We start from the raw sequence: 242,372 nt of genomic DNA, 5'->3' as shown, positions 1-242,372 counted from the left end.
GGGGTATTCGAGTTGTCTTTTTAGTCAAGTCACAAAAAGCCTTGTTTTAATGGCTTTTACTGAAATTAACAAATAAGAATTTTATAGTTTGCAATGCTCGACCAAAAGATGCTCTACATTTTTCTTGTTAAATTCAAAATTAAGCGCTGCCTATCAACCGATCACCATAACCAATTTTGTAAATAGAGCTGACTAACGGAAATATAAAAAATTCAAGACATAAAATTTATTAGATTAATGTTAATCAACTCACAAGTCTTTTAACTTTAAGGAAATTCCCAGCAAAGAACAGCAGATAATGGACTCATCTTTTTTGTTATAAGAAATTCAATTAAAAAATTAAAAGAATGTACGAGTAAACTAAGTTCTAAATCTTTCCTTGAGTTTTCTTTTAATTGAGCATATCTTTCTCTTTTTCTTTGGTTTATTATAACCTTATCATATCCAATTCGATCACTTTAAAGTCTACAAGGTATTAAAAAACCAGTAATAACAAAAGTCGAGCATTGAGCACACAATAAACACAAATAATGCCTTTTACACACACACAAAAACGAATTTAAAAGTCGAAACAATCAGATAATTAATGATGCAAAATGTTTAAATGGTAAATAAATAGTACTTTACAGGGGAACCAAAAAGTTCTGCATTGTTTTTCATAGCCAAAATAGTTTATTGCAATTGTTGTTACAGCTTAACCAAAAATTCGTTTTTTCGTTTGCAAGTAAAACAGAGAGAAGGTAAAAAGGAAATAATGTAAATAAATAATGTAAAGGGATTGCCAGTTCCTAGTGACTAATTAATAAGCTTAAGCTTGTAGCAGTAGGATATTATAAACAAATAAATTAAAAAGAAAAATAGATCTAAATGGGTTTCATCAGTAAAAAAAGAAGCTAATAATATGTATATACCTATATAATTTAATAGCATATGTATTTTCTGCTGGTACTTGTTAATATGGATTTTGGAAATTCCATATTAAGAATGAGAGCCAGTTCTTGGATAGGTTTTTAATTACATATATTTATTTCAGATTAGTTAAAGTTATTTATGGGAATCTAATAATCCTTGAGATTTATTCTATCATTTAGAAACTTATTGCACACAAATTATGTATATTTATTTGAAAACGTTTGCATCTTTAAATATTCTTTTATATTATTTATTATCATATTTTTTAGTTTAGTCAGATGAATATTTAGACTTCTTTTTAGGTAGCTTCAGTCTGTATTTTTTGCACAAAGTGTTATCTTTGAATAGACTTTCTTAGATTAATAAAAATGTTTAGTTGTACAAAAAGTTGTCTTTTATAGATTTTATAGATTGTTTCTAAGTTTAAAAACATTACAAGCTAATGATAAGTGGTTAAAGTAGAACACTTTATAACTCAGTAAATGATACGTACAATGCCATTGTTCACAGGGGATTGCTAGCTTGGAATTGATGATATATTCAAACAGATTTGACATGAACACATTTCGAACATTATCTAACATTTGCAGAGTCATTAATCAATTGAACAACAGTGTAAATGAACGCGATGGATCGAATACAACAAAAAAAAAAAAAACATTAAATTCGATTAAAAGAAAATGAATGAATTCAATCGACAAATGTAAGCTGTGGCCTATTCTGGCCCAAAGCTATTGCTGCAACATTTATAACTCCACACACGTTCGAGTTGAGAACTAACCACAATACAAATTGCTGACCACACAACATCCAAACTAGAGAATCACGTTCCCCATCTACGAGTATGGTGCATGTACAAACATATGTATTGGTTGTGGATGCTTTTTAGAAATCACTGAAACAAACAACAAACAAAGTGTCTAAAAATGTCTGTCGGCTGCGCTAAAATGCAGGAAAAACTCATTTCAAATTATAAACACGAGCGTCGTGCGACGTTTTATGTGTCCCAGACAGCCCAGAAAGGCCGCCCGACAGTCTGACAGGCTGACAGGCTGAATCTGTCGTGGCACACACAGAGCGAGGCAACAAAACGATTGCTGCAATTGGAGAGTGCTGAACTGTTGGCTACCCTGCAATTGCTGTAAAACTTTGATTAAAAACCAAACTTTATTTTCCCTTCTAAGGTATACTTAATCTATATCCAGGTTAAATATTAAACAGGTAGTTAAGTTGTATAATGAATCCTTCATTTTAAACAATTTTAAAAATATATATAATTTTCAAGTTAAATAAAATTAAGAGCGTTATCGTTACTTATTTGCTATCTTTGATTATCTAAGAAATATTCTTTTTAAATATTTTACCGTTAGATTCAGTTGCACTTATTTATTATAGATACTCCCTTTGCAACAGATATGTACAGGATATTAATATGTCCTTGCTGCGGATTTTAGCGTAGCATTTGTGCAGCTGCTATTTTTGCGCGCTGACAAACTAAGTGTTGCATAATTAAGGGCGCTGAGATTTCTGCATCGCTCTAAATTATGCTCTCTCACTTTCTTTTTGTATGTGTCTGTCTAAAGTTTTGGTCAGCTTAATGCTTTTATGAAGTAGGCAACTAAAGTACGTTGTTATAATGTGCGACACTTTTGGCCAACTAATGCAATGCGGACCAGAAAACTTTCAGCACGTGACAGATTCAGATTTTCTAGTTTATAGAGAACTTACTTAGTTGATCAGTTCAGGGCCCAGGGCGGAAATTTTCACTTCCGTCGGCCATTTTGCGCTGCAATCGTCGAATAATTTGCAAGTTGATGTGAAAAGTTTTCCAATTGCAATTTATGGGGGTAAGCTGGCGAAAGGGGAAACTCGTTGTATTTGCCGACATTTTGTTGCCAATTTCTAGGAAATTGGAAAAGAAAAAATATAAATTCATTTATATACATATTTTGAATTTACTATGAGCAATGGCACTAGCGAATTGGGTCAATTGCTTTTAGGGCTTCAGCTGCAATTTGGGGGCGAGTGTCACTTGAAGATTAAGCCAAGGGATAATAAATTCAATGCAAAATAATTTATGATTTTAACGATACATAAATGATGTGCAGTTCGGGAACTCAAGTCTCTTTAAATAGGAGCAAACTTTAACTGTGAAAAAGTGAAGTGAATTATAAGATTTGCATAAGGTACTCGTAGCTGTTGTAGTTGATTTTCCTTTTCTGCATTTAATATTTCAATGTTTCTTTACCCACGTAAGTTCACCCTTACTCCATGGTGTATTCAGGATTTATTAGCTATTGAGCATGAGCTTTCTTATTGATTTATTTGAAGCATGAAATCCACTTTGAATTCTTTCTCTCACTCTTTCTCTTTCCCTAGTTGATTTACCTACAACCCAAGTGCATATCCAGCCACACGACTCGACTCAATAACCAGCAAACACTTTTTTTCACTTTCACACCCATTGGTTGTTCTCCCAGTTTTCCATACACATTCTACTGCAACTTAAACCAGTAATATTTAAAAGGGATTATGTACTCGAGCTTTCATTCTTTTTTCCTAGCTTGTAAGTAACTTTATTTTATTCCCAATAAAACTCTTTACGCTAATGGACGTTAATAAGCCGTTAAATTGCCTAATTGCCGATTATGATTCTTGAGCGCACGATAAGGCACAGGGATAAGTAAAAGAGCATCAAGAGAAAGGGAGGGAAATGCTTCTCAGCCAGCCATGCAGTCTGTAGAGGCACTAGGAAAATATTTTGCATGCTTGTGCACTCCACGAGCCTTCAAGCGAGCTTTGCCTTTAACCCTCGTTAAGTAAGTTTAATGCAGCTGCCCTACGTTGGGCGCCAAAAAAATTGTTGTACTTTAAGAAAACTGCAGGGAATGTAATAAAAGCCTCTACAACAACAACTAACAGCAATAAACAACAAAATCATAAATAGCAACCTAGAGTGCATTTTAAATCGGACAGCAACAACAGCAACAACAGCAACAACAGCAACATCAACAATAACAAGAAAAGCCGCTTTGAGGATTTTTGAAAATGTTTCAGGTTTGGTTCCGCTTGCCTGCACTTAAGTGATTTGGTAGGGTATACCAAGCTTGTAATACATATGTCGTTAAACGGTTAAACTAGTTTTTAGCAGTTAATGGGGCATAAAGTCAGGAATATTATCTTACATTTTTATTTGGTAATGTGATAACTTTTATAGAAAAATTTAAAAAACACAAGCGGGAATAGCCTTAAAATTAATATTTTTATCACAGAACTAAAAATGTTAGTCTATTTAATGCATCGAGAACAACACATTTTGTTAATCTGTGTAGTCTTTATAAATAAAAAGCTTTGATATAATAATATCATCAGCAGATACTAATTAAATGAGCGATTACTGATTGAAATTACCTACTGAGTGTCAAAATGATAAACTTACATTCATATACCTACACGTATTTCTTTATATTTTTACTAGACAAAGACTTAAATTATTTTAAAATCGGTTGAGGTATTTATTAGTCGTTCAGCTCGATTAAATTGCCCTTTTCTTGTTGTGCTGGTTGCCCTTGCCTCTGGCAAGCTGCCAAATTGTGTTGTTCGATGTGGGCGGTTACCAGCTGGGGGCGTGACAGCTCACAGCTAGCAGACTGCTGGCAAAGGTCTTCATTACTTTGAATTTCAGTTCAGAAAATGCGCTGCATAAATTGCAACGAGTAGATGTCAGAAAAGTGAACATGCCCAGAGCCCCAACTGCAATTTGGTCCTGCGGCTGGCGAAGCAATTAAATTTCATTTTATTAACTGCTGTGCAAATCGTTGAAGCTGCACTGCGTGTCCAATTAGCACGTTGTCCATGTCCATGTTCATGTCCATGCTGTCCGGATCTACAACGACTACAAAACAAAAAGCCACATAAAAGCATCAAATGTCAGAGCATCGACATGAATGACAATCCTGGGTGAGCAGACAGAGTGTCGCCCTATCAGGGACCACATTAGGTTGCCACCCCCTGCAGGCTAGTCCGACTTTTGTGTTATTTGTCGTGCTTTGTTTGCCGAGCTATATTTACATAGAGTGTGAGTGATAGGGAGAGAGTGAGGAAAGCGAGAGGCAGCACAACCCACAAACAGACAAAGCCATGAGCACACTTTAAAAATTAGTGTATGGCTCTTGTGAAAGTGGCTTGAGTTTGAGCTCGAAGCTTACCAATGTTTTCCTAGAGTCAAATTTTTGGCACAATCCAACGATAAGTCACATTCACACACACACATGTACATGTACAGATGCATTTAGGGCTGTAGCATGTGGCATTGAAGCGCCAGCCAACTGGGTCAACAATTGGATTTTGCTCGTTGTTGGCAAAATGCAGCTTGTTATCCCCAAATTGTAAACCGTTCAGCCTGTGCATGGTGTCTACATCAATGGTATGCTCTTGATGATCGCTGATGGACATGTTAAAAGGTATTCAAGTAATGTTTCAATCAACAAGTTGCATGTGGCAATTTCGATGGCTTTTTTTCAGTACAAAAATGTATAAATTTTTCCCAAATTGAGTTTTACAATTACAAATCTTTCACTTTTCACTTTTGTCAAAGTTGTGAAAGTTTGAATTTGGTACGACTGTACCCCTAGCAACATTACAAGTAAATTTTTATATCCAATTGGGCATGATTTCTTACATAAAAAATGAAACCTCTCAAAATTAATTTTAAAGTGTTGCTTTATATTAATAACGCTTTAAAAGTCAATTAAAATTGAAAACTTAAGATTTAAAATGTTCAAAATTCCACTGGGGGTACCTTTTGGTATTAAACTCAAAAGCCCAGATCCAGGGTGAAATTTTATTTACAAAACTAAATAAATTTGAATGCAGAATGAATGTAGAGGCCAAACCATGTTTAAATCGACTTTCTGACTAACAATCGGTCAAGTTTTGACAAAACTATGAAAGTTTGAAGTTGGTCGATTCTTTAAAAGGTATTTATTTTAGTTATGGGTCTTCCGTTCCGTTACTAAAAATTAATCGGCATATATACATTGCGAATACCACACTCAATTCAATTACATTCCACGTTTAAGCTGTTTAAATAAAAGTCAAGCATGAGACAATGAAATGCAAACAGCCTTCGTCCTTGATGATACTCGGCAAACACTTACTAGAATAGCACTTGAGTTGTCTGTGTATGGGGCACAAAGAGTTCGAAATGCAATTGCATGAAGTCGCTTTTGCCTTAATGTGAACTTTGAGTTGTGAAAAACTCAATTCAATTTCCGCTAGACAGCTGCATAATGTTCCATTTTCACTTGAACACTTACATTTGTACACATATACATAACAAGTATATATGTGTAAGTCTGATTTAAATGAGCAGCCAGTTTTGCCTATTTAAGCGAATAGCGAATGCATTGAAGGGTAGCAGCAAAAGCAAACACCTACCTTCACACACACACACGAACGTGCGCCCACTCTTACACATATGTGTATGTGTGCACACTCATGGCATACAAAACAAACCGACAACAACAACGACAGCAACTCTTAACCTCAATGAGCCTCCACTACTGTCCGCAATGTGGCGTATGAGTAACGCAGCTGCTGTGGTAAATTTTATAGCACAACTCCAGGGGCTACTTGTTGGTTCCTCAAATATTTATAAAAAGCAAAGAACTTCTCTTGCTGTTGTTCTTGGCTCATAAGTTGCCCACTCTAACGTTTCTTCACCTCTCTCTCTCTCTCTCTCTCTCCTTTCCTTTTTGCTCTCCTTGCAGATGCACTCAAATTTGCTGATATTTATTTGGCGCCGCAAACTTTCATTTCTGTTGCTGGCCTCTGGCCTCGTTTTGCTTGGACTCTGGACATGGGCCATACTTATCGATACAACAAAAGCACTGCCAGCGCTCACACAACAGGCTGACAGACAGTCCAGTGAGGCCAATTATCAGCACGTTCACATCATCCAGAAGCTGATTGCCCAAGCAAATCGTGTCCTGCGCGCTGAACGGCAAAAGGATAACGCCGATCGATCACCGCCGCCGCCAGCACAGCGTCTATTGGGCAACGTACGCTTTGTGCGTCCCACGCAAGCTAAGAAGGCGCCACTACCGCTGGCCGAGAGTTTTCTTTTCGAGCAGGAGCGCCTAAAAATCCTTGAGCAGCAGCAACGACAGCGCAACGCAGGCATGGAGGAATTAAACGCCAATGCTGAGGATGATCGCATGCTCAGCTCGGCGGAGCGTCAGACCCAGTATGAGCACGAGCTGCAACGCATGGGCGTACCCACTGTGGCGGGCATTGGTCCAGATGGACCACGTGCACCAGCCGAGCGTCTGGTGCACTTGGATCTCAAGGGTGCGCCTCCAAAATTGAGTTTCCTCAAGCAACTGCTGCCCGTGCTGCGAGCTCTGGGTGCCACAGGACTGCTTATCGAGTATGAGGACATGTTTCCATATAGCGGCGCACTGCAGCCACTTGCCGCACACAACGCCTACAAGGAAAGCGAATTGAAGGTAAACAAAAATTGTATTCTTTATTTTTGAAAATATTTATCGATGCATAATATTAACAGTCGATTATCGATTAATGTTGCAAATTTGAATACATATTTAAAGTAATTGCTCAACACTGCTCATTATCGATAAATATTTAACGTTCTTCATGGAATTTGGCAATTTGAATATTTCAAATTCACTAATTTTGCACTATATAATTTATATGTCATTCTAAAGGATTTTCTAGAGTCGGCATGGGTTGAGCATGGATTGAGTGTTATGCCATTGGTGCAAACATTTGGTCATTTGGAGTACGCATTGAAGCTTTTTGAATTTGAGCAGCTGCGTGAGCTGCCGGAGAGTCCGCAGTCCATTTGTCCCAGTCGCCCGCAGAGCATGGCACTGCTGGAACAGATGCTGACCCAGGTGATTGAGCTGCATATGCGACCCTCGGCCAATGCCACGCCCTCGACGCCAGAGCTGCCCATTAAGTTTACCCACTTGCACATCGGATGTGACGAAGTGCAGCGCATGGGCGAATGCTCCCTCTGTCGCCAGCGACTGCGCAGCGAAATCCTTCTAACCCATGTGATCAGTCTGGCACACTTTGTGCGTCGCCGTTGGCCGCAGCTGCACGTGGTGATCTGGGATGATATGCTGCGTGACATGACATTGAGTGAACTGCAGAACTCGCAGATTGGCAGCTATGTGGAGCCCATGGTTTGGGTGTATGCCAACGATATCTATCACTTTATTCAGCCACAGCTGTGGGACACCTACTCAAAGGTATTTCCCAGCGCCTGGGCTGCATCCGCTTATAAGGGCGCATTTGGGGAGAGTCTGTTGGTGCCGCCGCTGCAGCAGCATCTGGAGAACAACATACGTTGGCTGGCGGTGATTGCGAAAGAGGGAGGCAGGTTTGCCAAAGGCTTGAGGGGACTGGCGTTGACTGGTTGGCAGCGCTATGATCACTTTGCTGTGCTCTGTGAGCTGCTGCCCGTGGGCATGCCCAGCTTAATGACGTCTCTGTCCACAGTATCCAAAGGTTACTTTAGCACCAATCCACGGGACAACGAATTGTTGCGTGTGCTGCGTTGCGTCTTCCAGCCGGATAGCCGGCGTTCCGGCCATCCCTGGCTGGAATTACATCCAAATGCTCATCACAGTCAACTTTTTGCCGTGTGCAGCTATCCGGGTCATCTGGTCTTCAAGTACGCACTGCGCTTGTACGACAAACTGGTTGAAGTGGGTGCCTATCTGCAGCAGACGCGGGATCACAGTGCTTGGTTGTCGGACTATAATGTGAGGCACAACTTTAGTTCGCCTCTGCGAGTCCATGAGTTGACAGTACGCACTCCAATGCTGATCGAGGAGCTACGTGTCATGGCACGCGAGTCCCAGCAGCTGTTGTGGGAAGTATATGATGAGCATACGGTGGCTGAGTTTGTGGAACAGCATATTTATCCCAGCATTAATGCGTTGCACCAACAGCTGTCCAGTGGACAAACGTTGCTCCAAAGACGCACTTGGCCCCAGCGACCATTGCCCCTATCCTTGGAGATGCGCCAGGACATGGGACTGATCACATTGGAGCAACAACATGAGCATCAGCCTCAGCATCTGCACTGAATTACTTTTTATTGATTGTTAAGAGTTAAGGAATAAACATACATATATTGTAGAAAAGGCGTTTGAAACGCCGCCCTAGGCCAAAATTGATAATAACGATTAATTCAAATGTTAACAGCGCAGCGGCATTTCTCGATTGTAACTTGTAGTGAAAAACATCAAATGTTCATTCTTTTCTAGCTATCACTTTATAAGCTCAACTAATCGTACACTCATGCATTCAGAATTCTACTAATAACAACCATTTACCAAAATAAATACGCATACGATAAAAATACTATCAAACGCATTTTTAAATTTAAACTTGCCCGCCATTCCCAAAAGCAGTGCTGGTAAAGCTTTTTTGACAGTGCTGCCAACTCTTTAAAGCACAAAGGATAATAAGGTTTTTTGGTATTTTGGCAATGTCATGCGTATTTTCGCAAAGGACGAGAAGTGGCAAAGCGGGTAAAACATGTGTTCGCGCAAAATCGATGATCTAACGCTAAAAAACAAATGTGACAAGGTGTTTTTTAATTGCTTAAAGCGCAATAGGGAAACAAAAGTTAACAATAATATTTATTGAGCTAAAAATTACTATTTATAAAAGTGTAGCTTTTACTTTCTTCTTTGGCGTCTGCAAAACTGAAAATTTCAAATAATAAACGCCAGGCAAAAAATGGGCATTACAGAAACGCCGAAAACAGCAGCAACCACAACGACAGGCACGGGAACGGCTTGTGAAAATAAACCAATTCTGACGTTGGACATATTTCAGGAGATATTCAAGCGTGTCGAGCCTGAAGTGCAAATAGAGGCTTTCGAGGTGTGTGCATTTCAACTTTCTAGTGCAAATTCAAATTTAACGTCAACGTGTACGTTCTATCATATCCTTAATTAGTTAGCGCAAGGCTCTGACCGGGGAGATAACTATACGGCAGCACTGTATCGGATCAATTTAAGCGGGCAACGTCACAATTTAGATGGCAGCAAGCACAAATGGGAGCAGAGCGTCATTTGCAAGGTGTTGCCAGAGAGCGTTGTCCAAAGGGAAGCATACAAGAGCGATAGGCTATTTCGGTGAGTTCCCCCATTACACGCTTGATTTGTCACGAAGTGACAAAATCCATAAATTATACAGATTGACAAATTAAAATTAAACAAGCCTGTGGTTAATTCTTTTTAGTAACGGGTACTTTATTTGAAAAAAATATAATTATTTTGCATATTTTTATTTATTGCCACAGATTGAGCACAAATTATTCTTTAGTATAAACAACTTTATTGTTTCATTTTGAACAAATTTAATCAAAAAGACCTATAATTATATATCATATATATGTATATCATTCGAGCGATCAGTCAAAAATGTAATTCCGAATATACAGGGGTGCCACAAAAATCTCCCAAAAATGTATGGAGTTTTGGGAGATTTTGGGTTGTATGGAGTTTTGGGAGATTTTCGACTGGTTTCGCTTTCCGAGACACCCATGATAACCTTTCTGAATATTTTCTATTATTATTTTACAGGAATGAGGTGGAGTTCTATACCAAGATTATGCCAGAGCTGAACAAGTTTCAGGCTAGCAAAACGGGAATTGGGGCAGCGGTGTTCAATTCCATACCCAAATGTTTTACGGCAAGGCATGACCTGCTAATTATGGGTAACTATGTGCATACATCATCAGGTCAAAGCATTATACAAGTATATTGTTTTATAGAGGATCTGCGTGTACGGGGATTTGAAATGTCGGACCGTCACAAGGGTCTCAGCATGGAGGAGACGCAGTCGGTTCTGCTACAGGTGGCGCAGTTCCATGCGCTCAGTTTGGCCTATAAATTTGAGCATCCTTTGGAGTTTACCAAAATGTGCAGCCTCATCAGCGAAGGCATCTTCTGCACAGCAAATACCAGCTGGTACAAGAACTACTATGAGCGTCTCACGAAGAATGCCATTAAAATGGTCTCTGATGTTCTGCCCGCGGATTCAAAGTATATGCAGGCCTTGCGCAGCTTTGCAGAGAGCTCCTCGTTCTTCGCCCAGATGGTGCAGCTGGCCAGCGCCGAGTCGCCATTGTCTGCCATTTGTCATGGCGATTGTTGGGTCAATAATTTTCTATACCGTTACGATCCGGAGGATCGACAACAGGTGCTCGAAGTAGCGCTGATAGATTTTCAGCTGGTACGCTATAGTTCCATTGCCTTGGACATTGCCAATCTATTGTACTGTTGCACCACCAAGCAAATGCGCGACTCTCAACTGGAAACATTGCTCAAGATCTACACGGAGGAACTGTACAAATGGCTGGAAATACTCTGCACTGTCTTGCCTGAGAATTGCAATACGCTGGAGAAGTTTCAGCAACTGTAAGTTGCGACTAGAAACAAAGATCAGACAGCAAATTAAATTAATTAATTTTTATAGTTTTGCTCTGGAACTGAAAACTTATGGACGATTTGCTCTTGGTCTAGCAATGGACATTATACCCATTAGCACATGTTCCTCGGAGGATGCACCCGATATGTATTTGAATCGCAATGATGAGCACAATGAGGACATAGGAGCGCCCGCTTTAAATTTTCCGCCCAACGATTTGTGCAGACAGAAGATGTCGGAAATTGTCATTGACATGGTCGACGGAGAAATGCTTTAAAGGACATACATGAAAACTGTTTAGATTGCTTCTGCCAGAGCTGTAAAATATTGCAGTTAATTTGATTACAATCACTTTATGATTATTGAAGTCTTAATTCAATCAAAAAAATAATATTTGAAATTTTGATATAAAAACCACTGAATCTAAAGATTTTCTTAAAAGTTAAAGCATTAAGTAATGATTTGTGATTTCAATCAAGTCTTTAATTGATTGCTAAATTTCTTACAGCTCTGGCTTCTGCCAATGTAATTTATATAATTTTTAATTATGCTCAATTTGTAGGAAATATTTTCAAAAGTAACTTTAATTTAGTTTCATGTGTAACGTTTATTGCCCAGAAATTTAGGTTAGTATAGCAAAGAAAAAGGGAAATCTATTAACTATTTAACATTATGTAGACTATTTACCGTTACGTTTCTCAAGCAGCCAACGTAACAACTTTCCGGAATGCAATGAAAATTTCAAATGTAAATTGTATTATTAATTTAGGTATATTTGAACCCAGACAATAGTTAACTTGTCGGGGTGTAGACGTGTTTTTTCTAAACTATTGTTTTTACACAAAAGCAATAAATTACATACGAACGACAATCGATTTATTTTATTCTTTGTGCTCATTAATAATCCGCCTTGGCTGTCCAGGTACCCTTATTTCCCAGCACTCCCTTGTCACAGTTATCGCGCAGAAATTTCAGTCCCGCCGAGATGGAGCGCTCCAGTTCATCCTGTGTTTTTGGCCGCTTGGGGATTGAAGATCCGCTATAAGAAGAATCCAAAGAATCAGGTGGCGGTATAGCAGCTCCATAACGTCGAGAATGCTCTGAGCTTGTTGCGGATTCCTCGTTTTCTTCACCATCCTCGTGTTGCAGATCGTCGGTGGCTTTTGTATAGTTGCGGCGTTGGAATTGTTTTTCTCGTTTGGTCGAATGAAAGCTGTTAAACTCTTTGTTTTGCCACATGGACGATGACGGTGTCGAACTACTGAAATTGGTTCGTTTCAGCATCACTTCCGGCATGGGTGCAAATTCAGGTGCACGCACTGCACGCTGCTGCTCGTTCCATTGCTCCTGGGACATGGGTAGTCTTTCAGCCTTGTACTGCCATTCCTCGGGTGCCTGCTCCCCGTCATCGTGTTTCTTGGGCACACCGCTTTTGTCCCTGTCCCAGTCGCGTATGTGCTCCTTGCGTAGCTCTTCGCGTTCTGCATCCTCGGCCGCCTTTTGCGCCGCCAGCTTCTCATCCTTTTCATTTTGTTCGCGTTGCCTTGCCGCGCTTTCGGCCGTAGCCTCAGCCGCCTTGAGCTGCTGCTCTCGTTCATAATCTTCTTTAGTGATGGGCGGAAGTCCGTTTCTAGCTCGTATCCGATTTTTGGCTGCCAGTACACGATCTGCAACGATTCTATCACGCTGAGCCCGCAGCTCATCGCGTCTTTTTTGCTCCGCCTGCGTTGCCTTCCTCGATTGCTCTAATTCACGTTGTTGCTGCTTGCGCTCGGCCTCGTCCGTGGAGAAGGCATAGTAGCCCACGCCGTGGGTTCGAGCCTCGTCGAAGAAGACATCCTGATAATGTACATCTGGTTTATCGAAATTCTCCAGCTCCTTGCGCTCCCAGTTAATGCGCTGCTCATCATGCTTTGTCATCGTGGAAAGAGCTTCACTGAACACACTTTCTGTGGCTCGTGGTCCATAAATGGGCTCATCCTCGTCGCTGTTGTGGTTGCTGCCGGTATTCCCTTTCGTGTCTATCATCCAATTGGCTTTGCTCTGATCCAATCTCTCCGGCATGCTGTCTGCCAGCTGCTTGTCACGTCGCTTCGCCTCCTCGAGCTCCTTCCGCAAACATTTTCGGGTTCTTCCCAAGCAATCGACGTACTCCACTTCGTCATCGTCATTGCCAGCGTCAACAGTGCTGTCACTAGAGCTACTGCTGCTGCTAATCAGTCGTTCACGTTGAGCAGAGATTTGTGGTTCCTGCTCTTGGTCGAACTGTTGCTCCTGTCGCTTGCGATTAAACATTACCAAGCAATTGTCATCGGAATTGAGGCTGCCTCCGGTGCGGCTCATACGATCATAGAACTTACTCTTTGCCTCCAGGACACGTCGGGATTTATCCAACTGCGCATAGTCCTCCGCTTCATACACCTTAACATCATCGCTGCGACTTATCTCCGTGTAATTGCTGTTCTTACTACTGCTTGGTCTCGACTTTTCCTTTTCCCGCTCGCTAGCGACTTTGTTGGGCTTGAACTCATGGGCAGACGTTTTGGTGGCTTTGGCCAGTTTAACCTCATGTTGTTTCCTCTGTAATTCAGCTTTTAAACTAAGCAGAGATGACAAATTGACGCTTATCGCTTTGTTTGGATCGTTCATATTCAAAACACAAATATAAAATGGAAGATGAAGAAAAACATAATCAGCTGTTTCAACTTCAGACAAGCATCGAGTGCGTCTGATATGCTTTAGCAAAAGTACTCGATGCTTTCTCTTCGAATATCGATAGCCACGATAACGCGAATGAGAAGGTGAAGAAACCAAGAGGAAAATAATATCAAAAAGTTTATTTACAAACGAAATATATGGCATGTCTGGCGCTGGAGATGAATTTCAGGTGGTTACACGCAAGAAATGGATGGCTCGCAAATGCCTGAGTCGTCGGAACCGTCACAAATCCGAGACCGACTATTTAAACGATTGTCCAGATGTGAATGTGGATAACTTTGAATCGTAAGTACATCTGTTTAACTGTCTTTGCTGATAAACTAGTTGTTCCCTTTGAATATGTTTCTTGTAGGCGCATGGAGCGACTGTGTGCTGAAATGAGCCAAAGCGATTACTTTATCTTATCAATGGAAACGCTGCAACAGCAGCTGGATGTGCTTAAGCGACCTCTGGAACGCATTGTCTGCCTAGGATTGGGACCATTTACCCGCACCCACCAGGCGCTGCATCAGGCGGCATTTATAATGAGCACTCAACGGCAACACAATATTAAAGAGGCGCTCTATTACGATCCAGTGTTTCGGGATACCGAGAAGGAGCTAATCCAACGTCTTAAGGGCACTGTCATGACCGAAGACTGTGCGGGCAGACATGAAGCTACAGTGCCCACACTATATTATTTGCCCCACTGTCCGTATGCACTAATGCATAACTTACTGTGGTGCAATTGGGTTAGCGAAAGCTTACCAAATGTCTTGCTAATCTCGAATAGCTTTGAGATGTTAACACTGAACAGAACGCTAAGCAAAAGCAAAAACTCTGATGATCATATTACACGAATAGTGACGCACTGCACCGAGATTGCTTTAGAGGATGACTACGAGCAGCACAATGTGTTCAATGATTTGTCATTGCACACTTTCCCCAGGGACAAGCTTCCAGCTGTAGATGATACAGCATTCTGGACACGATGTCTGCCATTAAAAGTGCACGAAGATGAGCTACGAACGGAGTTAATATCGGAGGCAGAAATGGCTGCTTTGAGCATTGGATCATAGTGACAACAATCAGCGAGGCAATAAGAAGAATACCACACAAGTCTTAATAAATAATAACCAACAGAGTTGAATTCATTTAATATAAATATAAGCAGTTATTGTATTGTTACAGACACATTATCTTGTCCAAATCCTTGTCCTCCTCTTTTTGTGCCTGGATCGCCGCTCTCTTACGTTGTCGTGTCGAGGATCTTTTGCGCTTTCTATTCTTTGGCTTAGCGTTTTGGCGCGTGCGCGTCCGCTGCACCAGAACTGGTTCCTTATCGACTTTTACCTTTTTATTTGGACGGCTTACGCCCTGTGCCTTAGCTGGAAAAGCGCATGGCAGCAGCTGCAGTTCCTCGTGCAGGCGGCTACACAGCTTGGGCGAGATGGGCAGGTAACTGTTGCTCTGTGTGAGAAAGTTGACATTACTCGGTGATGTGCCCGCCAACAAATCCTGCAGCTTGAAGCTCTGAGGTGTCGGTTCCAGCGTGGGACGGCACAGCAAAAACTTGTCCTTGTACTTGGTCGTATAGCGTAGTAGATACTCTCCAGCGGACATGCCTCGCAACAGTTTAAGGAACTCATGCATCTGGCACAGCTGCTGCGGCATGCTAATGTGATAGTATTCGTGCAGCTGCTCCTCCAGTGCTGCCAGTGTTAGCTGCTCTTCCAGCAGCGGCGCAAAATCCCGCAAAGAAATCCGACTACAATGACCCACGTCTGCTTGGAGAAGTTTCAGCTGCAGCCAGGCAGAGAGCAGCTCATACTTGGTCATGATTTCACAACCACAGTCGGGCTTATTTTCTAGCTTGATCAGGTGACAGCCTAGAGGCTGCTTGGCCGAGGTATCTCGTACAGCCGCCATCGAAAGCGTACTGTAGATCTGCAAGCCCTGATCCACCTCGGTACGTAGACGCCAACTGATCAACGCACAATTCGATTTGAGCTGCTTAACAGCCTGAACATTCTCATCGATGTGGTGTACTTTATAAACAAGCTGCTGCATCTTGGCATCGGTTTCGACGATCGGCACAGCGTCGATTAGCTTGGCGGTTGCATCCGGATTCAACTGCAGCCACTGGGTTGGTGCATATGCTGCATATGCCTCAGTCAGGACGCGACTGTTTGTGTGCCAGCCGCAGTTGTGTGCTGGAAATGGTTGCTGGAATTCAATGGATTTGTGGTCGCTATCCGGAATATCTCGTATTTTCAATAACATCTCAGAGGGCAAATCAATGTAGGTGCCTGACGTTAGTAACATGAGCATTGCATCTAGTGGCAGTACAAACACATCCTCATCCGCTTCATACAGCTGATTCTCCAGCTCAGCGGCAATACGAGTACTCTGTGCAACATGTTCCGCAGCTACATCGGTGCAGACATAACGCTCCAAGCGCACACGTAAGGAACTTAACTCTTGCTGCTTAAGGGACACCTCTGGCCAGAGACGCACTTGCCCCGCACGGTAAAGCAGCTCAATGTCTTCCATGCTGGCAGTCTCCACATTGAGACCCTTGCATTGTGGCAGCTGCGGAAGCCCAGAATGAGTTATATAGCTGACACTTGGCAGCGCCTGCAGAAGATGCTCCATTCTAAGCCTGAACCATTTGCTGTAAAGCAGCACCAGTGGCTTCATTGGTGCATAGAGCCGTTCCTGCTGCACCTTGGCGTAGTTGTAGATGTGTTTTTGGACCAACTGTTGCTCGTTGCATCGTTTGTTGTTCGTGGCACGCCACACCAAGAAGTCATCCTCGCTTACGCTAGACTTTTGCTGCCAGGCAAGCAATACACGAACACAGGCGGCTTGTTGGGCGCGACTTAGCACGGAGTAGCGCTCCTGGGTGTTGGGAAAGCCATATGACAGTTGCTCGGTAGTATGATCATAAACTGAGAGCCCCACAACCTCCAGAGTGCGCGGGTCTTTTCGTGCAAAACTGCAGTTGTAGGATGTGAAGACTTGCGACGGCGCCTGCTGCTCTTCCTTTAAGGTCTCGGAGTCCACCTCGTTCAGAAAGGCGAAGAGAGTATCGTTAGCATTCTCGAAAGATTTGTTAAATTCCCTATACGATGGCTGATTTCGAAATATTGAGCTTCCTTCATATAAAATCCGCGATTCCATTTTCCGTTGTTTACATGTTGTGATAACAGCTGGCAATAGCAGCGTGTGAAAACAAATATGTTAATAACAGAGAACAGTAACTGACGGTGGAGCTCTCTGTTAACTGACAGAGAGGAGTGGAATATATTCGTTAATCTAAATATGATTTCTCCCGCCCTATTATCCATAAAATGGCCGCCATTTCCTAATATTAAATTACATTTTTATGCAACATTTAACTCATCACAATCGCTATTAACTCAAAACTTACTGAGACCAAAGCATATTGAAGGGAACCTTCTATAAAGCAACATGTATTTAAACTACATTTTACTGATATTTCTTTTTGTGCTGCCAGCGTTCGCAGCTAAAACTAAGTCCTTTGATAATACCACGAGCTGCGATAAGGCTAAACAACCTAAATTTGTAAGTATCTAAATGTAGTATAAGAAATAAATATAGATTATTATTATTATTTTATAATTAGATGGGTTCCTGTTGCAATATACCGAGAGATGATAGAATCAGCAAGTCCTGTCGCAAATCCTTGCTAAGTCAGAATAAAACAACAACCAATAATGGAGATTCGCGAAATTTAAAGGCAGATAAGGTGGCTTTACATGCAGTAAGTTGTCATTTAGAAGTGAGCAATAACAATCTTACAATTGAGTTTTTAAAGTGCATTGCAGAGTGTGTGTTCAAACAGAATGGTTACATGCTATCAAATGGAACTATTAATCTACCAGTTATCCAAAAGAGCTTGGAACAGCGTTATAATCGAGACCCCGTTGTGGCACAGCTTATGATCAAGGGTCTGAAGACGTGTATGGAGTCCGGTATGATAAAATTTCCTATATATCTACAAGTAATCTAAACAAAATGTAATACTTGATTAGCTCAGCGACGTGCTCAACAGTTTGAATGGTTGCACTCAAAGGATCAGTGCGATTATTATCCTGCTACCTTGCTGGCCTGCACAATGGAACAAGTTTATCAAAATTGTCCGGCCTCTAAATGGAAGAATACCGATGACTGTCTAGCAATGAAGAAATTCTTGGTGGCCTGCGATAATACCAGAAATTAAATGATAAATCATTATGAAATTAAATGATAAATCATTAATTAAAGTGTATCAGATAGAGATCAGCAAATTTAATGGTGCATTTAACTGCTATAGATTTAATAACAAACAATTTATTTGTCAGTCCTAATGCCGAATTTATTCGTCACACACATTGAACTTTATGGTGGACAAGTCTGCCAGTCCGCACTCGATCACATCGCCAGATTTGAATACGTCTGATCCATGTGGGGTTCCAGTAAGTATCAAGTCATTTTCCTCCAATGTCATATGCTTTGACACATAGGAAATAATGTCAGGTACTTTGAACACCAAATCTGCTGTGCATCCGCTTTGTTTCAGCTCGCCATTAACTTTAAGCCACAATGGCAGAGCATGAGGATTGTCGATGGCATCAAAGGGTATAAAAGACGAAACTGGCGTGGCAGTGTCAAATCCTTTGCCCAATGTCCAGGGGCCACCGGTGGCACGTGCTGCAGTCAAATTACATTGGGCGGTCAAGTCGAGAGCCAAACAATAGCCGGCAACGTATTCCATGGCGTGCTCTTTGGATACGTTCTTGCAGCGCGATCCGATGACAACGCCCAGCTCAACTTCATAGGCAACCTTGGTAAAAACTTTGGGTATCTGAAACAAATAATCAATTAGAAAGGAATTTTAAAATTTTCTGACTTGATAAACTTGCAGATATTCATGATGTAATATTAATTACGTAGTTCAATGACCAAATCTGATCAAGTTGTTAAAGACAGCACTTAATCAATTAGATTGATTGAGATATCTCTGTTACAAATACACACAACTACAAAGACACAAATTTCTGCAAGAGTATAACAAGAATGAGAGGAACTTACGACAATTGGACAACCTTCGCGTATATATGAAGTTGTGGGCTTTAGGAAGACGAGTGGAACTGTCGGTACAGGGACTTTCCTGGCTTTGACAGCGCACCTGAGTGGGGCATACAAGTTGAATTACGAATTACCAATTCTATCAATTTCAATTACATGTAATTCAACGCTACTCCAACAATCTTCTTGCCATTGTGTACGAAATTGGCCGCATCCTGGTTGCGTTGGCAGGCCATAAGTAAAGTTGAAAATAGGCGCACCACTGAAAGTGTTAGTAATACAATTAATTTAAAGTTGTTTTAAAAATACTTTTTCATACGATTGAAAATTACATTCACTGCGTTCAACTGAATGAAAGCAAATGCTAAAAAATTAATTATAACGATGTTAATAGACACTCACTTGCGTCAACTTTGAGTTTATTGAGCACGAAGGTTATCTGGTGCCGTGCCCCCCTGCCCAAACCTTATCAATAGAAATTAAATAACAGAATAAAAAAAACTGATCGGCTGTTAAAAAAAGTGCTGCCAACTTGCTATAATAGTGGGGTTGGCAGCCTTGGCTTTCGGACTTAATCACTGTTGCCAACTTAGCTATTTTATAGCCAGATCCGGCTATTTCCAGGATTCGATTGCTTAAAAAGTTTCAAAATTGCGATTAGCTGGAAATCTCGTAATTTTAAATATACATTCAGCTAAGTTTTGCTATTAATATTTTTGATAAAACTGTACAAGTCTGCCCACAATATCAAATTTAGATGGTTCAAACTATCGGTAGCTGCAGTTTGATCTGAAAACGGGGAATTGATCTTTTCTTGGATTTAAGTGCTGCCAACTATACGAATAAAATAAAAATAAAAAAACTCGATCAAATTCTAATACAAGCTTTTTAAATTTCTAAATCAAAATTTAGGAAATTTACCAAGAATATAAGTTCTGCAAAAAAGGCATTAATTTATAAATGATCCAGATCAGATTTCTAGGTCTGGCAACTCTAAAATAAATGGAAACTTTATTCTGTCAGATGGCAACGAACAACACCGTTTCATCACTGACAAAAAATGCAAACATTAAAATGCAAAAAACTCAATTAAAAATTAATAAATTTAATAAAAATTAAAATTTAGAAATTAGAAAAAATTAAGCTTACCATTTTAAAAAACATTTTAAGTTCGTCAGCCGTCGGGAAGAGGAGTTATCTAATTTAATTCTAAATAAAAAAAATTCTAAAAAAAACTGTGCAAAAATTTTAAAAAATGTTAGAAAATAAAAAATCTGAAATTAAGTACAAAAATAAAAAACACCCAATTTCTAAAATGTACTTGGTTTTTTAAGTACAAAAAATCGAGCCAGATCGGAAACTTTTACCGGATGGGCAACCCTCGGTTTTAGGACGTACGTCGCTTTTTGTGGAGAAAAAATCATGAAATTGAAGTCAAATTAATCGTAAAAGTGTAACAACACAAAGAAAGACGCGTGCATTTGCGGGCAATTGCACAGCGTAATTGCAATCATAATATTGCGTAAAGAAACAAAAAAGTCAATAATATAGCGTTCAAGTCAAATGAAAAGTATAAAAGAATGACTTGCCAAAGGGAATAACACATATTTGTTGGTGTCAGTCAGTAAATGCGCGGCGTGGTGGAAAGCGCGAACGAGAAAGCAATGAAATTTTAAGTGGATAAAAACGAGAAAGCGCTAAAGTCACCACCCTGAGAAGAGAGTTGTAGGGACAACCTCAAACCAAATTAATATTTTTCTTGCAAGTTAATAAAATCCCTAATTACCTATTAATGGAAATATACATGTGCTAAGTTAATTAACGTATTGTTTGATTTAAGTTATTGCAAAACAAAAATAAAAAATCTGTATAAGTGCGACCGAGTGTACTAAGCAGCAGCCAAACAGCTATACAAATTCAACAAACACAACCAACAGCAACAACAACACAATGATGAAAATGGAGACTGACAAAATAATGGACGAGACTAACTCCAATGCACAAGCCGTAAGTTCATCACTTTTCAGGTGTAATTAATGAGTTGAGTTTTATATCGTATATATGCACAAATAAGTGTGCGTATGTATGTATGCAGCGCTCAATATCAATTCAAATGTACATACATAATGTTCAAGGTGTCACAGATGTATGTAGATATTCATTAATGTGTGTTTTATTTTCGTATGAATATACATGTATGTACGTGTAAATGTGGATGTTGATATAAATTTTGCACTCGTGCACTCTATTAAATATATGTTAGCGTTCCTTTAACGTTTAGCCTTAAACATTTCCCACTCCCTAGCAAGCTTATTCGTATTATTTTTGTTTGTTTTATATTTATTTTTAATTGTATATTTTGTATTTTGCGATTAGCAGTTAATTGGCCTCATTACTTTCAAGTTTGTTTATACACAAACATTTGTAGCACACTGTGTATATTTGTATTTATTTCAATTGGTTGGTTCGGTCAAATTTCGTTTATACATACATTTGGTTTATTGTGCGTAAATATGAGAGGCTGTGGTGAAGGCAGAGGTGGAGGTGTGATAATGAAGGTCAGTCCTCCCCTCCCCCCGCTTTCGGTAAGCGAGGCAGTTCAGTTCCATTCAGTCCAGTCAATAAATGCTTCTCCATTTATTTACTTGGCTTCGGTTTCTGGGTCAAAAGTTGATTTTTTTTTTTTTTGGCAAATTGTACGCACTCAGCAATTAAGTTTTAATTTTTGAGTCATCTTTGTTATTGTTGAGCCAAAGCTGACATCAAGGTGAATTGGTGGGGGATTGTGCATTGGCAAAATTACTATTACTTTTTTTCTTGGTTTATCATTAAGATTTCGCAGCGGAGTCTGACTGTAAATAAGTTTTAAATACGGGTCACATATATTATATACAAGGCTACAAACCGGTTCATATTGCTACCCCCTTGATTGTGGCACTCTGTGGATTTATGTAGTCCTATTCAAATCAGAATAGAGGTTATATATTGAGTTCTACTAACTGAATGTTTGGAAATGAAATTTAATATATCAATATGTCGCCAAAAATTTAAAATGTGTTATCTAGTGTAATATTGTTCCAGAAACTGACCTAGTTAATAGTAAGCAGCACTTATAATAGTTACAACTACCGTCAAGTGTCCAATATTTATAGCTGGAGGCCAATAGTTTCCGCAATCATTAACTAAATCTCGAAAACGATATCAACTTTAATTTTTAATGCAAAAGCAAACAAATAGCGCAAACGAACAGCAACAACAACTATGATATTGCAATTAAATTAAGCGCTAAAAACATGTACACACACATGACATTGTTAACTTACTAACTCATACAATTACACACGTATAAACAAGGTTTAAAAGTAGTCAAGGTATTAGTACATACATATGTACATTTACAGAGAAGCGCAACATACCAAGTATATAAATACTTATCACTAATACATAGATATTTATAAAATGCTGACATTGCAGTTAACTTAATTATAAAAAATGAGTCAGATTTAGGCCGAGTCTTTTTATTTACAGTTCAAGACAACTAAATTTAGAAATAAACTAAAGTAAATTTAAACATTTCGATGTTCTTTTAATTGGAAAAACTTTTCTTGTTAGTTCTAAAAAAACGTTACGATACATAGATTCAATTATTAATATTAAAATGAATTTGACCATTCTCATTCATTTGCTCTCAGCGCATGAATGATATGTGGCTGCCTCATTGCTCATTCTCATGCTTAGCTTAAATTCACAATTTTCGTGATAAATAATGTGAAAAACCACACGAGTCCAAATACTGGTACATAAACGTCGAAACCAAAGTTGAAGAAACCAGAAGAAAACAAAACCCAAAAAGAAAAAGAAAAAAAAAGCCAAACTTCAAGCTCAACTAATTGGCTAATTGTAAGCCTGAAGTTTATTTGCGGGTCGCCAACTCGTCTGAGAGTTGCACAATCTTTGCTTGGCACATAACCTGCCATTACTCATTTTATACCACAGAGAGCTACCTACTTTCGAGCACTTTTACGAGTTGCCCTCTGACATTGCCACACATAGAAAGAGAGAGGCAGGGAGAGCGAGAGAGAGAGAGAGAGGTAGCAGTATATACATATTACATAATTTCATAATTACTTTTCTTTTTTTATTTCTCATTTATTAATATGCTTTCTTTCTGTGTACATTCTTACAGTTCACAACCACAATGCTATACGATCCGGTGCGTAAGAAAGACTCATCGCCCACATATCAGACGGAGCGGGAAGTCTGCTTTCAGTACTTTACACAGTGGAGCGAATCGGGGCAGGTTGATTTTGTCGAGCAGCTGCTAACGCGCATGTGCCACTATCAGCACGGGCAGATCAATGCATATCTGAAGCCGATGCTACAGCGCGACTTTATAACTTTGCTGCCAAGTAAGTAAACTAATATTATGCAATCGATTTTGCAAATACTTCTCAGATAATGCATTAAAGATGAACAATCTGTAAATACAAACATATATGTAGAACTGTTCAGAGCTCTAAAAAAAAAAATTGAGATTCATTGTCTTAGTGATTTATGAATAATGGATAATGCATAATTTAGGATCAGGTATAAGCAATGAGCCGGAGCAATCAGGGCTGTGCAACGGTATCAAATCTTTAGTGGGCTAAATATAACCCTTCTTTTTTTTATTATTTATTAATTAAGCGATCGTCTAAACGAAGACATTATCCACAAACCAATTATATAAAAGGGAAACTTCAGTCCTACATGATTTCATATAAGAATACTGAATATATTACATATATATGTATAATATCGATGTTATAAAAATAGAAATTCATTGCGTATAAGTAACTGTGTGTTGAATAGATAAAGCAGCGACCCTTTTCCTGGTGCGATAAAGTACAGCAGCAAGTCCCAGACCCTTTAGCTATGGAAAAAATGTTAAGATATGAACTCTCAAGTTGTGCGATTTAAAGAAGTTACCTCTATAATTACTACAAGGCACGCAATCAGCTCTGCGACAAGAGCCTTTTGGTCATAGAAGCGTTCTGCCGCCTTTACGCATCCTACGGTGAATTTGGTGTTCTCATTATCAAAGTCCTTGTGACATACTGGAAATGGCTCCTTTTCAACGTAGTCCGATTCTCCTGTCTTTCCGCAGCATTCGAGCTGGAAAGGGGGACAGCAATAAATTTAAAGAATAATAAAGATGAACAGAATCTATAGCTTACATATTGCTGCATCTTGAAAAAAGTATTATCATCATATTCGGTGTTGAGCCAGAGTTTTTCAATCTTCTCTATAGCTGTCTTTGAATCGCAATTGTTTGTTATGCAAATGGTCAACGAGATGGTAAAAACAATGGACAGCACTATGAGTACAATGTATATCATATAGATAATCTCCATGTGCCTGCGATACCAGAATGCAGTCATTGCACCCGTAAGGATCATAGTTCCGCCGCTGACAATGAAAAGCTTGCGCATCGTCAAACTGCAGTTACAGACTAACTGAACCTGCATATAGGCATTACCGGTCGGTAGATAAACCCCACCCATTATCAGTGTTATGCCTAGCAACTACAAAACAATGGGATTTAATATGTTATCATTATTCAATTGGCTACTCACACCAAATTCCAATGACTGCAAGTGGTTAATCCATAACAGGAACTCTATAGTGCAATTCTTCATTTAATTTATACAACTTAATAAGAAAACTGAACAAAACTAATTTCGTGTTGTTTTCTGTTAATTTATTGACAGCATTCCACTGGATTACGTATTATGAACTATTAAAGCTTCTTTATCAGTCGCCAATGGTACAACAATTTGCACAACAAAAAGTAGATAGCCTAAGGAAAAGATGTGCAGGAGTTAAAAATATAAAATAAAGAGCTCAGGATTACTTTCTATATGGAAGTATTCTATCTGAAGTTAGGGTTTACCCTGATGGATATTGTTTATATACAACTATATGCTTCTTGCTTTTAAATGAAGACAGCTCGAAGAAATATATAAATTTATTATTGACTGATTTGAAAAATGATCTTCACTCATAGCACTCACCATCAATGCAATGATTACACCATTGATAATAATGCAACTATTACGCTTTTTTGCTGCATAGTCTTTAACTGCATGTGTGCAGTCTTTAGAGTAGGCTTCAGTTTGCAAATTGAAATCCTTGTAGCAGGACATTCTTAGCACATGATCGTACTGTGCATAATCTTTTATACCATTTCGACCGCAGCACCTGAACTAAATGATAAATGTGTTAAGGGGAAATGATTGATCTCAGATATAGATATACCCGAATCTGTAATGCCATCATATCAACGGTTTTGTTCAGTTTAGTAAAGTCATCCCAGCACTTGTTCACATAGAGATTGGCTTTATATTCAGTTGTTCGGAACGAAACAACGACAATTAAAGACAACACGATAATAATTGCGCAGACAGTGAGTGCTGAATGCTGTTGAAGAATCAAAGGGTTAATGAAGCAAGTAAAACTTTCTTTTTCAAATACTTGCAACTCGGAGCAATAGACTCTGGTGGACATTGAACCAGCCACCACCTGCGATGGCAACGATTAAGATTATCACTCCGGATAAGACAAATAGATATATAATGGTCATAAAGTCATATCCCAGTTTATCGGGGTTAATGTGCCCCATGTTATCATTTAAGACCATGCCAATCAATATTACACATTGACCTATGATCTGAATAAAGTAACATTAAAGCGGTTATAATTTAATGAGTTTAGAATAAAGGAACATACTGCCAGTGCATAGGTAATTATATAGATGATCCACCTCACTGCAGCCTGCAACTTTGTGTCAAGGTTCGGTTCGTTTTCTATAGGATCCTCATTTAATGATTCCTCAGTCGAAGACTCTATAGCGTGTCCGGCAAACATCTTATATTATTTTGTAAAACGAGTGTTTGACGAAATGTGTAATATAATATTTTTGATGTTTAAAGGGGATGATTTTAAGTAAACATTTTACATTTAAATGACGGAAGATTATGCTATATATGCTAGAAGTTGAGTTTTCATCATTTTTTTGAGCTACTGTTTTTCAATTCATCTTTATAGAGAAAGCAAGATATGGAATTTCTTGTAAAATTATTTATTTGAAATATGTAAACCAACATATTCATATTAAGCATTGTTAACTAGATAAGAACTAAGAGATAAACGTTTATTGAAACAGCAACCTTAGTAACAACAAAGTAAAAAAAAAAGCAATTTCAAAGTGAAGTAATAACAAAGTTGAACAGCAAAACATGAACTCGAACCAATACCCCACTTTCTCCTGCGCTCCTGTTTCTCCTTCACTTACCGGGTGCTGAACGTTGCTGTGCAACTGTTTTCTGTTGGGAGTGCGAGGTGTGTGGGATGCGGGGTGCAGGTTAGGCAGATACAGGTGCGGGGTCTGTTGCTGGAGTCGTTGGCGTTGCTTATGTTGTTGACTCAAAGGTCATTGCTTCCCATTAAACACGCTTTGCCGGAACAAAAAAGGAAACAAAACAAAATAACAGCTGAAGCAAAAACCTGAGCAATACGACATATTTTATTCAATGAACAAAATAATCATAATGTAGAATCACTTTAATTACTGTTATGAAAGCCGATGTAATATCATCAAATTTGTGTATAGTTTTATTAGTCCCGTGATAAAGCTTACGTTTTTTCTACCTTACTGATGTTACATTATATTAACATCTTGTCAAACTATTTAAGAATTGCTTTTAATTTCACAAGAACTTCACCAAAGCGGACATGAACATGAAAAAGTGCATACAAGCTAAATATTATGCTTAAAATGCACAGAAAAAAAATTCATCCTTGAGTGTCAAGGATATTTATGGGGTACCCTAAAGCTGAACAGATTAGCTTTGGGACTTTATCCTGTGGCTTGCAGCTGGTTTTTAGTTAGCTTTGAACCCTAGAATTTTGATGGAACCTCAACAATGACTTAAAGACGTACAGTTGAAAGTACTCCGGATATCCTTGGGTACATAATTACATGCTGAATGGAGAGTAGCAAGTCGTAGGCTCTTTCAAAGAGCTGTTTAATCCCAAAACAAGGCAGTGAGCGAGAGAGAGAGAGAAACACAACTTGAAATGCTCAACAGACTTGTCAGGATGAGCATGTAATAAAATGGGAACGAGAGCGGGAAATAAGCACCGTTGTTTCCTCCATTTACATTGTAATGCACTTCAAAGGCAGCTAACCAGGCACATAAACACACACACTCGCACACACACACGCACTCACACACATATATGTGTATACTGGAGACAGACAGATAGACGCAAAGAACTAACTGAGGATAGGCTGGCGACATGGACCGTTAGACGACGACGACGACAACGACAACAACAACATCGACAACTTGAACTACATCAACGTTGCAACGCGTTGTCGTCGTTGTTGTTGCAAAGTCACTTTGCTTGCTGACTTCCAAAGCGAGTTATGCACATTTTTAATTGTGTTTGGCAAATGCAGCACTTTATGCACTTCACTGCAGACCAGCAGGGCGGTCTTTGGTTCCCTCCGAATCCTACTCTCGCCACGTCTTGATTCCCTTATCCATGGCTTGTGACATCTGTCGATTGGTCGATTCCAATTCGCCACTCCCGCTGCTAAATGCTGCTTTAAATGCCGTTAGGCGCGCACAGTCTCGTCTCTGGAGGTGACGCGTGGGTCTGGAAGAGCGCACCTACGAGCCGAGCTTCAGTTTAGATATCGTTGCTTCATTAGCGTGATACGAGATATGCACAGCTTGGTAAAAACAGCGAGATCACAACCAGCAACTGCAATGAGTCACAACTCTAGGCCTTAACTATTTGCATGTGTAACTAAGTATATAAATAATTCTATATATATAAAAATAATATTTATATAATTGTGTACATAGTGTGGGACTTACTTTGCTTACCCACTTTGGCTTAAAGAGCTTTCCAGGAACCTAAACAACCTGAAAGTTGTCATGAGTCATCAAATTTTACTTGCCCGTTTCTTAATCTTTTATATTGGGTTTATTTGAGTACAAGAAACTCCAAGTTAAGTTGCGGAGATTTGATTTCTTGATTGATCTGATTCAACACAATGGAGTAAAATTTTTTTTCGACAAATTCCAAAAATAAAAGTTGAAAATGTTCAGTTGAAAAAAAAATTAATTCTGATATAGAATGGCAAGCACTCAAATTTACTATTTCTGTTTATCCTACACCTTGTACTACACAGGATATCTTGATATTTAAAATTATTCATGTATAAATTAATTTAATCTCTTATTTTTTAATTAAAATATATAATTTAAAAATAAAAAATATAACAATATAACTAAAACTTGACAACTATTATGGTTTACAGAAAAAGGTCTGGATCACATTGCCGAGAACATATTATCGTATTTGGATGCCGAATCACTCAAGTCCGCCGAATTGGTATGCAAGGAATGGCTACGCGTCATATCCGAAGGCATGCTATGGAAGAAACTCATTGAGCGCAAGGTGCGCACCGATTCCTTGTGGCGTGGACTGGCCGAGCGACGCAATTGGATGCAGCATCTGTTTAAACCGCGACCGGGACAACTACAGAGGCCACATTCATACCATCGCGAGCTGTTTCCCAAGATTATGAATGTGAGATTGATTGAATTACCTTTATCATAATTACAACTAATTTCCAATTTATGCACATGACAATAGGACATTGATACCATTGAGAATAACTGGCGAACTGGAAGGCATATGCTGCGTCGCATTAATTGTCGCTCAGAGAACTCCAAGGGTGTCTACTGCCTGCAGTACGATGATGGCAAGATTGTTTCCGGTTTGCGGGATAACACCATCAAGATATGGGATCGCACGGATCTACAGTGCGTCAAGGTACATCCATCGTCAAGTGCAGACATTATAACTGGCAAACTCTTATTGAATTCTTGTTTTCTTTTCTTAGACTTTGATGGGACATACTGGTTCGGTGCTGTGCCTGCAGTATGATGATAAGGTGATTATTAGCGGCTCGAGCGATTCTACGGTGCGTGTGTGGGATGTCAATACTGGTGAAATGGTCAATACACTGATTCATCACTGCGAGGCGGTGCTTCATTTACGCTTCAACAACGGCATGATGGTGACCTGCTCCAAGGATCGATCCATTGCAGTCTGGGACATGACCTCGCCGAGCGAGATAACCCTGCGTCGCGTCCTTGTCGGACATCGTGCGGCCGTCAATGTGGTAGACTTTGATGAGAAGTACATTGTGTCCGCCAGCGGAGATCGCACCATCAAAGTGTGGTCCACATCGAGCTGTGAATTTGTGCGCACTTTGAATGGCCACAAACGTGGCATCGCTTGCCTGCAGTATAGAGATCGTCTGGTGGTTAGTGGCAGCTCCGACAACTCTATCAGGTAATTACGAAATTAATTCAATTGCAACTCCAATATCATACTCATTGTGTGAACAACTCGTGACAGGTTATGGGATATCGAGTGCGGCGCCTGCCTGCGCGTACTTGAGGGTCATGAAGAGCTGGTGCGCTGCATCCGTTTCGATACGAAGCGAATTGTCAGTGGCGCTTATGATGGCAAAATTAAAGTGTGGGATTTGGTTGCCGCACTAGATCCGCGAGCCGCTTCCAACACATTGTGCCTCAATACGCTCGTGGTGAGTTCACTCTAATCAGAATTTATAATATGAAATATATATGTGAATATGGAGTACTAATTGATACCATTTAGGAGCACACTGGTCGCGTTTTTCGCCTGCAATTCGATGAGTTTCAAATTGTGAGCAGCTCGCACGATGATACTATTTTAATATGGGACTTTCTAAATTTCACACCCAATGAGAATAAGACCGGCCGAACACCGTCACGTAAGACCTAACTTTCACTTTAACTCCAATATATACATATGTGTATTTATTTTCATTTTTTTTTTTTTTTTTAACATTTTGTTGCTTTTATTTTAGCGGCCCTTATGGAACATTAACATTTTGTGCAAAGGCAGCTACGGGAGCTTCAGCTGTATTCCTCCAGCGAAGAGGGGGAGCAGGAAGGGAATGATAACGACGATGATGATAATAATGATGATGATCAAGATATTAATCTCGAGCTGGAGGAGATTGATTATGATGAGGTTGATATTGATAATCTTGATTATGATGATGATGGTCATGAAAACTAATGAATACTGATAAGCCAGCAAACAGCGTTGAGACTCGTCCATTTAATTATGTTGAACCCAAGCTACTGCGATCTCCGATTTTAATGAAATGCAACAAAAACACACTACAAAAACATAAGCAAAAACAAATATCCACATTTAATGAAAGCAAACACACACACAAACATAATATGAATTAATGAAGTTATTAAAGAATACAAAAAACCAATACACAATAATAAATACAACAAGAGAGTATAACAAATATTTTTGCATAAACTGGCTGTTAGGTTTGAGAATTGTACGAAAAGAAAAATACAAAAAAAAAATATAGTATACAAATTTAAACAGAATAATGTATTAGTTAAATAGGCATTATATAAAAAATTAAGGTCAGTCTGTGTAAACCGTTGGATCCACTGTTTATGCTCGCGACAGTGGCACAGATATTAATGTAACTAATGTTTAGCTCAAATAACTACAGTGCATTGAGTTGAGTGCGGCTTTAAGAGTATCATAACATTTTGAGGAACATTTTTTACACATAAAATGCGAATAGAATATATATATAAAAAAAAAAACAGCAAAACTGTCAGATCGTACAGAGTATAGTCTTTAGCATAGGTGTTAGTTAAAGCTACATTAACTTGGCGAAACATGATTTTTTTGTTTTTTTACTTTGCGAATCGCTTTTCTCATTACACATTTTGTAATTTAATTTACATGCCTAATGTTTGTGTTAAAATTGTAAAAATAAAATCAATATAAATTAATTAATTAGGTCTTAAGTAAATAACTTAAAAAAAATTTAAAAGAACAGAATTCAATTATTGTGTAAAAGACATAAAAGTCGTAATTGTTTTCTCTGAACTTTAATTATACAGTGCGACTTAATACTGTTGATTAGGCAAAAATATGAAAAACTAAAGTAATAAAAATATATACTGCAATATATTGATTATTCTTTGATTGTATGAATTGAATTGATAGATTACGATTTATGTGTAGGAATTAGACAATTGCATGTCGTTTTTAAATATGTCGTTGATTGTGATCAATTTGATAGCCACTACATTGTCTAACTTTAAGTTTCGATGCTTAATATATAGATTTGAAGCTTTCGCGATCGTGTATTATGTATATAACGTTTTAAGACTAAGAAAAGTTGATGAAAACTAAATTACAAAATGTACTACTATATATACAAGCCCAATATGTAAAACTTTAGTGGAAACGCAGCTTGTTGAAATTGGAAAATGGAACTGCAACTTGCGCAAATTGGTAAATATAGGTAATATATTATGATTAGAAATAATAAATTGTGTATAAATGCTATAAATGTGATTTATTTATGGTGAAAAACCACAACTAGCTGATCTTTCAATAATTAGTAAAATACATTCGATTCGTTCATGTGAGCAACATTCATAAAAATTATCACCTTTATTTATATTTTAATGGTTTTATTAATTATAATCATATTGCTAAATCAAACAACTTGTCTAAAAAAATTAATATACTATTTAAATAGCGCGCCTGAACCGTTTAAGTTTTGAGCGATAGACAGATTGTGGCGGTCGGGCGATAGAGAATGGTGAAGTACTCACTTCACCTTGTATAATTCCAACATGCACCTCGTTTACAGACCGATACTGAAATGAGCTTACAGCTGTTAACATTCTGTTAAATAAAGTTTCTCGCAATCAGCTGTTTAAACATTGTTCGTGATTTACTTGTCTCGCATCTTTTGTTTTTGTGGCACTGAAATAGAATTGCCGGCTTGAAAACTTTCAAATGCATGGTACACGTTGTATTACTAAGATTCTAGTCTCACCACGTGCCACTGCATCCTTTGTCACCGCATTCTATCAGCACACTTGTTTATTGAAAACATCTGCTAGCCGCATGCCTACTCCGCCAAAAATTGCCAAAACGACAGAAAGTGAACTGTCGGCGGATATCATAAAACAGCTTGGGAAGCCGCCAAGGATGCGCGAGGATCCCGCATTTACCAAGGTCGACAGTGACGAGTTTCGAAGCATATTTACACCGGAACTAGACGCTCTTGTGGCGCTATTTAAAAAGTACAATTATGAGCTGCGTATTGCCGGTGGTGCCGTTCGGGACATACTAATGAAGATTAAGCCAAAGGACGTTGATTTGGCAACAACGGCGACTCCCGATCAGATGAAGGATATGTTTAGTAAGGAGGAGGTGCGCATGATTAATGCCAAGGGCGAAAAACATGGCACAATAACGCCTCGCATCAACAACAAGGAGAACTTTGAAGTCACCACATTGCGGATTGATGTGCGCACAGACGGACGACATGCGGATGTGGTGTTTACCACCGACTGGCAACTGGATGCAAATCGTCGCGATTTGACTATAAACTCCATGTTCCTTGGCTTCGATGGAACAGTCTACGATTACTTTTATGGCTACGATGATGTGCAACAACGTCGCGTTGTATTTGTTGGTGACGCTGATGTCCGCATCAAGGAGGATTATTTACGCATTCTACGTTACTTTCGCTTCTACGGCCGCATTTCACCAGATGCCAATGCCCACGACAAGGCCACGTTAGCTGCTATCAAGGAAAATGCTTCAGGTCTGTCACGGATTAGCGGCGAGCGAATTTGGGCCGAGCTACAGAAGATTGTCATCGGAAATTTCGGGCGTGAGCTAGTGCTGGAGATGCATTGTTGTGGCCTTACTGAATTCTGTGGTCTTCCGGCACAGCCGAATGTCACGGAATTTAACCGTCTCTGCAGCGACTTGGCTCAATTCGAGCAGCCACACTATCCCATCTTGTACCTGATTGGCTTGCTGCACTCGACCGAGGAGGCAATGAAGTTACATGAGCGCTTGAAGCTGTCCGCCTACGAGCGGGACCTCGCGCTCTTCATCACCCAGCAGCGACAGCGGGTAACTCAAGTCTATCAATTGTAAAATGTTTAAATAGATTCAACTGATTCATTCATTGCAGGTCGATTCTGAGTACACTTGCCTTCGCGACTATCAAAAATTGTGCCTACAACCGTTTGCAAAACGGGATTTTGTCGAGCAGCTGCTGAAGTATGCCAACAAGTTGGAGCTGTACAATGAACTCAAGGCATGGGAGACTCCCAACTTTCCCATCAATGGCAATACGCTTAAGAGTCATGGCCTGGCGGGCAAGAAAATGGGCCTGGTTCTCTCCGAGCTGCGATTGCTGTGGGCAGACAGTGATTTTAAGCTGACATCTGAGGAATTGTTGGAGAAACTGCCCACAGTATTGGAGCTGTTGAAATTGGAGTCGCCTCCCGGCTCGCCTAATAAAAAGAAACGCACTCTGTATTTCCTCTCTGACGTTTGGCTCACTTTTAATGGTCGATCTCTATAAAATGTTCAAGTAAACTAGACTTTGCTAAAAATCTGAATGGGGCGCTTGAAGCCAGCCTTGCAGTGTTCCGGCTGACCCATGAGTTCCATGGTGGAGAAGCCTACTTCCGGGCTGAGCAGATAATCCGTGAACTCCTCTGGTTTAAATTTAATGGTATTGTAATTTTCACGTATTTTATCCTGTAAATTACAAGCATATTAGCGAAAGAAAATGATGTATATACTAAACTTACCGAAAGCTTCTTGCGACGTTTGTAGGTGTCGAAAGATTGGGGCTCTAGTATCAGCTTTCCACCCGGTCGAAGCTGAAGGAACATTCGCCGGAATGCCTGCTTCAGACCTGCATCACAAAAGTTTAAGTGTATCCACTTGGTGACCGACAAGCACAAGATCACATCGTATTGTGGACGCTCGATCTCGAGTAGCACATCATCCTCTAGCACATAATTACCATGCACAAATTTCACATTATACGGAAACTTGCCAGCTGCAGCCGAGACAGATACATTGCTGGCCCGTTTCATATTATTTATAGCAATTTGGGCATCGTGGGCCAAACTGCGATCAATGTCGAGGCCAATGAGACTCTTGGCTTCAAACTGCTTAGCGATCTGTATGGATAAATGACCAGAATTGCATCCAATATCCAGCAATTGCTTGCCACCAAATAGTTGCGGCTGTGTAGCGAAGACATCCAAACGTATGTCGTGGAAATCTTTGTCCAGAATACGCTTTCCATAGTACTGCTTGTAGTTGCCGTACATGAATGTTTCATTTCTGGTTTGTTTTGCCTTGTTGCTGCTGCCAGCTGCATTTCTGTTGTCCAGTTGCAAACGTTTCTTTGGACTCTGTGCTGGCAGTCGCTGGGCGATCTGTTTACCATTGCCATCAGGAGGCACGTGCACATCCGCTTGTTTAGTTTCTGTATTGTCGCTGAATTCCGAAACACTGTGCTTCAGTCTTTTGATCTCGCTGTCATCATCTTCAATTGTTGCTTTTCGCTTCTCAGCAAACTGTGTCAACTTGCCTTCAGGTACAAGTGTGTTATTGTTAGTTTCCACCACATCCATGGCGGAATTTAATACGTTTTAAGCGTTTGAGCATCAAAAAACAACACAGTCAACAACAACAAAATTAGCGGTTTGGAACATTCTGCATTGTGTAGTGCTGCAAAATGTAGCAAACAAGTGGCATTGACTGTTGTACAACTCTACCAAGTAATGTTAGCAATCCTGTTAAATGGCGAGTAATTTCTGTTAACATTGTGAGTAATTCTGTTAAACTTAAGTAACCGATTCGATTACCGATAAGCTAAGTTGGCGGGTCTTTATTTAAATTAAAATTACATTCAAAAATTGTGCACTCAATAAATGTATGTTATAAATCCAAATTGAATAAATATTTAAGAAATAATAAGAGTCTTACATAAAAAAATTAAATCTTAGTGCTAATTTGACAAAGTATAGATTTTGCCGTATGCAAATTAGCTTTAAAAAGCATCCCTCATTTCGTAACAAAATCAATGCAATGATATCCAGCGTTTGGAAGTATATATTGATTTTATTGTGCATGCAATTTATCTATGTCCTCGTCCTGCTGAAACTGTTACAATTGTTGGAGGTTAATAGAATTCGCACAATTTGCATAACAAAGCAAGGCTAATGTAAAAATAATAGGTACATGTGCGTATTGGCAGCATTAAATTCAAACCATTGTTGAAAATATCCGTTAAACGTTTCGACGAATATTTGAAATGCGAAACCGCTAGATCAAGAGAGCGTGTGCCGCGCTCGTTGACCCTTTTGTAGAAAGAGACAGACACGAGGACAGTATAGAAAAAATTATGCCAATATTGTTACGACGTGTTATGCGTGTGTGTGGACAGTGGTCAGTTGAAGTGCAGTAAAGGGTTGAAGTTGCATGACTGACCGGCGCGTGGCAAGTTCCTTATTTAAATTTAAAGGGTTGGGATGGTAGTTGGCGCAGGACAATTTTTTATATATTAAAACTACCTATAAAATAAAAAGTAGAATCATATTCATTTAGATCTTTTGTATTTAGTACTCGTTATATTAATTAGATTATTACATTATATCGTACCTGTAGAGCTTTTTTATAAAAGATATATACAGATCAATACTAAAACACCACCGTAAATAATAATTTGCACAATACGGTGCATTATGTAGAATCTGCGAAATATATAATAAGAAGTAACTAAGTATCTCGATTCTGATTGTTAGACTCGAAACTTACCGTTTCAATATTTTTCGTGCTTTTTGGATGGACTCTTCAGTCGGCTTTTCTTTTGCAAGATATTCTCGCACTCCAAACAGTAGCACTCTAAAGTATTCATCCCAATTCAGACTCTTCATGTCACACTCAAATATTTTACGATCCTGTGACGACATACATTGTATAAGTCGATCCGTATTGTGCATTTCAAAGGTCCAGTTGGTAATCCCAAAAAACGTTAATTTCTTATTATGATTGTGTATTTTATCATACACCTTGACCATTCGTGGCTTTTGACCTCTTAGACGCAATACTATGTCGATAATGTGTGCGGGCAGAATGTGATAAGCCAGCGACGCCAGCTTAAAGGCCCAATAATTGGTGTAAGTCTTTAGAAATGGGTACCATGCTATCTGTTCCAATGGACAGACATGAATTAAATTATCAATTGTATTCGCAAAGTTACGCCATTTTAAGGGATTCTGATTGCTGTTAACATAGTTATAAATGGTCGGTTCCTTTAGCAAGAATAAGTCAGTGTCATTTTTTTTATGGTGAACATTTTCCACAGCTGTTTTCCACGCAATGGACAGAACCATATTGGCACAATAGTCAACTGGCACAATATGAGCTATGACATTTTTATCAAGGTGCGCGACACGTAGAACTCCAGCTATGTAACCAAATAGTATGGATATGGGTCCATTAAGGTTGTTAGTCCATCCAATGATGGGCTCCTTAAATGCCGCAACAACTTAAAAGATATCCACAATTAGCAATTAGTACATAATGCAAAGAGTACCTAATACACCTGGTACTTACTCATGCCTGGTCGAAATACACACGCCGGTAGACCTCTCGCTTCCCTCTGCACCACCTGCTCTCCCAACGCCTTGGTGAAGGTATATGTATTGGGAAAGTCTTCAAGAAATGCGGGACTCATGCTGTCAATGAGATCATTGCTCAGCATTTCTCGCAGCGCAAGAATCTTGTCAAAGGAACAGGTTAATTTATCCGGGTAGTAGACCTCATCAATATGATGGAGCACGCAATTCGAGAACGCAGTGGACACATGAACAAATGCCTCCAGGCGACACATCTCTTTGGCAAGTTGCACCATAAGGAGCGTGCCACGAGTGTTGATGTTCAGTGCCACATCGAGACGCTCATCGAATCTTACAGTCGCAGCACAGTGAAGCACGATCTGCACCTGATCTACCAACAGTTTTCGATCTTCCACACTGATCCCCAAGTCTGGCAATTGACAATCTCCTGCTATGGCCACTATTTGATCCGAGAACTTGGGATTTGATTTCAGCAATACGGAAAACATCTAATGAAGACAAAAGTTATACAAAAAGTATTGCTGAAGAAATGCAATTAACTTACTGGATCTGTAGCCCATGTGTCAATTCGATCCTTTATACTCACGCCTTTTTTTGGTCTCATTAACATATAGATTCGTTTAACTTCAGTTGAACGTAGAAGTTTTTCAATAGTTACTAAAATAAACCACAATGACCCATTAACCGTTGCTTATATATGTCTTACATTCTTATCTAAAACATAATCGAGAAAAACTCGAATTTGGTTTTATTAATTATAATAATCAAATTGACATAAGTAGACATAATTATTAATCTTTTTTTTCGCATATTCACTTACCTCTTCCAAAAAATCCACTGCCACCGGTTATAAAAACATTTTTGTTTTTGTAAAATAACTGCATTGTTGAATCCATTGTATGTATAGGTAGGTCAGTTAACACAAAACTATATATACTTAAATTGCTTAATCGACAAATGCAGTTCTTCGAACGAATAAGATTAGAATTGTAATACTTTCCTGCTTTTATAGGCACCAAACCAAACATTTAACATATATGTAAATACATCTGTAATATATTTATATATGCCCAACTTAATCGGAAGAATAATGTTATCTAATGAGGCAAATGGAAGGTCAAGGATTTTGCTTTGTAAATGTTAGTGCTAAAAGTATCTCAAAGCTCAGAATTGAAAAGTCTGGTATCAGATCTACTCACGGGTTCAAACGCCGGCATATTCCTAATAGCTATTAGCTCCTTTATATATCGAAGCGAAGCAATTCATAAAGCATTTCATATTTAATTTATAATTTGATCAAAACCCTTTTTAATTTCCCAAACAAACGATTCAAAATTTCTCATAAAACTCTTAAAACACAATGTTCGAAGTGATCATTAAGCGGCAAGAGATAAATTTTAGAAAAATCATTGAAAAGGTCCGAAAAAAAAAATAAGAATAAAGAAAGAGCGCGACATAAGAAATTTCCCGTGGAAAACTTGCACGACGTGCAACGAATAAAATTTGAATAAAATTTCATTTCAGTCGTCACATCAAGGGGTTGTGCTCTGGACGCAGATCTCTGGACTATGGACCACGGATCCTCGACCAAATGTGCGCAATTGGAAACCAGTTTATATTTCCCTACGCTATTTTGCCTTTTGTCTACCAAAAACAAAAATAAAAAAAAAAAAGGATGCAACATCTATTAAAACTTCAAATGACTTGTAGTTTCCATTGCGCTGCAGCTTCCGCATGTCCTCAGCACTGATGGATGGGTCACACACACACACACACAAGCACAGGGACATGGACATGCATCATGTGGCATATGAAATTCAAAACCCGTTTAACGTCGCTGCCTAAAAGCTGCACAGCGTCCGGCATTTAATCTGCTGCACAGGCGCAGCAGCGGCAGCAGCCTGAATAAAATTAGAAAGGATTTGTTTGGTCAAATCCTTTGGTTGCCATCAAAATTTAAATATACACACACACACAACCCTCGAAAGAGGCGTCACAGCTAACAAGCCCGAGCAAAGTTGACAACGCATTGAGCCTTTATGCTGCCCAGGGGTCGATCCTGGCCAGGGTCCACCGTTTGGTCCATGTGTAATTCAATCGTTGCCTTTATACCGAGGGGGTAGCAAAAGGGTTGCATTTATGTAACTTTATAATTTTAGGTCAGCATCTTGCTCTACTCTCTCCTTCTCTTTCTCTCTTTACCCCCATAATATGCTTACAAATCAAGCTTCAAATTATTTTGAACTAAGGTTACCAAAACCAGAAATCTATTCTATTTGTTTATATTGTTGTTGTAGCAATATATAAAACAGTCATGTGCAATGGTTCAGTGAAAGGTCTGTGCTATTTACCACATCATTTTTTTTTCTTGGGTTTTTGGGCTGATTTAAAATTTTATAATTAAAATTTCTAAAATTGTGGCATGTTTTTTATGAGCAACAATGCGAGGGCTTATGTGTGAGAAACTTGTGCACAATATTTTCTAGAATCTATTGTTGATCATAAAATAAAACTGTTCGTTGGTCAATATAATTATACAAGGATATGTTTTCAGCTTCTTTTTTGTTCAACAATCCGATTCTTTGAGTTTCGCGATCTAAGCTTTTCCAATTCACCTGATTTCAACCATTAAGATATTGTTAGGTTTGATAATCGTTGGTAAGTATTGTTATATTGTTGAACGGACTTGGACTCTTAGATATGTTTTAAATTTTTGAATTTAGTATATATTGATCCAACTCAGAAGTCCTTGGTAGTAACGCATCTTTTTCTCAAAGCTCGCATATTTATTGATGGCAAATTGATTTGATCTGATTTGTGAGTTCTTTATAGTAAGAGCAAAAGGCGGAACATCTGGTTAATACTCGTATTACTCGCTGCCCTTGGCCTATTAATCTGCATGACTATTGGCACTTAAAGGCCATAAATTCAGGCTTAATGCGACATTGACCCAGAAAACCAGACCAAGGGCAGAGACCGAGTCTATTCTGTTTGCTAAGCCGCAGTCTGTACGTTTACGGTTGAATGGATTCCGATTCAGCAGTTCAAGCTGGCATAACAGAAACACATTGAAGAAAACCCCAAGACGAACTCTGAACCAACCCCGAGCTGGGTCAATGAAAAATCGCTTCAATTTTGAGGCAAAAATCATTAAATTCGTCACAAAAAAAAAAAATAAGAAGTAAAAGGGAAAAATAAAAGAAAAAAGGAAAAATGCTTAAGGAAGGGTTGCCAAAGGACGTCAAGGAGCAGACGTTTCTCATTGTTTGCATTTCACCTCTGTGCGTAATTTACTGTGAACCCGATCAGCATCAGCATCGGAGGATCGAGGATTCTGGATTTTGGATTTGAAGATGATGACTATCTGTGCTGGGGGTTGGCCTCTGATCGTGTGCAAAAGTGACATCATAAGACGTGACACATTTGAACCCCAGGCCAGCAGCATCAAGGACCTCTGAGCTCTTGCAATTTTATTTTTATTTGCACCCTTTGATACCTGACATAGCTCAGTTCGGTTATTTGATCGCTCGTAAATTTCTCTTTCTTCCACAGCAACACGATTGTAATCCTCGTCGAGAAAACGGCGATTTTCGCACTGTGGGAATTTTTTCCACATCTTCACATTTTCCTTTTGCAATATTTGCGGAAACGCGCGCGCTCTTGATCGATGGCTGTATAGGATTTCCAAAAATGGGGTTAAGCTGAAAGTCTATCGAATTTTCCTTTTGCACAGGCAAAAAGGGGAATACAAGTTTTTCTCCAATGGAAATTTGATATGTCAGTTCCTTAATATAATTTATATGATTTATATTTATATGAAAAGCTTAACAGCTTAATTATAGGCTCAAGTGACTGGACAAGCTGTTGCTTTTACATTTTCCGGCGAAAAACTCGTTTTCCAAATCGCTTAATGGTTTTACCCTTGACCACAACAACAATTTGCGTCCAATTCTAGAGCCTTTTTTTCAGCGAGAAAACTGGAAAATGTTTTTCATTGTGTGTTTGCGTATATGTAAATTTATATTTATTTATTTTCTGTTTTTTTTGTTGTTGTTTTGTTTTGTTTTGCTTGTGACGCGTGTCCAGGCAAGTTAACCCTTTAAATGACCCAACTGACCAATTGACCAAGACACGCTTCAAACGGGTTTCTGTTGTTGTTGCACACTCTCATCACATGCTGCGGCTGTGGCACGTGCAACTGATTAAGAAGTTGCCTCTGGTCAGTTGGTCAGAGATAGACGAGTTTTCATTCAAAAAAAAAAATATTCCTACTACTCATTTTCAAGCTATATCTTTTTTTTAGCCTGCATCAACTTTCTCGTCAGAATTTCAACGCCTTTTGCTGGACCATGTCGTGTTTATCCTTTATCAACCCTTTTTATTTGTGATTTGAAATTTTTATGATTTGAAATTTTTATAAATGCTACATTTTGGCAATGGTTTCGCCTGACTGTAAATACACGCACATTCATATGGAAAGGGGTAGCAAAAGGACAAAGGATCCTGATGCTGTGCGTCGTTGCTTGACAGCGCGTTCAATTGTTTAGGACACACGTAAAAGCGTTACGTGTACCCAAAATTTAGCTGACCTTCGTTCCTGTGCCCGCAGAATATCGCAAATCAAAGAGAGACCAAAAGAGAGAGAGAGAGAGAGAGAGGCAGGGAGACTAAGGCTTTGGCTTAAAAAAGAGCACATTGTACTCTTAAATTGTTTTTAGCATTTGCCAAAAAAAAAAAAAACATGGAGTTAGGTCTTCAACTCATAAGTTTTGGACTTTTCATAAACATTTTTCTCTTTTTTTTTTATCAAGTTATCATCTATCAATCATTCAGTTTGTCAATGCTTTGTCAATATGCTAGACATTTTCCTTAAGTTGGTTAGAAAAATTAATGATCTTTATGCAATCATGCATTACAAAGGTGTGAAAGTTTGAGATAACTGCGAAAAGTAATTGAGAACACAAGAACGATAGAGATCAAAATTATGAAAATACTCCGAGTTCAAGATGTGGCTTAAATTTTGAATGTCAGTGTATAAGTATGGATTTATTTTCTGCAATATTACATTAAAATTGTTTATTAAAAAAAGATATATATATAGAAATGAGTAAAGTAATGTTAGATTTAATTGGGTTATATGCGATGGAAAATCAGTTTGATGATCTAAGTCTAATAAGGATGTTAAGAGAAAAAAGTCTCATTAAAATAGGTAAGTACTAAAGGTAGGCTAACTTCAACTAATTTCAATAAATTGAATTAAAAAGTAACTTAACGAAAGGACGAACGAAAGAGTCGCACAATTTACGGTAAGGAATGCTTAGAAGTTTTGAATAAAGAATATATTTCTACCTAATAGAACCATATTTATTTCTCACGTTATATAGCATTTCCAAAATTTTCATTCGATATAAAGAGATCCGCATATTCTACAATTTCTCATGTTAGTTAAAATTTAATCTAAAATGCATTTCTCACACTGATTGCAATCAACTGGATGAAATAAAAAACAAAAGAATATTAAAAAAATAATAATATGCACAGAGTGTTCATAATGAGCAACTGCCAAATGGAAATGCATAAATTTTCCGACTTTTCCACTGGCTTGGCAATTCGCAAATACCAATTCTCAGCGTATGCGAAATGTAACCGAAAAACGATTATGCAAACCGAAGGTCCTTGGCGAATTTGCATAATTTTTGCATTTTCAATTAAGCGGGTGTCCTGATGATTGGGTCCTGCAGAGATCCCGATGAAGTCGTGCCAGGAAAAGGGATGTGGCACATTTTTGACTTGTGCCAATGTTATGCAAATTGGTTCGTTACCCTGCAATTCGACTTCGACTACGATTCCGACTTCGTCTTGAGTCTTAACTTCGGCAGAGTTCCCTTCGTTCTTGATTTGATTTTGATGTTTTGTTGTTTGGCATTAACCGTGTTAAATGTTAATTTTCCTCAAGTGCCAATAGTTGGGCCAAGACCATGTCCTTAGGCAGGCATTTGTGTGCGTTCGGGTTACTTAATTGATTCTGATTAAATATTCATGTATTTCAATTTATTGATGTTTGTGTGAAGTTGATTGGAAATGTGCAAATATTGCAGTATAGGGTTGAGAATTTCTACTATATTATAACTATGAATTTATAGGAGATTATAAGTGCATATGAATATGGGTTGTTCGATTAGTTCCAACTAGTCAAATCTGAATTTAGTGAGATTTTAATATGAATTAAATCTATTCGATATGAAGTTGTTACTGAAGTATTTGATAAGAAGAGGTAAATTCTACTTTATTTCTTTTACTTAAATTAATTCTTTACTTGGTTCTGTTTTTTCATAGTCCAGTTGACTATAAATTGACACATATTTCATTAAGAATTTGACATTATATTCTTTACATTTCACGTTAAAATATCTTTCAGTTAGATTTTAGTTAGTTAGTTTAAAATATGCGTTTGGAGTATTTAATAAAGAGTGTAACACTTTCATAAACAAAATTAAATCATTTTGAATACATACTCTTATTGTACATAAATAAATAGTAAATAGGTATTATAAAAACCATTTTAATCAATATTCACAATCCCGGTGCTCAATTTTCTCAAGCAAATATCGCGGCAGTCTCAGAAATCTTAAAGAATTTCAAAGCATGAAAGGAAAACCAAATGCTAAAAGGGAAAATGAAAAACTGCAACCCTTTTCGCAAATAACATCGCAGGCAAATCATCAATTTATTAATTTCCCAGACTTGTTGTTGTTTATGCAATTTGCAATATCAAATGTCAGTAAAATAGCAACAGTGGAAAAGGATTATGAATTCTGATGCTGTGCGAATGGAACGGAAATTGCACAAAAAATTGCGAACCCTTTTGCTTAGACAGGCAGAAAACCGTAAAACACTTTTTGCATAACCGTAAAAGGAAAATTGCATATGTGCAACCCTTTAATGCAGGCAAGACAAGAAGCTGAAAAAAGGATAAGTTAAAGCAAGGCAGGACGAGGTGAGGTGAGGTGAGGCGAGGTGAGGCAACTTTCACATAAATCTCGCGATGCCAAATTTCTGCAACAGCAGCTGACGTCATTAAGATGGCATTTGTCATTGATTTCCGTTAAAGGATTTGGTTTAAAATTGTATCCTTTTTTATGATTTTCCTTCGCGAGAAATTTGAGATTTTCCACAGCAAAATCAGGCATATTGCCATCCAACCCCTTAATAAATGATCGATAGATTGGCTAAGAAAGTGGCAAAATGAAAGAGGAAACTTGTCGGGCGGATCATCAATCAAGCAAGGACATGGCTCACATTACAAACTGTGAACATTTTCTGTATAAGTATTTTCTGTATTTTTCTTTTTACAATATAGATTTTGAGTAAGTTTAGAGAGAATTTGTCGTTATAGCCACCCTTAAGATGAGGCCCAATAAATTGTGCTAACGAAATGACCATCGAAACTTGACCTCTCTGGCCAGCATGCTGTCAACATACTTATGGCTAACTGATGTCCTTGCATATATAATCCTATTAATTGCTTTATTAGCAGACGAAAAACCAAGTCGAATATATAAACAGCTCAATAAATGTGCAAAATTTTCTGAAATTTCCCAGGCAAAAGACTCGAAAGTGCAACCCCAGTTAGATAAATCTATAGAGGCCAGCTGATCATCATCATCATCAATATCATTTAACCTAATGGACCCTGACCTTGGCCGGCTGCACTAAGCTGTGGCAAAAGTGTCCTTATGCTCGACTGATCCTCGCGTTTCGTCTCGTCCTTTTGCTATTTTTCTTCAATTTCCGTTGAGGCGATATTGCAAGCCCTATAATAGGGGTGGTTCCCAAATACCTTTTCTTCCGCTCTTGTGCAATTCTTATGCTTGAATGTCCAAACATATATAAATCAAAGTTGGCATTTGCCAATATCTTGGGTTTACGTAGAGAAAATGATGTTTGCTTAGGCTGCAAGTTACCTCAAATAACAAAAGTAAAATTAATAAAAAATGGTTAATCGAAATTTAAGTTGAAAGAACTTAGAATTGTTATGGATTGAGTTTTTCAATTGAGAACAAAAACTTAAAAAATTTGTAGACACAAATTATTTAAGATTAAACAGCTAGTTGGAGCTGAAATTGATTGGGGCAAGGGGTCAGGGGATTTTTATTATGAAACAGAGATTTTTAAAGTGACCTAACATTTTTTAAAGATTTTTAAGGTTTACTAAATTGCGATAGGAGTCAGAATTGTTTGACGTTTCACAGGTCTTAAAAAAGTTTTTCCTCTTTTCAATGTATCGCTTTCATCCTTTAACAAGTAAAAGCAGTTCTCTTTTAATAGTGTAGGAGTTGCTATGCTAGTTAACCAAACACTTGGCTTTGATTGGCAACTTTTGTAAAACAACTAACAACCCATTTAATTGCCCTATAACGTGACTGACTTTTGACAGCCACTGTAACGCCCCGTTTTGACACACAATTTGCATAAATTGTGCAAAGTCATTAGCAAACAGCTGCTGTCCAGGACATTGGCAAAGGACACGCATTGAATGAGCCTTAATGAGTTGTTTTGACAGTGTAAGGTCAACATAGATGTGCGATATTTGGGCAGTTACAACCGTTTAATGTAAATATTAGCTATATAAGCATCTTCTGTTTTCCTTAAAAAAAATATTAATTCAATTATAATTAGATTATGATTGATACTAGTGTACTACAAATACTAGAGTTTATTCACCTTTTAAAAATAAGATGCTGTATATAGAAATTATAGATCAAATGAAAAACAATCAGGTTATAGATTTGTCATTAAATATATGACGTCTTAAACAGAGACTTTGTATAAAAACACTTTTTTTTTCTTAATATGCAAATTATTACATGAAATTTAGGGAAATAGAAAATAAAAGAATAAAATGAAATATTGTGTTATTTATAAATGTATAGTTTAAAGAAAGTAAAAAAACACTTTTCACTTAAAATGCCAAAAAAAAAAAAAATGAAAAAAGTCTATTGCTTTAAACAAAGTAAGTCTAAGCACTTTAGTATAAACCAGGGAATAACTCCGGAACCGATACCGGAACCGTTAATCAAAACCAGCCGTTTCATTTTTACTTTCGAAACTGAAACCGTTACCGAAACAAATTCTCTGTCAAGAACCGAATACCGAAACGTTTGTACCGGTTCGGTTGTGGAAAAGTTTCTAGCTCAAAGAGTTGACCAACTTCACACAGTCATAACTTGTTAAAAACTGAACCAATTTTCAAGCGGTATGTCATTTTGATCATGATTTGGCCTCTTAATTGATTCTGCATTTAAATTTTTACCATCTAGAAAATTTGATATTTTTTCGATACTAAACCATCTATCATCCAATTTTCCATACTTACCCCTTGACATTTTTTCAAGAACTTTGATCTCTCATAACTTTATTAAAAATTTACCGATTTTCAAGCGGATTGTCATTTTGATCATGATTTGGCCCTTAATTTGATTCTGCATTTAAATTTTTAACATCTAGAAAATTTGATATTTTTTCGATACTAAGCCATCTATCATCCAATTTTCCATACTAACCCCTTGACATATTTTCAAGAACTTTGATCTCTCATAACTTTATTAAAAATTTACCGATTTTCAAGCGGAATGTCATTTTGATCATGATTTGGCCTTAAAATTGATTCTGCATTTAAATTTTTATCATCTAGAAAATTTTATATTTTTTCGATACTAAGCCATCTATCATCCAATTTTCCATACAAACCCCTTGACATATTTTCAATAACTTCGATCTCTCATAACTTAATCAAAAACTTACCGATTTTCAAGCGGATTGTCATTTTGATCATGAATTGGCCTCTAAATTGATTCTGCATTTAAATTTGTACAATCCAGAAAATTTGATATTTTTTCGATACTAAGCCATCTATCATCCAATTTCCCATACTAACCACTTGAAATTTTTTCAAGAACTTTGATCTCTCATAACTTTATTAAAAATTTACCGATTTTCAAGCAGAATGTCATTTTGATCATGATTTGACCTCTTAATTGATTCTGCATTTAAATTTTTACCATCTAGAAAATTTGATATTTTTCCGATACTAAGCCATCTATCATCCAATTTCCCATACTTACCCCTTGACATATTTTCAATAACTTCGATCTCTCATAACTTAATTAAAAATTTACCGATTTTCAAGCAGAATGTCATTTTGATCATGATTTGACCTCTAAATTGATTCTGCATTTAAATTTTTACCATCTAGAAAATTTGATATTTTTCCGATACTAAGCCATATATCATCCAATTTCCCATACTTACCCCTTGACATATTTTCAATAACTTCGATCTCTCATAACTTAATCAAAAACTAACCGATTTTCAAGCGGATTGTCATTTTGATCATGAATTGGCCTTAAAATTGATTCTGCATTTAAATTCTTAACATCTAGAAAATTTGATATTTATTCAATACTAAGCCATCTATCATCCAATTTCCCATACTTACCCCTTGAAATTTTTTCAAGAACTTTAGTCTCTCGTAACTTTATTAAAAATTTACCGATTTTCAAGCGGAATGTCATTTTGATCATGATTTGACCTCTAAATTGATTCTGCATTTAAATTTTTATCATCTAGAAAATTTGATATTTTTTCCATACTAAGCCATCTATCATCCAATTTTCCATACTAACCCCTTGACATATTTTCAAGAACTTTGATCTCTCATAACTTTATTAAAAATTTACCGATTTTCAAGCGGAATGTCATTTTGATCATGATTTGACCTCTTAATTGATTCTGCATTTAAATTTTTATCATCTAGAAAATTTGATATTTTTTCGATACTAAACCATCTATCATCCAATTTTCCATACGCTCAAAACATTTTTTTTGCTCCAGGGGTAGCTATTTATTTCGATGTCATATTTATTATAAAACGACATCTTAACGTTTTAAAATGTGTGAATATTGATTTGTTGTACCGTTACGTACCGGCGCTGATACCGGAACCGAGAGAAAAAAACTGAAATAGAACCTTTTACCGAAATAGTTATTTCGGGATGTATCGGAACTGAAACCGTAACCTATATTTGTTTCGATTTGATTACCTGGTTTAAACCAATTTTCAAACTAATCTTAAATTTCGTGTAATTTTTTCAAGCTACTTGTATCTTAAATTAATCGTTGTTTTCTGCCCTTTTGTTTTGTATTTCTTTTGTTTCTCTCTTTCGCTTTGACAAAAACTCAAGCAAGCTGAAATCCCAATAGTTAAAGAGTAAAACGTGCTACGATCATGATATCCTGTAGATCCTTGTACAGAATCGGTTGGTTGTGTCGGCGTTTTGCGCCTCATTGCGCAACTGCCAAAACTGCGTCAAAGATTTTTCCACAAAACAAGAAATTCGTATAGAAAATAACCCAAAAAAAAAAATAAAACCGAGAAAAGAAAAAGGAAATCAATCCACCCTCAATTGGAGGCCAAATTCCTAACAAGATGTGTTTCCCTACGTTGTATTTGTCTAAGCATGCTGCGTAATCCTTTTCGTAAGGTCACGTCTGTTTGTGTATATGTGTTTGTGTATGTGTGTGTGTGTCTGTGTGTGCGTAGCTGAAAGGATTGCGTTGTAAGAGAGTAAAAATTAAGGACGATTCTTGGCATACGCGTATCTCCGTATCTACAGCCTTTACGCAGTTCGCAGGCAAAAGGATCTCGCTTCGAAATGGCAGCTGAAGATGATCAACAAAAAAATAAAACACAGAAGAAAAAAAAATGGATAAAAGGATGCCAAGGATACAGATGGGGCGCCTCTCGCCGTTTTGTTGTGACGATGTAATAAGATTATAATTTCATATTTTCTTTTCAATTTTTCCTTTTTGCGCTAAAGTTCAGAGAACTTTAGCAGCTGACCTTTAAAGTGAAAGGATATTCGCCAAGGGTTGCAAAAATTACATAAAACTTGCTTTAATCATCAACCCTTTTTCCATCGAGTTTCATCCTTATTCCTCGACAAATTTTCGTTCGATTTAGCAACATTTTATACAAAAAAGGGTAAATATTTGCAGGAAATACTTTTACCTAGCAAAAGTATCCTATAACATTGCAAACTATCATTAATTTTAATATTGTCATTAGTTTTTCGGCACAACCCTACAGGAGAAATTACTTAAAATCCTCAAGAAAATCGTGAGAAAATCGTGCTGTGATCGTAACTTGAGTCTTCCTTAATGATTGTGCAAGGATTTTCGCTGTGCAACTTTGAGGAACTCATAAGGATCATCAATCAATTGTGAGACACTCGCTGAAAAGGCAAATATTTTTGATAAATTGTTTGTCCAAGTTTTTTTTGGCGTTTGATTTGTAAAAAAGCGTGAAAATTGTTACGAAATTCTGTTCAATTGATTCTACAATTTACACATTTAATTTTTTGCCCAACTTCATTAAATCGAACCGAAAATCAGCTGCCCATCTACCAAAAATCTATAAAATAAAAAATAACGACTGTTTTTTTCCAACCCTCCCATCGAAAATACCATTAATAAATTATGTAAATTTTTGCCAAGAGGACCTGATGCCTAAAACGCATTTAACAAATATTTGCATAATTTTGGCACAGGCGACTTTTAAGGGAGCTGCCAGGATATGCAGGATATCCCGGGCGACAGCCAGTGTTATGCTAATCGACCTGTGACAGGACGAGGAGGAGGGTTACACCAGATCAACAGCGCACGCGCGCCATGTGTAAATTTATGCAAATCAGCAAAAGGATATTTCAGAGGGAAGCATATCCCTTGCCTAGCAGATCGATTCGCAAGGGCGAATGCCGAACTACAGCCATCGATTGATTTTGTGTGTATAGAAAAGTTGCTTTGGGATTGGGATTGGGACTGGAACGAGGTCTAGCTCTAGCTCTGGTTTGTCACTTGGTTGGCGAATTGAGATTGAAGTGGATTTACCAATTGTTGCCATAATTGAGTGACATGGATAGAAAAAGTTAGGATGCGAGTATACTAACCTATACTATTGATTACAAAAAAGGTTCCACGCCAAAATGGCAACTGAGCTGGGGAAACTGAGGAAATCTGCATGAAAATGCACACAAAAGCCCAAACATAGAATAGAAACAGAACCTATCCAATCCTGAGTTGCTTTGTGCACTACAACTACGTATAACCCAGCCATTATTTATTTCTCTTTTTCATTCTGTTTTTACGATTTTACTTTAACCTAATGCAAATTTGCATATGAGAATTTCATATTCAGTTACAAATGTTTCCAAATGGAAAACTTTTGTTTATTGGCTTTTGTTTGCGAATGGAAGTTATGGAAGAGAGAGAGAGAGAGACAGAGAAAGAGAGAGTGTAGTGGAAAGTCAGTTGAAGGATAACAATCACTTTGCTCATAAAGCGACAATTATTATTTCAGGCTCTACAAATGTTTTAAGACTTGTATTCCTGCCAGTTGATGTTAGACTAGAGAATAGTGAGAGCATTTGCATTACATTGGAATATCCTTTGGTAGGCAAATTGGCAGTGACATGTTTCAATTAGAGTTGAAAGAAGGACACATCACTTTATGATTTTATGGGAATTTAATTGATGGTAAAGTTGAACAAAGTTGATTCCCGAAATTGCAAGTGAATATCGCTGACTATCTTAAGTGGAGATAAGTTCTATCTATAAACGTGAGAAAATCTCAGAGCACATCTCAGAACTCATCTTCCTAATTACGGAAATTGCCTGTGTCATCCTTTGTCTTCGGCATTATTCACAATTTCACAATTTATGCTAAAAAGTAAACAAAAACAGTTTGAATATTCAATCCGAGGGGCGCTTCAGTGGGCATGGGACACCCTTAGGAAGTCGATTCAAATAGATACGAGTATTTTAAGGTATTTTCTTCCTTTTTGTGATCCGTGATCCTTTGTTTTGGGATGCGTTGGGATGCCGCAGATTTATTGCCTCAACTAAATCTCAACTCAACTTTTACCCCCGAGAAACTGAATAGGAAATAGAAAAATTCTCAGTCCGAGGTCAGAATAAGGATGATATTTCAATATATTTTTGGCAGTTATTGCAAATTTAGATTTCAAATTCGCTGAGCATTTTGTTTTCTCAACTGTGTTGACCCTTGATGAATATATTGGGTGTCCTTTTGCATAAATCTGTGAGGGTATCAATGACCACAGTGAGTGCTAATAGGATCTTCATTTTCCAAAGCATTGTCAACACATTGTGAGGACCAAGAACCTCATGCTGATTATCCATGGGATGTGATCATCAAAGGAAGTCGATGCAAATGACAATGCAAATGTGTGAAGTGTTGTTAGTGCTGATCTCTCGTGTCCTGTGCATCCCTTTATCTTAGGGGAAGGATGTCGCTGACCATTAGATTGACCAACCCGGCAAAGGACACGCGTCTGAGTCGTTAAATCATTTAATGCTGGTCAAGGAACCAGTTACAAGTTAAGTTGTGACTGTAAGGTTTGGAGGTGAAGGGTTGCTAATGGTCAGTCTTGGGGTCAGTTGTACTTGAGGCACAGCACGTGACCAGCTGGCTTCCGCATCCTTCTGATAAGTAGAACGCCATTTTATATGCAAAATGAGAGATACTTTATCCTCACGTTATTGCCCTGGATGGAGTCTTGTGAATTTCTTGAGAAATGTCCGTTAATTTGAGAACATGTTTGGGTTCAAAATGGCTGACCTCCAGAAAGATCCTGTATTATATTCAAGGATTCTCAATTGCAGACAAAATGGTAAGATAATTTGAATGCATGACCGCAAGCGTAACCCTTTGAGTCCGCCATTGTCCTGCGCTGCCGCTGTCCTGCGCCAGCTACAAAAGCAACAACTCATGCCCAACTGCCACCCTATGACAAGGATAGAAACAACTGTCAGGACATGTTATCCAACTACACGAATTTGGGCGATGCTGATGTTGATGCTGCTGCCGCTTTTGTATTTTCATATTGACCAGATCCCGCAATGGACCCGCCATATGCCGTGTTCCTGAAAGGGGTTCGTCCTTTTTTTTTTGTCTCAAATTTTCTTCGCGGCATTTCCGAAAAATATTAATGCCAGTGTCCAAACCGGTTTCTCGGTCGGTGATTACTTTCATTTGGATTCGCGGCCGTTGGGCCGTGAGTCCGGTCCGGTTTCAGGCAAGGAAGTCGTCCTTTTGGGCGACCCTTCAACCCTTTTGTTGTAAGGATGCGCAAAAGCGAATAAAGTTGCAGCTTTCGGTTTATTGTGTGATATTCAGGACACCAAGGATTTGATGAGAAATCTTTTTCTCAAGTTTTTTTTTTTCTTTTTCCCAACATCAAAGGATAAGAAATGATCTAAATAACCGTTATAATTTACAATCTTCATCCACTTCAAAATGGCGTCATTAGCTCATTGACCATCTCAATTTGTGCTCAGTGTCCTGCCACGCGCCCTTAAGACTGGCCACAACAAATGACCATTTAACACCTTTCTGTAAACCTGTTTGACTGCTTGACCAGTAAGGGCGAGAGACACGTGCCTCGAAATCCTTTAAGGATAAAGACACACGAGCTGATCATTGGTCAAGAAGCGACTACCTGACACATCCCTCAATGTCCAGACCAATCCCTGAAGTTAATCTGCGACTTTACGCCTGTGTCTTTGTTATAAGAAACGGATGAACGCGTGTCCTTCTAACAAATTTAAGATCTTATTAGCATTCGTTATCCCTGTGGGCATTCACAGTCGAGGACAATGCCAATCGTCCTGTGTGTGCATTCACTTTAGCTAAGGGTCAATGACGTTGACCAAATGAAAAACTCAACGCACTTTATTGCAAAAAATGGCCATAAATGCCAAAGAATATATTAAAAAATCATCCGTATTCGGGCCCTAAATTGAGCATTTTCATATATTCCATTCAGTTTCCCGGGGGTAAAAGTTGAGTTGAGATTTAGTTGAGGCAATAAATCTGCGGCATCCCAACGCATCCCAAAACAAAGGATCGACAATCACAAAAAGGAAGAAAATACCTTAAAATACTCGTATCTATTTGAATCGACTTCCTTAGGGTGTCCCATGCCTACTGAAGCGCCCCTCGGATTGAATATTCAAACTGTTTATGTTTACTTTTTAGCATAAATTGTGAAATTGTGAATAATGCCGAAGACAAAGGATGCCACAGGCAATTTCCGTAATTAGGAAGATGAGTTCTGAGATGTGCTCTGAGATTTTCTCACGTTGATAGATAAAACTTCTCTCCACTTAAGATAGTCAGCGATATTCACTTGCAATTTCGGGAATCAACTTTGTTCAACTTTACCATCAATTAAATTCCCATAAAATCATAAAGTGATGTGTCCTTCTTTCAACTCTAATTGAAACATGTCACTGCCAATTTGCCTACCAAAGGATATTCCAATGTAATGCAAATGCTCTCACTATTCTCTAGTCTAACATCAACTGGCAGGAATACAAGTCCTAAAACATTTGTAGAGCCTGAAATAATAATTGTCGCTTTATGAGCAAAGTTATTGTTATCCTTCAACTGACTTTCCACTACGCTCTCTCTCTTCCATAACTTCCACTCGCAAACAAAAGCCAATAAACAAAAGTTTTCCATTTGGAAACATTTGTAACTGAATATGAAATTCTCATATGCAAATTTGCATTAGGTTAAAGTAAAATCGTAAAAACAGAATGAGAAAGAGAAATAAATAATGGCTGGGTTATACGTAGTTGTAGTGCACACAGCAACTCAGGATTGGATAGGTTCTGTTTCTATTCTATGTTTGGACTTTTGTGTGCATTTTCATGCAGATTTCCTCAGTTTCCCCAGCTCAGTTGCCATTTTGGCGTGGAACCTTTTTTGTAATCAATAGTATAGGTTAGTATACTCGCATCCTAACTTTTTCTATCCATGTCACTCAATTATGGCAACAATTGGTAAATCCACTTCAATCTCAATTCGCCAACCAAGTGACAAACCAGAGCTAGACCTCGTTCCAGTGATAATGTTGAGCCCATTTGCATCCGTATACGAAATCAATCGATGCAGTTCGACTTCCGCCCCTTGTCAATCGATTTGTTCGGAAAAGGAATTTGCTCTGCTTTTCATTCATTTCCTCATGGTGATTTGCATAAATTTCCACATGGCGCGCGTGCGCAGTAACCCTCCTCCTCCTTCGTAGAGGAGGACACCATCACAGGTCGCATTTGCATAACACTGGCTACTTCCTGGTATTGATCCTTTTCCTCATCCACATCCTCAAGCTGCTCCTGAGTCTGAGCCTGTGCCAAAATTATGTAAATTTTACAATAATAATTTATGCAAATTTGCATTGCGCCTGCGCAGCGGATGTTACATGTCGCCTTTATCGGAGCACCTTTTTTTAAGGGTTTGCTCTTGTTTCGAATTTTTGCAACGTTTTTTTTATATGCTAATTTTTTTGCTAAGGTCTCTGAATTTTTTGGTGGAATTTTTAATTGTGTTTTTTTGCACGATTGTAATGCAGATTTTTTTTGTTCGTTTGTAAATTTAATTTTGTGCGCCAAAAATAGTTTATTTTTTGCATTTGAATAGATCTCTTTCGATTATTATTAAAATTTAGCAGCTGTTTCAACTTTTGCGCGCCATTTGGTGGCATCTTTTGGCAAAACTTATTCCCTATTTCTGCGAATAATTTGCATAGAGATTTGCTCAATGGCCCAAATTGTATTTTGATCTCAGCTATGGATATGTGATTACATTAAAATTAAAATTACCTTAGACTGTGTGAGAAAACTCTGAAAGAATCTAGAAATCGTTTTTAATTTAATATGCATTCATATTTATTTTACTTGTTAGTGATTAAGAAAATATTTTTGTTGTTTGGAAATCAGGTCTCAAAAATATGAAATATTAAAATTCGAATTCAGTTTTTTCAAACAGATTTTAGTTACGGATTTCCTTACTTTTAAATAAGTATTCTTCAATTGATGATATCTTAAAGGTCATTTTCATATTTAACTCTCTCTCTCTTTCATCCGCATTCCCTTACATTTCCTATAAGCTAGCTCTACTCTCTTAAAAATCACAGGGGAAATTCCAAAGCATTCGTTGGTCCTCGCAATGACATTTTTACCTAAAAAACTCGCTTTTCTGCCGAAATTTACATGAACGCTCGCATTTTATTGGTCGACACGAAAAAAACTAGCAAAAAAAAACGGAAACAAAACTGAAAACAAGTTGGGCAACGTTTTGGTTTTCCACACATTTTCCGGGGCGCTAGATAAACTAAGGGTTGTGTGTGCAGTCACCACCACCAAATGGACTGTTTTTTAAGGTTTATCATTTTTTAAGAGAGAGAGAGAGAGAGCGTAAGCAAGAGAGGTTGTAGAGAGCGAGCGGATCGGTTTTTTAAGAGCGAGCTGGTTTTTTTTAGAGACTTGGACCTGGGAGAGGGTTGCAGCTGGAGAACCTTTTGCGCAATTTTTGCTATATTAGCTGGTCGTCGCGGAAGAGTTGAGACAGTTTGATCTGCGCAGCCGAACTTTAAGGATCGCAAGAGACGTGCCACAATTATCTTGAGATCGTGTTGCGCCGTGAAATAAGAGTGTTTGTGTGTGCTGAGAAGACTGTGAAAATCTTGTGAATCAAGAATTTTTTAAGAAATTTTGATTACGAAATTGAAGAAATCCAAATTGTGCTGTGTTTATTGAAAATAAATATATATAAAAAAAGTGATCACAAAATGTCCAATCAAATGGAACTTATGATGCAGCTTTATATGATGAATCTGCTGCAGCAACAGCAGCAGCAGCAGCAACAACCTCAGCAACAACAACAACAGCTGACGGGCTTTGATTACACACAGAAAGAGGATATCAGCAGCAGCACTTGTTTGCAACAGCAGCAATATCAGCAGCAACAACACCATCAGCAACAGCAACAACAGATGAAAAGAACGCAAAAACGAACAAATTCGCAAAACACGAACTGTAGTAGTAGCCGTAGTTGTAGTCCCAATAGTAATTTGAATGCTTTATCCACACAACAACAATATGAACAACATGCTACAACTCTAATAACACCAACAACACCTAACAACAATATGAACACAAACATTGCCTATCAGTTGCCACAAATGTTGCTCGGCACTCTGTCCCCATTGGCACAGTATATGTTGCAACAACAACAACTGCAGCAGCTGCAGCAGCAACAGCAACATTTGCTGACAACATCAGCAACAACAACAGCAAATCTTTTACTAACACCTAACACGCCCAGCTCCACACCCCTTTACCCAAACTCCCCACTTAAAAACGCTGAGCAATTTACCACAAATAACTTTTTGCAATCCTCCACAGTGACATCAACGCCAAATGAACAAGCAGCAGCAGCAGCAGCAACAGCAGCAGCAGCAGTAACAACAGCAGCAGCAGCTAGCAGCAATCTTTCGGCAGTCACTGTTAAATATGAGCAGGATTTACATTATGATGATGAGGATGAGAAGCCGTTGTCCAGCTTGACCAGCTGCAGCTCCTCGGGCATGGTCAGCACCAATGATACCAGCGCCAGCACCGAGAAGTTGCTGCTGTTGTCCGGCGTACAGCCGCTGGAGAGCACGAGCACCACCGACAGCAATGACTCGCCCAGCATGGTAAGTTTCTCAAGAGATTAATAATTAACCACTAAGTTCTTTCAAAAGTAAAGGTTGACTTGGAATACTCAAGATTTCTTAAATAAGAGCATCTATTCTTCCGAATTTATTTTAAAAGAATTTTCAGAATTTAAAATATATAAGAATAATTTCCGAAATTAATTTATTAGTTTTTATATCTTTTAATTTCAACATAACTAATATGTAATTCAGATAATCAGGAAAATCTATGGAGGATAAAATGAATTATTAAAAGCATATTTAAATAATTCATTAGATTAGATTAGTTAAAAAGAAAAAAAAGTATTGATTTAAAAACTATACAGGCTCGAAAAAGTAATGTGTACTCACATTATTTGAAATAATTTAGCCGTATCCTAAAATTTGCAAGATTTCACCTAAAAAATCATTTGTTTTTAAGAGCCAACTTAAAATTGCTGAATAGATTTTGAAAATCATTTAATGGACATTTTCTTGAATGATTGTTACAATCTCCCACGCTGCCTGTAATTCGAGTTTCTCCAAAGGAAACATTCGTGCGCTTTGCTCGAAAAATTGAAAAACATAAAAAAAAAAAATAAAAAAACGAATGTGAGGCGAAACTTTGTCGTAATTTCGCTTGGCTAATGTAAACAACAAATCTTGATTCCAAGGAAAATAAACAGCTGCTGTGATGCTGTGCTGGACGAGGCGTGGGCTTCTCCCGGTGCAGCTGCTGGCACCAGGCAGTCTGACTTAAATGCAAATAATTATTTAATATTTTCTCTTGTTTTGTTTTGTGCAGTACACGCCCGTCAAGCAGCCAGCGGACTCATCTTACAATGTCGTTAGCTCCATCGATAATGAGTCAACACTTGGCACGCCTCTGGGTCAAAGCAATTCGCTGTTGACGCCACCGGCATCGAGTGACCAGAGCAAGGGCATTGTTAGCCTGACCACGGCCAGCAGCTTGGATGCCTTTCTGCAGAACGAGGAGAATCTGAAGAATCTGCGCAAGGTATCCTCGTATCTGGAGTGCGAGAATACTTTATGTCGACAGGAGACGCTCCGTGAGCATTTCCATTGCTACGATGAGCCCTGTCAGGGCAAGATCTTGAGCAAAAAGGATGACATCATTCGGCATCTGAAATGGCACAAGAAACGCAAGGAGAGCCTCAAACTGGGATTCGCCCGCTTCTCCTCCGCCGATGACTGCGCCCCCGCCTATGGTGAGGGATGTGCCTACAACTGGAAGCAGACCCACTATCACTGTGTCTACGAGCACTGCCCCAAGGTCTATGTGAGCACCAGCGATGTCCAGATGCATGCCAATTTCCATCGCAAGGACTCGGAGATTGTCAATGAGGGATTCCGTAGGTTTCGCGCTCATGAGAATTGCCGCATCAAGGATTGCCCCTTCTTTGGCAAGAAGATATCGCACTATCATTGCTGTCGCGAGGGCTGCAATCACACTTTCAAGAACAAAGCTGATATGGGTAAGTTATTTCTGGAACTATTTTATTATATACGACTGTATATTTAAATTCTACTCACCCATCAGACAAGCACAAGACATATCATTTGAAGGATAATCAGTTGACAAAGGATGGCTTCAAGAAGATACTCAAAACGGAGCAGTGTCCTTTTGAATCCTGCAAGTACTCCACGGTCTGCAATCACATACACTGTGTCCGCGAGAACTGCAACTACATCCTGCATTCGAGCAGTCAAATGATCAGTCACAAGCGGAAACATGATCGTCAGGATGGTGAGAAGGCCTATCAGCAGTTCAAGGGCAAACAGGAGGACATGGAGGAGGCCAACTCCCTGGATGCCACACCGCAACCAGCCGCTAGTCAACCCACCTTTGGGAATAGCAACAGTGCCACCTCCACGCCTCTTTCTTCGCTCTCCGCGGAGCATTTCCTGGCACGCAAAAGGGGTCGTCCGCCCAAGATGATTGTAAGTGACAACTGGAATATTCATAATGTCAATTTCGTAATCCTTATCCCCCCTTGTAGCCGCTGCCCGCCAATGCTCAACAATCGGAGGCGAAGCGTCTTAAACTGGAGGACACTGACAGCAATCCTGCGCCGCCTTCAGCGAATAGCAATCCTTTGAGCAGCACATTGTTTCCCAGCATGTTGCCAAACTTTGGTGCCGCTGCCGCCGCTGCAGCTGTCGCAGATGCAACAGCGCCAAATTTCCAGCTGACCCATCTCATGGCGCTCTTCCAGCTGCAGAACCCGCTCTTCTATCAGAATCTATACCCAGGCGCTGCAGCGTCCAATATGCTGGCCGTGCCACAAAACGCGTCCATGCTTAACAATTTGGCCGCTTACAGTGCGGCGGCAGCTGCGGCAGCGGCGGGCGTGCAACAGCCAAAGACAGAGTTTAGCATTAAGCCCGAGTTCAAAGAGTAGATCGGAACGTCCGGCGGATCAACAGATGTACATAGATATAGTCTTAGTTAATACAGCAGACTGACTGAGTTGGACGCTTTATTAGACAGAGGCAGGCGGGTAGTTAACGGGCTAACGGGGAACTGTTGTTGCGTGGCCAGGACGTTCCTTAACCCCTCCCCCCACACAAAAGCCAACTCAGCTGCATTTTAATTTGGTGTTTAAGCCACAGACAAAATGTTGCTGAATTCGCTTTTGTTATTAATTGTTTCATATTTTTCTAAGTATTTTTCTTTTTTTTTCTAGCTTAATAAAAATTTCAGCATTGCGTAACAAATAAAATAAGCACAAGCTTGAATTTAGTTTAACTAAAAACTGTGATGTTTTCCTTAGTTTAAATTTTATAAGAATTTGTATTAAAATTGCTTTAGAAATTCACAATTTACGATGACTTAGGAGCTTTTCATTCGAAATCAAATAAATATATTAAATGGCTTTGTGATATGTTAATGAATAATATATATTTGTTTTATTGAGCTAAGTTTATGCATAAGAAATAAATGATATTAATAACAAAAGCTGAATTTTCTGATATTTCCCATTGATTGAAATGAAACAACATTTTTTATACCGATTAAATAATTGTTATTGCATTTATTTATTGTTTGTTTTTTAATTAAATTTTGTATATGATTTTGTTATTCTTTTACTAAACACAAATCAGCTACACAAGAACTCTGGACTGCATGAACTCTATGACGACAGTCCAGTTAAGCAATTTACTTAACAAAGAACCATTTTGTTTTTTAATTTGTTCGTATATAAGTACATACATACATATTTATGTAGTTTTTACGTATATTTAAACAATCAATTTAAGTAGTTAATCCGAATCCAAGAAGAGATTTTTGAAATTCATATAACATAGCTAATATTAAATGTACACATGCAAATATATTATCGGAATTTGTTTAATATGTTTTGTGGGTGTTTCCGTTTTTTGTTGATAATAAAACCAATAGAAATGTACAAATTATGTTTATGTTTAATTTAAAGTTAAGCGAATGTGTAAAACTAATATGACTAAAACTAAAGAAACATAAAATTCAACAAGTACAACTAATTAAATTCGTTACAAATTAATTGTGAACAATATAGAAAACTTAAACAAAACTAGAGATTGAGACTGAGACTTTGTTAAGCGAGTTTCCCCCGGAAAAGGTGGATTCTTAAGCATCGATTAAGTTCGATTTGTTTACACACAATTCATGTAATGCCAAAGGTTTTATAAAATTGTTGCAAAAGCATTTATCCAATTCATGTATATAAGTACTTGTATATAAGCATGTCTATATTTGTGTAGATATATATATATATATATATATATATATATACTTTATATGGGGACTGTATATAATGTTTAGGGAATTTTGAGGGAGCGTTTTTTTCATTAATCTATGTAATTTATGGCAACAATTTGTGCGCAACATGCAACATAAAGAAATTTTTGTTAGCTTTTGTCTTTGTTTTTCTCTTGTTGTTGTTGGTATTATAATTATTATTATTTTAAGCCGCAACTAAGTTGTACTGTTAAGCTTTAGCTCTACGTCTGCTCCAGAATGGGCTCCCTGTAGAGTCCACGCAGCAGCTTGCTGATGAATCAGAACCGTTAGCTGCGACCGGTGGCCGTTGTTGGTGTCGCCTCCGCACTGCTCGGAGGCACTCCGGGCAAGGTGATGGCTCTCATGTGATGAACAGGTCGAATGGACTTGAGCTGTGTGGTGCCGTTGAAGCGCACATTGACATCACCGCCGACCATGCTCAATGGATGCATGCCTGTCTCAGGTTCTGGTGTCAGCACTTGTTGTGCTGTCGTGGTTATCATTTGTTCCAGTTGTTCCGGCGCTGCTGATGGTGCTGTCGTTATGGCAATGTCATTGATATAGCTATGTCGTGCTGCTAGTGGAGATAGGGATGAGGGTGTGCTCTTGTAGCCCATGCGACTGAAAATACTGCCGGTGCTGCTGCCGCTCATACCGCTGCTGTTGCTGTGGTTGCTGGCGGTGCTGGGCGGGCTCAGCGGTGTGCCGACGCCAGAGTCAACCTCAAGTGGACTCTTGATGTTCGCCACAAACTTATCCACATGTTCGGGCAATTTAAGTTCATCCAGCTTCGATTGCATCACGCTCCTTGCACTGGCATTGTCCAGCAGACGATTTGGACGCGTTGGTGGTGGCGTGGGTGAAGCAACCGCTTGGGATTGCGGCTGTCCATTGGCCGTATGGCTACGCTGCTGCTGCAGTTGATGTTGCTGCTGGCGTAGTTGCTCAAAAAAAGGTGTCTTCTCCTTCCTCTGCTTTTGTGGCGAACCATGTTCGTCTCTTTCGGTCAGCTCTTCGAGCACCTTGAGTGGAAACCCCAAGTGACTGTTGACCGAAATTGATTTGCCAATTTTACGCTCCGCAAAAATGGGCTTACGTCGCTGCCGATCCAAGTCGTCCAGCTGCTGCAGCATACGTCGCACCTCGCTGGGCAGTTCCAAGTCCGGATTGTGTTCCACCAGCTGGCCAATGTAGCGTCCCAGCGTTTGTATGGTCAGCTCCAAGGATTGCACCTGCGATTGCAGCGATGAAATCTGTGATTGTTGTGACGATCGCGTTGTTTCCAGCTGTGCAATTGATGATTGAGCAAACTGTCAATGCAAAATGGGAGATAATTAGAAAAAAAAACACAAACATACAAAATAAATTATTAAGAAATAAATTAAGAGAGATACATAAAATATTCTTGCACAACTTGATGTTTTAGATATCTTAATAATTTACAAAGCTTTTCATATAAAACTTTGCCTTTGGATTGGTCGTTCCTATGACAGCTCAATGATAGACCTATAATATTCTCTGCATGGCTAGTATTGTTATATAACAATGGCTTATCACCTGCAGCTGCTGCTCCAGATGCTGATTCTGTGTCTTCTCCCTGTTCAGCATTTCCAGATGATGATTCGTCGTGGTTATTTCCTCCTGCAGTACATTATATTCCACATTATACTCGGCCAATTGCTTGCCAATGTCCAGGGTAAAGACCAGCTTCATAATCTGTTCCATGCAATTGGATTCCATTTTGGGCACCACAGATTTCAAATAGTCCATGATCTCCTCAAAGTTATCTTTTGCTAGCAGCTGTGCTTTGTGCACCGACAGCAGAACAATAGCAAACTTAAAGATCACATCGGAGGACTCCAGGAATAACAAATCGAATATGCGCGCCACAAATCCCAAGGGGAACTGGGAACTGAACACGGTCAGTATCCAGGGAGCGGCATATAGAGTGGGTGAGACATCGTTCTGATCCAGCCACACATACAAGTCGGGCAGATGATCCTTGACCAGGCGCGACAACTGATACAATTGCAGCTGAAACTTCTTCATGTCCGGCAGATACTTTGTCCTCATATTACGGCTGAACATCAGATGCTTAAGCAGCTGAAAAGCGCTCGCTTCGTCGCACTACAAAAGGGATAAGGATTCATGAGTTATTTGAATATTCTAATAGATTTATGCTTCTCAGTCTCATTTACAACTTACATGCAACAGCAGCACGCCACAAATGAAGCCCAATCCCTGACAGTATCCCAGCTCTGGATCAAGTATGGAGTACGCCTTCAGCAGATTGAACAACGACAGTTGCCCCAAGCCCAATGGATCCTTGTAGAACTGATGATTGGGAAAGGTGCGTCCCAGATCAATGAAAATCGCATGCTGATGCTCCGTCAGATGCTTCAGCAGCGTGTGATACGGCGTATTGTAGTTGGGGAAACGTTTTGTGTCTACCGGAGCTATGTTCATTGAGTGCTGTTCGGCGAGGAAGGTCCAGACATCGCCCCGCTTGGACCGAGGAACGCCAGTGCGTATGGCATGACGCAGAACCTTGGGATCCTTCTTGTTGCCAATTTGCATGGAGTCGCGTTCAATGATCTGCTCCCAACGCTCGATCAACTGCTTGTCACAGGGCACAATCTCCTCATAGTCCAGCTTGATGCGCTTCAGTTCGTTCTCATTCTGACGCGCCTGCAACATGGCATTCTCTGTTTCCATGCGATTCAGCATGATCGTCTGTCTTATGGCCGTGCGCCAGAGTTCCCTCAGCTCGGCTGCATCCCGCTTGCCACGTTTGGCAGCTGCAGAAGATTAGAGTATTAGTTTACGAATGGGATTACGAAGGAGCTGAGAGACTTACGCTTCCGCATGGGAGATAGAAACTCGGTGGGAGCCTCGCTGTCCAGTCCCTTTGAAGGTGTTACCACGCTGTTGAGTATGGCCTGACGCCAGGAGCCCTGATGTGTTTCCGCTTCCTTCGGACTATTGCCCACTTTGATGAAGCTGGCAACGAATTGGTTGGAAATTGCATTAAAATGGACATGAAACAAAGCTAATCTTTCTCTCTCTCTCTACTTACATGTCCATCATGGGACTCTTGAGCTGCTCAGCGCTGGGTTTGTTGCTGGGACTTCCGCCGATGGTATTCGAACGGGAACGGAAGCCCTCGGGTGGTGATTCAGTGCCATGTGGCTCAGCGGATCCTTCGCGTATGTCACGCAGATTGTGGGGCGGCACGGAAATGTCATCCTTGGAGGGTTTGCGTTTGAGAAAAGTATCAAAGGAGTTGGTCAGCGAGCGTTTGGCCTTCATAAAGATGGTGCTGCCGCCCAAATACTGATTGAGAAACTCGGATCGATTCTCGGCGGTGTCATGGACATGACGCTGCTGCCGGGACTCGCAATGGGCGCGCAACAGCATCATGAGGAACTGATTTTGCTCGGCCACCGGTGAGTTCGTCTTCTCGGAGCCACAATATTTGGCCCAGACCATTTCCTGTTCCTCATCATTGAGTGTGGCAATGCGACGCCAGATCATTGTCTGGGTCTTCTTCTCGGACAGACCCTCCACATCGGTGCAGAGCTTGTGGTACCACAACATGGGGCAATGCTCGCAGCTAAAGATCTGCGTGTCCTGCTTCTTCTTCTGCTCGGCACAGGTGTCAAAGGCCTGGGCAATGGCGGCCACGATGTCATCACACACGTGCTCTGACTGACACTTGAAGACGTAGCCAATGTATCCCTCATTGTTGAGCTCCCGACAGATGATACCAAAGTGATCCAGCGACTTCTGGCCGTGCACACAGCTGGCCACATCCTTGAAATCCTTGTAGAGCAGCATCTGCTTGCGATCCGGCGATATCAATCTCAGATCGCTGCGTCCCACCAAAAAGACCATCGTGCGATTCTGTTCCGCATAAGGAGGTATGCAACCCTGGGAAGCTGAGCGATCCCTCAACTTGGGTATGCTGCAAAGGATACACAAAAAAAGGATTAGCTGGACGAACTGAGTTCTTGTGGGCGTGGCATGCGGGGTAACACATAATAAAATGTGAAAAAAAACGGAAAAATAAAAATTAAACTAGAAAGAAATATTATCTTTGGCACGCCGAAGATGTGATACGCTTGCAGATTGACTAAACGTAACTATGGCAATTATAGGATATAATAGTTTGATTATAATCAAATTAGGTCAGGATGTATATGGCAGTACCTAATTCAAAATCTTTGAGACTGATTGAAACATCTAAAAAAAAAAATAAAAAATAATTATGACTAAAGATTTAATTTCGAACGATCATTCCTATGGCAGATATATGATATAGTGACTGGATCCAGTCGGTTCCGACGTATGTACTGCCTACGGAAAAAAGTCAGATAAAAAATTAGTTGACTTAGAAACAGACGGACATTGCTATATCGATTCATTTCGTTGACCTGATGAAGAATATACATAACTATACAATATGGGGTCTACGACACTTTTTTGCATTCGTTATATAATCTATGACAACATTCAGCAAGAGTATTAAGCAAAAGAGTTTTTAAGCAAAACGATAGGAAACGAACTGGAACATGGAGGATCAACTAAACATGCGTGGGATCTGGACCAGGTCGCCACTTACTTCTCCAGAGCATAGTGTGGATGCAACTGAGCTGGAGCAGCTGTAGCTGTGCCAGTTGCAGTTGCTGTGGCAACATCATCCCTGGGCGGAGTGGGTTGCTTGTTTACAATGACATTGGGTGCCTCCAGTTGATGGTTATCCTCCGAGCTGCATCCGATTTAAGGTGAGCATTGAATTTATCGTCACAGAGTTGGACAAATGGGTCTGGCAATAACAAATCTAATCTCTAAATACTTACAACTCCTTTTGGCCTAATTCCATGTGACTCTGACCACGCATGAGAGTCCGTTTTGTTGGCGATTTGTTCTCCTTGTTGTCCTCCAGCGGTCGGGGAATGGCATCCGATTCAGCTCCCGTCAAATGCAGTTCCACCTGCGGCTTGGGCTGCACCTCCTGCTCCTGCTCGTGCTCGTGCTCGTGCTCCTCCTCATCCTCCTCCTTGAGCTCCTGACTCTTTAGAGTGCTAGACGAACTTTTGGCCTCAATGCCAACTCCTCCCTCGCTGCTCAGGGACATCTTGCGGCTCTGCATGAGTCGCAGGCGTTGAGCATCGTAGGCCTTGAATTTGGGCAGGGCATCGTCAATAAAGTTATTGGGCACACGTTTCTGGGAGACGCGTATCTTGCCCACATACATCACCTCAAAGAAGTGAGTGTGATTCGGCGAGATGTCCGCGAGCAACGAGAGATTGCTCTGTGCCGAGGTGGATGTGGGAATGTTGACAGTGCCCGATGAGTTGCTCAGTCCGTGCGTATACGATTTGGATGCCTTCATCTTGGAGCTAACCGGATTGGGACTAGCATCATGCTGAGCATTGCGCAATGCTTCGCTCATCTTAAGATTGGTCGCCGGTGTGGCATGTATTCCATTGAGAGAGCCACTGTGACTGCCACCACTGCCTCCACCTCCGCCTGTGCCAGCAATCAATGTTTGTGGTATGCTGCCCACAGATCCGCCGAGCGTATGCGCCGGATCCCTCATCTGATGCATCAGCTCGGCCATCTGGAATTGAACAAAGAAAAGAAGGGAAAAAGATATAGTTATGGTTATGTTATGTTTCATCCAATCGCTACAGTACATGCGGTAAGTTCAACAATAACAAAGCAGACTCAGTTAATGGCCATTTTGGATGCACATGCTCTGCTTCCCCAGCCGACCTTCAAAGCACTTAACAGCCGGTCATTGTGATGCATTTTTTTTGCCGTGTCCGTGCTCTGGCCAGTTTCCTGTCCGTCTTCCCATTCAGTTTTATGACTTTTGTCTTTAGTTTATGGCACTTTTTATGACTTTGTCACTTAAGGGTCGCTTTTCTCTTTCTTTTTTTTTTTTTTGGCGATTTTGAGCAAATTCCAGACATCAATTTCATGACACTAACCAAGCTGATTGACTTTGGTTAGGTTATGTTATGATTATGTCATTTTAAGGGCGACTAAAACTGAACTCAGCCAGGGAATCTTCATTAAATTAACTTTTTTACGACTCATAGCTCATAAATATTTAAGAAGTTGCAGCTTCAAAGCTGAATTGCTTAATGGGCTTATAGGATTACTCCTGGATTAAGTTCAACTTATACTAAATAATAAACCTTTGTTTATTTTTAAAACAGAGATCTGATTTGTAATATAAAACTATCAGAATTAGTTGAGATACAAGACAGTAAAGTAAGATGATATTATTTTATGTACCCTAAATGAACTGTAAAACAATAAATAAACATTTTATTCACTTATTTCTTTATTGTTATTTCATTTAGCCTTGATTTAAAAAGTTTAGACTAGCTAATTTGCAGATATTGAATGAATCTTTTAAGTATATTCAATAAGCTAAAGGTAAACTGTTGTATCACGCACAGTTTTCATGTGCAGACATCGTGTCTGCGATTCTGTGTCGATTCTTGGCAAATATCACAGCAGTGCTTTATTCTCATCGGAGTAGTCACTGATGAGTCTTTCGCAGTTTATGTCATCAACAAGCAGAAGAACAAGCAGAATCAGCTGTTGAACAGTTGGTAATATTTTCAGAGAAACAGATCATTCTCTTCTTTCGATCTAAGTTCACTCTCTGATCTATTTATTGGCCGTCCTGAGTGGCCCAAATTGTGCGGCATTGAAATGCTGCCAAAAATGAAAATCAAGAGAAATTAAGAGCAAAAGCTGACTGTGAAAGTTGCAAAGTCCAATGTCAGTGCATTATGCAGCTGTCCAAAAGATGCATCTTTGGGATACGTTAACTGCACTAACAACTATTTGCCATTTATCAGCACTTTATGGTAAAAATAGATAAAGTTTATTCTAAATCTGCACATTCGTCGGCTCTTAGCTACCAAAATTAAGATAAAATATACATATACTCGTATTCTTTTATTGTTTGTTTTGTGATGTCTCTGCTTTGTCTATAGCTGATCAGTCGCTGGCTGAGTGATCGTGACGTCATCTTGTTGCCGTTCTTCCGCGCTAGTTGACCAATTTTCGAATATGTAAAAATGAGTATCTATCAGATACATTGATATATACTTATATATGGAGCAGCAGGAAAATACTTAGCAACGCATCTTTCGCTGTCAAACACATTTTTATAAACAAATATATGTGTACGTGTACATATGTATATACCTATGCATATTATATGACGATATGTACATAAGCTAATATGTTTCTTCATATTTTTTGTTTATTCATGTTAAGAATGATCAACTAGTAATTACCCAGTTTTTTAAATTTAAATTTTTAGAAGAAATTTGGATCAGCATCAGAACAATCATACTATATGCATTAATTTTTCGGCGTTTATTGTAAATCTTCAGCAAGTCATTAAGTAGAACATTCAGACTGTAAGTAGATACTTTTTACATCTTAGTGATACCTTAATAAACGTGCAACATGCATTCCCATATTAAAGCTTATACGCCTATATACAAAATTGAATACAGGGCCTAAAAATCTGATACTAAAGGGTATAAAAAGGCTGACATGAAAATAACATGCATATGTACATATATAGTATGTATATGCTCACAAAAGTACATAATTTTTTTGCAAAATATTTCACAGGAATTTAATTCAACGTCACGTTCGACTCGCGTTTTGTGCTCATTTTTCTTTTCGCTTTTTCTTTTATTTTTGTTTTCATTCTCAAACTCGTCTACGTGCTATCCACTTTTTACTGTTTGCCGTATTATTATTATTTTTTGTTAAGTGTGACGACTTCACATTGATATTTACATACGTTATGCATATTTAATGCAACATCAACAGTATTTCCATGGTGGGGACTTGACAAGCCCTAAAAAAAAGTTCAATTACATGACGAGAGTTTCGCCGGCGATATTTTTGTTTTTGTTTTATGTGTCGCCAGATTGTCTGGCTAATGTCCTTCAGGCTTAGTCACGCCCCTTTGAAATATATATCAAGTTTATTAAATTGTTTACCACGTTGTCAAAACCAAAACTGAACTTGAACTGAAATGAATATTCAATTTGAAACTCAAAAGAGGGCTATGAAAATGCGATTAAAGGCAAAATAACAGACTGGCGAATACCCTGCAATTCAATTTGAATATAAATTCAAAATGCGAAAAGGCTAATGGATTTACAATGTTCAGCTGAAAATATTTTAGTACAGGTTATAAAATTTTTATAAATTGGTTTACGGAAAAATTCAGTATGTATCCAAATATGTATTCAAGGATCAAGTGTCATTCTTATTCCAATCTATCTTACTGAATATGTTGTAAATGTCATCAGTCATGTGGTTGAACTACAATTTTCATGTCTCGCTGTGAGATTTTTGCTCGTTCGCTTGTCGCTGATTTTCATCGTTTTTTATGCAATTTGAAAAACTGTCTGGCGGATTACGACAACAAATGACAATAAAAAGAAATCGCCACTTGCATTTTAAAGAGCAGCCAATGGTTTATTGAACTCTTGACAAATGTTTAATAATCGAATGACAAATCCAAATTCATTCCAGATGTAAATTTTAGTGTAAATGTTAGCACAATGCGTAAATAATCCATTTGTTTGCATTTGCAATTAGTTAAAGTTGAAGAATAACACTACCCTGTACGGGGCATTGCTAAAAAAATGGGATGTGCAGTTTAATAATATGCTAATCATCTCATTGACATATTAATATATCTTTTGTGAAAAGATTGTATTTCACTTATTGTATTTCGTAAGCTCTGAAACTTTTTGTAGGTCATTTCAATATTTTAAGAAAATTTTTTTTAATTTTTAAGTATAGGGTATCTTTGAAACTAGTACTTTGGCTAACGCACTCCTGTTTGTGTATAAAACTGTTTTCTTTTTTAATTTGAACTGCTATGCGATTTGTTCCGATTCTTTGTGTGTAAATTAAAAAGCTACTTATTCATAATTATGTATTATTCGGTTTTAAACAACACTCCATTCCACACATATTGAGTTTTTATTTATTTTCCGCCAATTTGCAATTATGACACTAATACATACATGCATACATTTATTGACAGGTCGAACAAAATTATATAAATTCAGTTGTTTAACGGCATGCAAAAAGTGGAAGCGAGGGAAAAATGTAGATAATGTTTTGCGTAGCAATGAGAAATAAGTAAATAGAAAAAACATACTGCAATTAAGTTGAATACGGTACGTGAACATGCAGCTAAATAGTAATTTTTGTTAGCTCTTTTCCACGCTACTTTATACTCTCAAATAACGCCTAATAATATTATTTTATTAGTTGTGCAATTTGTAATACGAAAGATTATACGGTATAGAGACTTTACATGGATAGGGGGAACCACCTGGTACCTCTACAATCAAATTCTAATATTAATAGCCGGCTTTAAGCACATCTCAGTTTTACTCAATCTGGTTTTACTTGAACATTGCACCAAAGGCAATTTAATGCTAAGAGCTTCTTCCCATCCATAAATAATAAACCAAATTCCTTTTTACATTTATTTATAACCTTTTTGCGTGCTTTAAAGTTTAAACAATGTGCAGTTGAAGTTGCCCAATAAATTTGTAAAACAGTTTGAACAATCCTTCAACTCTTCAAAAACGCTGCTTGAAAAGCGTTACGCTCCTTTAAGCACGCCATGGTCAGGGTCAAGTGTCGTCGCCGCGAGTCAACAATTTTCAGCTGAAAAGCGATAAAAACTGAAATGTCCGAGGAACTTTTTTGGCGCCTCTGACAAAAAAAAAACTGTATTCCTGTTTAGGCCAAAACGAACCAGAAGTAAGAGTAGTAGTCGTAGAAGAAGAAGAAGAAAAAGAAGCTGACGCGTCAGTTTGCCTGTTATTTGGTTCTTGGCAAGCGCGAGAAAATTTCATTACAGAATGAAGAAAAAATAAGATAAACTGAAAATAAAATAAAAACAATTTATATGGTAATGCACTTGATTTACATAGAAATTATTTTAATAATGAAAATGTAGAAGAAACTGGAAAGAAATTGCCAAACATGGAATGAATTAAATCAGTATTGAATTGAAAATCGAAAGACGCTTCTCAAGGGCACTTCAATTAGAGTAAAGTGGAAGTGGAACGTTGCGGCGCCAATGTCAGGGTTAGTTAGTCCAGACAAAGATGGGAATGATTTTTACTTTTAACCATTCCATTCTCCATTAGAATTTTTAGCTTCGAGTGGGGACAGAGGAAAGATTTAAAGTACAATGCGATTGCATGCAAAAGCAGAGTCCGACTCATTACGTAAGGCGAACAAAACAAAAGTGAAAAGAATGAAAACAAAGTAAACAAACGAAAAAACAAACACAATAGTAAAGGCAATAGTAAATTGCACAAGAAAACAAATAAAAAACAATCAAATCAAATCAAAGAAAAATTGAAATTTAAATCAAATAAAAATTGAAATTTAAATCAATTGAAACAGGAAAGTAACTAGGAATATTGGGGGGTACGGATATACCCTCTACATACGGCGTGGCTTTTATTAAGCACGGATGCATCGCTGACGGAGGCCGTTAGAATTGTATCTCGGTAAAATGGCACCGTAAACATTGTTTTATATTTTCCTATTGTTGTTGTCTTTAGTTTTTATTGTTGTTATCGTTGCTGTTGTTATTTCTGAAGTTACGAAACTTACTGTTGCAATGGCCGCCAGACGCCGTTGCAATATAAATTTATTTCACAATTTATTGTTGCACTTTAGTCTCAATATATTCTTTTATTGTTAACAACTATCAGAAGTTTGTTGTGTTTGCCATTTTGATTTTTGTACCATAGTATATTGATTATATCACTTCACTTTTAAGCTCAATATCGTTTAAGCAATCTTTGTAGTTTATACTGTAGAATAAACATTTGTTTAATAAAAAGCAAAAGTCTGAATACCCTAAAATTGTGTTGCTATAAAGTATTTATGAATTTATATAATATATAGATGTTATGTATATATTATGTATGTAAAAAAAATTTTATGATTATATTTTTTTATGTATTAATTAGCAGTGTTTTCAATTATTTGTTTGTATATTTATTTATTTTTGTGAAATATTTGCTTTTATTTAAAAGCAACTGAAATACTATTTAAATTTATTTGTTACTTAGTTTTTGTGAATTATCTGGATTGAGTTCACATATTTATTTGTGTTGGTATTGTTGTTTTTCTCTTTGGTTTTAATTGCGACATTAATTTAATTCAAATCTGTCTAGGCCTACATAAATAAAGTCAATCGTAGGACAACCTTGTGATAATAATAAATAAATATTTGATATAGTTTCAACGACAATTTTTAAAAGGTTGATGTACCAGAAATATATTTGAAAGTCACACAGAAAACAAAACAATTTATTTGTATTACCGCGAACAGCAAAATATTAATAAATAAATGAAAATGAAGAACACAAACGACGCGTGTGAACGATTCGATTTATTTGCGTTGTGAGTTTCTTTAGCCGGTTACAAGAACCGCAAATAGAGCGGGTTATTTCAACTGTTTAGATATAAGGGTGCCAGCAGCACTACAGCCAAAGTAAATCTTTAGATAAACGAAAGAATTTTCATATTTCACATATGATTTCGAGCCAACAAGTCAACTAAGGGGGTGTGAGTTCAAAGTTCTCTTAGTTGCGGTTGTTGAGGTTAATCGATAAAAATAATTCACAATTATTATTGATACGTATTTAGTTTAAGTATTCCCTAGGGCAAAATCGAATGACGAAAACAATGCGATTTACTTGAGAGCAACGCTATATGAATGCTGAGGCATTGTTCCTTAGCTGTATTTGTACATATCTGTATTGGTATTGTATATCTATGTATACTAGAATATATGTATGTATCTATCTGTATTTTCTGCTAATTGTCGCGTTAATTCGTTTACTTGATTTGAATTCGTCGAGATGTTTGCACTGCCCATTGACAGCAGCCAACATTTTAAGTATTTGGGACAATGCAAATATATGTACGTATACTTGCTTTAAGTGCTTTATGTAACATTTGTTTATCCAACTTAACACAATTTGCATGAATCGAGAAGAATTATAGAACTCTCAGTTTATTGACAGCTAATAAAATTTGTTTATTTCAAAACTGTTTTTTTTTTTGCTTAATCTGTCAATGTTTTTGTATTTGACTTCAATTAAATGTTGAAAGAAAAGAATTGCCAACTGACGCAACTAGAAGATGATATATGTTCAATATATACTCGATTGATATGCATACGTAAGTATATACATAAAAATTTTCATATATATGTACAAATTGGAACATTGTTTTGATGTGTGTTGTATTCTTTTTTTTTTTTGGCTGGCACGTTTAAGTCAATAATTTATTTATATTTTCTACATATGCGTTTTGTTTTTGTTTCCACTGTTGTTGGCCAAGCACTTTGCACAATAAACAAGTTCAAGTATAAACAAGTTTATATTTATTATCAGATATTTTAAATACTTATAGGTGCATATGCACTCGCACTCGCATTCGCACAAGTTCAATTAATTATTGTTAATTATAAGGTAATTTCTTTGAATTTGTTTTTATTACTTTTTGTTAACGGTTTTGTTGTTCTTATTTTGGTTTTTGTTTTTGTTATTCGGTAGCTGTCGCTGCCTTCAGACAAGACGCGCACGCGTTTCAATTGCCGCCAGACAACTGACAACCGGGATCCCATTTGCTGGTCTCCGATCCAACGAACAAGAGAGAAACGCTCACAGAAAACAACAAAAACTACGAATCAACCTGCGCATGCGAAATAAAAGAAACAACAAAAACGATTTGAACCGTTTCTCAGTGAGCATTGAGTACGTGTGTTGATAGTGAGAGTGTGAGAAAGGAAAAACGAGTGAGAGAGAAAGAGAGATAGAGAGAGCGAGAGAGTATGTGACAAAGTACACTCACACAACGCTGCGTATGTGCGATATATGTGATCAGGGCAGAGTGTAATATTTTATATAGCATAGGGATAAAAGTGCAAATATTGCGTTCAAAAGTTACAAGAATCTATTTAAATATTAAATTGAAAATTGCTACAGCAATGCGCTATTTAAAATTATATGGAACTTAATAAATTGCTCAAAAATAAAATTTTGAAATTTTGAAAACAATTTAGAAACTAAACTAAACTGCAAATACTCAAATAGGCCCAAACTATCAAACAAGTTGCAATGAAAGCGCTCTATCAATTTCAAGTTGACAAACACAATAACAGAATGAGAGGGGAAGGGAGGGAGGGAGGGAAGGGAAGAGGAAGAGAAAGAGAGAAAAGCAATATGCAAAACTTGTAATGTAAACTTGGCTATCAATATAGCTAAAGGCAAACTGCACCGAAGGCAGTAAAAAATGAAAAGGAATATCAATTGAAATTTCATTTTATAAAATTTCAATTTGTTGTCATATGTAGGCTTTGACGTGGCTAGGAAAGCAAAGGAAAGCGAATACAAATACAACAACAATAAGAGTCAATTATCAATTTTATAGATATGTGGAAACGGGGACTTTAATACTCAATATCAATTTCAAAAGCTTCCGGCCAGAAAGCGAACATCAGGCCAAGGCCAACAATGCCGTGCAGGACTTTGAGTTGAAGCAAAGCTCGAACATATGCAAATGTCGAAAGAAGGCAAACAGGCCAAAAAGTTCATTGTAGCACAAATGCAGGTTAAAGTTTTTGCCATTGAAGGCAATACCCGCTCTTCCTCTTCTTTCTTCCTATACAGCACTTTTGATTGCATTATGTGTGCACTTCGTAGGATTTCATGCGGCTATAAAAGGGAAAAGTGGTGAAAATTAGAAACGAAGGAAGCGCCGTCTATGAAGTCAATTGCAAACCTTTATGTGATCAATAAAAAGTTATCCTACTAGGTGTACTTTTCGGAATGTACAGATATTTAAAAGTAAACGTAATTTTAAGCCATTGCAGAAGATGGGAATGAAAAACAAAGCATACTGAGTGATCCTAAAAGTAGGCAACATAAGCTTTAACATTTTTTATTGTCTTGTACTAACATGTTATGTTATCAACAGTTGTACATATTTTAATAATAGTATGTTATAACTTTATAATACGTTATATTAAATTAAATAGACGATTTCCCGTTTTTAACAAAAAAAAAAAATATGTTTTGCTTAATCTCTTTCCCTTCATAGGAAATCATAGGATAACAAAAAAGTATGGCTATTTAGAATAAAAAAACAACCGAAAATCTCCTAAATCCCTAAATTATTTTTGGGAGATTTTCGGTTAGTTTTGAATTATGCGGCACCCCTGATTATTCAAATTAATGAGTACTTCTCAATAATAAATAATTGTTTATAATTCCCTCGCTATTTCAAAGAACAACAGCTCTTTTTTGTTCACTCACTAGTTAAATGATTAATATTTATTAATATTTTGTACTCAATATAACCAATATTCTATCTAACCCTTTAAATTTTCTGGAATTCACATTGTGGCCAACACTCGACTCGATTATGTTGACCAACACAAGCAGGCAGGATAACACAGGGTAAGTCCTTTTTAAGGCCATTAAAAGTCAGAAGAGCGTTACGAATGACAACGATGATGTCTCTTCTAAGGACTATGGCAACGGAAGCGACATTTGCTAATGGTTGTGAATGCCTCTCTCATGTTTGAGGTAGTTTCCACGCCTGTGTCGGCTTCTGGCTGTGAGTTCGAGTTCAGGCCACTTGGTAGCACAATAAAAACGATGTTTAAACAGCGATGATGGTCCATGCAAATGGCAGCTCAGCGTCATGCGTCATTTGCGACAACAACACGAAACGAGTCAAAGGACTTGCCACAAGGACATGCAATCAACGTGAATTGCTTGTCTGTTGCCAGGTTACCAGTAAAACGCACAGAAGTCGAACGAACAAACACAATACTTTCCACAAAGTGCGCTTATTAAAAAGGGAGGGAAAAAAATCGCATTTTACATTACGCATACGCCATGTTGTTCATATGTGTTGAAAGTAAGACGTGTGTTCTTTGTTTACTTAAATTATTTAAAAGATTATAAAATTATACCCACCGCAGAGACCACAGCTGTCAACAGTCTCTGTTAAAAGTATGCTACGCTTATCTCTGCACGGCAATTAGGTACAATTTTGCAGGCTTTAACGGGTCTTTTAAGTGGTTTCCCCTTCATTTTTTTATTTGTGTTGTCGCTGTGTCCTTGCGGTCTAATGACACCTATAAACGCGGGCGGATGCTGCCCAGGTAGTTGGCACATGAGAAATTATTACATTTGGGCAACGCTAAAAGCATAAAGTGGCGCTCTGCTTCTCCTTCTCATTATAAGTAATTAATGATTTAAAAGACCAATTTGGTAGACTCAAATAAAACAGACCACAATATAGTGGAGCTTATGCAAAGTTTAAGAATTCCGTAGAGAGCAGCGTTGGGGCTACAATAGTGCTAAAAAATAAAATCAATATTAACAGACTATATAGTATCTGCAGATCCTTCGATTTTTATTTCTTAGAATCTAGTAGCAATCAAATGTTGTTTATGTAAGTAAACAAGACATTTTATATTTACTTTCTAACTAAATGCGTTTTATTCAAAATTTCTTGATTTTATTAAAATAAACAATCTAGTCAAAAACTATTGAATTTTACCTATATAAGCTTTTTTTTTTATATATATATATAAAAGTTTATATTTCTTATATTAAAGTGGCTCAATATAAAATCATCATTTAATAAGAATTTAAGTATTTATTTTAGTTTTATTTCAGGCGTCCTGGCATATAGTAAACTGACCCATAAATTTTACAGTCAAACTTCTAAACAATGCAACTCACACACACAAATATGTACACTCGTATATTTTGTGTTTCATTCTGTGAAAGGCAGCTGGTAAATTAAGCTTTGTGGGCGTGGCAAACTGACGTTGTCTAAAATGACTTCTGACATGCAATCAGCAACAGCAGCAACTATTATAAATAACAACAATGGCAAAAGTCAAAAACGTTCAGCAATTACCATTTCATTTAAGTGAAGCAAAAATTATATTTAGAAAAATACTGCAACACATGTAGTATTAAATATTGTTGTTGAAATTAATAAAAACACATTTAAGGAATAGAATTAACATTTGAGCTAAAAACTGTTTTTGAAACTAACATTTAATTTTACTTAGCTAAAATATGTTAGAGGTACCAGTAAAGTTACATTTTCATATGTTTATTTTGCAAATTTTTAGGAATTAATAAAACTAACAAATTAATGACATGTAATTTGGAGCACGTCGTCCGTTTCAATTATATTTTTCGAAATGGGCGTGTCAGCAATAGGATATTGTTTTTATTGTTATATTTTTTGACAATCTGTTTATTCGGAATTAACATTTTGCGTGTAGCTAAAGCCACATTTGACGTTTTTTGCCGTCACGAAGGTCAGTTCTGAACTGTGCCAAATGGCGCCAATATAGTTGTAGTTTAAGGGGTAGTTTGTCTGGCCTAGTTTTAGTTATTTTCTAGTGGTTTTAATTAGAAACAAAATCGGAAGTTGTTTTTTAGCATGCTGAGAGGCAATTGTTACACGGAAAATGAGTTGGGCGTTTAATTACTGGGGTTTGGGATATTTTTGTTAGGTAATAGAATCACAACTAGGAGAGTCACTAACATACTGTGTAAAAAAACAACACCTAAAGTTAACAGTTAGCATTCTGTTAAAGTTTTAACTAATCTAAAAGCGACAGCAGCATAAAATTCCATGATCTTTTTATAAAATATGATGTAAAAAACGGTTAAATATAGAAAGTTTAAACGAAAGTTCTTTTTATTTATAACATGAAGAAACTTTCTGCGTTTCCTCATAATTCGTTTGTTCCATTTAAGCTCTTTGCAATTTACTCAACTAAGTTTTAGTTAAAATAAAAGGCATTGTTTTAACTTTTGAAAACATTTTCATGTGAATGCGTTTAAAAAGGGACAAATGCAAAAGGGGAAAAAGTTTCAAACAAAAGGGCTGAAATTGCAGTTGATATTTAAATATGCACTTACCTCCTCGATGGTTTCACATTCAAATAGATAGATGTGCAGCAGGGGATCCTTAGGATCTTTTAACAAGTAGACCAGGCCAGTGATGGGTCCCTGGAATTCCATAAAGTTCTGCGGCTGCTCTGTATCAGTTGCCTGCTGCTGTTGCTGTTGCAACTGATAAGCGGCTGCAGCGCTAGACGAGAGTGAGCCGTAGGATGTGGATGTGGTTAGTGTGTGACGCGGTCCATTTGCGGTTAATGAGTTGCCAGCGGCGGCGGCAGCTGTGGAAGATGTTGTTGAAGATGAGGATGTGGAGACCGTTGCAGAATTGGAGAAATTGCCAGTTCCAGCATTTGATTTGAGCTGCATAAAACCGTTGCCAACGGTCTTTGCCTGCGGTTTGTGTACGATACGGCACATTCCCACGATATGCTTTAGGGGATGGCTAAACTGTAGCTCAAAGTCCGAATTGTAGGACTCCAGTTTGCCATTCTCGATGCCCACTGATAGCTGCAAGTAAGAGATATGATACGATTATTTAGACCCTTTTTTATTTTAAAATAATAATCTTAATATAAACCCGACAAAAACATCGTTGACATTTACTATGCATAGATAATATCTTTTCAACCTACACCACGACGTATATAAATCAGTTGATTAAAGTTGAATATTTAGCGTCGACTTGAATGTTAGTTGAAATATGAGTATAATATTACACACACGACATACGAAACAATCACAAACACACTAAATACTTAAAAGAAAAAAATAATAATAATTCACAAAACCAATTAACACACTACAATGGACTCAGAAACTAACATCTCTGCATTAACAGTTGCAGCTTCCATTTCCCATGAAGAGAATACTGCGCTTAAATTTCAGGACAATTCTGATGTAGTTGTCGAAGAAGCTCCTGTTGCGTATAATAATGTCGAGCTGACAGAGGTGGTTGCAGAAGATTGTGCTGAGGGGAATACAACTGAGGCTACGACAGAACAGGATTCTCAGAGCATAGACATAAAAGCTGCTGAGGTGAAGCGCGCCAAACGAAAGGAACGTGTGAGAAAAGCGAGTAGTATTCGATTCACAGTTGAAGACACTGACCATGAACTTGATGATGTGAAAAAACAAGTGCATGAGGGATCACCTTCAGATAATGTGATAATTGATTTGCTCGACACTGCAAGCAGTACTGCCATTTCCACTCCTACACGATTAATTCGGGATGTGACTAGTTCGAGCGAGCTTCAGGATGCTGTTGTATCCCAAATTTCAATAGAAGATGATGAAGCTGAAAATCTTTTACATTATGATTCTGATGATGATAATGATTACGACATTGTACAAGAGTCAGTAATGGGAATCTGTTCAGTTAAAGCAAAAACTGATTTTTTACAAAATTTTGAGGTACCCTCATTGTCTGATATTTCTGAGAACGATAGTATTGAAACTTTCGTGCATCTTAAATCTCAACTTTCTCCTATAATCCCCGTTTCTGTGGACCCAGGTAAATTTGTTAATCCACTTACTGGGCTCAGTATATCATCATCGAGCACTGAGAGTACAGAATGTTCAAGACAGCAAATTGTCGATGGGAGCAGTTCGAGTTTGAGTGAAGAAATAATTGATTTTGATGAGCCATTAGATCTGAAGGGTGATTTGAATCTTGAAGATGAAGATATCTTTCTTAATTTTGAAACAAATTTCGATTTAACGAATGTCATCAGCGAAACATGGGATATACATCCAACAGTTAAAATTAAAGAGGGTGGTAACCAAATCGCATTCGAGTTTTTACATGATCTTATCAAAATGGTGGTCACCAATGCTGAGAATATGAAATCAGAAGATATTCTCAACAAAAAGTTGGATAAATGGAAGCTCTATGAAAAACTATCGGCAGAAGTTTCAAACTATAATTACGAAAAAAGTACGAATGATTATCTTAACGCTAAAGTTCTCGAATATCACAGACGCCAGAAAAATGATCGGGTTTACACAAAGCTGTCACCCGAATTACATGAAAGGGAACGCGAAAGATATATCGAATGCCTTAACCGATTAGATTTTAATTTAAATATGTTAGCGGAGGCAAAAAAAAAGAATGCTTACCTAATATCTAGTGTTGAAATGGATCTCACATACGTACGAAACATTTCCTTTCAATCCGAAGAATATCTCTCAAACAAAATTCTTAGTACCTTGGGACATAAATCCGACTATATGAGACGGATAACTGAACGCGAGCTAAGACTTATGAGCCAAAAAAGAAATGAGATTAGTGATACACGCCTCAGACTTATCACAAGAAAGCACACTTTGGGTCGAATCGCAGATGTAATTATTGTTTGTAAATTAAAAACGAGTCTTTATTAATTTTCTTTACAGCAAATTCGCAAGCTGCAAACAATCGATGAGAGTATTTCCATGGATGACTTCATTGCCTTGCAGAATCAAATAGGAGCATTGGAAAAAAAAATTGAAGGTAAGCATTGAAAGCTAATAATAAAAAATATATAATAATATATCAAATGCTCGGACCAGAACGTAATGTGGAATTAAAGAGGATTCGGTATCAGTACCACTCTGATTTGCATATGAACCAACATTGCCGGGAGAAAACTCAATCGATTATCAGTCAGATCAAATACAGGCAACATTTTTTGCAGAAGACACTAAAAACTCAACAATTACTACGCGAAAGTCTTTACAACGCCAAGTTGGAGCGCAAACGTATACGAAATAAGGGATCCGAGCTCGCTTACCATGGCGGACTATTAGCTATGCCATCCCTAATGTACGACTACGACGAAACCGTGGAAAAAGTGAAAGCAAAGCGAGAAATTGTGGACGATATGAAAATGACCGTAGCACGTCTAAGCCAGCGTATCTCTGATTTGGAGTCACGTTGTGGCGTTGGTAAATCTCTCTAACTAATTTCGTGTAAAGTGATCCAGCTTATGAATCCAGTTAGATTTAATTTACTATAAGCTATGTACTGTGGGATAATGTAATACAGTAACTCTTTTATGTCCCTTAGGTACGACGTCAACTTAAGTTCACACGACATAATAAAAATGTTTTATAAAATATATGTCAATGTGTTGATTTCCTTACTAGTTTACTTATTACATTCTTATAATGTAGATATAGCCCAGATAAATGTGGCATACTGACTGTACTTCCTTTCCTTTGCTGTAAAATTACAGATATTAGTTTTGCGAAGTGCATTATTTTAAATTTAGCTGAATTACTTATGTTATTCAGCAATTTTGAATAACATTTCAATTTCAAGTATTAGCATAACTTAACAGTGCTGTTGGACTGTCCCTGTCGGACACATTAACATTAACAACTTGATAACATATTATATTATTTGGTCAATAAACAATTTAGCTTGGATTTCAATGTTACTTTAATGTGAGTTATATAAACAAAAAAAAATCAATAAAGCACAAAAAAGGAAAAAAAAAATTGTACAAAAAAATATTTATAATTATAAATGGACTCCGAAGCTGAAAACCCTGCAGATAGGCTTATACTCTTGGAAGAGAGCAATGAAAAGAGCTCAGATCTTCCGAAGTCCCAGCGAGATCTTGAAGCTAATGACAATGATGTTGGAATTGAACAAGTTAATGAGGAAAATGCCTCAACAGACGGAATGCGGACTGATCCATCCGAAAGCGCTCTTCGACGTGTATCAATTCCAACAATAATCGGAGAGAGTTTAGTAGAAAAAGCAACAAAGCCAGAGGAAGAAGATGAACTGTGGAATTTCGAGAAGCTGGAAGTAGATGAAACTCGCGAATCGAAGAAGGAACGAATGAAGAGAGCAAGAAGTATACGTTTTACAGTAGGCGAACTCCAAGAGTCTCCCCAAACTCTTAAAGTCGATGATCCTGTTGAAATTGAATTGCATTCAGATATAGACAATAGTGCAATTTCCACTCCTACACGGCTATCAAAAGGATCAGCGACTTTAGAATTTGAGGTTTTGGAAAATATCAAACTGGAAGAGGAGACATCTTCGTCTGTCAGTCTTTTTAGTTTATATGACAGTGATCATGAGGGCGATGAAGATAATAATGACGACCTAATACCTGAACCATCAGAGCATGTAGATTCAGTGGAAGCGAAAACACATTTCTTAGAACTCTTTGAACTCCCCTCTTTATCAGATATTTCTGAGGAGAGCGAAGAACTGATCACACTACGAAAATCACTGTCTGTTACTTCACATATCAGTTGTGATGTAGTTGACAAAGGTCAATTTGTTGATCCACTTACTGGAGAAAGTATACGAAGTATAGAAAGCTCTTCATCGACGAATTCGGAGGTGTCAGAAGAGTTAACATCTGAAGGAGAGTTCATCGGTCGCGAATCAATGGAATTAGATGAATTAATGGATATAAAGAAAGTCTCTATAAATGATGAGCAGGAAAATATGTTTGATCGATTTACCAAGAGTTTTCTAGACACCATAAATATCGAGCCTGAAGAAGAAACTGAAGCGATGAAACTTCAAAAAGAAACCCTTCACATAACAATGGATTTTATGTTCGAGCTATTCAACTCTGTGGTTGATGAGGTTGAGAATAACAAATTGCACAATTTGTTGAAAAATAGTTTAGATAAGGAAAAAATGATGGAGGCCCTAGCAGAGGATCGGATTAAATATGTGATGGAAAAAGAAATGAATACATTTCTTAACCAACGAATGGGCGATTATTATAAACGCCTGAGAAACCTACGGCCATTCATGAAACTATCTAACAAAACAATGGATATCGAATACACAAGATATATGAAAATTTTGGGACAGCTTGATTATTTTTTACAGTTAGCGGCATCGACAAAGACAAAAAACTCCGTCCTTATTACGAGTGTCTTAACTGATCTCACATACGTAGACAATATTGTGAGGAGGACTGAGCTACATCTGGAAAATGTAATGCTCGCAGTTCTTGGAAATAAATCTGAGTACCTTAGACGAATAACTGAGCGTGAATTGAGACTCATGAAGGACAAACGAAATGAGATAAGCGATGCCCGTCTTCATCTAATCACAAGAAAGCACACTCTGGGAAAAATGAAAGAAGTAAGCTTTAAAACTAAAATGTTTCCCACTCTAAATATGGCAATTATTTACATTTTACTTATATCTTATTCAGAGAATAAACAAGCTGGAACAAATCAATGAAGATATTTGCATGGAAGACTTCATTAGCATTCAAAATCAAGTTACAGCACTAAACAAAAAGATTGAAGGTAAGCATTAAAATGAAAACAATAATAGTAAGAGTTGTATTATAATTTGAACAATATTTCGATCAGAACGTAATATTGAATTGAAGAGGCTTCGACTTAACTACCACAGCGAATTGCACATGACTCATCATAATCGCGAGAAGTCACTTGCTATTGCCTGCAAACTGAAGGAGCATAGTTTAATACTGCAGAAGACAGTGGAATCTCAACGTGTTCTAAGGGAGCGTCTATATAAGGCGAAAGTAGAACGTGCTCGTATTCGAAAACAGCATTGTGATCTCACATTTCAGGGCGGACTTTTAGCTATGCCAGCTCTGATGCACGACTACGATGATACAATGGACAAAATTAATACTAAACAAGCTTCTATAAATGAAATGAAGGAGACTATAGTTCGTTTAACCCAACGTATCGCATATTTAGAGACACGCTGTCTCTGAGCCATGTTGCTGGATACATTTTAATGAATAGTACAAATTCAAATCAGTAACAGTATCAGTAAATAGTATCTCATTACGACTATATTAATATAACAAACGGCAATGTTTTCTCTTATTTGCATTCTCTGTCTATATTCAACAACTCGTTTAATCCTTTACATTTACAACAAAACAACAGTAAATACAAATAGGGTCTTACCATGGTCCAATGTCGTTTCGTTTCCACTAGGCGAAGCAGATTAACAGTATTAAATTCTTTTAATCAGTTTACTTGCATGCACAAGTACAAAAGCGCTTCGCTTAGAGAAAGATAGATCAAGAGAGAGGAAGAGAGATGAAAGGACAGAGCGACAGACGAACAGACGAATGGGCGGATAGATAGAAAAGCAAGCAGAGTTGACAGCAGCCTGACAACATTGCAAACATGGCGGCTGCTCCATTTCCGGCGTTCTCATCGCAGTCATCGTCAACGTCACCGTCACCGTCACCGTCAACATGTGCCGCCATTCTCAATGTTCGTTGCTTTTTTGTTCTTGGCCCCTTTTTATACCCTGTAGCCATGAAGTTCATCAAATGGGGTGTAAAATATATAGAAAACATATGTACAATCACATTTTAATCAAAAAGTCCTGGAATTTTCGAATACATATGTATTTATATGTTATTCAAATATTCTAAAAATTTAATTCGGATTGAATGGGATATAATAAAGTTAGGGTACTTCCTCGTCGAGCCTCATCTTCTATTGCATTGTTACATGTTTTATGCCCAGTTTTTATTATATGTACATTGACGTGGTAGCTAGGGAGTGTCAACGTTGTGTATGTGGGGTTGAAGGGCTTGTTGAATGGGTGTGTCGATGTTGTGGCTGGGAGTGTAGTTGACAGAAAGCAGGTCGCCCATTTGGAACGTAGGTTGAGTTTTTTTTGTTATCAAAAGGTTTTCGTTTTTTTCTATAAAATAAAAGGGAAGCAAATGAAATTTATGTTCAGTTAGTTAAGCAGACGCTAGTTTAGTGCAGGGTGTGTTTCAGGAAAAGGTAAATACAACCAACTAAAGATAGACGAGACGATTCCACCTAACGGAAATTTAACCTGCGACATCGATTTAAAGTTCTTAAATAAGTTAAAGTTAAGAAATATCAAAAATACAGTTACAGGCTTATGATTGAAAAACTTTAAAAAAATTATTTCATTAAAAGACTTAATTCTTTATTTGTTTTATTTCTTCAGCTATTTTAAGCTCTTATAAGTAAGACAATGAAATTTGTAGCAAATTAGTTTTGCAATTTATGATTTGCCAAAACACCCATTAAGAACATAAACAATTCTCATAATGTTCTCACATATCAGCCCACAATATAAACTTTAATTTCACTAATTGAGGCACAAGAAGCGAACACAAAAAGTAAACAACGAAGAAAACAACAAATATGGAGAAAATCCGGTTCAAGGAATGTCGGATATGCGTATGCGGTTCACAAAATTAAAACTTTCTGTGAAAATTAATTTAAAACAGTTGAGAGTGCTCGACGGTGAGATGCCCTGCGAGCTCGAATTTTATAAAAGATTAAGACAAATATTATAACATGGGAGACAAGAAAATCTAGGTTTTATCCTTAAAAAAGTAAAAGAGGAAAGTTTTCAAAAATTTGTTATAACTAAAATTTGTCTGATTTGTATACTGAGCACTAAGTATAGTCGTACCTTTTTCGCCTTAAGTTGCCATTTTGCTTACCAACGGAGGCGTTAGCTCGAGAACTACTTAAATATATTACGAACTGGAAACAGGGAGTTTGGAAAGGCAAAGAATTTGTGAGCATCAAAGCAAAAACTTTGCAATTAATATCATTTTAGTAAGAGCAAAAAATAGAAAAAGAGTAGAAGTTGGCGGACTGAACAGGATGAAAAAGCGCCTAATAAGGCTACCAGGCAGTCGGTAATCATTAGGGATGCCACCTTGGCTAAAGCACGACTCACCTTTGGCATTTGAAATTAATTTTCAAATGGCAAAGTTCCAACGAGATTTTAGCACAGCCTGATGATGATTCTATTGCCCCGCTCCAGCCCCCGCACTCCCGCTTTGACAATTTTCAATTAATTTGTGATTTCCACTCGATGCTGAACGACTGTGGGAATTGCATAGAAAGGCAACGCTGCCATCGCTGTCAGGTAAATTGAGGTGAGTTGAGTGTTGAATGCGAGAGATTCATTTAACTGTTGCTTCGCGTTTGACATTGACACACCAAATCCAATTATGCCCCAAACCAATTGCCAATTACCAGTTCTCAATTTGTTAAACTTCTGTTTGGTATTGAAATTTGGGATTTTTTTCATTATTGGGCAGGAATTAAGGGCGATTGATTGGAATGAAGCACACCTGATTAGCATTAATAAGAAATTGAAGAACTGTTTAGGATATTTAAAAGGCTCATTGTTTAACTGATGTTCGGGATTAATACTGAAACACCACTTGAAGAAATCAGCTTGAAAGAAATACAAGCCAAAGATTTTTTATAAGCTAATTTATAAGAAAGAAAGGGCATAAAATAATAAATTATACATGCTCTACTTTAAATTTACGAATGGGTAATACCCTAAGCCCATTAAATAGACAATTAAAGGAATTTCCTCTACTCTTTACATGCCGCAATATATTATTTAATTAATTAATTTTTAATTATAGCTTCAATACAGCCCATAGTACTTGATTCTTGCTCTAATGATTATGGCTGTATTCGATTGCTGCTTTAACGTACATATATGTACATATATCTCATATTATTTATGGCAACTGCAATAGCGCCAAACGTAGCAGTTTTGACCCTTTTGCCCCCATTTTCCATATGAAACAACAGTTGATGCAGTTAATGCAAATTATATGGCTACAACGCTGACAACACAAACACAAACACAAACAACAGAAACAGCTATGTAATGAGCAATTGAAGACAATTTATTGTGCAACAACAACAAATCAAATTGCATGCACAACAAGAACGGCAAACGTCAGCTGGCACATGAAAATGTAATGAAGAAACAGTTAAAATGTATAAGTCAGTGAGCAATAACACGCGACGCTGACGGCACGACGCCGACGTGATTCTGATTAGAGATGTGCGCGTGACACGAACTTAACTTTAAGTATACATTATTTGAAGTGGCAAAATGAAAAAAATTTAAAATTAAAGCTAGTAAGCAGAATGTGGTTTATAGCAAGGTTCAAGTCCAAAAAAAAATCGTATTACAAAGAACTGATTCCGTAATCAAGTCAGACAACGTCCTATTTGGGAAAATATAGTTTAACCAATTTTTTTAGAAGCTAGTCCTTATAATTCATCAAAAATGTTAAAGATTGATAGAAAAGGAATATTGATATACTCAAAAGCTCATATTGTTCCATCTCTTACTTCCACAAAAACTTAAATACTGACCAGTAATACAGTTGAGGGATTGTTTCACATGGCGCTAGCTGCATTTCAATGGTTGTGTTTGTATGTGCGTGTGTGACAACAATAATAGCTTAAAGAGTAGAACGTTAAACAAATAAAATAGACACAGTCCAAGTCTCCCTTAACTTGACGTCAATTAGAGTTGCAAAGTAAGACTAGGTGAATGAGAGGGGTTAATGGAGGCAAGTGGGAAGTAGGAACAAAGCGGTAACAGTTAAAAGAGGCCAACATGTCAATTGTAGGCAGTTATAGTAAGATAATTATAGCGCATACGCAGTGTGGGCCACCACTGTGTTTTCCATATGCGACAAAAGTACACAAAGACTTAAGAAAGTAAAAGAATGAAATCAAAACCAATATGAAACTGAAACCAATGAAAATTTGTCATAAGTGAGAAGACCGCCAGAGAGAGTGGTCGATTGTGAGATACTCTGCAATCTCCACAAAATATCTGATAATGTCCTAGTTCTGTACAATAATCTCTAGCAAAATTCCTTGGCTGGCAAATTGAATTCTGCTCAATATGGTACATTTCTGATTTAAAGCATGTCAAGAGAGTCGCCAGACGAGTGGCATGTGGCAAGTGGGAGGCAAATCCAGAAATCAAGCGACCACACAACTGTGTGCAACATCAAATGCAAAACGTCAGCCAAATGGAATTGAGTGTGTGCCCAACCAAAGCAGCGGCGGGAAAAACGTAACTCATACGCCGCGTAGGCCCAAGCGAGAGTCCTCCACTCGAGGCAATGGCGATGACGATGGCAAAGTGTGAAACCATTTACAACACTGCACTCTGAGTGGGAGGGAGAAGTGAGAGCAGCTCAAGTGACTCGACCCAACCAGAAGCGGATTAACGCTGCGACTTGAGTGACTTCCCAACCAGCAGCAAAAAAAAAAATTAAGAAAAAAGAAAATGGAAATGGAAAAAAACATATATACTGTTTTCTGCGTACTGTATGAAACAAGCGGCTTATTGATTTTTCTTCATTTTTTTCAGCTCTCCCAAATCAACTTTACGCCTGCCGTTGTGACGTCAATGAAAAGCATGCCACAAAGTGGCTGCTGGGATGCGTGTGGCAAGTTGAAATGGAGGTAAATACCTGTCAGACAGTATTTTTCTCTCCCTCTCTTTTTTCCCCTGATGATTAAATAAATTAAAGCAAATTGGTCAGGCTCAATATAAATGATATTAAATACCCTGCATCTCTCATTAATGTAAAATTTATAAATAATGAAGTTGATATGCCAAAATTATAAGTCGTTTGCTAATAGACCTGACTACACTCTTTACAAAATGATAATATTTTAAAATATAATATCAAAATCACATTCATTGTTTTTATAATTTTTTAATAAGTTTCATTAAATTAATAAGGTTCAATATAGATAATTTCAGTTCTAAATTAAAGTATAATTTTCAAATAGTAAAGTTAATAGTTGTATTCAAAAAAAAATTAATTATTAAAAAAGAAAGTGAAATCTCGATTTTTAATTTTCAAATTTATTTAAAATCAATGTTAAGACAGGAGATGTTTCTACAAATTTTTTGTACACACTTCATTTAAATTTCTAGGTTATTCATTGCAAATTTGAGTTTAGCATGAACAAATTGTTTTAAAATAAAGGTCAAGGTCACAAGTTACGCAGGGCTGAATATCTGTAATTTAGTTATTTTAAACATATTTTTTGTTGCCTATTCTAAATCAATCAAACTGATAAATAAAAAACATTAACAAGTTTTTGTAAATAATTCAAAAAAGATCTCAAAATATTTGCATAGCTTTACGTTATTGACCCATGCAATATTTACGAATGTCAACAATTTTGTTACACTAATTGCTTACCAATATACTAAGCAAATATTTTTAAAAGTTTGCACACACTTACTCTATTCTTTGAGGGACAAGTTTGTTTGCTTAGTTATTAAAGCGTAACAAAAGTTGACATAAAACTTTGATGGTCTGTGAGGTGTGCGTGGGTGTCATTTAGCCAAGTGGGCGTGGCATGTATCGCACTTGAGCGACAGCCAAAAGGCAGCTTGTTATAATTTTCATGCGCTATTTAACATAATAAAGCAATAAGCTGCCACAGCATTTGTCAGAGATACGAAGAGCTTGTGCAAACATTTCTGTGTTCATTTCTTTTTTTTCTATTTTATATCTTATTTTCTCTTTCTCACTCACATTGTGTGTGCGTGTTTGTTTTGTGTCAATTTACAGTGGTTGAGAGATAGAAGAAGAAGAGGGGACAGCAGCAACATATATGAAATAATAAACAAAAGTGCAAGCTTTAGTAAATATTTATACAAGAAGATGTGCATCAAATTATGGTGTGGTCTCTGGGTCTGTAGAATCTGGCTTACCAGGACAGAAGAAAGGGAAAAAGTTAGGAGAGAGTGTGCGTGTGTGCGTTTGTTGTGCATGCATAATTTGTATGGGAATAAGAGCGCAAATACTGGCAAAAAATATACAAAGAAAAATTAAGAGAAATGTGAGAAATTATCTACTTGGGAAGTTTAATGTACAGTCGACAAAAGAGACAGTTTCCTTTGCTGAGCAATATGACTATTAGGTATATGAATAAAATACTCATTTCTTGACACTTTCATTCTCCAGCAAACCAATGACTGATCTAATGCATCATACTTTTTCGCTTAGTTGCTATTCTTCTAGAGTAAAAATAAAATTATACAAATACTAATACGCTAGTTATTAACCAGTTAAAAGCATCAGTCACCTCGGGTTTATCAAAATCTCTTGATGCCCAACGAAGCAAACAAAAATTACGCATAATTCCCCATTTAAAAGACCACTAAGCTGAGGTAGGATCAGAATCAGAAGGAGCCACAAGTATGAACAGAAGCATTACAAGCTGTTTCCCTTTTATAAAATATGTTTTGCTCTTTGCTGCTGCTGTCCATTTTCTCAGCTTCTCGGGGGCTTCTATTCAATGAGCATCAACAACAATTGCTTGGACAGAGGTGGGATGAAGTCACCGTAAGTTGCCGCAGGCACGTAAAAAGGATTCATTTTAATGCGCCGTGTTGCCACCTGAGCAGAGCACATGATACCGAAATGAACATGACTGGTAACTAGGACGGGGGCTTAGGGACAATCCATGAGCTTCTTCTTGCTGCCAACACTTTTACATAACTTTCACTCAGGTTGAACACACAACTTGTTGGCAGCTGTGGGGAATTTAATTATGCGCTTGTCTGGACTGGACCCGACTTGAAAAGCCCCTAAGAAAACCCTAGAGCATCGTTAGCTGACACACCCTCCTCCCACACACACACGCATTTACACACACACACATGCGGCTGATGGGCGACTAATTGCAAGCTTTGCTAAAATTAATTTCAAGCTTCAAATAATATTAGCCATGGGACACCAGAGTGCGAGCAAAAACGAGAGAGAGAGAGAGAGAGAGAGAGAAAGAGTGCAGGAGTGCAGGAAGACAATTTGTAGCCACACGTGCCCAACGCGTCGTATGCGTAATGCGTCAGGTAGGCGATATCAGTATACGAGTAATTAAATACACGTAAATATTTTAGGCAAAAACGAGAGTAGATCCAATAATTTATAAAGATCTTGAAAGCTTAATTAGTTGCATTTAAGTTTTAAAAGAAATTTATGCCTTAACTATTCTCAATTATTACAAATCTAACATAAATTAATTGTTGTAGACCGTGTTCAAAATACATCTTACGAAATTCAACTATTTTTAAAATTAAGGTTCTTAATGTGTACTATTCATCAAATGTCATTTATAATTCTTTAAACACTTTAAATAAATTTTAAAAATGTTTCTGTAAAATTAGAGAAAGAAAATATAGTTCAGTTGTTATAGCTTTTAGATCGAGGTATGTACTCAATATGAATACCCATTAAAAAACTTCTTTACTCAATAAATGTACATTTATTTTCCATAACTAATTAAATTTCCCAAATCTAGAATCAACCCTACTGCACATACTCATCTAGGACTGTCTGTCTGTTTATATTTTGTGGTGACGCTGTCCTTCCAATTAACTGGGAGTCCCATAATACAACTGTGATTTTCGTTTAGTGGCTCACCTCTAGGAATTGTGGGTCTAATTTTAGGCAGTTCGCTAGCCTCTTTTGGAATGGTTGCCAACGGTAGCTAATCAGTGTAATTATCGTTTATGAAGCGCAAAATTATTAATAAAATTGCATACGCTCTGTGCTTGCTATTGAGTTGTGCCTGACGGGCTGTTTAATTGATTTATTGGGCCGTAATAATTGCAAATTGCTTTTAATTGTTTTTGACAAAGATAAAAGCGAGTTGTGGATATCACTAAATGCAATTGGATTAACATGAAAACGCTTTAGGCGTTGGCCCCATGTCTAACAGAGAGATGAACACAATTTGCTGGGAGCTTGGGAGAACATCAAGTTAAGCACTTGATGATATCCTCCGATGATTCAATAAAGTGAAGTAAAGTGTTCTTAAGTTGAGATGATTTTTTCAAAATGTATCTGAGAAATACCTAATAGTGAAATATACTTTGCATATCTTTAGGATGGACAACAAAGAGGAATAAGGAGTAATAAAGAAACAGAGCTGAGGTGAAATATTACATTTTATAAAGATCTTAGTCTGTTCTTCTTATACAGATTAGTATAAATAGTAGTTAACAGAAGGATCTATTAGAAATACCTTATGATGTATTGATTACTAAATGTAAATTGAACAAAGCGATTCTTATGTTTAAAAATATTGTTGTGGCTCATGTATAAATCTGTTTGAGGTTTTCAAAGTACTTAATCAGTTGATAGGTCTCTATAAATATTTACAACTGTTTAATTAACAAATCATTATTTCATAATTGCAGTTTCTCTTTGTTTTTATTTTTATAAAGTATATTTTCTATATTTATAGAATTTATTTAAAAATTATGATTTTACTCACCTTTGTGTAGCTTTCTGTGGATCGAATATCGTTGATTGTCCAGGGTAACATGGACGCCGAGTAGCGGGGATCGACGGATGCACTGCCGCGATAGGTTAACGAAACGAGTCGAGTTTTCATCTTGTTTTGATTGAAAGTTTCTTTAACTTTTAGATAAGCAAATTTGTTGTGTATTCCTATTTTTTTTTTTTTTTGGTTTTTCCAATTTTAGATTTAAAAATTAAATGCAATTCATGTTAAATTGAGCATGCAAATGACATTTTATCATTTTTGTAATTTTTGTTTATAAATGTTGTTTTTTTTTTTTGCAGTTCACTTTCCGCTTGCTTGGTTGTTTCCTCTAATTGTTGTTGCTGTTGTTATTCTAATTGCTTTTTAATTGTTTTAGCTGTGGCATGAGAAATTTTAAACAAACAAAAAACGTTAAACTGAAATCAATATTTCAAAGAACATGCGTCGCTCCACTTTATAGGGTAAAATCCACAAAGGGATACGAAGTGCGAATCCTGCATGAGTCACTCGGGGGTGCCTCCGTTTGGGGCAGAGAGACTAACGGCATTTGGTAAGGACACTGACCACCTGACGGCGCCACTTAGCGCTAGATACTCGTATTTATAATGATAGATTAATTCGCTTTCGGGCTCATCACCACTCAAGTTTACTATCAGTATTGATTTTCTTCTGCCCTTCCCTTCCCGTCTTTACTTCACTTTATTGCCGCTACACATTCGCAAGAGGCAAAGTCAAAAAGCGGAGCAATTGCTTCTTCTTTCCTTGGGGGTTATTTTTTTTGCACGCGACTGCCAGAAATAGGAATGTGTGGACGAGAGGACGAGAGACACCACCACCAACACCACTACCAACATAAGTAGCAGGCAGTCTCTGAAGCAGAGTCACCCCTAAAATGTCGTTCGATAGCAATGTTGGAATTTACTTCTGCATAAACATTTGCATTTAACTTTTCTATGGTTTCACAATGTTTTTCTCTTTTGTTTTTTAAGTTTACTTGTGCTTTTTTCTCCACACACACACTCGCACAGTCGCACACCCACACATACACACGCAATCGCGTAGACTTGCAAGAAAATAACAAGTCTAACAAACCAAATCAACGGAGACGGAGACACCAAAACGCTGTGAATTTACGTAGAGCACTGAATCGGTAGCGGTATAACAAATGGCTCCACTGCTTCTGTCAAGCCGACAACGACACATTTCTCTATGCCGATGCAGCCAACCGACCACGACAACGTCCTTCGTCCTGTGTATTGAGAAGCGCATGCGTTGTTCATTGAGTACGGAGTTGATTGCAATAAGCAAATACGTCCACTTTTTATCTGATTTATTTTAAAGATCTGACGCTTTGTTTAATGCTTTTAAGACTACAGCTCCAGTTGGGCTTCAATTGCAATAATCTTATCGCCCGCCAAACAAAAGCAAAAATCCAAGTAAACAATTGGATACCATTTCCACAAAACGCAAACAGCGTATTACAATCGGCCGACCACCTCGAATTATCGATTGCTACTGAGCAGCTGATTGAAAATGCCATTCGCTGACACTCGCAAGCTTAAGTGCTGTAAGTCGTCCTCATATTATTGAGAGACGTTATTTTAAATAAAAATCTTTAATAAATGCATTTAAAAAAATAAAAAACCCCAATTTCTTATAAGTTCACAAAATCTGTAATTATGCTGACGAGTTACATTAAAAGATACAATTTATGAATTAAAATCAAAATTGTAGCTGCCGGGTGCTCGCTTCTTCTTCATATTCTTTGCCTTGTTTGCCAGCTTTGTCTTATAGCCAAGTTGTTGTAAGCCAAGTTTTGGCTGTTTAGTTTGTGCTGAAACGCGCTGAGCAACAGGTGTGTATGACAGATATTTCTGTTGCGCTAGTGCTCCGAGTATCTTCGTGATTCGTGGCTTCGTTTTTGTTGTCTCTCTGGGTGTGCGTGTAGAAGAAGAGACTTTCACTACGGTTCAAAGCCCAAAGTCAGTAACTAACGCTAACATTAATTAATGCGCTTCGCACGCGTTGTCGTTATTTCGAACTCCAAGAGTTGTTTTAAGTTTCTTGCTGTGGATGCTTATGAGTGTTTTTTTTGTTTTACAGCTCCGTCTCTTTTACCAAGTTTATACGACAGCTTGAGTCAATTAAAAAAAAAACTTTTTAAATGCGTTTTAACGCGGGAAGTGACTTAGCGAAGTGAATAACAAAATCTACTAACAATCAATGAGAACTCAAACAAGTGCTGTTTTATTTAAATCAGGTTTAGCTGTCGTACAAACTTGGTATCTGTGGGTTTCGTGTTTTCGCATATGTTGTTTAATATTTTAGCTTATATTTGTTAATTTCTCACCGACAAACACAATGCGCTGTCAACTCTTTTTGTGTGTGAGAAAAGGGCTATAAAAAGATATGGAACAACTAAAAAAAAAGAGACATCGAACAGAGGTGCTCTTTTCAAAAGATCCGTTAGTGCGCGAGTGGAGTATTTAAAGTTAATTTAAATAATGAGGAATTTGCGCTCATAATTGATTTAACTAGCGCAACAGACAACAACAACAACAAATGCTGTTGCAGTATCATCAACTGCATATAGCGAAGCTCTTGCATTTGCATAATTCTCCACACATACAGAAACAAACGTCAAGAAAATTCGCTTCGCTTTTGTTGCCACTGCAGTAGCAGGTACAACAACAAGTGGCATTTGTTGCTGTTCTCATTGTTGTTGCTTGGCTGCACTCACACAGTTGCATGGATCGTTCTGTACTTAAATGGACAAGTTAGAATCCACATTCCACAAAAGAACAACCACAATACACAATGTACCAAGAAGGAAGTGGCAAAGAAACGGCAATCGAGCGCCGCAGCAGCAGCGACAGCAGCGACAGCAGCACCAACAACAAAACAACAGCAAACTTATCTATTAGTTTGAGCAAATTTCAAAATAATTGCGCATTCTAGACAATTTAGCCCAAGCACGAAGAAACTGAGCACTGTGGAAAACTGCAATGATGTGCATTATTTGTAATTTGTACAAACACATACACACATACAGGTGAAACAGGTAGGCAGACTGCCTCAATCAGCGTAGCGACAGCGACTGCGTGCAGTTTTTCATTCTTTGCGTCCCACACGCGGGTACACATGCATACACACACACACACGCAATCCATTTGGATTTTATGTCAAGCTTCGTTGACACTACTCTTGTTGTTGTTCTTGTAAATTACGATGTGTATGTATGATTATTGAACTAGTTAAATCTATAACCCATGGCCTTAATTATCAACACAATAGACAAAAACGAAGCGCACAGCGTCAGAACAGTGTGGAAGAATGTAGCCCAAAAGCGAAAAAGTCACAACACAATTAGAACGAGCGAAAGGCAACAAAAGAGAGCGCGGTCAAATGTTGCACAGTGGGTTGCAGAGAACAAAACAAAATGCCAAAAGGTGATAAAAGCTCAAAGGCCGAAAAATATCTAAATGGAAATGCAGTGTGACCAACATAATTGACATTGGTTATTAGCACATGCAGAATGAGATACAGAGGGAGAAAGAGAGAGAGAGTGCGCGAAAGACTGCAAATAGTTGTATGATGAGTTGATCGAGGAGAATGTTTGTGATTGGTTAATGACACTACGCAATCATGGAATTTATGGAAGCATTTAACTTCATATTTATGTGGACCACTTAAGATATTTTATACCAGAGCTTAGAAAACAATTCATATTAAAAAAAAAACACTATTTATGTTTGAGCGAAATACTTATTATTAATATCTACAATTTTTCTTTTAAATTTATGTTAAAACACAAAGTTTATTTTTTAATGAAATCAATTAAGTCCAAACAAAACAAAAGAAAAATTCATTTTTAAGAGGCCTAGCGAATTTTAATAATTTTAAATTATTATATTATGAATTATTACATTTGTATGTACTTTTTTACGAAATATCGAACTCATTGGATCAGATCTGCATTTGACTATGTTGCAACCGTTTTACTATATAGATTTTTAATTATGCCTATGTAAATCCTAATAGAATATTGAAAGTTTTTTTAGGGCAACAAAATCAGTTAAACTACAATATAAAAATTAATTTCAATAAAAGCGCATAAATTGAAAAACTTGAGGGGATACAATACGAAGCAGTTTTTGCATTTCTATTCTCATAAAATACATATGTACATATGTTTAGTATATGACATATGCTAATCAAACCTACGCAGCTCAAAAATTCTGAATCGCCCACCAAAAGCCCCGTAGACAGTTAATCCCCAACATAATAAATTTCAAAAGAATTCATAAACACACGCTAATGTCATGCAGACATAGACACACTTACGAACACAGGTTCCTCACCTCTGATCTTGCCACATTCCCAATTCTAATGGTAACCACTGTGCGACGAGGCGATGCGTGTGCCGTCGCATCGTGAGGTGTATTCTTGGAGGCACCTGCTGTAAGCGTAACCGGCTCAAGTTGCGTCTTATTTGAGGCGGCACCAAAACAGGAAATCAAGAAATAATCCAAAAAAAAAAAAAAATAACAGAGATAATATAGAAAAAGAAAAACGAAACAAAAAAAAGTACAGAAATAAACCGGTTTTTGTGAAAATGAAAGAAAAACTTAATGTTAACTTATTGCATACAATTGTTTGTTGTGTCTATTTTTCGTGATGTTGATTTTTCTTTTCCACAGTTCCAGTTTCAGTATTCGATTTTGGTGAAATCAATGCGTAGAAAGTGAATTTCAGTTGCATTGACTTGACATTACGCAAAAACCAAGGAGAAGAAAGTGAAAAGCACGAGAGATTGCGTTTTCCAACTAGACATATTGAGGAGATATTGCCAAAAACGACTTTTTGGTTGCGGTTCGTTGCGGCCGCCGATGCGTCTATTAATCCAAACAGCAACGGCAACGGGTGGCGCGGCTGCAGCTGCTCTACAGTCCCACTCGCAGTCCCAATACAGTTACAGTAGCATGCGTGAGGACGACATCGAGTTGGCCATTAAGGTGGTAAGTTATCCAACTCACACCATTCACTATAGCTACTTCAATACTGAGAAGATCTTCTCCACCTGTTTTCACTACCTGTCACGAGCCATTTGAATGGGCTGCATGGGGATACATGGTGTACATGATATACTCGTACATGCATGGAAAGATCATATCGGATGTGCTGTGGATAAGCGTTAAATAATAACCACATGCTATGCAGCAGCTACTCGCTAATAGACAGTCAGAACAATCACTGATCGTTTACCTGGTCGCATTTGGAACGGTTCTTTTTTTCTGCAGAATTCTGTGAAATTAGGACTACAATGTTAGACTCACAAACAAGCCTGCCATATGAGGATTAAGTCAAAGAAAATAACTTATGAAAGTTGAATAGTTAAACGCTTGCACCTGCGGAGATTCAAATTAATTGCAGACTTCCTATATGTATGTATTATCAGTTTTTTTTTAAAGCCAAGATGAAGATATACTTTAACTGAAGAAATTACCTAAAGCAACTGAATTGATTAAAAGATAAAAACATATATAAATTTGGGCAGTTTTCTCGAGATCATAATTTATAGGAGCGACATCTCCTGTTATGTCTGGGGCTGTTCTAGAGTGTTAGTCGGATTTTTAAATGGATGCATTTTAATATGTACTGTGTTTATAAATTCCTTCATCTTACATATTCTGAGTTATTCCAACTTATCCAAAACTTAAAAATATACATTTTATGGTTTTTGCAATAAATTAAAAGAAATCAATCCATTTAAGATATATTTTAACGTAAACTATTATTTTACCTTTTCAGGTCATTGTGGGAAACGGAGGCGTTGGCAAGTCCTCAATGATCCAGCGCTACTGCAAAGGCATTTTCACGAAGGACTACAAGAAGACCATAGGCGTTGATTTTCTGGAACGACAAATCGAGATCGATGGCGAGGATGTGCGCATAATGCTATGGGATACGGCGGGTCAGGAGGAATTCGACTGCATTACGAAGGCATATTATCGGGGAGCACAGGCCTCAGTGCTGGTTTTTTCAACGACAGATCGGGCATCGTTCGATGCCATCAAGGAATGGAAGCGCAAAGTGGAGAACGAGTGCAATGAGATACCCACAGTGATAGTGCAGAACAAGATCGATCTGATCGAACAAGCGGTGGTCAGTGCGGATGAAGTGGAAACGCTGGCCAAAATGCTCAACTGTCGCCTAATACGCACCTCTGTCAAGGAGGATATCAATGTGGCGTCGGTGTTTCGCTATTTGGCCACCAAATGTCATCAGCTGATGACGCAGAGCTACGATCAGGCCACTGGTGGCAACAACAGTCAGCAGCATGCAACGCATCCGCCCTACAGCAGCACGCCCACAATCAGCGCCTTTAGTCCGACCTTTACCAAGTCCAGCAGCGGCACCATTGTCCTTCGTCCCGCCAAAAAGGGCAGCGGTTCAAGTGCGGCGCGAAAGCGCAAAATTGTACTAAAAAAGTGTGGAATATTGTGAGGTAGAAAAACCAGAGGGAAACTTAAGAGGTGTCTACAGCTGTTGGCAATTAATAACTGGAGCATATTTAACGCTTAATTATTTTAGAGCCCAAATCAAGTTGTAGCCATGTAACCAGCCAAGCGTAGGATGCAACTACAGTTTGAGCCACAACCACAGCCACAGCCACAGTCAAGAGCCATTCACTAGTCGTGCACAGACTCCGCAATGTTCGCAGTTATCGCATGATATGTGGAGAGGATTATGGGGATAGTGTAGGGGTTGTTAGAGGGGGAAGGAGCTACAGATATGCACAAACTCATTAGTAAAGCGGATAGCGAAAAAAAAACAATTTAATTCAGCAAAACCGAACTGGCAATACACTAACAGCCACAACATCAATTTTAACTCAAGTTTACTTAGTCGCAAATGTGACTAAATAAGTAAATAATTAGTACTGCAATAACGATTGGACAGGGCCTATTTAATTTATTTAACTATTTTCCTTAACTGGTATGTACATAAAGATAATCAACTGCTAATAAGGACAGACCGATAAAACTTAAATTGAAAAGAACATTCACTGCTGCCCAATTGTACTACTAAATTTAATGATTTATTTTTTTCAATAAACAATATATGTAGATTGTGTTACCAAACTGAACGAGACAGTCTTAAGATCCATATGTAAGTGTATATGCAATCAATAGAACAAATGCAGTTGCATTCATTATATTTTTGAGCCTAATTAGTTATAGATAAGCATATGAGTAAATATAATCGACTTTTCTATAACGGAGACTGATGCGGCAATTGCATTCGATATATGTAATTATGTATGTATTTAATATTATGCTTGTACTTACCTTTTATCATATATATTTAGGTAAAGCTTTTTTGATGGCACGCTAGCCACGCCCCTTCATCAGACGTGTTTGTGGGCGGGCAGGTGTTTCGTGTGAAAAGCATTGCCAATAAGCCTTGGCAAATGTGCAATTTATTTTTCAACTCATATAATTATTAGCTTATTAAGAGGTATCTCATATCGCAATCGTGTCGGATAGTGTAGGTAGTGTTGTGGTCTAGTGTAATTTGCGATTTGTCAGACCACGTCTTTGTCGTACTATGAGAACAAACTTGTGAGCCCAAAATATGCAAATATTACTTAATTATCTACCTATAAATAACTATATAATTATTATACTATATACTCGTACTTACATTATTATTAAAACGTAAGCTTATAATTATTAAATTAATAAATTATTTTGTATACATTAAAGAATGCATTTTTAAAAATTTTTTTTAATAGCTAATCAAGTTGTGGTATGTGGGTTTACTTAAAGACATGCAACTTACATTATTATTATATGGCTCGAAGACAATATTGGGACATGGCCTGATGCGCAATTTGCCTCCATGCGTTCCTGTCATGTCCGGAGTCCTGCTCTCTTATGTTCTTCGTCTACTACTACAATTGTAAGTGAACACTTGAAATTTATAATTTTGAATTTTCGAAAATTCCAAGGGGGTACCCATAGCATCGATATCAAGTCTTGGCGATGGTGGTCGAAAAATATGAAATTTTCTAAATTAAAAAAACTTAAATGCAGAATGGATTAAGAGGCTAAACCATGATTAAAATGATATTCCATTTGAAAATCGGTTCACCGTGGGCAAAGTTATGAAAGTTTGAAGTTGGTCAGACTCTACCATTAGCAACATTACAAGTCAAAATTTTTATCCAATTTGGCATGATTTTTTACAAAAAAATGAAACCTCTCAGAATCAAGTTTAATGTGTTGTTTTATACTAATTACGATGTAAGGAGTCGATTAAAAGTAAAAACTTGAGATTTAAAATTTTGAATTTTCGAAAATTCCAAGGGGGTACCCTTACCATCGATATCGATCTTTGCGATGGTGGTCGAAAATTATTAAATTTTCTAAATTAACAAAATTTAAATGCAGAACGAATAAAGAGGCTAAACCATGATCAAAATGATATTCCATTTGAAAATCGGTTCACTTTTGACTAAGCTATTAAAGTTTGAAGTTGGTCAAACTCTACCATTAGCAACATTACAAGTCAAAATTTTTATCCAATTTGGCATGATTTTTTACAAAAAAAATTAAACCTCTCAGAATCATGTTTAATACTTAATACTTTGAAAACCATTTGTTTATACAAATATCTTAGACTTACCAATTACAAGGATTTGCGTACAATTATAATACGTAGGTAATATGGTTATATATTCATCATTAAATATATCAGTTGATTAAATGAATTTTCAATATGTTTACAATTTTTTTTTATTTGATTTTCGCTTTTACACGTTTTGTTGTATGCTTGACAATTTGTTGTTACATCTTCGTTTATTTAATTTTTGCATTTAAATTTTAAATTTTTTAAAGTAAAATTTAGTTGGTTTTCTGTTTTGTCTATTTACAAATTTCGCTTTGATTTAATTAAGCATTTTTTCTTTAATTATTTATTTTATTTATTTCACGCAGTTGATTTTTTTTAATTTGTATCATCTTGTGTTACTAAAGTTCTTTGTTTTGTGTGTGTTTTTTTTTTGTTTTTTTTCTTTAAGATACGAAAGGCAAAATATTCGTCGTTTAGTATTTACACAGAAATCAAGAAAGGATTTAAATTGAGTGTGAGAGCTGAGCATAAGTGTTCAATAGGCGGGGCTACGCCTCCGACCCCAAAAAATGAAATCTACTGGTTTTTTTTTTGTGTATTGGGTGGGGTGTGCAAAAAACGTGTTGTGTGTGAAAGTGTATTTTTCTGAGTAGTGAAAATTTCTATAAAAAATATACAATTTACTTGTTAATTTTTTTATAATCATTTACTTGCTAAAGTAATCAAAAAAAAATTGGAAACAATTTCTTGGCACTAAAAAGTAAAAAGAGAATTTCAAAATATACAATTTTTGTTTTGTTTTTTCTTTTTATTTTTGCTTTAACAGAAAACTAATTAATTTGATTATTTCATATTTTGTGGTCATTTTTATTTGAAATAAAAAATGTGTGTGTAAGAGAGTGTACGTGTTGGACTTTTATCGAACTCATTTACAGATCTGATATAAGATTATTATAGACTATAGACAAACTACATTAGAACGTTAGCTGTTAATTTTTTTTGTTTTTGCAATTGTTTATCTTTGCTAAATTTGTAAACATTAAATTATTTAAGTATATAACTTTCATCTTAATGTGCTGTATGTATTTGTGAGTGTATGAGTATGTGTATGTTTGAGGGTGTGTGTGTGTGTTGCCGTCGACTCTTCTGTGGCTTATTTGTTAAAATGGGAAGGGTTTATGGATTGGGATCGGTCCTATATAAATAGTAAGAGTGTTAGCCTAGATAAACACGATTTCGCGATGCTGTAATTTCAGCACATACTTTATAGCTATAGATAATAACTCTTGCGATTCTCGTACACTATTCGGAAATGGGAAAATCGGCTTCATCCTTGCCCTCTAGCGAGCGATACTCATCGGAATCCTCGCTAATTGTTGCCGTTCCTGTGCTCACAATTGCCTCAACAACATCAGCTGCTGTTGCTGTTGTTGTTATTGGCGAGGTTGTTGAAGTAGTGGCTACATAGATATTAACTGGCTGATCGTCCAGTTTACTTGGATTTCTATCCGATTGTAGTTTGGGTTCATTTGTGGTTATCGTTGTTGTTGTTCTGGTATTTGCCACAGCTTCCGAATTTTTTCCATCCTTCAACTTCTCCTTCTCTTGTTCTTCTTGTTGTTGTTGTGGTTTTTGTTGTATTAAGGGTTGTATTATTATATCAGCAGAGGCCAACAGTAGATCCAACTTCAGTTTTCTTGTTGCCGTTGGCTGCTCTGTTATCACAGACTGTGCTTGAGTTGCTGCCGTTGCTGCTGCCGCTTCTGTTATTGTTGTTGTTGCTGCTTGTGTTGCTCCAGCTTCCGCCGTTGTTGTTATTGTTGCTGCTGCTGCGTTTGTTGTTGTGATTGTTGTTTCTGCGCTGCCGTCACTGCCAGCAGCAAGCGCCAGCAATTCATCCTCTTCGCTAACGCTAATGTAGCGACACCGCTCACTTAGCAGTGAGGTCGACTCATCCTCCTCCTCGTTAACGCTGCTGATGCTCACTGTGCGTTCCTTAAAACTCTGATAGACGCTGCTGCCGCCAATGCTCGCCGCCCCAGACACCATTGAAGCATCCACTGCTTCCCGAGCTGCCGTCGCCAGCTGCGAGCGGTTAATAAAGCCGGCCGAGCCGCTTGCTAAAAGAGAATAACATCTATAAGTTGAATGAAATGTAACAGTTTTTACAGCGGTTAGCTAACAGTTACTAACAGAAATAGATTTACAACAGTTAGTTAACAGTAATTGATCAGAAAAGCATCTACTTCAACTTTTAATGCTACTCATTTTAAAGTTAATATCAGTTCTTAAAGGATTGAGTTAGATTTAAGGCTAGTTGTGTAAATTAAAAACTGTAAATGAACAATGTTACATAGGTATTATGTAAATGAACAGCTGTTATTTAACAGTAAGCTTACAGAGAATCACCTATTTCAACTGTTAGCGATACGGAACTGGCAACGGATCATTTCAAAGTTAATTTCAGTTTCAGGAGAATCTACATCTACATTCAAATCTACTCCAGATGAAGCTAGTAACTGTTAAGCAGCGCTCTCACTCACTTACATTCCAAACGCTCGCGACGCAGCGGATTTCGTGAGGCCAACGGCGCCAATTTGATGCGATAGAACTTGGATCCCTTGCTGACGCGATAGCGGTTCTCATCCTGTTGGAATTAATCAAATAATTAGCTGTCTTGCACTTGCAACAGATATTCCAGGAACTCACCTTTCTCGCCTGGCAGTATTCCTTGTCGATGACACGCCCGATGGCGTAGTAGGGCAGCGGTATCTGATTCAGCTCGATGACAGCTAACGGTGCCTCGTTGGCGGCTAGAGGAGGTGCAGATGGAGGAGGAGCGGGAGGAGGGGCCGTTAGCTGCAATGCTGCCAGACTGTCAGCATGGACAAAGTACAGGGTGAGTGAATCCTGCACCACCATAAACTGGCCATGTCGCATGCTCCACACGACAAATACTAAATCTCCCTTGGCGCAGTTCTCAAGCGTGATGAAACGATGATTCGATGAGGCGCCACCACTCGACCTGGAGCGTGTCATGGTGCCGCCAACAGCCTCGTAAGTGGAACTGCAAACGGAAAGAGAGAGATAAATAAGACAAGTAAATATGTAAGTCCGAAGAAAGTTCTCTTACTTTCTCAGTGCGGCGACACTGGTCTCCATTTCAATGCGCTTGCTCTTCTCCATGTTGAGCTCCTCCTCGAGGCGGCACTTGTCGCGGTTCAGATAGTCGATCTTCTCCTTTAACCAGCTGTTGCCATCCTCATTGGTGAGAAGATCGAGGCGCGTCTTCAGCTGGTAGCTCTCCTGGACGAGCATGGAATTCTGTTCGCGCAGCATGTCCAGCTGCCGCTCCTTATCCTCCAGCATGTCCTTTAATATGGACACGTTGGCCATCACAGATTCTGAGTTCGGCAATTGTCGCGATTGCCACAAAGAGCGTTCGGCTTCAACGGCTTCATTAACGGCACGTTCCCGTTGGGCCAGCATATCCAGACGCTGCTGCGCCAACAACTGCTCCACATCCAGGCTGGCGACACTGGCACTGCTCGTCGGCCGCTCCAATTTCTCCAGGCTGCTGTCCGAGGGTGAACGCTCCATGGAGGTCATTAGCTTGAATCGACAACGCAGCGATTCCAGTTCGGTTTTGTGCTCATGGATCAGCTGCTCGCGTGTCTGTGCAACAGCTGTGACTTTGTCCTGTTCGGCTGCCAACAGCTGCTGACGCAGTTGCTCCAACTGATCCGCCTGCTGTTGCTCACGCTGCTCGTTCTGCATTCGCAACACTTGCCATTTGTCCTGCAGCAACTGAAGCTCTGACTGCAGCTCATCCTGGTAGTTGGCGACCAACTCGCTGCGCAGACTGCTTAGATTGGAACGGGCCATGGCCAGGCACTGCAATGCCAGCTTGGACATGCTCTGCAATGCCTCACGCAATCTCTCCACGCTCCCAGCGTTCTCATCCGTCAGTGTGCTGGCGCTGAGCATCAGTAGCTGTTCCGTTTCCGTGCTCCTGGCCATTTGCGCCACACTCAAGCTGGTGGATGTGCTGACACTTTGTTTGTTTGCAACAACCAACTCCTGCTTCTCTCCCTGATCCCGGTCTCGGTCCTGATCCTGGCAATCCTGTCGTGCCAATGACTTTCGCCGCTGCACAAAGAACTGCAGAACAGGCGCCATATCCGGCAATTGGAGCTGCGTGGCCAACTCCGGCAGCTGAGTGGAGAGCAGCTCCAGGTCGGATTGACTGAGTTGAGGCAGACGGGTGTCGAAGCTCAGCTCGGGATGCTCGTTGGCGAACGTGGGCGGCATGTCGGCCATGCCCGGAAATAGGATGTTCAGAAAGTGTCCATCGAAGCTGGCGTTGAAGAGCCGGCGACGCTGCAGTTCCTCGCCATGGATGCGATCAAAGTCGACGGACAAACGGGATGCCCACAATCGAAACTCATCCGAGAAGATCTTGCGACGCACAACCTCCGTAACGGCCGCCACATAGGTGCTGGGAGCACGATGGATCTGCTCGATAATGTTGATGTGGCGCTCGGCACGACGCAGACAGCGGAGATAGAAGAGCAGACGATTATCGAAATCACTCATTCCATTCTCAATCCAAACGACACGATGCAGACGTGCATGAAGATTGCGTCCGAGCTCCTCCTTTGAGTTGGCAATGCAGCGACAATATTCACGGATCTTCAGATGATTCTCGAGCATCACTTGGAGCTGGGAACGATGGGAGAGGCACAGATCGGGCAGCACGGAATTGTCCCGTAGATTCAAGGCACGTGCCTCATTCTGTTGCAAGGCGGTCGCCTGCTCCCTCTGATCCTGCACCATTTTCTGTATCTTGTACTTGAACTCATCCAGACGATACAAACGATCGCTGAGTCCCTTGATCTCCTTGACATCGCTCTGCTTGGCCAGCTTAATGATGTTCTGCACCTCCTGCTTCAGCTTCTCATAGATCTCCTGGGAGAACGTGTCCAATCCCTGAACGCATTCATCGCACATCTGCTGCAATGCCGCATGGTTACCCTTGGAGCTGATCCACTGCAGCAGATTGAGCTGATACTCCTTCTGCTGCGGCGGAGGCTGTGGCGTCTGCTTAGGCGGCTGCTCATCCTCTAGCTGATGCAGTTCCTCCCGTTCGTGACCCATTTTGAGCTTCTTGTTGGGCGATGTGCTGCTGCTGCTCTTCTCCACGCTGCCGTCGCCAGGCTCTGTCACTGTCTCCGTCTCAGTTTCCGGCTGCAGTTGCTCCACCACACCTTCGCTATCATTCTCCAGCAACTCATCAAAGCCATGGAAATCGCCCTCCGCATGTGCCATCAATGCGGGCAATATGGGAATGCGCGACAGTTGGGTGAGATCATCGACAAAGTTACGCAACAGCTCCAGGTAGCTCTCCCGCTGTAGCAGATGCCGGTCGAAGGCGTGGCAAAAGTTGTGGAAACGCTCGACAAACTCATTGGTCAGATCCTCCATGTTGGCCACTACCGCGGACCAGCCCTGTTGCTGCAAGTGCTGCTCGTGGACAAGACGTTCGCACAGCTGTTCCTCCTTCCTGCCCAGCTCACGCATGTGCTGCGCCAGCTGTGCCCGCTGACGCACTGTATCCAGCACGGCGGGCAATCTGTGACTCTCATCCACCTGGCGACGCAACTCTGCATCCGACAAATCACTGGAACCACCGCTGGCTATCGTCGGAGCCAGTCGCTCATCGCCGGTGAGAAACATGTAAATGGGATTCGTGTCTGTGCCCGCCGAATAGCAGGATACCTGTGTGGAGTGTGTCAACATCTCGCCGCCGCTCACCAGAAGCACAATATTGGAGGCGGGTATCCCATGCAGGCGATGAATCGTCTCCTTTAGATTCTCCACCGACGACAGAGCGACGGTCATGTCGAAGCTCAGCATGCGACCGACGTCCACATGGAATACGTACAGCATCATGGAGCTGCAGTTTGGTTGACCGCTCAGCTGCTCCTCCTCCTCCTCCTCCTTAACTGTATCTTTTTCGCTTAATTCTTAACTTTTCTTTTTGTTTGGCAGTGCTAAGGCTTTTAATCTTCTCTTATGTCTTTGTGACTGTGCTGTGCCGCCACCTAGCGTTCAGAGGCTGTAATACAAACATAAACAAAATGTTATAGTAACAGTAGCGCAGTACAACAGGGATTTAAATTCACAGCTACCAAGTTAATAAGATAACTAGTTCTGATTAAAAACCAAAGTCGTTTTGACTTGCAACACTTGTATTCCAAGTGTTTATATGTTGCCACTTGCGTTGTTTTAGCAGAGTGTTTATATAGGCGATGTAATTCAACACGATATCATTAACATTAAAAGAATAATATAATTAATGTAATAAAGGGAGCACGTGGGAGTTATAAAATTAACAGTCGCTGCTAAGTGATTCACTGTTAACGCTAGCTAACATGACGGCTAGATTAGACATTGTGGCGCTGTTGGGGGCGAACAGCGGCTCAAAATGTTAATGACTGAACCGAACGTTTTAAAGTCGCAATAAAGAGTAACTATAGTTGTTGTTTTTGCTGTTTATTCAACTTGTATTTTTACATGCACACACTACTGCATATTGTTTACAATTTGTCTGGCAAACTTTGGCTTTCGTACAAACAATGATGTAGCGCGATAAGAAGGTAATTCAAAAATAGCACCGGACTCGCTTATAAGTACATACATATGTATGTAAATCGCACACGCGCACAACTATATCAAGAATATTATTATCAACGCACCTTAGTTAACAAAAAATAACAACGTCTAGACATTCAGGCGGAACGAATATAACTGACAACCACAACAGACGAGTTCGCTGTCGCAGTCGTCGTCGATGTCGCTGTCGCCGCCGACGCTTGCGTTAAGAGCAATGATACACGTGTGCTATCCTCTCACGATCCCTCAATTTAAATGTATGCATGTTAAAGAGCGACAGCTAGACTGGAAAAGAGCGGTGTGAAAGGGAGATGGATTTACGTTCAGATTACCTGCTCCGTCCCGTATACCTTCGCTTTGGTATTGCCCTTTTCTTTTTTACCTAATTTTCGGGAAAAACGCATCACTTTTCTAAGATTTGCCGCGACGATCTCTTGTAAAATAGACACATGTTTAAATAATAAATTCTTCGAAATTACAAAGAAACCCAGAAATTACAGATGAAGAAAACATTTAACAGTTATCTAAACCGGTTTAATATTCTTACGATGTTTAATGAAATAGCAAGTGCAGCGGTAAATGACAGCATTAACTTTTGATTACTCATCAATGAAATGTAAGATCGTCGCACGTTGTCCAATCGATAAGAGCTTATCAACGCAATTAAGTACAAAGACCATGGTACATACATATATAACAGTATGTACTAAAATATGTATGTACCTGAGACATGCAGTGTAATTAAAGCATATAAATCAAGTTTGCTGTATAAACAGGAGATAACAGCTACAGGGGGTGGGGCGACTATGCAGACTGCCCTGAACTTTGTTTTGTTAGGGTCATTTGGCAGCATCTTTTACAGACTGCTAACTGATTACATTTCATGTTATCCACAACAATAACAGAGAAGCCGCAGCGTCGACGCCAACGTCGACGACGACGTCAGCGTTTATCAGCCCATTGTCGTTGCAGGAGGGCAAAAACAACAACACAAAAACACTTTCATGAGTTGTTAAAGAAGATGAGAGGGAACACACACACACACACACACATACACACATGCGTAAGTAGTCATTAATTAGGAATGTCACATTGAATTTTATACGTGCTTTTGTTATTGTCCTGCTGCTAAATAAAGTAGGTTAGTAAATATTGTAATTGTTGTTGGTAATATTCATAAATACGTACAAACACACATTTTGTATGCATGCACATAACAGTGTAAATTAATTAAGTAGATCCCATTTACGCTGTCATAGTTTGCAAAACTTCAAGGCAATGTGAAAAGTAAAGTGCGATAAGCAAGTAAGAAACGGAGAGACACGATATATACACATGGTTGTACATATATGCCAGTCAGTCTGCTAAAATTTACCGAAAATATAAATAAAGCTTGTTTTGAGGCCGACGCTCAGCTGTTGTGGAATGAACAGCTGATGCTTGATCACACCACATTAACATTGCAGTAACAGAGACAGCAACAACAATAACAACATGCAATTGATGTACATAAGATAAATTTGTCGCTCAGTTGGCAGCACTGTCCACAACCAACACCACAATACGTCTGCATGTGTGTGCTTGCATGTGCGTGCGTGTTTGTGTATTGTTTTGGCCTGCACTTTGTTATTTTCCATTACGTTGCATTTTGTCTACATACTCAATGTTTTGGGCTTGCGTACATACGTACATATGTACATATAGCAACACACAAACACAACACAAAAAAAAATAATTAAATTGAGAATAAGCAGAGACACAAGAGAGAGCAACAAAATGACAGTTGCAATAGACAACGTTATAATTTCTGCGAAAACTAATTTAAAAATGCACTACACTTAAAATATGTAAATTGTTGCAATTATTTGTAATTTGGCTCGAAACGACTGACGCACACCAACGACTAACTGACTGACTGACAACATTAACAATATTATAATAATAATAACAGCAACAACACTACAGCACAACAAGGGTTGCCTGACGTTCAAAAAGAAAATGGCAGCAGGTGCAGAGCTGCATTTGGCTAAAGAGAGAATGGGAATGGCAACGGCAACGGGCAGCTTTGTGGGAGTGGGCAGGGGGGGGGAGGGTTGTGGGCGGCCATTCGAAATTTATGCAGTAAAAAGGGCGTCATCGACAATTTCTTTGTTTGTGTAAGTAAGCGTGTGTGTGTCTGTGCGTATGCTTGTTTTATGAACTACAACTATGAGGCTTAATTAAAACTATGTGGCTGCCACTCGCACTTACCTTGTAATCTTTAATCAATTTCAATCACAATGGCGCGCGTTTATATATGTGTGTATGTGTTTGTTTGTTTGTTTGTGGAGCCCGTTTGTGTTTTGGTTTTAATCAATTGTAAACGCGCACGAACACGAACGTTGCAAATGATTTGACATCAGCTGTGACTATGTGTGTCTGTGTCTGTGCGCGTGTGTATGTGTGTCTCAGCAGCAGCAGCAGCAGCGACGCTGGAGTCGCAGTTCAAAACAAAAGCTGCTGGTCCCCAGCTTTGGCTTCTCCTTCTGCACCTTTTTCTTCTCTTCTCACGCGGCGTCAACGTCAACGCCAGCGTTTTTTCGTTTTTCTTTTTTCTTATATTCTTATTTATTTTTTATCGCATTGCTTTTGCTTGGTTTTCTCGAACTGCTTTTATTCGTCTTCCTTCATTTGCTATTTTCGTTGCGTATAAAAAAAAATCAATGTGTAAAATTTGCCCAAATACTCGCACGATATGCTTAATATTTAAATATGTTGCGTTTTGTTTTTGTTTTGGGGTTTTTAGTGGGCTTTTTGCTGTGTCGTTCTCCCCCTTCTTAATCTATTTCTTTGTCTATCACAATTGCGTTGTTGTTGCTGCTGCTTTGCTGCTGCTGTTGTTGTTGTTGGCGTACTGGTCGCTGTTCGCTGCTGCTGGTTGTTGTTGTTGGCAGTTATATATTTCACGTCAATTTTTTTGCCATTTACACGCTTTGCCGTGGGGCTTTTGTTAGTTTTTTATTTTATATAAATTTCACACACTCATATTGTTGAGTTACTTATATTTCTAATTAAATTAAATGGTATAAAAATGAAATAACGCACTTTCGTAGTTCCTACTTCTTCTTCTTCTGAGTTAACAATAACAGCGAGTATAACAGCCACAATGACTTTAACATTAGATGAGCTGTTAATAACAGTGAGCAAACAGGAACACCTGATATTAATTTATTGATATCTTATCGACCGACCGCCACAGTCTGTCGACCGTTTGGTGTCACCTCTTGCATTTTCTGCGAAACATAAATACGCTGCCCAGGGGTTCGATTTAAAAGTAAATGTTAGTTATTTTGCAAAATCAGATCAAATAAAGGTGATCATTTCTACGAATGTTAGGAGCTTGTCACCCTCGGGCAAGAATTTTTTAGTTTTAAAATTATAGAAATTTAAAAAATGCGATTCATTTTGCAATTTGCTTAAAAAAAATGAAAATGGACCAATCTCCGGAAACCAAGGCTGCCAACTTGTTTCTTGTTGCAAAGTGTGGCCATGTAATTTGATCGATATGTAAAAATATCTTGTTATATATCGATAATCTATCAACAACCCTAATATGAACAGTTCAATACAACTCTAAAGAAAAGTGCTAGTAGCAAAAGTGGAAAAGAATTATAAAATTGTTCTTTTTTTAGGAAAACTTCGATAGAAAAAGTCACAGCATTATTAGATTTAAGAAGATTTAACACCGGGATGACGATTTCGTCATAAAACAAACACACCGATTTACTCGTGGACACACACTCTCACACTGAAAAATCGTCATCATCGGATTTTGTTCAGGGATTCAGGCGGGGGGAATACACACATTTCACGTACACGCATACATGCGAACACATTCTCATTTGTCCAATTCTTGAGATTCTTTAAGCTTAGATATATGTATATAGATGATAAGTTTTTAAATTTTCCTATTTTGTATTTTACCTTAATTGCATTGTATTCTATTACAACATAAAACACACGAACAAACCCCATTAAAAAAAAATCAACAACAAATATGATCAACATTCAGACTATAGAAAATGTGGCGGACTGCACACCGCTGTATCTGCCGCATAGCTTGTATCTCAAGCCACTGGCCAAAATGCAGATTTCAGTTGCATTACCCGAAAAAATCAAAACGGGCAAATCGGTATCAAATCTGGAGATAATGGACAAACTTAGTGCTGAACTTAAACCGGACAAATTTCTGGTGTTAAAAGTGAGTATATTTAATGATAAATGATAATGATCTACATATATGTATAATAACAATTTTGATTAGGTCTCCAAGAGCACCGTCAATTATATACGCTTCGAGGCAGAGTTGGATGAGCGGAAACGTTTGCGTTTGGCCGTGGAGCGTCTCGATGGAGTCACGTTGCGGCTTTCCGGATTCAATGATGCCGCTTTTCGAGTGCGTTGCACGGAGGCGAAAGATGAGTTCCCGACTCGCCACGATTGGGACTCGTACTTTCGCGATGCCCGCAATATGGATGAAATGAAGGCGGGCGAGCGTCCCGATACCATTCACATGACCCATTTGCCCATACGCTGGTTCTGTCCACGTCACGCCGAGCACGATGAGCAGGTCAAGCCGAGCGAGAGCATATTCAAGCGCATCTTCGAGAAGTTCGGACGTGTTCGTGCCGTCGATATACCCATTTGTGATCCGTACAGAAAGAGCATGCAGTCGGAGATCAGCGGCATGCGCACCTTTAGCTTCGAACAAGATGTGCTCTTTGAGGCGTATGTAATCAATCGCATTATCAAGACCATACCGTTCTAATCAATTAACACCATTGCCAGCTATGTACAGTTCGAGGAATACTCGAGCTTTGTGAGGGCCATGGATGAGTTCAGGAGCACTAAACTGGTGCGCAAGTTTGTGGACAAGACGCAGGCCATCAACATCAATGTCAATTTCGACAAACAGAAGCATCTTAGCGACTCGCATGTGCAACGACGCGATCGCATGAGGAAACGCTGCGTTGCCAAGGCCCAGGCAGAGGACGAGGCACGAGAGCAGGAGAAGAAGAAACAGGCCGAACAGGTGGAACGCGAAAGGTTTGAACTTCATTTTGTGTTCCCCCTGGAGTAGGCAGTAAAACCGAATGACAGTGTTAATCCTGCTTACCGATTGCAGCCAAAAAGAGAATAGGAAATCCATTTATTATCGGGATAGTGAGTTTCAAATATAAACAGAAGGACAGACAGATGAACATGACTATATCGACTTAGCTGTCATTAGCGTATTGATTTAGAAAATATATATAGTTTGGGATTTTTGCGCTCACCATTTGGTGATCAAATGAAATAGCCTGTCTAGCGGTATACAAATTCACTGATATAGTCGAGTCAAGATTAAGAATAGAATAGCTATGTAATATTCGCCACCCAATTCCAGATTGTACCCTTTTTATTCTTTAAAGAAAATCTTCATTATGGTTGCATTTAATCGGATTAGGATCAAGAGAATTGTTCGGTTTTATTTCCTACTCACTTAATATTACTTATCCTCGCCATGTGTGGATTATTAACAGATCATTTTTGGCTCAAATGGCCAAATGTGGCGAGTTAACAGTTTTCTGACTCTTTTAGACGAAACAGTTAACAAGTTCTTAGCAAAAAATAAAAGTACCAAAACGAAAACCAACAAAAACATGCGCAAAAATTGCAAAACAAAATTTACAGGCAAAAGCAAGATCAATTGAGATTGGCCGAATTGGAGAAACAACGTGAACGCGAGGAGAAGCGCAAAGAGAAGCATCTGAAAAAGATACAGGAACGTGGTCAGGTGGAGATCTCGCAAAAGATTCGCATCGAGGAGCGTAAACTGATGATAGCACAACGTAAGCTGGAGAGCATACGCATCCTGGAGCAAGTCTTTGAGCGGATACAGGTGAGTCTGATTCCATGCTGCTCCACTTTACTCATTTCAAAGACACAAGTTAAATCATTCATTCATTTCTACAGGTCAAGCAAAAGGAGAAATCCCATCGTGCCTATCATGATGAATCCAAGGACTTGCAGCGTGGTCGTTTGGTTGAGAAATACAAGTCGGCCACAGAGAAACTTGTTTGCGATCAGCGTAAGATTGTGCAGGAAATCAAGAGCAATACTCCACTCCTGGGTCTCCTCAAGAGCAAGTCCAAGAAGAGTGGAGCCATTGCAGCCAGCAGCGAGGAGGATGACACACTGTCCACATCCAACAAGAAGCACAAGTTGAATGGCAACATTACTGAATCGAAAGTACCTGCAAAAGCTGAAGCTGCTCCATCAGCCAATGCCGTTGCAGTGCTGAATCCTTTCAAGGCTGTTACCGCTGCCCTGGCCGCTGGTGCTGTCCCAGGAACAGCATACAGTGCTGAGGCAGCCAGCGAATGGATGCAATCATTGTCGATGCTTGGTTACGGCATGCCAACTGTTTTTCCCGGTGCAGCAATTTACCGCGCACCGGGACCACCGCCCTTCCCTGTATCTAGCAATTATCGCGGCTTTGCACCGCGTCCACGCGGTCGTGGACGAGGCAGAGGGATTCGCGGCAATCGTTCTGGCTACGATGGGCGCTCCTCATCCTACTACAATCCCAAGCACTACGACGACGATGAGGGCAATGGTTACCATCACAAGTCTTCACGCGGCAGGTGAGAATTCTTTGTGATTGATAATTGATGAATTATACGAGTACTAAACTATATTTTCCTCTGCTGCAGAAATCGTTCCCGGTCTAGCTCCTACTCACGCAGTCGCAGTCGCTCACGTGGTCGACGGTAAGTAGCTGAGGATTATAAGAGATCATTGATCTTTCATTGCAATTCATGCGTAGTCTTATTTGTCGTTCTAGGCGTTCTCGTTCCCGATCACGATCCCGAAGCAAGAGTCGCAGTCGCAGTCGCTCAAACTATCGCAAGTCATCCTACTCATCGCGCTCCAGGTAAAAAGATTTATAAGAATGTCTTTTGTTAATACTCTCATATAATATCGTGTGCTAAGGATAAAGTAAGTAGTTTGTAAAGTATGTAACAGGTAGAAACATATATATATAGTCCGATATAGTCCGTATGGTAAGAGCTAGACTCACCAAATTTAGTATGTAGACGCCTGACATGAAGAGAAAGACAAAGTTACAAAATATCTCTTATTCCGTAACATTTATTACATTAATAACTCTTATTACATAACTTTTAATTAAAAATTAGAAAGGCTTTTTATTAAAAAAGTTATAAATAGAGGACAATATTGTCTAAATTTAGGTGATAATCAACACCGGTGTTCACTGTACCCGGGTTCGACTTTATTCTAATGTCCTGCGTGCAGGGTATCTCGTTGTCATGCCTTCTCGACTAATGCGTTTTTCGTGTTTTATTTTTTATAGACGCAGCCACAGTCGCTCCCATTCACGTAGTCGCAGCGGAACGCCGGCGCAGCGAAAGAACCGCAAGTTGGCGTCCACTCGTCGGTCACGTTCCATTAGATATTCCCGCTCGCGTTCCCGAACTCGCTCCAAGCGCTCCAACTCACGTCGGGAGCGGCGCAGTCGCAGCCGAAGTCGCAGTCGAAGCCGCAGTCGCAGCAATTCATCTAAGCGCGTTGTCCTTGAAGCGGATAAACTGGTGGCCTCCGCAGAGAAAATACAACGTACAATTGAGCAGCATACAAAAGATCGGATGCGCGAAGAAGTGCGAGAGATCAAACAGAACTTCCGACATCAACGACAGAACTCACATACGCTGTACGATAGCTACATGGAGGCGGATGGCGATGTTAATGTGGATGCGGATGCCAAAAGGACTCCGGATGGGAGTGTGAAATCAAACGATGAACGTGAAGACAGCAGACATGGCAGCAGCAAGCGGAGCAGTCGCCGTAATTCTCTAGCAGCATAGCATATTCAACTTAATTTAAATGTTTATAGTTTTAACACAATTTTAAAATAATAAACATTTGAGATAAAATGAATGTAATAATAATAATTAGATTAACACCCTTTAAAAGACGACTCGTTATTTGCTTTGTTCGATCATTCACTTTTCCTTCCGTTACAGTGTCCGATAAAACGTGGCGGTCAGCCAATAATTGAAGTTACACTGGAAAAACTATCGCTCGAGCCATTATCGTATCGATTTACTGTAATCGGAGCTGCCCGGTTAAAAAGTACAAGTAAACTGCAGTTACCAATTTACAATCAATCAGTTTGAGTTTACATTTTTAAATTAATAGTATAAATTGTTTTAAGCTTAAAATGGTGTTGGTGTTTGTATGATTACAAGCCGAGCGTTTAGAATGTATGTGTGTGTGTGTGTTTTTTATTGTTTTGTTTGGTGTGTGCAGTTTGGTAGACTAGAAGCGTCTGTTGTTGTTTCGGCCCCGATTTCGACCCCCACCTCCGCCGCCTCCTCCACCACCAGAGTTGCCATTGTTGCCACGTCTTCGACGTTGCTGTTCTCTGTTGTTATTATTGTTGTTGTTGTTGCCACCGCTCTTTTGGTACTGATCTCGATCTCGGTCGTTAAAGTTATCGTTATAACCATTTTGACTGGAAGTTCCACCGTTCCCATTTCCGTTGCCATTGCCATTACCATAATTGGACCAGGGCGCATTGGAAGCCCAAGGATTGGGTCGGCTTGTCTCCTCACGCGATGCCTGATCCATGGGTGAGTTACTGCCGTAGCTGGATGGCTCATCGATGAACTCCGTTTTCGGCTGTTGCGCCTTTACGGTCAGCAGGGACGGCAGGAAGGGCTTCTTTAGCAGCAGCAGCTCCCGCACACACACTAGCTGCGCATTGTGCTGTCGTGGCTCGAAGCGTGATTTCTTAAGCGGCGGCGACACCTCCCCGCGTGCCTGGGACGCCTCCAGTGTGGGTGACAGGGAGCGAGAGCGCTCCCGTTCCCGCTCACGCATGGGTACCACATCACGTAGCTCCTCCAGCTTGCCGGCATCAATGTACTTGTTCAGGTACTCGGCACCCTGGCGAATGGCGGCCATCAGGCGTGAATCCGGATGGACGCGCACGAAGCGGCCGTAGACAAATACGCCAACAATTGTCTGGGGATCGAGGCCGTTGAGCATGCCGCTGGCCAGGATACCCTCGAGCGTGTTCTCGCTGATCTGCTGATGGCTGAGGCCGTTACTTGAGTCCTTCGACTCACGCGCCGCCAGCTCATCGTGAATGCTAAGCACGCTGGGATCATCAGCGCGACGTGGACCTGCCCACTGGACTTGAAAGTTACGTGGAATGGGCTTGCTGTACGGCACTTTCTTCTCCCGATCCCGATCGCTGGCCGACCTGCTGCCTGCATCGAGATCCAGGCCTGGAATAAAGCCCTTGTCGGCAGTAAGGCTCTCTGTGAACTCCACCTTGTCCTCGGGTCCCATGCCAGGAATCACGGCGTCATCTGAAAATGTGCCACTTGTTAACTCAATGCTAATCTTGGGATAGTTTTTGGGTTACCATATTCACACTCGTCCAGGGCAGCTAAGCTGGCGGGAAGCGTATTCAGATTGTATTTGTCACGCATAAGATCTCCAGGTCGATTGCGTGTCCAGAACTTGATGGTGTGATCGTTGGAGCCGGAGCAGAGAATGTGACCCAGGGGATGCCAGGCGAGTGTCCACACGATGCTATCGTGTGCCGTCTCCACGCAGCCAATCTCCTTGTCCGTGCTACAAGGGAACAAAAAACAAGGATCAATTTGATCCGAGTGTGGACTTAAAGAAAACAAACGCACCCAACATTCCAGAAGAGAATGGAGCCATCGGAGCCGCCGGAGCAGAAGAGACCCTCGTGTATGGGATGCCAGGATACGGAACTGGCCTCCTTTTTGTGACCGCGAAACACTTGAACCTCTTCCCGAAGATTGCGGATGTCGAAGAGCTTGAGCAGATGATCCCTCGACGCAGTCACCAGCCAATTTCCGTTGTCGTTCCATTTGAGATCCATGACGGTTGACTTGTGGGCGTGGCTGCAGGTGCAGATCACACTCAATTAGAGGAGGACCTGACAGGGATTTAGGCAGATCATACTTACAGTGTGGCGAGCGCAATGCCGCTCTTGGGATCCCAGATTTTGATGGGCTGTTGATTATCCTTGCTGCCACTGACAATCATCGCCTTATGTGGATGCCAATGCACGCATTTAACATCCGCACCATGCCCTGTGTAATCAAGTGATCCCATTAAGGAGGCGGATTCGATGGAGCGTTTTTTTTTGAAGTACTTACCTCGCAGCACACGCTCCTCCTGGCAGCGCATAAAGTCCCAAATGCGTAAGGTTCCATCGTCGCTGCCGCTGACAAACTTGCTGTCCGTTGGGCTGAAACTGCGTGTTGCAGGGCATTGAAGTGGGTCGGAATCGGAACCGGAATCGGAGAGACAGCGAAGTTAGATAAATGGGAAACGATACACAAATACAGATTGCATTGGATATGTATGTGTGTGTGTGTGTAAGTGTAGTTAAAGCAGGGATCGTAACAAGTAAAATTTTCAAAATAAATTAAAAACTAAAAAAACTTTTTCATTTTTATTTATGAATTAAATTAGATCGAGAAATAAAACTTATCCAAAAGAAAAACCAAACAATTTTAATTTTTTAAGGTTACTTTTTTGGGTCTATTTGTTTTTGAGTTCTTATTTGCGATCCCTGGTTTAAGGAGTACAAATTAAAGTACACATTTTAATAAACTTGAGGCTAGCAGCAAGCTGCCCAAAAATATGGTGTGCTAGCAACAAGTTGATTCTGTTCTAGACGCATTCACTAAAGATCATACAACATTTAATGCACAGATTGAATACTTTTGATTAAATAGTTAATGTTACCCTTTAGTCACTCCCCTTTCTCTCTCTCTCATTTTCACTCTCAGCAGCAGTTGTAGTAGCAGCATCAGCAGGCTTTAAAGAAAACACTCGCACCCCCGAATTTGAACATAAAAAATGTTGCATTTTGCATTTTTATTATTAATGTTGTTATTGCGTTGGCGCGCAAAAAATAAAACTTGTTCAAAGGTTATTCTTTTTGTTTATTTTCTTATCAGTTTGCCTTTATTGTATTTGGTTTATCTTGTGTGACAGATTAAAAATTTCAAATGAATTTAATTGGTATTTTATTTTGTTGTTCACAGTCTTTTTTATGTTAAGTCTAGGAAATCACAGTAGTTTATACATTCATAGAATGGCTTGCTTTTAATTTATTAACTTAAGATCTTCGACTAGAAGAACTTTATGGAAAATACTGTGCGCGCAACTACACTAGCTAACCAAATAGCGAATCGAGAGACCTGGCATGTTGCTCAAGTGACGGCTTTATTCATAAAATTGCAACAGCCCCCGAGAAAAAGAGTCGAAACGAAAGACTGTTTGCTGGAGAAATGTTACCCAGGGCCAGGCAGGCAGGCAGGTAACGATGGCGAGAAATACGAGGAGTACGTTAAGAAATTTGCATGCTAAACTGAGCTGTAAACTGTAAACGATCTAAGCGCGTAACGATAACGGCAACGGCAATGACAGCTGCTAAATGGTAAATACAATTGACAATTACAATCATTAGGCAATACCTTATTCCCCTAATCGCCTCCTTGTGCGCCTGATACATCTTCACATTGTTCATGTTCGACTGCCAGTACTTGACATATCCGCCATGATCTCCGGTCACCATCCAGCTGTCGTTGTGTGACCAAACCATTGTTCGCACGGATATATCGTGTGCCTGAAAATAGTTAGTTTTTCAATTATCCTATAATTCAAATTATTTATGATTACGACATACCTGTAGAATTGTCTCAAAGTTAAAGGTGAGGCCGTTCCAAAGAGTAAACTCTCCAGAACTGGCGCCAGTAACCAGTCGTCTGCCTTCGGGTGTCCACGCGAGCGTAAATATTGGACAGCGCATTTTATTTGTGGCCGTTTTGACGAAGCGTGTGGTTATCACATTGGCTGGATTGTCCAGATAGCTGGAGGGTGGCAGCATCTGGGGCACATAAATGCTGTCTGGCTGTATCGCCAGTCGATCCCGATAATCGCGTTGCCATAGACGTGCCTGAAAATCGCAAGAGCACAGATTAAATTCAAGTCTTCCTCTTGTTCGATAATCAACTATGCACTCACTTCAAGCGCTTTGATAATTGATGCATTGTAATCCACAGTCTTCCGCATGACGCTCTTGCGCAGTCGCTTGCCATCAAAGTCGTCTTGGGACATGCCAAATGGACGCTGAAAGCCGCCTGGCATGAAGGGCTTAAAGTGATTGTAGCCTTGTTTATTGGCCCCATGATGCGGATGGTAGTGTCTGTAGTGTTGACCGCCCATTGAAGGCGGCGGCATCGATGTGAAATTTGTAGCCAGTGCCGATGGCGCTGTTAATAGTTGTGGGGGTGGCTGTGACAAGTCCATTGCTTCCGATTAATTGACCTCCCTTTTTGTTTTGTTATTGCTGTTTTTCCTTCCTCTCTCCCTTTTTTTGTTGCAGAAATTTTCTAAAGTACAGAATTTACATATATTAAATTCGCAGAACTAGTTCTTTTTTTCATTCGCATGCTACGATTTGTAGTTGGAAGCAAATCGAATTAATTATTTTTGAACAGCTTCAAGTAAAACTATAGCACCCATTTCATTCATCAGTTATGTTGCTGCCGAATGTGATACTTTTAGTAAACATCAGAAATATTTACAGTAGCTTTTTTGCATAAATCCATTCAAACGAATGGCATCGATAAAAGGCACACACACACTTACACACGCCCGCAGTGAAACGCGTGTCGTTTTTTCTCTGCCTAATACATGTTTACGCTGCTCGCATTTACTTACTTGTCGCTTTACAGTTGTTTCATTATGCCTATCAACTAATATTAACCTTTTTTACAATTGAAATTCTTTATTTTGTATAAGTTCGACCGTCGCGTGGATTGGAGTTGAATAGAACTGAAAAAGTTAAAATGAACGAGTGAACTTATTCAGTCATTCATAAACTGTATGGTTCGTTTTGCAGTTGGTCAGTTATTAAGCCGATGTGGCAGCCTTGAATCCAGAAAAAAATATCGATGGCTTGAACTTCTGGCAGCCTTTCAATTCAATAAAATTGCGATTTGATTCAACATTTCCAAAAATTTTCTATTTATGAATTTGTCTTACATTTGTAATTAGAAATAATTAATAATAATAATTAGAATTTCACCTTTTATTTTTAAAGGTCAATTATACATAAATCTGATCACCTTAATTTTTAATAATCTAGTTTTAAAATTATATAAATTTTAATATTTGATTAATTTAGCAATTTGATCAAATTATGAAAATGAACCCTTTTCCGGGAATTAAGGCTGCCACACCGCTATTTGACCCAACGTTGCCACACGTATCAAATCTGTCGGTGACTAAGATGTCGATTTACGGTTATACGTTGGCTTAAGCTGCTTTAAATGAACGTATAAACACCTATAGCTTTGAGACTTGTTAAAAAATCAACTGTTTCCCATATACAACTGCCTTACGTCATCTACAGCTCAGCGATATACCAAATATTGAGTTATAACACAATTTACGGCAACTATAAACACCCATAAAAATATGTTGTAGAATTTTGGCTTAATCAGGTTTTAGCTGCTTTATAAACTAGGTTTGAAAGACGGACAAGAAATCTTTTAAATACAATTGCGCGTGCGGTTTGAGAGCTCAGTAGGCCGTCGTTCGTGGTTGAGTTCATATTAACGTTGAGTGCATATGATAGTATTCATTGGCTGTTAAATTCAAAATAGCTGTGTTGAGCGTTGTGTAAATTTTGCTTGTGTTTTCTTATTATTTGTGCCTTTAAATGTTCCTTACCACTGAATATCAACTAAATAAAAAATAATTTATCTTTAACAGCTAAGCAGCGTCTCGTTAGCGTTAACAAAATAAAAGTAACAACCACTTGCTCCGGACATTGAAGTCAATATTGTTAAAACGGTTAACATGCAAACAGTAATTAAGTAAGTTGTTGTCTCCTCTTACTTACCCTATACTACCCTACCCCACCGTGTCCTACACAATTGTATTGGCTACTACAAATATTTTACTGCTGCGTTTTCTTTATCTTTGTTGCAAGCCAGTTTCCATACCGTCCTACACACATTCACATTTAATTGTTTAATATTTGTTGGCGCGTCAAAAAAAGAAAGTTGAGCATGTTTATTAAAAACACGTTCCGGGTAGTTCGATATGTTTTTAATTTTTAGATGATGAAGTGAGAAAACACTGGAATGTGCAGGGATTGTTATCAATTATATTCCTCACAGGGAATTCTTTCAAATTTATAGTAATCTTTTGGCGATACCTGCTTTATTTGCCTCATTCTCAAACATTTTTATTTTCTCCAAACCCTTTGGAATGTGCCCTACCCAAACTAAGAAAAATGACTCGAATTGTTTGAGAATTGGCAGACTTATTAACTCTTGGCTAAATCTCTTGGCATTGTTTTTTTTTTTAACAATTGTTTTGTGCTTTTTATTTGACAATTGTTGTCGTGCTATCATACGTACGTACGTAATAATCACTGTTTATATAAAGGTATTGTTGTAAGTACATATATTTACACAACAATTACGGTTAATCGTGTACAATTCCAAAAGTTAGAAATTCGTTTTTATGATTAGTTGGATGATTTCAAATTCTCACGTATTAACGTAGAAAGTATGACATTTTATCTGAAAATCTTGCGGTTAGGAAAATTATATTATATTATAATATGATATGATAACTGTAATTCTGGTTCTACGTTTATTCGTATTTTTATATCCGAACAAAGTATTTTTGACCAACATAAGATATTAAAGATAAGGCTTTTCTATTTTTATTGAAGCGTTGTATACGTCGAGCAATGAACATATATTATAATGCTTTTAGCTGGCATGTTTACAATTATCGCATTTGTTTATATGATTTTTGCATCTCTTTTTAAAGTTACTTCGGAACTTTTACGTTAAAGATAACGTTGAGTGTGAGTTAAGAGTCGCACAATAAAAGCCTTTGTGGGTCCCCAAAAAATATCACACCTTCATATGTACATACTGGTATTAGAGGCTATAGATGGAAGCGTCTTACCGGTTTTACAACTTTGACTAATTCTGAAGCTGAGTCTGTATTTTATTTGTTTCTTTTTGAGCGGTATTTAGGCCAACTAAATCAACAAGAAATCCGCTAAGAACTGAACTTTTTAAGTCTTGGCTTTAAGTTTGTTTGGTTTTTGTTTATTTTTATTTTTAAAGAATTTGTTTTGTCTTTTTTGTTGCTGTTGCAGTTGGTTATTTGCTCAAATTGCATAATTAAATGCACGCAGACCTTAACGTGGTCAGCAGCAGCAACTGCAACTCCAATTATGGTTACTCATTTGGCCATGCGACTACGTTTTCTTTGCGTTTTCTTTTATTTTTTATTTTGGTCGAAGGTGAAGCTTGCGGTTGAAATCTGCCACGCCCCCAAGGCCTAAATGGCCATACCATATAAAGAGTGAGCTCAGCGCATATTATAATAGTAGACATATTTGTATCTACATACTTAGATCCTTAATACAAATGCAATCTGTATCGTATTGTTTATATGGCTTTATGTGGCTTGTCTGCCATCTGATTTATAAAATTTTCCGCATCTTACCAATCGTCGAGGTATAAATAACTCCATGAATTCGAATCGCTATCTTAGGTTATCGCCTTACCTTGGCCAGCAAATATTGTAAGATCTTCAGTGTACACAAAGATAATTAGAATTAATTTACTTTCATAGTAAGTAACATCAATAATATTGAAAAATGAGGAGAATGATAACCAAGAAACTGTTTGTATCATATATATAACCATCTTTAAATAATTAAGTGTATATTTTTGAATGATTCAGAGTGTATAAATGTGCAACTTTTGTAAAATACTTAAGTACTGATATAATTAATCATCTATCAATTAAAGTTAAGGGAAATAAGCCAAACCCAGATGACATGTTTATCAACATCTTCAGATACTTCATAGATGTAATTTACATAAATGAAAACTTATCTGTTTATCACTTTTCTAAAGTATCTAAAGCCCACTATTCCCTATACCTTAAGGGTATTATTAAGTCATCGCACAGAATACAAGAATTTTAACTTTTCGCATACATTTTGGCCAAATTCTTTTGAAGAATAATAATAACAAAAAACTTGATGGAACTTCGTAATTCTTTTTGGTAATTCTCTTTGTTTTGGTGCCAGTCATTATATTTGTCAGGTGCGTTCTTCAGGTGCATCGCTTCCTTATAGACGGAGCACATGAATCATTGAAAACCAGGCCAAAAACAAAATGCTTCGTAATTGCAAGAAATTTTGGAGCGTGTAGAGCACGTAATAAGCCCGGTCTTTGACTTCTTTTAAAGTAAACAGCATTATTACTCATTCTACACTTAATAAAACACAACCGAGAGTAATGCCAGGCATTTGTCACAGCCAAGTGATTGATGAAGTTAAAGCCCGACTCAGATTCAGGTTCCAGGTTCCAGTAACTCTTTCATTGAAGTCAATTACGTGTACTCGTTTGCTTATACATAATTGTGATTATTTGAAGTGGCCAAGCGGATTTTTGACGAATTACGGGAACCGGGAAGAGATGAGATTTGTACGTGACCCAAAAACCACTTAAAATCGGCCACGCGTCGACTTAACTCAGAATCATTTCGGTTAACTGTTAACTTATATAAGAAGACTTTGGTTCTTTTCTGATTCAATCATAGCACGGTCAAATATTGCCATTAAATTGCTCTTCGGTTGTTCGAAGATAATTAAATGGCCCCATTGAACTTGGATTTTGATGTAATTTGATTTTTGAATCTTGGTAGCTCAGTTAATTTCAATAAGGTTAGTTACAAAATAAATATTAGCTTATTGTACTTGCTCTCAAAATGTTTGTCCATTAGTCGCAAAACATAGAGCTTTGTACGTGCCACCCAAACATTTTTTGGGGCACGCCTCAAAGTTATCGGAAAACAACTCGTATAACAGTTATTTATAGGCGTACACAAAAAATTGATATTTTGATCCCAATCACCAATTTGCTGGGAAAATCAAATGACAAAAAATACTATAAGTTAATGAATTGAATGCCACATTTTCATACATTTCTACGGAAATAAATTAGACTGTTTTGAACCATATTACTTTATTTTTTCAACGTTAAATTTTATTAAAGAAACATAAGAAACATAAGATATTATTTAAGTATCATAAATAAACAAATTGGTAAAATTTGTGGGAACTCATGTGGAATCAGGGGTACAGAGATCAGCACTCTCAATATCTATTACTGACATTTCAATGGTTTTTATGGCTTTTTTGGTACGTTAGTAATTTTTGTACCGCTGCTAATTGAATCTGTGAGACAGTTAAGTGAGTTATGAACTGAAGATCTATTTGCTGTTAAAACTTATTTGTCACTAAGTAAAGAAAATATTGGTATAAATCAATTTTAGTGTGAGTTTTTATTTGCGGCAGTTGTATTATGGAGATTTAAAAGGTATAAACTAAATAATTTGCTGTATTGCTAATTTTTGTACTTCGCTGCTACTATTTGTACTTATCTATTCTTATTGTTTTTCTTCTCATTTTTCTCACATTAAATACTGATATTAATTATTAACAACATTGCGTCAAGATTTTGAGGTTAATCTTTGAAAAAAATTTAAATTTTCAGGCCTTTTGTTGTAGACACTAAATGCTGAATGCATAATGATTTACCTTGTCATTGAGGGATTGTAATTCGTATTCGTAACTCCCAATAATTGCCAATATTGTTGCCTTTAGTGCGGGCACCCACCCAAAAAATATAACGAAACAACAACAAAAACATTTCCAATTCGTTAACATGCAAAACGCACCTCGAAATATCCAATGAAAAACTCGGGGAGACATTTGACATATGACAACCTTGGCTTCTCACAGTTTTATCTATTTTATTATTATACTTTTTGTTAAGTATTTGGCAACAATGCAATATTACCGTTATTTATGTGGCAACGTCGCATAAAGTGAATCACAGAAAATGGCAACTGTCGCTGCACTTTTCAATGTTTTCAATGGGAAGCCAACGGAAGTTTGCTTTTCCTGCCCATCTGGTTGCCTATTGAAGGTAGCAGAGTAACTGGCACAACTTCCTGCCACGCCCAACGCCCACTACCCGGACAATTGCATTGTCGCTGATTTCTTCCTGTTGCAAATTGCGCACGTCCTGTTGATAAATAGATTTCCAAGTCCCGCTAAAAGGCTTTGAGATGCACTCGACTTAGGCCCATGATCAATTAAAAAACAGAGTCTAATGATATTATGAACGACGTTCAAGTTGAAACTGAGTGAAAGTTAAAGAAATTTAATCGAAACCAAGCAAAGCAACGTTATAAATGTTTAATGCAAACAAAGGGAAAAAGAAATGGCCAAGAAGAATCTAGTATCAAAAGAAATGCTTATCAAATCTGTATGTGGAACGCATGTGTGGTACCAAACGAGATGTGGAAGGCATGCAAAATAGTTTGGCTATATACGGTGCTTTTCAATATTGCGAGTAAACAAAATTTATAATTCGTTTTGGAGCACTGTGTCTAATAAATATTATTTATAATTGAAAATATGGACATAAATCATTGAAAAGGTAATCAAAATGTAATGGGATCATGCTCTGAATTTAGAATCTTCAATAATTTAAAAATCCTCCTAATGAACCTCCTGCAAAATTTTGCAGCCTTGCTTATAACTTTGGAACTTACCTCAATATGATAAGCAGACTAATAATAGATTTGTTTTTATTTACTACTTATATAGGCCTAGCTAGTCAGTTATCAAAAAATAAAGTAGATATTTCCCTAAAATGCGTCGCAGCTGCATTCCGGCTTTTTAATGAGCGCACACGCAGTTGCTTAAATGATATGACAGCTCTAATATTTCGAGCAATTAAAAATGACATCTAAAGCAACAAGCACAGACTAAGTACAATAACAACACTAACAAAAGAAACCCATTCGTGTGTAAGTCTCATCTTATATCTCGGGCCCAAGTCAGGCGTAATTAAAATGTATTAGGTAATTGTGTCTGTGCCACAAATTAACACTTGGAAGGCAATTTGTCGTTGTTTTTTGGTTTTAGATTGTTCATATACATATGTATGTATATGTATATATACCTTACCATCAAAAAAAAAAATAACAATAGCATCAACCAAAAAAATACTCAAAACTAGTGAGAAAGTCAGACAGCAGCATGCATGCATATTACAAAAGCCACTCAATTTGATGTACGAGCCCATCAATTTTTTGGTTTTTACATTTTACAATATTTGGTATACCGTATACGTAATGGATCTGTCACTTTTCAGACTAAAGTTCATAATAGCTGTTCGCACCGACTTCATACATGACCTAAAATATTTCTTACCTTTCTTTTTAGTATTAAACCAATACTCGATAGTTGGAATGATTTGTAAAGCTTGTTTTCATTCCGTATTCAAATTTTTGAGAGTCTGTATTTTCTAATATTGATTGACTTTAGTCTAAAAATAAAATTTTCCATCTTGAATCTTTCGTCCATTAAATGACAACTTTTTTTCTTGGCTCTGCTCATGAGATATTATTTACGCATCGCTGCATGAACTCTCATTTTTCCTTTATTAGTTCAGAATTCGACTTTTGTTTATTATCTAATTTTTTTAATTTTTCGCAGTGTGTCACAGCTGCATGTCTAACGAAAATGTATCTTAATCATAACTCAAAAACCTATAAGATATTTAGGAAGTGCGCTCACCATTTGCGATATTATTCAAACATCAAAAAAGGGTCTCAAAGAGTGTTGTGTCAATCAATGGTTTGCATATTAATAAAGCAAACGACAAGTGACACCAAAAACGATCAAAATCCTATTAAATAAGCAAATAAAAATAACAGAAAACTAAAATTTAATAAAAGATAACATTTTTGGAAAACCGAACATTTTGTACCCTTAGAGTTATATAAATGTTATGTTCATGTCTCACAAGCACGGATTTTAATTATATGTTGTAATAATAATTTAATAATAAAAATTAAAAATAAAATAAATTATTGTTGTCCGAACTTGACAAAAATCTGTTGAAATTAAAGTAATGGAATCAACCTGATTTAACTTAAGGAATAAAGTGTACCAAATTTGACAAATCAAAAAATTTTACGATATTTCTAGTATGGTTAGATGGTATTACTACCATCTAAAAGCTTCAATATGTAGACGTATTATATGAAGTTCAATGAACTATAATAACTCCAGAACTGAAATGATAGTTAATACCAAGAATACAGATTCTTACGTAAGATGTATTAACTTTAGGTTAGGGTATAAAAAACAAATAAAATCCCAAAAGGTACGCAAAGTTGCCAAACGTCATTCACACACTTCCACACACATATACCCTCGCACACACCAGCACGTGTGTGTGACGATGACGATGGTGACAACAAAGTGTCACGTCAATGGCAAAAATGCCGCCTGCACTTGACACATTTATTGGGCAACTCATAGACAAAAGCACAGCTTGAAATTGGCGCCCATTGACACGCCCCCAAATAGGGGACACATGTATAAAGTTTCTCGGGTACCGTACCTGAGCAATGTATTTATGAATAAAATACGAAGAATATTCACAATCAAGCAACCAATGAACAACATCAATGGCAACACACCCCCTCGGTGCGAGTCACACCCAGATAAAGATAAAGATAAGGATACAGATACAGATACCTGTACACTTACAAATACAAATACATCTGCAGATATAGTGTGATGTGATATCACTGTGATAAGACGCAACGAAAATGCGATAATCAATGCAAATCAGTTGCATAAACTCAGATGGTGGTACTACGAATACGAATAGATTAAAATGCAATTGTTTCCCGGCATCGGATCCAACGACTTATGGGTTTGGGTCTTGAGTAATGTATTCCCAATGAGGTAAGTGGATCGTGCTCGGAAATGCCGACGTACAATTGATGATATTGGTCAAAAGCTCAGGCACGATTTACGTCTAACTAAATAGACAGTTGGATAATGAATTTGTCAGAGAATTAACAGCTAAATCCATTGATTAAATTATTCATCATCAAAGTATAGCTAAAATTTTGACCAATTTTTATTAATGTTACGCGGTATCTACTAGTATAATGCGTTGATTTTTGCTCAGAGACTTAGTAATCCTTTAGTTCTTTATTTTTAATAGGGCATAAATTTAATTTATGATTTACAATCACCATTCCTGTAGAGGGTATATGCGTAGTCGTATATCCCTAGTCTATTCCATTCAAAAATCAATTAAATGGAAAAGAAGTATACTCAATATATTTGTTTAATCTACTCACTCAAGTGTAAAATAAATATGAATTCAACTGCAAAATATACTTGAGATCTGACTAATTTCAGTATTAATTTGCTGTTTTACTCGGTACAGTGATCTCTGGTAATGTCATTCAACTTTTTTAAGCGAAATGTCCATATTATGCCCAAGATGTCCAATTTACATAATGCACAATTCAACGAATTTCTTAAAGGAACAAAAAATAAGCCAAAATAATTTGTAAACTGGTTAATTGCTGACGTTGTTTTTTTATAACGTTTTCTGATATTAATTATGGAAATTGACATTTGTTCGATTTTTTTTAAACAAAGCGCGAATCATTAAGACAAATAATGTTTTTTTATTTTGAATTAGAGCTTTAACTTTAACACGCTTTTAATTTTATACTCTCACAGAGGGTATTACAAAAGTAACCTCATAAAGCTTGGATGATTCTTTTTATCTATTTGTTACTTTGAAAACTGAAATTTTACAAAATATATATTTAATATAGATGTCTTTTAAACCCAAATATACTTTTAAAAGAGTAAAATTCATAAAGGGAAATTTGTAACTTTTTTTTAGCTATTAAATATTTTGTATCAAGGTTGTCATTTGGTTTATTGCTCAGTTTTTGTTGAGTTGTTCCCGTTGTTGTTATTTGTATATGTTCCACTTGTTCAGTTAACAATAGCTAAAGGTTCAGCCGCATTAAACAAAATAATTGCTTTGAATACTAAATAGTTGTATGCTGTAGTTGTTGCTGATAAATTGTTAATTGAGTTTTTTTTTTTTGCAATCAGATTGTAGGCTCGAAACGCGTGGTTTGCTTACAGTGTTCTCTCAAGCATGACGCACAGAATATGGTTAAAAGAATTCGGACAAATTGTATCACATATATTTCTTAGAACTTTAAATACAAATGCAGCGCATCGGCAAAATTATAATGCTTTTTAACGCTGGTTTCTTAAAACCAATAAAAACACGCATTGAGAGTGTATAAAAACAGGACTGGGCTTCGAAGATATTAGCCATTTATGTACCATGAGGAAACCGGTAGAATACTTTAAAGAAGACGTCATTGCAATGCAATGTCTACACAGATTTTTAGAAAAGTTCCTTTTGTGCTGTCCGATTTAAAGAGAATTAACAAACGATCATAGCTTAAATGAAATATGATAAAGAAATATCTAAATCGTACTTAAGCTCAATTGCATATACATATAACGTGTACGACAAATATATGTACATTCAATTAGACAGTTATTAACACAAATCGGACTAGTTATAAAATCTCTTTTTTTAATTTACTTCGCACAAAAAGGGTGAAATATATACAAGCTACAAACGGATCAAATGTCACACGGTTATAAGTAGAGTTTCTAAACAGGATTTGGGATAATAAATTATTAATTTTTTTTTTTTTAATTTTTTTTTGATATATGAAATATGTAATTAGTTAACTGTGGAATTCAGCATGGTTCGCAAGTTGATGATAGGAGAACGTGGCAAGTGAGTTATGATGATGACCTTTGGCACAATAGCAAATAATGTATGTAATCAGCCATAAATATATTTATAGAGCCAGACTTAATCGCTCATTAAAAACGTATTCGGGCTCATAACTTTTGACTTTAGTGCGCATCATTATTATTTAATAATTTTCAAAAGTAATTGAAGCGTGCAAAAAGCGGCCACGGAAATGTTAAAATACATTGGCTAATATTACACAGTCCGTAAGTGAGTGTGTGTGTTTTAGTGTGTATCGAAATGGTTGTTTATCTCAGCGGCTAAAAGCTCAAACCATTTGTCAAATTACTTTTCAAACTGGCCCACAATATGTAACCAGTTTTCACAGTTGCAGCTCGATATCTATTTTTGTTTAACAACAAAGACCAAAACAACAACAACAACAGCTCTTGCAAAATTGTCAAATGTTGCTGACATTTGTTAATCGGAAGGAAGTTGCCAATTAAAGATAGACGCACTGTGCAACAGGTTTTTCCAATTTACCAGTTAAATTGATTGGTTAAATATTGCTAGACGAACTGCATAATTAACTAATAAATATTTTTTGCTTGAATTCTTGTTTGTTTCGCAACCAGAAATCGTCTGGAATTATAGCAGCTCCCTCGTTTAACTGATAAGATGGCAGAAACTCTTTAAAAGGTCGCATAAGTGAATATATTTAACATGTAGTTAAACTCACTGTTAACATAATAAAGCCAACGTATTTATAAATTTTACCAATATCGAAAACGTATATTTTTTTAGCGATAATATTAACTTACTTACTAATTTCATGTAGCGTCAAAATTTTAAATATATAATAAATAAATAATTTAAATTTAGATTTTAAAACTTTCTTTTTTACATTTAATTTATTATTAAATAACTATTTATATTTTTACTTTTATAACTTAACTCAATAGACTTCATCGACTTGATTCCAATTTATAAATAAATAAAGTATAAATTTGAAATATTTTTCTCGATGGCTTAAAAATTGAAATTCGTAAAGAATCTGCGCCTTTGAGCATTTACGAGCAACAGCTGACTTGTAGCATAGTGTTGACTGGTTGCGGTGTCTTCGATTTTAATGTCGGGGACTTCATATAAGGGGCAATGTTGATAAACAAGTTAAGAGCCAAAGCACGAGGCCGACACAAGATAAACGAGATGGCCAACGGGTGATAGCAAAAGAAAGAAACATTAGTAAAAAGAAAAAGTGAATTGATTATGGATGGATGACACCAAGGCGAGTCAACAAAAAAATCGAAAACAAGTTGACGCACAGTGAAATTTACTTGACTTTTACTTCGCACCCCTTTGCCCCCCACTATCACTCTCCTGTAGCGCTGTGTTGTCCGTTGTCTAATTGAGATTTATGTGGCACTTTTTTTTGCAACTTGTGTTTGTTTTTTTTTTTTTTGTATTCTAGGAATCCCAACTGGTGGCGACGACGCACCAAGTTGGAAAGGAGCCTGGTCATTGGGATTATCGTTTTGTTCCTGATCGCCGCTACGGGCTACGGTCTATGGATTTTTGATGCACTCAAGGCGAAAAATGGAGACTCCAATCCGCCAATGGCGCCACCACAAGCAACCGCTTTGCATAGCGATGGCACCACTATGAACAAGTTGCCAGTTACGACCACCAAGGGAAAATCGGATACGGATAACATTTGCCTCAGCAAAGAGTGCATCTTTACTGCCTCCAAGGTGCTTAGCAAGATTAAGCAGGAGGTTGAACCTTGCGACAATTTCTATGAGTTCGCCTGCGGATCATACCTTGAGGAGGAGAACATTCCCGATGATAAGGTGTCCATTAGTACGTTCAGCGTCATCTCGGACAAGTTGCAGGAGCAGCTGAAGGACATTATCACAGCCGATCGACCTGACACAGAACCCAAGCATTTCCGTCTGCCCAACTTGCTCTATAAGGCTTGCATGAATAAGAGTGAGTTTTCATGAATACTACGAAAAATTCCAAGACTTTAATTTTTGTATTTAACAATATTGTGTTAAAAGTTTAGCCTTTTAACTCTTACCGTTTATGCTCCACAATTATCAGTAAGACAGTCATTAAGTTATTCAGTCAGTAAGTGATACAGTCAGGACAAAGATTTTTGTATATCTGTAGATGTTGCTTAATATAATTTGACTTTAGATTGATTTTTAAACAGAGAAAGTATAATAATAAAATCATGATCTTAAGTTAAATAATTGTAATGGCTTCAAAAATTGAGAAGAAGAATTGGAAAAAAGAATATGATATTAATGTTAAATTACATTAAGGCTTGCATCCTTTATTGATATACTTTCTATCACTTCTGCAGCTCTGATTGAATCTCTGGGCTCCATGCCAATTGCCAAGATTGCGAAAAGCTTAGGCGGCTGGCCATTGATCGAGGGGGACAACTGGAATGCGGACAACACCTGGACTTGGCAGGAGCAGGTCAAGAAATTCCGGGCTGCCGGCTTCAGCATGGACTACATTATTGATTTCTCCATTGGTGTTGATCTGCAGAATAGCACCAAACGCATCATGGATGTATGTCTATATACATTTATATCCTGATTTTATACCCTGATTTAATTCCACAACTCTCCATCAGCTGGATCAATCCGCATTGGCGCTCAGTCGAGAGTATCTAGTGAAGGGCTTCAATGAGACGCTGGTCAGCGCTTACTATGAATACATGGTGGATATTGCGGTACTCTTTGGCGCCAAGAAGGATCAGGCTAAGGAGCAGCTGCTCCAATCTCTCGAATTTGAAATGGCACTAGCCAACGTAAGCTTCAGAAAATTCTTTAATTATTCCCATTGACATAAAATATGATTTTTTTTTTTTTTTGGAAATTGTTAGATCTCCTGGCCCAATGAGAAGCGTCGTAACTCCTCGGAGCTGTTCAATCCCCGTACCCCAAAGCAGCTGCAGGCCGCCTATCCATATGTTCAGTGGGTGGACTACATGAATGCCTTGTTGCCAGACGGCCTCAACGTGGAGGAGGATGAGATAATCAATTTGACCGTGCCGCCGTTCTTTGAGCAACTGGGCAAGTTGCTGGAGAAGACGCCAAATCGTGTGATCGCCAACTACATGATGTGGCGCATTCACGCCTTCTCCATTGGCTTCCTCAGCGAGGAATTCCGTAAGCGGCAACTGCAGTATGCCACCGCCTTGTCAGGTCGGCAGGAGCAGGAGGCGCGCTGGAAGGAGTGCGTCGATATCGCATCTGGCAGGTAAGTCATCGAGACATCTGTTGCTCGTTAAGTTTATGAAGTCTATGAAGTTTTCGTTTAGACGATTTTTTGGTGATGTTTGTTATGGTAACATTCCGCTACGTTGTTCAATATGCAAATTCTTCTCCATGTTTTCGTTTCTTTCTTTCTTTCTGATTGATTTCTTTGTGATTTTGCAGTGACTTTGAGGAACTTGAAGCAGATCCTGATAGGTATTTTCAGATAAATATTACCCAAAATTTCAATCATCTACAGGGTATAGATAACTTACACCAACACATTCACACATACATATACAGAAGCACATAAATACACAAATACACATACACATATGTTAACAATAGACATTACAAATTGAATCGTTGTTATAAATCGTATATGACTCCGAGATTCCCCCCAAAACTGGTAATCAAACATACATATGCATAAGAGAATGCATTTGTTTTATTTTCATATTCAGTCGAACTACCTTAAAACGAACCGATCAACATATACATATAGGCATTCCATGGTGACCAAAAACTTAAAATTTATCAAAAAACTCACATCTCTTCAAATGCACCTTTGCACTAATTTAGTGTTTCTACATGTACCTTTTATTTTCTGTATTCCTTGATATTGACATCTAAAAATAAGAGAATGTGCTACTACGGATTCTTCAAAAGTCTCTCTTGCATCATTCATAAGGTAATCAAAACACAATGGAAACTTTCCAATCCTGACAAATAAGTAACTTTCTAATAATCTGAAATGTTTCTTGATTTTTTTCTGTAAAATGTAATTTTTGGAATATTTTCAAGGACGGGTTCGTTATAGGGCAGTATCACTGTATTGCTTGCATTACGTTTTGCTTATTGTAGTTTTAGTGTTAGCGAAATCCGAGCTTAGGCGCCCCATTGCTTTTTTTTAATAAAGGTATACCGACTCTATTTTTGTTGAGTTTCGAATGTATATATTTATTAATCTCGTTATGCTAAATGTTATCATTAACATTATCATTTTATGTTTCCACTTTCACGTCAAATTCTTTGACTGTTCAACCATTCCAATTAAAAAAATTGCACTGACCATCAACAACAACAACTACAACAACAACTGGTTCAACCTACCACACAACAACATCACATGCAAATATCGAATAATTTAAATCAATTAACCAAATATTAAATATCAGCCTTGGCATATCGGTGGGCTCACTCTATGTGCGCAAGCATTTCCATCAGGACTCGAAAGTGGAAGCCTTGGAAATGGTTAATAATATACGGAGTGTGTTCAACGATATTCTCGATGAGGTTAACTGGATGGACGACAAGACCAAAAAGGAGGCCAAAGAGAAGCTGCACAGCATGGCCACACACATTGGCTATCCCGACGAGATGCTCGACAATGATAAGCTGGCCAAGTACTTTGACAAACTGGATATCAATCCCGATAAGTACTTTGAATCCTTTTTGGCCATGAACATCTTTGGCACGGACTACTCATTTAACAAGCTGCGTTTGCCTGTCAACAAAACCGATTGGGTTCGTCATGCCCGCCCAGCTGTTGTGAATGCCTTCTATTCATCCTTGGAAAACAGCATACGTAAGCTTAACACATTATATATATACAATCGATTCATATTATCTTCTTCCTTTCCAGAGTTCCCGGCTGGCATACTCCAGGGTCACTTCTTCAGTGCTCAACGTCCCAAGTACATGAATTTTGGAGCAATTGGTTACGTGATCGGTCATGAAATTACCCACGGATTCGACGATCAAGGTCGTCAGTTTGATGTAAAGGGTAACCTGCGGGATTGGTGGCAACCAGACACACAGAAGGCGTACCTGAAGAAGGCTCAATGTATTATTGATCAATATGGAAACTACACGGAAAGTGCCACAGGCTTGCATGTAAGTCACTTAATTGTATGATCTTTTAGAGCTGATGTTTTAAGCGGTTGAATCTGTTTCGTTTTCAGTTGAACGGCATTAATACTCAGGGCGAGAATATCGCCGATAATGGTGGCGTCAAGGAATCCTATATCGCCTATCAACGCTGGGTTGAAAAGCACGGGCCGGAACCGAAATTGCCTGGCCTGGACTATACACCTCAGCAAATGTTCTGGATCTCGGCCGGCCAGACTTGGTGTGCCAAATACCGAAAGGAATCTCTTAAAATGAGAATTACCACAGGCGTACATTCGCCCTCGGAGTTCCGTGTGTTGGGCTCGCTGAGCAATATGAAGGACTTTGCCAAGGACTTCCAATGCCCAGAAGGCTCGCCAATGAATCCCGTGCAAAAATGTGAAGTGTGGTAGAGACTAAATGTTGTACGGTTGTAATTTCATTGAATATGTATTCGTTAGAGTGTGTGTGTCTACGTAGTACATTAAAATGTATTTTAGATAATCGACAAAGACATGTTAACGATCAAGCCCGGAATCTAAGGGCCTATCTCACGTAGAAATACCATTACTATCCCTAGCGTATGTATGCTAAGTGAGCAGCATATTATAAGGCATTAATTTAATAAAGTTTGTTTTTATGTACCAGTATTTTGCATTTGAAAATGTTTAATTAGTTGATGTGAAAACTGCAAATCGTGAATTTGATTCATGTCAGCTAAATCAGCCTCTGCCGGTTCTCTGAATCAGCCCGAAACGCTTTTAAGATATATTTTATCTTTTTAAGTTTCACGTGAAAATAATCAAAGAAAGTTTTGGAGAAGGGATGCAGAGATGCAACGATCTATTCTCAAGAATACTAAATACTAAAACTTCGGTTTACTAACGTACTCATACAAATTTTTTTAATGATTGAGCCTTATGGCTTTGTTTTTTTTAGTATTAACAATAAAATATTGTCATTCAACAAATTGAAAAAATTTCACAAAGAAACGTTTTTTATTGTGCTCACTGTCGAAAGCTGCCTAATATTACACGCAACAGCTTTATTTAACAGTTGCACAACAGCTACACTTAAATGCCCAACAAGTGGTAGCTCATTCTTTAGATACGTTGGCAGCTCCAACAATCGATTTATATGTAATTTTTTTCTGGGATTTGAAACCCTTGATGCTGCCACATCCGTTAAAAAAAAGAATTACAAACTCTCAATGTCTGGCAACGTTCAAATAAAGGACAACTTTTTTTTTGCAAGGTGGCAACATCTTGAACTTAATCCGATACAACTCTGCGTGCAGCGTGGCGATTGCTAAAAATTTTTATTATAAAATTTTTGCACTTTTCGTACAAGAAAACAACAATGTCGGCACTAAATTTAATCGTTCGCGTGCATCCCGTGGTGCTTTTCCAAGTTGTGGACGCGTTTGAGCGCCGCAATGCTGACTCACATCGCGTCATCGGCACACTGCTGGGATCGGTCGACAAGGGAGTCGTCGAGGTTACCAATTGCTTCTGTGTGCCGCACAAAGAGCACGATGATCAGGTGGAGGCTGAGCTGAGCTATGCCCTGGACATGTACGACTTGAACCGTAAGGTTAACGCCAACGAGAGTGTAGTTGGCTGGTGGGCCACTGGCAACGAAGTGACGAACCACAGCTCCGTCATACACGAGTACTATGCTCGCGAGTGCAACAATCCTGTACATTTGACTGTGGACACCTCGCTGCAAGGTGGACGCATGGGACTGCGCGCTTATGTTTGCATTCAGCTCGGTGTGCCCGGCGGCAAGACCGGTTGCATGTTTACCCCCATACCCGTGGAGCTTACCAGCTATGAACCCGAGACATTTGGTTTGAAACTGTTGCAAAAGACGGTAGGCGTGTCACCAGCCCATCGGCCGAAGACCGTCCCACCCATGCTGGATTTGGCACAGATTTCGGAAGCTTCACAGAAACTGCAATCGCTGTTGGACCTCATACTGAAATATGTGGATGATGTTATTGCCCACAAAGTGACACCGGATAACGCTGTTGGACGCCAGCTGCTTGACCTCATCCACTCAGTGCCACACATGTCCCACGAACAGTTCACCCAGATGTTCAACGCTAATGTACGCGACCTCCTGATGGTCATCACACTCTCACAATTGATCAAGACGCAGCTGCAGCTCAACGAGAAACTGACGTTCCTGCCCACAGCTTAGTCAGAGATCGGTTTGCATCGGATTTTAAGTCAGATTTAAGAGCAAAGTTTAATTTACGTATTGTGTATTTACCGTTGATGCGTCTAAGTAATAAAAAGCTCAGATCACCAAGAACTTTGGTTTCATTTTGTCTTAAAGAGGATCAGTTTTAGCAGGGGACTTCCTGGACATTCTTTGCTTTCTTCGCAACACAACCAGAACTTTGAAGGAGTCGGATCGAGAAAGGAGCGAACTTAAGAGAGAGATTCTACTATTTACGAAAACTCTCGTCAATATTCCCAAACGTGTCGTGTTTGAATTGGATATCTAAGCATTAAAATTCATAGAGTTATAATGTCATCTGGGAATCTATCTTAGATCTTTCGATCGTTCCCAAATAATTATCCACAGTTATGTTGAAATATGCATGTACTTTATTTAAAACTAAACGAAATTCAAGCTGCCTTTATACAGAAAATAAATGATTCAAATACCGATTAATGCTAAGATTTGTATTCAAATGATTTTCACAATGTTCAAATTGAATGAATTTAAAATTTGAAACGTTAATGCCTAATTACAATAAATAAGAATAAGAAAATACATATATGTATATATATATATTAAATACAAATGTTATATCATGTTATACAAATAATAACGACAATTAGAATTAAAATCGCTGCTTCTTCCGTTATGCAGATATGTATATATTAGTGTGTGTGTGTGTGTGTGTTTGTGTATAATTGTATGTGTACTATAAAATTTTAGGTACATTGGGTACGTCGTGAAGGTTTCATATGATGTATACATATATAGGAGCTGGGCGTGTTACAAGTCTTTAAAGTTAGTCAACAAATTTCGTCAAATAAATACACAAATTTTGAATAAACAATATGTTAGTGTGTGTGTGTTGGTGTCCGCTTATATTTTTTTCTGCTAATAGACAATTCAGCATGTTTTATAATTAATATACAATATAAATTTCTCGAACAAAGATATATATATATATATATATATATATATATATATGTATATATATGTCCGTAGGCAATATACAATTTCCAAAAATTTAACAACATTCATAGAAATTTATCGTCTTATATGGTTTTAACACACATTAAATCTTATATGTATGTATATCTATATTGAATTTGACTTTGACTTGGCAAAAACATCAGATAAAGAGAGAGAGCTTGGCTTTTAAAATAGGCATGTGTATAAATATACATATATTATTACATATATAAAAAGTTAAAATCTGAATCGAAAACATTTATCATTTGAATTTTGCAATTTGCAAATTACGAATTGAACGTTGCATTATATTCGATGATAATTAACATTAAGCTGAAAACTGTTTCATATTGATATTGACTTTGCTTTCTTGTATAACATTTAACACATGTATGTAGCTATGTTGTATGTATATGTATTATGTATTAGTACAACAACAACAATCGAAGGTAGCAACACAAACAACAAGTTAACATCAACAACTATTCAATAAATGTAAGTATTGGTAATAATCCAGAGTCTTCTTCGACTTAAACGCAGCTGAACTTGATGCCATCGTCGCTGGAATAACAGTTCTGGCAATGCAACTTATGATTCCGCACCCGAACATCGGTGCCATTCAATCCATCTCCGAGTTGCACGTGGCAGACGCAACACTTGAAGCAGTTGATGTGATAAAACAGCAGCAAGGATTCAATTATCATGGCAGCTCCGCGTCCTGAGAAGAACACAAATAAACAGAGATTATATTGGGTCGATTTTTGGCAAGAATAAGAATCCTTTAGGCAGCTCTCAAGTACCTTAGTGACAGCCTTAAAATGCAGCTATGTTAAGTTTAATTTAAATGTTAATTTAGTTTTTAGTAGTTAGTCTTTGGTTAAGTCTTTTATTGCTTTACTGATGGTGCCTGATTTAGACCCAAACAATATATTTCAGCGCTTTGTGCACCTGACGACAATTGTCGTGGGTACAACCCAAATCTGTGGTAAGCATGTGAAAAATGAAAGATAGAGAAATGTTTCAGATAGATATAAAAAATGTACAGGATAGTTTGAGGAAAAGAGCGTACTAAGGAAATTATACTTAATACGATGAATATTTAAGTGATGGATCATTAAACCATTTTCAATTTATAAAACAGAGTGCTGATGAAAGAGCTTAGTTAAATTTGTGATATTCGCGATAATTTTCCAAGAGTATTAATCAACTTGTGAGCTGATAATACGCAGTTATCATCAGATGAAACTGTCTGATGCAATTGATTGTCGCTGTGCAAGCCTATGAATGTACGAGTAATAAACGTCTTCAAGAATGAAATCATATAAGGTACAAGAAGAAGTAGAAGGTAGAATAGAAAGAAGAAGAAGAAGAACCACACTCACAACCAACGTAGTAGCAAAGTTTACCTAATTCGTCACCACAATGCGAGCATTTCTTCTTGCCACTAACGCTGAGCACCTTCTCCTGATTGCTGGCAGTGTTTGTGTTAGTGTTGTTGCTAGTGCTGTTGCTGCTGTTGTTGTTGATGATGTTGTTGCTGTTGTTGTTGTTGCTGAGCGGTTTTAAACCAATGCCATTACTATTCAGCTGACTGTAGTTTCCGTTGCCATCGAAACTGTTGATTAAATAATAGAAGAATTTACAATATATAGTATAAATATTTAATGTTTAAAAATCACTCCTTGAGTAACTGTATATTGTCCTCCAGTGTTATTTGTATACTAACCGCTTGCGTTCGCCAATGCCCTTGCTCTGCACACGTTCTGTGAGAGTTTGTATGATGGAATCGGGCAGAGGTTTGCCATTGGATGGAGCCGTTGGCATCGAACGTCTGTTGAGCTGCAGCTGCTGCTGTTCGAGCAGGCGACGATGTTCCGCCTCCTGGAGCAGCCAATGATTGGCATGGCCATTGTTGTAGAGCGCTCCATTGTAGTCCGGCATGGATTTGCGCTTCTGCAGCCAAGAGGCATCATTGGCTAGATTGCGCTGATGCTGTTGCTGCTGTTGTTGTTGTTGTTGCTGTTGCTGCTGCACTTGGACCCAGCCATCTGTGTATTTGGGTTTGGGCGTGGCACTCAGTGCCAGGAGCGTGTTACGCGACATATTGCTCAGATTCTGCGCTGACTGATGATGATAGGCGGCGGCCAGATTTGCTGTGATTCGCGGTGCTGGCGCTGCTGGCATTGGTGCACCAGCGATCTTAACCAGAGAGCCACCATAGGCGCTGCTGCTGGTGGTGCGCTGACGGGTACTGACCGCATAATCTGGCTCCAGGCCATGACCATTTGTGGTCAGGTGCATGGCACGCAATGGCTTTGTTGGCGGCGTTGGTGGAGGCGCTGGCAGCATCAGACGCTTCGAGAATTCATTCAGATCCGACATGGACTTGCGATAATCCGTGTCCAGCTGCTGATAATGGTATTGTGATAGAGCATGCGCTGCTGGCAATGGTCTTTGTAGTTGCTGCTGCTGCTGTTGTTGATGTTGCTGTTGCTGTGGCACATTTGCATATATTTGCTGCTGCTGTTGCTTTGCCAACTGTGGCTGTGGTGGCTGGAAGGCGGACAACATGCCATTGCCAATGCCCAGACCATGATGCAGATCCTGCAGCGAACGTCGATTGTTCGACATGAGCATCTTTGCCCCATGTTGCAGCTCCCGACGCGCCAGATTCTCACGCAGCAACAGATTCTCACGCTGTCGCTTTAGCTCCTCCTGCTGCAATTGTAAAATTAATCAGATATTGTTAGACTCGAAACTTTTTTTTTAAATAACAAGTATAGTTTCATGGACTACACCAAAGTTCCTATTTCCAATTAATATCAAAGACCCGAAGAACTGTTTTATTTTAGCATTTCTAAAAAAAATAATTAATAATTCTTGTTTTTTGATTTTAAGATACAATTTGCGAAATAACTCTAATTCTTTAAGACTGTTTTTGTAAATAAAAAATAATTTTATTTCGAAACTTTAATTTTAAAATCAAAGAACTACCTTAATTTTTATACCCTGATCCCATTGAAAATGGACAAAAAAGGTTATAATGTGTTTGGCAAAATGTATGTAACAAGCAGAAAGGGGTCCAAATTATATATATACTTGATTAGGATCAACAGCCGAGTCGATAGAGCCATGTGCGTCTGTCAGACCGTCTGTCCGTCTGTTTGAACGCGTCGATCTCAGAAACCAGAAGAGCTAGACACTTCAAACTTGGTATGCAGGTTCCTGGATACCATACGCAGATTAAGTTTGTTTTTTTTTTTGGATCGGACCTTTATATCATATAGCTGCCATACGAACGATTGGTTGAAAATAAAGTTTTGGTACGAAAAATGTTTTTGTTTGTTGAGATATCTTAACCGACCTGATAGAATATGCATTCAACTTGGTTTTGTCTATCTTGACCGAAGTTCGTTTAAATCGGTCGACTATATCATATAGGTGTCATAGGACCGATCGGTCAAAAATCAACTTTTAGTATGAAAAAGTTTTTTATTTTTTGAGATATCTTAACCAAATTGTTAGAATATGCCTAAAAGTTGGTTTTGTACATTCTGACCAAATTTGGTTTAATTCAGATCCATATATCATATAGCTGCCATAGAAACAATTGGTTAAAAGTCAACCTCATTACAGAATACCTGGGCACAGGGAATCCTACTGTCGAGCGCGCTCGACTGTGACCGCCTACTTGTTTATTTAAAAAACCAAAAATTAAAAAGTAACTATTATATTAATGTTTTTAACAGTTGTATTTTCAGATTTTGTTGTGTTTACAAAGATATTCGGAATTGGCGTGTTTGACTTACCGAAAACTGCAACAATTCGCGCTCCACGCGCAACACTTCGCCCTGTTCACGTATCTTCTCCTCAATGGACAACATCTTCGCATTGGCCGTCGCAGTTGCCTCGCTCAGCGATTGCGTTGCAGCGGCTGCTGCTGTTGCCGACTCCGTCCAAGACTCCGCCGAGTTGCCCTTCACCGTCTGCAGCAGTGGCGTCTGTGCCGCCAGTAACTTTTCATTCTGATAGATTACTTCGCTGAGTTGCGACGGTGCCATCGCTATCGTTTGCGTTGGCGGCGGGGGCATTGGTGGGGGCGTTGCCTCTGACGGAGTGTCGTTCTCCTCCGAGGAGTTCGTATAGTGCTCGCTGCTCTGCCGCGAATGATTCTCCGAGACGCCCGAGTCGCGGCTTTCACCTGGCAAAACCATTGGAAAGTGATTAAAGTGGGAAAATAAGCTGTAAATTATAATACTTTCGTATAACATTTTTATAACAGTTGTATGTCGCTTTTGGCAAATATAAATAGCATACATTTCAGAGAAATCGAATAAGCATCAACTTTAAGCTATGGTCACAATTAATTGCATTTCAAATGTGAATTCTAACTTAATCTGTTAAGTGGAATCATTTTTAGAATAGAATCAATTATGGTTCTATTACAGATTTTAGTTAATAATAACAACTATTATTTTCTTATTATTGTATTGAAAATAGAGTCACAGTGTTGCCAACTGCCTTTTTTTAAGTTCACAAGTTTCTTTAGTTCTTTACACGGTTCATGCGAACTACCTTAAAATCAAATTTACGGAGTTAACTTCAACTAGTTAAAATAAACTATGAAATTATTTTTTACTTGATTTTTTTGATTGAAATTTTTTGAAAATAAATTTATATGTAATAATTTTAAGCATTAGGCTTACAAACTGTGTTTAAATCATTTAGATATTGCTTTTAGTTTGGTTTTGACAACTGATTAAAAATATGGTTTTGTTCAAATAAAAAACTTAGAGCTCAAACAATGCAGGGTATGACATGTTTATCGTTTTGTGACCCCTTCCTCTAATTCCCCCCTTAAACGCTTTCATGGGGCGCGCACTAAACGGATTATTTATACTTAACCTCACAGTTCGTTTTCATTGTTTCCTCCCTCTTCGACAGTAATTTGCTCATTTGCTTTGTGAACGTTTATCACCCCTCTCACCTCATTTCACCACACTTCCACCCATCAACCCAGACACTCACCTGTATCTGAACTGTCGCAGAGACCCGCCTTGATGTACAGTTGCTTCTCAAGTCGTCGCTCCTCCTGCAACAATTGTGCCATATCTGGCGGTGGTGCAACGGTCAATTCCAGATAACTGTCCACATCATCCAGATCAGCGTCCGTTTCGATGCCCAGGAAACTGGATCGCTTATTCCGCAGCTCCTTTTTGATGCGCTTCGTCGAGTTCATGCGTTTGATGGGCGGCGATGGTTGCGCAATGGGCGTGACCTGCCCCTGCCCCTGCCCCTGACTTTGCCCCTGACTCTGCAGCTGTCGGCGCGTATTACTGGAAATGGTCTCGTAGGTATTATCCGATGACCAGGTGCCTGCATCCAGCTCATCATCATCAGTGTGTACACACCCCTCCGTTGCACTCGTCTCAATGGGCGGTGGTGGTGGCTTCTCTTTGGGCGGCTCCAGGGCGGACACAAGATTCGTGATACTATTGTGACCCATTTCCAGTCCCGTGTAGAAAATATCAATGTTCTCATAAACGGGAATGGGACGCAGATGTTTGGGTGCATCGTAATATGGTTCCGTTGATTTGGGCACTTGATAGTATGGTTCCAAGTCAGGATTAGTTGTTGTTGTTGTTGTTGCTTGAATTGTCGTTGTCGTTGTTGATGTTATTGTATCATTTTGATTGTTATTGTTGTTATTGTTATTGTTAGTTTGATTATGCTCGTTATTATTATTATTATTGTTACTGTTATTGTTGCTTTTATTTGGAATGCTTCTTCTGTGGCTTCTCCTAATGATCATCGTTGTCATCGCTGTCTGTTCATTATCTACTTGTTGCATAGATATAGTCGAGCTGACATTCTCATAGATGGGCTCCTTTCTATCTGTAACTGTAGCCTGTACTAGTTCCTTTTGTTGTTCCACTTGTTCCTCTTCCTCCTCCATTTTCTTTTGTTCATCGGTTTTATTTGGCATTGCTGCAATTCTCAGCTCCGTCTCCGTCTCCGCCTCCTTCTCTTTCACCTCTTTCTCCATATTTACTTTATTTTCATTTATCTGTTGTTGCTTCTCTTCCATCTCTTCCGCCTCCTCCTCCTCCTGCTCTTCTTTTTCCTGCTTACTGCTGGACTCCCGGTCAATAGCTTCCAGCGCCAAATCAAGAGCTTCGTTGATCTGTGGAACGGATGAGCGAGCGAGTGAGCAAAGCGGCAAAGCGTGCGAAAGAGAGAGAAAAATGCGCCATCGTCGCACAAATTTTAATTAAGTTAATTTACACAAATGCTGAGAGCTAGCAAAAAGTACAAACAAATTCAAATAAATGAAAATAATAGTTGCAACATCAACAACATAAAATCAACACAAAATGTGGACAAGTTAAACAAAATTGATAAGATAGTTCATTAAAAAACGAATCAGTCAAAGGGTTCCATTATTAACAGCAATCAACACAGACCAAGTTAATAAATAAATAAAATATTCTCGTATAAATAGTATAGCTGATTCCAAGGAATGCAATTTGCAAAAGATATTCAACTATTAAACTGATAGCCAAAGTCAACTCTATAAATGGGGAAGTAATTGCGGACACTTTAACTGGCTGATAAGCTATTATAAACTAGGGTACTGGTGTTATTGTTATCAGCTCTATAATGTCAGTGTTATACCAGCTAGTCTGAAGAGCGATCAAGCCCTAGATATACTAAATTATAACTTAAGTGCTCAGAAAACTGTTTAGGTAAACTGCATTTAATGCGTTCTAACTGAAAATTCATATATAAGGATCTCTAACACTTATTTTCTAAAAACAACTATCAAAATATTTGTTGACAGATTTCATAACATTTTTATATTATTGAATTAAATTAAATTAATTTGTGTTTCATTTTTTTATTTTTTTGACTTCAAAAATATATTCTAATATTGAAATCTCCTAAATTTTGTTACCGATATTTCGTTCGGTCGTTTTTAAAGACATCAAGTTCTCTACAAAATTGTGTAAAAAATTTGAAATAAATTTATAGATGCAATACAAATGTCAATTCCGAGTATTATCTTTAAGAGCTAAATAATTTTTTTATATGTTGCTTTAAAAGCAGTCAAAAATGCAGTTTAAAAGGCAAGAATATTTAATTATTAAATTCCTTTTTGACACAAAATTCAAACGCTTTAATACAATTACTATGTAGTTGTACCTTAATTGTTTTTTAACTAAACGAATACAAGTTACATAAAAAATAAAATATAAAAAATCAATAGGACATAGAGATTCCATTCAAATAGCTAACAACTTGTAATAACACTCAAGTTCTTATGGAATTTCTTCGAATTTATTTGCAGTCCGGATATTTGTGCTTACCATTTTGTCTCGATCAAAATATAATTTGCTGAACTGACGCACTTTATTAATATATTGACAAGCAGAACATAATGCTTGATGGGTATATCCCCAACGCAAAAACTGATAATTTTAGTTAGATATATATGTACATAACATGAGAGGTACTATAAAGGTAAAAAGCGAATGGTATCTGTCCAAGGTACGTGGGTAAATAGTTACCCGGAACGAAGCAAAACAGTTGAAAGCCTAAAGTCGACTAAACGCAACTGTTGCAAAGGGTCGCATTAACCGCGCTCACTTACAGATAAAGCGAAATTGCAAAAAAAAAATATATATATAACTAGTAGAAGAGGCTATAGTCGAGAGTACACGACTGCGAGAGACCCTGTACTTATTATGTACAATTGAATATCATAAATGAAAATACAAAAATTTAACAATTATATTTATTGAATTAAATCGGCTGTTGCTGCTGAATAAGAATGTATGTACACAAATAAAAGACACTTTGTATATAATAAGTGCAGGGTCTGAAAACGAAATGATTGCAAATAGGGGGAAAATAACAAAGTATATATGCAACGATTTTCGTAGCGTCTTGTAGCGCCCCAAAGTAGACACTGTTGAACTGAAACCCCACTAAAGGGTCGTCTAAGCGGGGTCGGAGGTCGTGCCAGCTGTGACTTTTGGCATTTTCAAATGGGTGTATAAGGTATACATATATAGCTGAAACATGCATGGAACTTAAGAGCTATACGCAAAACAACAAAACAGAACACAACAGAATACAAAAGCAAAGAACCAATAATTGAGATACATATACAAATGAGATAGGAAGAGAGACAGATAAACAGAGAGAAAGAGAGGGTGATAGAGACACAACCGCTTACCTCGAAAATTGTAAACTTGCAACAACTTTTGCTGGCAGTAAGCATGTAAACTATGTAACTGCATTTTAATTATGTGAGTAGCATTTATAATAATTGTTTATACACATACGTGTATTTTTTAAATAATTTTATATTTTTTTGTTTACATTTTAGCCAACAATACGAGCGCAAGGCATGTAAGAGAAATATATGCATACAGATTATGATCACAATATGATAGATGTACAATTAAATAGATAATATAGCATTTACAAATTGATAAAGCCTTAAATGTTTAACCTTTGACCCTTGGGGCTTACTTACGCTAAATCAGCTGGATAGGATAAGACAGAACACAACAAGGACCAGGGCACATTGGATATGTATTATATAGAATGTCTTCCTTCGTAAATCAAACACTTTTTTTAATTGCTTCCAGAACTAAGTGAAACTCACTTCGGAATGCCGAAGATTAAATACCTCTGCAGATTGTTTAAATGAAAAAAAATATATACATTTATTTGCGTGAAAATTAACAGACAATGAAACAAACGTTTCAAATCTAGTAACCATTCTGCAAGGGTATAAAAATGGCGAAATTTCCCTTTGTTTTATAAAAATACCCACAGTGGGAAATAATTACAGCAGACGAAAAAGCAGTACAAATTGCGGCAAGCAGTGTAAATGCTTAAAATGGTGCACTGCTTGCATATGCAAGCAGTTAAAACTGCAAAGTATACGTTACACATTGAAATAACTTTCTGCCGCTGCGCTGCCTTAGACAATCTTGTAGTATTGGACATTGTTTTTTTTTCTTGTAGTTGTTTTTGTTTATTCATAAAATAGCACAACATTATTATTATTATAATCATTATCATTACTATTATTTTTTTGTTCATTATTTTGGTATGCTTTTTGAGGTTTTGTTTCTTATTTGTGTTTGTTTTTTTTTTGTGTATTAGAAGTTTTTATCAGCACGATAAATATATAAAATATATAACCATAGAACATAATGTTTCACATTTTTCTTTACATAAATCAAATTTCGTATTTATACATAAAAATTGGTTTTAGTAATAGATGATAAAACAAAGAAATAAATGAAATAATAAGAAACTGTAGCTTACGTAGCTTGAGCCCCACAACAGAAATGTTTAAAATGAAAATAAGTATAACAAAAAACCTAGATATATTATATATCAAATATCAATAATAGTCAAAAATAAATTCGAGTTTTGATTTCGATGCATATTTTACACAGCTTTTGAAGGGTGTATGAGTTTAACTGAGAGCTCTAAAACTTTCGATTTAAGATAGTGTCTCTATAATTTTTAGACTGTCAAATGTACGAGTATTTTTCCAGAAATAATCCCATTTCAAATTTCTTTTCATAAATAAATTCCAGTTTGATGCCAAGCTGGGTTTTTTTTGAGAGGTTTCGGACACAGAAAAACTGCCTAATTAAATCGTCGCGTTATTTTAGTGACCATCACCAACCGCCGACCCTGTACCCGTATCCGCCCCTGTCCCTGCACCTGACCCCGCCTCCAATTTGTTAATCTCATCATCGAGCAGATCACTTATCTCCTGGCTGAATGCCTGCTCCGTGTTATTCTCTTCAAGAATCTCATCTGTAGTGATTGTTTTTCGTATCTCAATATTGACAGGAGCTGGTGTCTTGGGTAGAGGAGGAGGCAGTGCCTCCTCAGTGGGTAAATAAAACTTTGAGTTATCCACTTTTACGAATTCGTCTACATTGACCACGTCGACACCGCTTCGTGTGCTGGTGAGCACCACTTTGGGCTCAAGGGTTTCGTTGAGTGTGGGATGTGGTTGTAGTTGTGGTGGTGCTGAGGATTCCTCGTGGTGTCCAAAATTGCGACGCAAAAAATCAAATATATTCTTGGTCTTTTTATCTTTGACCTTGTCCTTTGCCTGTGGCTTGGGTGAGCTCGGTGGTGTCATCTGCTTCACATTAATCTCTGTCTCCACCACCTGAGTACGCGCTATCAGCGGTTGTTCTGTCTCCGAAGCGGGCATGTAGCCCGTACGTCCAATGGAATCCGTATTGGAAGCAGATATGCAACAGGGCTTGGGTATGGGTATTTTGGATTTACGACCCACCAGCGGAGTGCCCGGTGTGCCAGATGTGGAGCTCACCTCGGGCAGCGATGATTTCATCATTTGACTGCTGGCCAAACGCTCCTCGGCAATGATCTGCTCGCAGGTATCCAACAGCGCCTTGGAGTGGGCCGCTCTTGCATTGCCAATGGGTGGGCTGGGTTTGCTGCCCATCGCCCTGTGCTCCTTGATACCCTGCCAGCCATCACAGCGCTTCACATCCGCATCACTAATGTCCTGATACCCTGTAGCTGGCATTGGCTGTTCGCGTACATCGATGCTCTCACAGCTGGGCTCCTGGGCAGGTGCCAGGCAATCCAGTAGACCAATACACAATGCCACATCCTCCTCCTTGGGTATCGATGGCTCCGGCTGTTCCCTGGTCAGACCATCGCAGCTTTGCAGCTGCTGTTCGGTTATTGTCTGACATCCCGTGCTGGGCAACTTTGGCATCTTGGCCACATCGATTTTATCACAGGGCTGCTCCTGCACCACCAGCTGCTCCAAGCGTTCCTGATCCTCTGGCGCCACTTGCAACTGCTGTTTACTTGCCTCACTCTCCAGAAACTGTTGGCACAGTGCCATCTCCATATCCAGATTGAGGTCATGTGGCGATGTGGGCGCCGAGCTGGCCAGCTTGAAGAGACTGGATTCATTGGGCGTGCAGACACGGAGTTCGGGCATCTTGGAAGGAGATGTCACATGCACTTGTAGTGAGTCATTGGGTGCCAGTGGATCAAGGTTGCCTAGCGTTGTGGGTGGCGATTTAATGCGTGGTTTGCCTGCTGGCGGCGTGTGCACCACCGCCTGTGTCTGACCCACAATGGGAGCATAATCTCCAGAGCTACGATCGATTAACGCATGATCCACCACGTCCAGAGCTCGACGATGCAGTTGCGGTGACGCAGGTGGTGTTATCTGTGGTATGCGACTGCGTGGTAGTGCCTTGGGCAAATGTGGTGCAGTCGTAGCACCACCACCCATGAACGGAGTGGGAGACGCACGCATTGGCGATCGACTTGCAGTGGGTGAGGTTGGAGTACGGTTACCCTTTGCTGTGGTTGCACCACCACCATCACATTCAGGGGTGACACCAAAGCAACTGGACAATGACTTGACCGTATTGGGTTTGGGCAACTCATCGGCATTTACAATGGTTACGGGTGGTGCACACTGAATCACCTCCGGCACATGAGTATCAAGAGTTTCGGGCTCTAGTTTAAAGGCACGTCTGGGCGGTGGTGTTGGTGGTTTGTCCAGTTGACGTGAATTGAATATCTCGACGCGTCCATTTATGCTAAATTGTTGCGGTGTTGTTGCAATCTTGGAACGCACCGCTTTGGGTGACATGGGTGGTTTGCCCAATGGACGTGGTATTTGTGTGGGTGAGGGTGTGGTTACAGTTGGTGTTGCTTTTGTTGCTGTTGGGCTAGAGATTGGGTGCTGTATCGGAGTTGGAGTTGAAGCTGGGGTCAGAGTTGGGCTGGGTATTGCAGATGGCTTGGTAAAGTCAAAGATCTGGCTAAACTGACCAGGTGGCGACAGTGGTGCTGGCTCAACCACCTCATTTAGCTCTGGATCATTCTGAAAGGTGTCCTTAAACATTTTCAGCAAATTGCGCGCATGAACCATTTCATTGGAGGGCTTTCTACGCAAGTTACAATTGGGATTGGGATTTGGATTGGGATATGGGATATGGTTTGGATTTGAATTGTTTTTCTGGGTTTGAACCGACACCGCATTGGAAGCTGAAGCTACTACAACATCATCATTGACACTACGTGGACTTAACTTAGCTGAATCGATAAAATTGTTAGTAGAACTTACACTAAATTCCATGTCTCTGCCTGCTGCTGCTGCTGAAGGCGCTGCCTGTGTTGTTGTTGCTGGTGTTGCTGGTGCTGCAGCTGCAACTGTTACTTGGGTGGCTGCTGTTGCTGGTTTTGGCAACGCTGCTGGCTGCAAATCAGTCAGCTCATCAAACTCGGCCTCAATTTGATTAACCGCATTGGCCGCCTCCTCCAGTTGACGCTCCTCAAGCGCCAATGCAGCAATGGCCTCGTTTAGCTGTTGTTGCTGTTGCAACTCCTCCTGGTTATCCGCCTGTATGCCGCTGTCATCATGCGTTGCCGCTTCCTCCACAATCAATGCTGGTGGCGTCACCTTCAGTTGTTGTTGCTCCCGTTGCTGTTGTTGTTGCTGTCGCATGCGTTGCTCCTCGCCACGCATTATTTCCAGCTGCCTCGCATCGATGAGCGCCACAAGCGACGGCTTCTTTTGTTGCTCCTCTTTGGTAACGGCATGTTGCAAGCTATTTAGACGTTGCTTCAACGGCGGCACTGGCACATCCACACTCTTGCTGGAGTTGAAGGCATTCCGCTGCTGCTCCAGACTCTGCATGCGATCCCTTATGCTGGTCAGATCGCCCGACAGACGCTTCACCTCCTGCTTGGCTGTGGGCTCGATCACAGCACCACCAGCGACACCACCACCGGTGGCAATGCCATTGCCATTGGTTAGACGCTCGCGCAGCACCAATTTAGGTGGTGCTGCTGCACCACCATTGGATAGCATTGGCTTTGGCTCTGGATCGCGCTGCTCGAAGATCTCCTTACGCTTCGATATATCCACCTTGGGCACATCCACCTTCTGCTTCTCCGCTCCCTCCTGTGTGTCACTGGGCGATGTCACCTCAAAGCCACTCAAGCGATCCTCAATCTTGCTGCCCCGACGTGTGGGATACCCTATGATCTCACCATTAGCAGCTGCATTACTGTTGCCATTGATCTTGCCATTGCTGCTGGCACGTTGCACCCGCTGCTTATAGTCCTGAATGGCGCCCTCGTAGGTGTACTCGCAAGGATCCGGCGAACTGGCCGCTGCTGTGCTCGACGAGGTATCGTAGCCAGGCGATGAGATGTATTCCCGCGTAGTAGCTGCCACTCCCACTCCGACTCCCGCTGCCGTTTGTCCGCTGGTTGCATGCAACTTACTGGCATTCGATGTGCTCGCCTGAATTGCATTTCCATTCCCAATGCGGTTCCTATTCATGTGGTTCTGCTGCTGCTCTGTGCTGTCACCCACAGCTGTGCCAGCGGATTTCTCCAGTTCAATCGGATTGTCGCTCTATTGAATATATTAAGGAGAAAAGTATTAACTATTAGATTCATATAAACTAAGTTAATTAATTGTGGTTGTTATGCTCAAACATATTTCGTTTGCAATTATCATATTATCATAGTCAGGGAATCAATATAGGTTTTAGGATGTCGTTTTATAATAAATATGACATCAAAATAAACAGACCAAGGGCAAAACAAATTTTTACAAGTCAAAAAGTCACTTTACAAGTCAAAATTTTTGTTCAATTTCACATGATTTTTTACAAAAAAATGAAAGGTCTCAGAATCAAGTTTAAAGTGTTGTTTTATACTAATTACGATATAAGGAGTTGATTAAAAGTGAAAACTTGAGATTTAAAATTTTGAATTTTCAAAATTTCAAAGGGGGGACCCTTAGCATCGAAATCGAATCTTGGTCGTAAATAATTTAATTTTCCAAATGAACAAGAATTGAATACAGAATGAATTTAGAGGCCAAATCATGATCAAAATGACATTCCGCTTAAAAATCGGTTCAGTTTTGATCAAGCTATGACAGTTTGAAGCTGACCAGACTTCGGATTTAGCCACTTTACAAGTCAAAATTTTTGTTCAATTTCACATGATTTTTTACAAAAAAATGAAAGGTCTCAGAATCAAGTTTAAAGTGTTGTTTTATACTAATTACGATATAAGGAGTTGATTAAAAGTGAAAACTTGAGTTTTAAAATTTTGAATTTTCAAAATTTCAAAGGGGGGACCCTTAGCATCGAAATCGAATCTTGGTCGTAAATAATTAAATTTTCCAAATGAACAAGAATTGAATACAGAATGAATTTAGAGGCCAAAACATGATCATAATGACATTCCGTTTGAAAATCTATTTAGTTTTGATCAAGTTATGACAGTTTGAAGCTGGTCAGACTTCGGATTTAACCACTTTACAAGTCAAAATTTTTGTTCAATTTCACATGATTTTTTACAAAAAAATAAAAGGTCTCAGAATCAAGTTTAAAGTGTTGTTTTATACTAATTACAATATAAGGAGTTGATTAAAAGTGAAAACTTGAGTTTTAAAATTTTTAATTTTCAAAATTTCAAAGGGGGGACCCTTAGCATCGAAATCGAATCTTGGTCGTAAATAATTAAATTTTCCAAATGAACAAGAATTGAATACTGAATGAATTAAGAGGCCAAATCATGATCAAAATGACATTCCGTTTAAAAATCTAGTGAGTTTTGATCAAGTTATGACAGTTGGAAGTTGGACAACTCTTTGACTTAGCAACTTTACCACAACCGTACCGGTACAAACGTTTCGGTATTCGGTTCTTGACAGAGAATTTTCATTCGGTTACGGTTTCAGTTCCGGTACTAAAAATTAAACGGCTAGTTTCGGTTAACGGTTTCGGTACCAGTTCCGGTGTTATTCCCTGATAATAATATTAAAAACTGACTTTTGTAGTAGTTACATGCCTGATAAAAAACTAAAAATTATTATAAAAAAAAATCACAATAGTATTATTTAATTTATTTTATTGTTATATTAGAAAAATTGGGGAACCCTTGCGTCTCCATAGTATTTTATTTATATATTTATATTTCTTTCGATTGAACTATTAACTGGTGTTCTTCTGATTATGATTAATTTTCCCCTGATTATATTTTTAACTCTTGTCCCCCTTTTCGAGTTGTCTTTGCTTGGTTTAACCTTAACATAGCCATCTCACCCAAATGCCATGAACCATCATAAATATATACCATATAAATGACATGATTGCATTTTATGAGATGGCGACAAGCGCGTCTAATTGCTCAATCTGTTGGCAATGTGAAATGTTGCTTTTTTTGTTTTTTATTTTATTTTTTGTGTTTGTCGCTTATTGCTTTTAAGTTTTTATTGTGCGATTGTGATTGTGAACGCATTTGATTAAAAAACAATTTGTGTTTATTAGCTCGCAACACTTTCCAACAGTCTGACTGAGTCTCAATTGAGAGCCTCAGCAGCAAGCGGTTTATAAACTCAATTTAATTGCTAATTTCTTGTAATTGTTTATAAACGTTTGCACAACAAATAAAATAATTAGAGATGGGTGAAAATGAAACGATGCCGCCAACGGAAAATGGAAAACATTTTCACACATAAATTAAAATTTATGAAAACACATTATACGTGTAAAGTTCATAATAATAAAAATGATTTATGATTTATGTTAAGGATAGTGCTTTTTAGAATATAATTTGGTTTTATTCCTTTTTTGTACAAAACAGAGAAAAGTTGCAAATGGGATTGTTTATAAGCTCTAAATCTATAATACTAGTCTATGTTCAGAATTGCAGAAATATACGACTTTTCCTTGCGATCAATAAGTTTTGTGAATTAATTAAGTTATAACTTATTTAGAATGGAAAACTAATTCAAATAAGAATAAAACTTCACTATTAAATTTGACTATCATGTATAGGCAAAATCTTACAACCTCTATCGAATTATTTTACTCTCCTGTTCTCCATCTGAGAGCAAGCCCACAATAATTTGATAGCTAAACTATTTGATTTCCATTTACTTCTCTGAAAACTTCACATTGTACTCACCATAACACTATTGTTGTCATAATCCTCCGATAAACTGCTCTTTCCGCTGGCGCTGCTGGTGCCAATGCCCAAGTCGCTGAAATCGTTGGCCTCATCCTCGTTATAAACAGCTAGGGTTGCCAATTTGACTCGTCCTCGCGAACCACCGCGTTCAGCTCTGTGGAAAATAGATTTGAAATTTGTAATTAAAAACGTCACATATTTAATAATCTTTAACTTTTGCAATAAATTGTGCTTAGTACTTGCCTCTCTTCCATCATTTCGGTAAATGTTTTCGATTTTCGTCGCGTGCGATCATGTTCCTCAAGTTCGAGCTTCTTCGTTTCAACCACACGATCGATGATGTGTTCGACACGTTTTCGTCGTGATGATTTCCAATTGTCAAGGTTCTTTTTGTATAGAGAAAAAGTAGCGAAAGTTAGCATACAAAAATAAAACACATTGTATTATGGTTAAATATATTTGTGTGTATGTATACTCGCACTCAAAACTATACTCTCGGCCAATTAAAAAGTTTTGCTTGGCTTACGGCTTGGCCCCAGAGACGTGACAAAGGTGAAATGTATGCGGGGTAAAGTTGTTATTGCTATTGCCATTATTATTATTATTATTATTATTTGTATTGTGCGAGACAACGGAGATAAACTTTCAGTTATGGAGAGTATACTTTTTCCAGTTATTCAAGTTCAAAATGCAAAAGAAAATGCTATAAATATGCATTTCATCTTATCTGGAATATTATAAGTATGGTATTAAATCTATATTTGCAAAAGAGTACTCCAGAAATACTGATTAATCCAATTCAACTTAAGCTTCTTTAGCTTCATTCTTTGACTTTCATTTTAATAGTTTATTATCTTCTTTAACGATATTTAGAGCATAGAGCTTCCCGGAAACGTTGAGTATTTTAATTGATGCTCATTGATACTGATCGACTTTTAGAGACTTTATTCATCTACATTTAAATCTATTTTATTTTTCTCTTTTATAAGTGCTAGACTTAAGGTATCTCATGAGTTTTAATGGCTATTTAGAATCATTTTCATTGCTTTAATTCTTTTCAAATTTTACGACTCATTTCTAATATTGTCTATCTAATATTGTCGATACGTTTGATTGCTAAACTTGACGCTTAAATATTACTTTTGTTTGCGTTGACTTTTTAAAATTTGAACAGTTTGAAAAAGTTTTCTGCACAAATCACGTTTAAAAAAAAAAAACAAAGACAATCAGTGCGTTTTTTTTGTCGCTCACCAAATGGCCATTAAAACGGCATTTTTCAACTTCCTTTCCCATCGTTTGGCGCCAGTCGCAGGCCCAAAAACCCAATCTCAATCCCAAACTCAAACCCAAACCCAGACCCAGTTCGAGTGTACGCTATTCGCATTTTAATAGATTTTCGCATATAAAACCAAAAGTTATGTCTGGGAACAAGAAAAGTCGTTGCCAAATATCGATGGATGACGACGCTTGATGAAAACTGAATGTTGGCCAAGTAAACGGCGAAAGCATGTCAAATGCAGCGCAAATGCACATCACAAATCAGCTGATTAGGTAATGAGGTACAGTCACGTCAAAAGCCTATTTACAACATTGGGGCGACATTTATGTTTGAGGTTATGGCAACAAAAAAATTTGCATGCAACGTAAATTGTGTTAACGAAAAAAACTATCAGGCGCAAAAGAAAACAAGTAATAGTCGATTATGCAATATCATTTGTCCGCTCCAACGACGTGCATTGAAAACTGGAGTAGAGAGACGGCCGGTTACAAAGACATATTAGCCAGAAACAGAGGCAAAACAAGAGTACTACAGATATGGCCATAACGAGCCATGTGCCCTGCCCAAAAGCTGTGCGTCGTTTATCTTAGGACATATGCGAAAACAAAACAACGAAAAAAAAAAAAAAATAAAAACAAATGGAAAAAGTCAACTGACCATTTAGAAATTTGTCACGATTTACCTGAAAAAACCTCTAAGCATATTGAATTTCTCTTACGTTTGATGTAAGATTTATTTACATAGAAGTAATATTTTAGCTTGAGCAACAAATCTATGAACGTAATCGGCTATTATATGGAAACTGGATGAAAGTGCAAGATGTTGTACTTAAATTTAAGTAGAGGAAATCGTTCGATCTGACCTATTATCTTATCGTGTCAGAATGATTGATAAACGTATTTGACATTTATAATAAAATTCCTAACTTGCCTAAACCTAAAATCTAAAAGAAACCAACGTTTTTAGATCAATCTAAAATTTAAGTCATAGCAAAAATGTAAGTTTTCTTTGAAATTTTTTAAGTTTTACATAATTTAAATGGGTACACGTTAGACAAATAAAAAAAGTTGTATGAAATTGTACGAATTTTAATATTAAAAAATAAGCAAATTTTATGAGTTGGATGGACGAATTAAGTTATATGTATATATATAAATAATTGATATGAAATTCTAAATGAATTCTAAAAAAAAAAGAAATATTCATGAAGTATTATCAAAATGTATTTATTATATATTTCATACTATCTGAATTGTGAAATCTAATTCTAAACAATTTATTGAGAAAACATTAGCTAAATACATGTTAGCAAAAAATCATTTCAGACAGTCATAATTCGCTTACAAATCGATAAAGTTTTAACCGACTTAAGCAATTAAAATTCTACGATAGATCTGGAATTTCATATTCAAAGTCATACTTACATTTTGCCACTCTTCGGGCTCCTCCTTCTTCACCTCCTTCAGTTTTTTGACCTCCTCGGCCTTTTTGAGCTGCTGCTGTGCGGTTTGATATAAGTTACACGGTTTGATCTGCACAAATTGCATGGGATTCTTTGAGGGCGGCGGGGGCGTGGGACGCGTGACACGCGCCTTTGCCACATACGATGTTGGATCGGGCGATGTTATGGACTGCAATTAATTGCAAAAATAATAATAATAATGAAATAATTGGCGTAATTAGCATAAATTGTTTTAATTGCACTCTCGAGTTCAAGTTGTGCAAGTCAAATGCAAATGTCACTCGGTTTATAAAGTCTAAAGTTGTTTTCACAATTGTTGCTTGCTTGTTTGCTGTTGTTGTTGGTGTGTGGGCAGCAGCAACTGATTTTTAAAGCCTATTAAGTATTTACTTTTTATTAAAATTAAGCTGACAACAGAGCCGCCTTGAACTGGCTATAATGACATTCAATATACAACTTGAGATAACCTCAGTCCATAATTTATTGGCAGGACGTATAAGGAGTGAAATTGCAAAATTTTGAAATTTTCTTCTTTATCGTTTTCAGTAGATTATTATTTATTTATAAATCGAGCAATAAATAAACGGGCGGCCTTCAAGTTGGCTATTTTTTATTACAAAATGCCATACTTAAGATCCTCCTCGTATTTGGGAAATTTCTAAATATATAATCATTTAATGCAGAAAATTACTGAGGAAACATGAATTGTTTCAGGCGGAAATGACAATTCGAAGTTAAGAAAAATGCATATAGAAAAAAAGATGAAAATATTAAAATTGCAGCCAAAATGTAATAAATAAATGCGAATATTATCAAATTTGTTTGTGAATCCTTTTTGTAGTAGCTAATGATGCACAGGGTTATTAAAGCTACTGCACCCAGTAAACTATAAATTTAAATCAGAAAAAGTCAGGTAACTAGAGCCACAACAAATGTGAATCTGAATGCGAATGCAACTAGTCGTTTGCTTAAACGTTTTTCCATAGAACATTGGTACTTGGTTACCTCACTCTCAGTCGCATTGTGCTTTATGGGCCTTCTGCCTTCTTTTACCTCCCTTTCTCTCTCTCTCTGCTTCAATCTCTCTTTCTGTGGCACTCAAGTGTGGCCATCGTCTTATGGTCTGGTCATAGTTATTGCCCCGCTTTTGTTGACGGAAGTGCCCATGAGGTGATTACATTTGTGTGCCATGCATGTGTGTGGATGGTCTCTTGCCTGGGTGGGTGGGTCAAAGCACTTGAAATATGCCCAAGCAGAGCCGCTGAAACCTCTTAGGTGTTGTCGACAGTTGACGGTTTCGGTTGAAAGCAAAAGCAATAGCAAATGCGCGCTCCCAGTCCAAAAGCCAGCCAAGAAAGCAAAATGCATTCAACAATGCACGGATAACAATAACTGAATGACTGACTGAGTGACTGAGTGAATGGCTGACTGAGTGTTTTGAGTAGGAAAACAAGCTGCACACAATTGTGTATCGTCATGGCGAAGTATTAATACCTTTCAATTATTTTCTATTTATGAAATTGTTAATGGTTCAAATTATAGATTCTACAATCAAGGCTGTAAAACGATGCCGAAACGAAGCCCTTTCTCAATAAAATGGTTCGTTTTGGAAAATAATTATATATAATTTTTATACTTTTATATATTTAAATATCTATAAACATATTTTCTTAGATTGCTTCTGACACGAAATCTATTGTATTAAAATCGTAGTTTTAAGTAAAATTCTTTAAAGTATAAATAATGGAAAATCAATTGAGAATATTAATAAATGCTTTACTGTATTTCATGTTATAGTTAACTTTGTAGAAGTTGTTTTTAGTGCTACAGTTCCTATAAAGTCAATATTCCATTGGTACCTAAAGTTTCTCTAGCTCTGCGATAAAATTATTTAATTTATACAGCATTCAAATCAATGTCTACTAATATGGAATTATATCTGATAAACGGCTTGATATTATCTAGCTGTGTTATACACATACACATATGTAAAGCTAGTAAAATAGTCGTAGGAAAGCGAATTTAAATGGTGTCATAAATGTCGCTTCAGCTTGTCATTAGCTATGAAACGTTTGCTTTGTGATTGTTGCCAGACGAGAACCTATCGAATATGCGATTCCTATTCTTGATTCTCGTAGTTTAAATTTATTTATTTTATGGGTCGCTACTTACCGTTTTCTTGGAGCAACCATTTGTGTCGCTGCCAGCGCCATTTGTGGATGATGTGTTTGATGTAGACATCAGATCTTCGTTGCCGTCCAGCATAACATCCTGTTCCATGGACTCGGACTCCATGATGTGATATTTTGTCTCTGGATATTTGCTAATTCTATCACTCTCTCTCTCTCTCTCTCTCTCTCTCTCTCTCGCTCTCTCTTTCTGCTTGTCAGCTACTCTTTCACACTCGATATGTTTTGTTCTTGTTTCAATGTGTAGTCTCTCTGTCGCTTCACATGGCAGCTCGACTGTCGTACGCCTCTGTTGTTTTTTTTTCTGCTGATGGTGCTGGTCAATCGGTCAACAACAACATCGTCATCGTCACTATGAACATCATCATCATCAATAAGATTCGGAGTCGATATCAATAAAAGCGATACAGCTCTCTAATTTGTTGCCACCCACACACAGAGGGCCATCAACTTTGGGTTGCAGTTTATGTAGTTGTTGCTGTTGTTGCTGTTCCTGTTGTTGGAGGTGTCAAGTTTCATTAGCTGCAACAAACGAGATACAAGATACATTCAATGGCATATTAATATCGTGTCAAATTCAGTATGCATAATTTAAAAGGCATTAGCTTTTGATGTGGGCAGGTGCTGTCTCAATGGATGGCTTTGAGGACAGCGGTTGGGGAATGTGGAATGCAGTCAGCATCCGTCAAGGATGTATAAAAAAGCAAGCAAAAAGAATCTTGAAGATTTTCCCCTCAGACATTAGTAGCCGAACAATGCTTCAAAGTACAACTAGCAGTTCAATTAACATTCATTACAGTGCAAACCATAAGATACTTTATCTAATTGTGCAACTGTCTGAATAACTGACGAATTGTCGGACTGAAAAACCATCTTGACTGCCTGACTGGCCCCCACACTGGTATGCGGGTCAATCTTATAAACTTCTGCCACAGTCATCATCCACATCAACATTACACATTATCATCATCATCATAATCATCATCATCAATGTCATTTTGTGTCGGCCTACGACTTTTTGTATGTTGTGGTTGTCTTTTGTCTCTCCGCTTCTTTAGTATGTGACCCGGTATTTTTTGATCGTTTTGTTACGCTTTTTATGCCCTCCTACTAATTAATAATTAAGTATTATTTTCTCAGTTCTTAGCGACCGCCTCTTGTAATCGAGCTTGTTTATTAATCCCATAGCAACGTATACCCTATATATTTAAAATAATTAAAATGGGTAATGATTAGAGTCAAATTTGATAACATAAAGAGTTCTGCCTTTAACATTTTTATTTTGTATTTATCGAATTGGAAATCTCTTAGTTGAAGAACCTAAATCTATCTGATCTATTTATATTAATAAATAATAATTACAAAATAAGAGTTAATTTATCCTTCCTAATTTTAGAATTTTATAAAAATATGCTACTCCTATCATAGACAATTAATCAACTTGTTGAATTTATATTCTTTAACTTAAAAAAATATAAAAATACAGAATATCTTCTAGTCGAGCAATACCAACTAGAGCATTGGCAGGTTGTTTTGCTGTCAGTTGCAAAGAGCGCGTGGCCTTTAGAAAGTTTTCTCTTTGGGCGAGTTCAAAAGGTTCGAGAGGTCAAATGGTTAGGGACAGAAGTTGGAGGGAATAAAATACAACGAAGGCGTATAAAAAGCATTTCAGATCTATAACAATTAAGCTGTTAAAAAGCGATAGTTGTAATGTAAAGAGTGAATATGGGAAGAGGGAATGTTGACAGCATTGTGAGCTGAATAAAGATATATCTTATACGTTTTAATGCACGTTTTAAGATAATCTTGAGTTGAGTGAAAGTTAAGTTTTATAGAACATCTGCTTTGCAGCTGGGCGAGAATTACATGTATAGTTGATATAAGTAAGTAGTAGTTGTTGTTTTATAAATGCTGATTCGAACAATGAGAACTAAAGCTTAATATATCATTGTCACTCTCAACTAACCTATACATCATGAGTATTTCTAGATCTAAGATATGCCCAAAAGATGAACAAATCATCCTTTGTTGATCTACTCCAACTGGCATTCTTTGTGCTGATCTATTAGAGTTGTCAAGTTTTGCATGGAATTCCAGGAAAAACAAGTTTTTAATGGCATTGCTTGGCCAAAGATGATGAAGATCATGATGATGACGATGATAATGATAATGGCATGGTGATGGTGATCGCACTTCTCTCATTAAATATTTCTTAGACTGGTGCTGTCAGCTTTGCTGCAATGCAATGTCATACGGTCATCTACAATGTTGTTATCAGCACACATATGCCAACGCTTTTCAACACTCAACACACAAGTGGACAGGATGAGGCAGAAGGCAAGAGCAGAAGGGGCAGATTGGATGCTAATCAACATCAGCATAAATACAGAGTTGACTGTGTTCAGCTAATTTGCATATAAAAATGCAGCTGGCGATGCAGAGATACATAACTGCAAATAAATGCACAAACAACAATTAATGCAAAACTTTCAAATTGTTATAATTAAAGGAGGGGAACTGTTAATGCAACTGCCCGACTGCCAGAGTTGTCGACAAACAGCAACATATAAAGACCAGCTAACCGACTAACCAATCAACTAACCAACCAACCAACCAACTAATTGCAATAATTTAAATTTAACAGAAACTAAACTTAAGTTGTCTTGTTTATATAAGTCATGCGGCAACTTTCCAAAGACACTGCGCAATGTGTGTGGCAAGAGTGAAAGAGATGGAGAGATATTATCAATAATTATTAACTACAAAGCGAGCAAAATGATAATTAGATGAAATGGCAAGTAAACAACTAGTAAAAAAACAAATATCAACATAACAGTTAAAGGCGCCTAAACAAAAACTAAGCCAAATCCTAATTCAAAGATCTCTGGCGGCGACATAACTCAAGAAAGAGATCTCTCAATACCCTTTCCCCTCTCAAAACTCTTCTCTAATTAACTACTAATAATAAAAAAAAACTACTTAGAACCAACATGTCGACGTTTAGCTACAAATTGTATCAAGATGTTTGTCTAAGTCACAGCCAGACACTGAATTAATTGATATAAAAGCAAGAAGGAATGATCCAGTCGAAAAAGAGAATGAGAGATCTCGACTACAAAATGACCTGTGTTACTCTAAGACAATATATTTTGTACCAAAACATTATATATATATGCTGAAATCGGTTTCAAATGTATTTATATATATTTCTGTTAATACTCTCAAATTCATTGTTTTTTTATTACGAAAAAATATAAATAAACTTGTTAAGACTATATAAAATGATATGGGGAATACAGGGTATGCAGGGTAACATGGTGACGAGCTGTTAAAATTCTTATAGCAAGTAAATGCCCAACAATTGTCTTTTGCCGCAGTGCTTTCCTTTAGCTAATTAGTGGCATTAACAGCTGGCAAAGAGTTGAAAGCAACAGCCGCGTAGCTAACATCAAAGACTGAGCCAAAGCACCGCGTGCCGCATGCCACATGCTGCATTCTGCTGCACAATGGCAAGGCTTTGAATGAAGGTTGCATCAATGAATGCTTTAATATGCAATAAGCAAAATAATCGAATACATCTGTTTAAACAAAGCAAAGTGAATTGAGCATGTATCAGGAAGCTTTTAAAGACTCTTGCTTAGAATTAATGACGTAGTCTAAGATAAGGAACTTATTAACATACATTTATGTATTAATTTTAAAATAATTATTAAGTAAAATAATTGCAAATTCTATCTATAATATGAGTTAACAGTTTGTACTCAAAACTAACAATTAATATTTTCTCTTCCTTCTTCAAAAAACATTAAAGATTCGAACATTATGAAAATTTGTTTAATAATCAACGTTAAGAATAAAGCTAAATTATTTAGGTATCTCAATTTGTTGATAATGAGCTGCTAATTGTTTTTTGTTTTAACTTAACCTGAAAAGCGACTTTAATTTTGATGTCTACCATTAAGCCTCCCACGAACTTTAATAGAGTATTATAAAACTAACAAGAACAGTTTTTTAAAATGATAATCTCTTTTTTTTTTTACTATTCTTAAGCCACGCTATCATTTGCCTTTAGTTTTTCAATCTTTCAATCTAAATGCTAACAAAACACTATTGTAGTGCTAAGGAGCGGAGAACCCTCCGGCGCCGTCAAACAAACAACAAACCGTACTGTTATAGAAAAAAGCCTAATTAAATATTTATCTACGATTTGGGATCTAGAGTGCAAGAAGCATATTAGCTTATCGGGCAAGTGAAATCATAACCCAAAGTGGCATTACTTTATAAGTATGAGACAAGCCAGATTATGACTATTTTCGTTGGCGCCTCCGTCTGTGCGAACAATGGAACTGTCTTGTTTGCCAATGCCCAAGAAAACTACCAACTAGCTTCGAAGCAACTAACCAGACACTACGGGTAATAACAGTAGTTCAAAGTTGGAGTTAGAGTCTTAGATAAGCTTTTTTAAGCGGTGTTAATGATCGAGTAAATTAACATGGAGCTGACGACACTTTCCGAGATTCGGTAACACGGCTAAAGTGGAACAAAATGGAAGGGGGAACAGTTGAAATTGTTGTTGTTGGCGTGACACAGTAAAAGTGCTGAGCGACCGAGTGAAAATGACATTGTAATAAATGTTTAACGTGACTTCAAAATTTAAAATTGCATTAAACACAAGCCAAGTTGCCGATTGTCCACGTATCTGAATAGTGTGAATAAGATCAACTAACTAAATAAATTTAACTTTAATTGTTTTTATCACGCCAAAACTCAAATACCCTCAATGAAAGATAATTTTATATATCTTTACTAATTATACGTGCATTGACCATTTATTGAATGAAAGTATGTATTTAAAACTAATGAAATTTTCACAGTTAATTTGTTTTAAGTAGTATGATAAATTATAACAATTCATACAAAAAAATTTAAATAATATTCAATAATAATTTTATATTTGAATTTAGCAGGTAATATGTTGTTTTTTTTGTTAATTAGTGTGATTATAGTTTTGGAAATAAATATTATAATCATCAAAGATATCTGAGGGTATGCTTCTATATCAGTGATGTCCAAATGGATAAAGCTTGGACACCACTGTTATGTATTATTAATAATTCATTTAAATAAGTAATTGCTTTAGTTAATTTTCAGTAGGAATATCGATATAATTCTCAATCTATTATTGAAAATTGTATATTATTTTAACATTTTCTAATGCATAACAAAACCCTGATATCTACTCGATTGCCAGAGTATAAAGAATGTCTTTGGGGGCGTGAAAACCAATTTCTTCTCTTTGCTGTGGTCTGTCACGCTGTTGTGGGCCGCCCGAAGTTCCGTTAGCCGTCGCGTCGGCCGAGCTGACACTAATGACATTCAAATTGTAGCGCCAAAAGAAGCCATAAAAAAACTAAAAATAATAAAAACCAAAGCGCAGCCCCAAACCCCAACGAGAAAGTGCGACCGAGTTCGAAGGCGTGCAATTGAAAGTGTCGCCGTTGCGCTTGTTGTTAATTTTACTGCTGCTGTTGTTGTTTCTGCTGACGTTGATGTTGATGTGCAACCATCAGTCTGAGTCGCTGAGAGCCATCGAGTGGAGACGTAGAGACAGTGAGTCTATGTCCATATTAATTCGTGTGGTGGCAAAGACCCATAAATCGAGCCAATGGTCATGCAATGCGCATGAATGGACTTCAGTTATTTGGCAGCACGAAATGTAACTAGTAGATACATAAGATGCAGTTATCCCCTCCCTCCCCCCTGCCAACGGTATTTTCACTTGTGTTACATTACATACATTTGATCTCAGTTGCCAGTTGTCAAAGTTATGTCATAATCAAGTGATTCCAAGTGGTTCAGAGATCAGAAGAGGAAAGTGAAGGGTCGGTTAGCTGTCACATGTCTACGTTGATCGAGTCTTTAATATTAACTTTAAATCAGATCTGATAGTGGTGAAATAGGGAAAGTAATGAATTTTACACGTTTCTAGATACTCTTACGATTAAAACTTAGTTCCACGAGCATTTCATTTCTTTATCTTAAGTTAACAGACATTTCATCTGAATTTGATCACATTTAAATTTAAACATTTCTTGCATAGACAGTCTATAAATAAAATATAAATTAAATATTCTATTATACTCTACTCATTTTATTTTATTTTTGCAAATAAATTAACAAGTTAAAATAAACTTGAATATGTTAATGAATCAAAATATATGTTTACCTAAAATAACTCTGACATGATTAAACAGTCACGATTTCACTTTTAAGCTAAACTAGACTTAATTTGTGTCTAATTCTAATTGTTAGAATTGATAGTAATATGAGTACAAGACAAACAAATAAATGTATCCTATTTTGCTTAAACAATAAGTTTTAAACAAGTTGAAATTTTGTTTTCAACATTATTTAAAACAAAAAAAAAAAAAAAACGTGATTGAATGAAAATGGTAAAGTATAAAGTTTGTTATGTGTATCATCCAGGCTTTAAATAATGACCAAAAATATCATGTTAAGATCGAAGGTGCTAAAATATAGTATATCTTAAATCATTATAAAACTCACGATTATCATGACCAGCAGCAAAACAACAATAACAACTTCAACTGAATTCCATTTCCATTTATATTTGAAGACTTTACACCAACATCCCACACACAATACAACAACAACAACAACAAAGAGTTCAAGTGCATTCGCAAAACGTGCCAAACGCAACGGCATGAACATAAACAAAAGCAAAATAAATGTAATAATAAATAATAAACGAATAAAAAAACTTTAGTCATGAAAACAATTTTTGATGATTTTTGCACAGTGCAAAACAATTGGAATCTGAAATGACTCGTATTAGATATGAAAATATTTTCGTGATAAAATAATTAAAGTTTATTTATAAATTTTCAGCATTTTTTTTTTTTAAATTCGAAATTTTGGCCAAAGTCATATTTAGTTGCATTAATTGAAATATTTTTCAGGCAACAACAGCAAAATGGAAAGTGAGGTGTGAAATGATGTTGGGCATTTTTTGTATTCGTATTTATAGTTTTTGTTGTTGTTGCTGCTGTGCTGTTACCTTTCGAATTGAACAATCAACAATCTTGGTATTTCAGCATTTCTATTATGTTTTTTTCTCGATATCATTGTATCTGTTACTTTTTATCTGGAGCTACAATCTGTTGGTGCTGCCACTACTGGCAACAACAGTGCGATCTCTCGACAATCGGCAATTCGACACGCAAAATTTTCAGTTCATTAACATTTCAATTTCAACATCGATAAGACCACTTGCTATGTGCACTTTCGCTAACTGTCGTCAGATACCAGATACGAGATACAAGTACTTTGATACAAATCAATCTAAGATTGTATCTGTTAGCTTGCATTTGGACAATGTCAGTTGTTCGTGTTGCTCTTTGTTGTTTAATCATAGTTATTGACTTATCACTGGCACATTCTTCGCTGCCATTTGCAACTGTTTGTGGGACATACATGTACATTTCAGATACACTCACAGTATCTGCATCGGTATCTGTATCTATTGCCAAGTCAGAGAATGGAAACGGAGTGAGTGGCAATTGCAAATTTGCCAAATCAGCAGCAAATTTGTACAGCAAAACAACTATGAATGAACCGATCGACAGTGCTAAGCCAATAGATACCCTGTAAACACACCTAAAGTAGGGAGAGCAATACTTTATTTATTCACTACAAACATTAAGTCCTCATTTGATATGGTTACAGGGTATCAACTGCAAAGATCTTTAGCTGCATTCGTATCCGTATCTGCAAACTGCAACATTTGCATTCTTAGCTGCAAATCAAACAATTCGTGCAATTTGTTTTCAATTTTCGTTGCTTGGAGTGTCCGTTTGTATCTGCTAGATACTCGTATTTGCATGTTGCGCCAACTGTTGCAAATTGCTTGCATCTGTTGGGCCTGTCTGGTCTGGTAAAAGTATTTTGTGGGGGATATTCAGCAATTCATTTCATTAGCAACACAGTCCAAGATCCATCAACAACGCCCCCCCTCCCCTCTACGTAGCCCTTTCCAATGTTAAAGCTGTCAAATTTCTTCATTAATAACAACAATATTAACAACAAGAACAGCAACAGAAACTGCAACAACAACAAAAAAGCTAACAGTTCTTGGTTATTTAATCAATCTGAAGCTTGCCACGCTCACTTTTCAGTCTCCAAAACAGAGTCGCCAGGGGCCTGACCCATTTCGCGTGCCTGCTATAACTCCTCGCTTTTTGTGGCTGCCACAAACTGCACGCCAACTGAACTAAACTGAACACACACACTGAAAGCCCAAAACGCAAAAAAAAAAAATTATTATATTATTTGCATTAAAAATGAGTTACATGTTTAAAATTTAAATTCGTACACACCCACCCAGGTAAACTACAAGCAACACGCCCCACAGACGTGGCCAGCCCCCTTTTCCCCCCCTCTCCATCCTCGCGCTCAATTAAAATATGTTAAGAACACCTCAAGTGTATGACGGAATGTTGAGGTCTGCGTTATACCCTATACACTCTTCACTTAGCAGAAACCCCAAACACTCTATGCATTTTTTTAAACAAAGTTAATTTTAGAATTTCTTTTAAAAATGTATGTAAAGTCATGTTCAGCAAATCTTTAACATATAAATTAAATTGACTTTTAACTTAGAATGTAATTTAAGATTAATTCTAAGCTACAATTATATAACTAAATTAGTTTAATAAATAAAACGTTAAATTAGTTTATTAATTGTATAAAATATACCAATTTTGTTGAAAATTGAAATAAAATATGAAATATATTTTATATATAGAAGAATTCAAATAATTCATCTTAATCTAATATTAGCTAATATATAAGAATTGAATCTATTTTTATCTTGTAAGACTTTACCTCAATTTTTGTTTAAAATGTTGTAGGTAATATAATGTTGTCTTATCAATATTAGTGCATTTATCACAAAGAAAACTACATCCGAAGTCAGTCTTCAGCACGAGTATAATCTCCTATATAACCTTGGCAGACTTGACACTCTAATACTTTCAAGAATTCTCTCTTTTTGCATTGTCTAACTGACAGCTTCAATCGTAAGTTTACTCAGGGTATTGCTTACAATACCGAAGCTCATCAATTAATGATCTATGGTTATATTTGACACCAGTCATCTTTGGTCATTGTCCGTCAAGCGTCAATTTCTCATGCAATTATATAGATAGAAAATCAATGTCCAAAGAGCATTCACGCTTCGTCATTAGCTTCAATTCAGCGCTTTGTCTGCCTCTCAAGTTTTCGCATTACAACAAAGCCCAGCAAAAGGTAAAGAAAAGCAAAACAAATCGGCGCATGCGTAGGCTGTGTTTTTTTGTTTTTTTGCTCCATCTTGTACAATTCTTCTTGGCTTATATGTTAAGGTTTTGAGGTTAATGTCGCCGTTTGTATGTGGCTGAGATACGCAAAGGAGAGAAAAAAATAAAAAGATATATTTATATATTTATGTGCCTCCGGGTTACAAATAGTCCACAAATGTTGCCAGCCTGCCCGAAAAAATAAAAGCACTAAGAACGAATCATTAAAGTGCGCAGCAGCATGGAATCGTTAGCTGTTGCTGCCCCATGCCCAAATGCCACACCCCGCACATGTGCAACAGATGCGCTAACTAAAATTTAGTTTTTAATGCGCTTCGCTGGCGTTCATAGAACCAACAGTAACAACAAGAAGAACAATATCAACAGCAACAGCAACAACTACAACAAACTAGACAAGCAGCAGCAACAGCATAAAATGTTCATTGTTTGAGGCCATGATTTTATGTTGGGTCCCGGGTCCGGTCCGGATTGAATATGGGCGCGTCCAGGCGTTACGCTAATTGCTGTCGGCCATTCACTCGATCGTCAATTCCAATTAGGCTAAGAACTGAGCCATGTGGGGGCACAATGCTTCCAGGCAATTGTGTGCACATTATGATAATAGAATATAAATTTAATGCTCGTACATTCTATTTTTAAAAGGGCTAACAATAAAACTTGGCCAAGCTAAATCGATGTCATGATGCATATTTGAAATTATGACCATAAATATATACTATTCACTCACTAAAATATCGTACAGCATTTAAAATGTATTATGGTAAAAGAATAAATAAGCGACTGCATTCAAATACAAGATACTCTTTAATCCAAATCAGGGAATCAGACCGAAACAAATATCGGTTCAGGTTTTAATTCCATTGCGCCCCGAACCAACTACTTCGGAAAAGGTTAAGTTTCTGTGTTATCCTTTTGGTTGTTTCAATTTAAAAAAAATTTAAAATGTTAAAGTGTTTAATACTAATTACGATATATGAATTGAGATTTAAAGTTTTCATTTTTTAGAATTCTAAAGTCTTTGCATTAAAATCGAAGTTTTGATCTGGAAGGGAAATATTCAATATTAAGGCCTAGTCAACTGCATACATTAATATTCTCTAACCAGAATTATTTTATTTTTCTGAATAAAATTTAAAACATTACTCAAAATGTTAACTGTGTTTTTTTTTTTTAAGGGCCAACGCCTACTTAACCAATTTTCGTGGCAATTATTATAGCCCCCTTTTTCATAACTGCCTTTCGTGATAGATGTTGCTCATACACTTTTTTGTTGTCAGTTTGTCTATTGCAATTAAAAAGTTAGCTGTTTTGTCAAACGGAAATCGTCCCGGTTAGTTGTTTTTAGACATATGCAGCTCGAGCAACTCTTATAGTTAGTTTTAAGACACCTCGTGCTTCAAGTGTTGGTTGCACTTGGCAACGGAAGTCGTTGACTACTTTTTATATGAGGTACGTTGTCAGTTTGTTTTCGGTTTCTTTTCGCTTTTTTTTTTTTTTTGTAAGTAGAAACAAAAAAGTCGCATAGCAAATGTTAATTAAGTTGTTGTTTATGGTTATGCAATGACAACTTGGCTTCTTTTGACACAATTCAAGTTGTTTCGTAATGTTTTTCAAATGATTGCAACAGTTTGAAAGAACACAGTGATAGATGATGCTGATTGATAGTGTGTACCCAAAAATAAATATTACTTGATTTTACTCACCGATTTGTGCTAATGATGTTATTGTCAATTATTTAATTTCTGTAAAGAAAAATCAGAAGAGCATAAAGATTAGCAAAAAGTTAATTATTATTAAATAAAAGCTGTAGCTAAAAAATATAATAATATTATTAAGTTATTATTATCTTTAGTTAGAATATCCTACAAATTTTTTTTTACTAAATCTCTAGATCTCTAAACAAGACTCGACTTGTGATTGGTTTGCTAAGTTATTACAACTGTGACAACAACAAATTTGTAGCTCATTTCAAAAGGCTTACCACATATTTGGGTCAGAGCTTGTCTATAGGCCTAAATGGTAAGGTCATCTGATTATGACACAATAACCCATATACTGTCGAAAAAAAACACACATGAAATAAGATACGATAAATTACAATCTGTGTCATGCTTCTAATGCCGATAGCTTCAATAAAGAGGCCTCTTTGTCGTCACTTCTTTAAGTCGAAGGTGTAAGAAATGGATGCACCAATAAAAATCATAGATATAAAATCAACGCACTAAAAGTAAAAACAACAAAATTCGTTATTGATTTAAGCTTGTGTGTATTAATTTTTAATGGCGTTGATAATTACAAAGGCAAACAAAACAGAAACATGGACAGAGGAGTGAAACATAAAAACGTGTGTCGTATACGTAATGAAAAAGTGGAAAAAAAATATTAAAAATATATGTATAATTATAAATCGATTGCATAACTGTAAGATTGACCTAAACAGAAATATGTGAAATAATAACAAGTGTGCAATATAAAGGCAAGCAAACTATCAAGTGGTTTTGTACAAATTTGTTGGCATTAACCTTTGCCATTTATTTTGAGATTAAAGTATATGTTATTTATGTACAATACATACTTATATTGCTACGTTTGGCATGACGGATCAGTTATGAAATTGTCAATTTCTGTGTGTGTGTGTGTCTTGCCCACGCCTCAGCACACCTAGAAAATGTCAAGTGTAGACGACGACGTCGTTGCAACAACAGCCTTGCTGCCCCTGCATCCAAAATGCTGCACACAGAATCAGCAAAAGTATCTGACAGATACACACATCAATTGGCGCTGCTGCTGCAAGTTCTGGCTGTAGTTGTTGTTGTTGCTGCTGCTGCTTGCCTAACAAGCGGAAAGCCAAAACATAACAGTAAAGTAAATTAAGTAAAAACCACACACGACAGCAGCAACAACAACAACAACAGCAAATGCAACGTTTGCGAAACCGGACAGCAAAGGCAGCACAGAAACAGAACAAGAAATAAAAACAACAAACCGAATTCAATATACTATATACTCTTCAAATAATATAAGGGTATTATATTATGAATTACTATTACAAATTACCTTGATCCATTTTCGAACAAGTTTTGAAAGAATATTGAACCAATCAGATCATAAGATATTCCTATTTTCCTTGTAAACCTATGGTTGAAATCTCATTACAAAAATTTTTGAAACAAATTTCAGCAGAATTGCAACTTGAAATATTTTTAGAATCATTTGCGAAAAGCTGTTAAGCAAAGGCCTTTTACATCTTTTGGAATTTTTAAATAAAAGATTTGATTATTTAATTTTGCAATTACACTTAATGTAACTGATAATGTTGGGATTACAACTACATATTTGAAATCAAATTTAAAACAAATTTGAATATATTATTTTTTTTGACTAAGAATAAAAAAAATTACCTCGAAAAAATAATATTATAAGCGAAACAAACGCCATTATAAAGTTCTAATGCCCAATTTCTTACACTTATGGTGTATGTGTGCTTATAATGATGCGAGTTTATGTTGGTCAAGAGTGGCTGAGAATAGCACCATCAACAACAACAACAGGTAGCTGAACGGTTAGAGGGGAGAGCCAAGCAGTTTGTGCGCAACAAAAGTTGCTGACCTCGAGAATTCTCTCCTCTCTTTTTCGCATTTAACTCTGTTTATTTCTTTATTGCCAGCAGCCAAACCAAAAACATCACTCATACGACCCACTGGCCGCCTGCCATGTTGCCCCACCCCGCGCAACACGACCAGTTCGCGATTCTGGCATAGAGAACGTCGATTTATGCCTAAAAATGGTAGCTTGACTCATAAGTTCAATTAAAATATGCACAGAGAATAGAACCAGACTTTGTTTATATCGCATCGAATTCATGGCATTGCGAATCAAAGATTCGCAAAACGGGAATTTCATTAATGTTCATCTTTATTTGTCAGCCAGCGGTTTGACAAGCGCTGCTACAGTTTAGCTGCCATTTGACGTGTTGACAGTTTGACAGTGATGCGACTGCAATTTGACAGAAAACAATTACAGTATGATAATACAATTCAATTAGACCAATGACACTTGCTTTAAAACGCAGTTAATAATAATAGAGAATGAGAGAAATACGTTGATCCTTAATAGTAGTCAATTTATAGGGTTAATTTTATAAATTTATAGTGTTGGGAAGTTCAAATAATAGATTTAATAACTTATCGTACTAATCTAATCTTTTTTATATAATTAATTCTTAAATCATTTTTGTAGAATTTTATTTCATTTTTGTCTGTTAAGAATAAATTTACATTTATATATTTGATTTAAAGCATTAATTTTAAATATATCAATTCAATGCAAAAACAAATTCACAAAATTCAATAATATATAAAAAATTAATCCGAAAAGTAGAAATTAAATTTTTAATTATAATATTTAGTGCAAGCATTGCAAGTTAATTTGGAATGGAAAGCACTTATCTGACAATGTTAGTATGCTAACAAAGCCAAAAGTAAGTGTATTTTGCCAAAGCTGAGCAGATGAGCTGAGCAAACAACGCGCGGCATTAAAGCTGAGATGAGACAAAAGGCGTGAAGCCTAATACGATGATAAGTGCTTACATATAATGTCTATGAATATCCGGGAGGGAATTTGCAGACGAGGCGGCCAAAGTAGTAGACAAACAATGTCAGGGCTTGAGCTACGGCTCGGGTTCGAGTTCGAGCATGGGCTTAAGCTTTGGCAGAGGCACATGGATAAGGGTAAGGAGCCATACATAATGACAACATGACATGCAAAGTTTTGTCAAAGCAGCAGACAGCAAACAATGTGTACAGCTAAAAGGATGAGTTCCCCCAGACAGTTGGGTAAGTAGCCGACCGACCAATGCATGCGGGCCTTAATCAACAACAGGATTTTTTTCTGCTTATTTTTTTTTTTAGCACGTTATATGAATAACTAATTGAGAGAGTACACCACAAAACGTACACGTACACGGGCGAAGGAATGTGTGTAGGTATCCATAAGATACATGTGTATCTCGAGGGCATTGCCAGTTGAGGGCGTTGCGCCAAAGCATGACGGAGCATAAATACTAAACACAGCGTTGAAAATCTCTGTGCTCGGTGCTCAACTCTTGGCCGGCACACAAGAAGTGGAGTAGGACAGCAGCAGATGCGACGGCGAGACGAGATCCAGCTCCATGGATGATGACGTTGATGTTGTTGTTGCAGATGTTGCTGTTGTGCTAAACTGGTAGCACATTTCGCCAGGGCTGAGTCATCCGTTGGGAAGCTATGGAGTCACGGTAGCCACTGGTTGATTGTTGTTTCTCTGTTTTGCATTAGGCCAAGTTCGATGACTAAGCATTTGGATTCAGAATCTGGTTTTTAGTTCTGTTTCTTCCCTTTCCATCTCAACTCTATCTATCTCTCTCCCTCTTTCTTGGGGTGACTCTTCAATCAGTAAACTGCCGGCCGGCATAACTTTAATGTGACCGCATCTTGGACTTGATTGCTGCCCCCAAACTCAGACATCGTCCCAGTCGCAGTTTATTGTCATGCTCATTTGGATCCGAGATGTTGTTGTTGTTCTTGTTGCACTGAGCACTTGAACTTGCACCTCTTAAGCCAAACGAATGAATTGCAGTCGAACTTCTTTTTTATATTCAGGCACGCTCTACAATTCTATAACAACTTAAAAGCAAAAGTCGTTGTTCTGGAAGTATCTGTTGAAAGTTTTAATAAAATTCAAAAGTTCTTACATAGTTTAAATTCAATTTTAAATTGAATGAAAAACATAAGATACTTTTTATACCAATATATTGACACGGACATTGAAATCAAAATTTTTAAAGATTTGTACAGGTTTATTTTCGAAAAGTGACCAATTTATAGTGAAGTTACTATTACTTTAATAACTAGACCTTGTCGAGACCACAACTAGAGCTTAAAATTGTTGTCAAACTGTAAATAGGATCATACTGTCGACAGCCTTTTTTATGTCAATTCAAAAATCAGTTCGATTTAAGAGCAGCTTAAATTGTTTGGATCCAAAACCAGTTTCATTTACCAATCGTAATTAAAATGAGTAACAGATTTACAAGTTTCGCATTACTCACAAAGTATTAGATCATAATTTGCAAACATTTCAGGTATATTTTTAGCTGCAGCGGTTGACAAATATTCCGTCCCCCCAATGCCAAAAATTAAGGAAGCGACCGTATTAAATGTTGAAAAGAAAATACTTTTACGATAGATACATATGTATATTTTTATTACAATTGCTCATTACTCGTAAATAGGTTTGTTAAAACGAAATGCATTAGTTAAACGCTCGGGCCAAAAATAGCAACAGGCAACAAAACGACGACAACAACAATGGAAAATGTATGATGCTCTGATGGGCTCATTTCAAAGCCAATGCTTGCGAAACCGTGACATATGAACGAAGGCCAGAAACAGAGATAGAGAACAGAGAGATAGAGTGAGAACAGAGACATAGATGATGACGAAAATGGCATATTGTTGATGACGATGATGGAAACGAATAAAAAGCTATATGTAGCGAAAATAATTGTCAAAGCAACGAAAATTAGAATGAAAATAAGTGAATAAAATAATGCTGATGAGGAATATACAAATTTAATTCATATATATTTTATATTTTATTATTTTGTTTCTATTAAATGCCTGCATGTACAGTTTGAGAGTCACACTGCGTGTCAAACTGTAGCGCTATTAACTAGTTTGTCTAACTAACTTAGTCCGCTTTTGATTTTCCTCTAGCTATCCGCAACAACTGCTGATTTAGTAAATTTGCAGCGATTTCCAGTTACTTTTGCCATTCATTTGCTGTCGATTTCTTGGCGATTATAATAGCTACCTTCGCTGCAGCGCATCGCATGGCGTTGCCATATCTCCAATAATTTATGGTCGTTGCTCAATTTGCATGCAACTCAGTGTGCATGTGTATATGTGTATAGATGTGTGTATTTCTGTGTGTGTGGCCAGCTTGAACTGTGTATAGTTCCAATTGCAATCAATACTTAATTTCAATTTCATTTGAATTATTCGACCCTGTTGTTGTTGTCGTTGCGATCAAAGCAAAGATCGCAATTGAAAATGAAAAAATAAGCTCTAAGAGGGAGAGAGAGCGATGGGTAGATAGAGAGCGGGATATTCACCCACAAATAGAATTCAATGAGTAGATTCAGCACAATGATTGCGCAAAATTATTTCCCCTACTTTGCTTGTTGCTTTTGTTAATTTGTTGTTTGTGCTGATTCTGTTGTTGTTCCTCTGTGTTTCCCAACTGAAGTGGAACAATTTTGTTCGTTCGACTCTTTACGAGTCGATGTCGATATTCTCCGAAAGAGTTACGCTTGCAAATGTCTCGATAAGCAATTGATTTAATATCATTCGTTTTACATGACTAAACAAACAGGGGCGGATTTCCTGAGATCGAAGCACATATCAATTTATACATTGAAATCCCGAAGAAAATTTAGCAACGTTGTTTGTTAGATATATAACAGATGAATATTCAGCTCAAGTTCTTGAAAGAATTTCAGTAGTTATCTTAATTCACAGTCCAGAAATTAATGAAACTAACAAAAATATGTTATTTCCTTTTTTTTGAATCTATATATCTTATAATTTACGTAAATTAGTAAATCTCTTAAAATTAAGAATCTAAATCAAAAGAATAGTGATTTTTTCCAGCTGTACAATTTTGTTATATTGCAATCTGTATTATAATTTTAAAAACAACTACCAATTATCTATACTATAACGACTGTTCGGTTTTCATATGTATTATTTATATGTGTGAATTTCTATTCACTCCTTAAACATTCCCTTTCAACAGTTACTTGGCCAAAAATTGCATTCCATAAGTTATCGATCGAATATGGGCAACAACCCTGACAGTTCCTTTCTCAAAAAAGAATAAAAAATTCTCATTTTGTAGCAATTTGTTTAATAGTCAACAATTTGCTTACCACAAACACGTCGCAAATGCCATTTTGCTCATTTATCTTATAAGTGTATGTTATACGTATTTTTACCAATTTTTATGTAATTTTTTCCTTTTTTTTTGCTATTAAACTAACTGTGCATATTTGGCGGGGCGGCGTCACACCCACATTAAGAGTACTCATTATTTAGCGATTGAACATTCTAAAAATTGAATATTTGATTTCATTGTTGCTGTTGAATCGTAAAACTGATGTGAAATCGTAAATATAATGGCCTATACCAATAGCCAAGTTTATGACGTTTAATTAAGCATGAAGCAAAACAATCAAATGCAAAGCGCAACCACAAAAATTTGAAATGAAATAAGAATCTAAACAAAGGCCAGAGAGACTTGAGCTGTTGCCGTTGATATATCTATTATTTCAAAATTATTTCACATATATTCGCATTCACACTCTCGCATGCCAAGCTTCAAATCAGCTCAGCTTAACTAAGCTTAACTCAATCCAAGTCTCAACTCTCGACTTGACTAGGCTTGCATTAAATGAGAACAACTCGTACTTGTACTCGGTACATGGCACAACTAACATGTAAGACGTGACGGGGCGCGGCAGAGTCTGTAACAGACCCAGAGCCAAGTTAGCTATATGTATATCTACCTATCTGGCCATCTAGCGAGTCGACTCGTATCTTTGTATCTTGGCAACCCGCAATTCAAGACGCGTAATTGTTACACCCTGATTACGCGAACACAGCAACAAATACAAAAAAACATATTAAATATGAAAATTAAAAAAAAAGTCTTACAAGAAGGTTTTAGTTGAAAAATGCTTGAATAGAAAATACCCTAGGAATTTTCGGCAAATTTTCCGAAACGAATGACAAAGTAATTGATTAAATTGAATTTCGCAAAATTTAAAAATATTTGAATGCAGAATGTATAAAGAGCAAAATTTACTATCAAAATGACATTCCGCTCCAAAATCGGTTCAGTTTTGATCAAGCTATGACAGTTTGAAGTTGGTCTGACTGCGGACTTAGCCACTTAACAAGTCCAAATTTTTCTTCAATTTCACATGATTTTTTACAAACAAATGAAAGGTCTCAGAATTAAGTTTAAAATGTTGTTTTATACTAATTACGATATAAGGAGTTGATTAAAAGTGAAAACTTGAGATTTAAAATTTTGAATTTCCAAAATTTCAAAGGGGGGACTCTTACCATCAAAATCGAATCTTGGTCGAAAATATTTAATTTTTCCAAATTAACAAAAATTGAATACAGAATGAATTCTGAGGCCAAATCATGATCAAAATGACATTCCGTTTGAAAATCTATTGAGTTTTGATCAAGTTATGACAGTTGGAAGCTGGACAACTCTTTGGGTAAGCAACTTTAATACAACCGTACCGGTACAAGCGTTTCGGTAATCGGTTCTTGACAGAGAATTTTCATTCGGTTACGGCTTCAGTGCCGGCACTAAAAATTAAACGGTTAGTTTCGGTTAACGGTTCCGGTACCGGTTCCGGTGTTATTCCCTGATTTAAAGAGTCGAAAAATTAAAACTATATTTCGACTGATTCAATTTGTTGATCTGTTTTTATATTTTATGAAAAAATGGATATTATTTTTGAACTTTTTCTTCCAATTAAAATTTGCAGGGTATAAATATGAAATCGCCTTAGCTGTTGTAAACGCAACAGTAGTCTAATCAGTTACAATACAATAGCCCAAAGTTTGTTCACAGGCCGCTAGGTGGCGCTCTTGTCATGCGAATGTTGCAAGTTAACTTTGGTTGCCATTTTGGGCGTTATGCGTGAGAATAAACGTAGGAGGCGGAGGGGAAAGGAGGATACATGAATGCACTGGCAACTTGCATGCTTCGCTGACTTTTTAGTATTTATTTAGCATGGCATTTGCATACGATGAGAAGCAACGAGAGAGGCGCTTGTTACACGCAAAACTGACCTTTATTATTGTGCTTAACTGATAGGGTTAAGTTAAGATTGAGACACTGTAATGTAAGTAGTTTTATACAAGTAAGTATGGTATATTATCGTTAAGTGGGAAACAATATTAAAGATCTATTTAAGTCTATGTTAACAAGGTTAGCTGTTAGATCAGAGTAAAATACATAATTTAGTTTATGTAGATTTGGTAATAGATCAAGTTGTTGACTGCCTACGTCTAAATACACAGCAACTGGTAAAGTAATGCTTTTAAAATTCCCCCTGAACTTATGACAAATCCAATCTGATTATAGACAGTCCCACATAGCAGATCAAAGGCACAGACTAGAAAGCAAAGACAAAACAAAAACAAATTTAATAAAAAGCAATCATTCATTTGCAGCAAGCACAAAAGTCATTGCAAGATACATTGCTCAGATACATATCTAATAGATGCCAAAGACTTGGGGCGCCAAACGCGTTTTTATTTATTAAGAAATTACAAGACCAAGGAACATAACGGAACTGCAAGAAAAAGCTGGCAGAAAAGTGTTATAAATGAAGTAAATCAAATGAAAAAAAAAAAAACGGATAGAAGGATAGATATAAAGAGAGAGGGACAGAGAGAGAGCTTGTGAGACGCCTACGCAATTGGCAATGCAACGGGGGAACTGTTCCGTTTCCAAGTGAAAATTGAAAATTGATGAAAAATATTTCATATAGGTAGAATAGATAGAATCTTAGAGGCGGTGCAACACAGCCCGGCAGCTAGGCATAGATCATTTCTGTTGCTATTTATAAGCAATCCCCCACACACACACAACCACAGCAGAGATACATACGTATATATGAAGACAACCATTGTATCTATCGAATGCGCGTCTGGGTGTCGGTCCTGTTCTCTCCCGGCTATGAGGCTGTCATTTTGATTTTTGCTCGACATGTGCAAGAGGAGCCGTTGCTTTCATCTGTTGTGTATATCTTACAGATGCAGCTTGTATCTGTGCATTTATGCGTATCTGTATCTGCATCTGTACACGTGTAACTATAACGCTTTGTAGAAAGCTACAACAATCATTCAGGCAGGCAGTCAGACAAACCGACAGATCGACAGAAAAGTCGAGAGTTGGGTTGACTCAACACAACTTGCATGTCAAATTAATTTCATTCAATTTAAATGCAATTTGACGCTGTTGAGATACGAGTGCATACTATAAGTATACAGATAAACACAACACATACATATGTAGATACTTTCGTGGCAGGTACATATCTGCATAGACACCTCTCCTATCTGAGTGCGGCACACTGATTCAAAGTTAATGATGCATTGCACCATGTGTGAGACCGTAAACTGTGCGTTTTATTTCTCGATATGCCTTTTGATTAACGACCCTTGGGTCCAAATTTTGCTTTATGATCAATTTTCTTTTGTTTTATCTTATAGTTTACCTTTTCAAAATTCTTGTTCAGCCGAGTTTGTGGGGCAGGAGGTTTCTTGAAGTATTCGTTGGGTTCTGCAAAAATAAAAGAAAGAAAAGAATAAAAAGCTAAGTAAGTTTCCCATTTTAGAAGAGAAGTTCTTTCAAATTTTAAGATATTTGTTGATTAGACAAAATTAAAAATTTATTAAAATTAAATAGTTTTTAATATAAAAAAATGTATAAATTAGTAAAAGTGAACATCGCGAACATCGAAATTTCGATCGGTACTTCTCAAAAGCAATTGTCATCAAAATTTTGATGGATTTATGGAACACGCCTGATAAATTTCATAAACTCAAACCCTTCCTACTCAAGTATTCTCATTTTGTTTCTTTAATAACCGGATTTTGTTTAAGAACATTTAACAGACCATTTTTGCACTAAAACCCTTGCTTATCTCAACATTTTGTTATGAGTCCATAACGATAATGATGTCTTTCTGATGTATTTAATTTTTCTTCTCATATTTTTTGTAGCTTCTCACTTACATGAGATCAAATACATACTTCACGATGGGATGAGTTGTGCAACTTCTTAAAATGTTCGCGCATCATTTACAAAGGTCATTAAAAGTTAATGCATTTACCATAACCCAACCTGAAGCTATAGATTTAACATTTACTTAACCAGCAGCTTAAGCTGAGGTGACCATAAATTTACAGCTTTTTTTTAGATGCGCTTATAAAACTACTTCTCAGTAGGAGGAGATGGCGGGATGCCAGCTTCAACTGGTATTGAATTAAGGACTGAGGCCAGTTAGGCAACTTTTTGTTTGACCCATTAAACATTTACCGCTAACGACATTCAATAATCATTTAAAAACAATAAAACTGATCCAAGAGAGATCAAAGTTCTTAGCTATTATTTGGCCGAAAATAAAAGAAAACAGTTTATATGAGCATAAAAACATAATTATGTCTGAAATAAGCCTTAATTGTCTAAGAGTGAAAAAAAAACCACATTAAAGAAATAATCAAGAAAAAAATTATACCTTGACGAGTTTCCCATAACTTTTTGACGAGTAAAGCCTGCCCAGCCAAAAAAAAAAACAGCATATCATTAAGAAGAAAATTGTTTGTAGCAAAAGACATTCAAAGTGGCTTTGTCCCACTGTCCAGTTAGTTGGCTGACTAATTGGCGCACTAGTTGCAAGTAGCATTATCTCGGAAATTTTGTCAGTTTACAGCTAACAAAATAAGATAAACAAAAAATAAAGTTGCTTTAGGAAAATATTCGCACTTAGATGTGCTAATTCATGTATACGTGAAAATTCTACGGTTATTTAGATTATCTAACCATGGCACAGTTACGTGGTGTTTATGCAATTAGGTTTTATGCATAGCAACATAGTTTTTTATTTACAAGATCTGATATGTACTTTCAGATTGATATCGTTCTCGTTCTATTTCAATCTATAGACACATGTAAGACAACAATTGTTTGCTAAATATAATCACTCATTCTTATAACTATCTCTGTCTCTCTCACACATTTTTATTTACTATGATTATAGTTGTTATATTTCTGATTTCCACATCCAAAAGTTATATATCTTTCATTTTACACACGCTTTGGCAATTTAAGTGCTCCGATTTTTGGTACACAAATCATCGACAAAACTTTCAAAACTTTAACCCAATGCTTTTGCGGTGATATAACGTAAAGGTACCACAAAAATGTGCTTCTTTTTCCGTTAAGTATAGCAATTTTACAGCTATGGTCAAAAATTTTTGGCAATTTAATGAATACTATATAAATTTCCACTTGAATCAAATAATTTACAAAAATTATGAAATATTATAGCATTAAAATTGATTGCGTCTGTAAATGAAATTGACAAATGCTCAATCAAGCTACAGAGTGGCTCGACTGGTGGTGGTGGTTGTTGTTGTTGTTGGTGGTGGTGGTCGTGTCGGCGGTCTTGGTTGTTGGAGGTGCTCATCAATGTCTCATTTCAACAAGCGGCAAATAGTCATTAAACTTAAACTTAAATATATTTTTGTTGTCGTTGATTTTGGCAATTTAAAGGTGTCTTTGAACATTTTAACAGTTTTCTTTAATTCAAAATTATGCTTATGTATCTTGACAAATATATAGATGTGAGATTATTTTGGTATAGTTCACATACACATAAAAGGGTATTTCGATTTATTCACTAAATTATTTTCGCTGTAATTTCTTCTTATAGATTTTAGCAGAAATTTTAACTTCAAATTTGTTTTTGTTCACCGTTATACAAATTTAAGAAAAAGCCTTAACTGTTTGCTGATTTCAACATTCGTTTAATAGCTGATGTGTGACAAAAATTTAACTGCAATTTTCATTTTTCATTTTTTTTCATTGTTTATATTTAAATTTATGCTATGACGATGGCGATGGCGACGATGACCTTGAGATGGGAAAGTTGTGTGCGTTTAATTTTTGGAAAAGTCTGCCATAAAAAACATCAGCATCAAAAATAAATATCTGCGTGCATACAATAAAAATGTTTTCCCATTTTCGTGTACAAATTTGTATATAGATTTAAATAATGTATTGTCAGGACAGTTGACAGATTTGTGCCACATTCACGTATGTGTCACACTGAAACACCCCCATGGCCCTGAAACGGAGCAGCATATCATTATTATTTTTATGTTTTTTTTTATTTTTATTTTTCTTTTACGCATTTTGTATTTTGTTTGGCAAAAGTAAGTATATGTACTTGTGTTCTATATGGAAACGTATTTTCGCAGCTGGCCTCCGCTTGCTCTGTAAACATTTTTTGCATTTTGCTACTTTTGGACTTTTCGACTTTAATTAATAAATATTTTGTTGTTATTGCTGTTGCTGTTGCCTGGTGCCCCTTGTGGAATGTTTACGAGTGTGTGAATGGATAACGCGCAGTTCTTCATAATAAATAAACAACAACAAAAGCAACAGCTAAAATTCTATAAACAACTCACAAACAATTCACACTTTAAACTGTGCCGGGCAGCCCAGTGGCGTCGAGAGAGGGGGGCGAGGCTGGGCAGGGTCAGGGAGAGGCATATCTATGTGGCATGGCAGGGCAACGGTTTTTGGGCTTGTTGTAAAATTTGAAATGTGAAAGGCAACGTATCTTTCTCTAAACTTCTCTATTCCGGCTATTTTTTTCGATACCCTATAAAACTATAAAATGGTAATAGAGGATATCACAAAGTAGAGCACAAGCCAAAGAAGAGATTTCTAGCTGATATTAATTTGATGATCAGAATATTTCGCAGTAAAGCATGTTATTAAGCAATTTTCTTTAATTTGTTACTCTTAAAGAGTACCTGCCAGTCAAACGTACTTATTTGCTCTTGTTTGTGTTCTTTATTTGCTTTTATGTAAACGAAGTGTTTATAATTCGGTGACTTATTAAACGAAGAGCTCTAAATGTTTTCAAGATTTCGACCGTAAGGAGTTTTTTTTTATATGGCGAAAAATAATTCCTTGAAAGCAAATCGAACTAATTACAGATAAAATAAAGAAGCTTAAGACAGATGTAAACTGTTAGAGAGCCCCCGGTGAGTTTATTTAATGGCATAATAAAATGTTAAATAGCTAATAAAAACTGAAAATTACAAATTTCGACAAAACACAGCAGCCACAGAATGATCTGCAGAAGTCAAAAGTCTTGTCCAGAAATTGTCTTCAAAATCGAAGCTGGCTTATCAAAATCACAAAGCATTGCAGCACCGAAAGTCGAGAGAAGATCAAGATAGTCAAACTAAAAGGCCAACCAGTTGCCATCTATCTAATTTGGCAAATAATTTACAGTTTGGCTATAATTTATGTGCATGCATAATGAAATAGGCAACTTCTAGCGAAGGCGTGCCGGGGGGAAGAGGGAAGGTTCTAAAACCTAAACCAAGACAATTATTGTCTAATAAACTTGCAAAAAGACCAATTAGCATATTTTGATAATTTGCAGCTAGTCAAAAGTTGCGTCAATGTCAAATAGCTGAAACAGGTTCCCAATTCAATAGTATTCTTAAATAATTTATTTTCATTCGAAGAATTTGTGTATTACAAAGAGGGACATTTTAAAGCTATTATTTAAGGGGAGCTGTTGCTTAACAAATTAATTAAGATATATGCATCATTTAACCGTCCAAGAAATTCCTCAATTGGTTTCAAATCATTGCCAGCTAAATAATACAAATTGAGACAACAGCTGCATTATATCATGACAAAAGATTGTTGGGAACTTTTGTACATACAATTTGAAATTTTTATTCGGCTTGTCATGTGTGTGCAAGTTTAGTTAATTTTAAAATAAAACACATTTAGCCGCATTATTCATTCATTCACACAAAAGTGATTCGATGACATAAGCTTCCCATATAAATTCTTTTGATTTTCGATTTAGCAACTGGTAACAATAAATACGTGTTGTTTTATTCGAGAATGCACGACGATGGAATGCCCTGTACAAATATCGTTGAATTTTGATGGAAATGACTTCCGTAAGTTTTGAATTTTTAAGGAATATCTTAATGGAAACAATTTTTGTATAAACTTCAAATGATATTCATTATTTACAGAACAATCGCTAGTTTTCACAACTAAAACACAAGCCGTTTAGGATTTGCAGTGACGTTTTTTTTTTTGATTAATTCAAAAACTATTTTATTAATCAAATTTGAATACGGATAACAGTGTAAAGCTTGGAATATGCGATGAGTTGGAAATGGTCCAGCATGGTGCTTTTAATTATTATAGCGCTACGTGCGTGCATTTAAATTAAGCAAATGGAAACAACAATTAATCAAATTGTAATGCAGGAAATTAACAAAAGTGCGCGCGTAAAAGCAATTAAAAGAAAATTAACAACTAAGCAAAAGCCAAAAAGGAAACCTGTGCGTCTTTGCATGAGTATGAGTGGGCATGTGTGTGTGTAATTGTTGCAATTGTTGTTAGGATTAGTTGTTGTTGTCAGTGCTGTATTGTTTGCAATTTTCGCTGCACACAATTATAATTATCATCACATTTGTAGCATGTTGGACTTTGTTGCATAGTGTTCATGATTTCATGGCGTTTCATTGTTTTGCATTTTGCAATGTAATGCAAATTCTCAAACGGAAAACAACAATAATATTGCATGTATATAGTATTAGTGCCAGGGCCGAAACATGTGGATAGAAGGCGTTGAATACTAAGATCTAACGGATCTTACACAATTTTAGATAACTTCAAATACTTAAATAGTATTTTATTCAAGAAAATCGAGCATATTTGATCTGTTAATACCCTATAAATTAAGCATAATCTACAAATCTTTAACAAACCAAAACAAACGAACAACCATTGATTTTCAATGTCAAACTAATTATTTACATTAGATATTTGTAAAACACATCTGAATATAGTATTTATATTTTAATCAATAAAATGAAATAAAAAATGAGAAAATTTGGCCAAACATTGTTATAAACTAACCAACTAAAGTATCTTTAAATTAATTATTATAGTTTCCCTAGCTTTTAATTTAAATTCATGGCTGCTTACGGCAAACAGTGTTGCCACACCTTTTATAATTTCAAATTGTCAACTGTATCTGCACATTGGATATAAATTGTTAATGGCTTTTTGGTGGACAATGCTGCAACATTGTCGCTTTAATGTCGTTTGAAGTTTGTTGTTTATTGTCTATTTTCATCATATTTTGTGTTGTTTTTTCTATTTTTTGCTGTCTACTTTAGCTCATCCACATTCACATCATCATCATCATTATCATTATCAACTTTGTGTCTGCACGAACTTCACTACGAAAGAGAGGGGTACATTGAACCTAGGAGTTTGCCGCATCGCCGAAAGTGATTGTACGATGTCTAAGTTGAAGATGGAAATGGAAATGTAGATGAAGACCAGAAAACAAGAAAGAGAGAAAGAGAGGGAGAGGTAGACAGAGACAGAGAGAGAACGACACAACTCAATGGATTTCTTTTGTGTTATGGTACATGCTCATCTCCTAACATCTTGTTGTGAATATCTCATGTACATTTGCTCGTTTTCCATTTTCAACATGTGACAATGATTTCGCTAAATGATAAACGACTTTCCGCTTCAGGCTCACACACATTAAAATTGTCAAATTTAATTGACAGGCGACCACAGATCGATGCAAAGTTTAAACGTGACTCGAGACCCCCTATTGCCTACCGCTTATCAGAAATGAAAATTCTCATAGCAAACATTGATTAATTGAAAGCGCCGCTAGAAAGTCAAAAGTCGTCATAAGCCAAAATCAACAAAGCAACTGGCCTTAAGCAATTGTAAACACAATGACTGAATTCCTAGAATTACGCATACATTGAGAATCTGAACTAGAAGCAAAAAGCCTCGTCATAAAAAACCCTTCTTATTAGAGTAGATACCCTTTAGCCATGAGAAGCATATTAAAGGGTAAACTATGGTTCTACAATTTTGTAATAAGCAACAATATACAGATTATTTTGAATTTTTGTTAAAAATTTAGGTATTTTCAAAGCTAATGCTTAAGATTTGTAATGTCTTCAACTTTTAAATATTACCTATTTTCAATCCCCATTTTTATAGTAAGTCAAAATTTAATAATTTTATAAACGCTTAAAATATACAGATTTTTTTTTTCAAATAATTCTTCATTAATCGAAGCTTTACATTAAAGTGATGGGTATCTGTAAGCTGAGCATTCTCTACTGCTTGGTTTTTGCCAGTCGTAGTTGTTGCTGGATTGTTGGCTGTCTGTGCTCTTTTTTTTTTTTTTTTGGGGCGATGGGCAAACATAAAAATCCATTAATGGCTTAAACCAAACGAGCGGCTCTAACCGGAAGTTTACAAAAGTTGACAGCGATCGTTTGTTGTTGCTCTATACACGCAAGTTGTTTTTGTTTCTCTCTCCCTATATATGTATCTCTACCTCTCGCTCTCTTTCTCTCTCTCTCTCTCTCTTTTATGGCTGAAGCGTCAGTGAGGCATTAAGCACATTGACATATGCCAGCCAGATTCCAGCATGCAAGAGTGGAGAGTGCAGGGAACTCGTATCGATATTGTCCCAACCACAAAAGGCGCCTTTTTTACCCTAACGGCAAATGCAAGTTAACAGAAAGGGCTCAACCCAAGAGATACCTAGTAAATAGTTAGTTCATGGCTTTAATATGTAGAATGTCATTACGTCCAGCGATTGACCGTCTTCTTTTGAAAAATATTATGATTTTTTAGAACAATTGATTGCTCATACACCCTTAGTCAATTGGTACACAGGGTATTAAAAACAAGAAAGCTGCAAAAACGCAATATGCGAAAGCGGAACCGACGCTTTCGGTAACCTAAGACAACATGAAAAACAGTTGTGGGGCCACACGAAGAGACAAAGAAGAAGAAGAAGCGGCAGCGGCAGCAGCAGCAGCTGAAGAGGAAGACGAAGATGAAGTGGCACACAAAAGCGCATAAGTTTCCGTTGACCGTTAATTAAAGCCGCAAGACAGTAGCATGCAGGGAGACAGACAGAGAGATAGAGAAAGGTAGAAAGAGAGGCACTCACATTGGGCCACATAAATTTGTTAGCGCCTTGACACAGCTGCATTAGAAACGCAGCACGCGCTCCAATTTGAAAACCCACTTCAAATTCACTGCAAAACTCCCAAATGATGAACACTGCAAAAAAAAAATGTTGGGTAGAGAGATGGGAGGAAACAGGAAAGAAACAAGCGACGCCTATCAAGGTTGCAATTGCCCCAATCTGCGTCGGCGGAGCCGCTAACTGTTTGATTAAAGATCATGCAACGCCCGCCTGCCAAACAACAGAAAAGAAAGCAAAATGTATCACCGAATGTCAGATATGCTTTAGACAAACTATAGATAAAAACAATATGAATAGTTGGTTAAAGATCTTCGTATTCAACTACTTCAACCACTTAAACAAAAAATTTTGAAAAAAAAAATTAATAGATAAAAATTTTATTAGAATAAAAAACGAGGAAACTCAAAATTACGACATTAATTTTATGAAAGAAAAAAATAGGGAAGGCGAAAAATTTAAGAAATAACACAGCTACTTTTACCAATATTAAAACGTAGAATTTTCAATTTTTTCCAATTATTAATTTGGTTATATTTTATTTGGATTTGTTTGTTTAATACTTGCATACATATATGGATTTTGCTTGAGGTAGCCTCTCAAAAATGCCATAATATATTAATATACTCTCAGTTGCCACTCTAATGCGTTACATACGTCAATATCAATCCGTTATGCCCCATAAACAAAAGGTAAAAGTTTGAACAGAACGTTGGCTTTGGGCTGCGGCAGCAGCTGTACAGTGTCTGCAATTTATGTTAAATATTGAAAGAAATCTGCGAAAGAGAGTTGAATGTTGAACGTTGAACGTTGTGTGTGTTGAACGTTTGCAGCCGCAAAATGTCAGCTGTTGCAACAGTTGTTGTTGATGCTGATGCTGATGCTGTGCAGGCCACATGGCCATATGGCCAAATGGCGTTGTTGTATGCAACATAACACGCGCTGCGGCTGGAGAAATTGTGCCAATTTGCTTGCAGCTAAAGGTAAAAAGGCAGGCAAACCGCAGCAAAGTCTCTATCACTCTGTCTACCTCTCTTTTTCTCTATGTCGGCATTATTGATGATGACAGAAATGTGTCGTGCGTATGTTTCTGTGTGTGTGTTAGTGTGTGTGATGTGTCGTTTGAACGCTTTTCTAAGCGTTGGCGCTTTGCAGCTGCAACGGAATTGCCATGAACCTCAGCAGATCAGCCAAGTTCATGGACCAGTTGCTGATTAAGCCAGAAATGAACTGGTATTGCAACAACTTCCACATCCAACTCCAACTTCCACTCGCTGCACAATATTTATGCCCTGCATTAATTTTTATGTCCATCGACGCAAGGCGAAAGATCGCCAATGACCTTGTGCGTAAATTGTAATCAGCGCATCCTTTAAAATTAACCTCCACTCAAGAGGCGACTTCTTGGCTGTCGCGTGACTCATCTGAGATCGACCACGCAACCTGACAGGCAAATTATGCACAAGTTATGGTGGATTAAGCATCTCCATGAAACTATACATATATCGGACATATACGAATACACATATCAGTAGCCAAAGGGAATGTCAGACTGTCAGAAATGAGAGTTTTTCAGCATTTGATGGACAGATTTGGGTTATCCTCGTACTCGTAAGCAAATGATGCATCTGTTCTTACAAAGTACCTCAAGTCAAGCTTAAATGTTTACAATTTAATTCGCCAAAACATGAACAATAGGTAATAACAAGACAAAATGGAAAACAAGATTTTTATCGCACTAAAAAGAACAAATAACAACCTATATCCCCATATGTAAAATGATTTTTGTCTAAATTTCCATACAAAAGAAAACTTTTCTAATTAACCATCATTACATTCTTAAAGTCGATTAACTAAATTAATTTATACTACATTTTTAATATATTTAGTAAATAATTTTTTGATGAGAACAAACTTTAATGTAGTTAAATTTTAAGAAATTAATATGCAAAAATCAAAATTAACTGGATCCAAGCAAGTTATTTCTTAAAAAGATAGTTTCAATTATAATAATAATAGTTAAAAAAAATATATATATTCTGATTCAGCATTTGTTATAATATACAAGCACAAAAATAAGTTTAATTTAATTGTCATATACTCATTTGATTATTTTGATGCGTCATAAGTAGTATTCTAGCAAGAATAGCTCATGAGATATATAAATTGCTATTAAGACCTGGCCAAGTAAATTTAAAAAAACAAATGACGCCCACGTTTATATCAACCACAAAAAAAATTTAACAACAACATCAACGTGATCACAACATCTCGTTTGCAGATATATAATATGCGATATACAAATTAGCAAATTGTTATTTTTATAATTTAATTGAAACGCTAAAAGTCAAAGAGGCAAAAGTTAAAACAAAACCAACAACAAAGCTTGCCAAAAACAGAACCCAAAAAAACTAAAAACAAAACAAAGACGAAGAAAATTATGCAAAAATCATTCAAATTAACATGATAATCTGGTACAAAATGAGGAAACCTTTTACTTTATAATCGCACTCGTAATACTTTTGGGTGTTGGTTTCTTGATTTCAGTTCTGTGTTTCGTGTGTTTTGGGGCACGTCTCCTACAGTTGCCACAGGGACATTGGAGAGCTGATGTTCCGAGTGCTGTACGTTCTTTTTGGGTTCCCCTGAATTGCATTCGTATGCGCAATCATGCGCATTATTCAGTTCATTCATTCAAACGAATCATTCATGCGATTTTACGAATATTAAGGTGTCTGTGGATGTGTGTTTGTGTATATCGTACATATATTTATGTTCCCATTACCAAATATCTGATATGGTCTCGTTTCTGCGCTAGAATTTCAGATATACCAGTATTATATGATTTTTCAAGCAACTTGATAGGCGTTTTTTTTATTATAAATGTTGCGGTTTCAAATATTGTATTAAAAATGCGCTACAATTTAAAATTGAGGGCAATAAAATCAGCCAGACTTTACTTAAAGAATTTTTAATTTATTTGGGCAAACTATCTGAGCTTTAAACTAATATTGTAATAACATTGACTTTTAACTTATTCTTCAGCTTGTGCATGGATCTCAGTTTACCACTGATCTTAAGTAGCTATGAAATAAAAGTTGTTCAATTCCACGAACTCTTAGCTCGTATATACCAAAATGATCATCACGTCTCTTTAGGAACACACCTCACTGATATTTAAGCAATTTATGCTTCTGCGGTCATTATACCTGTTCATAAGGTGACGAGATAAACGCTTAGCCTAAAACCACAACCCAAAGTCGAATCACAGCAACAACAACAGTAACAATAAAATCTGCAGACTGAAACCTTGTCTTGTCAACTTGCATATACATTTTTATTTGGCCAAGTTAAGCAGAAATAAAAGATACAAAAAAGAGAGAGAACTGGGTAATAAGCTGTGCAGCGGTTTAACATGACCCGATTACTGAACTGTTAAGGCTTTCAACTTAGTCAGAAATATAAAATCCCCAAAATGAATTAAATGTCATACGTTTATAAACATATATTGCAGTTAAGGTCAGAACTTTCCTTCTTATCAGTCAGATGGGATCGGATCACTCAACACTTGCAGTCAACCCACGTGAAGTGGAAAAAATCATTAAACTAAAACACAACAAAAACTTGTACACAACTTTGTGGTTGTTGTTGTTCATTCAAAACATTTCCCTATAAAAACTATGCACAGCTGGTACTTTAAGTTATCAACACATCAAATCAGCTGCCCTCTCTCTTACTCACTCTCAACTAACCTCTGTGAACTCGATTGGGGAGGGAGAGAAAATATCATTAGGCCTAGATGGAAGGGCTACTGGTTTTTACGGCTCTAACTATCTGACCAGGCACAGAAAACCACAGAGAAAAAGAGAGACAAAAATCATTATTATTTTCATTACAAGTGAAGAAATATGCGTGGGAATTTACATGAGAAAATCTTTAATGTTAACAACAACTAGAAAATAATAATCAAAAGAAGACGAAGACGAAAAGGTAAACACAAATGAAGTTGAACAATTTTGCTACTGTTTGTCAAGTGGTATGGAGTGTGGAGAGTAAGTGCCCCAGAGGCAACCCAGCAAAGTCATGTACATAATATTTTGTGGTCGTCATCATCATCATCATCGTCAACGTCGTGGTCATTGTTATTATCCTACTTCGTCATGCCGCTTCCCATTGACAATTGCCATAGTTCGGTTCTCTTTGCAACATTGAGCAAACACCTTTGCCCTTTGGCCTTCTATTGCCATTCCATTTCCATGCCTTAACTTGGCCATGAAATAACATTTCGAGTACACGAGTACATGCATTTTTAATATATTAATTAGACATTTTGCATAATCTGATCAGGTTCTTAAAGAAGTTAGCTGTAGTTATATACAACATTTTATTCTCATGATGTCATCAAGTAGCTGGTTACCAATTAGCGTTTCCCATTCTGTGTAAGCACATATTTAAAGGTACTTTGGACTCGTATTCTTTGTGGGACAAGCTCTTCCGTTGCATGTTTAACAAATGAAGGGAAGGAAAGAGTAAAGAGCCTTATGACATATTCTAGGAAAATACATTCGAAAAAGAGACGCTTTTGTACGCTTTTCGCTTACTTTTATCATACTCTTTTTTTAATACCCTGTACACTAAACGATGAAAGGGTTTATTGTCATCTGTTTATAAATTCTAAGTTTTTTTAAATAAACTTGAAATACTTAGCTCATTAATAATTTAAAGGGTAACTAAAGTGTCATTATTATTCCAAGTTGTGGCAAAAACTCTTTTTATTTTATTTTTTTGCTGGATGATCCCATCTAATGCCTTTAGGACAAAAGGGCCAAAACCAAAAACATATTTGGACAGAAGATTGAGTAAAGATAGGGGAAAAAGCAAGAGACGACAATATTAACAAGTCGATGAACGCTATTCAAAAGCATAACAAATACATTGAAACTTTTCAGACCTGTAGCCATAGCAAATGCTTAAGCGTGTTTGTGTATGTGTTGCTGTATAGTTTGAGGGCCCCTTCAAGCTGTCCATCAAAAAGCAGCGGCGCTTATTAAACACATTTCTGAATTTCAAACTTGTTGCTCATTGTTTTGGGACGTTTTTGGGCAACAAGTTGAATTTCAAGACACGTGTCTCAAAAGAAAAATACAACAAAAAGAAATAATATAAAACATATTTTGTATGCTTATTATGCATATCATAATAATCTCAATCATAAAGTAAAGCTCGCTTTGTGCATAATTTCCACACAATTTAAATGCGCAACTCGTAAATCTATAGAAAGTCATAGAGAGAGGTAACGGCTTTAATAACTATGTATCTATATAAAATAAATTGACATGCTGAGCATTTAATAGCCAGCTAAAGTGACTTTCCTACGATGCAACAGATTTCTGAGAAATAGCTTATCAAATTAACATCATGATGATAAGATTGTGAGACTTTGAGAAAACTCATAAAAAATACCCTAAAAATATATGTCTTTGAAAAATGTGTGGTAATTCTCTGATACTCTACTCTTCTAAACAAAACTTGGCGCCAATTTAAAACGCCGGCAAATTCCAATCCCAAAAAAAGCTCAACGCTAGCGCCATAAATTCAGTTGTCCCAAATGTCCCAAAAGAAAAACAAAAAAAAAAAAGAAGTAAAGAAATAATTAAATAAAAAACCTACAAAAAAAAAAATAGTAAAATGAGCATTTCCCAGTTTTTAGCTTCGTTTTGTACACTTTTCTTGCCCATTTCCCTAAGCATTGAATTCCTGTCTGCCAAGGCGCGCCAGAGGATGGAACCCTCGGCACATACACAGATTTAGCACAAATATCTCGCGATGCCAGTGTGTGTACAACATAATACGTATATATACGTATATATTTATATAGCGCCTATTTTCATCTAATTTCTTTCATTTCTACATGCCTTGCTCTATTTTTGTGGCGCATTTTTAGCGTTGCTCGCTTCTATACCATATATAAAAAAAATATATGTAGATATATAAAGATATATATACGCATATATCTGGTGTATAACTCAATTTTCAGTTGCAACGCGTCTGTATTTGTCTTTTTCGAATTTTTTTTATTGTTGGCTTGCCGAAACTTTTGTTCTGTTTTTCTCTTTTTTGGTTGAGTTTTATATGCTCCATTTTTAGGCGCATAGCTTTGGACTTTGTTTTGTTTGGCCGTCGATCTGACTGACTGTCGAACTGTCTGGCTAAGTAACTGGGTCCCCGTGATCATAAACCATTGAGTGGCATTCACAGAAAAGCTTTTTTTCTCAATATTTTCATCCATCTGTATTTGGTTCTCGATGCGGCCTGGCCGCTAATTATGTTGTATCAAATTTTAATTTTTCCCATTTCAACTAATTTAAATTGTATGCTCTATTTCACATTTGATTTGAGTCGCCATAAATTATAATTTTTTTGTATATACGCTTTTCAATGCGTATTTTTGAATTTTACGCGGTCATATTGGAAAAGAACTGGAGCGCATTAAAGTCTTACAGGTTGAAGTGTTGATTTATAGCCTAACAATTTAATGGGAATAGAGACACTTATACCCTCTACTCATAGAGGGACACGGAAAGGGTATTATAATGTTAAGCACAGAGTCTTATAGGATCAGATCAGGGAATCAAACCGAAACAAGGAAAGTATTGTTTATACTATTTATGCCATAAAAAGTTAATTAAAAATTAAGGCTTGAGATACAAAATTTTCAATTTGAATGCAGAATGAATTGGCCCGGTTTCGGTACTAAAAATTAAAGAGAAGCTATTAGAGATCTTTGATTACAGTGTATCTTTCAATCAATCATTTTTATTAGTTTTTATAATACCATTATAATCTCGACACTTGACAAATGAATTTGCAACTTTCTTCGAATATAAATAATTCACTTGACGTTCAATGCACTTTTTAATAATAATAAATTCAAGTCCATGCCAAGAAATGACCAGGTGTGGCCTTTAGGTGAAAATTCCAATGCTCATCGATAATACCAATATTAAGTTAAGTAAAACTACTTTGCCTTTATGAGCATTCACAAAATACACTTACCATAAAAAGGCGTTGTTAGAAGTGAATGCTAAGCCTGAAAAGAGAAGATAAAAAACCATTAAAATACAGATTAGAAATGGAGTTAAACAAAAAGTAATAATAAATCAGAACTGTTCAATTAGATAAGCATAAAAATTATTCCAACGCATTTCGTGCATTTATATGCAATTTTTATTGCTTTTCAAGCTTTAAAAATCGCAAGTATACAATTAAGAAATGAAATAAAAACTAAGCGCTTAAAGTAGGTCACATGTCTATTGATGGATGTTTGAAAGTTTCAATGAATTAGGCTATTTAGTTCAATTTTAAGAAAAGATATTTATTAAACAAATATTCCACACTGAATTTTTGAGAAGTAATAGAGAAGCCTCGTCTGTAACTGTTCCTACTAAATTCTGCAATAAATGTTATATTTTTTACCTGTGTATTATGTATTTAAATAAATTTGATCAATCTTTAAATCTTTTCATATGAGAAATAGTAACCTAGTAACAAATTTTCTATAGAAATTTGCAAATTTTCAAGAAAACCATAGTTTGAGAAAACATTAAAAATAATTATTTTTAAATGGAATGCAAGTGCTTGTTATGAAATTAATTCAATTTGCTTATGACGAATCTATTTGCACATAAAGTGACAGCTAAAATGGCCCAAAAGCAACCCCATTACCAGACCCCAAACACACCCCCGCTCAACGTTTAGGACCCGTATAAAATGCAGTCTATGTTTTAATCTTTTTTCTCAGCCAAGTGAAATTCTTTAGCCTCAGTCAGGCAGCAAGCAGCATTAAAAATAGTCACAAATATTATTTTTTTTCTATTTTTTATTTTTTTGTTTCGATTTGACAGCACGAAAAAAATGAAGAGACACTCACAAATTACAAACTAAGAAAAGCAAATAAAATATATGCTGGCAACTTATAAAGAAAGACGAGTGTATATTGAAGTGTGATAAACAAACAGATGAAATTAATAATGATTGAAAATGTTGTTAGGTTCTCTCAACAATTAAAATTGATGAGGAACATTTTGTTGTATTGTCTTCTATTTGCTGGGCCGAAAAATTCATCACTTGCCCGCTGGCCAAATTCTTGACAAATCTACAGCTTTTTTTGATGAAAACAAAATTGTTTGTTATGCGAAAAGTTTTTACCCTACTAGTGGGTAGTGCGCCTTTGGTATTCATTGTCTATTGCATTTGTAAGTGCCAACTTTAAATTCGTTAACTTTATATATACCTGTTTATTTCTTTCGATATCTTTCAAATTGAAAAATAACAAGTTTTCTTTAAATCAAACTGATTATCAAGATTTTCTACTTTGCTTTTTGCTTTCTTTATTTAATAGGATATTACTTCTTCGTCATATTCTTTTATATTTATAATTTTTGGCCACACATATTTGCTGTTTCAATTAAGAAACTTGGTCGTCATCATTTTGGTGTGCAAAAATAAACATTTTATTGGCCGCATGGCGCCAAAGCGAAAGAATCGTGTATTTCAACAGTCGGCGGAACTGTCTCAATTGATGGGGCTTATCTGGGTAGGCGGCCCCCCAAAAAGATTGACAAGTTTAGTGCAATTTATTTCAATTGCCGGTCGCCGCAATAAATGCTAATAACTTTGTAATTAAGACACGAAAAATACATTTAACGCAAGCATAGTGATTAAAATTTTGCTAGAATGGAGTAAAATCCAATGAGTCAAAATGATGATTGTCTTCATTTTCGCTATAAACATCAAACGTTGCCAAACTCAAGTCAAAGGACCTGTTTGAAGAGAAGCCATCGGATCATTTGTATAATTGCACATAAACATCAATGAGGCGTGCTATGAATAAGAATTTGAGAGCTGAAACCACCTACGAATTATAAGGAAGATAGCAGAATCAGAATAAAGGCAAAAGGTAGTAGTTGAAATTGATAATTATGAAATAGTCTGGTCAAATATTTTAGAGATAAATTCACATATCTTTTTATAATAAAGTGGTGGACTTGTAATCATAAATAACAAATTAAACAGCTACATTTGCTTAATAATCACATAAAACGCATAGAAAATTAACTCAGAACACTTTCCATAACATCAAATCAACGTAATTGCCAAAAAGCACACACACATACGCACACACCATTGTCACAACTTTCTAACACTAACCCAGTTAAATTGTTCAATGACACGTAGTAGTTAAAGAGAGGCCCAGTGGCCCAGGCCTAGACCTCCAATCTTCAAACTAAAAAAACCTTTAGACAAATGAGAACTGAGAGGGGAAGCTGAATTCTTTATGGCACCTGGGGCATAAGAATGGTCATGCCTCAACGTTTCGGCCACTTTCTTCATTCATCAAAAGTACATAAAGCCACAGTCTGAGCATACATTTCACCAGAAATATGTGCAACGCGCCAAAGAATACTCTATAGAATGTTCGAATGTATCTCTGTGTGTCTGCCTGTCTGTCTGTCTGGCTAAATGAAAAGTTAATCAAAGAGCTGACAATATCAGGCGGGGTCTGTTAAAGAAATCGAAAATCAACAAAGCTTAAATAATGGAATCGGAAAAACCGCGTGACAGAATTACTAATTATGTTTAAATAAACAAAAACAAACAATGAGCAACAAGCAACACAATGTGACAACTTGAAAGTTTCATTTGCCTCAGCCAAAGAAAAACCAAATAAACCAGAGTCGAAAACCAAATAAACTATCGCATAGTCTGACAAATTTATGACAAAGAGACCCCTCAAGAGTGCTGCTAAAAAACCAACAACAAGCAGAACAACAACAACAAATACAAACAACAACACATCCATTGAATGTCAAGTGCAGTCCCCCAACAGTTGCCCGGAACTTTCAAATTATTTAGTGTTGTTTATTGCGCTTTGCAATTAGTGTTTGCTTCTTTAACTCTGATAAGACTTTTTGTGTCGTCTTTCTTATTATTTATGAAGTTTCCCAAATGAATAACTTGCAATCCTAAAATCTAGAACAAATCGCGTCATATATAAGCAAACATTTGTTTAAAAACACAACTGATCGTAACTACATTTGCCAAATTTTACCTATTTCACAAGGTAGTTAAAAAAGAATTGTCTTATGCCAAATATAATTTTCTACTGTTATTTGAGGAAAGATGGTCGAATACTTTACAATAACAATTACGAAACTTACACATTTTCTTTAGAACGAATAAATGACTCGTTGAATAATATTAAATATATATATTAATGGTTATTGTTATTAACTTGAGTGAAAACAGTACACTTTAAGATAGATATTTGCAATCTGTCTTGAATATAAAAGATAAAATTTAATTTATGAATGACAATGCAATTGTTAAATTGCAATCTGACCGTTAAAAAAAAAACTGGCTTATCATCATTATGTGTTAAGACGGCAATCTAGTTAACTTATCGCCTGATAGAAACAATGTCAAGTTCCGGAATAATTTATCAAAGAAAATGTGGAACTGATAAAGACGATTCTAAACTTGATTCTTTGTGGTATTCTATAAATAGTAAATGATGGTGCTGTGATGTATAGTTGGCCAAAGCGGAAATCGGCTATTAGCTAGCAAAGGGCCAGCTGTTGACGTGTTTGTGGTAAAGTGTACTGAACCGAGCCAGTGTTAAGCAGTATTCAAAAGAAAAACATACAGATCTCAGCCGACAATATTAAATGACATACACAGACATACAAACAAGCTGAGGGGGCAGGGCATAAAGATCTATGTATGAGTTGAACTGATCAATGGCTGTTCATTCAATTTAGTGTGCAAAGCTGATTGTGCATAAACTGATTGTGATCGACGGACAGTTGGACTGTTGAGACTGACGGACTCTGGAGACTGACCACAAATGCATGGCCGCGGCCGCGGTGCAGTGAACTTTGAAGCAAGAGAGGCCAACAAACGCTAACGTGGCTAGAAGAGAGAGAAGAAAAAGGGGGAGAGTGAGTGTACAGGAGAGACACGCATATGGTCAACAATGTATGCTGTTTGCAGGAAAGGGGGAGGCAAAGGGAAGAGTGAAGTAACCCAACTAATAACAAACAACCGGCTTTTTTTCATACATATATTGGAGACGCGATGACGAGGAGAGCAGACGGAGACTTTTGTTTACTTTGTAAGCAGCCACGAGATCGCAAATGCTGTGGAGGCAACAATTTTTGTTGTTGCCACAAAACTTGTTGCATGTTGTTGTTGTATGCAGCAGTTGTTTTTGTTGTTGTGGGGCATGCGCATAAGTCACTACACAAATTGTGCAAATTCCACACAGTCAGCAACCATCTGTCGTCAGTTGGTGGCACTTTAAAGCTCTGCTCTGATCTGCACAGCGTTTTGCAACACTGGCCTCGATCATCGGTTGAGGTGAAGGCCGCTAACATCGCACATTGCACATACAAACATAATTGCATAGCCCGCAGACACCAACAGCAACACCAACAGCAGCAACAACACCAACAACAACAACAACTAACTCTCCTCCAAGTCAAAAACAAGCTGCCACTCTTTGGGCATAGCGAATTCACAATAATGCGCATTTTATTAGACTCTTTCTTTTTCTCTCACTCTCTCGCGATCTCTCTCTCTCTCTATCTTTCTCTCACTCTGAGTGCATTTTCCGCTTCAACACGATTTTCATTTAAATTTTCCAAAGCGTTGCCCTTTGAGTTTTGCTGTTTGTCTTCTCGGTGTGTGTGTGTGTGTGTGTGTGTGTTGGTGTATTCCAGGAAGGAAATGTTTTTGCATAGAGCTCAAGCCTCGAGGTGTTTGACGTGTAAGAGATTGTGGCATTGGCTTAGGGTTGTCAGGTTTCTTTGTGCCAAATGCCCTAAGACATGTGCGAAATTGCATTTTAAAAAGTGCACACATGTGGCAAGTTTGGATTGAAAGACTGTTGAACATATTATGTGCCCCATGAAAATAAAATAAAATAATAATATATATAGTTGCTACATTATAAAAGCACTCTAAGTTCAACCCTAATTCTATTTAATACAAAGTAATTATAATTTTTCCATTGTTCTAATGCTTACATATTGTGTTATATATAATCTTATATTTTATGTAATTTTAGACAAAGTTTCAAACAAGGATGCAATATAGAAAAGTAATAATTTTTTCCTCATTCAAGGAACTTTTTGAATAAAATCGTTCAGTCTTTATATATGTTATAGGAAATTTAATCGTAAAAATTAAGACATCTAAATTCGGTTAAGCTTTATACAAATAAACAATTTCGGCCCAAAAATACTTGTCCTAATAGTTCTCTTAATATTCAAAACAATAGCCTTGGTCAGCTGATCTCTAATTTTATTACTTATTTTCCTAACGTGTTTTTAAGTTGTTTTGAACCATAACCCACATTCGTTGGCATTCAGTCCCTGCATCACAACTTACAACAATATATATATAAAAGAAAACACGCACAGTCTTTCAATTAGCGTGGGGTCTACCAAAGCAATCTTCAATAGTTGATGATACTGATGCTGAAGTCCATGGCAGCCCCCATCATGTGGTTTTTCTTGCATTTTCCAAAAGCGCATCCACATGGCAAACAATTCAACTGCCATTTATTTTATTTATTACTGTTGCAGGGGCTGTTGCTGTGGCTTTCGTGTTCAGTTTAAACTGGCTTCATAGAAATAAAAGTGAAATTTTCACAGGAGGAGAAAATGTTTCAAAATATCGCGGCGACGCGTTACAAGTTTTCCAAGCACTTTGGAATTCATCTTATACTTTTATTATCAGTATATAAATTGGTTTTTCTCGAATAAAATTAAATTAATTAATACATTTTGCGCCTTATTAAATGCTTGAGTTATTAATCAAGCATAAAAAAGGAGAAAAAATAACTGTCGACGGGGTGCTAACAATTGTGCAGATCTATTAATTAAATTGCGTATCGATTTAACGACTATATAGTAGTACACTGTTTAAATTTTATTTATATGATGCTTTCAAAGATCAAGCAGAAAATAGAAATTAGATATGCATTTATAAACAATGACAATACGTCAATGTAATCGTTCAAAGGTAATCGGAGACTGAAAGGTTTTGGAATATTTTTAAATATTATTTTTTCTTAACAACAGATCGGTCGATGTAGACATGAGTAATACGAGCCCATTTATCAAAATATAATACAAAAAGTAAAAAATAAAAGAAAAGATGGAGAACCGAAAAGTGTACGACAGGCTCGAAAATTATGCGTTAATTAACATGGCAGCTGTGGGGGCAGCGAATAAAGTAGGAAAGAGTCGAAAGATCTTGAAGGTTATGCATGGAGAGCGAGAGATCTGGTTTAATACGCTTTTTTATAAATCGACTTTGACATGTGACCCCACACTGTTTGACCTTCACAGCAGCAAACACCAGCAGCAGCAGCAACAAAAATGAACAGAACGAATATAAAAAAACAGATCGATCACAATAAATGTAAATTGTAAATTGCATTTAATGCCCATTTCTCAATACTCAATTGAAGCTCATAAATTAAATCCAAAGTGCTTGAAAATAAGCAAATGACAATTTAATAGATTAGGCATTCCAAAAAAAAATTAAAAAACAAGGGCTATTAAAATAAAATACTAAGCAATGCTTATCAATCCTCAAAACGTAACGCTAATTGGAGCAACACCAAATTTATACTATACATTAGATATAGCTAATATAATTTAAATTTCCATGACGATGTTGCAAAATTTTACATTTGCCTTCTTCTAGAAATATTATTCTACATATAAACAAACATACCATCAGTGGCTAATAATATCTAAATGTCGCAGTATCAATATTGTATCAATTTGTCAATTGCCGTAAAAACTAATTTTTGATAAGACAACGCTGCTGTTATTTGGTTTGCGACGTTGCCAAATTGCACTTTTGTAACACTGACGTGCAGTTAGCAGTGTTGCGTACCGTTACAATTTGAAAATTTGCTCTAATTGTCTGTACAATGTTTGCTGGACAAACAAACTCTTTGAGCAAAAGTCAACATGAAGCTTAATTGCTACAAAAATGTAAACAAAATCATAAAAAAAACAAAATTGAAACTAGAATATTGTTGCACCTGAAGCGTGCATAGGGCGCTGTGCCGCTAAACAAATACGACTGATAATTGTTGATAAATGTTGGCGCTGTTTGATAGTGTATTCGTGACTGTACAGTGTACACTGTCTGTTGACTTTAATCAAATAATACACTCATATGTCGTTGCAGGCACTTCAATTCAATTGAGGCGCAGCTGTAGGTGCAATCAGAGCTCTATTTGCATAACTGGGACAGCTGGACGCATCGCGTTTCATAATTGAAAACGATAAGAACCAGCCTCAAGGTGTGATTAAAGTAAAAACAATATGAATAAATTATTTAGCAGGAAATCAGACAGCTGCAGACTTTAGGATTTACACATTTACAAACCAACAGCAGTAAAGTCTAACTGTGCGTTATATATAGACTGGAGATGGGCCCTAACAAAGGGTTTTTAGCTAGAACGCAATTGAGAGCAGTAAAAAACTGCTTGAATCATAAGCAAATAGTTACTTTGGCATCCAGCAAGTATAGTTCACCACACACAACAAGCTTTAAGGCTCTGCGTACTGATCAAAGCATATTTGAAAAGCTCATCAATTTGTATGCATTTTTTATCGCACACTGAGCTTGAAGTTTTATCTGTTACGCATTATCGCGACAGACTATTGCTCTCTACCTTTTTTTATTCCTATATCACATGCAGATACACACTCGCCCTATATATTAACTATGCCTCATGCATTAAATATTATAACTTTACGAAGCAAAAGCTTTTGGAGCAACGTTGCACACACACACACACAAGAGGCACAACTTGACTCGTCGAGTTGGCTTCAAACACTGAGCCAAATGGCGACAGGAAGGCACAACAACTGATAAGCGTCCACAACAGGAGAGGAGGGAGAGGCGGCTGTAATGTTGGCTGTGGTAAGGATACGATTCGTTTGGGATGTGTATAAAACCATTTGCATGCCCAAACTTTTGCTAACCCATTTTTAAAAAATAAAACCTGTACATAAAGAGAGTTGTTGGTATATGCAATTTAAAGCTGTACATACGGATATCTAACTATATAAATATATATATATATATATATGTTAATATAGGTCACAAGCTGTCGCCTTTGCAACTTCGTTGCATTCGTTATCCTTCGGGAGCCGACACACCCCAAAAAAATCTTCCATCTGCCATTTCAACAGCTGTTGTTCACTTAACAGTTTTCTGTTATTGCTTACAGAATCTCCCCATGTTATGTATCTGTATCTTTAACTGTAACTGTTACTAAAACTGTAATGCACACAATGTATCTTGTATCTATACTCGTTTATATCGGTCAACTTTGCAACTCGACTCCATGTTTATGTGTTTGTTATACACAGCTGGGAAAATGTTTATACATATATATGTACATACGTATTTTATAATTAATTACGAATTGCTCTCGGAGCTAGGTCAACAGTTCTTCCCATTTCCCATTTTGAGCTGAGCTGGCAAAAACGGTAAGCTTTTCGCCTGGGGATGCAAAATGTTTCTGGGCTGATAAGCACATTGCTAATGCTTTCAATTTTCAATTAGTGGCACAAGGGGGAAATCCTTTAGGAAAATATGGCTGTGAACATGCTTCCATATTTACGTAACCGAATATGTATCATTATTCTGATGGGGCATGTGGTACATCATAAAATTAAATCGAATTAAATGAGAATGACTGACTAGTTTAAGCTAGAGCACCTTGTGTTAGGTTAGTTTCCTATACATACACTCGTATTAGAAATCCTTTTTGCCTGAAACACAATATCTTCTACAAGGGCATACAAAATGTGAAATTTTCTAGATTTTTAAAAACGAATCTCGCGCCTTGAAGGATTTTCTTTTTAAGTAACTGGCTTCTGTATTTTTAGAACTCTTTCCTGGAATTTACATGACATACTCCAATTCTACAGTGGTAAATATAATAACTCTCCATTAATATAAATAATATTGCTTTCTGGAACCAGCTTTAACTTAAATATTTATTCCCTATAAAATGACATTTTTATCTTTTTTTGTATGTATTTTAAATTCGTACTAGATTCAGATATCACCCAACACAGTCTTGACGATAGTTGATTGCCTTTAGGTATTCGACTTTAAGTTAAACACGCGACGTCTCCGGCTTGTATACATATATCGATATGCTCAATCTCGACTTACAAAATTTCATCGAAAATGCAACAAAAACGCATAACGCATTAATTAAACAGATGCTAATACCATGGAAAATATATATATTAAAGCTGTTTAAAAATGAAACGAATTTCCCAAAGCAATAAAACGATAGACGATAGCATTGACTTAATCGCGCTTTAATGATAAGCAGACAGATAAGACTCTGCGTTTTAATTATATGGTAGAGAAGCCAAATGCGAACTAATTAATAACATGCCGCTGTAGACGCCGGTAGCGCCCCCAGTTTGATAGGAAAACCAAACCAAAGACAAAACCAAACTCGAACTCAAACTTAACCGAATTGTGAACGCATTAAATCAAACAACAGCAATAATCCTAATGACAGATATTGTATCTAGTATCTCGCTCACACATGTGGTTAATGCGTATAGGCCCAGTTAAGAGCGGAGCTCAAAAGAAATCACCCCCTGCGGCATTTCCGTTCGTGTTTCATTCAGACAAAACTAACACAACCAAGTGAGGGCGAGATTTGAAACTCAAGTGTGGAAAGGAAGCCTCGAAATTAATCCCAGGCAAGTGAATTTTCATTTTCCAGTCTGCCAGCTGAAAATACACGTTGAGTTTCGTGGTCTGTGTGTGCGTGTGAAAAATGAAAATGCCTCGAATAACAGGTAAGTTAATAAGCGGACTCGAGTTGAGACTACAAGTTGAGGCCCAGTCGAAACAAAAGCATTTCACTAAATAGTCGGCATTGTTTTGTTACCTGTTGGGATGGCGACCATGTCGGCGACAGCAACAACAACAAAAAAAGAGCGACAATAACAAAAACAATTCGTTTCACGCTACCGACGTTGTCTCATGGCCAAAAGAAGAGACCAGGAATAACCGAACCACCTGTCGAGGGGTTCCTATGAACATTTTGTACAATAATTGCACAAGTGTCACTTGGACACAGGTAGCCAGACTTCCAACTGGTTCTCTAAAGGCTAGAGAGAGAGCACGATTGCGAGAGAGATAGCATGGTTAACTCTATGTATGTTTGTTGGGTGGTAATTTCATTGCGAATTGTCACAGCTGGGCAAAGAGTCAGTTTTATGGCCTAACTGAATGGAACTTATTTTAATTGTTAAGTGTACAACATGGGTGGGTTTAATTTCCTCTTCTTATCATTATGTAACTGTCTATGGAAATAATGACTTGGCAAAAAAGTCAGCTGGCAATTGTTTAGAATCAAGCATTAACAAATATGATTTTTACACTGTAAAGCAATTAAACGCGGCTTATATAGGAGCTTTTTTTTAGTAATATTTTACTAAATTGAAAAGGCTACAATTACAAATATTTTAGCTTTGCATAAGGGACCGCTATTAATGTTTAGCATTCATGCATGTTGCACAACGAAAGTCAAAATCAAAATATCCACAATATGAGTAAAATATAATCGATACACTTTCAATTACAACACAACATTTGCTGCAGTTGGCAACGCTGTGAAATTGTTTTTAATGTGCAAAATTGTGAACACGCCAAATGAAAATGAAATGTTACTTTTCTGCCAGTGTGTACACACTCACAAGCATGTACATATATAAGTGTGTATGTAATTCTGATTACCTCAGTTTGCCTAGTTGGCTAAAACCAGGCGACTCAAATGGCAAACACTTTCGGCCACAAACAGCAGTGGTAACAGCAGCCACAGAAAAAAAAAGCGTCCAAGTCAAAATGGCCATAAAAAATGAAAATTGCAACTTTGGAAATTATGCGGCAAACAAGTTTTGAGCATGCGGCACTTGGAACTGAGATAACTGCAGTGTGAGGGGTTAAGTTGCAAGCAGAGCGAATGTTGCCACAGGAGAGGGGAAACGGAGTGGGCAGAAGGCGGCGACAAATTTCACGTTGCAATTGCATTTGCAATTGCCAACTGCATAACTTGGTAGCCACCGGGGCCACCCTTTGGTTGTTGCAGATTTTCCATCTGCCACTACACTGCACTACATGAGAGTGTACCACTATTATTTGTATCATTAAGAAGCGGCTTCCGCCTCGGAGCTACGAAAAACCTCCACATAAATTGACGCACGGGCCGCGCAAAAATATAAAGATGGGAAACAACAACAATAAACAAAACAAAAGGCAGCGGAAAAATTAAATGCCGCTGGCTAAAAACAACAATATGAGACAGAGAAAGAAATAGAAATGAGCTGGGAGACGCGTGAGAGAAAATGGGGTGGGGGTGGGGAAAGGAAAGAGACGGAGAAAAAGTGAATTGATTTTCATGTGTGGCGGAAAAATGTTTTGCTTTGGGAAATGCTTTTAGATAATTGTGTAATGTAGTAGTCCCACACAAGCCCCCTCCCACTTCACTCCTCCCCAACCTTCTCACACCCCACACACACATGCACTTACGTCTTGAGACAGCGTTGCCAATTGCTAAAAAGAGTTAAAAAGGAGAGAGAAAAAACGTTGCCAACTGTCAGCTGTCAACTGCAGACGGAGCGATTTATTATTGTTGTGGTTGTGGGTGGAAAGAAAAAGACAGCACATGAAAGAAACAAAGACCAAAACTAATTGAAAGAACTCAAGTCTACCACAAATCTGTACAACACTAGTAGCCGCAGCTAACTGATCCTCAAAAGTGTGTACACACTTTAACAACAAAAAAGTGCAAATTTCCTAGAATTTTGACAGTAAAAAACATTTGAAAAAAAACAACCCAAATTATGAAAAAAAAGGGAGAAAAAAGATCAATATTGTCTAATGAGGGTGAGCTTGAATGCACAATAAAATAAAGAAGAACAAAAAGGGCAATATAAATACTATATTATTTGTTATTATTTTCTTTATTCTATATTTAGACAAAAATTATTTAATTGATATTATAATATAAAGCCACATTTTTTGCGCTAGTTTTCATTAATAATAAATACACTTTGGCGACAGTTTAAATTTGAAAAAATTACTTAATCCTTATTGACTCTTTCTATTTATTTAAATTACTTATTATGAAATAACAAATTTTTTTCTATTATTCTATTTAATATTTGACAATACACAATGTCACTTTTATAATCTGATAAATGATAAAGGTTAAAAAAATATATACAACATATAAAATAACAACAGGGAGACGGATCTGTGTCGAATTACCAATGTGGGTGTAACCCTAGATCTCGCTAACTGACTTTCTCTACAGATCGACGCCCTTATCACTGTTGGCAATTGACAATTGAAAATTGCTCGTGTTGCGAAAGTTGTCAGCTCCAAAAACAAATGAAGCATGAAGCATTCGGCTTGTAATATTACCCAAGTTGTATGTTTGCAAAAACAAATATTAAAAAAAAATAAAAGCAACATGAAAAACTTAAATGCGTCACCCTGCCGCACAACTAGGTAGTAACCCTGCCGCAGCTGCATTCCACAGTTGCAATCAAATCAACTTTCCAATGATGGATTTTTTTCTTCATCTCTCGATTATAATTTTGCCATTTTTTTTTTTTTTTGATTTTACTGTATTTTGCCATTACCTTATTAGCCAAAAACCTGTTGGCATAGACGTTGGCAACTTCGATCGCTGATGATGATGATATCAAAAATAAATGCTCAGGCGCCTAAATGTTATTTACCGCGCCGACATGGAGGGAAGAAAGGTGCAGGGGAAAATTTCTGTCATGCAAAGTGAAAATGATTTGTAATAGTAAATTGATTACAAAAAAAAGCGAAAACAAAACAAGCCTCGACACTTGTCTGTTGTAAAATTTGAAAATAAATAATAAAGTTATAACGATCCTATGTTCGCTGAACCTGAAACAACAACTCCGTCAGACGACGCAACTCGACATCCAGGCGACCAGGAGGAAAGCTTATTTTTAGCAATTTTATCTATGATATTGCTTGTAATCCTCATTTGCTGTTGTTATAGTTGCATCAGCAAATAGCAAGGACGAAGAAGGAAAATAACTGTCATTTCCCGCCTTCATTATAAACCATGGCTACAATGGAGTACACAATACCGTTTTGGAAAAGACTGAAAGACTGAAAGTTTTAAAGAAGAAAACGCCTTCAGTATTTTAATAGCTTTCATATTTATTCTGATTGGTGCTATTATTTTTGTTCTCTGTATTTGCATAAATAGATAATAAATTATATCTTTTCTATGGCTGATATAAAATATAGTAGTTTAATTTTAATAAAATCGATTATTTGCAATATCTTAAAGAACAACAAAACTTTTTATACTTAAACAGATTGTTTCTTTGGCAGCTATATATTGGAAGTAGTAGTTTGATTTTAGTTACGCCTCTTTTACAAATTTTCATATCTACATATATAAAACTCTTAGTCCTGACTCATAAATTATAATATTCTCTGCACTGGTATGAAACAAAATAAATTTTAAGAATTTTTTGTACACACTGGCTGAAGCTAAAAACCCAATTGGATGAACGATTTCTACAAAACTCACCATGCAAATATCAAAATCGGCTAGCGGTTGTTGTTGTTATTGTTGGCTTTGCTGCTGATGTTGATAACTGTTGCAGTTTTAGTCCAATTCGATTTTGTTGTGCGTTAATATATAAACAAATTACAAAATGTTAAAAAAACGCGTTTCTAAGTTTTTCTTCAGTCTGTATATTTGTTTTGTTGTTGTTGCTCGCGCTCTAAGCATGTATAAAAATGAGATGAATTAGGAAATGTATGTACAACAACAACAGATAATCACACACACAAACAGCAAACGAACTCAGTGGAACACAAACAAACACGTTTTAACCGTGTTTCTGTGTGTGTGTGTGTGCTTCTGTAAATGTGTCTGTGCGATTAGAACTGTTGTTGTTGACCGTCTATGGCTGTTGTTGTTGCTTTTGCCTTAACTGTCGTCGGTGTTGTTGTTTTTTTCTAAACTGGTATTAGATGTGAGCGGAGCTATGTAACTTAAGAAGCACATAATAAAATAAAAAACAACATTTTGTTGTGTATGCAACAATTGCTGCCACATTTTTATTATTATTATTATAATTATTCACTTGAAATGGGCAACGGTTTTCATTTCAGACGTGTGTAAAATTGCACCGAAAATAAAACGGAACTCTCAGTTACAGCCACACAAACACATCTAAAGGCATGCACGCACACACTCATACATGCACACTCACATTCACACAAACATACACACGCCCAACAGCCAAAACTCGGCGCGCTAAATTCACAAATTTTCCAAAGCACAGGTGTGTTTTATTATTTATACATATATTATAATATGTGTACTATAATAAGAAGCACTGCAAAAACAATAAGCTCTCATTTGTGGCCCGGTAATGTAAAATTCAAACGAAAAATTAACAACAAAGCTTAATCCAAATAAACATTAATTATGCTTTTGTTTCTTACAATTATGTGTATAGACACATATTATTGTGTATCAACAATATATATATTGATATCATCACTTTTCTTTTAAAAACATCGTAGACCGCACAACCGACGAACCGACCGCACGCTTCGACAACAAATTTTACAATAACAAAGCGGCACAACAGCACGCTGTAAAGAGCACTCAGCATTAACATTTGCTGAGCTGTTATTAACAGCGAGTACTAATAGAATTTCTATGCAAATGCCGTTACATTAAATATTAAACAAAAATATATTTATATATATTTATGATGGAAAACAGTATAATAATAATTATCATTTGATTATTATGTACAAATTCTGATCGTCGAGTAGCTAAAACAATTAAAGGCGGATGTATTATAGAAAAGTCGCGCGGTAAACGCTAGCGTTTTTTAGCAGTTCTGTTACGTTAACTCAAACGAGCTGTTAACTTAACAGACTGCCTGTTAACTTTAATATTTGCTCTCATTTCTTGTTTTTCAATTGAATACGCTCTCAGCCTGTTAAGTTAACATGGCACAAAATCAGCTGGCTGCGTTGGCGCAAGTTTTGAAAATAATAGTAAATAATAATAATTTTTTTTACTAATTTGATAATGAATGGCTTAGTTGTAGATGTGAATTACTACAATTATTAGTGACGTATATATCCTTTATATTTATTCAATCATTAACACAACGTTATGCGATTACTTATGAATTTATTAAACTAATCTATAACAAAGCGCAGTAATTATAAAATAAACAGACTAAATGAGATTACATATTAATATCCACGAACTTTTTGTAGATTACGAGTACAACAATTATATTATTAAATTAATTAACTAAATGAGATTACATATAATTATCAACGAACTATTTGGAGATTACGAGTATAACAATTTGTATCTATTATCATATTTGGTCATTTATTCCTCCTTTAGGGCTCGCAGATCCGGATATAAAGCGCCTGCGTTTATGTAATGAGATTCCGGCTTACGCAAGTCCCGCTTATAGTCAATAATGACAGCTTCGCCAGTTTTCTTAACCAACTTCTTGGCCAGTCCCTTTGGTGTAATATAGTTGACATTTTGGCTAATAACAAAAGCATTTCCCACCGTATCAAAAGTGCCGCATGCCAAATTTCCAGCTGAAGCACCGTATCTATAGAAAATAAAGCCAACAAGAATAATTAAAAATAAATCTATATAAATGTATAAAACTTTTTGTCCTGACTCACTGACTGATCATTGCACAGCCCAAGCCATAAGACCTACGAGGCTGAAATTTTCACAAAACATAGCTGAGACAATTTTATCGTACAATAAGCAGGCGTTTTGCGGAATTCGAATTGCATGTGGTCATAATAATATAAAAAAACTTACTTGTGCTCAATGATTTTCACGGAATTTTCACTCAAATTGTTGCCCAGTATTTTGGCAGATGTTTCTAGGCCATCAAAGACCGTTGAGAATCCTTCGACGGCGCCGGCGGCAATTGTCATGGCTCCTTCCATGGCGTTATGAGCTTCATGGGAATCGTAGCCGAAACCCTTCTGCAGTAATCGTGATCCTTGTGTCTGAATGTGCGGGGACAGGTAGCCGCCCACAGCAATGGCGGCAGTGCCCACCTTTCCGGCTATCCAACCGGTCACGCCGGCTGCCGTGTGCGTCACCTTTTGTGCCACTTGGACGCCCGTCTGCACCGAGGCAGGGACATGAGCATGTGCATCCGGTGCAGCTGGCGTCATTTTCGACATTAAATACGGCGTAGTCTTCATCATTAGGCCACCGGTTTTCTCGGCGCCTTTAATCAAATTGCGCGCTATGAAATCCGCTGCGCACACAATGTGCTTGGACACCTGCTCGGAGCTGGTACCAGGTGGACCAGTTGGTGCCGCAGCACGTTGGGTGCGCGGCGATTGCAGTTCCTCCACAGTGCCCGCCAGTACAGCTTCGAGGAGATCGAGGAAGAACTGCTGTAGATCAGCCATTTGCTCCTCCTCCGTCTCCCCGGCGCTCGTGCTGAGCGGACGCTGTGGCTTCTCAAGCATAATGCCAAATGCATTGCCCGGCTGAGCTGATTCCATATCCGGCAAAATGAAGGCGCCGTACTCGGTGCGATAGCAGTTAGTTACATTCGGTATTAGTGGATATAGCCAAATATTCATGCCGGAATCCGTCTGCTTATCCATATGCGGCATATCGCATTGGATAAAGTAAATGCCACTTAAATATTTCCATTTGCCGCCAACGGTGCACATAATCAGTGACATTTTGGTGCTGCCCGTCACGGTGGTCACCTGTCCACTGCCCTCAATCCTGTAGAGCTTTACCTGCGCTTGGAACAGCTCATCCAGCTGCGTCTGCGCCTCTCGGCTGGCCAACAATTCACGCAATCCGACTGCCAGCTCCCGGTAGGTTTTGGGTCTGCCACTGGCGTTGGCAATGTCATAGAATGTGGATGGATTCTCTGTCAGCAGCGGACGTGATTTGATCTGACCATCAGTTTGCTCCTCTGCCTCCACAGCGCTGACATCGATTGGTGACTGTTGGGCACGCAACACCTTTAATCGATAGTTGATCTCCGTTTTGGCGCTCTTCAGCTTCTGGATGAGAGAGCAAGCGTCGTTCCATTGCGTCTGCACTGCATCGATTTGATCTGGCAGCCCTACAGGGATGGCAAACGTTGCCTCAATCATTTGCAGCGCCTCTTCATAGGCGACAATTGCCGCCGCCTGCGTCTCCGCTTCCTCGTGACCTATGGCCTTTTCCACCTGCGTCATGGCTGTCTTGTACGACTGCTTGATGCTGTCGTAGGACTCCAGGAATTCTGCTTCCGTCGACATGGCGCTCAGCAACTGTGGAATGTCATTACAATTCATTAATTGGAGTTATTTTCCAGTTTTTTATTTGTAAATATCAACAGAGCAATGGCCGGCCATTTTGTTTTACTCTTTCGCATTATCCCTAGCACTCTGGTGTTGGCAAGAAAGAGACAGAGACAGATACTCCACATCAAGGTGAATAAATAAATTCACCTGTATCAATGGTACCCATTTTTTATTTGTCATACAAAAATTTTCCAATTGCCATTTGAATTGGGAAAACATTTTGTACTAGATTCAGGGAGTATATTTTGTAATGCACTTATTTCATCAATGAAAACGACAATTAATTTAAAAAGTTAAGCTTTCATATAAAAGCTTTCCAAGATACCAGCAAACAAAAAATTGTACCATTTTTGTAAAAAATGTACCAAATGTGACAGTACTGGTCTTATCCTTATTTCTTCTTTCTCTGCACTTTTCTATTATAGCGGACAAAAAAAAATTAATTGTAATTTAATTGTTAATTTAACCAACTTCTTGACAGAGCTCTTTAGCCATGTTGTTTACACTTTGACTGAACAACAGAAACTAAGCAGCTGAGAATGTAGCAATAGGAATAGTTGCCAAATTGCGTGACGTTATCCCGTCACTGCAAAAATTGCATTACACGAAAATTGCTTAGATGATGAGAAACGCATCGCTCTCAGCCACCCACCCCACCCACCTGTTGAACTCAACTTACTTTTACTTTTATGTACTCCCCGTCTCTTCTGTTCGCATTCGTCTTGTGGACGGCGGATGCTGACTAATCGTCGCGTCTTTTGGTTCTGTTTTGCACTTTGGCTTATCTATTTCCTATGGCTAAAAATATATTTACACGTAACTTGAACTTTGATTTCACAATCTGTTTTGCTTACCTTGTCATGCAGCTGCTGTTGTTTTTGTCAATTGCTTTTATAATTTGCATCATCAATATGCATTTAATTCAAAAATTAATATCGAATGTTCTACTGCAGCGTGTGCGTTTCTGTTTGTGTTTTGGTTATTGTTGTTGGTTTATTGCTGTTGCAAATGTTGAAACAGCTGTTACACGTTCTAGCACTGAGTGCTGCTCTTGTCGTACGACAATTCTGTCAGTCTGTCGAATCGTACCTTGCTCAAACAGTTATTTAAGCTTTGTTTAAAATTCACAACAATAAAAGCTCAGTGTATAAAGTTTGTAAGCAAATTTATTTGTTCGTACATTCAAGATATTTTTATACCCTGCGATGTTATTAATCGAATACAATAATTTGAGATTAAAAAAAAAATAATTAAGTGTTAATAGATATAATAATACAAATTATAAATAACCAATATTCGTTACTCGTTTTTTCACTTGTTCTTATTGATGATTTTTAAGTTGAAATATTGATCAACAATTATTTTTGGTTCCTGCTTTAAAATGTGCAAAGATGGGTACTATAAAAACAGAAGGATACATCTCCTACCCTATAAGATCAAGTAAATGTTATGTCAATATAAATAAAGAATTTTTACTTTTATAGGTCCCAATATTCTTTTAATTTAAGCCTGAGAAGCAACTGTAATAAAATGAGAACAGAACTAAATAAAACCAAGATGTTTTTTTTAAATATAATCTTTAAATATTCCCCATCAGATTCAAAAAAAAAAACCAAATATGTTATATACTTAAATGCATTCACTGAAGTTATTTAAGAATTTAGAACTTTATCTTCTCCATTATCAAAATTATATTTCCATTCAGTTGCGAATTCCCAACACACGGAGGATGATAATACTTTTTATAGAATTCCATATCATAAAAACAATAAAACAACCACAATTTAAAAATTTTCGTTTTTATTAATTTAAAATACACATTTTTTTGTTGTATGTTTATTTAACACAATTCTTTCGTTTCGGACTACATTCAAATCCTTTTGAGAGATGGGCTGGCGAAAGGAGATGGCCATATATATATGTATAAATATAAATGTATGTATATAACATATGAAAAACTTTTGATAAACTATTGGAATTTGTTATTTCCATGTACAGTTTTTTAATTCAACATGTCAAGTTCTAACGAGACGCAGACTTTTTTTGTTTGGGTTTCCTTCCAAAGACATTCCCTTGCGGGAGCGGGAGACGAGTTTTTTCGATTGAAATCACAATAGATAAATATATAGAAATAATGCTCTCTAATAGCAAATACACTTTCCTTCTATATACATAGATGATGTATATAATTAAGTGTATGGTATATATATGTATATATATATATATTTTGATATATATAATTATGTATACTATATATTTTTAGTAACGCTTCTGCGAATTTGCACATATAAAATGTGTCAATAACGAGAGAAAAGCTTATTTTGCTTATCTGTTAGTTTTCAGCTTAGCTCTTCAATGTATCATTTTTTGTTTTGTTACAATTAAGTAGGAATATAAATCCTAGAATTTCCTTTTATGTTGCGGGTGTTCTTGGGGGTAGGAGAGGTGTGTATATGTGTGTGTGCTGGAGCTGCTCTAGTTAATGTAGGCGACAAAATGGGGCCACCAGTTTAGGTTGACGTCAATGCGGCTAATTCCCGATAGGCTTCCTGCAGCGCCTGCTGCTGTTCGGGGCTCAATGAGCTGGCGCATGCCTGCATTACATCGGGATTGGATTCAACCTGCTTGACAATAGTTAGCATGCGGGTTCCAGTTGGTGTCTTTGCTTCCAGCACCTCGTTACAGAAGGTGTCCGCAATAATTGATACGATGCGAGGCAGATTACAATTATTGGCGCCCAAAATGACTGGATGATTGCCCTCAATCAGATCGCAGAGATAACCATAGATGTGATTGGCTTCTTCGGGATCCTCGGATGTGGGTAGCCACGTGAACCAAGCGGCAATCAACTCATCCACGTTGGTCAATGCTGACTTGTTGTATTTAAGGATCTTGGAAAATGCTGAAATTGCATTTTCCGTTGCATTTATATTCTCCACCTCGCGTGCCTTTGGATCGTTGATGACTTGCACCAGGAGCGGAATGAACTGAGCGCATGTATGGGCAAACTGTTCCCCACCAAACTGACCCAAAACTCCACAGCCATAGGTGGCTGCCTGACGGACATCTGGTGACTTATCGACCACATACTGCAAAAGTGCCGGTGTAAAGATTTGCTGATACGGTGCACTAGCGGGACCACAGAATTCTATAGAAACACAAACATATTATTAGAAATATTGCTTATAGATAAATAGATAATCCTCCTGCCTACCGATTAGATCATCGAATACACAAAGTCCCCACTGGCGATCGGCAAATGGACGATTGGGATCCAAAAGTTTGACGAAATGTGGTGCCACCTGCTCAAAGGCTGGCAAAAATAGAGCCTTGTTGGTAAGAAATAGAGCGTGAATAATGTCCACCACCTTGGATAGTATATAGATATCGGTGTCATCCTGTTCGGCCAGCTCCTCCTCAACGCCATCATCGTAATCCTCCTCGCCACGGACAGCTAAACGCTTATCGGCACGCTCAAAATGATCCAACACAAACTTGTTGACAATTTCGAGGACCTGCTTCATGGCCGCCTCGTTGAGGCAATTGGCGCCTAAGGTTTCAATGCATTTTGCCAATGAATTCAACAGCTCGGACTGTACATCCGGTTCAGGTTCGGTGCTGATCACCTTGATCAGTTCGGGACAAATGTAGAGCCACATGCCCTCCAAATATTGTGGGCCCTTAATCTTGGCACAGTCCAGCAAATAGGGCAATGATTCAGCAGCCGCTGAACGGACACCATCATGGAAGTAAAACTTGAGCAGTGGCACCATTAGACGGACCACCTCCTCGGCGTATTCGGCAAAGCCATCCTTCAGTTCGCGGGCATAGCAAACGAGCATTTCACAAGCGGATGCCTTGTCCTCCATGCCAGCGGTGCGTATGGCAAAGTTTTGTTGTTCGCCCAACGTAATGAACGACCATTCGACATCGCCCTCAATATCCTCGACCTCTTCGTTGTCGAGCAGTGCCACCTCCGGTTTCATGGCAGCGGTGCGCATCACTGGACCCATGACCAATGGCAAATACTGCTCAAACTGCTTGCCCAAGATCTTGCACATGCGTGCCCAGGCCGTAATCAAATACGATGTCTGCGGATCATCATCGGGCAGATCACCCTCGGTGTGGGTCTTCAGCAGCATATCCATTACTTCGCCAGCATCGCCAATGAACTTATCCCGACCCACAGCCAGCCCAATTAGGCTCACACACTCAATGGTCTTGCCGCGCAACATGCGCAAATCCTCCGAGTTGGCATTTTGTATGATGAATTTGAGGCAAGGCATCAGACGATCATAGTATGCAACAAACTCATGCTCACATGTATCTGCCACCGAGGCAATCGTGGTGACCACCTGCTCCAGGACCAGTTTGTTGCCCTTTTCGACCAGTTCCTTGAACTTGGAGTTGAGTATGGCTTCCAGTTTGGCCATGATTGCGTCCAGATAACGTGTCAAAATATTCTTGGGGCAATCCTCACTGAAATTGACCAAGGCAGCGCCAGCGTGCGCCTGCACACGCGGATTTGCCTCATCTTCCAGCAGTAGCAACAATCCGGGCACCACCTGTCAAAGTATTTAGCATCAAGTATATGTGTATATATATTGTCTGGTAATCTCACCTGTTCGTGGAACTTCTTCTCAAAGTTGGGCGCAAAGTCCGTGGACATTTGTCCAATCGCATTGCAAGCGGCATAGCGGACACGTGGATTGGGATCACGCAGATAGTTAAGTACACCGGACATGACCTGATCGAGGATGACCTCCATTTGCTTGTGACAACCCTCGCCAATGGCCGAGATGGCCATTAGAGCGGCAAAACGATGCTTCCAGTCCGTATGGTTAAGCATTGCTGGCAAACTTGACATGACATGCGGAAGAACCATTTTACCACCCAGTCCACAAGCCAAACGATCCAGCGACGATTCGGCAATCACATTATTATCGCTGTGATCATCTTCATTGATGGTATCGGTCGTTGCCCAGTCAGCGTCCTCATCCAAATCCGTCATCATTTGCAAAATGAGTGGAATCAAAGCGACAATATATTTATCGGCACGCTTGCGGACCATGGCGGCGGCATTCTCGGACAATGAGACCATCACCTCGAGCACCAGATGACGCCAGCTATCCTCAAAGTCCTGCGAGCTGAATACCTTCATGCACATCTCGAAAATGTATTCCAATTGGGGACGCAAGAACTTGGGACAATTCTCAGTCATTTCAATGAGCAATTTAAGCAAACTTTGATCATCCTGGGCTTCGATCGTTTCACCCGTAATGACAAGCATGCGCGGCAGCAAATCCCCAAAGTGCTTATATACCGAAGCCTCCTTCTCCTTGTCGTGGAACAAAATGAATGCACCAATGGCACGAACTGCCTGAACACGCACATCAGCATCACCCATGTTGTCCATGCTTTTGGCCAGCATCTGTTTGATCAGATCCATATACTGGGTCTCCTGGTTACCAAATATCGATGGCACACTGGTAAAGATGCGCAGTGCCGATTCCTGCAGTTGTGGCGTTGGTGAATTGGCGCATTGGAACAGAAACTGCAAGATATCAGGCCATTGATTGTTGCCATCCTCATCGATTAGATTGCGTGCCACTTCGGCAATAACTTCGCAAATCTTTCGACGCAACTGCGGTGTCACATCCTGTTGCACGGCCATCAAAATCTGTTGCAACAACTGATTCTGCGAGTCAACTGGCAGCTACAAATACGTTTAATTTAATAAGAGTTGCATAATAATCAATATGTAGATGAAATATATATACCTCTTTATAGAACTCCAGAAACTCGGATGTGAATAGACGACGCAACAAGACGGCGGCCATTTGGCGTGCCTCCTCCGATTGTTGACCATTGTGAACGTTGCCCAACAGGTGTGTTACCTTCAACTCCCGCGACAGATTGTTGTACGTTTCCTGGTAACGATTAAATAATTACATTCGTTTCAATAACAAATAAACATTTATGAAATTCATTTCTTTGTTGAATTTTTCCAACTTTTCTTATCATGCAACTGATATCTTCATGATATATATTAATTTCAAAGTTAAGGTTTTGTCAATATCGTTTGCTTTTCCAATTACTGGCAGTCAAGTCATAATTGTGTTTTCACTTTTAATTTAAGATTGATAAAAATTAAAAATAAATAAGAAATAAATGTATTTAAATGTATTCAAGCGAATAAGAAAAGTACCTAATTATGATGAATTTGTGGAGATTAAGACAACTACAAATTGAAATCTAGCTTAAAGCTCGTTTCCAAGAATTTCTATCGAATTGTCAAAGAAATGCTGCCTGATTTTAGCGATATTTTTAATTTTGCCGAAGTATCAATTAATCAATAAAAATAATATTAAAAACTTAAGATCTATTTTTTTTTTGCAACTTTGTATTTGTCAAAACAATTACTTGAGCATATTTAGTTTTATATTTAGTGTCTTGACAACAGGTAACGTTTTAAATAATTAGATGCCTATAAAATATATTCCTCAAATAGATAAGTGATTTTTTTTGTTGCTCAGTGTTTTGTTGTTTATTCCCTAGACATGAACTATGAACTACATACATGTATATATATGCATGAGTACTTGCACAAAGACAGGCATGCATATGTCTTGTCAATAAATGCAGTACAAGGCAGCGCGTGGCGTGGGCGGCGCCAAGGTCAACAGCTGTGGTGCGTGTGACTGTCGTCGGGTTATCAGGGGGCAGACAGGGAAAAATGTTCAATATACACACACATACATACATCAAAATATAGATAGACAGACTGACAACAACTGATATAACAGATTGCATTTCAAATGATGCGTCATTATTAGTAATAAATATAAATTTTTTTGCATCTGCGCTTTGTTTCCGTTTTGCACGCGTGTTTGACTTGTGCGTGCTTCTGTGTGCGTTTATCATTTTAAGGCGCTGACAATTCAAAGAAAAAATTAATTTTATCATATTCCATAGCTCCATATAAATTGTACAATTTTGTCTTTCCGCTTTGTGCGCCACTTTACACACACACATGAAAGCGTAGCACACCCATGCGAACGACATGCGAATGTCGTAGCTAAAAGGAAAGCAAAAACACGTTTTGTGTGTGGTTTGAAATAGAATTCTTGGTGATGATTCAGGGCATGCATGCTTTTCTTACACAAAATCGTTCTATTCATCTTTATATAAAATGCTGTTTAATTAATAAATAAGCTGCTGCTGGCCAAATTTTGTGTTTATATTATATGCAATATTGCGCAGTTGTCTTCTCTTGAAATTTGCCAATTTCATGGTCCCCCCCCTCAACTTTGCCAACAAATACCTTTTCAAAAAATAACTTACCTCAGCCTGTTTGCGCACTTCATTGTCCATAGACAATAAGGAATTTAGAAGATTTTGGAACTGTGCCTGATCAGCAGCCATTTCGATTTATAGTTTTCACAATATTTAACACGATATAGAAAACACACGCTTTTCACAGTCTTCACGCGACGAAGCCGCCTAAAAAAAGAGCAGAACAATAGCAGACGCAACGCCGGGTTGCCAAAAATCCCAAATTTCTGTGTAGGCGTATGTTGTTATTAAAAACTAGTTGTTAACACACTCGGAACCGCAGTGCAAAATAAAGAATGTGAAAAATATTCAAGTGAAGCAAATTAAAGTCGAATATATGATATGTGCGTACAAATAATTTCTGTATTATTAGTTAATCAAATTTAAAGCACTCTGTCTACCGCTATGACAACACTGGCGAACGAACACGCTTGACAAGGGCCAAAAAGCGTTGCCACAATGTGGGAAAAATTAGACAAATCGACAATTCCATAACAATCGCTTTTTGAAGAAAACAAACTTGGCGCGCTATTTAAATTGAATTTGTTTATGTAGTATAATAAGAAAATCAGTAATTACACAAGTTAATTATTTTAATTCAAAACAAGATTAAATAAAGATGATCATTTTATAGCAGAATTCAGAATACCTTTTTTCGGAAATGTACGTGTTTTTTTTAAAGTAAAATAATCAAGCCACATCGGAAATTTTTACTGAAGTGGCAACACTCGGCTTCAGAACAAACAAATTATTAAACCAAAACAAAGAATTGCTGCACTTTCGTTCAACAGATTATAGTTTATTTAGAGAAGTATTTGCCACACTACAGCAATGAGCACACGAATCTGTGTTTTTAAGGATTGCAATAACTACTACAGTCGAATCGAAAACAGTGATGTCACAATATTTTCATTTCCAAAGGATCCGAAACGAGCAGAGCAGTGGCGTTTACTTGGCCAAGTACATCCCAATATTACCAACAGGCAATTGTTTATGTGCTCCAAACACTTTGATGCCAAATACCTATCCATAACAAAGAATCGCACGATTCTTTTGGGAGAGGCGGTACCAAATGCATATGAGAGCACAGAGAATTTAGTCGCAGTGGACAACGTTAATCACAATCAAGAGACTTCCCCATCATCGAGCACCGCTCAAAGTTTTTATATTGATCTGGACGATGATCAGCTCAACGTTGAAAATGTAATCATAGTAGAGTCAAGTAAATCTAACGAAATGGATCAAGTGAAGCAGTGCGAATTTCTTGGCAATCATGATAAACGCATTGCATCCGAGCTAAATATTTCCACAGTTGGAGTAAGCATTGTGTCGCCTTCTCGCAATCGCGCATACTCGCCATCTCTTTCCCTCCCAGATTCATCGGATGACTGCATGGAGGAGGATGTTGAGCAACTAATTGATGCCTCCGAAGTATCTTTATTTAAAATGAGAAACGAAGAATATGTCCAAATGACCAGAGAATACTATCTGCGAGAGAAACGGCAAATGATGAACCAGCTGCGAGCATACAAGCAAATTCTTCGCAGCTTTAAGACGCAGTTAGTGTCACTGGAAGACTTATAAGTGGAAAGTTAGATTTATAAGTTAAATAAAAATTGTAATTCGTAATCTTACAAGCTAATTCTTAGCATCTTTAAGGTAAATATACTATAAATATGTAAGCTGAAGATATAATGATTTAGTTTAATTAAAGACGGGCATTTATACAGTGCCAAAGAAAAGTAAAATAAGAAAAATGTTCTTTTTATCTGTAACAAATAATGACGAAGTTCGAGTTATCATTCAATTCATTGTTTTGCTCAATATTGGGAAAAAAATCGTACCTGTAAATAAGTAAAATAATGATACAATGTCATTCGAATTTTTCCAGTCGGATCTTAATAAAATTACTTGAAATTGATTATTATTCTTGATACAAATTCGTAAATAAAATGAATAATTGTAAAATCATGGCAAAAAAAAATGTCTTTAAAAGTATTAGTATGGTGTGGTCTTTTAATTTTTTTAACTGATTTTTCTGATTTTAAAACATAATAAACACCTTGAAAATGAAAACTCGATTTAATTACTTAAAAAGCTATTGTTGTGATTTATGTAACTGAGGAATACAAAAGTTGAAGATGAAAAGATCTTGAATAAATACTGATAAAATATTATAATATAAACCTGCAAGATAAAGTTAAAATATAGTTGTTGCTTAATTCATGCATCGCTCAGCTCGCATATATCGGGCTCGACTGTTTCCACATCGCTATCGACATCTGGGACATCGCTCAGCTCATCACAATCGTCGTTATCCTGCGGCTCCTGGACGCCCATTCCAAGTCGCTTGCGTTGGAGCAACGATGCCCAGCAGAGTTGGGCATCGCACAGAGGACAAACACCTCTAATGGGTATATACTGACCAGGCTGATCGCCCAGCAAATAATTGGCCAGGCAGAGCATGTGACAGGTCAGTTTGCAGGTGGCATTTAAACAGCCAAGACGTGATCGTTCCGGCTGCTCAATGCGCTCCATGCAAAGATGACACTCCGGAGCCCAGACAGAGATGGAGTTGGAGCTGTCACTTTCTAGACGGAGATGTCGTTGCGAGGCTGTTATTGCCACCTTGCCACTAACAATTTGCATGTGCAAAGGCAGTGGGATATCAAAGTCACGCTCATAGTCTGTCTCCAGCCAGCGCACAGTAAGTGGCAATCGATGCCACGGACCCACGCCCAGCATTCGATTCAATATACGGAAATTGTAATCAAAGTGCGACTCTTTTGCCAGTTTACGTTTCAGTTCTGGAAATATTTTTAAGCGCGTCGATAGCGTCGGCTGTTGCCACGCCCATTCAAACTGAAGAGCGGCAATATTATTCGGAAATCCATGGACAATCATCACCATTTGCCAGGGTCCCTTTTTGCTAGTCTTCTTGGCGCCGCCAAAATCACGGCCACGATTATGTTGTTTTATTCGACGTTTTGGATTGACCGTAAAGCCCACATAGCACTTGCCATGATAGCGGGCGTCCAGACTCTGACTGCACAGCAAATAGACTCCATAAAAGTGTCCTTTTTGCTCCAGATCCTCTGTAGAGTCTGTAAAGTTTTGTTTTGTTTTACATTATAAATTGCTCATTAAATTTGGCACGACATCAACCAACATTTTAAAGGTAAGCGAGTGGAAAGAACTATCTTTACAAGTTGCAATTTAAAAAATTTGATTGCATTTAAAAAAAAAAATTAATACTTATACAAAATAGACGCAAGGTTTATCTGCTCTGGGACAAAATCAACCAACATTTCAAAAGATTTTCCTGGTGAGGTAAATCTAGTTTCAATTTTGAATACAAATTCCTATACAAAATTGTTACACTTTCGTATATACAGCTACATTCTTGTTGTCAATCATGGAATTCATAGTCTTGTAGTTTCTCTTATCTTTCGCTTAGTTTAGTTTATTAATGCTCTTTTAGCCGTTTGCTAATTTAATTCTAATTTTATGTTGCCACTTGTGGCAAGGCCATTGATTTGTTGTTGTTGTTGTTGTTGTTGTTGTTGCTGCTGCTGCTGTTGGGAAACAGTAGAACCCTGAGTTTGAGCCTGCGTTGGTTCACGCTGTGTCAATTGTTGTTGTTGTTGCTGCTGTTGTTGCTGATGTTGCTGTTGTGAGGCTTGTGTTGAGCAGCTGCTGTCTCCGTTCTGTAGAGTCGCCTGTTGTTGCGGATTAGCTGCCTCTGTGCCTGTAACCGTGGATGCTTCGTTTGGCGCTATAATGCCGCCCCCATTGCTTTGTTGTTGCTCCTGTTGATTTTGTTGTTGTTGTTGTTGCTGCTGCTGTTGTTGTTGTTGAGCAACAGCTGCTGCCGCTGCATTCTCTTGCACCGAATTGATGAGCTTAATGCGCTTCCGAGTATAATGCTGCCATTGAAGTATTGCCTGATCATCGATAAACTTGCAGCACTGATTATTTACAATCTCGCGACGAAAGTGCTCGTATTGCAGTAGATCAAGAAAGTATAGGCACATGGGATACATCAAATACTTGGCATAATCGGGCTCCTTCCAGTACTGCAAATACTTGAGGTAGTTGATAAACGATGGATCCTTAAAGTAACCACGCTGAGCCAGAACTACAAATGTGGATAAGCGTTAGATGCGAACATTAAATTTCGAGCAGGGACTGTTAATATTCATTATTTTGCTTTAATTTTAATTGGAATTTTTTCTTTTCGTGAGCAACATAAGGATAAACTTAAGGAACCATCATTTTTTTTTGTCTCAAAAATATTGATAATATTTCGAGTAGTAAAGTTGAACTAAAAATTAATCATTATATTTTAAGTGAATCAATAAAAATTAAAAATAATCATTATATTGTTATTTTTATAATCAATCTTATAATGATTACAGTCCCTGATCTTAAGTGTTGAACTTAACTTACAGTTGAGATAATTGGGATTGGAGAGACACTGAACAAACTCTAGTTCAATTTGCCAGCGACGTTTTTGTTGCTCCTCCGATTCGATGGCCGCTAAATAATTTGTAAAAATTTTTAATTTATGTTTAGTAATTGATATTCTCATTACAAATATTTTTACTAAAATTGGGATTTTATTTTAAACTATTGTACATTATATCGAGTAATTGTGTTGACAAAGAAAATAATCACACAATTGCCTTTTAGTTTGAAGTGTATAGCGTTAAATCATTTTTTAAATTTGAATGTAGTAAATTAAAAAAACTACATAACTCTATACATTTTTGGAAGATTTTCGGTTTCTGTGGCACCTTTAATGTACATATATTTTAAGCAATATAAAACTTTTACATTTGTTTGTCAAAACAATTACTTGAACAAATGTTTGTATGCAAGTACATGTATAAATAATAGTATTTTTAATAATAATAACAACGTGAAATGCAATGTGTTTTGTTGCTGTTTGGATTACTTACTCTTACCCTTTCCGTACATTTTGGCCATTTTTCTAGCTGTTGTGGAAAGGGTTTCGTTGTTTTTGCGTTTTGTCAGTTTGTTTTTGTTTGTTTGCTAATTCTTCAGGTGTTGTTGTGGTTGTTGTTGTGCTTGGTTGTGATTTCTCGTGTGCTTCATAATGGTACATAACACATAACAAACAAAAAATTATAAAATTACACATAAAAATGTACACAATTTGTTTGTATGTATGTTTGTGTGCGTGCGTGTATGAGAGAAGTGGCTACAAAATAAACGAAATTAAGTAGAAAGCGTATACGAACACAAACGAAAATCAAATACGAAACACGCTCTCGCTCCTTTAATATGTTGGCTGATATTGTTATGTGTAGTAAACAAATTTAATTATAATATTTTGTTATTTTCTGCTACAAACCGTAAGTGCTCATGACCAGTGTTGCCAACTTTTGAGAGAAAAAGTAGCTGTTCCTGGCTGGAAAGCATTTTAGAAATAGCTGAAATTTTGATTCAAAATAGCTAAGAAACTAGCCACTTTTATTCAGATATTTATTAAGTGTGGCAGCCTTGAACCCAAAAACAGCGTGGCAGCCTTAAGTCTCAGATAAAATAGCTAGTTCTGGCTTTTTTTCAGAGTTCATTTGCTAGAAAAATTTCAAAATTGCAATTTAAAATACATTTTCAGCTAAGTTTTGATAAAACTGTGCAAAAGTGCCCACATAAACAAATTTAGATGCTTTCCAGCCAGAAGCAGCCATTGTTCCCCCTTAAAACTTGGTAGCACTGGTGTGGACAAAGATTGCCAAGCTGCAAAATTTTCCAATCTGGCAACATGTACCATTTTAAGTCAAATGTCAAAATTAGTAGCTTAAAAATGTTCTACCTTTTTTTTTTTGACATTTTCTAAATTGTACTTAATAAATTTTTGCAACATTTTTGTTGAAATTTCGGCATTTTTTAATATATTTTCAGAATTAAATTTGTAACTTTTTTCTCCTTGGGATGTTTCCTAAATTTTATCTTGTTGCGAATTTTTAGATATCATCAAATTATAACATTTTTGCAAAGTTATTGCATTTAAAAATTTGCAGTTCCTAAAATTTACATAGTCGATGATTCAGTATTTAATAAATATAATACTTGAAAAAATACTGACAGAATACTTTAAACATTGTAAAGTATAAAAGTATGTACACACTTTTTTCAAAAGTCGAAGAATGTTGTTTTAATTTGTTAACCCTTTGGTTGTCCTTACAATTAATATTATAATGATTATGTACCTGAAATTCTATATTCAGTTAGTACTCATAAAAAAATAAGTTTATAATTTAACGAATGTATATCGTTTCTTATCGATATTACACCTAACGAAAGACGATAATCTCTCCCACAAATGGATCGTTGCCTACAAGAAGGGGCGGCTTTTTTTTAAATTGGCGCACCGTTAATTATGTTTTATTATTTGGTAAATTTAACCTAAGAATAACCTTTTTATAATTCTAGTCTTAATTTTAGGTCGATATAAATTTTAAATAAATAATAATAAACTAAATGAAAATAGTATTTATTTACAAAGCTCGGCATCATATAAAGTTTATAACTGTAAAAAATATACAGAGCGGGATAGCTCCTCCATTTTTCAATGCCACTGCTCTCTCAAGAGAGCATTCGCTCTCGCTCGTTGAATTTCATCAATTTTGTTTTGTTGCTCATTCGTATTCTGACATTTGAAGCGTATAGACGTCGTGGTCGGTGTCGCGGACGCTTGTTTGTTTGTTGCTGCGAAAAAATATCGTTTTACAAAATAATTAAATAAATATATGCACACGTACATGGAAGTGTATATATTTGAAGAAAATTAAAATCATAATAGAGAAAAAAATCAAAAGCAAAGTCAACTAAATAAATGCTTAAGTGAGTAGATTCCAAGAAATCACAAGTGCGTGTGCCGACACATGTACATAAATTTATACATACAAATGTATGTAGGTACATACGAGTGTCTGTGAGTAAGTGTGAGTGTGAGTGCGCGCGCGAGGTGCAAAATAAAATTCACTAGAAGTGGTAAATAAATGAATAAAATTGTATACACAAAGTGAGCAGCGACAGCAGCAGCAGCAGCAAAATGTTGTGAAGTTGCGGCGCAAAAAGAAAGACCGCGAATAAAACAAGAAAGCAAAGAAAAAAAAAATTGAATTACGCCTGCATCTAGGAAAGTGCGTCGTTTTATTTTGAAATCGATACCAAAATAAAAATACACAAAAAGTGGGCCTCGTTCTACATACATACATATAAACAATAATATATACGAATGTTTTCATATGCATTCATGTAGTGTTGTGGGCGTGTATGTGTTCGTGTGCAAAGTGCAGCATAAACAAACAAAAATGGTTAACAAGAATGCAAAAAAAGGTAAATACATTGAATATGCGTATATGTATATATATATTTATATACACGTACATATGTATGTATACAAAATACAAACATACTCGAAAAATTACTACGCAGCAGAAATTTATGCGGCACTGTTGTTGTTGTTGTTCCATATCTATCATATCTTCTGCTTCGTCTTTGTCGCCGCCGCCGCCGACGTCGTCTTGTTTTGTGAATGAGCAGCGCAGCAGCGCTGTCTAGTGTGCGTGTATGTGAGAAAAATAGCAAAACAAAAACGTCGTTCCGGCATCTCTCTTGCTCTCTCTCGCTCTGTCCTTTCTCAGTGTTTATTTTTTTTATGCTATTTGCGCTCTTTCTCCCATGCTGCCTCTCTTTTACTCAGTCTTACTCTCGTATTCAGTTGTCTTGGGGAGTGGGAATTGGATTTGTGAATGCAGTAAGAAAAGCAAAAGTGCGAAGGAAGTGCTAAAACCACAATAATTATAACAACAACAAGACAAATGAACAGACACTATAACTAAATCGCATGTAGTTGATAGTAGTGTAGTGTGGGTGGGTGGTGGGGGATAGTGGCTTGGGGTGTTGTACTAATTAAAAAGCGTAGCAGTAATTGGTATACCGCTGTGCGCTCCTCGTTCGCTCATTTAGTGCTCCCACTTGCTGTGCGTTTTTCTATATTAATTTTATTGTATTGTATATACATATACATATATATGTTTATTTTTTGGTAAAAAAGGTTAAAAAAAATACATACTCATGTACAAAACTTTGTACGTATTAAGAAATGCCATAAAATGCCGTTGTATTAATCATAATATTATTTTAGACGGCGGAATGTTGCCGAAAATTTTAACATGCGTGTGCTTGACTGTATGTGTGTGTATTTAAGCATGTGTGTGTGTTTCAGCGTTCGCTTTCTGTGTAATTTATTTATTTTTAAATCAAGTTTGCTTGCATGTGTGTGTGTGTGTGTGTGTGACAAAAATAAGTTGCCGCAAAAACAAAATTGTTGAAAAACAACAGGACCGGCCAAGTTTTGTATAAAGCAAAAAACCGGAAATTGTTTATGCTACGTCGACAGCGACGTCAACGTCAAGTGATCGCTATTTTTTTAATGACGTATGACGGGCCACTAATACACACACACACACACAAGGTGGCAACTCATTGGAAATTTTGGCGCATAATTTGGCCACACTAATTAGCAGTACGAAGAGCGAGAACAACAACAGCAAGAACAACAACAATAAATACTTTGACCACATGTCTAAACGGCGCGCGTGTGCAAGCAGCACAACAAGAAAATTAAAAAAAGAGAGCAAAGCAGTTGAGAGTTGAGCATGCATGTGTTTGTGTGTGTGTCTCGTCTGTTTGTGTGCGTGCGTGTCTGTGTGTGTTGTTTGTGTTGGTTAAGCGAGACAAACTGGCAGGTGTCATTGACCTTTTTCGCTGTGACGGTAAAAGCACATTTTAGTTGTTGTATTTGTATTATTGTTGCTGCTATTTGCAGTTTTTTTTCTCCTTGTTTTCTGCTGCGTTTGCTGTTGTCTTATTGTGTTATTGTTGTCGTTGTTATTGTTATTGCTTATGCTAAACTGCGGCTGCTTGGCCTTGAACTTAGGCGCGTTTTCTAATACAAATTTGTAGCTCCAAAGCTCACATATAAACACACACACACATATATATACGCATGGGATTGTTGTTGTTGCGTTTTATTTTTCTTTGTGCTATGCTTTTTGTTGACAGTTCTCTTTGGAAGGCGCGCACAAAACGCACACACCAAAAATGGTATCAATTACGCAATTTGGTCGCTTTCGATGCTGTTGCTATTGTTGTTGTTTTTGTTGCTGGTGCTAACAGCTTTGCAACTTTCATTGTTCTTTGTTGTTGTTATTATTATTGCTGTTGACAAATGTGTGTATGTTAGTACGTGTGTTTGTGTGTGTGTTGGAAGCAATGCTTGTATGTTGCTGTTTTTTTCTGTTTTTGTTTTCTTATTATTAAAATTGAGGTCAACCATGCCACAGAGAGTATCAGGGTGGGGGAGGTGCGTGTGTGGGTCACGTCCTCCGAATCGTATTATAGCATATTTTTCAAATGACTCAATGTTCTCAATATTCTCAAGAGAGCCAGATGCGGGCTTTGAGTTGAATATGTCTCTCAAATTGTACAATTCATACATAAATTCACACACATACACACACACATATATATATGTGTTAGTATATGTATGTGTAGATAAGTATAATTAATGTTAGTCATACACACTAAAATTGTATTTGAATAGTTTTGATACTTGTTTTGGGGAACATTTACACATTTTAAAGACAAAAGCAATGTCTAATTAAAAAAACTTTTGCACATGGAATTAAACTGAATTCTAGAAAGAATTTAATTTAAAGCGTATTAGTAGTTCAACGCAAATTAAATGATATAATTATAGCAATGAATTTGTAATTATGCGATAACAATTAAAAAAAATGAATAAATAAATTAGTAAATAAATTGAAATAGGTATTCAGTATTTTCTTACATTATCATAACAATACTCATTGTATTTATGTTTTATTCCTTGCTAATTGTGAATAACATTATAAACTATTACTTATAATATAAAAAAAAAAAAATGCTAAATGGTTACTTTCTAGGAAATGAGAGAAAGATAGAAGTAATCTGGTCTTTGACCTCCTCAAATATCCTTATATGTACGTTGTTGTTATAGTTCCGGCATTGTATGACTAAAATTGATACATAGTAGAACAATCTAGAACAGAAACACAAGTTTCAGACATGTGTCACCTTGCAAATAAACTTATTGTATTAGATTAGCATTTTTTTATTACATCATTGTATGCCATAATACTATTTACTTATATATTGCATCGAATAAGCTCCGATTTTGTTGACAGTTATGAAATTATTTTTCTTAAATTGTATTAATAAGGTACAATGATTAAAATATAACAAGTATGTATACAAATTGTATGTATGTATTTATAATTGTTGTGACACTTGCTAAAAGCAGAAAACGCCTTCCCACTAAAAATGCTGTGATCACAAGATGTGCGTACCCCGCACTTTTGTACCCCCGTACCTCGCCGTACCCTTGTCCGTGCCTGTGCCGCCAACGCCCCCGTTTTAGCATCTGAAGAACAACAACACGTCATCGCCCGCCTGTCACACCTTGCTCTCTTCCACATACTCTCTTGCTCTTGTTCTCATTCTGTCAGAGTGACTTGACTGTCTATCTTCGAAGCAGTGCTGCCAACTTTTTAAATGCAAAAAAAAGTCATTATTTCAACAAACTTAATATTTCATCAAAAAAAAAACTTGAAAAACAATTGGTGATCATTAGAAAAATTATTTTATAATTTTTGAATAAAATCTTGAGAGTTCATCCTAACATCTTGCAAAATTATGGATGATGACTTAACAATAATAAGTTCCTTTCAATTAACCCACTGCAAGATATTCTGACGTAAATTAAAAAAAAAATAATGTAAAATTCAAAAATATCACTACAAAATACACAAGGAACAAAGTTAACACAGTTTTATTTTATTTTTAAAAACTATTGAGCCCTCTGTAGTTGAATTTTTCAATTAACATTTTTTAAGAGAGCCATAAGCAAACATAATAAAGTATCAATAATACTGTAATAAAATAATAATTCAAAGAAAATTTTTTTTTTATTAGAAAATCGAAAAAAAGAAACTAAAAGTCCGAATTGACAGGAAGAAATTGTTCTGCCAACACTGTTTCGCAGTGTGGTATCCAGTGTTGCCATTTTTACGAAATCATATTGTGAACACAATAAATTGTGATTACGATTGTTGGTGTTTATGCGTAGGCGGCAACTCGGACAACATAACTGTGACAGTTTGTTGTGTGCGTGTGGGTTGTGATTGTGGTTGTGTTGTTTATTTACTTGGACCTTAGACTCTTGATAAGTGCGAAGTCGAAGCTGAAGCGTGTGATGCGAATGAATCACTTGTAAAATATCGCAAAAACTAAAACATACTAATAAAAATACACATAATAAACAACTGTTTATTATAAAAAAGCACAATAACAAAATTCACATGTATATAGATACAGACACATGTACATATGTATGTAATTATGACATATGACGTCCGATTTGCACTTGATGACACTGTTTTCAAATTTATTTGTAATTTATCCTTTGACAAGGTGCTGCTACAATCTCAAATAGCAATAGCAATAACTATAACAATGTGATCGCTTCAAGTTTGTTTTTGTTGTTGTTTTCTGTTCGTTCTTTCTGTTTATAAATGTGTGTTGCTTGTGTGCGTGTGCGTGTTCGTTTTCGGCATTCTGCTTTGCGCAGTTATTTGTTTTTCTTGTTTTTATAGATTCCGTTTTGTATTGACGTTCGCATGTGTATGTATGTGTGTATGCACATATATTTTTTTGAACGCCGCTGCCGGTGTGCGTACGTGTGTGTGTTGGTTTGTGTTGGTGCAATACACAACACACGTGGTTGCAGTACTACTATACTTTTCTCTTTCTCGCTCATTAACTCCAACTCTCTTTGGTTGCTGCTGCAGTCGGTCAACTCTTGTTCTTCACATTTAGTTTATGGTACGCAGTTTGCATGTGTGTGTGAACGAATATACAGTGGCTCTCAGCTTATTTGACCCGAATTAATTTATCTTTTTAGTGGAAGGACATATGCATAAATAACATTTAAATGCAGTTTGATTATTTAATGTTTAAACTTAAGCAATATTTTTTCTTTTAATACATAAACGTGGAAGTAAACCAAAATCTTGTTTAAAACACAACAAAGCTAAAAAATGTAGTGGTTTAAATAAGCTGTGAGCCACTGTACATACTAAGGTGTGTGTGTGTGTGTGTCTTGTAGGTGTAAGGCGCTGCTGCTGCTGTGATTGCTGCTGGGTGGGCGGCTATTTAACGGTGGCGCTGGCGTTTGCCGCTATTTATAGGCATTTTTTATAAACATTAACAGATAAACCCAATGCCCGCTCAGTGTTGTTTTTGTTTTTGTTCTATTTTGTGTAGTGTGTGTATTATGCGTGGGTATTTTGGCGTTGCATATCTACGATTTGCTTGAAATTGCCGGATTTGCTGACGGCATTGACGCGTTCTCGCATTAAATTGTTGTTAGTTAATAAGTTGGTTTTTCTTTTTTGTTTCATTTTTTTCTTTTTTGTTTAATTTTAAATGTATTTAGCTTTCTAATCGTTGCCTCTTTGCGCCTCTGCGCCACTTAATGCTGACGCTTGTGGAACGACCTTTGAGTGACCTAATTTGGATTCTATTTATTTGTTTTGATTTTTGAAAACAGTTTTATGATAATATTAGAACATAAATTCTATTTTTGGCGACAACACATCTATTGTTATCGAAATATCATAACTAATTTAATTATATCTAGCTTACAATAGATTACATGTCTTGGTTTTCCATATATTTTTCAGCTTACTATCAATAAGAATACATAGGTTATATATCAGATAAAAGCTTTTTTAAATTTTTTGGTCAAAGTAAATCCTTAAATTCATAAATATTTTTTTTAGTAATATATTACTATTTTTATCGAAAAGCCGTTCATTAATTTTTTTATTTAGGTCACATAGCATATGGAATGCATTGACATACACTTTATTGCGTTATTTGCAAGCCAATGTCGAGTTTCCTCAACCGCAGACGCCCCCGCGCCCTTTCTCTTACTGTCTCTCTCACTCTCTTTGTGTATTGTAGCTCGCAATGTTTGCATTCTTCTCATCCCCATAATAATAATAATAACGAGTATTAAAAAACCCAACACGACGCGCCATACGTTTTTCTGGGCTGCCACTTTACTTTAACTTCAACGTTTGTCATCGTAACTTATTGTTGTTGTTGTTCTTGTTGTCCAATATACCCATGCATGTACATGTTGTTGTTATTATTATTATTATTGTTGCTACTGCCGTCATCTTCATTGAAATGGAAAAAGCCGGCACAGTGTCCCAATTCAGTCCCAAATTCATATGTTTTATTTTGAAAAAAAGAAACAAAAATTATTTTTCTGGTTGTTTTCTACATATTTACAACAATTTAAGTGATTGCCCAATGCTCTTATTTCAATTTATAACAGAATTAAAGATTCTTAAATTTTTCCCATAGTTTTCCATATACCTTGAGTCTTGAATAAACTTATCCTACGAGTAATTCAATAAAAAATAAGTACCTTTTCAAGAATTTCACTTTAAATGCTTTTCACTGTTTCAAAATCAAGACGAAATAAATCTAAAGATAAATTATTAAAAAAAGCGAATGTTTGAAGAATATTCCGAAAAATTAATTAAAATTAATAAAAAAAAAGTGCTTGTTCTGTGCTAATAAATGCATAAGTATTTATTTATTTATTCATATACGCATCTACATATATATGCACCTTGACTGACTCGCAACAACAACTACAATGAGAAAGGAATTTTTATGATTTTATTTTAACTGTACTCGTAAATTTAGCGATTAGTGGATGTCTTCGCCGTCTTCGTTTGCTCGTTGTTGTCTTTTCTTCTTGGCTTGGTTTCGCGTCCTCTTCTCCACAGTCGTTGTCTCCGTTTTCGTTTTGCGTGCTTCACGCGCCAGTCGCGGCACTCTATATTTTTTGCGGCTGCTCCTTTTAACCGTCGTCGTCGTCGCCGCTCCAAACCCTCCCCAAACAATAAGACGTCGGCACTCGGCGGACAAACAGAACAGAGGAACGGCGCGGGCAGAGCTTTGCTCGTGCGTCTGTCTTTCTCACTGTCTCTCTATGTTTGCATATGTGTGTATATATTTGTATGCATGTATGTATGTAACTGACTGTCGTCTGTCGCCTTGTTTGGTTTTTGCAATATTGTTGCACACAACGTTTATTTTTAGCCACAATTCCATGCTGTTCCCAACTGTTCCCAACGGCGTGGCAACGTTGACAACGCGAGTGCAGCTTTGTTGTTGTTGTTGTTTTGGACTGTTGCTTCCCTTTTGTTTTATTTCACTGCTTTTTGTTTGTTTCGTGAGGTAATTAATTTTCGCCTTGTTTTTTTTTTTGGCGCTCTCCTTTCTTTCTCTCTTTGTGGTTGTGTGCAAATTTTATGTTTTGATTAGCGTGCATAGGCGATGGGTTTAACTTTTTAATGGCTTTTTAATTAGGCGGCTTTTCTTTTGATGTTGCCGCTGGTCTAGAGTCTAGACCCTCCCATTCTCCCGTTCCCAATACCGTTGCGCGCAATCCCTCCCATTCCCTCCCCTCTTTTCCCCACCCCATCTCTCAGCCATTATCTGTTTGCCGCCTGCTTCTCATTAGTCATTTTTGCAATGGTCTGTTACATTTTGATGCCAGGCCGCAGTCAGGCGCCGCACTATAAAAAATACTATATTCTATTACAAACAATTTTACTAGCTTACAACCGCATTCGTAAATTTTTATTACAACCACCACAATCGACACAACCACTACAACTACAATAATAATAACAACAACAACAACAACAACCACTACTAAGCCATCATCACTTGCATAGCGCATGCATCGCTTATCCTTCCGTCTCCTTTTACTCATTTTGCTGCTTTAGGCCTTTTTACTACTATGCTAGTATTTTTTGGTAGTCACTGTACCATATTTTTACAACAGAGCGCCCCAGACAGGGGCCAACGACACCATTTTGCCCTCTCGCTCTCTTTCTCTCTCTTCTTCACACACACACATACACACACAACCATGAATATCAGAGGACAGGCGTGCGCCGTCTTCATTCATAAGCGTTGCGCTTTTTGCAGTCGACGGCGACAGCGGCGCCGCTCATTGCAAAATTTGGCGGCTTTCATGTGAAATATTTTTTTCTTGTGTTTTTTTATTTTTTATTTATGTCTGGCTGAGTCTATGTGTGTGTGAGTGTATACATTTAGCTGCCGGCTTGTTTTTTTTTCACTACTGTCGCTGAATTTTGTTGTTGCTTTTGTTATTGTTTTGCTGTTGCATGCATTGCTTCCGCCCTTATCACAACATTCACACATACACACACTGACAGAGTCTTGTTTTTGAGCACATGCGCTTTGTGTCTTTATTTCACTCTCCGAGTCGACCTGTGTGCGAGAGAGCTCTCTCTCTTTTTCTCTTGGCCGCCGCCTAACTGTGGTTCCAAGTTTTGTTGTCGTCCTTTCGTCTGCATGTTTTTATACGCATTGCGTTTTACACGTCTATCCTTAAAACGCAGACGCCGACAGTGCGTCTCTCTTTCTCTCTACATTCGTTCTTGGTCTCTCTCACTCTATCTTACTATCTGTTTGCGTAGTGTTTATGTGTGTGTATGTTTCTCTCTCGCTCGCACTTGCTGTATTTTGTTATTAGATTTCACTTTGTTTTCATACACATTCGCCTGCCGTTTCACACATTACGTTTCGCGTCATTTTTCGGGGTCAACGTCATCTCGAGGGTTGCTGCTGCTTCTGCCGCCGTCAATCGTCGCAGTTGTTTGCGTTTGTGTTTGTTTTTGTTTTTGCTGTTGTTGCTTTTGTTTTGTGCATGTCTCGTATTTTTGCGGCGTCTGACTGCTACTACGTTTATGCGTTCACTGTTATCATGATATAAGGCTTGCAAAGCATTATAGAAAAAAATCTATTAAGTTTTTCGTTTGCTTGGCTGTGTAGTATCTTAATATTTATTTATTTAATGTTAATTAAGAGAAGTTGACCTATACTAACATTTAATTTAAAATTATATAAGAAAAAAAGGATTTAAATTAAGATAAAGGTTTTCAAATTTAATATAAAAACTGAAAAGATATAAGCAAACTTATGTATAAACGAGACATCACGCTATGCTTGCCGCATAAACGTGATCTTTATGAGTGTGAGTGTTTCTTTTGCTGTTGCTGCTGCAGCACATTTTTAATGCTGTCGCGACGCAACGCGAACGCCTCCCGGTTCGATGCGCCTGTCTGTCTGTCCGTCTGTCTGTCTGCTTGTCCATATGTCTATCGTCTGTCTGTGCTCGTGTTCTGTTTATTTGTTGTATTGACCAAAATTAATTTTAGACAAACTGCGAATTGCAAGCAAAATAAAACTGGTATTTTAAACATTGCTCGACTTCTGCGATTGCCAATTAAAAGCCGCAAAACAACAACAATAATATGTACATATTTATTTGCTATACTTCAGCAGTTTCCTTCCCTTACACTACACCATTTTTATCATTTTTTTTATTTGACTGCGCTTCGCGTGCCACACGCCGCACTCAATACCCCACGTGACTTTTGCATAAAGGTTTTCTTCCTCTTCTTCTTCTTCTATCTCATTTTTTCCGAGACGTTGTTGTGTCTGGTCTTGTTTATGACTGTTTGGGGTGTTGGTGGGGGCGTGGCAGCAGCAATAGCAACAGTGCTACTCCAATTATTATTATTATGATTATTTTTTTTTTTTACTTTATTTTTCATATTTATTCTACATTAAAGGCGTGGACTTAAAGTGCCAAAACAACATTTTATACTTTGAGTTTTTGTTCTTTAAAAGTTACAAAAAAAAATCCGTAGAAACGTGTGGTCTTTTCTTGTGTTGTAATAAGTTATTGCCACCGTATTTTGCCAGCTTAACGTTATTTTTTTGTAATGTTTTTAAGTTAGGATTCTTTGGTTACCGTGTCAGCTTTGAAATATGTACGTGTATATAAATATTTTTCTTCATTTTTTAAAGTTGCTGATTTAAATGAACTGATTTTGGAGTCTCTTAACACTAAGTTCGACAATATTTACGAAGAAAAAACAATAGATATAAAGACTACATGTTAATTACTTTTTAATTCACTTGTATTAATTTTTTCAATTTATTTCATTTCAGCTTTTAAAAGTGCATCATTAAAATCATTTTAAAAATGTCCCGAGAAGTGTAAAATGTGAGAAGAACACCATTATTTTAAAAGCAACTGACAACAAAAACAAAGAGAAGAAAAAAAGCAAATGCAACGTAAGAGAGAGCAAAATGAAAGAAAGAGTGTAACAACAAACAAATTAAGAAAAGATGATAACCTAAATAAATAAAATTACTAGTCAAATAGTTTGGTGGAACAAGAGACGAAATTCGGCGAATCGAATCAGAGATCGGATCGGATCGGATCGTAACGAAAAGAAACGAAACGAAGACAAGACGAATCGTCCAACGGGTCGTCGCGACGAGTGCATTTTCTGAGTTCCTAAGAAGAAATAAAAGCCTTTCTCTCTTTATCTTTTGCTGTTTTTGCCCTTTGAGCAGCTCTTTCTCTTTCTTGCATTTTAAGCGTTTAACCGTTTTACAATTGACACTTTGTTATTATCTACGCTTTCGCGAGAAGAGCCACGGCTTGGACAGGGAGCGAGATAGAGATAGAGAGAAGAAAGCAAAAGAAAGTGCAACAAAATTAAGTAGAAGAAGCAGAAGCAAAGCCAAAAAAAGTATCGAAACGTGTTTTAATTTTGTAACAAATAAGATAAATTGCTAAGCTGCCACTCTCGCTCGATCGCCTATCCAACAACAACTCAACATAATCATCACTATTATCATCGAAAACAACAACAGCAACAACGGCCCATAGGTAAGTTGCTTGCATACCACATTCCACACTCTCTTCTAGTCGAAGAGCTTCTCTCTTCTCTTCTTGCGTGCTCCAAATTTGTGTGACATTCCAATCTTTATTTCTTTTATTTTTTTTTGTATACCCTGTAAACATGAGGTACTTGTGAAGGGAATACAGCCTATATATTAAAAGTATCCATTATTAGAAGATTGTAAAACAGTAAGAAAAGCATTGAAAATTCTCCACTTTCATAAGGAAACTTGGTTTACAAAATTTAGTCTTAATTAATTTGTAGTTACATTAACTCGATTTAAATTTCTATAAGTTATTTTATTAATCTTATAAATATTTATTCTCTGGTAAACAACATAAGAACCTTTCTTGATGGGATTAATTCTAAAAGTACAGGTAAAATCTTCTATGAAACTTTCGTGCAAACTACAGGGTATAGCTGAATTCGATGCTAAAGTCTCATTATGGAATTTTGTATGGAATTTCTTTAGATTGTGAGAAATGTGAGCATGCAAGTTTAAATAGGCGTTGGCGGAGGAGATGGAAATAGATACGAATGGGGGAGTAGGAGAATATGTTTCCGTTTGTTCCTCAATATTTTACAGTTTCTTTTTCTATTTTTTTAGTGGTATTTCCGCATGGCCCAGTTTCCCAAGCACTCCGCGCTATAATAAATATTGAGAAAATTCCGGAAAATGGGAAAGCGGTCAGGCTAAATAATGTGTAACAAATGGCGCGTCTGTCGCAACAACAAGAGCAACAACAACAAATGCAACTGCAACTGCAATAATAATAACTTGGCAGCGACGACTGTTCTTCTCCTCTTCCTCCAGCAGCGAAACTTTCTAGAGTAATACCCCCACTCTATCTCCCCAGCATACTTCAGTCGACTGACGTGCGGGGACAGATTGTTAGATTGTGAAGAAGGGGGAGTTTGGGGGGTGACCGTGTCAGTCACTCAATTGCATACTCACCGTCTGGGTATTTTTTTTTTTTGTGTGCGAGTGTGTGTGAGTGCTTGTGTGTTGTGGATGGAGGCACACTTGAGACGTCTGTTGGCATGCGGCTTGTGGCTTGTGGCATGCCATGCGATTTGTGGAACTGCTATTGTACATTTAGATATCGTACGTTGCCAACACTGTTGTTGCCAGGGCTGCCATTATTGCCCGGAAACGCCTGCTAATGCAACTAAAATTGCTCAGATGTATTTAGTACTCTCGATTACTTCACCATTAGCTCAAAAGCACTCTAAAACGTTCTATATTGTGCACCTGTTTCTCCACATTCCTTACCATAAACAATATGTTACGATAATGCAAGGGAATTTACAAATCCAGATATTCAAGAATGCATATGTATGTTTATAAATGCATTTAAATTATGCATGTAAATAGAGTAATCCAAACTATCTTTGAAATTTTTAACTTAATGTTTGAAATTTAAACTTAGAATCTAACTGCTTTGGTAACTGTAGTTCACAACAAAAAAAAAATATACTTGTATAAATGATATTTCGTCTGAAAAAACATCCTGCCAAAAGAAACTAATTTTTGGGAGACTTTCGGTTGGTTTCAATGTCTGTGGCACCCCTAATATGATATGATGATTGGAAAAGTTTCCAACTAAAGTCGAATATTTTTATCAATATTTTTGTTTGTTATGTTTGCAGTAGGATAATTCTGCAGGAGATTATAAATTAAACAGTAAAAATACAACAGGAATATATATGTTTTATTTCCTTTCTTAGATCTCTTACTTTCTATAATAATTATTTTACACTGAATCACAATAGTTGATATATTGTTTTTTGTATTTACTATATATTGTTTCTATAAAATTATTATCCAGTAGAATATACCGTATAGATGATATAAGAAGAAATATTTTCTATGTTTTCTTAAATATCATCTAACATAATATTCCAAACAATAAGTTTCACTCTGAAGAACTATAATTTATCTATGAAACTGCAGAAGATTTTCAAATATTGTCTATACATTTGATCAATATATCTTATATCGTTTTGTAAATAATAAATCTCGTTTTATCTTCGACACAATTCTCTTTGTGTTTTTTTTTTTCAGTTAAGTTTTTGCTTTCTATTAATAGCTGACAGTTATTTATTTAAGTCTTGGCTTAATTATATCGTAATACCCATCTAGTGAATTGTTTTCACAACATTTCCAGTAAGTTGTCGAGTTAAGTTGCAGCACGTGTTGGCTGTCAGTCAGTCAGAGAGGTTGCCACTTTGATTGAGAGATGGAGGCAAACGACGAGTCGAGTCAAACTGTCTCCTCTTGTCTCGCGCTTCTTGAGACGACGCCTGAGGGGCGGGGTATTGATTGCATTGTTGTTGTTGTTTTTGTTGCTTGCACATGCCGCAGTCGCGCGCATTCTGTCAGTTGCTCAATTAGACGCACTTCCGTTGCATAGAGACAGTGCCGCTATAGCCGACATATCCCACCTCCCTGCCACATTCACATTCCCTCTTAAATTTCTTTTTATTTTTCTCATTCCATAAAATGTTGTTGACGCTGCCGCCGCTGCGCTGTTGCTGCGGCTGCTGCTGCTGCTGCTGCTTCTCCAAATGTGCGCATGTTTCCTATATTTATTTCCGTTTTGTGCGTGTGATTGATGGTTGACTGCTGTCGCTGTCGCTGCCGCTGCCGACGTCGACGCTGGTGACTCGTAATGTCGGCTATTAATGTCGCTTTTTATGCTTGTAAAGCAATGATGTAACAAACGAAAACGAAATAATGTAACGATTAACACAATTCATAATAATAAAATAAAAACCAAACTGCGGGTCTGCTTGATTGGTTTGGTGCAGGGGCAAATAGAAAATAGAAAATGGGGAAAATGGACCTCGAACCGGCACGAATGATTAATTACGGCTTTGTAAAAGTGCACATACATACACACATACATGTAAATATATTTACACGCAACTCCCTTAGTTATGTCGCACTCTCCTGCATTTGCTTTATGAGCTCAAGCTCAATACCGTAGACAGTTAACATGCCGTAAAATTTTTCAGCTCTCACTCTTTTGGTGTGTGACGGCTGTGTGCAACCATTACAAAAACAACAACATAGAGGAGAGTGGCACAACAGCAACAGACCTTCGTTAACTACAGTGGTTGTTGTTGTTGTTGCTGTCGTTGTCGTTGCCTTTGTTGGTGCTGTCTCAGCAGTCAAGAATGCAAAGATTAAGCAGCAGTTGCGTCCCTTGCTCTCTCTCTGCTCAGCCTGTGGTGGATGCTGTGGATGCTGTCTGCTGTGTAATGTAAAAAGCACGTTTTAAGTTATGTGAACGGCGTGTGAATGAGTCGTCGTCGATTCTTGTTGTTGTTGTTGTTGTTGGTGTTGGTGTTGGTGTTGGACAAGCAGACCAAGAAGAAGAGAGAGACAGACAGAGAGAGCATGTCAGAGAGTCAAGCCAGACTTGCTTGACTTGGAACTGGCGAACAAGAGAGCGTGCTAAAGATATAGAGAGAGAGAGAGATCAGACAGCGAGAGCTATGTTACTAATGTTGCTGTGAAATAATGAAAAGAAAAAAATACATTTTGGGCAAGTGAAGTGGGCGAAACTCGTGGGAGAGGACGAGAGAGTGAGAGAAATAAGCAAAGTTGACTCTTTAGACAGATTGCACATTTCGCTGCTTGCGAATTGAGGATATAAAGAATTGTACTTTGTGATTTTCGTAAATTTTAAGCTGATAGTTTGCAAAGCTCTCAGCATTGCATTGATAACGAACAAATCTAACTGCAATTCAGAAAGTTTTAAGAACTTTTTACTTAAAAAGTTTTACGCATAATATGGTGTCATAATTTGAATTTGTTAGCATATTATATGTTTTTATCATACATATAACGATTTTTCGTCTAGTCATAAATTAGATTGACCAGTTGCATTAACTGACATTAAATGACATACAGTTAGTGAAGTAATTGTTTGCACAAAAGAAAAATGCACATAACAGTTTTTTTGACTCTTAAAAACAGCTAACGCGATTGAATTCAATATTTGTTTTTTAAACTTATCAATAAATCAATAATATAGATTTTTTATTTTGTCAAATGATTTACTTGACTTACTATACAAACATAAATATTTCTTTTTCTCTTCTCAACACATACATACTTACACACCATATGCTGACCTCACTCGAGCTTGTTATGCGGTACTCGATACTCGATACTTGTACTCGTACTCGGTTAAGTAGTATTTCCGCATTCCAGACGAGGCGCATGCGCAACCTCAGTTGTAGGCAAGAGAGGCAAGAGAGTTGGTGACGGAGGGGAAGAGGGGCTTTAGAATCTCGACCCACACACACTCGTGGCGCCCATTAAAACGTCATAGTTCTTGCCACATTCAACTCAGGCGACGACAATGCAGCTTGTTGATGTTGTTGTTGTTGTTTTTTTTTTTTATTGATGTTGTTGTTGTTGGTTGGGGCTACAATAGTTTTTTAATTGCTCATAAAAGTCCACATAGCTTCCCAAAGTGCGCTCGGTCGGGCAAGAAAACCGAGAGCCATAGAAGGCAATGCCGATGTCGAGTTCGAGTTCGAGCTCGATGCCGATGTTGAATGTTGAATGTCTGACTGGGGCCTCACTCATTAATCACTTGGAGTGATTCGGGATGCTAAAAACGCAACATCAAATAAACCGTTAAGCATATGCAACAAGAGCAAAGACTTAAGATATGCGCATTTTCAGTGTGAAATCTCGATAAACCCTCAAAAACGACTAGAGCAAGCGAGACGGTTATATTGAGAAACCACATAGCCAAGCAATCGACCGATCTTGGTATTGACATTGACAATGTCGCCCCAGTCTTTTGCAATATCGGAAATATATATGTACATATCGTTTTCTTTTTCCATTCTCAACAGTTTTCAAATTACAAAAAAATAAAATAAATAAATAAAAAACTAGTTTTCACTGCGACAACTGTGTAGATTGAGATTCAGGTGATCTCAATTGCAGAACTGACATATTTGCTAGCATTAGTGGGATAAAAATAGCCGGGAAAAGAATAACATAATAATGAAATAAAATACACATTTTTATAAGTTTTCATCAGTGATAATCAGTGATTTCATTTCATTTCACAAAAATCTATAATTATTATTATTATCATCTTAGAATCAAATGTTTTTAAAATGTTAAGAAACCCTTTTTATTTAATTTGTATAATATGTTTATTGTTAAAGGCCTAAGATAAGATTCAGTGATGAAACCAATGCTTGTACCAATACGTGAAGTCTAACATAGGGAAAACTTTGGTTAAAAACACGCTGAATCATGTACATCATTTTTATTTATATTTAATTATTATTTATTAACTAGTACTTTCGTCACTTTCTTGACTCGTTGGACATTCCAACTCGTGGTTAGTTGTCCAAATGATTACAGTTGAG

The 242,372-nt window shown here is 37.3% G+C and overlaps 27 protein-coding genes and 1 long non-coding RNA gene across 44 annotated transcripts; 14 read left to right on the top strand and 14 right to left on the bottom strand.

Moving 5' to 3' along the window:
• Positions 1-6,456: 6,456 nt before the first annotated feature.
• LOC117791561 (hexosaminidase D) lies at positions 6,457-9,309 on the top strand. Its single transcript, XM_034631348.1, has 3 exons — positions 6,457-6,515; positions 6,684-7,421; positions 7,641-9,309. Exons 1-3 carry the CDS (start codon positions 6,486-6,488, stop codon positions 9,030-9,032), a joined length of 2,160 nt encoding a protein of 719 aa, XP_034487239.1. The 5' UTR covers positions 6,457-6,485; the 3' UTR covers positions 9,033-9,309.
• A 231-nt stretch (positions 9,310-9,540) lies between these two features.
• LOC117791567 lies at positions 9,541-12,259 on the top strand. Its single transcript, XM_034631353.1, has 5 exons — positions 9,541-9,837; positions 9,913-10,091; positions 10,542-10,675; positions 10,733-11,378; positions 11,437-12,259. The coding sequence occupies exons 1-5, from the start codon at positions 9,691-9,693 to the stop codon at positions 11,663-11,665; spliced, it is 1,335 nt and encodes a 444-aa protein (XP_034487244.1). The 5' UTR covers positions 9,541-9,690; the 3' UTR covers positions 11,666-12,259.
• On the bottom strand, positions 12,246-14,059 carry LOC117791563 (coiled-coil domain-containing protein 174). The gene has a single exon (XM_034631350.1). It carries the CDS (start codon positions 14,035-14,037, stop codon positions 12,286-12,288), a length of 1,752 nt encoding a protein of 583 aa, XP_034487241.1. The 5' UTR covers positions 14,038-14,059; the 3' UTR covers positions 12,246-12,285.
• Positions 14,060-14,170: 111 nt separating this feature from the next.
• On the top strand, positions 14,171-15,246 carry LOC117791569 (SRR1-like protein). Its single transcript, XM_034631355.1, has 2 exons — positions 14,171-14,391; positions 14,459-15,246. Exons 1-2 carry the CDS (start codon positions 14,249-14,251, stop codon positions 15,162-15,164), a joined length of 849 nt encoding a protein of 282 aa, XP_034487246.1. The 5' UTR covers positions 14,171-14,248; the 3' UTR covers positions 15,165-15,246.
• On the bottom strand, positions 15,208-17,286 carry LOC117791562 (little elongation complex subunit 2). Its single transcript, XM_034631349.1, has one exon. The coding sequence runs from the start codon at positions 17,266-17,268 to the stop codon at positions 15,271-15,273; it is 1,998 nt and encodes a 665-aa protein (XP_034487240.1). The 5' UTR covers positions 17,269-17,286; the 3' UTR covers positions 15,208-15,270.
• Positions 17,287-17,559: 273 nt separating this feature from the next.
• Positions 17,560-18,398, top strand: LOC117791572. The gene is made up of 4 exons (XM_034631359.1): positions 17,560-17,673; positions 17,735-17,872; positions 17,927-18,083; positions 18,144-18,398. Exons 1-4 carry the CDS (start codon positions 17,560-17,562, stop codon positions 18,329-18,331), a joined length of 597 nt encoding a protein of 198 aa, XP_034487250.1. The 3' UTR covers positions 18,332-18,398.
• LOC117791570 (acylpyruvase FAHD1, mitochondrial) lies at positions 18,385-19,718 on the bottom strand. The gene is made up of 4 exons (XM_034631357.1): positions 19,582-19,718; positions 19,336-19,441; positions 19,183-19,279; positions 18,385-18,955 (listed from the first exon to the last, which is right to left on the bottom strand). Coding segments are annotated over exons 1-4 (693 nt in total). The 5' UTR covers positions 19,583-19,718; the 3' UTR covers positions 18,385-18,466.
• Positions 19,719-20,547: 829 nt separating this feature from the next.
• Positions 20,548-31,686, top strand: LOC117791564 (beta-TrCP). The gene is made up of 8 exons (XM_034631351.1): positions 20,548-21,186; positions 23,366-23,588; positions 28,553-28,824; positions 28,891-29,070; positions 29,141-29,595; positions 29,662-29,851; positions 29,926-30,061; positions 30,158-31,686. Exons 1-8 carry the CDS (start codon positions 21,130-21,132, stop codon positions 30,175-30,177), a joined length of 1,533 nt encoding a protein of 510 aa, XP_034487242.1. The 5' UTR covers positions 20,548-21,129; the 3' UTR covers positions 30,178-31,686.
• On the bottom strand, positions 23,957-25,632 carry LOC117791571. Its single transcript, XM_034631358.1, has 6 exons — positions 25,477-25,632; positions 25,233-25,424; positions 24,795-25,018; positions 24,396-24,743; positions 24,148-24,333; positions 23,957-24,091 (listed from the first exon to the last, which is right to left on the bottom strand). The coding sequence occupies exons 3-6, from the start codon at positions 24,855-24,857 to the stop codon at positions 23,999-24,001; spliced, it is 690 nt and encodes a 229-aa protein (XP_034487249.1). The 5' UTR covers positions 24,858-25,018; positions 25,233-25,424; positions 25,477-25,632; the 3' UTR covers positions 23,957-23,998.
• Positions 31,687-32,059: 373 nt separating the features above from the next.
• LOC117791565 (CCA tRNA nucleotidyltransferase 1, mitochondrial) lies at positions 32,060-33,943 on the top strand. Its single transcript, XM_034631352.1, has 2 exons — positions 32,060-33,279; positions 33,341-33,943. Exons 1-2 carry the CDS (start codon positions 32,146-32,148, stop codon positions 33,734-33,736), a joined length of 1,530 nt encoding a protein of 509 aa, XP_034487243.1. The 5' UTR covers positions 32,060-32,145; the 3' UTR covers positions 33,737-33,943.
• On the bottom strand, positions 33,691-34,889 carry LOC117791568 (probable RNA methyltransferase CG1239). Its single transcript, XM_034631354.1, has 2 exons — positions 33,969-34,889; positions 33,691-33,915 (listed from the first exon to the last, which is right to left on the bottom strand). Exons 1-2 carry the CDS (start codon positions 34,803-34,805, stop codon positions 33,751-33,753), a joined length of 1,002 nt encoding a protein of 333 aa, XP_034487245.1. The 5' UTR covers positions 34,806-34,889; the 3' UTR covers positions 33,691-33,750.
• Positions 34,890-35,838: 949 nt separating this feature from the next.
• On the bottom strand, positions 35,839-37,704 carry LOC117791434 (fatty acyl-CoA reductase wat-like). Its single transcript, XM_034631189.1, has 5 exons — positions 37,636-37,704; positions 37,360-37,472; positions 36,793-37,303; positions 35,992-36,724; positions 35,839-35,927 (listed from the first exon to the last, which is right to left on the bottom strand). Exons 1-5 carry the CDS (start codon positions 37,697-37,699, stop codon positions 35,849-35,851), a joined length of 1,500 nt encoding a protein of 499 aa, XP_034487080.1. The 5' UTR covers positions 37,700-37,704; the 3' UTR covers positions 35,839-35,848.
• A 17,824-nt stretch (positions 37,705-55,528) lies between these two features.
• LOC117791347 (transcription factor castor) lies at positions 55,529-59,133 on the top strand. 2 transcript variants are annotated; one of them, XM_034631076.1, is made up of 5 exons: positions 55,529-55,805; positions 56,145-56,437; positions 57,222-57,912; positions 57,978-58,378; positions 58,438-59,133. In XM_034631076.1, exons 1-5 carry the CDS (start codon positions 55,529-55,531, stop codon positions 58,837-58,839), a joined length of 2,064 nt encoding a protein of 687 aa, XP_034486967.1. In that variant the 3' UTR covers positions 58,840-59,133. The 2 variants fall into 2 exon arrangements, with proteins under 2 accessions (XP_034486967.1, XP_034486966.1); XM_034631075.1 differs by having other exon boundaries at positions 55,529-56,437.
• A 360-nt stretch (positions 59,134-59,493) lies between these two features.
• Positions 59,494-92,619, bottom strand: LOC117789677 (TBC1 domain family member 4). Of its 3 annotated transcripts, XM_034628761.1 has the most exons (10): positions 92,381-92,619; positions 91,349-91,712; positions 77,273-77,761; positions 65,060-65,823; positions 64,822-64,968; positions 63,277-64,164; positions 63,058-63,200; positions 62,406-62,998; positions 61,758-62,327; positions 59,494-61,510 (listed from the first exon to the last, which is right to left on the bottom strand). In XM_034628761.1, the coding sequence occupies exons 2-10, from the start codon at positions 91,466-91,468 to the stop codon at positions 60,488-60,490; spliced, it is 4,737 nt and encodes a 1,578-aa protein (XP_034484652.1). In that variant the 5' UTR covers positions 91,469-91,712; positions 92,381-92,619; the 3' UTR covers positions 59,494-60,487. The 3 variants fall into 3 exon arrangements, with proteins under 3 accessions (XP_034484652.1, XP_034484650.1, XP_034484651.1); XM_034628759.1 differs by lacking the exons at positions 77,273-77,761; positions 91,349-91,712; positions 92,381-92,619 and adding an exon at positions 70,742-71,150; XM_034628760.1 differs by lacking the exons at positions 64,822-64,968; positions 77,273-77,761; positions 91,349-91,712; positions 92,381-92,619 and adding an exon at positions 70,742-71,150.
• LOC117789678 lies at positions 77,913-80,351 on the top strand. The gene is made up of 3 exons (XM_034628762.1): positions 77,913-79,594; positions 79,646-79,742; positions 79,802-80,351. Exons 1-3 carry the CDS (start codon positions 78,059-78,061, stop codon positions 80,188-80,190), a joined length of 2,022 nt encoding a protein of 673 aa, XP_034484653.1. The 5' UTR covers positions 77,913-78,058; the 3' UTR covers positions 80,191-80,351.
• Positions 92,620-93,186: 567 nt separating the features above from the next.
• Positions 93,187-99,054, top strand: LOC117790932 (ras-related protein Rab-23). The gene is made up of 3 exons (XM_034630548.1): positions 93,187-93,215; positions 96,061-96,378; positions 97,172-99,054. The coding sequence occupies exons 2-3, from the start codon at positions 96,250-96,252 to the stop codon at positions 97,865-97,867; spliced, it is 825 nt and encodes a 274-aa protein (XP_034486439.1). The 5' UTR covers positions 93,187-93,215; positions 96,061-96,249; the 3' UTR covers positions 97,868-99,054.
• Positions 99,055-100,154: 1,100 nt separating this feature from the next.
• On the bottom strand, positions 100,155-109,750 carry LOC117789726 (RB1-inducible coiled-coil protein 1). 4 transcript variants are annotated; one of them, XM_034628834.1, is made up of 5 exons: positions 108,923-109,750; positions 103,131-106,115; positions 102,707-103,064; positions 102,545-102,644; positions 100,155-102,117 (listed from the first exon to the last, which is right to left on the bottom strand). In XM_034628834.1, exons 2-5 carry the CDS (start codon positions 105,947-105,949, stop codon positions 101,300-101,302), a joined length of 4,095 nt encoding a protein of 1,364 aa, XP_034484725.1. In that variant the 5' UTR covers positions 105,950-106,115; positions 108,923-109,750; the 3' UTR covers positions 100,155-101,299. The 4 variants fall into 4 exon arrangements, with proteins under 4 accessions (XP_034484725.1, XP_034484726.1, XP_034484728.1 ...); XM_034628835.1 differs by lacking the exon at positions 108,923-109,750 and adding an exon at positions 106,756-106,908; XM_034628837.1 differs by lacking the exon at positions 108,923-109,750 and adding an exon at positions 106,631-106,747.
• Positions 109,751-110,271: 521 nt separating this feature from the next.
• On the top strand, positions 110,272-114,687 carry LOC117789616 (A-kinase anchor protein 17A). 2 transcript variants are annotated; one of them, XM_034628663.1, is made up of 8 exons: positions 110,272-110,912; positions 110,976-111,439; positions 111,500-111,757; positions 112,385-112,592; positions 112,667-113,337; positions 113,407-113,463; positions 113,520-113,627; positions 114,069-114,630. In XM_034628663.1, exons 1-8 carry the CDS (start codon positions 110,709-110,711, stop codon positions 114,577-114,579), a joined length of 2,481 nt encoding a protein of 826 aa, XP_034484554.1. In that variant the 5' UTR covers positions 110,272-110,708; the 3' UTR covers positions 114,580-114,630. The 2 variants fall into 2 exon arrangements, with proteins under 2 accessions (XP_034484554.1, XP_034484555.1); XM_034628664.1 differs by having other exon boundaries at positions 110,709-110,912; positions 113,538-113,627; positions 114,069-114,687.
• A 181-nt stretch (positions 114,688-114,868) lies between these two features.
• LOC117789617 (pre-mRNA 3' end processing protein WDR33) lies at positions 114,869-119,650 on the bottom strand. Its single transcript, XM_034628665.1, has 9 exons — positions 119,495-119,650; positions 118,796-119,163; positions 118,458-118,727; positions 118,246-118,397; positions 116,917-117,014; positions 116,724-116,850; positions 116,425-116,658; positions 116,148-116,359; positions 114,869-116,091 (listed from the first exon to the last, which is right to left on the bottom strand). Exons 2-9 carry the CDS (start codon positions 119,078-119,080, stop codon positions 115,034-115,036), a joined length of 2,436 nt encoding a protein of 811 aa, XP_034484556.1. The 5' UTR covers positions 119,081-119,163; positions 119,495-119,650; the 3' UTR covers positions 114,869-115,033.
• Positions 119,651-120,341: 691 nt separating this feature from the next.
• LOC117789752 (neprilysin-2) lies at positions 120,342-135,316 on the top strand. Of its 4 annotated transcripts, XR_004617928.1 has the most exons (11): positions 120,342-120,457; positions 120,551-120,654; positions 130,976-131,493; positions 131,873-132,087; positions 132,152-132,328; positions 132,404-132,780; positions 132,960-132,992; positions 133,955-134,364; positions 134,422-134,672; positions 134,741-135,186; positions 135,278-135,304. XR_004617928.1 is itself a non-coding variant. In XM_034628871.1 (10 exons), the coding sequence occupies exons 2-10, from the start codon at positions 120,638-120,640 to the stop codon at positions 135,077-135,079; spliced, it is 2,337 nt and encodes a 778-aa protein (XP_034484762.1). In that variant the 5' UTR covers positions 120,342-120,457; positions 120,551-120,637; the 3' UTR covers positions 135,080-135,316. The 4 variants fall into 4 exon arrangements, 3 of the variants coding, with proteins under 3 accessions (XP_034484762.1, XP_034484765.1, XP_034484763.1); XM_034628871.1 differs by having other exon boundaries at positions 134,741-135,316; XM_034628872.1 differs by having other exon boundaries at positions 120,370-120,395; positions 134,741-135,316.
• Positions 135,317-135,948: 632 nt separating this feature from the next.
• LOC117789753 (eukaryotic translation initiation factor 3 subunit F-1) lies at positions 135,949-136,982 on the top strand. The gene has a single exon (XM_034628875.1). It carries the CDS (start codon positions 136,026-136,028, stop codon positions 136,866-136,868), a length of 843 nt encoding a protein of 280 aa, XP_034484766.1. The 5' UTR covers positions 135,949-136,025; the 3' UTR covers positions 136,869-136,982.
• Positions 136,983-137,258: 276 nt separating this feature from the next.
• On the bottom strand, positions 137,259-208,925 carry LOC117789750 (putative mediator of RNA polymerase II transcription subunit 26). Of its 4 annotated transcripts, XM_034628867.1 has the most exons (15): positions 208,798-208,925; positions 207,872-208,067; positions 194,212-194,245; positions 179,557-179,621; positions 169,913-169,951; positions 158,816-159,354; positions 156,606-156,812; positions 154,146-154,288; positions 153,900-154,056; positions 150,031-151,329; positions 142,893-144,048; positions 141,674-142,065; positions 139,591-140,582; positions 139,271-139,479; positions 137,259-138,582 (listed from the first exon to the last, which is right to left on the bottom strand). In XM_034628867.1, exons 6-15 carry the CDS (start codon positions 158,936-158,938, stop codon positions 138,395-138,397), a joined length of 4,866 nt encoding a protein of 1,621 aa, XP_034484758.1. In that variant the 5' UTR covers positions 158,939-159,354; positions 169,913-169,951; positions 179,557-179,621; positions 194,212-194,245; positions 207,872-208,067; positions 208,798-208,925; the 3' UTR covers positions 137,259-138,394. The 4 variants fall into 4 exon arrangements, with proteins under 4 accessions (XP_034484758.1, XP_034484759.1, XP_034484760.1 ...); XM_034628868.1 differs by lacking the exon at positions 207,872-208,067; XM_034628869.1 differs by lacking the exons at positions 150,031-151,329; positions 153,900-154,056; positions 154,146-154,288; ... (5 more) ...; positions 207,872-208,067; positions 208,798-208,925 and adding an exon at positions 146,104-146,155.
• Positions 208,926-209,453: 528 nt separating this feature from the next.
• LOC117792042 (protein spartin) lies at positions 209,454-212,684 on the bottom strand. 2 transcript variants are annotated; one of them, XM_034631999.1, is made up of 4 exons: positions 212,532-212,684; positions 212,357-212,475; positions 210,170-211,644; positions 209,454-209,948 (listed from the first exon to the last, which is right to left on the bottom strand). In XM_034631999.1, the coding sequence occupies exons 3-4, from the start codon at positions 211,630-211,632 to the stop codon at positions 209,714-209,716; spliced, it is 1,698 nt and encodes a 565-aa protein (XP_034487890.1). In that variant the 5' UTR covers positions 211,633-211,644; positions 212,357-212,475; positions 212,532-212,684; the 3' UTR covers positions 209,454-209,713. The 2 variants fall into 2 exon arrangements, with proteins under 2 accessions (XP_034487890.1, XP_034487888.1); XM_034631997.1 differs by lacking the exons at positions 212,357-212,475; positions 212,532-212,684 and adding an exon at positions 212,149-212,223.
• Positions 212,685-213,463: 779 nt separating this feature from the next.
• LOC117793035 (importin-5) lies at positions 213,464-219,215 on the bottom strand. The gene is made up of 5 exons (XM_034633403.1): positions 219,022-219,215; positions 217,458-217,607; positions 216,299-217,393; positions 214,892-216,242; positions 213,464-214,825 (listed from the first exon to the last, which is right to left on the bottom strand). The coding sequence occupies exons 1-5, from the start codon at positions 219,100-219,102 to the stop codon at positions 214,188-214,190; spliced, it is 3,315 nt and encodes a 1,104-aa protein (XP_034489294.1). The 5' UTR covers positions 219,103-219,215; the 3' UTR covers positions 213,464-214,187.
• Positions 219,216-219,713: 498 nt separating this feature from the next.
• LOC117791232 lies at positions 219,714-220,702 on the top strand. The gene has a single exon (XM_034630933.1). It carries the CDS (start codon positions 219,844-219,846, stop codon positions 220,594-220,596), a length of 753 nt encoding a protein of 250 aa, XP_034486824.1. The 5' UTR covers positions 219,714-219,843; the 3' UTR covers positions 220,597-220,702.
• Positions 220,703-221,017: 315 nt separating this feature from the next.
• Positions 221,018-222,116, bottom strand: LOC117791233 (structure-specific endonuclease subunit SLX1 homolog). The gene has a single exon (XM_034630934.1). The coding sequence runs from the start codon at positions 221,920-221,922 to the stop codon at positions 221,236-221,238; it is 687 nt and encodes a 228-aa protein (XP_034486825.1). The 5' UTR covers positions 221,923-222,116; the 3' UTR covers positions 221,018-221,235.
• Positions 222,117-222,442: 326 nt separating this feature from the next.
• LOC117791231 (mediator of RNA polymerase II transcription subunit 31) lies at positions 222,443-224,428 on the bottom strand. Of its 3 annotated transcripts, none has more exons than XM_034630929.1 (4): positions 224,390-224,428; positions 223,974-224,124; positions 223,462-223,551; positions 222,443-223,150 (listed from the first exon to the last, which is right to left on the bottom strand). In XM_034630929.1, the coding sequence occupies exons 2-4, from the start codon at positions 223,999-224,001 to the stop codon at positions 222,501-222,503; spliced, it is 768 nt and encodes a 255-aa protein (XP_034486820.1). In that variant the 5' UTR covers positions 224,002-224,124; positions 224,390-224,428; the 3' UTR covers positions 222,443-222,500. The 3 variants fall into 3 exon arrangements, with proteins under 3 accessions (XP_034486820.1, XP_034486821.1, XP_034486822.1); XM_034630930.1 differs by having other exon boundaries at positions 224,277-224,413; XM_034630931.1 differs by lacking the exon at positions 223,974-224,124 and having other exon boundaries at positions 224,390-224,416.
• Positions 224,429-225,851: 1,423 nt separating this feature from the next.
• Positions 225,852-236,747, top strand: LOC117792318. Its single transcript, XR_004618158.1, has 2 exons — positions 225,852-226,383; positions 236,224-236,747. It is a non-coding gene; the product is annotated as an uncharacterized LOC117792318 (long non-coding RNA).
• Positions 236,748-242,372: the final 5,625 nt, after the last annotated feature.

This window comes from Drosophila innubila (genome assembly GCF_004354385.1).
Source record: "Drosophila innubila isolate TH190305 chromosome 3R unlocalized genomic scaffold, UK_Dinn_1.0 2_E_3R, whole genome shotgun sequence".
Classification (NCBI taxonomy): domain Eukaryota; kingdom Metazoa; phylum Arthropoda; class Insecta; order Diptera; family Drosophilidae; genus Drosophila; species Drosophila innubila.
Note: the sequence above shows the minus strand (reverse complement) of the source record. Positions and strands in the feature narration are given on the sequence as shown.

What these genes read in the sequence shown, in the direction of transcription:
- LOC117791561 (XM_034631348.1), top strand. Translation starts at nt 6,486, where the DNA reads ATGTGGCGTATGAGTAACGCAGCTGCTGTG. An exon ending in TGAGTAACGCAGCTGCTGTG is followed by an intron (nt 6,516 to 6,683) that starts GTAAATTTTATA and finishes CTCTCCTTGCAG; the next exon opens with ATGCACTCAAATTTGCTGAT. An exon ending in ACAAGGAAAGCGAATTGAAG is followed by an intron (nt 7,422 to 7,640) that starts GTAAACAAAAAT and finishes GTCATTCTAAAG; the next exon opens with GATTTTCTAGAGTCGGCATG.
- LOC117791567 (XM_034631353.1), top strand. Translation starts at nt 9,691, where the DNA reads ATGGGCATTACAGAAACGCCGAAAACAGCAGCAACCACAACGACAGGC. An exon ending in TGCAAATAGAGGCTTTCGAG is followed by an intron (nt 9,838 to 9,912) that starts GTGTGTGCATTT and finishes ATCCTTAATTAG; the next exon opens with TTAGCGCAAGGCTCTGACCG. An exon ending in AAGAGCGATAGGCTATTTCG is followed by an intron (nt 10,092 to 10,541) that starts GTGAGTTCCCCC and finishes ATTATTTTACAG; the next exon opens with GAATGAGGTGGAGTTCTATA.
- LOC117791563 (XM_034631350.1), bottom strand. Translation starts at nt 14,037, where the DNA reads ATGAACGATCCAAACAAAGCGATAAGCGTCAATTTGTCATCTCTGCTT.
- LOC117791569 (XM_034631355.1), top strand. Translation starts at nt 14,249, where the DNA reads ATGTCTGGCGCTGGAGATGAATTTCAGGTGGTTACACGCAAGAAATGG. An exon ending in AATGTGGATAACTTTGAATC is followed by an intron (nt 14,392 to 14,458) that starts GTAAGTACATCT and finishes TGTTTCTTGTAG; the next exon opens with GCGCATGGAGCGACTGTGTG.
- LOC117791562 (XM_034631349.1), bottom strand. Translation starts at nt 17,268, where the DNA reads ATGGAATCGCGGATTTTATATGAAGGAAGCTCAATATTTCGAAATCAG.
- LOC117791572 (XM_034631359.1), top strand. Translation starts at nt 17,560, where the DNA reads ATGTATTTAAACTACATTTTACTGATATTTCTTTTTGTGCTGCCAGCG. An exon ending in AGGCTAAACAACCTAAATTT is followed by an intron (nt 17,674 to 17,734) that starts GTAAGTATCTAA and finishes TTTTATAATTAG; the next exon opens with ATGGGTTCCTGTTGCAATAT. An exon ending in GAAGACGTGTATGGAGTCCG is followed by an intron (nt 18,084 to 18,143) that starts GTATGATAAAAT and finishes ATACTTGATTAG; the next exon opens with CTCAGCGACGTGCTCAACAG.
- LOC117791570 (XM_034631357.1), bottom strand. An exon ending in GGAGTAGCGTTGAATTACAT is followed by an intron (nt 19,280 to 19,335) that starts GTAATTGAAATT and finishes TGCCCCACTCAG; the next exon opens with GTGCGCTGTCAAAGCCAGGA. An exon ending in GCGAAGGTTGTCCAATTGTC is followed by an intron (nt 18,956 to 19,182) that starts GTAAGTTCCTCT and finishes TATTTGTTTCAG; the next exon opens with ATACCCAAAGTTTTTACCAA.
- LOC117791564 (XM_034631351.1), top strand. Translation starts at nt 21,130, where the DNA reads ATGATGAAAATGGAGACTGACAAAATAATGGACGAGACTAACTCCAAT. An exon ending in CGGATCTACAGTGCGTCAAG is followed by an intron (nt 29,071 to 29,140) that starts GTACATCCATCG and finishes TTCTTTTCTTAG; the next exon opens with ACTTTGATGGGACATACTGG. An exon ending in TGTGCCTCAATACGCTCGTG is followed by an intron (nt 29,852 to 29,925) that starts GTGAGTTCACTC and finishes GATACCATTTAG; the next exon opens with GAGCACACTGGTCGCGTTTT.
- LOC117791571 (XM_034631358.1), bottom strand. Translation starts at nt 24,857, where the DNA reads ATGAAGAATTGCACTATAGAGTTCCTGTTATGGATTAACCACTTGCAG. An exon ending in TTTTCAAGATGCAGCAATAT is followed by an intron (nt 24,334 to 24,395) that starts GTAAGCTATAGA and finishes CCCCCTTTCCAG; the next exon opens with CTCGAATGCTGCGGAAAGAC. An exon ending in GCCTTGTAGTAATTATAGAG is followed by an intron (nt 24,092 to 24,147) that starts GTAACTTCTTTA and finishes TTTTTTCCATAG; the next exon opens with CTAAAGGGTCTGGGACTTGC.
- LOC117791565 (XM_034631352.1), top strand. Translation starts at nt 32,146, where the DNA reads ATGCATGGTACACGTTGTATTACTAAGATTCTAGTCTCACCACGTGCC. An exon ending in TCACCCAGCAGCGACAGCGG is followed by an intron (nt 33,280 to 33,340) that starts GTAACTCAAGTC and finishes CATTCATTGCAG; the next exon opens with GTCGATTCTGAGTACACTTG.
- LOC117791568 (XM_034631354.1), bottom strand. Translation starts at nt 34,805, where the DNA reads ATGGATGTGGTGGAAACTAACAATAACACACTTGTACCTGAAGGCAAG. An exon ending in AACGTCGCAAGAAGCTTTCG is followed by an intron (nt 33,916 to 33,968) that starts GTAAGTTTAGTA and finishes TGTAATTTACAG; the next exon opens with GATAAAATACGTGAAAATTA.
- LOC117791434 (XM_034631189.1), bottom strand. Translation starts at nt 37,699, where the DNA reads ATGCAGTTATTTTACAAAAACAAAAATGTTTTTATAACCGGTGGCAGT. An exon ending in CAGTGGATTTTTTGGAAGAG is followed by an intron (nt 37,473 to 37,635) that starts GTAAGTGAATAT and finishes GGTTTATTTTAG; the next exon opens with TAACTATTGAAAAACTTCTA. An exon ending in ACACATGGGCTACAGATCCA is followed by an intron (nt 37,304 to 37,359) that starts GTAAGTTAATTG and finishes TGTCTTCATTAG; the next exon opens with ATGTTTTCCGTATTGCTGAA.
- LOC117791347 (XM_034631075.1), top strand. Translation starts at nt 55,529, where the DNA reads ATGTCCAATCAAATGGAACTTATGATGCAGCTTTATATGATGAATCTG. An exon ending in GCAATGACTCGCCCAGCATG is followed by an intron (nt 56,438 to 57,221) that starts GTAAGTTTCTCA and finishes TGTTTTGTGCAG; the next exon opens with TACACGCCCGTCAAGCAGCC. An exon ending in CAAGAACAAAGCTGATATGG is followed by an intron (nt 57,913 to 57,977) that starts GTAAGTTATTTC and finishes CTCACCCATCAG; the next exon opens with ACAAGCACAAGACATATCAT.
- LOC117789678 (XM_034628762.1), top strand. Translation starts at nt 78,059, where the DNA reads ATGGACTCAGAAACTAACATCTCTGCATTAACAGTTGCAGCTTCCATT. An exon ending in CTTTGGGTCGAATCGCAGAT is followed by an intron (nt 79,595 to 79,645) that starts GTAATTATTGTT and finishes TTTTCTTTACAG; the next exon opens with CAAATTCGCAAGCTGCAAAC. An exon ending in ATTGGAAAAAAAAATTGAAG is followed by an intron (nt 79,743 to 79,801) that starts GTAAGCATTGAA and finishes TGCTCGGACCAG; the next exon opens with AACGTAATGTGGAATTAAAG.
- LOC117789677 (XM_034628761.1), bottom strand. Translation starts at nt 91,468, where the DNA reads ATGAAAACTCGACTCGTTTCGTTAACCTATCGCGGCAGTGCATCCGTC. An exon ending in AATGTGAAACCATCGAGGAG is followed by an intron (nt 65,824 to 77,272) that starts GTAAGTGCATAT and finishes GTTCAATTCCAG; the next exon opens with ATGGCCGAGCTGATGCATCA. An exon ending in GTGGCGTGCTGCTGTTGCAT is followed by an intron (nt 62,328 to 62,405) that starts GTAAGTTGTAAA and finishes TCCCTTTTGTAG; the next exon opens with TGCGACGAAGCGAGCGCTTT.
- LOC117790932 (XM_034630548.1), top strand. Translation starts at nt 96,250, where the DNA reads ATGCGTCTATTAATCCAAACAGCAACGGCAACGGGTGGCGCGGCTGCA. An exon ending in TCGAGTTGGCCATTAAGGTG is followed by an intron (nt 96,379 to 97,171) that starts GTAAGTTATCCA and finishes TTACCTTTTCAG; the next exon opens with GTCATTGTGGGAAACGGAGG.
- LOC117789726 (XM_034628834.1), bottom strand. Translation starts at nt 105,949, where the DNA reads ATGATGCTGTACGTATTCCATGTGGACGTCGGTCGCATGCTGAGCTTC. An exon ending in AGTGTCGCCGCACTGAGAAA is followed by an intron (nt 103,065 to 103,130) that starts GTAAGAGAACTT and finishes TTCCGTTTGCAG; the next exon opens with TTCCACTTACGAGGCTGTTG. An exon ending in GCGTCGCGAGCGTTTGGAAT is followed by an intron (nt 102,118 to 102,544) that starts GTAAGTGAGTGA and finishes ATTCTCTTTTAG; the next exon opens with CAAGCGGCTCGGCCGGCTTT.
- LOC117789616 (XM_034628663.1), top strand. Translation starts at nt 110,709, where the DNA reads ATGATCAACATTCAGACTATAGAAAATGTGGCGGACTGCACACCGCTG. An exon ending in GAACAGGTGGAACGCGAAAG is followed by an intron (nt 111,758 to 112,384) that starts GTTTGAACTTCA and finishes CAAAATTTACAG; the next exon opens with GCAAAAGCAAGATCAATTGA. An exon ending in AGTCGCTCACGTGGTCGACG is followed by an intron (nt 113,464 to 113,519) that starts GTAAGTAGCTGA and finishes ATTCATGCGTAG; the next exon opens with TCTTATTTGTCGTTCTAGGC.
- LOC117789617 (XM_034628665.1), bottom strand. Translation starts at nt 119,080, where the DNA reads ATGGACTTGTCACAGCCACCCCCACAACTATTAACAGCGCCATCGGCA. An exon ending in GAGGCGATTAGGGGAATAAG is followed by an intron (nt 117,015 to 118,245) that starts GTATTGCCTAAT and finishes TGCAACACGCAG; the next exon opens with TTTCAGCCCAACGGACAGCA. An exon ending in GGAGGAGCGTGTGCTGCGAG is followed by an intron (nt 116,851 to 116,916) that starts GTAAGTACTTCA and finishes TTGATTACACAG; the next exon opens with GGCATGGTGCGGATGTTAAA.
- LOC117789752 (XM_034628871.1), top strand. An exon ending in TAAGGCTTGCATGAATAAGA is followed by an intron (nt 131,494 to 131,872) that starts GTGAGTTTTCAT and finishes TCACTTCTGCAG; the next exon opens with CTCTGATTGAATCTCTGGGC. An exon ending in TTGAAATGGCACTAGCCAAC is followed by an intron (nt 132,329 to 132,403) that starts GTAAGCTTCAGA and finishes GGAAATTGTTAG; the next exon opens with ATCTCCTGGCCCAATGAGAA.
- LOC117789753 (XM_034628875.1), top strand. Translation starts at nt 136,026, where the DNA reads ATGTCGGCACTAAATTTAATCGTTCGCGTGCATCCCGTGGTGCTTTTC.
- LOC117789750 (XM_034628867.1), bottom strand. Translation starts at nt 158,938, where the DNA reads ATGGAGTCCGAGTCCATGGAACAGGATGTTATGCTGGACGGCAACGAA. An exon ending in GGCATTGGCGAACGCAAGCG is followed by an intron (nt 139,480 to 139,590) that starts GTTAGTATACAA and finishes TTTAATCAACAG; the next exon opens with TTTCGATGGCAACGGAAACT. An exon ending in GCATTGTGGTGACGAATTAG is followed by an intron (nt 138,583 to 139,270) that starts GTAAACTTTGCT and finishes TGTTCTTCTCAG; the next exon opens with GACGCGGAGCTGCCATGATA.
- LOC117792042 (XM_034631997.1), bottom strand. Translation starts at nt 212,172, where the DNA reads ATGGCTAAAGAGCTCTGTCAAGAA. An exon ending in CTAAAGAGCTCTGTCAAGAA is followed by an intron (nt 211,645 to 212,148) that starts GTTGGTTAAATT and finishes GACATTCCACAG; the next exon opens with TTGCTGAGCGCCATGTCGAC. An exon ending in GTGAAAATCATTGAGCACAA is followed by an intron (nt 209,949 to 210,169) that starts GTAAGTTTTTTT and finishes TATTTTCTATAG; the next exon opens with ATACGGTGCTTCAGCTGGAA.
- LOC117793035 (XM_034633403.1), bottom strand. Translation starts at nt 219,102, where the DNA reads ATGGCTGCTGATCAGGCACAGTTCCAAAATCTTCTAAATTCCTTATTG. An exon ending in TTCTGGAGTTCTATAAAGAG is followed by an intron (nt 217,394 to 217,457) that starts GTATATATATTT and finishes ACGTATTTGTAG; the next exon opens with CTGCCAGTTGACTCGCAGAA. An exon ending in TGTATTCGATGATCTAATCG is followed by an intron (nt 214,826 to 214,891) that starts GTAGGCAGGAGG and finishes GTGTTTCTATAG; the next exon opens with AATTCTGTGGTCCCGCTAGT.
- LOC117791232 (XM_034630933.1), top strand. Translation starts at nt 219,844, where the DNA reads ATGAGCACACGAATCTGTGTTTTTAAGGATTGCAATAACTACTACAGT.
- LOC117791233 (XM_034630934.1), bottom strand. Translation starts at nt 221,922, where the DNA reads ATGGTGATGATTGTCCATGGATTTCCGAATAATATTGCCGCTCTTCAG.
- LOC117791231 (XM_034630929.1), bottom strand. Translation starts at nt 224,001, where the DNA reads ATGGCCAAAATGTACGGAAAGGGTAAGA. An exon ending in AATGTACGGAAAGGGTAAGA is followed by an intron (nt 223,552 to 223,973) that starts GTAAGTAATCCA and finishes CAAATTATTTAG; the next exon opens with CGGCCATCGAATCGGAGGAG. An exon ending in CAATCCCAATTATCTCAACT is followed by an intron (nt 223,151 to 223,461) that starts GTAAGTTAAGTT and finishes CCACATTTGTAG; the next exon opens with TTCTGGCTCAGCGTGGTTAC.